General features: G+C 31.9%; 1 protein-coding gene across 1 annotated transcript; it reads left to right on the top strand.

Annotated features, from left to right (window-relative positions):
• The first annotated feature begins 8,440 nt into the window (after window positions 1-8,440).
• On the top strand, window positions 8,441-168,242 carry LOC143225204 (uncharacterized). The gene is made up of 8 exons (XM_076454206.1): window positions 8,441-8,538; window positions 100,863-101,068; window positions 120,286-120,421; window positions 135,269-135,402; window positions 152,661-152,868; window positions 158,008-158,135; window positions 159,864-160,095; window positions 166,976-168,242. The coding sequence occupies exons 1-8, from the start codon at window positions 8,502-8,504 to the stop codon at window positions 167,056-167,058; spliced, it is 1,164 nt and encodes a 387-aa protein (XP_076310321.1). The 5' UTR covers window positions 8,441-8,501; the 3' UTR covers window positions 167,059-168,242.
• Window positions 168,243-214,652: the final 46,410 nt, after the last annotated feature.

Below are 214,652 nucleotides of genomic sequence, written 5' to 3'. Positions count from 1 at the left end.
TGACTTAATAATGCGCTAGAATTATGTTTTGTTTACTAAAGATACTTTTTCTGTTGTTTTTTTAAATAATGGTTTAATAATTTATTTATTTAAGAACCACATTGACTATCTGTTGTGTACACTGTGGGAATCAAAGCAAATAATGTGTTAACATTAAGTGTGACTTCAATATCAGTTAAGCCTTGGTTTGGTTTTTGGAATTTCGCACAAAGCTACTCGAGGGCTATCTGTGCTAGCCGTCCCTAATTTAGCAGTGTAAGACTAGAGGGAAGGAAGCTAGTCATCACCACCCACCGCCAACTCTTGGGCTACTTTTGTACCAACGAAAAGTGGGATTGACCGTCAAATTATAACGCCCCCACGGCTGGGAGGGCGAGCATGTTTGGCGCGACGCGGGCGCGAAGCCGCGAATTACGAGTCGCGCGCCTTACGCGCTTGGCCATGCCGGGCCGGTTAAGCCTTGTCATAAACCGTTTTGCTCAGAAATCATACAGAAAAAAAAAGTGTTACGTCTTCTGGTAATTTTGAATATAGCTCATTATATTATCAAATATACTCTACTACTGGAAAATTATATAAAATTTTTTTTGGTTTGTTTTATGGTTTTTACCTCCCCCAGTTAAAAGAATAATTTTAATTTCTGTGCAACTTTGAAATTCGCTAAGTTCTTTTTCCCATTTGAAATATTATATTTGCAATACATATCTATATAAATATAATAGTACCACTCCAGGGTGTAGATGAATCTTCGTCAGAATTGGCATGGGGGTCGTTTGGTCCATTCCGGGATATATACAAACATTCTAGTTTTGCGGTTTTTACGGGCAGTTTTTTCTCATGACTACACCAAACGTTGGACATCAAAGTTTGTTGATTTTATGCGGAGATACAAGCGTGTGATTTCACGTTTGTTTTGTTTTTTTTGCAGTCGTTATGGATGTTGTTGCGTTGTTTTTTGTGCTTCTTTTCACAGCTACTTATAAAGGACGTAAGTTTACATGTCCTAAGATAACTTTTCAATAATCATGAATTTACATAACTTCAGTCCAGGAGACTGGCACTCCAGCTAGTATTTAACGGAACACGAAAATTATTTTATTCTTGGAAATCTACAGGGGGTGTACAGGAAAGGTGGCCTCCTTTTAAATGTTGTAATTTATTATATATTTTATTATATAACAGGAAAATATGTAAAACTATATGTTTTAGAACGCACTCGACAACATCTGTTCAAATATGATCTTAAGTCATAATTTTAACATTGACTTTTGTAAATACCTGAACTTTTAACGGTAAGATACTATTTGTGTTAAGAAATAAAAGTATGTATCAATCTTGTTTTCTAACATAATAAATTCAATGCATATAGACATCTAATTAAATTTTCAATCCAAATTACAATTTAATTCACTTTTAGGTTGTTTCAAATTGTAATACGTGACATAATATATTAAAGACTTATCCGTGATAAATTATATGTAACACAGCCCTACGACTGAACCCTTTGTTTCAAAATCGTTTTAATATAATGTACACGCCTTCTGCACTATGAATGTAAGTTCCATTATCATTTACCAAGTTACTTAGAAGATAAAACCACAATACGTTTTTAGTTATTAAAGACTTGCATTCATAAACAGCCAGTTCGAATATACTTAGTTATAACAAACCTCAATACAGACGATAGAGGTTAGGTGTATAATCATTATGGTTTAAGCTATTGCAGATGAAGGTAAGCTCACGCACTGCGTGCTACCTTGCCTTCAAAAATGTTTCATATTTATATTAAAAAATTATAATGACGCCTTAGACATAAGCACGATTAAAACATTTTAATTAATCTGTAATAATACGAATGTACTAAAAGAAAGAAATTATATACAATTACTATATTTTAATTTTAATTTAAATTAAGTAATATCTGTTACGTTATAAAAAACACAAAGCAGGCAACAAGAAGTAATAAAATTAACTTCGAAAACTTTCACAAAAATAGTAAGACTTGGTAAAGAAATTATCAACAAAGGTAAAGATGACAATTGAAATGATTAGCAAAAACTAACATAGTATATAACCAATAAAATAATCTAATAACAAGACTCGAGAAAGTTCTTAATAACAAAAAGACTTAGCAAATATAGCAGTATGAAAAATGGTAGTTATGACTTTTAAAATATAAATAAATACTTTAACCAAGCAACCACTCCATTTCGTATTAAACGTTCCTACACAAATTCTTGTTTTTAAAAGGAAATACGCAAAATTTTATGTTTGAATGGTTGAAATCGCAAATCAACAATCTTAATAATAGATAGTTTATAATGCTCTTTTCCAATCACATTTCAATTATCTTCATACATATTTATACGATTTAGAGGTTCCATTCCTCATTAATCACAATGCTGTTATATTATTTGTTACTAATATATGTAACTGGAAATTTAATCATGTATAAATTACTTGAGAAATATCGAATATTTAGATGCAGAGAATTACATAATAATAGGTATATTCCACGTCTCATCAAACTTAACTGGGGATTTTCATGGATCTAAACTCTGTTAAGAAAGTATATCCTGTTGTCACGTAAAAATTTAAAACGTGTTATGTCATTCGAAGAATTTGTTTGCTAGTTTATTGTCACTACTAAGTTAAATTGTTCATGATACTGATTAAAAAGCAATGGCAAGTGTAAAACTGAAGGATGGTAAGTGCACAGTTAGGTTTCATTTATACTAGCTTGTTGATGTCATTCTTATCTATTTGTAACACTTGTTCAGTTTATATGGAAAATAAAAATAGAGTTATTAAGAGCTTGTGATTAATAAGTGCATTAACTTAGTTTTTATGTAGTCACCTTTAAAAGAAAAAATATGTTTCTCAATATTCAGTACACTTAAGAAATTCTAGCATTTCTTTCTTTGAGTTTAATGCAGTTTCTGTACAATCAGTTTTTTATTTGGTAGTGCACATGTTCCTGAAGCTGAACGCACTATATCTGGGATATTTTTTAATTACCTAGGTAATGGTCAGGTCAACTGGAAGAAAATACACATTACAAATGATATTTACTTGAAATACCAGTATATGTAGTCGTAAGTGCACAGATGATTAGCACAAGAAATTTGCGTTGCAAGAGTCATGCATAGAGTTCGACTATGATAAAACACAATTTTACTCACTGCAACATGTAATAGTAATAAGACATATAATTAATGTCTCTAATGAAATAGGCTACGTTTAGAAATGTCTTCTGTGATTGTCAGTAATAATTCAATCACCTTTGTCAATTAGCGAATTAAGCTGATAGGTTTGGGTTTAACAAACATTTCGGTCTGCACCAGATTTTTAACTTGCCGTTAACATGTGAGAAAGTAACTTAACATACACGGAGATTGTATACTGTACATTTCTGTGATGACTTAACAGCTGAAAGGTTTCTTTAAAGATTTGAATTAACTCTAGTACAACTTGCTGGCAGAAGTTTTCTTTCATCATGTTTCTATACAGTTTTAAAAACAATATGCTTTTAAAAGATTGCAGAACAAAATTAATGCTCATAAGTTTTAACCAGAACAAAGAAGAACAATATCCACAGGTCCTGAGCTAATCTAGTATAATAGCTGTAGTTTTATTTCAATACTAACAAAATATAGACATACGTATAGCTTTTTTGATATATATAAGTATTGAGTATTATAAGTCACTTTAATTACTAATAGTAGTCCCCCAGTGGTACAGCAGTATGTTTATTGATTTGGACCGCTATAAATTTATCAGATAGTCCATTATGTAGTCTTAAGTTTAATTCAAATAAACACTAATAATAGATAGATAATTATATATTGTTCATATGTTAGAAACATATCTTTACCATATATTTATAAACACATTAGCATAATAATACTACGTAATGGTGCAATAATTACAGACTTAATATATAGAGATATATACTGCTTTTAGAAATAATGAATATCTGTCTCTGGCACCTCAGGATACTCTCTATTGTTCTTAGCTAATAATACAACCCACTTATCTTCCATATACAACAATGATAGTTTAGTCTTAAATGATACGTACGTACGCACGATTCATAGCATGCCCATTTGTTGATAAAATGGATATCTCCAGACTTCTGCGCTTATACACAGCATTCCTATCATGTTTCCCAAGAACATAGACAATTTGACGTCTTTGCTGTAAATCTTTGTTTTACTTTGGTTAAGTTCAACACAAATGGAGAATAAATCCTTCTTCCTACTGGAGGCTTTGGATAAAAAAGAATGCTCAATCTACTTATTTTTTATTCTCAAAGTTTAGATATCTTTCAGAATGCGGCAGCTTGAATAAACTAGTACTTGATAACTAATCTTTTCATCATTTCTTCTTCAGTGGTATGAAATATTCCAATCTCAGTTGTAATATTCATTTCTGTGAATACTTTGCAATTTCATTTAATTATACGTTCATACAAATATAACGTCAAGTAGTATGTTCAGTACACTACACTTGCATTACATACACGATTCTTTTATTGTTGTCGTCCACCAATAATTATCCAGTTCATTATTTCGTTATGTTCTAGCTTCAGTTCTTTCACTAAACTCTACATTATTCCTTGTATTACCTAATATATTTTGCTGTATCTCCTTAATTTGTGAAATAATTTTTGGCTGATTTTGAGTATTTAAGCTTGTAGTAACAATTCGCCATTAGTCGAATATGTGTTTCTAATGTCTGCTGGTCACTGATTTATCAGTCTTCTTGTGGTCATAAATAATTGTCTACGCTCTCTCTTTCTCAGTTTTTTTAACAGGCAATTTCACTATACCTTATCAAATTTAGACAGATAATTTTGAACTAATTAGCTTATTTTATAATCGGCTAACGTCTTCAAATTGGTATTTACACTATATAATTTTGTCGTTATTATACTCGACTTCACTGATTCTTAGTTTATATTTTGTCTTTTTAAATCATTTATTTCAACTATTTCAGGGTTCTGTTGACTGTATGTAAGTCTCCTATCGTTCTATTTAATACTATATATGTTCCAAGATCTTGCTAGGCCATCAAATTTCAACAACGTAAGAGCTGTTAGTTTTCACGTATTATGATCGATAGAATGGTATACTTAGTAAAATATTTATTAAGCTGATAGTGTTATCAGTAGCGATTTGTTGATTTCTATGTATCAACTTCCTTTTCTACAGGTATTTACCCTAATTAGTTTATTTCTCTGTCATTTCTAAGTAAGTGTGTCGATTGTTTCAAACGGCTCTACAGGGATTCACACATTTCATAGTTAATGCTAGTAAAAGGTTTATTTCTATTGGTTAGAGAAGTCTCCTATATCGTTTAAACAGACTATATGATTTTTAAAAGTTTCTCTATGAATATTATTATAATGTCCTTAAATGTGGCAATTTTGAAACCTGCCCAATTCTAAACATTTTGTGTAGGTATTACAAATGTAGGATATGTGGAAGTCATTATTCAGTTTCGTTTAATACTTATTCTAATTTACTAGGAGGTAAGAAATACGATATTAACTTTCCATACTCTGCTACATTAAGAGCGAGAACTAGTTTATTTAATTATGTTGTAGTATTTTCTACAGTGAATACTAATTGTTGTAGGTTGTTTTGAATTTTCGTTTTATGAATATCCCCCCCAACTCTGTCGTGTCAATTTCATTGGTTATATTTAGTAACATATTCAATGCTTGTTAAATTCCTTGATCATGAATTTTGAATGTTTTAATGAATTCGTTATAGTAGCATGCTCAATGACGTGATCTTCGTCATTATTTAATTATTGTAAATCCTTAAAAACTCCAGAATAACTGCACCTGCTTTGAATAGTAATTCATTTTATTTACTATAATCCGAAGTAGAAATGCTGTTTTCAGTAGCATTTAGTTTGGTTAACAAATTATCTATTTCACTATAGTATTTTCTGGTTAATTGTTTTTAATCTTCAATCAATCATATTTGCATTACTGTTCACACTTTAATTATAGCTACATCCTTCTTAGTAAACGAAGTGGTTTCTTCATTTCCTTTAACTTTAAAATTTAAATTGATAATAAATCTTGTAACTTAGTTGATAGCTAAACATACAGCTGAAATGGTGTATCTTAAGGCAATTGCTTATTTATCCCCAGAAAATAATCGGTTTTATTCATGAACAAATACTACTTTAAATAAACATTTTCTACTAAAGTATACCTAGTTTTCTCCTGCTAATATGACAGTTGTCAACATTAAAATAATGCCAGTATATCTGTAAATACTGCTACGTATTACGATTTATTTCGGACGAGTTTCCGATTTTTATGTTACATACGTTACCTCTTGCGATTTAAAATAGCCGGAAATTGTAATTGAGTAGTTACTTGAATGTCGATATACATGTATATCAAATTTATGATATTTGCGAAAAAAATTGATGCACAAAATAATCTTACTTCACACAACTATATTTCAATATACAAGTAATGATACAATTTATAACAACAGTTATTAGAAATTATTAGAAACACTGATTTATATACACGAATTATATAAAGTTACAGACTATACCGAGTCTTCTATGTGGTCTAGAACTGAATATTTTATCGACGGTCTAAGTCCCCGACGAGCAAATTAATTCTGAGTCGATATTGTTACACTTCGCTTGAGTTTTTCAGCTAGCCTCACATCGCTTAGAAGATGACTTTTTTTACCGATGTAGATATTTATTGTCCTGGTAGAAATACTAACGTCTGAAGTTAATTCACTGAAGTTTGTGATGTTCGAATTCTATAAACGTTCCTGGTCAAATATTTGTAGTTTTCCGATTAATAAGCGTTTGTCGCAATTAGAACTTCTGATATTTATAGTATTCTGACCTAACTAACTAAAAATATTCTATTCTGTCTCTTTGAGCGTCGGCTTACATGCTCATTAAGCGAGATTTTCGATAGCACAACAATTTTCAAAGACACGTAAACCATATATTGTTTGGTCTTGCTCTCGAGAATCTTCTACAAATTTACAGAAAGCAGCGGGACTTGTGCAATATATATCCAACAACATGTGTTACATGCATCAAACTGAAACAAACCTAGGTATTATAATAAACGTATAACGGTAAATCTGTTACATGGTGAAATTTCTAAGAATATTTATTTTCTAAGAAAGCGTAAAAAAGTTAATCTCAAATTTTTGCTATTAATTATAAACTTGTTACTTGCTTTACGTTTTTGTTTTGCGGCTGTCAAACTAAGCTACAATAGCTTAATACATACAAGATATACAAATACTATACAGGTAAACGAACTTTCGAAAATTTCTTTTTATATATCAAACGTGTTAGTTATATCTTTTATATGTTCAAATAATGGGCATATTTACTCAGCACGATCTGAAATTATCTTCACTGTCACTTTCTTATGAACAGCGTTACTTTAAAACAAATTATATATATGAACTTAATTTACTGAGGAATATTCCAGGACGAACTAATTAATGTGGAATTCTTTAAATTAAGTTTTGAATTTCATAATAATTATTAAATAAATACAGAGTTAGTATGTTTGTATCAAATTAAGAAATTAAATAATCTTTAATTATGAACAATAAAAATATAACATTAGACGATGTCTAGCATTTTGATTTGACACACAAAATTTTGATCTACGCCGTGTTAATAACAATAAATGATATGAGTTTCTTTTAAGAAACTTGTGAAATAACTGAAGAAGTGTTTTAGTATTGCCAACAATGTTCGTACTTTTGTTCAAATTTTTTTGAGAATCCATTTAGCCGTTTCCATTTTAAAAACAAAACAATTCGTCAAATAAATTCCACACCCTTACTTTATTTCTACACGTACACAATAAAATATTTGATGCCCATAAAGTGCTAATATAGTTGTTTGAAAATGTTTAAACATAAAAATAAGCCACTTGCTAAACTAATAATCTCAAATCAAACTATCATTGTATGAAAAAAAATGTATACTGAGAGATGTTCACTCTGTAACATTGTCACCATTACCATCTAATAAATGGAAGAGCAGTGTTCCTAAACACATGGAAATGTAACTTTACGGTGAAATTTGTTATTCCAGGAGCGACTTCATGAAAATAAATAATTCACTATTTATCACCAAGTCTAATCTATATCTATGTATTATTCTTTCACCCCTAACCATAAACTATGTATTGTTTTGTAGCAATTGACAGCCCAATATTTGGCAATGAATTATACAACAAGTAAAATAGAATATAATTGAAGTAGTTATGTTTATGGGTATTTTGTTTTAATCGGAAACAGATTAATCGTTTTCAAACTCTCATATATAATTTTGATAATGAAGATGGCGCTACTATCTCATATTTCGTCACACTCAAGACCTGTCACAAGTAACGGGGATGAGACGAAATTCAGTGGATAAACAGCTACTCTCGTGCGTGGACCTAACCTAGAGAGGAGGACTGGATTACATTTATCAAGATGATTTGGCTTTGGCTTACAGTATTTTTGATTAAAGGTAGGCCAGTGATGAGTTTTGAAAACAATTAGTTTTATTGAAATATATTTGTTCATATAGAGATACATTCTAAATTGTTCCTGATTCTGTTATTTGATTCAGCGATTTAATTATACAGTAGTGTAATATACAAAAAGAAGTTTCACAGGGGTACTTTTCAATAACAACATTCATATGAACATTTATATAATACCGAATTATGCAGTTTATGTATCTAAGATATATCAATTAAAGTTTATAGTTTTAATTCCTCGTTAGAATAACAATCTGAAACAAGGTTCGATTATAAATTATTCGAAAGAAATGTATATTTTTTCTGAGGAAAAATATTTATTATATATGAGGAATATATTGGAAATGGACAATATGTATCTGAGTTATCTGTCCAATGAATACATGTGGGTAGGATAAGATGTATCTTAATTATCTCTCTGTAGCGAATCTGCAATGGGTTTGATAAAATGTATTTTAATAATTTGTCCATGATGGACCTCATTTTGTTGAATATGAGGTATCTGAATTACCTGGTAACATTAGATAGCTCTTTGTTTAGCTTAGTGCAGTTGTAGTAATAATGCTTACGTATGCACATCTTTAAAGAATATTTCTAAGGTCTGTTTATATTTACATAAAAGTCGTTGTTTGCATAATTTCTAAATTGTTTTTTGTTTCCAGCATTAAGTTTTTTAATAATATTTTTATGTTTCCAAATATTTTACAGATAAACTTTTTTTGCCTGATTATTAAGTGTTTGTAAATTAAAACATCACAATGGCTGCTAAAGTCCGAAAAGATTAAGATACGTGCATTATTGAGTCGATGAATTAAACATAGCTTTTGTTAGACATTGACATTATCCTGATTTGTATTTGAATAGTAACCTTGTACAATATAATATTTTTTATCTTGTTACTTTTTTGTTTGTCCAACAAATAGCATTCATTGATAATTCAAGCGCACTAGAAGGAAATACAAAACAGTACTCAGTTTATGTATATGTATCACAATGAGGTACTACAATCACTTGAGGAATCGTCCAGGTTTCAACTTGCATGTTTGTTTTAAATCAAAAGACAATTGTAAAAGAGACGTTGGTGGCGCCACACATATTAAAATTCAGTTTCTAATTAATTTAAAGACACGAAACTCCACACTGGAAATGGCATGTTTTGCAGAGTAATAAAAATTAAATATTTGTAATTGGTACATTTACATTAGCGCCTAGCACTTAAAAGATTATGTTATTATCACATTTTTCTGATAAATATTGAGAGATATTTAAAACCTGTTCTATTTGTAAAGGGTGGAAAACATGCATGAAGATTTTGAAATTATTTCTATTGCTACTCGCTAGAGAATACTACATCCACTAAGATATTACAGGTAATATTGTATTGTAGTTAATGGCTTTGTTTTCATATTTATTCATAAAGCTAAAAAATAAAGTAGTCTCTACAAACAGAGAAGAATTGAACCCCTGAGTTTAACAATGTAAGTCTGACTACTTTTGTCGCTGCTCTACCGGAAGAGGAAGGTATTTAGTCAATAGTACCAATCACCAACCGTTTGACTGCTTTTGTCCTACTGAACTGCGAGATTTACCTCAGTTCTACAGTGCACCCACGATCTCAAACTGCATAGTGTATTTTTTCGTAATGGTAAACAAACCTCGTATATTGAGTTAACCACTTGAATTCTGGCTAAGTAGTCAAATAGACTTATTTATTTTAGTTGTTAACTTTATAATCATACTAGGTCAGTGTTGTTAATCGAGAAAAAAGCAAAAACTTATAGTAAAGATGTATAAAATTATTACAATATTTTTAATAATTTGTTTGTGATACAGAATAAAGTTTAACCAGAAAAAGTTCAGCTATTGAAATGTTACCATTAAATTTCATCCATTAAAGATGGGACGGGGACCTGGCATGGCCTAGCGCGTTAAGGCGTGTGCTTCGTCATCTGAGGGTCGCGGATTCGCGCCCGAGTCGCGCCAAACATGCTCGCCCTCCCAGCCGTGGGGGCGTTATAATGTGACGGTCAATCCCACTTTTCGTTGGTAAAAGAGTAGCCCAAGAGTTGGCGGTGGGTGGTGATGACTAGCTGCCTTCCCTCTAGTCTTACACTGCTAAATTAGGGACGGCTAGCACAGATAGCCCTCGAGTAGCTTTGCGCGAAATTCCAAAACAAAAGATGGGACGAATAATATCAAGCTTCTGTGAATAAGTTTATTATACTACATTAAGACTTGTATTTCCTGGAATTGTTAATAGGCTAACAGATCAACAACCAAAATATGGATATTTGAATGGCTGTAACAAGTAAAAACACGTGTGTTTTAACTTATATCATTCGTTGGAATATCTTTATTTTGCTACACACGCTTGTTTTAGCCTACGAGAATAGGCTAAATATGTCTCGTATAACACCGACGCGAGAGTTTACAATTAGTATATTGTCTAGTTAGCCTGATAAAAGTCCTAGGAACAGAATTGAAGTCTTTGAAACACAAAACAGGTTTCTTGCATGGCCATTTTTATTTATAGTCATTTAAATATACATTAGATATAAACTGAGTAATTCAGTTTCCAACTTTGCTTTCTCTAAATTAAAAAAAATTGTATTGCACAAGTCTTACTTTTACGTGCTGTTTTAACCAGTTTGGAAGAATTTTACAGCGTTTTACCTGTTATGTTAAACACTATGAGCGTATCTAACACGATTTCAGTAGTCTGCCATAACAGTTACTGCAGTCTACCAGAGTAAATTGCAAAAATAATAAAAGCGTGTCCTAATTTATTTAGAAATGGTTTTCACATGGCTCTTGGTCGGTCACAAGGAAATGATTCTAAAAATAATCTTAGTGAAATAAATAGTTTATACCATATATCTCTTGAATAAAATATATAATATGAATTTTATACATGCACACCTAACTAGATAAAAAGAAAAGGGCTTTGAAGAGTAGCTATTACCTTTTTTTATAATGTCGGAGTTAGAATTTCTTTTAATTTCACGCAAAGCTACACGAATACTATCAATGCTAGCCGTCCCTAATTTAGCAGCGTAAGACCAGAGGGAAGACAGCTAGAGATTACTACCCACCGCCAACCCTTGGGCTACTCTTTTACCAACGAACAGTAGGGTTGACCGTCACATTATGACGCCCCCACAGCTGAAAGGGCGAGCATGTTTGGTGCGACGAAGAATCGAACCCGCGACCCTCGGATTACGAGCACTTTAACCACCTGGCCATGCCGGGCAGTTAGAAATTAACAAAATGTTTTAAAAGCTGTCTTAGTTGTTCTATTTTACATACAGTAAGGAAAGAATCAACATATTAATATTTTCACAAGTTAGGACATTGCATGTGTTTATACATGAAACGGTTTTTATCACAATATTTTCTTAACGTAAAAAGCACTCGGCTTTTAATGCAGTTATATTGATTCTATGCTGCTCAAAATGGTGTGACTTTTTAGATGGCCTGGCACTAATCACAAACGAACATATCAGTTAAGTCAGTGTAGTGTGTTTCACTAGCTATTTACCACGCTGTCTTGTTCAATTTCCACGACTGTAATGAAGAGTCGATACTTATATCATGCCGAAACTTCACCCCAACAACGTTTCGCAGTCCGTAAAGAGTTTTATTTTCTGTTGAGAGAACTAATAAGAACACCAGACCATAGAAAATCGAATAAGGTTTGCACATGAGAAAGAAAACAGCATGAAATTAATAATCCAATGAAAAACTTTCGCTGTTTCCAAACAAAAGTAACTGAATCGTTGATGCTTCAAGCCAGACACACGCTTAATATTTCACTTATATTTTCATCTGTTACATTTTATCATCTTTTTTCATTATTATTGATTCTATATTTCATAAATCGAGTGAGCAAAATATCATACTTATCCTTACGTTTCGTACTTACTACAGAATCAGACATGTGTAGACGGTTCTAAAGCACCTTTAAAACCTTGAAAAATGAGCGAATCAAGTAAAAAATTTGTGATTTTGACTGTTTTCCATTCATAACATAAGAATGTTGATGATCTCTTAACAGACAAATCTTAATTATTTCTTATTTGTGTCCTATAAAATCAAAACTAGTAATGTTCCATTTTCTCTGCATATAGTTCATACCTATGGACAGCACTGATAGTTTGGTGCTTTGGATTCTGCTTACTGAACCGAATACCAGTTGTGATATATGACATTTTACGTTTTCGGTACCACTTTTGTAACATTTTGAATATAGCTAGTTAGGCAAGTTAAATAATAAAAAAATAATTTTATTGACATACGAGCGACATATCACAGTTTTGCTTTGATGTCAACTATAACTACTCCTCAGATATCATTTAGATATACTAAAGCGAGAAAGCAGTTTTACTTCTCTTAATTAGATAATTTTAAGCATTCGTATTAACAGACTTACAGAGTAAGACTTTTTATCACTAGAAGTACCAGTGAGAAACGATAAAAGTGATTCCCGCATTATGACTACCCATAAATACTAATGTGGTTATTTCCACTTGCTAAAACGCTATTGATTCAATGATATGCGTTGATTATCGCCTGCCTATCTTTAAATGAAGCAATTTTCGTTTTCCTCAGATTCTTACGTAAATGTTTCGTACTTAACTGCGGCATTTTTGTTTTTTTCAGGTTTAATGCACATGTGAAAAATACATACATATACAACATTTAATCACACGTAACTATACTAAAAACTTCTCAGATTTCTCATGAAGAGCTTAGATTTAAAAAGGTTATGTGCTGTACGTAAAATATAAACGTTTTTTTGATCAAAGGTTTGTAACTATTTTAAGTATTAAAACCATTAAAGAGAACCAATGGAGTGCTTATATAGGCTGAACCTTCACAGAAGTAAGTTAAAAGCAAAAATTCAAAGTAATGAGCTATTTCTTTAAAAATGAGATAGTAACAAACTGGAATTATATTTATTGTGAAGAGCTTAAGTTTATATTCCCAACTCTAATGTTTAAAAAATAATTTGAGTAGTTAAGCCTAAAGTTTGTGATGTAGTCTGAAGAAAACCTTTAGATCTTTATATCTTGAAGGTTAATTGATATTTTTCAAAACAAAAAAAATAAACTATTTGTGCATACAGTAGTTAGTGATGAAGTTCCTGTGTTGTTTTATGCAGTTTATGATAGGAAATTCTATGTATTTAAAAGATCAACACGTGTACGTGGGAAACATTTTAAACTTCAAGAAAAATAAAATTAGTAGTAGGGAAGTACGGACGATGCCACCATATGTTTAAGGGAAGGATGGTAGTAGAAAGTGCTATGCATTGCAAAGATAAAGGTATTTGAGAAATGAATCTGTCATCCTTTATAGCACAATTTCAGACAGCAGTGTTTATGTGTTAATGTATTTCTTCACTTGTTTAATAAACATGTAGAGTAACGCTACCGTCATCTTACTGTGTGCAGTATCACTGAGTTTTAATACTTGTCTACGATATCCTGATTTTGCTGTTTCTTACTAGATAAATCGATAAGTTTGATTAGATTACTCAGCTTAAAGTGCCTTTTGTACCAGACGTGTTTAGTAAGCATCACATATTATGAAAAAGGTTTAATCCACTTAGGCTTAACTCCGCAGTAATTGAGATATCCTGCACGACCATCAAATTCGTTCAAAACACTAGGTACCTAACCTCATACATGAGTAGTCAAAGTAGGTGACTTAACTATTCTAATTATTGTAAATAGATAATACTACTCTACATTTTATAAACTTGGTTATTTCAAGTACGAAATATCGCAACCGGAACGATGTTTCGTACGTGAAGCGCAAGCTTTCCCCTGCTATATATAGTGTGTGTGTTTCTTTTAGCACAAACTACATCGCGATATCTGCTGAGGTGAATCAAACCATTGATTTTAGTGTTGTAAAACCGTGAACTTGCTGCTATACCACCGGAGTACAGGTGTATATAGGAAAGAAAAATATATTTCGAATGCATTAACACTATAGAGAGTACCACTTAAGTATTGATTAAGGTTTCATATTTTTATATGCGTTATACTAGCACATTATCTCAACAGTGAATCCTTTGAGAGAGCCCTTTCCAAGCTAACTTCGCATCCTCAACGTTTTATGAACATTCCTGACACTTTGAGATGACACGAAACGGACAACTAACTAAATATAGTTGATTATAATGTTATTCTGATTTTTCACGCCATTACTTGTACATTTTGTAAAGAAAAAGTGTTCATTAGATGATAAAGAGCGTCTTTTTGGATACGGTTCCTACAGTATGCCCTATTAGTTCTACTGTCGTTCAGTCAGAGATTGATTATTAATATGGAATCTGTATAAATATCTATACATAGCACTGAATTCTTCTCACGGCTGTGTAATCTGGTAAAGTATAGACTTCCTGTTAATAATGTAAAAGGTTCAGTCGATCAATGTTGTTATCATGTTTCAAGTAAACGTTTTAATAATTATTGATAGTACGACAACTGAGGTCTTGTATAAGTTAAAATGTTGTGATGAAAAGTTAACGAATAATTGTGTGAATATTCTACATACATAGTTGTGTACGAGAGATGCCATCTTTATTCTATAGCGTTTAGATAATAGTTTACTCAGCTGTGCACAGTTGGTCCTGATACATTGTGATATGTATTACAATTTCAAATAGCTTGAAACTGAGTTACATTTTAATTTAAACTTAGAAGTTAAATAAATGCTGAAACGTATCCAACTTATGATATTTGCAAAAAGATTAATTCACAGTTTCCTTTTTTAATACAAATATATTGTAATACACAAGCGATAATACAATTTACAACACTGGTTGTTACAAATAATAGTAACAATAAATATATACAAAAATTTTGGAAAACGTACAAATAACACTAAGTCTTCCATCTGGTCTGAAACTGGATATTTTGTTGAGGGTTCACGATGAACGAATTAATTTTGAGTCGTTGTGGTTGTTGTTTTGAATTAAGCACAAAGCTACACAATGGGCTATTTCTGCTCTGCCCACCACGAGTATCGAAACCCGGTTTTTAGCGTTGTAAGTCCACAGACATACCGCTAAGCCACTGAGAGGCTGTTTTTGTTTTGAATTAAGCACAAAGCTACACAATGGGCTATCTGTGCTCTGCCAACCACGGGTATCGAAACCCGGTCTTTTTAGCGTTGTAAGTCCGCATACATACCGCTGAACGACTGGGGGGCTAATTTTGAGTCAATGTAGATACAATTCACTTAACGCGGAGCTAGCTAGCTCTGCATTCTTCGTGAAGTTTCCCACCGATGAAGCTATATAATATTTTCGTAACAATATTAACGTCTGATGTGAATCCACATAAGTTAAAAATGGTTTGTAATGTTCTAAATATATGAACGTTCCCGGTTAATATATCTGGAATTTCCGATGAATAAGCATTTATCACAATTATAACTTTTGAGGTTTATAGTATACCAACTGTAGCAAACCAATAATACATACAGTCTATTGGCACGTCTCTTTGGTTACGTTTACAGAGATGCCAACTATTTAAATGACTGAGCGTAATGATTGTAGACAGAGCCTGTACAGATATCGTACAACCACTGGATACAGTTTTGAGTCATCCATGTCTGTGGATCCATCTGTGGCTAAACTGTAAACACTGTTAGTAATTATGCCTGAAATCATTTTGCCATCTTCACAACCCAACATTTTTACAATGGCTGTAGTTTTGGTTTTAGCACAGCCATATTTTTTCGCTATATTAGAGTCTGGGAATATTTTTCTGAATAGATATCATGCATGATCGGCTACAGCTGGTGGTAAATTATGAACAATGACGAATTGCGTGAACATCACTTCTGAATTTATGGTTTCATATTCTGAATGCTTACTCATAAATGTCGTTATCTGCATCGTTTTTGTCTTTGCCTCAGCCTTTTGTTGGTGAGATGCCGATTTTGTATGTGTGGAACAATCGTTTATCCCGCCATGCGCCACAAAAAAATCGATGTGACAAACTGTACAAAACGCATGACTGTCACTGACTTTTGATGCAATGACCGGATATTTTGCACTATACTCTTTCCTAAATTTTTGATTTACAGATTTAGTCCTTTTAGATTTGCCAGAAACAAGACAATCTGGTGAACGAGGCCTTTTTTTTATCCATCTTGTGAACGATCGCATTGGTGTTTCTATGCCGCTTGGAAAACGAGAAATACCCATGTACGCGAGCGCTGATTGGCTGACAAACACTGATGACGTAAGTATGGATTCCCCCACGTACCCAATATGGAGAAGCACTGCATTCAAACTATTGGTGGACGTCGGAGATACAAATATTTTTATTATTTCAAGCACAAACATGATTATCGCAAGTAGCCATTTGGACTATGTCTTTTATTTATTATTAAAATTTATTTGTATCTCACTAGAAAGTTTCTTTTCACCCCTTTTAAGCCCTGGGGGAACAATTTATTACTTTATTGTATAATATATAATGATTTGGGAGTTGCAACAAGTCGTACTATTTGTCTGTATGAGCGTATAGTCGTAATTTATGCACCAAAATCGCAGTGGTTGGCATCTCTGTGTTTATAGGCTTGAGGAGAATTTTTAGAAAGTTCTGTATACACAACAATACTGACTATTCACTGGGGCTCACGTACATACATATATTGTTGATTCTTACACTGGAGAATCTTCTACAACTTCAGTAAATATGTGGAATTTGGCAATATAGATTTAACAGTATAAATTACGTACATTTCTAAATAAAAGTTTAACTTAAATAAAGATAAACATTATAATAGATATATAATAGTTAATACATCACAATTGTATTTTATATATTATAAAAAGTTGGCATAAACATAAGAGTTACTTTGTCTTTTTGATTTCTGATTATTACTGGTCTTATCAAGAACATTATAGGTATCTACAAGTTAATCTTGTGATCATGTGTAAAGTAATGATAAAGATTTGAAAATATCAAATAAACATTGTTTAAAGAAAGAAAAAAAGCAAATTGTAAACTTTCTGACTGTTTAAAGACAAGTACATATTATGGTGGAAAATAATATAAAAACCACATGAAAACGAAATTTGCGAAAATTTTAATTCTGATTAACGTGAAATTCAAGATAAAAGGTTATTTAACTAAGGTACTGGGGAAGATGGAAGGCTATAGCAATTTTAGGAAATCAAATTTCGAAGTGACACTATAATCGAGTTTTGAGTAATACATATAAAATAGAGTTATATATCAAAAAGGAACGATATTCATTGACTGTAAACAATGAGAGCCGAATAAATTTAAATTTGCCTACATGTTGTGAGATTTTGTTTATATTTTTATGTCAGTAAATACATATGATTTATTATTATGGTGCAACTTCTAACATAAATAATTTTATAGGGAGGGAATATTGAAGTTTATATTTAAGAAATATTCGCTGTTCGAAGTTGAGTACAAAGCAACATAGTGAACTCTGTGTGCTCTGCTCACCTTGGAGTTTGAAACATAAAGTCTGGAGTTTAAATCCGCAGACATACGGCTGTGCCAACGAGGGGAGTCTGTCTATTTCTGAGTTTAACACATCTAACTGATATTTACACTATTTATCCGCTCTTTTATTTATATGTAGAATTATATGGTATAAAACACTCAGAATGACGTATTTCATTATTGAACATTATTAAATTATACCGTCTTTAAAAAATGTTCATTAAGATTTTCCTGAACTGTTTATTTTCCAAAGGTATGTGGTATATAGTTTCAATAAATTATCAGAATGGCATAAGACACGACAAGAACAGTTTTCATCTAACGATTAAATTAAATATTTAGAAAACTAATGTTGAAAACATATTGTTTCTGTAAGTCATAAAGTGGTATAGTATCAGGATTGTCATAAGGAGCCCGAAGTATCGCTAAGTTTACTCAATGATGTTGTGTTTAAAGATAAACAAAAAATAACTATGAAATAGAGTTATAATGCAGAGTGTAAAGTGTATGATGATTAAGCAGCCGAGAGGAAGTAGTAATTTGTTGGGATACATTCTTTATTCGAGTTGCTTGATCAATTTTTAAAATCATTTTGGGGATATCAGGATATTTATTGATGTTTAGTTTAGCAAATACTATTATTGAAAATTATTCGGTATCTCTTACAAATGGTTGTTTTAAATATGTTAAGCTTAACGTTAATAAACGTCTTATTTTAGAAGGTTATGAAAGTGAGTACCGTTATGATCAACGATGAGTCTTTTTTATCATCAGTACATGGAGCATTGTTATATCCACATTTCTGATTCTCAGTCGTTTTTCAAATGTGATAAAAACAGAAAAAAAAATATTCTTGGTTTCAATAGCTTATGAACTGACAGAAGTGACACATGCTTCGACGTCGAAAGGTGCATAATGACCTCATTTTCTGTACACTGTATTTTATATCGTTATCATTTTAGAAGTAAGCTATCTCTATATATTTAATAGAACACAATTATTACGAACGCTAGGCCATTTTCTTTGTTTTCGTATACATCAGTAGTACTTTCGTATATATATCGTATGAGATTGGAGCAGTTTTATACGCGTTTTCGGAAAAAATTGAATAAACTTTTTTTAAAGTTTCCCTGCCAGTGTGGTGCAGAATGGTCAGGTGTTTAGGGCATTTCGAGTTACCGTTCCACCAGACATGCTTACTTTTTCAGCCATTATAATGTTACAGTCAGTCCCATTATTCGTTCGTAAAAGAGTAGTCCAAGAGTTGATGGTAGACGCTGATGACATTATATTGTTAAATAAGGGATGGCTAGTATAAATAACCCTGTGTAGCCTCGTGCAAAATTCTTAAAACAAACAAGCTCTGCTAATGAGGGTAAATATAGTGGTTATGCTAACCACCTCATTCAAATAATGGATAATAAAAACTGATATATGTCATGACAGTTATCTTATTGACTTGTGAAAAACAACATTATCCTTAGTAATGATAACATTTTCGATCCATAGAAACACTGTGAAATGTACATGAGTGAAATGATATATTTTGTCAAGAACGATAAAAATCATATTTATATGGATGAAGACAAACTAGTGAAATTACCGGATATTTAAATAAACATTCTTTTCGTGACAATAATTATAAGTATGATAATACTGAAAATAAGACTATAAACAGCATGTTAAAACAAAGTCGGCTACCTGGTTTAATATTTATAAAATCATTAGATATGATAGAACATCCTTAGTAGTAAGTTAAATGTGTTAGTAACACCATTATTTTGTAGAAACACAAGTAAATGAAAAATAAGATGAAACATGATGAAATCTGCAACAAATTTGCAAAACATATCTAATTAAATATTTGTTCAAATCTGTATGCCATCCTGTTAAATAATCTCCGTCTTTTAGGGACATCCAGCTATAGAGCCTAAGCCTTAGTAATACATTCCTGTTAAACAATATCTGCCTTTGTAAAACAAACATAAATGAAAAATATAAGCATAAGTTCAGACCTGTATACAGTTCTATGGAACACTATATGTTTTTGTAACACATTTATACAAACACTGTGCTAAATTATAATATCTGCTTATAGAAACGTGATAACTAAATCCACCTAGTAGCATTTTATGCCTTGAAAAACGTTCGCAATAAGTACATAAACATAAGGTAAAATCTGTATGTAATCACACACCTTACAGTTTTCAATATGTATATAAAGTAGTGCTTAATTATTTCAGTAAAGTTAGTTATTATTTTATAAGTCTTGTCACAAGTGGCATTAAATTTAATAAGCAATTTATCTTTAATTTTTATTAGTATTTGAGTTGATAGTATAATGTAGGCAGACTTAGTACATAAACATAAGGTAAAATCTGTATGTAATCACACACCTTTGTAAAACATATACAATCTACTTTGTAACTCTTACAGAAAACTTAGTAACAAAACCTGTCTCTAGTAACAAGCCTTTTGTGTGAAATTTTACCAACAGTGTCCATCTATAGAAACAACATTCTTATATAAACATTAGTAACACAGTTTGATTATAGTTACACATCAACTTGTCTCACACTGTGAGATCACTGTTCTTTAAGGTTTCCATATCCTCTGGTTCCACTTCGTGGAACTGACATTCAACCTGGCAACGTTCTCTCTGTCTTCAGTCTGTCCTATCAACGTGCAGTCATGACACTTCGTGGAATTATGACGTCATTGTCTCCGCATATTTCCCCCTCTCTGTTGCCTGAATATCCCCTTAAAAGTGGTAAACAAAGTGCAGCAACTTGTAACAGTTGGATTTCCATGAATTCAAAGGTCAATGGCAACAGCTATAGACAGTTTCCTGAGACAATAATTTACGTGCCTCAAGCTATAATATGTAGCGTAACTGAGAAGTGTCTGCATTTGGAAAAGTGAAACCAACCATATGTACATATTTGTTCAACCACCGCATATTACAAGCAGCTGGAGAAAGAAACGTGAATTCATTCTATTATACACATGAATATATATCGTGAAATTGCCAGACACGGTGATTATGGATCTTTGTGTAAACAGACTGTAGTAAAGGATGTTGGGAAGCCTTAATCTTCGTACACAATATGGACTGTAGAGGACCTAGATGTAGGAGTGACATAATTTGAACATCACTAGCTTAAAATGAAGCATTATGCAACGCTGTATGTCGAAGATTTGTTTCCAGGCTGTACATTGGTTAGATAGAAATAACCAGGCGTAGCAACATGAACTTAAAGAATGTAATGAGGCTCAAAAATCGTTTAAATATAATTTACCCGTTCCTTTTTTCATAATTAATGTGGTCTGCTCTGTTAGTACGAGAATATGATATATTGATAAATGGTCGTATCAAGTAATTTTAACGGGTTATATCATATGTTAAATGGCATGATATTGTTATTCTTTTATTATGTGTACAAAGACCGTTTTTATTCTTTAAGTAGTATATTCTGTGGGCTGTGAGTCGTCGTTTTTACCACCAATTTTTGCATTATGTTTTGTATATGTTCTATTGTATCCTATGCATTTTCATGAAATTTTAATGAACCCATGAGGAACTAGTTTTGGACTTAGTTACATCTTAATATAAAGAAGTTTAATGTTGTATTAAGCAATTTTCACATCTTGTACTAATCTGTAATTTATAGTAGGCTTGTAATATTTTCGTACGACCCAGAAAATCTGTAGGGATAGCATTATAAATTTGTCCATAGTCAATTTAGCTATTTTAGCAATTGATTTTTGAAGTGTTATGATAATTATGTGTGCTAACTATAGTTAATGATATGCATCACTTCAGTGTGAAACCAGCTTTTTAAATGTAACATGGAGCTGGTGAAACATACTAATTCCAGAAAATCTCCGAGTTATTAGTCAAGTCATGCGAGACTTAATGACACGTTATATCCATAGACTAGCTTTCGATGAGATGAAGACATGTTTAATTTGTTTTGTGGTATATTTTCCTATATTTTTCGTTTTTATTTGGCAACCTGAAATAATTTACCACATTTCAACTTTCACTTTCCTTCAGTTTGACTTAAAATCAAGTGTTTTTTTTTTAATTTTTTGTACTTAATTTATTCAGTTGCCAGTAAAGGCAACTCAAGTGTTTCTTTTCATTGACATTTTTTTAGTCATCTTTATTCAGTTTTATTTGCTATGCTCCCTCCCTCCAGTGGCACAGCGGTGTGTCAAAAGACTTATAACGCTATAATACAGGTTTAATACCAGTGGTAAGCAGAGCAGATAGCTAATTGTGCTATTTTGTGCTTAACTTCAAACGAACAAAGTACTTTGCTTTGTGTCTTTAGTTTTATCTTAGTAATTCCTTTGGAGAAAATTAAATTATATATTTTATCAACAATTAATTTCTTAATTATTGCTTATAGAATCAGCTTATGGTTGCACTGTGCTGTAACTAAAGCAAAATGGGCTAATATTCTTATAGCCACATCCTTCAAAATACTACGTATTTGAACAATATGCCAATAATCGTTCTTTTGTTCTTTTATCATTTCTTGATTCTTTCTTTTCTCATGTTTTAACACCTGGAATTTGGCAAACTTTTTGGATGATGTTGGCATTATCTAGTCATTTCAACTGTTTACTCACTGAAAATACCACTGAAAAACTTTCAACACACCAATGTTATATACGTGATTGGGAGCAGATGTTGAAGTTTGCTATCGAGCTTTCTCTTGAAAACGAAGGTTAGCAAATTTCATAATACATATTTTTTCTTGAATAAGACTGATTGCTCTTAGATCCTAGAAAAACAGTTGTTTGATATTTACAAGCAATGCACTTTTTTGCTAAAATATGAGGAAGACAGAAACCATGAAGACGAACTAAAAAGCTATTGAAATGTAAAATCAAATATTTCATACTACAAATAAAGAAATATCCTTTCGGATTTTAAAATTTTCGATAGTTTGTTTGATTTGAATTATGCACAATGTTACACGAGGGTTATCTGCGCTGGCCTAATGTACCAGTATAGGACTAGTGGGATGGCAGCTAGTCATCACTACCCTCCACCAGTTCTTGGACTACTTTTACCACCGAATAGTAGCATTGAATGTTGCATTATAACACCCCCACGGCTAAAAGGGCGAGCATATTTGGTATGACGAGGATTCAAACCCCCGATCCTCAGAGTGCGAGTAGAGCGCCCTAACCACCTGATCATGCTGGGCTTGCTTAGTAGTCATGAACAAGTATTAGTTTAAAGAGAGCTACTTTCTAGCAGGTAATTTTGCATAAAAATAACTAACTTTTCTCATTGAATAACATTTTTGTTTTTCAATGTAAAATTGCGATGGCTATCGAAGACTATTTCTTGTTGAATGTCCATTGCACGATAAAATATTTTGAAGAGTTAAAGCAGAAACTAATTTGAAAATAATATAATAAAACAAAATAAACATATGGTTTTGTTAGTGATACGCTTTAAAGTGTTTCATATTACCTCATAGGTGGAAAATCAATAGCAGAGTTTTATTTAAATTATTATTATTTACTTTTTATATTCCGAAGCTTACCTGTTAGCCACTTGATTTATGTTTAAAAACATATTTCATGCTACGCTTAAACGTCATATAGCCAAACGATAATCAAATATAAAATATTTTATGGCCTTGCTGAGCTGCAAAATAACCTTCCATATTGTTTTTGGGAACCACATTCTTCGATGACAAATGTAACTGCTGTCAAATATCTCAAAATAACGAAACTGTTATTTCTTGTTTGTTTGTTTTGAAACGGATTTTTTGTTTATAAGTAAAAAAAAATATATTATTTTACAAATGTTAAGTTGAAACAAATACATATATGAATCCGTGATAACGAGAAATCCCACTTGTAGAGAAAATGTTGTTTGTTTGTTTGGAAATTTCGCACAAAGCTACTCGAGGGCTATCTGTGCTAGCCGTCCCTAATTTAGCAGTGTAAGACTAGAGGGAAGGCAGCTAGTCATCACCACCCACCGCCAACTCTTGGGCTACTCTTTACCAACGAATAGTGGGATTGACCGTCACATTATACACCCCCATGGCTGGGAGGGCAAGCATGTTTGGCGCGACGCGGGCGCGGACCCGCGACCCTCGGATTACGAGTCGCACGCCTTACGCGCTAGGCCACGCCGGGCCTGTAAAGAAAAACGACTGGTATGGATAGAGAACATTCTATGTATAGGAGCAAACAACGTTTCGACTTTCATACATATTGAAAAACAATAGATGAAAACACGTTCAACTTAAACAACATTGGCTGCAAAAAACACCATTTTAATTAATATTGTAAGTGTACCTCATGTAATGTTCATATTAAAAATAACTTTCAATTGTTGTATTTTATTTCTATTATCCAATTTTATTGATAAATAAAAATTTAAAAATTGTGACAGATCAAATAATCTGTTATAGTTAATTTTCAAAAAGTCAAATACACAACTTGTCTTCAAACTATCTCGAAAACTTTAAAGAAATACGTGGATTTATTGTATAAAAATCGTGATTTTCTAAATTCAATGATTTGTATACAATGCATTAAGCCCAATACATCACATTTTGTACTCACACAAGGAGTGCAGTATACTCCAGATTCGTTCTGTTAGAAACTTGAAACGCAAGGGATGATAGAAGATGTACTGAAGTACAAATAAAGTTATTGGAAGAAAGAAATTGAGAACATGGATTTTTGGTGTAGTGATCTAACATCTCCGAAATTCTGCTCTAGCACTGAAAAGAGCAATGAAACATAAAATACTGTATAAATGCAAGTTGAAATCTTTGAATCTTGAAATCATTGAAATCTTTCTTATATGGTTATTTTTACTGAAGCATTGTTGTAGATTTTGTTGATTAAACAAATAAACTTAACTTAAGGAAACTATAATGAAAAAGGTATTAGTGAACGCTATTAAAGTTGATATACTGTTCCTATCAGATATTTGCAACGTGGTTATTGCTTCAGGTAGCAATATGTAAAATATAAGTATATTTACTCAGAAACTGGTCCAGTTATTGTAAACTGAAAATATTGTCAGTAGTTCTCCGAAGCAAATGAACATAACCAGAACCTATACATAAAACATGGAATGGAGTAAGATATGATAATAAGAAAAGTACAAATTAGAAATTTGTGAGTGTTATAAAGTAAAGATGTGAGTTTGTTATCTTATTATCGATACGTTTGTTTCGAAAGTTTTATATAAATGATATTCTTCACCAACAGTTTTTTGGAGATATCCAAGCCTATGCCGATGATATTGCTGTTGTTTATAGTAAGCCAAATCTAATTAATGAAGCCATTATTTCTAGTGATCTTAATAAAATTAAAAATTGGCTTTTCTGTAATGGCTTATCCTTAAATATATCTAAATCTTTTCTTCTTCAGTTTAACCTTTATGGTGTCATTCCAGCTTTTCCTTCTATTTTTTATCATTCTAGTGATTGTTATACTTACCCTAATTGTAAGTGTCCCAAATTGACTCAAGTTTCCTCTGTTAAATATTTAGGAATTATTTTAGATCGAAAATTAAATTGGCAATTTCATATTAATTCTTTAGTTAATAAATTAAAATATAGTTCTATGCTAATTTTTGAACTTAGTCATTGTGCTCCTTATCATATTTTGTTAAGTGTATATTATGCTCTCTTTCAATCTTTCTTACAATATTGTATTTCAATTTGGGGTGGCACATATAAGACTTTTTTAATTCCTATTCACAAGTTGCAAAAGTGTTTTCTCTCTTATTTTACTCATAGGCTTGATACCGATTTCAGTAAATTTAACTCCTCTTTCATATGATAAACTTTATTTATATTTTTTAGCTTTATCTACATTGCATGTTTCTTTTAATAGGCCTTTTAAAGTCGCTTCATATTTTACACGACTTCAATCTTTTTTTCCAATTAATGTACCCACACCACGTAAAACAGTTACACTTCATCAATATCTTTATTTGGCACCTCGTATTCATAATTTTATTCCTTATAGTATAAGATCTTCTATTAATCGTGTTAATCAAAAGAAATACTTAAAACAATGGATCTTAAATACTGATGATAATATTCTGGGAACTTTATATTGATTTTGTAAGTTTTGATTTTACTTTATTATGTGTTTAACCATCACAGGACGAGTTAACTCTTTGTTGATGGTTTTATATTGATATTTGATTTTTTGTGTCTAATTTATTGCTTAATAAATTTATTATTATTATTATTATATCTTCATTTTCGTATACCCTGTATACACACGTGTTTTGTAGAAAAATAAAAAATAAATAAAATAACGCCAAAAACTGATACCTGCGTGTAACTTCCCCAAGTTAAAACTTATAATAGACTATATGGAAAGCAGCTTCTCTTGTCTGACATAATAAAAACAATTATTTTGAACAAAATGTCCGAAAGAACAGTGACATTTTACTGTCACCCTTATAACGCATCACAAACCCCAGATGCGGAAGGTGTTTCTGCAGCAATAGTCATGAACCACGAATGTAGAAATTAATAAGATATTTCCAAGTGTAGTATTCTATCACTTGTGAAGTGTTTTAAAGAGAAATATAATATATTATCTTATGTTGATTCAAATAACGGATTTTAAGTTACCATATTTCCAAACAATCACTATATACTTTATAACTTATAACACTAACATTTGAAATTCATTTCTTGAGATGAGCAAAGCGCAGATGGCCCATTCTATGGGAAGTGTATTAAAGGATCCAAAATGTAGCAAATATTTAAATGAAAATTTGATAAAAAAATTTAAACAGGCTGAAAGATAAACCAAGCATTTTTAACATAGTATAACTAATAATTGTTAAAGCAGTTTTTCTCTTATATCTCTTCTGACGTTCTATCGAAATTCGGAAAAGAAATCAGAAGATTAAGAAGCTCTTATTGTAAATGTACTTAGACATTTGTTTGTTTTGAAACGGATTTTTTGTTTATAAGTAAAAAAAAAAAGATTCAAACTTTAATCTTGCTTAGTGCTTATTGTTGGGAATATTCTAGTTAAGAAAGATTTTTTTCATCCTTGTGTATGCTAGATAACTGTATTATCGTTTAAATTATGAAGTGAATTTTTAACATTTTTTTCTTTTGTGATTGGTTTGAGTTATCTCATATAATATGATACATGCAAAGTGTAGAGTCGTCAGTAGCGAATAAATAGTTCCAGTCATTAAAACTAATACAGATATGCACTGCGGCAGTCAAACCGATGTCCCTCATTTATATTTGTCTCGTTGAAGTTCTCAAAGTTAGCGTTGGAAAGTGAAAATTATTTGACGATAGGGCTGCATTACTAAATGCTGGCTAGGTTCTATAATAGTTGTAACGAATTTACTTTTCTACTTTTATTTCAATACCTACGCTTGTTTCTGTATACTTTTCTTTTTTTTACATGTGAGGTATATTCTTTATTGTGTATTGCGCAAGTCCGCTGTTCTAGAAATTTATAGAAGATTCTTGAGGGTAAGAATCAACATTACTGTTGAAATTCCGAGAAAATCGCGTGATTCGTATAAAAGCAGCTAAGAGAGAGACAGAAGAAGAATGTTATTGGTCTGCTGCAGTCAGTGTGGCTATAGGCCTCTGAAGTTATAATTGTGATTAACGCCTATTGATCGGAAAATTACAGAAGTTGATCAGGAACGTTTATAGATTTCCATCATTTAAAACCGTTCAACCTTGAATTGCTTCGGACGTTATTAGTTCTACGGGGACATTAGATATTGTCGCAAGTGAAAAGATACAGGTGCATCAAGCTCAGCCAGCCGTCAAAAGAAGTGTGTCGGTGAAAAAACGAAGAATTGACCTGTTCGTAGTGGATCTATATTGTCGATAAAATATTCACTTTTAGATCGGATATAAAACTCAGTATTGTTTGTAAGTTTGTAAAAGTCTTGTAAATAAACCATCATTTGTAATAACTATCGTTAATAAGCGTTATAATAAATTGTATTGTTTTGCTTTTTAATATATCAAAATATATTTATATTAAAAATATTGTGTTTATCAATCTTGTTGAAAAATACAATAAATTTAATACATATTAACATTTAATTAACTTTTAAATTCCAATTCAAATTTCCGGTAATTTGAAATAGTAATACGTGACATGATAAACCAGAGACTCGTCAGAGATAAATTATAATACGTAACAATGTATGTCACAGTAATGTTAATATAATACCATGATTATATATTTAAAGTACACGATTTTGACGATTTCTTACAAAATTAGGGATGGCTGGCGCAGATAACCCTCAAGTAGCTTTGCGCGAAATTCAAAACAATCCTTGAAAGCCGAAAAGTCACATTATACATTGCGTATATTACTTTTAGGGAAAGTAGAAAAACTTAAAGTTTAATAATACTGGAAACCATTTACTACTTTTCTTTAAAACTATAATTAAATTAGTTTAACTATCTATTATTTGTTATAAGTTGTATTGAAACTTTTAAAATAAATAAACAGTATTAATTTCAAATCTTACTTATACGTATAGGATAATACGTTTAATAGAAAACTAACACGTTAGCTGCTTTGACAATATTTAATTTGTCTTCTACAGAAATAATAGGATGAATATATTTGAACAACGTAGTTCTTTGCAAAAACATTTTAAATAATGTTTTATTGTTTAATGACCTGGCATGGCTTGGTGGTTAGAACACTTGGTCTGCAGGTAGCAATTTTGAATCTAATCGCGAAACATGCACTCCGTAGGAGCTTTATAATGCGATGATCAACCCACTTTTCTTTTGTAAAAGAGTAGTTCTAGTGTTGGTGGTAGATAATGTTGAGTAACTGTCTATTTTCTATTCTATCACTACTAACTTGGGGACAGCTAGCAGGAAATTCCAAAAACAAAGAAATATATTTTTTTAATTCCTTGAATTTTGTTAGAAGTCAACATTCCGAATTTAATTCATTCATGCCTGAAAATAGTTGAATTAGGAATCAGTGATGTGAATTGGACTTTTATCTTATTTAGTATTTCATGATAAACGTATTTCTGGTGTTAGTCCAGAAGCCATATTAACGAACTGTGAAAATGATGTACAGTGAATGATTTCGTATTTTAACCTATATCTCACCAACTAGTAAACACGGGTTAGTGAATATGATATCTAAACCTGTTGTTAATTGATATGTTGTTAATTTACATAGAAAACCCACGAACACCAAACTACATGTTTTCTAAACAGGAAAAATACAACCGGCTCCTTTTTTTGAAAGACTCAGTTAATTATAAATCTATTCTTGATCAACTAAACCATAAAGTCGTAAAGGCCAGTTTTGATGTAATCTTCCTCTTCACAGAAGTTCCAATTACCCGAAGCTTGTTTCGTGTATTTACTTTAAGTTGACATGCATTGGTGAATGAGACAAATGTGCTCGAATTTCAGAAACATTAATCATAATATTCAATACAGGTTTTCGGTTAACACATGAACATGTTGGCTTGAACACTTTTCAGGTGATAAAAGGAACTTCTTTTTACTCGGTTTTGTGTTTTCTAATATCTTTCTATACTTTACAGCAATTGCTTGATTAAATTGGTATGAATAATATTGATTATTTATTTCATATATATTCAAAGCACCAGTAATAACTATAGATAATTCACTAAATTTGATTTTTGTATTTAATTTTTTCCACATCTAATAATCTTTATAATTGCTTATTTAGTTAGTTTTCCATTAAAAACTGAAAGAATAAGTAAGTGTGATATGTTAATAATCAAGACAAATTAAACATTTTCAAATAAAATTTGGAAAGCTAAGCACCACACGCATATAAAACGATGTCACTGAAATGTTTTACCACGTTCACAATTTCTGTGTATAGTATAGTAAGCTTTCTATATGTAAATTATGATACTCAATGAGCATATATTTGATGTGTAAAGTATAAAATAATACCATGTAACAAAATTTTTACTTATTTTGTTTCTGGGCAGAAAGTATTATTTCCCAATTGCTTGTGCCTAAATAAATGAAAAAGACCTATTTTTCTCTTCAAACATTGCCTTTGTGATTTGGGTAATGAAATTTTCAAATTTACCCATTTTCCAGAACATTCCAGGTAGATTCAGTGCTGAGTAGCTGATAGAGAATTTTCTCGAACTTACAACAATTTTCAAGAACTTTCTAGAATGTTGTAGAACCCTCAAAGCTGTGCTGCTCCATAACGGGAATAAGTATCCGTCTCTTCCCCTGGCTCATTCGGTGCATCTTAAAGAGGAATACAACAGCGTCAAGACCTTGCTAGAAGCCTTGAAATATGATGAGTATGGCTGGGAGGTTATCGAAGACTTCAAAATGATGGCATTTCTTTTGGGTCTCCGAGGAAGCTCTGCTAAGTTTCACTATTACCTTTGCCTTTGGGACAGCAGGGACACCGCAGCGCATTACAACAGGAAGCACTGGTCACAGCGTACTGAGTTCTCTGTAGAGAGGCATAATGTCAAGTGTGAGTCACTAGTGGACCTCCAGAAGGTGTTGTACCCACTATTGCACATAAAACTGGGTCATATTAAAAAAATTGTCACAGCTCTTGATAAGGAGTCTGTAGGTTTCAAGTACCTTTGAGACTTTTTCCCTAAGCTGTCTGAGTCAAAGGTCAAAACTGGTGTCTTCATTGGACTACAAATAAATAAGATCCTGGAGAGCACATAATTCCCCAAGAAGCTCAGTAGGAAGGGAAAAAAAGCTTGAGGCAGCTTTATCGCAGTGGTTCGGGGCTTTTAGGCAATCACAAGACCGAAAATTATGTGGAACTGGTTGAGGCTCTGGTGAAGAACTCCGGCAAAATGGGCTGCAGGATGTCCCTGAAGGTTCCATATCCTTGACGCTCATCTTGATAAATATATGAACATGGGAGCATACTCAGAGGAGCAAGGCGAGCGGTTCCACAAAGATTTACTGGTCTTTGAACGCCGCTACCAAGGAGCGTATAACGAAAACAAGATGGGTGACTATATTTGGGGCTGATACGTGAAAGCGATTTACATTACAGTCGCAAATCTCAAAAACTACTCACTTCTAAACATGTTCATTTTTCTATAACTTTAGTATAAATACATGTTAATCTTGATTGATATGTTGTTTTATTCAGACCTTATGTAAGTGAAAATGTGCAAATTAGCCCGTTTTTGCATAGAAAATAGGTTAATTTCTAAATTTCATTATCCAGGTTACAAAAGCAAAGTTTGAAGAGAATAATGGGCATTTTCTGTACTTTTACAACATAAGCAATTAAGAAATAACACATACTATCCAGGAACAAAATTTATGTTACATAGTGTAACTTATGCTGATCTCTAAGTTTCTCAAGGTTTTAATCATAACCATTCTTAATAAATATATTCTCTTTGAGGCTAGTAAGAACTTCAAGAACATTTAGTTAACTAACCAAGATATTATGCTGAATAGTAATGAGCTGCCTTTCTTTCTTTAATTTCATCACAATGATTCCAACTTCAAACTCGATTATATAAAGTTACAAGTTTTGACTAATTTATTTTGAGTTCTGCATGAAACTTAAATGTTTGTTTGAAGGTCTTCAGTAAACCTTTAACTTTTATGATACCTCTTCTCACTAGATGATAAAACTGTTTGTTAGCCTATTCATAAAATGTAACAACAAATATTAATTATAGCTATTTGTTTTTAAAGCATAAGATTTCACTATAAAAATCATCACTTTATGCTAAATATGCTTCAACCAGTATTCATTTGTTTAGAGTTACATCAGAAAGGTTAAATAAAAGTAACTGAAGCTAAAGCAAAACTCGCGTAATTATTTTTGATAATTCGTAATTGAAGGCTGTTGTTGGTGATATTTTCATTGAAAAACAAAACTTTAGTATATTCTAATAAATTTTCTCATCACCAAAGACAGTTTGGGAAAAATGATAAAATAATGATTTAACTACCATCGGACTGTATGTTAGTATTCTATAATATAAAAGTGATAAGAGCTCTCGTATTCTGCTTTGAAAAATAAAATGAATGAACTAATATTTCAAACTGTCTTACTTATTTACACACGTTTCATTGTAATTTTGTATAATGCAGAAAATCAATTTGGGTATTGGAATTTTATTAAGGTTAATTACAATTAAATGCTATGCAAATTTATTTTCCAAGCATCCGGCTTGCGTGATTTTTATACATTCATATCTGTATAAACTGCGCATGCACTTATTGTAGTCATTTGTTTTATTGCTTTTTTCTGTTTTCAGTAATCTCTATATTTCTCCGCGTCTGCTCTTCGTTAACCAAATGAACCAAGAATGCAACATTAGCGTTGATAAACATGCCTTGTAAAATGTGGTTGGTAGTTACATATACAATATATGATAACTTTATAATGAATATGTTGACATTATTTACCGAAGAAAATGTTTTCTCTGTGCATTTATATCCTTAAAAACAAAATGCCATAACGATGTACATCAACGTAGTAACAGACGTTTTCGGTCCTACTGACATTACTAATTCTTTTAACAAAAAGTAAGTCGGTTATATATATATCAGAACAAAAAATACCATATAAATAGAAGACACTTATATAAAAATCCTATAACTAAATAATAATATAAATAATTGCATAAGTAAATTACACTTATGATTAGAATCTTTTAATGAACAGCTGTTTTCGTCTGTAATTCCAATAATATATCAAATTTTGGCCGTCTTACAATCGTCAGATTATTCCTAAACTCAATTACTGAGATAGCAATGTAAAACAATCTTCATTAGTGTAAGATGAATAATAATGAGATAAAATACTGTTAAAAAAGCGTTTTACGCACTATAACTAATGATAATAATTAAATTAATTTTATATAAATGTATGTTATAATTATTTATATATATATACATATTACTTTGTTATAACTCGAAAATAAAGCCGAAACAAAAACAAATTAAACGCTGCATCAGCTGAATTGTTTAATTTGTTTTGTTTCGGCTTTGTTTTTTAATTATAAAAACTAATATAATTAGTTAGAGGTTTAAATTTGCTGTTTTTAAGGCAGTCCTTCTTTGTGATTTTACTTATTTTACTATTTAACTTCATTAAAATTAATTTATTTTCACTTATATATATATGTGCATATTCTGCGTGTCATGAGTTCGAATCCTATCACTAAACAAGCTTGCCCTCTTAGCCATGAATAAAAAGTAGCCCAACAGCTGGCAGTGGATGATAATGACTAGCTGCTATCCTTCTAGTCTATCACTTTTAAATTAGGGACAACTATTCTTGTAGCCCTAAAGCAGTTTTATACAAAGTTAAATAGAGACATGTAGTTTTGGACATCGTTCTTGCTTGATATTATACTTGTTTTATAATTGATAAATTTGTTACTAACAGGGTATTAAATCACAGTAGCAAATAATATTCTAGATGTAGAAATAAAAATTTGAACTGTTACTTTTTACCGCATATTTAATTATTTATAATTTTATAATTCCTAACTGTTTGGACTCAACAAACTAACATTTCGTGAAATACGTGAAAAAGAAAACAACAACCAAAACCACAGATACAAAGAAATTGAAGTCATATTTTGATCACTTACAGTTATATAAACAATAGTTGTGTATAATTCTCTCTTATGAAATTTCATCATAACTCATGATATACAGGGGTGTCTGCTTTAGCAAACAATACCGTCTCAACTCACTTTTGCACGATTTCAAGATTATTTTTACTACATGTAGACCTTCTATAATTATCTCATTAACTAATGATGGAATCAAGCTACTTATGCAGGTAACAACCTAAAACATATACCATTAATGTATAGCTAATTTAATGAGCCATTCTTGTTTGTAATGACGAGAAAGTAATGATTTTATCACAACCTAAATTTAAACACTTTTATTAACACGGCCTCCAAGATCCAAAGGGTATCTTTACACCATAATTTGTTGAACATTGAAAGTAAGTTCAATCCCAAAACTCCCAGAGAGTCTGGTTTTGGACGTATCTTTCGAGATAACTTCGAGACAAGTTGTTGTTTGTTAAACGACAATTTTTTAAAACAAAATACATTATACTGAAGTCACCATACAAGCTACTACAAAGGTGAACCTGCCGGAAGTAAATTCAACGTATATCAATAAATCTACATTCTCAGCATCATTAATTATGCAATTGCCAACCTGTGATAACTAAACTAAACTAAACTAACGTGGCAGGGGTTCAGTTTAGAGAGAGAGAAATCAGAAGAGTTCTCTCTCCAACTGGGGTGTTCAGGAACTTTGTAGTTTCTCTTCGTCCCCTTTCGTGGATTGTTATTAAGATTAAGTGGTGGTTTTTTTATTATTATTGTTTTAATAAATTAATTATCGTTATTATTCTTGACTTTTTGGGTGGAGAATGTCTCTCTAAATGTTGTTTTGGGTGGAGGCAAAGGCAGCAGTGGAAAGAAAGGCCGAGACCTGTTCCGAAAGGAAAAAGTTGGGCAGATGTGAACATGAATGTAATTCATTCAAATCCAGATCAAATCAAATGGCCCGATTCAGGGTCTGGCAAAAAGGTTGCCTGGGCTGGGATCTAGAAATCCAATGCCTGAAAATTTTGATGTGGGGGGAAACGGGAGTGCCCCGAGAAAACCCACTTTCACACGACAGGCGCCGAAAGTTTTGCCTGTCGTGTGCCCTGTACCTGAAAAAAAGGAATTCATGTTAATAACATGGATTTTATTTATTTAGATTCTTTGATGAGTGGATTGTGATTCTTGAAATATGTTGTAAGGTGATATGTATTTTGTTGGTGCACTTGATAATTTGTGTAGTGATGCCGTTAGTTTGTTTCTATTTTCTGCTTTTATATAATATTTGAGAGAAAGTTCTGTTATTCTATCTCTTATAGTTGGTAAATTACTAATTTGGTGTAGATAATTTGTTGGCGTAAATGATGGTAAACTGAATGCGGATTTTAATATTCTGTTTTGTTGCACTTGAATTTTTTGGAGTGTGTTGTTTGACATATTGCATGTTACTTGACATCCGTACTCTATTAGTGGACGGATGTAAGCCTTGTATATTTGAATAATGGTGTTCGGTGCATTTCGATTGTTTACCAGTTATAGTCTTTAGATATGAAATCCTTTTCTGATTGATGAGTGTATATTGTTTATGTGTTTTTCCATGTTAGTTTTGTGTCGAAAGTGACGCCAAGGAATGTGATGTTTTGCTCATGTTAATGGTTGTGTTTCCAAGTGATAGTTTTATTTTTCTAGATTTTTCTTTGCTTCTTTAGTTTTCTATAGAAGGTGATTGCTTGTGTTTTTGTCGGATTTAACACGACCCTCCACTTGTTGCTCCATGTTGAGACGTTGTTTAGTGATTCTTGTACGCGAGACATGGCCATTACTGGGTTTCTGGAGGTGCTCCAGATTGCGATGTCGTCTGCGTATTGTGAATTGTGTGTGTATGTTAGATTTGGAAAAGGTATGTCACTGACGAAAATTATGTATAGAAGTGGAGAGAGGACTGATCCTTGGGGCACTCCTGCTGTTATATTAAATAATTTGGATATGGTTTTATTGACTTTTACTTGTGCTGTTCTATTGGTTAAGAAATTTGAAATCCATTTGACTATCGTGGGATTTATTTGTAGGTGATTTAGTTTGTATATGATGGCGTTGTGCCAAACGCTGTCGAATGCTTTTTTGACATCTAGGAATACCCCGATGGTTACTTGATTGTTGTTGTAAGCTTTGTAGATTGATTAGGTGAGTCGTGTGAGGTGATCTGTTGTTTGTCTATTTTTTCTGGAGGCATTTTGAGATTCTGGAAGGATGTTGTTTGATTCGCAAAAATGGAGGAGACGGTTGGAGATAATTCTCTCCATCAGTTTGCCAAGGCAGCTTAACAGACTGATGGGGCGGAAATTATCTGGATTTGTTCTGTTAGTTTGTTTCTTGGGGATCGTTGTTATGATGGCTTTTTTCCACGTGTCAGGGTAATACCCGGTCGCTAGTGAAATGTTCATGATGTTTGTGAACCTGTGATGCTTCTGCTGTAACCTTTTTATGTTTAGCTTTCAACTGAGTTACAAATTATTTCACATGCGATTAGGTAGGGAAAGTTGAAACATCACGATAGTCAATAGTAGGATGAGCATACAGGAACAATTTGAAAGCACCTACAGGCATAATATTGTGTTTGGTTTGCTGCATAATATCGACCAAGGTGATTCTAAACGCTTGTAACGGATTTCGTATTGTACATTTATTATAATTCCTGCATTTGTTTCAATAGTTGTTTTTGTGCATGTGACGTAATATTGTTGAATGTGTATTTTGCAAATGGCGCCTGTTCTCTAAATTGTAGAAGGTTCGTGAGAGTAAGAATCAACAATATTTACGAAAACGCTAGCGTCTTTTAAAACATTGTTGAAAGTTCGAGGATCTGATGTGATTGGTATACAAAACCAATGCGCTGAACTACAGTCAGTGTGTTATAAGCCTAGGAAGCTGCAATTGTGATTAACGTCTATTAATCGGAAAACTACAGAATTCAACCACGAATGTTTAGAGATTTTGAACATTATAAACATAAAGTGTTCAACTTTAGTGAACCAGTTTTGGAAGTTAGTGTTTCCAGGAGGAGATTAAATATCTCCTTTGGTACAAAGTCAGCGTATAAGGGACGTTAGGCCAACCGAACCAGCTAGCTTAAGCGAGGTGTGACAATATCAATTCGAAATTAATATGTTTGTCGTGGACCTGGATCGTTGATACCCGATATAAGACTCAGTATTGTCTGTAAGTTTGCAAAACTGTTGTATATAAAACATTATTTGTAATAACCGTTATTATAGATCGTATTATTGTTTGTATATTAAAATATATTTGTATTACGAAAGAAAACTGTGTGTATCAATTTTGTTGGCAAATATCTTAAATTTAATACATTTAATTAACTTCTAAATTAAATTGTTCGGTTATTTGAAATAGTAATATGCAATGTACGTAACATAATAAATTGGAAACTCGTCCTGAATAAATTTAATACGTAACATGCTACGTATCATTTCACATGTATTTTGTGTTATTGGCTGTTAAGTTCGTGATGCACTGATGGGTTTCAGTCATCATGCCACATTAAATCATTTTTTGCAGCCCCAACGCTAAAATAGTGCAGGAAGTACCTTCTTTTTAGCCATTAAAAATGTTCAAAACTTTTATTCAAATCAAGAATAACCGGATTGGGTAGGTTTTTTCCTTCAACCAAAATGTGCCCGACTGGGTCGTGAGTGGCCTGTTTAATTTCACTCTACTGTAAAATAATGGTTACGTAGTGATTTTTTATGAAGTGCACATGAAATATAAAAAAAAGAGGCCCATATACTTTAGTTTTCAAAGGTTTTAAACTGAAAAAATATGGGAATAAAAATAAGTATATTTTAATAACCATTTCATGCTATAAATTTCAGTTATTCTCGAAAATTTAAAAGGGCTTATTGTTGTCAGTTTAAAAGAACAAACATGTATTTGCTGCACATATTTTACATTTATAGGGCAGTCACTTACTGTTTTGTTTATTTCAACAAATGATATCTTAGTTGAATTAAATAGCACGCCTATTCATATCTGTTGTTTATATATATATACCAAATTGCTATAACGATAAATTATTTTCATTATTAGTTAATTATACATTCACAAAATACACTGAATTGAAATATTCCTCCAAACATTTATTAAATGGCACAATCAATACTAATATCTGTTGCAGAAAAAGTAAATTTATTTTTTGTGCTCAATAAATTTGCATAAGATAGAAGTTCAACTGTTGGTTTTGACTTTTGAAAACTTAGAAATGTCCCAAACTCTTTCTTTGATTTACGGTATATCAATTATAAGAGGCATTTTTATTGTTTAGTTGTGCAAAGTATGATGGTAGCAATGTACGAACATTTATAAATAAGATGTCATAGAGTTGGTATGCTTTATACGTAAGGAAGGCTAAGGTACTTAACAGGCATAATACAAGTATGCACGCTGAAAATTCAACTATGATGGAAAGTTTTACTTTAAAAGTTGATGGCTACTCGTTTTCATTTCTTATTCTACATAATAAGCCTCAAAACAAGGTAAGAAACTATCACTAAGATACCGAGTTGAAAAGTAACCAGCACGCTGCAATTAGGGTTTTGTTGCCTGGCACGCCTCCAGAGGGTGCCACAGGGATCTGTTCATAGTCCCACGAAGTAGAACCTGTGGGCGTGTTGCTAGCCTGTCCTGACAGGCTGACATGACAAAGAGAGCTGTTCAAAAATGTGATGCTAGTTTCATTACAGGGAATAAAAGGACTCATCTGTATGATGTCATTATAGAGTGTTTCAACGTTAATTATGTTACAAATGTCTACTTTTATGTAGATTCAAAGTAAAACCATTATTTTAAAGACAAACGTAATATTACACCAGCTTGGTTTTCTGCTATTCATATAATTATGCCTTTTAGTGTTCTTTACAAAACATTTCACTTTACATATGTTACTTTATAAATATAAATTTAATTTAAATACATTTTACAAAGGCAAACTGTGTTTCTATAGGCAGATTGTGTTAGTAAAGATAGTATTTGTATAGACATATGGTGTTGCTACGCAAACTGTGTTACTAAAGTTCTATTGGCAGGTAGCTTTACTATGCATGACGTTGATTTTCTACATTTCTCTTCACAATTAAAGCATGAAAGAAAATTTACAAACGCTGACAGTTACGTAAAGCTGTATACAGGTTTTAACTTATGCTTTGTTTTAATTCACACATTTATTTGTATTACATGTGTTTTACTAAAACAGGCAAAGTTGTTAAAATAGTTGATGATAAGATCAATGTCTCAACATGTGATAAACGTCTATATTTCATTATATGTAAGTATATTACTGGTTTAACATAAGAACACACCGGTTTGGGACACAATATTTCTTTTTAACATTTTATTATTTTCACGATAAAGATTTTGCAATCGGCTGAACATAAAAAGACATGCCTGTCAAGGACATACATATATGAATACTTCTTGCAACAAAAACATGAATAAACATATCATTAACATCTTTTTGGGATCAAAATTTAGAAAACTATTTTTGTTTAGACAATGATAACAAGAGTAATAAACAACATTCTTCACACATAGAATTGAGAATGTTAATTGAGTTCTCTTACTTTCTTCTTTGTCATTCAGTAAATTTCTATGCATGCCTTATGTGCATAAAGATTGTGAGACAAAGAAATAAACTTGCTATTCAGGTGTACATCCACTTGAGAAAATGGAGAATGAAGCAATAGGCTAACAAGCACAGAGTTATCTTCATACCTCTTTCATGTCTATACCATCAGACTTGACAATTTTTTTCCTTATATGAAGATATGATTCTGCCAGATCAAATTTTTAACTCCCAGTTCCAATACAGGGACATTTGATGAATTTAGAGGATAATATTTAGTCCACTGACCTTTTTTCAATCACGGTTTGCGTGGAAGAAAGAGAAAAAATAAATCTAGTTCAGACTTTGCAAACTGACAGACTTTTCATATGGCAGGAGAGACATGATTACTTGTTGAAAATATCTGGAGTCAATGTTCCCTCTCTCTTGGTTTTACCTTTTCTGGATACGGGATCTTTGTGTTGTTTTTCTTATATTAGGCAGAGCAATATGTTTAATATATTAGTCTAGGTTATGAGTGTTATTAAAATGATTTCACTTGTATGACATCTGATGCTAAGTTTATGTCTGACTGAACAGTTTGTTTTCCTAATGCTAATGCTGTTATTTTTCACAAATTGTATAGTCGAATGAAACTAGTTACTAAAAACGTCTCTGAACCCCTATTCCTGTTGATATTTACTACAAGTACAATAAGTTAAACTGTTTTCCTCTTGTGATTATTATCAAATCCAAGTAGTACTAATACAGGAACAAATGTTACAGAGGCTCCATCATTAATTTTCACGCTTACTTCTCAGACGAACGAATCATAAGCAAATAGAAGTTTATTATCTGGTTTAGGGAGTGATTATTCTACTTCGTTTTTGATTGAAATTAAATCTGTGAGTTCCTTATATGACTTGATTTAATATTATTTAATATGGTAGTGGAGTAAGAGAAAAGTAAAACAACAATTCTGTACCATCAACACGTTGAATCAGCTACGTGAATATTGTAATTCGACCAAAGTTACTTACCACAAACCTTCAAGTAATATGGTTTGTCAGAATATTATTAGCAAAATAATTTATAGAACTGTTTCTAGATAATGTTACGTACAACCGATCTATGTTGAATAACGAGAAATAGATACATACATAAAATATTGTGATGACAGTTGATCCAGCTATTAAATTTATCAGAATATTTTTTCATCTTATAAAATACTGTTTGTTTTTACCTCTCTCTTTTTATGTAATATTTCGTCTACAACATAGACGTCAGTGAGTTACTTTATAACTCCTTGTAGTTCAGATTCATAAAATGTTTCCATTTAATTTTTCTCAATGACAGTTTTTCAGTTTATACACTGGTGAATTTTCTCTATTCTCTTGCAACTCGTAAATATCATGTTTTTTCATCTAGGGATATGGATTTCCTCTATGTCTTGTAGCACAGTATCATGTTTCATATACACCCATCTGCCTACACTTCCTACATATTCTTATGGGATATTAATAGTTGATAATTCTTTTGCAAATGCTTTCCATCTAGTGAGTTAACATTCCTTTATTTTCATAGCATGAAAATGATGAGGTCGATTATGTTACCTTTTGAGACGGATCTTTCATTAATCACTAATTATCCATGAAAATTTCAAGTTAGATCCCCACTGTAATATATGATGTTTAACATAATTTCAGCTTTATTTTTTATATTTCTGAATAACACTGTCGACGATCACTAAAATTTTATGAGAGTAAAATTTCGCTTTAATGGGTACAATGGCTTTCAAATGAAAGATCTGATGATGTTGTTACAGATGGTTTATCGTTTTTGCTGTATAGTTTGTCGTTAACGTAACCTATATAACAGTCTTTTATAAACTTTTATAAACCACCAAATAATTAAAGTATTGGTTGTATGATTAATGGCATAAACACTACTTTCTTTATTAGCAGGTTTCTTTTTCTGCTTAACTGCTGTTTTCTTGACTGCCAACTTTCTCAATAAGAATTTGTACATCTAAGTTTCTGTTTTTGTATTTTCATCATTGGAATAACCATTTAAAACATTTAAAGAGTATTTCCAAATCTGTTTACTTGTTGCTTGACTTGATGCTGTTTAAGAGTCATGAAGAAAAATTGAAAAAATTTTGAATACAACATATAAAAAATGTTTAACTATGCATTCATTTAGATATAGCATCTATAATGATTGTTAATATGAGATTATTTTGGATGCTGATTATCTTTCGAGCATCCAAACACTTCCAGATTATGACAAAGATTATTTAGTAGACCTCTCTCTCCCTTTTATATAAACGGTGGTAAAGGTCTCTCTGGGACGTATATTCATGTTAATATTTCCAATTAAGAGCTATTCTGTAGTAAAAAAACATAGTAAACGGAACAAACTATCAGAGGTTGTATATCAAATAAACTAGTTTCAACACATTCTTGTGTCATCTTCAGTCTCATGTTATCTCGTGACTGAAGAGGATTCACGAATGTGTCGAAAATAGTTTCTCTGATATCGGACTTCTGTCAGGTTGTTCTAGTAATTATTGTTTTTCACTAATTGCTACACACGATACAATGTTCTTTTGTTAGATCTGTTAGTTTTTTAATTAATGTAACATCTTTTATTATCTTAGTATTATCATTCATTAATCAATATTACTTAGGTAAGATGTGGTTTTGTCTACAGATATACCCAGTGTCCCCATAAATAATCAAGACATAATTTTTCAATTCACATTTTCCTGGATTAAAAATGCTTTGTGGGAGTGATTATACTCCTTTCTTCTCACTGTATTGGCGAAATAATATTGTTTTGCTTTTGATGTTATACAGTGAGAACTTTAACGAGAACTTTCTTGGTTTAATTTAAGAAATGTATGAATATTGTTTTTACAAATATCACTAGACTTATCAGGAAAGTGATAAATATCATATATTTTATTATCTGGTATCCGCACTCGGCTGCTTTTTTACTTTGATGACTGAGACCGATGGAAGCTCTTTCGTCATTGCAATGGCTACACGATGCGGGATCTGTATTCCGCACATGATCTACATAAATTAAAAGTTAGTTTACCATTACCTCTAAATGATAAATTGATAGAGTATCATCGGGAATAAAATATTATATTTTGTTAACCCTAAATAGTTCGTTTTTGAAAATTAGAATAATTTATTGTCATGATGGTAGTATGTGAATTCAGATGTTCACATTATTTGTTTGTTCATAAATGCATGGCCTAGCGCGTTAAGGCGTGCGCTTCGTAATCCGAGGGTCGCGGGTTCGCGTCCGAGTCGCGCCAAAACATGCTCGCCCTCCCAGCCGTGGGGGCGTTATAATGTGACGGTCAATCCCACTATTCGTTGGTAAAAGAGTAGCCCAAGAGTTGGCGGTGGGTGGTGATGACTAGCTGCCTTCCCTCTAGTCTTACACTGCTAAAGTAGGGACGGCTAGCACAGATAGCCCTCGAGTTGCTTTGTGCGAAATTCCAAAACAAACAAACAAACAAATGTTCATAAATATAGGAATGTAAAGTCCGTGTAATTGATCTTTTCATTTCTTTCACACTATATAAAAATCTTTACATATTGATTATCGTGGTACCATAGGAAAATCATTTCGGGACGTAAAGTGCCTTTATATATTACGTCGTTGAAATTATCCGAAGAAACAATATGTATTTGAACGTTTAAATAACGTTCAAATTTAGACGTTTATTTTACGTAACGTGGTCTTTCTAAACATTAAATGAAGCATGTAAGTCTTTAGTGATAAATGTAAGTAGTGATAATGATTGATTTCTATTTAGGATTATTTCTGAGTGATGTTAACGATATTACTATAGCCTTAATACAGCAAAGTCATCGTTATTCCTTATAGTAATAGTTTATCTTTTTTTTTTAAATCGAGAAAGATTAATGTCCAATATCTTACTGCCACTGCCGCTTACAGGTAATTTGTAATGTCATAACTTCAGTTTTGAAAGACTTTTCTAGAAGTGAATATTTTGCTTTGATTGACGTCTTTGGTGGTGGTTGAAATTGCTTTTGGTGAAAATAGCTCGTTAATTTGAAAACAAGTACTTATCAGTTTATCCAAGTGATTTGAAATAAGGCAAATTTAGCTTTATCTCTTGTTTAGGTGATTTGTTGTCTCGTCCAGTATGTTTTGAATGTTCATTTTGAGTATGTCCGTAACGTTTGTATATATGCATTATTTAAGACTAAATTATATGTTGTGCGTTTAGCTCTTTAGCTACGAATTTCTAAGGATTAAATATCCATATTCTTCACGAGGATGTTTAACACATTTCTGCACGAAACATAAACTCGTATTAATAAATATCATTTTGAAAAGGAAATTAAATACAGTTGGGCGAATTCTGTATAAGGGTTGAAAACTTTTCTGTCCTACATCGCTAGACGAGCATTTGAAACATTGGGAAGTCTTCATGTCTTCACTACATAGTGAACATAAAATAAATAAGTAAATGAGATCATTTTTGTATATAAGTATAGAAAATCCTATTAATTTATATAAGCAAGATGAAAACATCTTTTAATATTCAGAGCCTCTAGGTTTTCAATCTCTTCAACAGTCAAGGCCGCAAGAGGAAATAAATTCCTCATTATTGAAGACACGAATATCTATTTTTTTTTTGTTTAGATCATCACAGCTGATGGATAGTGGGATCATATCCTACATAAATGTAAGTACAGGTTATCAACTTTGAATAACGATCTGTAACAGTATTTGTTTCATTTAGATGAAATATATATTCAAAATATGCTTACATCAGATAAGTGGTTCATGGTTATCACTTGTAGTATTATTCGATACATTACAATGCACAACAATTTTTTTGAAACGTTTTGCTTCCTGAAAAGTTTTGCTGATTGTGACAGGTACCTGGTGGGTATGCACAAATATAGTTTTGGTTTTGCTTTATCACGTAGGAACTCTGAGAAATAGACAGTTAACTGTTTACCGGCAATAACATATTTAATTGCATTTATGTTTCTAATACGCTATTAAGTTCAACATAATTAAAAGTGTTTTGCTCCTGATTTTCGTTTGTATTCATTGTCTGATGCATCATGTTGCAGTGTCCAACAGTAGTTAGCAAGTGTTGACGGATCCCAGTTGCCCTGATATCGTTTTTACTTTGTAGCAGAACTGAAGGTTTCGATGAAACGGTACGTGATGGGCAAATATGGATGTGATTTCGTGATCAGCAGCCAAAAATCTATAAAGAACACCCAACAGTGTTCAATAAGCAAACTGTTCGTTGTGCAGTGTTATTTACATATAGACTGATTTGATTGTCGTTTATACAGCTCGAACAACCCAAATTTGACTGTATATTGCAAAATAGACTTGGCCAACTCTGAACTTATCTTTATATATTAGTCACGCATTTCAACGACATATTCTATTATAATGCAGCTTTATGTCTGATGTGTAGTAACACTGAGTTTGATTGTTACTACAACATAACATTTTGCCCCCCAGTGGCTCAGCGGTATGTCTGTGGACTTACAACGCTAAATCCCGGATTTCGATACCCGTGGTAGGCAGAGCACAGATAGCCCATTGTGTAGTTTTGTGCTTAATTCAAAACAACAACATAACGATTTTTCGTATCCGTTAATTATACTTTTCAAGAGTGTAGGTAATTAAACTGAGCTTTTGACCCTATATAAAATCTTACATACTGAGTTGGAATAAACATAATATGCATGAAATCTAACCTAATAAAATTGTATAATATGATGTTTATAGTACATGAAATTTTGTTAAGTGTGTATTATAGCATATTGAGCGATGACAAAACGTGAGATTTTATAAGAATACTAATTTGTATAATATATGTCACCAAACGTTGTTTAAAAATATTTGTAATAATCACGTGGTGTCAAATGAAAATCCTTTTATTATTGTGTTCATTTGCGCATTTCGAAAACTTAAAACTTTAAATGAAGTTTTGAAAGATACAGAATAGATTTTCTGGTTTGTTGAAACTAAAGCGTTACTTGGTTTAGGGGAATCCAGAGTGAAATTTTATAAACTTTCCGTTAGCAATACATTACCAGGTGATGACCTAACAAACAATTGCCTTGATGTCAGTGCCCACATCATTTGTATGAGTGACCACATAACGACTTTTGTACTTTCTAACAAGCACTGGCCTTGACGATGATGGTTGTCCCCCGCTAGTACAATGGTAAGTCTAGGGATTTGCAACGCTAAAGTCAGGGGTTCGATTTCCGTCTGTGTGCTCAGCAGATAGCGCAATGTGGCTTTGGGATAAGAAAACACATGTTGATGACTTTATGTAAAATAGTGAATAAAACATATAGTTTTTAAAATATATCAAACACCCTTACACTCTTATTTAGGTTAGCACTTAGCGAATTAAAAACTTTTCTTATTTATCAAAACCGTTCCATATTTTTGGCGTTTGCCAGCAAAATAAGTTAGCAATTCAGATTAATTGAGTAAATAATAAAATGTTTATCTATTATCAGTATTTTATGTCTTTAACTGTTTTGACCATAACATATCAACAAACAATCAAAAATTTAATAAAAATTATATTCTTAGTTTCAATTATAGTTTAATAGCTTCATATAAAACTAAATATTTCGATTAGTTGGAAGTATTATGATAAGATTATTAACATTAGATTTATATAAAAGTAATTAAACATATATGCTGCAAACTATTTTTAAATGATTAAATTCAGCATTATCAATTGGTAATTAAATGTCTTTGATATCCGAAATTTTCTTTTTAAAGAGCCAACACGTTTATACCTTACTTATAATTCAATGTTTTGTGCATTAGCTTTGATTGAAAAAACGTTAAATTTCAATGAAGAAAATACGAGACTAGAATGCACTCATCAATGCCCAATAATGTCTTTCTCGTTGTATGTGATTAGGGCCAAAGGACTATTATAATTCACAAGTTTGTGTTTGATGTATTTTCGACGCACTGAGATATTTTCAAATGTAGAACTTACGGGTAAGTTGTTATTATTATTTGTTTTGCCTCTCGATTCTATGAAGGAACATAGTGCCGCAATCGCTTGCGGATTCATTAACAGACTGGTTTTTTAAGTGAGTAAATTGTTAGCCTACTGCACAACCCCCAACCAGGAGGAGAAACCTGAGCCGTCCCTAATTTTGCAGTGTAAGACTAGAGGGAAGGCAGCTAGTCATCACCACCCATCAACTCTTGGACTACTCTTTTACCAACGAATAGTGGGATTGACCATCACATTATAACGCCCCCACGGCTGAAAGGGCGAACATGTTTAGCGCGACTGGGATGCAAACCCGCGACCCTCAGATTACGAGTCGCAGTTATTGATGCTCACGGGGAGCATACTCGTTATTGACGTTGATTTCGCTTGGCAACAATATTGTCAATCATTAGTAATACATACACACCTCGTACATTCTTGATTCTTACGCTCAACAACATTCTACAAATTCCGAGAACAGGCGGGCCTTGCGCAATATACAGACGTTAAACATAGATTATACAAACTACACTTCTTGGTAAGAATATAAAATGCTTAAAATTATTTTTTGAAACACGATTTGTAAGAAAATAACAAACCTAGTGAGTTGGTACAACTTGTTTTTACTTAAAACGTGGACTTCGCAAAGGGATATTTTTGTTATTTTAAAGAGAAATATATGTAATAACGTTACAACTCAGAGTATGTAATGTTATTGACTTTGCAGACGGGTTCTCTTCCATAGCTCAGTATTAAGCCACCGACAAGCAATACAGCAAGACTTTGGATGTTCAGCAGTGAATGTGCAAAGTTTCACACATTTCATACAGAACTACCCGGAATAAACTTGTTAACAATTTGTCTCATATTTTGCCTATTGCGTTTCTTTTTTTGAAGAGTATATATATATATAGTTTAAAATTAGATTTTGACAAATTAAGCAGTTTGTGCCAACATTTTTTCAATAACATACTTTTATTAGTAAAACAAATATGCTTATACATTTTGATATTCCATGAAACTTCAATTGAATGTGTTATGTATTATAAGGTTATGGTCAATCCCACTATTCGTCGTTAAAAGAGTTGTTCAAGAGTTGGCCGTGGGTGGTGATGACTAGCTGTCTTTCTTCTATTCTTACGCTGCTAAATTAGGTACGGTTAGCGCAGGAATCCCCCGTGTAGCTTTGCGCGAAATTAAAAAAAAACAAACACACAATTTTTTCTTAACAAATATATTTTAATGTACAAACAACAATATAATTTATAATAAGATATTACAAATAGTTAATACAAATAATAATTTATATACAAAAGTTTTACAAACATACAAACAATTCGGAGTCTTCTATGTGGTCTGGAACTGAATACTTTATCGTCGGTTCACGGGGAGCGAAATAATTCTATGTTGATTCACGGGTATACTTCGCTTGACGGCTAGCTAGTTTGAAACAGACGAAAGTTTTCCAGCGACGATAATGTTTAATGTCCTAGTAGAAATATTAATGTCTGAAGTTACTTCACAGAAGTTAAATGTTTAATGTTCGAAATCTATAAACGTTAGTGGTCAAATACCTGTAGTTTCCTGATAAGCGTTTATCACAATTATAGCTTCCGAGGCTTATAGCATTCGGAAGATAGCGAACCAACAATATTATTAAATTGTCTTTCCGAATATTGCGATTCATAGACTTTAAGGTTAGGTTCTAAAAGTTCAGTTGGTCCAACGATACCGGTATTTACATATATATATGCATTGTTGATTCTTACACCCGAGAATCTTCTACAGATTTAGAGAACAGGTGGGACTTTTGCAATACACATATGAATTTTTAAAAGTATATTAAACTGAAACTAAAGAAATACGTAATAGTGAAACCATTGCACATCCCTTCTTAGAGAATTAAAACTTAGCATTAGACAGTTTTTAACCAAGATATTATCCATACATATACACCTTTATACCAATACATTAAACATAATACAAAAAAACTTACGAATATAAAATTACATAGGACGTAAAAGCGCTGAAGCCGAGATGTTATTTATTCGCTTAACACAATCAATAATCACACCACTGAATTTTTCTTTGAAAGCTGGGACAGGTTTTTTAAAGAAGCAATGGAGAATTTTTCATCTTCAGAGAATTCATTTCGAACATTAATATTTTTACGATAACATCGCATAACTTCAGCGGAAAAACACACTTGGAAGCAGCAAGAGATAGTTTACTCGTTAAGTGAACTGTACCAATACCAACATAGAATTATTCGTTCGTCGTGAACCGTCGATAAAATATTTAGTTATTTTTTGTATGTTCGTAAAAATTGGTATATTGTCAGAATTATGATAACCGAGATATTTTAATTGTGAAATATTGTTAACGGTTTAATGAGCTATTTCTAATAAATACTTAAAGAAAAAAATGCATGGACATCTAGGTTTAGCAGATTCACTAAACACGATGTCATTAAGCAATATTTAACTTCACAAGTTAATAGACGTACACCAATGACCACATCCTAAAACTTTCTATGTTTAGTTAAATCGTTGAACAATGTTGAAAGCTCCATGAGAGGGAAAAAAGAAGGATTATTCTAATTTTCAAACACATATTTTAAAACAAGATGTAGAATTATCCAATTTGAAGACTTCTATGAATGGTTTGAAAACGAAATCAGAACGGTTGAAGATTCAAATCGTTATAGCAATTTACTGTTAGATATAATAACTATTATATATGTTTCTAGGTAAATGTTCTTCAAATACTATATTAACATAGGTTCACTGTGGTGAGCAAAGACAACTGTAAACACCATACATATAATATACGCTCGACCGATAAATGAAGAATACCTAGACCTGTTCATTCGATTTGCCCGTGTACGTGATTACAAATAAATAATAGAATTTCTGGAAACCGGTATACCACATTGACAAGTATTTATTTTGCATATAGTAATTTAGCTTATGTGACGCTGTTACTAACAGAATACTTCTTATTGATTCTATGACTCTACTTAACATTGATAAACAATGTTTAGAATGCACTTATACCAGAACTTAATTTTAAAATTTTAACTGTTTACTTGTCAGACAGATTAGTAAATAGCTTAACTTGTTTCGCATGCCAGTAATATTGTGACTGATGTAATCGATTATGATGCTCATACGTGTTTTATTTTAACAAGTTTTCCAACTTCCTTCATGAGCCATGTGTAAGAATATATTTAATGCATTATATTTACTTGTATATACCAGTTTTCTGTTAAATACTTTTATTGAAACTAAGTAACCTTAGCAGTCTCTAAAATGTAAAAAAAAAACAAAGAGATAAGAATTCATTTACTTCAAATGAAGTCAAGGAAGTGGTAAAAGTGGCAGAATATATTTAATTACTTACTCCTAACTAAGATTTGATGCTTTCATATATTTTTATCAATATATTTTTTAAAAAATCACAAAAAACTAGGTTTTTAATCCATGAACCAAACATTAATTTCCTGCCAAAACTACCTGAAATTGAAAACTTGAGAATTCTAATTTCGAGCTCACGGACACAAGCCTTTAGAAAATTAACTTACAAATTTCATATAATGCCTAAGAATGACGTTTTGTTTCGTTTTTTCTAGACATGTAAACAAAGTTGTGAAAAGAAGATATTTCTGAATTTTGGTTTAGTGAATGTTTTTAATTTATTTCTTAAACAAAAATAACGAGACACAAAATCTTTATCTGAACAAACATATAATTCTCATTTTTATGTTTCATTGAAATTTAGAAATGTGTAGATTAAGTTATTGTATAAGTTTCTCAACTGTTCTTATCAACCTTTTTAATCATTTCATTGGTGACAAAAAAGTAAAAGTAAATATTTTCACTTTGTTTTAAAACATATTTAACACAGTTAAGTTATAGAAAGTAAACCTATAAAACTCTACAGCTTTTCTCAGGAAATAACTTCAATTTAAAAAATAGTACTGTGTTTAATGCAAGGTGAAGGTAAACAATTTATACTTACAAAATTATGGAAATGTTTTAACCACAGTTTGTAAACGGTGAACATTCTAATGATATTTATTAAGAATCGCCAGTTATATATAGCTAACTCAGGAAGGTATTGACGTAGCGTATGATTATGTTTAACACTCGTAATGTATTATGCAGATTAACTAACTACAGATATGAATTTCAAACTTTGCTTATATATATTAAAAGTTATGTTTAAAAAATATCTGCTTTACTTTCGTAACAACCTCTTCTGTAATCATTATTTGAAAACTGAATGTACCCAGGAAAGTGTGCGGTAATTGCTTACAATAAAAAGGCTCGAATACACTTTTTCTTAGCAAGATGTTAGTCAGTATATAATAATAATATTATATACATATACAATAAGGGTACCGTACCGATGTTTATTGAAATTAACGTGTCTTTAAAACCTTAATTTATGTGCATATACATATATGTATTTGAAGAATATACCGCGTCAATATTTTATGCAAATACGAATGACGAATGTCTGCATCGTACGAAAAGGTACGGCAGTCAGTCAGGGACTCACGTCGCTAGGAACAAAGTTTCGATACCCGTGGTGGGCAGAGCACAGATGGTTCACCGTGTAGCTTTGTGCTTAATTACAAACGAACAAAGGTACGAAAATACATCTTTATAGAAATCAACTTCTTATTTTAACTTCACACATTTTCTTTCATCTATGTAAGTTTTTTATTTATTTTGAACTATCTTTCTTTCTGTCATTTGTTTCCTCCTTTTTTACTCTAATTTTCCTTTCTTCCGATATTTTCTTCCGTTTAGTCTTATAATATACAGTGTTGAAAAAGGAGGTACCTCTAAATGGATTGGACAGAACTGACGAAGTGTGACGGAAGTCCTTGACTGTTCTAGTGCCAGCATTGTTGATATCAGAAGCTGGAAGGATATAACAGCTTATTTTCGCTCGATTTGTTGGCCTTTTGCTTGCTGTTATCATTATTTTTGGTATAAAACCATATTGCACGCAAATTTAAAATCTTACTTTTTACAGAGAAACACTGAACACGAATCATGTACACCTGAAAAAAATTTTCCATACAGGGAATTGGTCATGAAACTAATAACAAGAACTACTGTTTATTGAAGATTTCTTATAAGAACCTGTCATTTCATTCCATATAGAACAACAGTTTAATTTTTTTTTAAATTGTCTTAATATTTTGCTAGTACTGTGTTATTTTATATTCAACGGCTGAAATAGCACACAAAAGAACCCAAAGGCCACTTATCACGTGTACTTAAAACGTTTATTATTTTAAAGCAATGTCTGACACGAAAATAAGAAAAACTTCAAATCATCATTCATAAGTGTAGGCTATCTTCCGCTAGTCTTAGCATTGTACGGCTCCTTTCTTATAACTAAATTACCTAAATAAAATGATGTATACAGAGTAAGGCAAAAACAGCGAGTTAGACAGACTGTTCCAAAGGTAATCTCATTGGTTCGAGTACTGGTAGAAATATATCTAAATAACAATGTGTTCATAGTAGAAGTTTACAAGTATGAAATGTTTTAAATATATGAAGTTATTCCATTTAACGTTGTCTTTGTTCTGAGGATTTGTGCAGTACTTTCTTCTGTGTTACAACGAACTAAAATTCATACTTCACTACGCTGTGTCTGATAGGTTTGTTTTTGTTGTTGAACTTAAGCAGAAAGATGACAAGAAGCTATTTATGCTCTATTCACCACGCTATAGAAACCAGATTTCTGGCACTGCAAATTCGCAGACATACTGCTGTGCTACTGCGGGCATGTGAGAGGTTACAATTTGTTTTAATTTTGGTGCTATTTACGATTAGGTGAATAATTAGTTTTTCGGAAAGTAATAACACACACTATACATCTAGTGGTAATATACCCTCGCGTAGAAATAACATTCGTCTGTTATTAGAAATATTGAAATTCTTAAGCTATTTTATGTCATATTTGTAAAAAAATTGTGAACATTACAAACAGTCAAAATTCAATCTAAAGTTTCTGTTTTTTGTCAAATTAATTAGAACATATGATATATTGAACAAAATCTCAGTACATAACACGAACGTCTGTTCTTTCAGAGAAAATTAACTTCTGTTATTTATTGCTTAAACTGTGTACTAGATCAGTATATCGGGAGAAAGAATCGTGCGTGAAAAATGTGGTCATAAGCAACACTAAAACATAACTTTTCGAGAGAAAACTGAGTGAGATCTGGTCAGAAGTGACAATAAAGTTCAAATGTTGAAAAAAAACGTAGTTTTGTAAGGGTGTTGCTATAAGTAATAATAAAGTATGACTGTTCTATAAAAAAATATTTGTGTAAGATGTGGTTACAAGTATTCTTAAAGCATAATCGCACTGGACAGCATATTTGTATAAAACATTATCACAAGTACCACTAATGTTTATTATGAAATAAAATGCATATAAAAAACAACTGAACAAAAGGTTGTTATTGACGAAACTGAATCGTTATGCATCACCAGTCATTTTAGTAACGTTTCGTGCATCATTATCAAAGAAATGTTTATTTATTGTACACCATTTTCATATGATGCATGTAATAATGTTTAACGGATCGTTTTAGAAGCTTTTTATTACCAACTCTTTCTCAGAATAAAGTGTTTCGAGATGGAGAAACACAAGTAAAAGCCATTAGAACCAGTTTTTTGTTTTTATGGTCCTATTGAACTCACCATATAATAATATTATGGCATTATTGTGCTTAATTTATCATTTGATATTATACCTTGACCCAACAGTTTAATTACTACATTACAGATTTCGCCCCCCAGTTACTCAGCGGTATGTGTGCGGACTTACATCGCTAAAAACAGGGTTTCGATACCCGTGGTTGGCAGAGCACAGATAGCCCATTGTGTAGCTTTGTGCTTAATTTAAAACAATAATAACAACAACAATACAGATTTATTTTCTATTCCCCAAGGCAAAATTGAAAATATAGTCTCTGTTACAGTGATATAATGTATTCTCTGTTGTGGATTATACTTTTGACTGTTGGAAGATCGTCATCACATTTTTAAAAAGCAAAACAAATGAGTACAATTAGTCCTCTTATTAACGTGTAACTTCTCATTTCATAAATAGGGCATATGTAAGTTGTGTAATAACATATGTGTAATAAGGTTTAAGTACTAAACACTTATGAACAGAATAACATGTACAGAACATAATTACTGTTTTGTTCCTAAGGGTTTGTTGTTGCTTATTTGGAATTTCGCGCAAAACTACACGAGGGCTATCTGCACTAGCAGTCCTTAAATCAGCATTGTAAGACTACAGGGAAGGCAGCTAGTCATCACCACCCACCACCAACTCTTGGGCTACTCTTTTGCCAACGAATAGTGCGATTGACCGTAACATTATAACGACCTCACGGATGAACGAGCGAGTATATTTTGTGTGATGGGGAATCGAACCCGCGACCCTCGGATTACAAGTCGAATGCTTTAATCACTTGACCATGCCGGGCCACGTTCCTGAGCGAACAAAAAATAGTAAACAAACGCGGTGGAAACCATGTATAAATTGTGACAATGATAAGTAATGATAAAATATTGGTTGAATAGAAAAGAGTGTTTACAAAAACAAAACAAAATATATTGATAAGGTTGAGTGAATATGTAAAATACCTACAGCTGAAATAATGATTTCTCAAATGCACAAACACTGAAATCCGGGCATAATATATAAAATGGATTAAAAATGTGCTTCAGTAATCTTCATGGGTGTTGTATGTTATTGTATATTATGTTATCAAGGCACTCTAGTAAAGGAAGTGACGTCACCGCTCAAGGGCATGAAAGGACAAATTAAGTAATTAACCATCACAGCCAGTTATAGTGCAGTTGTACATTAAGGATATAACAGATAATTATTACAGGACATTACGCTAATTATTAACTATCAATGACGAAAATTATAGTTTTAAAAAGTCAATTATTGTTAATAAATAAAGCCAAGTTTTGCATGAATCAAATATATCTAAATATAGTAGGTTATGACATATTCTCATAATGTGATACCATTTATTAATAATAATTGGAAATTATTATAGATTGAAAAGAAATTGTCAAGTTTCATAAGGCATAATTATAATTTAAAGACAATAGCTGTGTTTGTTAAGGCTACAATGATATATCACTATAGAGTTACAGAAGGACACGACATTGTCAACTTTCTGTGGGAGAAGTATAAAAGATGTGAACAGGAGGTTACACATTGTCAACTTTCTGTGGGAGAAGTATAAAAGATGTGAACAAGAGGTTACACATTGTCAACTTTCTGTGGGAGAAGTATAAAAGATGTGAACAGGAGGTTACACTTATTCTGTCCATAAGGTTCTTTATAATAACGAATCGTACTTGTATTTGTGGTTGTAAAGAAACTATAACCATATTCAATTTCTTAAAACGAGCTCCACTGTAGAGGTTTATGCTAGACACATAATTATTTAACCTTTCATCTTTAGTCAGAATCTGGCTCTACTTGTTCAAAATCTTTGAGATTGAACCCTTATTGCAACTGAAAAAATGAATAATAAATGTTGGTGTTCTTTGTATTAGTGTAAAAGATAATACATTACATGTTACCATAACGTTGTTAGAAAATTTATGTTGAAAAAAAAAAGTCTTACGAAAAATACGAGAAATATAAACTCTAAGTAAAATAGTAATATGTATATAACCTGCAAAGGTTGTAAAGAGCATTTATTGGTACATGGGTTACTAACAAAGGTTAAAAAAGAACTGGAGCTATAAGATAATGCAAATTTATGAAATCTATCATTTTCCTCAAATATCTAACAAGGTTTTTAAAGATTACATTGATACATTTTTGAAAATGAAACAGGAACATTCAAGATGGCTTTTTCAATGTGCTACATCAAAAGCAAAAGAGGAATGTATTGAACAGTGTGATGAAAAAAGGTGTGTACTTGAATCCTGAGAACATAGAGCTTATTCTAGGCAGAAGATCATCCGTAAAACTTCTTCTTAACTGTTTCTAAGGCCGTTGGTTTATATCAAATGTTATATCACAATTGATCTACATTATTTCTAATGAATAGTATTATTATTTAATGAATGATAACATTAACATTCTAACAGATATTACACTAGTTAATAACGAAGTTGTTGCTTTTATTAGAGACACAAGTACGAGAATATGCTTCATAAAGATTAAGTAAAATATTTTTACTGTTATAATTACAGGTCACGCTCGTCTGAAATTGTATGATGCACTAGAGATATTAAGTCGATTTGTACTTGACATGTACAATATTTTTTATACACCAGATGGGATTAATGATCCACCTATAGTGATTATTCTGGTGGATTTACAGATGAGCTCGATGAAAGTTACATTACCTTGTAGATCAGTGGTGAACCTATGAACTATGGATACTTTCATGAAGATGAAAAGTCCTATTATAAGACTAGAGAGTTTACTCTCAATTTTATCAAGAGTAAAAAATTGAGCTTCTCTTCAATGAAAAGCAAACATTTTTTGATAATTTTATTCTTTTTCATCATGTTAGTACAATAATAAATCATAGAAAAATATATCAGAATATGAAGCTACCACCTATCATTAACAAATTAGAAAGTAAAATAAAATTACCCCATTTACGCCAAAAGACAACCTTTATCTAATTTTAATATCCTACCATACTGTTATTAAAGTATTTATTTTATTCATTTGTTTTATTTCGTGAGAAACTGGTTCTGTCTGTGTAAAGTAAATAATATTAAATATAATATTAAATAGTCAGGTCAGACAATAAATTGATGCTGATGCTTACTGTAATTATTCGAAATGAAAACTTTTTTATTAGTATAACTGGTATGTGCAGTCATAGCTCTCTCTTTCTCTGAAAAGAGCCTTTAAATTTTAATTATTTAAACAGAATAATTTTATTCAAAAGAAGAATATCCATTGTCTTCACTATCTTCAGGACAAATCCTCATTTGAGACACATTATACCTAATATGTATAACTCCAAGGGTCCAGTGTAAAAAAAAATTGAATATTGTGTAAGTGTTCAGTCAAGTGACTGCATATATAAAATACAGCTCTATATACAAAACAAACAGGACATTTGCCAAAATAATTTGCACAGAGATGATGATCACAAAATTGTTAAGTATTGAAAATATTCATAACAAACCATACATTTATAACCCATGACTATACGTCTGTACATTAATTTTACACACACACAACATATATAAAACTCGAAAATTTCATTGCACATTTAAATGCCTAAAGGTATACTTTATAAAACAATGGCGTTTTCTTTTAACTTGTACTTCCGTGTTTTTCTTTACACTATAATTAGAAATGGTGCGTTTATAAAACAATGGATATAATTATAAAACAAACATAACTGTTGTTTCATTAAGATATAATTATGCTTTACGAAATTCGACCATGGTATTCAACTACCTTTAATCATTGTCAGCCATTGGAATCACATCATGAGAATATGTCGTAACATAACATTTTGGTCCATCTTGACTGTCTCAAACTCTTAACTAATTTTAAAGAAACAAAACATTTAAAGCCAGCCCTTATTATTCAACACTTATCAGGTTTTTTCTCAAACTCATTTAAGTTTATTGCCTCTATAATATCCGAAAACAACTTCTTCCAAAGGTCAAACACACTGCCAGAAAAATAAAACTGTTTTTGCTGAATATATCTCTTAGACTGTCATATTTTATGCTTGTGTCCCCTGGTCCTACTATTCTCATTGTTAAATATGATAAAAGCTGATGTGTCGATTTCTTTACAATGTAAACACTATAATCAGGTTCCCTTAACTCTTTTTTTTTTCAAGAGTAAACGATTTGAGAGATTTCATCCTCTCCTTATATGAGTACTCTTTTATCCTATTAACTCTTCTTTCAACCCTTTTGAACAATTTGATGTTTTCTTAAGATAAGAAGCCCAAAAATGAACACAATATTCTAAATGTGGCCTAACCAGTGGCCTGAACAACGAAATTATAACTTGTTTAGACTTATATTCAATATTTCTGTAGATATAATCTAATATCCTGTTTACCTCACCTCTAGCAACAGATAGCTTTAGAGACTGTTTGAATATTACACCTAGATTATTTTCTCCCATGAAACTATTACGATTGCTCCAATTTAGATTATACTTATAATTAAAATTATAATGCCTTGCATTATTTTGAATTCATTATTATTAAAACCAAACTCCTATTTACTTTCCAACCAAATAAAGGATATAAATCTTTTTCTAAAGCATCAGCATCTTCTTCACTGCTAACAACACCCAATAACTTAATATTATCTGCAAATTTAAGTAATTCATTAACCATTCCTTCATTTGTATTTTCAACGTAAATGAAAAAAGAACAAAGTCCTAAGACTGAGCCCTGAGGAATCCCACCTATGACATTAATACAGTTTTACTTTACTCCATTTGTAACAATCCTCTATTTTCTTCTATCCAGTTACTGTTATATTCAATTTGTTGACTTATTCCCACACCTATGGATGTATTATTTTGATAAGCCTTTTATGCGGCACATTGACAAATACTTTCTAAAAATCCAGGTACACCAATCTAAATCCTTACTCTTATATACATAAACACAAATCTCTAAAAAAGATTTTAAGGCAAACTTTTTCTATAATGAAACCATGTTGACTATAAATAAAATTCTAACCTTTGTTAAACGACTTTGCAAAGCATCTTTTACCAGATTTTCCAAAACTTTTCCCACAACTGAAGTCAGAATAATAGGTTAATTCTTATCACTTCCTCTAAAGAGAGGAGTTACATTAACTAACATCCTATATTTTGGCACCTGACAACTATTCAAGAACTGATAAAAGTTGCTCATATATCTAATCTTTAACATTCTTCAAAACTATTGGGCGAATATTATCTGGCACAGGCCTTATCGTCTGTTACGTATAACATTTTATCCCGATGAGTCTCCAATATATTACATAACGTACTACAATGTGAATAGCCTGAACCTGAGTTCAATAATTATTTAGAGTTAGAAGTCAAACAAACGTCGATATATATCCAAGTTATGATACTTGCCAACAATATTTATGCAGACAGTTTTGTAATGCAAATATATTTTGATATCAAACAATAACACAGTTTATAATAACGTTTATTACAAATAACGATATATGTACGAAAGTTTTACAAACCTACAAACAGTATTAACTCCTCTTTTTGGTCTGAAACTCTCTTGATGTCGTATCGAGGTATCACAATAAGACAATTAATTTCGACTTGATCTGGATACAATTCCCTTAAGAAGGAGCTAAATAGCTTTGTGTTCTATGTTGGCCACTTGTCGAGTTATCTGTTGCTAAAGTTTTAGAATGTGTTCATAAAAATACTAATTTTTGACGTGAATCCATAGAAGTTGAATGGTTTGCAATGTTCGAAATCTATAAACAATCCTGGTCAAATGTATTACATTTTACGAATAGTAAGCATTATAGCAATCGCAGTTATAGCTTCCGAGGTTTATGATGCACAAACGAGTAACATACGCTGCATTTTGACGTACGCTTTGGCTATATTTATAGACGTGAGGAAAATATCTCCTTTCCTAGTAATATGACGATCCACCAGTTTCTACATACACTCATGTATTGTCGTTTCTTACACTCAATATTTTCTGCAATTTTAGTATGTAAGCAGATATTTCGAAATACAGATTTAACAGTATATGCTATGTAAATCTCTAAATATAAATTTATTTCAAACAAATACTGATATTAAAATGTCTATAGGATAGTAAATTTGTCAAGCATTCTTTAAACTTTTCAATGTTTTTCTTAACAAGATGTGGAATATTACTTAAATCTTTGTTAGTAAAAACCGAAAAAAAAGCACAATTTAATAATCCAGCTATCTCATAAGCATCAGATACTAGCCTTAAATCATCATCCCTTAAGGTTTCTACCCCCATTCAAACGTTTTGTTTACCTTAAATATAAGCTACAATTTAATGGAAGCTAAATCCTCTTGGAGCTTTATCTTACTTAGTTTTTACATTTTCAACTAACCTTTTTTCAGAGATCCTTTTTGATGTCCCAATTTCTTGTTTCACCAGATTTTTTGATATTCTATAATCTTATAAGTCTCCTGTAATACTAATCAATTTAAATTTCTTAAATTTAGGATGTTTTCTCTAATTTTATCTCTTAAAGTTTTTGTAAGTCAACTTGGTTTTTATACCTGTGTCTACCATTGTCATTCTGTGAGGAATATTTATTTATCTTGAATATTTAAAAAATAGTCTTTAAAAAGTTTCTAAATCTGGTCAGTATCTTCAAATAACTCAGTTGCCAAACGTACAACAGATAATTTTTGTCACATCCTTTCAACATCTGCTTTTGTGATATTTGTAACCAAAATATCATTATTCCTTATCTTCATATGCAGCAAAACACCCAACCTAATGGAGCAATAATCACTTAAATATCACTGATTCATGCAAACTTCGCATTTTATTATTTAATTACTGAAGTTTTCTGAGTTGTTAGAGTCGACTTTTCCAAGCCTCTGAATTATGAGAAATACTATCTAGTTATACTATCAGGGACAGCTTTTTGAAAACAAAATGTTCGTAAACCAAACTTTACAAAAAATACGCTCATGTTGTTGTTTGTTGAATTTTGCGGAAAGTTACTTAAAAGCTTAATAGGTAGCTAGATAACACTACCCTCTGGTAACTCTTGTGTTACTTTAATCGAATATTAATATTTAGTATTGAAATTATTATAGCGCACGTGCATTCCAAATGCACATAGCACAACCTGTTAGGGGAAGTAAGAGAAGCAAATTCCGATTTCATAATTGAACTAATCACTAATTTTAATTGCTATTTCATACTCTTAGGCACAAACAATGCAGTACATCGAAATACTAGCTAGAGAATTTAGATGTATTTATTTTCAAGATGTCAAAAATGATATCCTATCACTAATATACGAGAAAAAATAGTTTTATTTTGAATTATAGATGCCCCCGACAACTTGGGATGGGGCAAAGACGTGGGGAATAGAATACAGAGTCTCCATTTCTTCATTGGATACAACCATGTTAATTACACCACGTGTGGTTATTTATTATACTATATTAATAATATTAATATATTATTTACTTCATGTTATGATGGATATTCTTTTTTTAGTATTTTATTAGTCCGTATTAGGTTTCGATATTCCTGTTAGGCAGAGAACATATGGCCCAGTTTGCTTTATGCTTAACTACAAACAAACTATGACCCTAGGACAAGGCCTGAGGTGGTGGATGACCTCCTAATTAATAATCACTTCTGTAATTAACATATCATTACATTTTATATCCATCATAAGCAATATTTATAATTGTTAACTTAATATATTTTTGTTTGCTTTATTTACTACAAGAGTACTCAAGAATCTTCGGCCTTAGCAGTTCCTAATTTTAAAGTGATAGATTAAGAGAAGGTAGTCAGTCAACACCACCTACTGGCAGTTATTGATTTTAACAACATCACATCATGAAGCCCCAACAGGTGAAAAGATGAATATTTTTGGTAATAAGATTCCAATGTACGACCAGCATGTTGTAAATAAAGCACCCACTATGTCACTGAGTCATTCATGTCATTGCTGTATTGATAAATCATGTTGGATTATTTCATTCATTATTACTAATCGTATAATGTCCTTGCACAACCTAATCATTGTACAGTCATAATGCTCAATCAAATTATTCGTCCTGACACCAAATTTTGAGCGTGCAGGTGTGACTGACCAATTAGCACTATGAGTTAAATACTTATCTTGCATAATTTGCTTACATCTGAAATTCAGTACATGATAAACTTCAACAGCTCTCTCCATGACTCTTGGACAAGTTTAGTTTAACAATGAAAATATTCTGTAGATATTTTAATTCATCTTACACCTGGGATAACGGATCAAGTAATAAACTGATGCGATGCAGCAACGTATAGAAAAAGCAAAGAGAATACAATCATAAATCAGTTTATTATTTGACTTGTAACTGTATTTATTTCACCATTTGATTTGATAGTATATGCTGGATCCATTGAGTCCAGTCGTAAGTATCGGATTTAAAGGTAGCACTTCAAGATATTGTATTTTTCTATTGTCATCGACATTTCGTTTTGTTTCATTTTAGCTCAAAAGTGGAGATACACTGAGTTTACAGGAGTTGCATAAAAACAGAGGTAAAGAAATTGACAGCAAAGTAGGGTTTAAAATGCTTTGTTGACATCAAGCTTCTCTCTCAACACGGGCTCGGTCGATATGATCGACCACGTGACTTCATTGTACTTGATTACATTTATTTTAGATTTAATATTTCTAACTTACAATATAGTATGTATATCTTCACAATATTTTACAGTATTTCACCTAAAATATTATAAGTCTTTAACATACAAAAACATAGTTTTAGTGTAGAAGTTTAATGAAATAAAATAAAGATATGTCCATGAATACATTGGGTAGTTGTTTTTAAGAGTCCGTGTACTATGTAACTTTCATATTCAAATTCCTTATCTCAAAAATGTCAAACTTCCTTTGTGTAATCCCTAAAACCTCCGAAATACATTTCAAATGTTTTTGTTCTTTTCAATAGAACTTGATAGTTTATACATTAGTCTCTCTATCCTAACTCAAGATGGAATCAGTTGATTTGAAAGACCTCATAATCACAAAAAATCGAAATAGATCTAAATTACTGTATTTTTCTTTCTAGAATGATTTATTATTGTAATATGTATCACTATTCGTTTATCCAAAGTAACTCTAAATTCGTAACAGTATACATCTATTTATAACAAATTTTTATTGTTTTATTGCCCTTTGAATGTGACTAGTTTCTGTTTAAAATCACTTGGGACACATGCAGCTCACGATACACTATCGAATTACATTACCGACAAGCTACTACAACCAGTACAAGCATTTCGCGTGTGTGCCGTGTGAAGCATTTTTATTATATTATTATTTCACTTAATCTACTGTTACCTAACCTAAAAGTATCTTTATTTGGCATTTTAGTTGATTTATGGTGATACATAAACAACAAACAAAACCATAATATTTATAGAATATTCTGTTTTATTCCTCTCGGTTGTCAAAGAGAGTTAATCCTAATTTTTTATACTATTCATAGCATTGCAGTTAATAATTTGTATTTAAGGAAATAATGCTTCAAACACTATAGGCTAATAATATGCAAAAAAAACCAGACAAATTCACTTATCTCTTACACATTTTCTGGTTTTCTAGCTGTGCAACAACACTTGTTAGAAATTCATCCAGCTAGTCATTACAAAATTTGTGGAACGTTGTTCGTACTCTGAGTGAAATTGACATTTAATGATTTACAGCATAACGTTATACAACACTATCCAATAGAGTTCCTGTTGGTTGTAGATAATATATAATTCACCGTAAGAGTGGGCTACTAACAAATTATGAAAGAGACGATGTGACGAGAGTGTGTGACAGAAAGGTTTTCATTTTCTATTGCATAGCTTTGTAACCAAACAAAGTTGAAGAATATAATAAATGTGGTTTATCTCAACAATGACGATTCTATAGAGAGTAATTTACCTTCGTACTTTTTGAAGGGTGATGAATAAAAACGGGGTGATGACATATGAAGAGAAAATGTCACGTGTGTCACACTAGGGTAAATTCAGAATTTTTTTCAAATATTGCCTTTTAGAATTAAGAACTTAACTTATATACTATTAAATATTGATTATTATATTATATTTGCTATTTTAATTGGTATAACATAAATAAAAAGTACTTTCATAAAATTACGAATGTAAGACACTATAACTTTGTATCATGTGCAGTAAAAATTACCTGGGTGGATACAGTTAATATTATAAGGTTTTTTGTTATGACCACAAAATAGAGTTTACGAAGATTTTACTAATTCTAGAAGCATTTAGACCTACATAAATTTACAAATAGTATTTTCTATTCATTATTAATGGAATAAATTTATTTAATCTAGTATTTTCGGGTATCAGTATTTCCTTCATTGCTTTGTGAATACATCATCATTAATCGAAAGTTCTCTCTGTCAAATGGTTTAGCAAATGCTTCTCTTTATGAAAGAAGCTTGCAAGCTTCAAGTTCATCATATATATCTTTATGTGGTTATTTTCGTTTAAGTTGTATAGTAATGTTTGAATAAGGTCAGGTCAAAGTTGTTGATAGTATGTTAGTTGTTTTATGGTACTTTTATATATTTAAATATTTTACAAAGTCATTATACATCAATCATTTACCTCAACCCAGTATATAGTTTTTACAATAGCTTGTACACCTTTTATTGTTTCTTTTTCTCGTCGTCATCACCTAGGACTTGTAACTAATTGATAAACCAAGATATATATTTCGTAAGACCACATTTGTTTCTACCAATTATTTTTGCATCTCATTTATTATAGAAGCCAGTATGTTTATCACAGCTATGATTTTGTTCTTATTATCACTGAGAGCATCATCAATGGGGTTTACCTTCTCGGATTCATTTCGCTGGAAGTATCAAACTTGTTAAACATGTAGCGTTACCGGGACCATTATCACTCTGAGTGTCAATTTCAACCTATAAAGGATGATACAATAATTATAATTATTGTTTAATGTACTACTTCATTAATAATTTATAATTAATAAATCCTAAAAATAATTATACAGTGATTAAAACTTAATCAATCAAGTATTTTCAATGTAATAAACTATTGTTTATTGTAACATGATAAAAACATACATTTTCCATGCACTTAATACATACACTGCTGGCCAAAATCTTAAGGCCAATGAACATAAAGAAAAATATGAATTTTGCGTTGTTAGACTCAACCACTTATTTGAGTAGAGCTTCAAAAAATGAAAATAAGAAAAGGGAAAATAAAAATTAAAAACTTTTTTTAGCATTTAATAGGGAAAATGTGAACACTATGAAATTAGCCTAAATACTAGCTGGTTAAGAGTTTAAGACCATACCATAAAGAAGTCCTAAACAGGGTAGGAAATGCCTTATAAGAGGTCTCAGTAGTGAGTTGCACGGCCGTCATTGCGAATAACTACAAACATTCGCTTTGGCATGGTTGATATAAGCGTTTGCAGAAGGCTGGCTGGAATGTTATTCCAAGTAGTGAAGATGGCTTCACGAAGATCATGCACTGTTTGGAATTGACGTCCATTTCTATAGACTTCCCTTGCCATCCACCCCCCAAACATTTTCAATGGGGTTCAGTTTGGGTAAACACGCTGGATGGTCCAAAAGAATCACGTTATTCGCCATGAAGAAGTCCTTTGATCTGCGGGCATTGTGGATTGCAGCGTTGTCTTGCTAAAAGATCCAGTCATTTTCATACAAGCGAGGGCCTTCAGTCAATAAGAATGCTCTCACCAACATGTCAATGTATCCAGCTGCTGTTTGACGCCCCTGTATAACCTGAAACTCTATTGTTCCATGGAAGGAGAAAGCACCCCATATCATGATGGAACCTCCTCCACTGTGTCGTGTAGAAAATGTCTCTGGTGGGATATCCTTATCGTGCCAGTAACGTTGGAAGCCATCTGAACCATCCAGGTTAAATTTTTCTCATCAGACAATAAAACCTTCTTCCACTTTTCTACGTCCCATATTTGATGCTTCTCAGCAAACTCTAACCACCATGTTTCATGGTGTGGAAGGAGGCGTGGCCTTTGGAGACGTTTACGGTGTTTAAAGCCTTTCTCTCGGATGCCATCTTATTGTTCTTGAGCTACATTCTGCGTCCGTAAGGGCCTTAATCTGGTTCGACGATCGGCTGGTGTCTTGCCGGACAACATATCGAATCCTCATGCTCAAGCGCCGGCGAAATTTTCTTGGACCACCCACTTGAAATTCTCGTTCCGTATTTCTCAGGGTCTTTTAAGAAATGTGCAACAGCAGTTTTACTACGCCCCATCTCACCAGCGATGGCACGTTGAGAGATACCTTGTTTTTGAAGCTCGACAATTCTGCCATGTTCAAACGCTGTCAACTTTTTAGCCTTTGCCATGTTTTTACCCAATGTAACACAGGAGATGTCAGTGGGAGATGTTGACAACGCTAACGCTTGAACACAAATGACTAAATTTCGTCACGTGTTTGCCAATTAACGCTTCGTTTCAGTGTGGTTTTAAACTTTTGACCAGCTAGTATTTAGGCTAATTTCATGGTGTTCACATTTTTCCTATTAAATGCTAAAAAAAGTTTTTATTTTTATTTTTCCTTTTCTTATTTTCATTTTTTGAAGCTCTACTCAAATACGTGGTTGAGTCTAACAACGCAAAATGTATATTTTTCTTTATGTTCATTGGCCTGAAGATTTTGGCCAGCAGTGTATGTATCAATTAAATTAGTTTCCATACAAGTTAGTGCACAATTTTTGTTATAATTCTGTTATTATTTAGTAAAGTTATTTGTAACGCAAAGCCTCTATACATGTCTTCACCAAAATGGATAGTTCACTTTACAAAAGTGTAAATATGTATTGTCACATAACAGCTAATTACATTCCTGTATTTACGTAAACTTTACCTTTTAAAATTGTAATTAGCAATGATAAAATATTGTTATTCTATATTTTATGTTAGTTAATAACAGTGATACAAAACATTAACTGTATATTTTCTATATTTCATGGGTACAGTTATTGTATCCAGTGTCCACAGCTTCAGATGTTATCAGTCGGTTTAGAACATTATTTTTCGAAATGAAAGATTGATTCTACTTAAATATGTGAGATTTCATTATTATTTTAATCATTTCATGTTTTGAAATATTGTTACTATATATTGAACGAAGACTCCAAATCAATGACAATGGCCAGTTTGATTTATCTAACAGCACTGTTAAGTTTATTTTAAATCAAAAACTGGAGAAGGTTATTTTTGCATAAACATTTTCATCAGAATTTATTACACTGACAGTCAACATTATAGTAATTACTAACAGAACATACGAACTGTATAAAATATCTTTCGAAACACGTATCACCATGTTAATTGTACAAAACACACACCTTTTTACCTTTTTGTCATTTGTCCAATAATTCACTTTTACTGCAATCAAAAATAATAAATGAATAACTTACTGTTTACTTTAAAAAAATCATTTACGTTCAGAAAACATTGAAATTATTTCACAGACCTATACAAAGTTGAACTTGTGTTGAGGATGATATCGTGGTTACACCTAAACACTTTTGCTATGAGCGCAAAATAACGACCTCTTTGTCTCAATACATCATCAATTAGAAAGAAGATGTTGCACTATCTTAGGGGTCATCACATATTATTGTTTAACCAATTAGTTTACTAATACTTAAAATAGCAAAACTTACAATTTACTGTACATTATTCACTTCAAGTTTAAATCATACCACATAAACAACTCATAAAACTTTGCAGTCATCTTTCTAGTCATTAAAAGGAATTACATAACAATAACATTTAAAATTCTGCTTAATCAACAACATTTAACTCAAACTTTGATGCTGCTCTATTTTTAGGTGGTCCTCACGTGGTCACTAACACAACAGTTGAAGCTTATGTTGCTCTTACTTCTAATAAATACTGTTTGTAATTGTTTTGTTACATTATTAGGCACACAGAGAAAAAAATACCAAAAATTAGTTGACAATCATAATAATTAAAGAACATTCAGTTATAAATCAAATAATTATTTTCAGACTATTTCAGAGCAGTTATACGTTCTCGCCTTGATTTTGATACCCTTACAGTAATGTGAATTATCGTTTTTTTTTACACTTTATCAAATGTACGAAAATTACCAGAGTTCAGTGATTTTCCTATATGAAACTCATTTCTCGTCATAGACCAGTATACGATATTTAGTATATGTTAGTAAAATCTAGGATGTTATCACCTCACATATTGAAACATTTGTAACAAAACTTTAAAATGTATTATGCTATTTACGCAAATGTTTCAGTTTATAAATAAATGTCAAGCTTCGTCTCTTATGGTTAAATTACACTCCATGAACATTAATTTCTAACAAATCTCTATTTGATATAGAAAACTCGTGTTTCATCATAACCAAGTATAAAAGTGTTAATATATATATATATACTATATATATAAAAATCACATATTTAACAACCATGTTGAAACATTTGTGAGCAAAATCCAAGATATGCTAATACGATTTTTGAAAAAGACTCCTTAATTTATAAAATATTGACCTACACATCAATGTAATGGTACTTGACATATATATATTTGTTCACGTAGATTATTAGTTACTATAAAAGAATCAAAATGGACAAGAAGTCAATGTTTAGTTGTTATAGAAACTATACAAACATCTTATACATTTGAAAACTAAACTGCCTGTCCCTATCCATCATCATGACCTTTACATTCCACTCTCCCACAACTTTAGTAAAGACTTTAAAGTGTCACGCATACACAGGTTTAATATCTATACACAGAGTATAAACTTTAAAACTAAAACCAACTGTATGCTAACTATGCAGTAGCTTTGAGAATAGCTTTCTTTCAAACAAACTTGCCGTTTAACTATAACAAACAAAATTGATGTTTTGTACCACTAACTAAAAGATATCGACAATGTTTTATCATTGCTAATTACAATTTGGAAATGTACAATTTATTTATATAAAAAATGTATTTAACTATTATGTATCACTACATATTTACAATTTTGTAAGAAGAGCCATCTATTTTAAATATACTGTAAATACACAGATAGTGACGTTGTATTATAATTGACTTTGTTGAGTAATAACAGAATTATAACAAAGATCGTACACTAGCGTGAATGAAAACTATTTTAATCCATACATATTTCAGGACATTATGCTATCAGATACAAACTGTCTAAATGGTGAGATGGACGACACATATTTCTTTATGCTCTTATGTGATTACACAATAAAAAGTTAAGGCTATGTGTCTAACTTCATGAGTTATATTGAATGAATAAATGTGTGAGTTCTAGATGAAACTTACAATAATGGACGTTTCAGCTTAGTTGGATTGTAAACATATTGGATTTATAAAATTTGAAAGAAAAGGTGTATATTATCTTTTGTCATAAGAAACTTAAAATATAAATTATAGGTTGATAATCCATTTTGTATAAACGATAGAGATACTTGCTGTTCTTGGTGCGTTTTCTGTCTATATATGTCTGATAGATTTGTTTTATTTACGCTACTATATGATTAAACATTTAAATATTCCCTAATGCTTGAGGATGTATGACACTTTACAAGTCTTTTTTTGCTATTGAAGGTAAGTTTGTAAGCTGTAAGTAAAGTGTTTGGCGTATTTAGTTTTCAAATGTTTTGTATAGATTGTAAAATAATGAGCATTTTGATTACTTGTGTTAAATAAATATAAATTAAACTGCATTGCAACTCAACACAAATCACATGGTCAAGCTAGGTCATGCTTTTACTATTCTTAATCTTGATAGAGTCACATGTTTAGTGAAGTTGATTTGAAGCTTGGTGAAATCATATAATGTTGTCATAATCCTTTCTTTATACCTGAAAAACGGAATTATGTTTGAGAAATTGTATGTGCGTGAAGTGAAATTAAATGGTATCAAGGTTTAACATGATTGATATCAGTTCGTGTTCGTTAATCTTGTTTACTTATAATAAAAACAATGTGTAGAGACTTGTATGTATGCTTTGTGATAGACAGTCTGAAAGTTCTGGTATTTTAAGTAGTAATCTAGGGTTATGCATGATTTGTGAAACACTGTTCTATAGAGCACTGAAAGAAGTTATGTATTCTATACTTTCACAAGATTTGTGTGCGTTTGGAGGTGACCAATGGTTATATAGATACTGGTGGATAAGTAGTAAGTCAGTCATTTATTATTTTTAATACAGATAATGATTAAACCTATGCATTGATTAATTGTGCACAGTTCTACAAACAGTTGTTAAAATAATAGTTTTTGATACGTAAAAAATCTCTTGTAACGTCTGAAAAATATTTTGTCTTAAACTAACCAAAGTTTTAATTATTATATAACAAATGCTTTATTAGCGATTTTGTTGTATACGTTCCATTTATTATATCATATCGACTTAAACCTATATCGGTAAACATGTACGTTGTGCTAATCTCAAAATAAACACTATTTCATGTCATTGAAAATAATTTATTGATTATTTTTTAATTATTGTATCATTCTTTATAGGACTACTTAAGTGTAATTCCATTAGTATGGGCTCCCCGCTACTACAGCGGTATGTCTACGGATTTACAACCTTAAAATCAGGTATTCGAATCCCCTCGGTGGGCCCAGCAGATAGCCTAATGTGGCTTTGCTATAAGAAAACACACACACACCATTAGTCTCAGTTTTCGCTCCTGATAAAACATAAGGAAGTGAAATAGAACATTGTTAGATTACACAAACTTTCCTGGATTAAAAAGGGAGGCTTGATTTCTAGCGACATTAGTTCCAAACTTTTTTTGGGCATCATTATTGAAAAATGGTCGATTTACGTACTTATTGTTCGAAAACAACACCATACAAATCGATTGTTTACACTGAAGAGATGAGTTAGAGTAAAAAAAGAGAAAGAAGTATTATGTGTCTAGCAAAAGTACTTGTAAGACAATATCTATCAACACAAGCCCGATTTTGTTCAAAATATGGGTGGCCTTAAGGATGCACTGACAGAATAAGTAAAGATCTTTGTTAATGTATAAAGAATATTGATGGAAGTCCTGGAAAAAAGACCATAATTAATATCTGTTTGTATATATATACACACATGTATGGGAATATTTTAGTGTGTTATAACTACTCTCTACCTATTTAAACTAATCATCAACTTTTACCTTTTTATGAAACCACAATGCTCTAAATTTATAAGTGTAAACGTAGCATTAGTAAAATAATATATGCTATTAAAATTTGCATCAAGACTCCCATCTCTGGATTATGAAAATGCCTTTGTAGGAAGTACTTATAGAGTTAAATCAAGATAAAAAAAGTGTTTCATAATGAAAAAGGTGAGAAAATCTTATTTGAGTTACTAAGTATAATTTTCTTACATAAAAAGAGAAAATGACCTGAATGTGGTTATACTACTAATGTAAATTATAAAGACAACTAATATTTAATAATAATTCTCATATATAGTTTCATAAAAGAAAGAAAATCTTCGTTTAGCCATGCTATTACTATGAGCTACAGAGACAACTAGCTAGAGGAGAACACAGTGTAGCTCATACATCCGCCACGCAGCATTGATCACATTCGACCCTCAAAACATACGAAAAATGTGTCCTTATGTCCATCGTTATCGACGAACATAAACCATTTTTGACACAAGTTTCATCATAATCCGATTATTTTTGACCGAGTATAAAGCGAAAATAGCATGAGAAATTGATCCCCATGTTAGGAGATAAGACTATTTTAGATGTTTGAGACCTTGTTGTGACCTTGACTCTACAATAACCATTAACTTCCAAGTTGGGTCACATTCCAAATATATACAAAATTTTATCCGAATCCATTCAGTCGCTAACGTGAAATCACGACAGACTCACACATAAGGGTTAAAACATAACATCCCTCACATTGGGAGGCAAATATGACTAGAAATGTGGTTATATTATGAATCTAAGCAATAGGGACAAATAAAGGACGACAGTAATATAGTAGCTATTATAAGAAAACAGTAATGTAAGGACAAATAAATTACGGTATCTTTGGAAGCTGTAATCTTGTTTTTGGTTTAATTTCGTTCCTGTTAAACAGAAAGACATATCTTTGGCTAAGTTAATTGAAAGTGTAAGAAAGCAAATACGATTAAAGACTCTGATATAGCACAGTAATAAATCTAGTTGACCAAATACCTGAGGCCTGGCATGGCCAAGCGCGTAAGGCATGCGACTCGTAATCTGAGAGTCGCGGGTTTGCGCCCACGTCGCGCTAAACATGCTCGCCTTCCCAGCCGTGGGGGTGTATAATGTGACGGTCAATCCCACTATTCGTTGGTAAAAGAGTAGCCCAAGAGTTGGCGGTGGATGGTGATGACTAGCTGCCTTCCCTCTAGTCTTACACTGCTAAATTAGGGACGGCAAGCACAGATAGCCCTCGAGTAGTTTTGTGCGAAATTCCAAAACCAAACCAAATACCTATGGTGTAAAGATGTTTTGGTCCAGAAATTTAACACTTTTATGATATATTTTTATTGAAGCTAAAAACTAAATCGAATGTTTTACTAAATATTGTTATTGTTAAATGCTCTCTGAAAGTAAAATGGTAAATAACGAACTTTTAATAATGATATGAACAGGATAGTGATAAATGTTTAGAAAAATTAATTGTTGTGTTTCTCGGTAATGTTTGGTTCTTCAAATAATAATGAAAAGACTCTCCCTCAGGAATTTTATCCATAAAATATACTTAATTCAAAGCAGTACCGCGAGGTAATGAATTCCCTCGATATACATTCTCTGAGCGGTGACTTGACTTGAAATTACTAGAGACTAAACAGAATCACATTCATTATAATTATAAATATTTGCTTACTACCCTTAAACCATAAATAAAGGAGACCTTAAATTAGTCTCGTTTACTTCACGACAATTTGATTTACCCTGAAACAAATAACTATAATTTATTTTTATATTAATAACACCAGTTTTGTACGTTACGAAGCAAATAGTGCAATTTAAAATACAATTTAACGAGACCAACGTATGTTTTTGTTACGCTTATTTAAAGAGCAAAGTAATAATTAATATTTGACATAATTATTAAAAAAATATACATTCGAAACATATGATGCGTGATACTTATTAAAATAAAGAAGATTTTCTATGTTTACGCAATAAACTTTCAATGCAGTGTAACGTTTTTTAACTTTCCTTAAGTTTTACCAATTTTTAACGCTATTTCATTAACATCTAAGAGTTACAATAAAGATAATGATAGCCTATTTTATTATTACTTTGAAACTATTACCTGCGAAATATATGATAGCTTTCATAAATCTGTCAGCCCTTAAGTATAAGTAAAGCAGATATTACATATGTCATGTAAGATAATGCTTTGTCAGCATGTGATGCTTCTACAAGAACAGGAATATGATTATTTTCAGCTTTTAATGAATTTAAATCTTCTCTTACAGTACAAAGCAAACCTATTTACAAATTTCACAAGTTAAATTTGTATGTTTTTGTGTTTTTGCACCTTAATAATTATAATTAAATTGCAAGTCAGAAGTGGAAGCTATCATCCAAAAAAGAAGAACATTTACTTTAAATGACAACATTTTGTTTCACATCTGCGAAGATTAACATTTAATAACAGAGAAAGAAAGGTTTATAGAATGCATTTGAGATATGCTAATACTACAAAAACGAAAACTGCAATTTACCCCACCTAAGTATCACAGTGCCGTAGAGCGCATCATATTACACGGTATTTTAATATTACAGATATTTACCATATATTAGTATTTGACACTACTATGACCTAATATATCATATCATATTGCATCCTAATATAGTGTACGATTAGCGGAGTATAATATCACATAGCACAGTAAACAATAACATATCGTACTGTTGTTTAATATAACGTAGAATTAGCACCATTATGAAGTAACATAGCATATTGTAGCACATTATATCATACAGTAGTTTTAATATAATGTAGAATTAGCACGTGTGGTATTGAGTCATAACCATGACAAGTTCCAAAGTGCAAAGAATACAGCCTTGAGTTATTCAAAAATAAATAAATCAGGATAATTTAGCAAGATCAACTGGAATACGATCAAAGACAAAGTAAAATACATCTTATTAAGAAAATAGACGTTATGTAAGCTAAATCAATTAAAATGTACAAAAACTGTGATACATCTTAATATTCATTAATTATGTTTTAAATTTTATTTTTATTATTAGATTAAGTAAGTAGGTTGATTTTCATAATTCATATGAATTAAAACTTAAGGTTGCTACCTTACGAACGTCATAATGCAAGTACTTTGTTTTAAAGTTTGCAAAAGTTAAGTAAACGTGAAATTACTACATTTAGACGAGGGATATTCTGCACCTAATCTTTATTTCCAAGTTTAACACGTACGAAATGTATTAAGTTTTAGAACAATTAACATAATATAACATAACGTAATGTTTAGTGATAACGAGGGACCTATTGGACCATTTCAGCTGTTCCACTTTTTTTCTAGGCCAAACTAAAAGTATCAGCAAATTTAACCCAGCCCTTATCATGCATATATCTATCAAGCTTTATTTTAAACTCACTCAAATTTAGTCTCTACAATACCCGAAAGTAACCCATTCCAAAAGCCAAACAACCTATTTCAAAAATAAAATTGTTTTAATATAAAATGGTTTCTACCTTGTTTAAATCTCTATTTTTGTCCCCTAGATCTATAATTTTCACTATTAAGTATGAAAAATGTTGCTACATCAACAATATAAATTCATTTTACAATCTTAAACACTTCAATCAGATACTCTCTAGCTCTTCGTTTATGAATATAAAAACAATTCGAAATATTTTAATATCCCTTCATATCACAACCCCTTCATCCCAGGCACCATTTTAGTAACCCTCCTCTGAATCCATTCCAACAATTCAACGTTTTTTTCTAACGTAGGAATACCAAGAATGAACACAATACTCCAAACCAGTGACTTATAAAATGAATTTATAAACTTTTTACATTTTAATTCAATATTTCTGTAGATACAACCTAAAATCTAACATGCCCCCTACTAGCAACAGTACATGCCTTAGGAGACTGATCAACCATTACACCAAAATCCTTTCCTTTCGTGACAATTTTAAGGTTATTCCCATCTAAATTATACATATAATCTAAATTATGATATCACACATACATTATCTTGCATTTATCATAATTAAAACCCATCTGTTATTTATTTGCCCAACTGAATAAATGATATAAATCCTTTAGTAAAGCAGCAGCATCCTCTTCATAGCTAGCAACACCTAAGACTTTGATATCATCTGTAAATTTAAGCAGTTTATTGACAATTTTTTTATTTATGTCATAAATGCCAATCAGAAAGAGCAATTGTCCTCATGCTGAGGTACACCACTTTAGTCCAGTTTGACTGAACTGCATCTATAACAGTCCTCTACTTTCTTTCATCGAGGTCCCTCTTCAGTGATAATAGTTAATTTATCCCCATACTTATAGAAATATGTTTCTTCACAAGCCATTTGGCAATTTGTCAAATACTTTTTGAAAATCCAGACACACTAAATCCACATTTTCAAAGCATGTTAAAATATTTGTAAGGTAATATTTTCCCTTAGTGAAACCGTGTTGTCCATTTGATAAAATTCTAAACTTTGTTAAGTGACTTTGGAAAGTTTAATAAAATATAATGGGACGACTTCTTTTACCTTCCTTGAAGATAGGAGTGTCATTAGCTAATTTTCAATATGTTGACACTTGTCCATTATTGGCACGTGGCTCACATTTCGAATCCTTGATCTCCTTTAAAATCCTTGGGGAAATATTATATGGCCAAGAAGCCTTATAGTTCTTTGAACTTTTCAATTTTATTTTAACAAGCTCAGAATTTATGCAGTTGCCTTATTCAACTTTGTTTTCATCTATCAGTTGTTCAAGATGGGGAATACTGTTTAAATTGCCTTGGTGAAAACTGAAGAAAAAGCGTAGTTGAATAACCTCGCCATTTCATAATCATCAGACACAAGCCTTCCTTTGCCATTACTCAATAGTTCTATCGCAATCCTAACATTTTGTTTACTCTAATGTATTTAAAACAACCCTTACTGTTATTTTTTATGTTTATAGCCAAATTGTTTATACATCATTTTGGATGTCTTATTTCCCTGTTAAGCTAACTTTATTCATTTTCTAAATATTCAATAATACCAATCAATGTAAATTTCTTAAATTTGTAAAGCATTTGTTTGATGTTATCTCTAATACCCCTTGTGAGTCACTCTGGTTTATAACTTGCAGTTACCCTTTTATTTCTGAAAGGAATATATATGTTTTTAAAATATTAAAAATTTTCTCCTTTTGCTCAGTATCTCCATATAACCCAGCTTCTCAATTCACAACAGGTAATTCTTCTTGTACCCCTTCAGACTGGGTGTTTGATATATTTTTGACTCTGACTAAGTCTCAGTTTCGTAGACTGCTCTATTACTATGATGCATCTTTAGCACTCACCATGTATCTCTCTGTTGTTTATATGCCATGTATATGCCATATTTATAAGAATATGTGTGTGTGTCATATGTGCAAACAAATTTTTCAATTATAATGACATCACGAATGTTAATTTTAAGAGTTAAAAGAAGAACCTGATCTATTAAAACCAGAATCTTCTTATCTTTAAACAAAAGCATACGAAATTGCCGAATGTAAAGATCAGACAAGTAAAACTAGCTTCAAATCACTGTTGAGGTATAACACATTTATCTGCGAAATTAGATTCATTCAACTATAAAGGTATTTTCTCTATCTAAAATACTAATATCTAACTCAGAATTAGAACTGTCTCTACCGAGTGGAATCAAACACCCTGATTTTAGCGTTGTAAATCCGTAGACCTACCGCTGGTCTAGCTGGGTACACCGAAAGTAGATTTAAAAATTAGGAGTAGATAAGGATGTTTATCTTAAAGAAAAATAAGATAAAAAAGAAAAAGAAGAATTGTATAATAAAACACTATTTTAAACTTACTGAAGGATAAGGACAATCAACATTATCTTATCTCCTGAAATTAACATTTTAGTCCTATAATACTCATAAATAAAGACTTAGATGGTTAGGTAATTAAATAGTGCATATCAAAAAATGAAAATTTGAATTTTCCCCACATTTTAGTACACGTGTCAGGAATGTATCTATTTTTTAAAAAATAAAGATGTTTAGATGAGATAACTAGCTTATTACTTGGAGCTATAATACATCAAAGTATTTTGCAATGATTCAGTATTCTACATTTTAAAATTGAAAGATAAAAATATGCCAGGTTAAAAAAATAAGTTATTTCACAAAAATTCTTCTTCTCACATAATCCTACAGTGCAATTTAATATACATTTTTTATGGTGTTACTATGTATTACGATTTCGTATATTCTCTTCTGCCTCACAGTGGTACAGCGATATGTCTGCGGACTTCTAAAGCTCAAATCCGGGTTTCGATACACGTGGTAAGCAAAACGCATATATGCCATTGTGTTGCTTTGTGCTTAATTCAAAACATGTTCTATGCAAAAAACGATAAGTGTTATATTTATACTTTTATTTAATAAAAACTTTTGACGATATATGAATGATTTCAACTTCATTTTCAAACCTCAAAGAATAGCGTAGTATTCCATGTGAAAAAAAATGTTTGAAATTTCTGAATATGTGGTTTCTATACCAAATTCCATACGCTTCATTTTCTAGTAAGATCATCACATTTCCATTTCGTTGTGAACAGCAGCTCTCTTTATTTGTGTTATTGGAAAATAGCTATGCACTATTGCCCAGTGATATTAAGGCTGCAAGAGCACGTCCCTGTACGAATCTAGTGCAAAATATTGGGATGAATTTGACTTCCTGTTTCCGGTAGGAATTTACAAATGTGTGTGTTATCGACAAGGATAGTTATTGATTCACTGTAGAAATGTTGTAAAAAATGTAATGTTCATTTGGAAAGGCTTAAGATGTAAAAGAAAGATAAATCTCCTTTTTTTCCGATAACTGATTTCAAATGTATGCTTTAGCAAGAACATTTACTGCTTAAGTAGATTAAGCAATGATGGTCAAGTTTTTCTTAACTGCTGTTCCTACGTAATATATAGAACTATGTTGTTTCAACGTTTCCAAGAATTAAATACATTTGGCAAGACAGAGGCACAAAACAATAAAATGTTCTTATTCTAAATTATAAAAGCAAGTTGATTAGTTCGACTCACATTCAAACATTTACAGTTTTAAGATATTCAAGGAACCGAGAAACTAGTTTAATCCCTTTATTAATATTATTCAGACATCAAATATGCCTTCTTAAATTGGTAAATAGAATAAAATTTCAATAGAAATATTTAAAACACATTATATTTTAGCACTAATTGTATTTATTTTAATTTTCCATGACTTCCTACGTCAATTATGAAAAAACTTTCGAAACACCAAAGTTCGAAACTGCAACAGATATTTGTTAATTGTCAGACTGCGTTTTTTTGGTTAAATTATACTTAATGATAAACAAGGCTTCATACTAAAAATGAACTGAAAGAATTAAATAGGCCAATCATAAACATTACTGTAAACAAGTATCAAATATAAAATATTTTAACTGTTGTTAAAATATAGAACTAAAATATGTTTGAAGGCTTTTATGATGTGAGATTTATTCACTTGTACATAAACCAAAATACTCAGTGATACACTTGTATTGCAATAGTATTCCAAGGTTTCGTCATCATTGAAACCAACCCAACTCATTTCAACTGATTTCTGTTTTAGTTTTGTCCGCCGCGTGAGTCAAATCCAAAATTCCAGAATTATAAATCCTAAAACTTGCTCATATGCTTCCAATTTGGATTGAAAAGAAACAAAAAAAATAAATTTAAAAGTGCGAAAGTGACAACTTCTTCATTAACAACTGTTAATGAAAAATGTTCTCTAATTAACTCTTTTTAAACACCTTAAACCAACAACAGCAAAAAGTATAATAAACCTTATTTACGAAAAGCTATATATACAGTAAGTTCGTGGTACTTCAGAAACCCTGTGAATTACAAATGTTCAAAAGACACAGTTAGAAATTGGGATTGAGGGTTGAATAATTTGTTACGGAAGAGAAAAAATACTTTATACTTATATACGTTTCTACAAATATCACACTCAATTACATAGTAATTTAACCTAGAAATGTATTGGTATTATTAAATCTAGTCTCACAAACAATAATACTATAGCAATTAGGGCAGCTATTGCACATCACGTCGTCAGAGGGCGAAACAAGTGTGTTCTCAGGCAGAAAAGATGGTGTAGAGACTGTGACATCATAGACACCAGTGATGATGAATGTTATAGAAAGAAGAGACGTTAACTTATACTTTCACGAAGTGTAACAAGAGGGCTTGTTGCTAAGCCAGGCAGAAAATAGAGAGAGCGTTGTTAAACGTGAAGTCATAGTTCCGCGAAGTGTACCAAAGGGCGTTGGATTCATGAAAGATGGAAGATGTCCATAAGATGTGCTGCTAGGTCGCCATGATGATTTTATCAATAAAACGCCCTGCTAGACCGCTGCCATTATGATTTCATCATAGAGTTTTTCTACGTGTCTCAACATGCCATCAATACCTAGATTTCATTATATGCCCTGCAAGTTACAAGAAAACAAAACATTAATTTAACAAATTTCTTATTTATTGTAACACTCCTCTGTGGCACAATCGTATGTGTACCAACTTATACTGCTAGCAACCGAGCATCGATGCCCATGGTAAGCAGAGTACCAATAACCCTTTGTGTATTCCAGTGCTTAATAACAAACAATAACAAAAATTGTTGTAACATACCTTAGGTTATGGCTGGGTTAATTTTGTTTTTACTATAAGAAAAAGGTATGAGAAAAACATTGCTTAATAAACTTTAAGACTTAATAAAAAATCTGATGTTTTGGTAACGAAAGCCTTGTGATGATTACTGATAATATTCCAATGTTTGTGAACATACGTTAACTAATTAAAAGTTATAAAGTGAAAACTATAAAAAGCACAAAATTTTTACCGACCCGACATGACCAAGTGATCAAGGCACTCGACTCATAATCTGAGGGCCGTGGATTCGAATGCTCGCCCTTTCAGCTGTGGTGGCGTTATAATGTGACGGTCAATCCCACTATTCGTTGGTAAAAGAGTAGCCCAAGAATTGGCAGTGGGTGGTGATTACTAGCTGCCTTCTTTCTTATCTTACACTGCTAAATTAGGGACGGCTAACGTAAATAGCCATCGTGTAGTTTTGCGCAAAATTCAAAACAAATCAAAATGGTTACGAGGTCGGTCCCAAGAACCAAACCCATGCAGATAGAGTTAAAGCAAAACAAAAGATGTATTAAATTTTTAAGGAACTATTGAATCAACGTCTGCTTAAATACATAATATTCTTGGTAATACCTAATAATAGTGACTTCTTTGACTTCTAGAAGCACTTCAAACATTTTTAAAAGCTATGTAATTAAAGAACATTATAGAACGCATATGTAAAAGTACGTGTATTTAGAAGAACAATAAAAATAATTATTGCATCGGCTAATGAAACTGCAAAGCTGTTGTTAAAATAAAGGTTTTACTTGTAATATTTAAGACACATAATTAAATCAAGACATTGACAATATGTCTAGATACAAATAGACACCCTATAATGAGATAACCGTGAGGGCCTAGCAACATATTTTCTGCACAAATTCTTTTGTTATGACAACATCCGTTTCTTTAGACGGCCGAGCAATACATCTTCTGTCATGAAATCATTATGGCGGCCCAGTTACATGCTTTTTGGACAACTCCCACCTGTCGTAGCTATCCAAGCAAAGCCATTTCTAGTGAGACTTCATGGAACTATCTATTTAACAAGAAAATATTATAATTATTATAAATTGATTACTTGGTATATTTAATAGTAATGCTGCACAACATGCTATTATGTCGAACCAACCACAAGGATAAAACCTGAATTTTAGCTTTATAAGTCTTGAAAATTACTGCTGAGTCACCAGAATGAAAATTATTTCAAGAAAAAAAATGACAATTAATAAACAGCTTTAGAGTCAAGAATATTTTTAAAAAACGAATACTTAATTATCTCACGAATCTCTTAAATGAGGAACTCAAGAACATTATGGTTTAAACAGTCTTTTTTCACATTATACACATATCCTAGAAAGGTGAAAACCCTCATCTACTTCAATTAATATCAAGCTCTGTACTAAAAGTCACAGATCGGTTTAAGACATACCGGCTCTTTTTAAAAGTAAATCACAACAACATACTTTATGTTAACACAGCACCTCACGAATGTTGTATTGTTATGTCGTTCGTTTTCTCAGAGTTAATATATTTAATGTTACATCTGAATTTCAAGAAAACAATTAAATTAATTAAATTTCATACTACGTGTCATCAGTAACATCTAACAAATGAATAATTAGCTTTAATTTGTTTCTTTTATAAAGTGTGACATGCAAGTTGAAGTGCTTAGTTTTCCTTTTTTTATTCTAACACTTTACACGTACGTAAACTAAAACAACAACAACGGGTATACAAATGAGCTTCAGAAGGTACAGGAATATTGTTGACAATCCTGTACACCTCGTTGTGATACTGATACGAAAGTTCACCATGAGAACCATGCCAAATACAAATATATATATCGTTAAAAGATAAAAAACAAAATTAACTGATATAGCATTTAATTTTTTCTCTTTTTCTAAAATGTTATGGGAAAATCTTTGAGACTAAAAAGACATTTGTGAAACAACGAAGCTACTTCTTGACGTCGATCAAAATATTTTAGAGCGATAAGATTGGTTCCTTATTCTACGAATATATTAAAAAAATTGAAAAGTTGGATGAATTTCTGAACCATAAACGGAACTATTAAATAATTTTTCCTCAAAGTAGAGCAAATGTTAACATAGAGTAAGCCTTATTGTTAGGAGATGGCAAAATAAATAATCTTGTATGTAATGTCATTCCAAACACAGAAAAAACTAACCAAGCCATAATCCATGTTACGTTAAAATGAATGTTAATGTAAAAATGTAATCCGTGATGAACATAAAAATAATTAAGCTTATTATAAAAGTTTAGAGGTATCTTATTTCAGTGGCGCACACAAGTCACTCATCTGTTAAAGGAAGCCTTAGAAACAGCGAAATATTATACGTTTAACGTATAATCAATTGCTTTTGACAGAAAAATAAAAACGCTGGTTAGATTAAAAGACACACGTAAGTTTAATTTTAAGAGAATTATATATAACTCAGGATTAGATACACATGAGGTAATGAACTGTTTCTTTCGATGACCGTTTGTAAATTCTAAAAGTCTAAAAGTAGCCAAAGTCTACGGTAATCATCGTTAACTACCATACTGGAAGACTGGGATCTGACCGTAAATTATAAAACGCACCCAGTGCCTCGAATAATTAGGAGCAATTTTATGGCAACGAATGCGAACCATAGATTGTCGAATTCAGAGTTAAGCACAGTAGCCATTATTATATATCTGGCCCACAACTGATGTAGCATTAGTAAATAACGTATGCATGTGTATATGCTGGTGAGTTATTATCACAACTGATTATCAGTTTCACTTTAATCTTTATATTTAAAGATTTATAAAGCTATACCTCTTATGGTGTTTTATGTTGTTGTTTTTTGTCATATGTGAAGCTTTTACTGTTACTACTGTTGTTGTTTACACTTTTTGTTCTAACACAACAGTCATTCTCGGTTGGGTACGACCTAACGTGGAACTTCGAGCTAGCAAATATTCAGTCAAAGATCCTTACATCTAGCCGGACTCTATTAATTAAAATCAAGCTAGCGTTAACCATAACAAAAATTCATAGCTGTTAGTTGAATTAAATTTATTTTTGAATTAAAAATAATACCCGTAAGTGTGTTTTGTGTTCCTTCTATTAATTTGCATAAAGAATTAATTTTGTCAGATTCAGCTTCTGCTTATATCGATACATAATGTTGTGACATTAATAATTTATTTATCTAAAAGTCCATTCAAATTTTCATTTCTGGAAGATCATATTTTTTTTCGCAGGGAAAGAATTAATTGCTGAATAGTTTACTCGTTTACTTGTCTATTATTAATATTTGCTGAATAATTATAAAAACAGAATTATAATAATCATGACACATTTCCAGTGTTTGTATCAATATGTGATAAATATTTCAACCATTGCCTTTTTAAAAAACTACCTCTTTCAATTAATCTCATTCTAAACTTTTCTATCATACCAGCTGTTATTGATTGACATATTAATTGAATTCTTACAATGACACATAAATCCATATAGTGACACTTCTAATGAAGTGATGATATTCATAATTTGTGCTTAGTTTACTCTGTTCTTAGTTGCAAATGACAAGCAGATGACGATGCTCCGACTCCCAGTACGTCGACGCATTTTTCACTTACATCTTTTTTAACTTTCTATTTTAATTTTAAGGCATCAAGTGAACAATATCAGCAAAAAAAATAATATTATATAGGATGAACAGGCTCTTATATTCTATTAATATAACAGACATGAATGATACTACCAATTGTTTATTTCAACAGAAAGAAAGAAAAACAGTTTGTTAATGCGTTTCAATTTTTCAGTAAGTCATCAAACTTTGATGATACATTTTTGGCCATAAATTGAATATCTGACTTGAGACAAATTAAAATTTCTGGAAAACTCGAATTTTAATTTCCCTTGTGGATCAATCTTTCTTTTTTATCAAAAAAAATGATGAAAACTTGCTCTAAATTTACGTTAAGCAGTATAAACGAGAATTTTTTTCCTATATAAGATAGAATTGTTTTAAACTTATAAGTAAAACAGAGCAATCTTTTATGACAAATGTATTAACGATAAATAAAATTTAAATTTTACAACAGAAATTAGCAAAATTACAATTGCACTCCGATTTTTTAATAAAAACATGTAAAAAATAGAATTAATTAAGATTTGGTAGCGTGTAAGAATAAAAGACAATGATTAAGAAAATTCATAGAAACCGCAGTGTATCTTCGAAAAGTATTTGTTGTTCATTTTTAAGAAACAGTTTTAATTAGGAAACACCATCAATTTTGGCATAAGTTGGAACATCCAATATTGTTATTAGCAATTAACCACATGTAACAATGTAAATATATTATGTTACGTATTACGATTTCAACCCCCCGCTAAAATCAGCGGTTCGATTCCTCTTGGTAGGCTCAGCAGATGGCTCGATGGGGCTTTGCTGGAAAAAAACACACACACATACGATTTCAAAAAGCTAGAAACTGAGTTAAATGATAATTTAAATTTAGAAGTTAATTAAATGTTGATATGTATTAAGTTTATAATATTTGCCAGTAAGCTTGGTACACACAGTGTTCTTTATCAATACAAATACATTTTAATAGACAAACAATAATATAATTTATAATAAGAGTTCTTACAAATGGTTATTGCCAATAATGATTTATATATAAAAGTTTTAGAAATTTAAAAACAATATTGAGTCTTCTATCTAAATCTAAAATTTCTTTTCAATCCTATCGAGGGTTCACGATGAGTGAATTAATTTCGAGTTGACATCGGTACAATTATCTTAACTAGAAGCTAGCTAGCTTCTTGCTGATCGTACATGATGTTTTTACAGCTGAATTCTGCGACAAAATACTAACATCAGATGTAAATCCATTGAATTTAAAAAGTTTGTGATGTTTGAAATTTGTAAATGTTCTTGGTAAAATATATGGAGTTCAGAAGCGTTAATCAGCTATAGCTTCCGAAATATACAGTATACCATCCTTAGAAAACCAATAATATATACTGTCTATTGGCGTGTTGTGTTGGTTACCTTTTATAAGCGTTAGACAAGATTCTAGAAATTTTAGTTAAAATAACGATACAAACATTTACATACAAATACACATTTTTAATTCTTACACTCGAGAATCTTCTACAACTTTAGTGAATTGGCGAGAATTTCGTAATACAGATTTAACAAATTTAGTTGTGACGGATTTAATATTATATATTTATTTTAGTATCTATGTTTGTTTTAGTTCAACATATACTTAGAAATGCAAGTAACTTATAATGTTAAATGTTTATTACGTAATTCCTGTCTATTTCCTAAATTTTAGAACATTCTCGAGCATAAGAATCAACAATATATGTTTTACAAAAGTACTAGCGTATCGATGAACCAACTGAAATGTCTAGAACCTCGCCTTAACATTTATAACGGTTATTACAAATAATAATTTATATGCAAACATTTTCCAAACTTACAAACAATATTTAGTCTTCTACCTTGTAAGAATATTTTATCGACGGTTCACGATGAGTGAATTAAACATTTACATTAAACATACACACATATATATTAAATAGTTGTTTTCAGTTGTATCTGAGAATAATTACGAATTTTTATTCTGACTACATTTAATTATTAATTTCTACCACTTTACTAACATTTATCTCAAGCTGATCTCAAAAGCTAACGCATTTTGTGAATTGATTTCATACCCGAATCAACTTAATTTTAATAATTCTAATGAACACTATATATTTTCTATATAGTAATTCAAAGGGATAAAATCCTGTTGTATCTTGGGATGTTACTCTATATACAAATAATACAAAAAACAATATTATGTCCTTCTCAACATAATTATTCTGTAATTGTTTGCTTTAAATGTTCCTTTTTCCCTCTCACACATCTTATTTATTTGGGATCTATAAGAATTACAGTGTTGTATTTTTACACTTTTCGGCTTCCATAAGCTTTGCGTTATTTTCGATTTAAAACTGCTAACTAAATATCATCAGAATTCTTCAGGCAACCCGACCTAAAGAATATCGCTATCAGCTCTCGCGCTATTTTCTCTGTTTTCGAAGAATCTGATGCTAATAATGACAAAATCGGCCACTGTTAGAACATATTTATTCCCTTGCTGTGTCTATGGAAATGTTCGGATAATATTGGCAGTAAGAAAAATAAAGGGTTAACTAATAAAGATTCTTAGCCAGCAGTAATTTTAACGAATCCTATCTTTTGTTTTATTTACGCCTAAATTTCCAGCCTTAGATTACCTGATTGGATTAGATTCTAACAGTCTCTATAATCCTTTGGAGTACTGATTGATCCACACTGTGTACTGCATTATTCCCATTACATTTACGTCTCAACACGTTTTCCCGCCTTTAATAATAATTTCTCTCAAATTTAATGACTTCCAGTTCCTATACTATAGATGGTTAAGGCACTTGATTCATAATCTGAGGGTCGCGGGTTCAAAACCCCGTCACACCAAACATGTTCGCCCTTTCAGCCGTGGGGACTTTATAATGTTACGGTCAATCCCACTATTAATTGGTAAAAGAGTAGCCACAAAGTTGGCGGTGGGTAGTGATGACTAGATGACTTCCCTCTAGTCTTACATTGCTAAATTAGGGACGGCTAGCTTTGCACGAAATTCAAAACAAACTAAACCTTTAATGTGGCTTTTCTCCAGAATTTATCAAAATTCTCAATGCCATTTAGCTCCCCAGTGGCTCGGCGATATATTTGCGGACTTACAACGCTAAAACTGGGTTTCGATACCCGTTGTGAGCAGTGCACAGATAGCCCTTTGTGTAGCTTTGTGCTTAATTGAAAAACAACAGCAACTGCCATTTAATTATTTGTGCTCGAACCACATTCCTATATTGAAAGTAGTAATATAGTATTAATAATATAACAATTTGTATTATTGACTTGATGATTTATTTGTTCACTAATTCCTACTCTTGTTTCAGAGTTTTCTTTAATCTCAGTTGTTATCAGGCTACATTGGTTATGTGTCATACCACTGCTATTGGTGAATTTTGCTGCATGGAATCTTCTATCTAATTTTAAAACAAAGCCGGATATGTGATATCATCGGCCACACCTGCAATTACGCCATCTTCCATAGATCGACATTTCTATGCTACTTTAGATATTGAGTGGTATAAATACCAAGATCCTTCTGGTGTGGTGATAAACACAATTAAGTCCAATGTATCACCCGTGAGTTCATTACATTTTATTAAATATTTTATCACTATAATTTTCCTGTTACCAAAATACCTTAATAAATTTAATGCTTTACCAATTCTTTTAAATATTTATTTGAAAATTTCTTTTGGTCTTTAATACAAAACATTACATTTTTCTTTATTATCACACTTTTCTTATTCAACCTATAGAATTTAGCTATGTGGCCGAATGGTCACATATAAAACATTATGGAGAGGGTTTATAACATTTCTTCTTATTTTACAATATCACTCTGTATTGCCGATCCAGTTTTATTTGCTTGTGGTAAGAAGTTATACTAACTTGATTTTCACCTAATTTAAATCCACTAAATATCCTTGTTACTGCACATTCGCTGCCTCGCATGTATTTGTTTTAATAACTAACTTATTTACTATTAAACGATGAATCACACAATTTATAACTAATGATAATTAACTAAACCACTCCCAAAACCAAAACAGAAGAGATAAGACCAAACAGGAAATGTGCAATTTTCTCGACATTTCTGTTTCATCCAATCGATTTTCTTCCTCAGTGTTTCAAACTTCAAAACAATTTTTGATTTGTAACAAACTGACAAGTCTCATTCCTGAAAGCACAATGTTATAGTTGTGCCCTACTCGCATTTCATTTTCCTTCTTATGTCGACCAATTTCATTTAGGTTGTGCTTATTCTTAACAGAATTGTTTGTTTTGTTTTTGAATTTCGCACAAAGCTACTCGAGGGCTATCTGTGCTAGCCGTCTCTAATTTTGCAGTGTAAGACTAGAGGGAAGGCAGCTAATCATCGCCACCCACCGCCAACTCTTGGGCTACTCTTTTACCAACGAAAAGTGGGATTGACCGTTACATTATAACGCCCCCACGGCTGAAAGGCGGGCAAGCATGTTTGGTGCGACGGGGATGCGAACCCGCGACCCTCAGATTACGAGTCGCACGCCTTAACACGCTTGGCCATGCCGGGCCCTCTTAACAGAAATTGACTCGTATCAATGTAAACAGAACAAATTTCTGTTTATTATCAGCATTCAATAACGCATAGATTTAGAAACCGGTTTTGTTTCTTTTCGGTAGCATATTTTCTTTCTTCGCCTCTTTCGATTTAGTTATTCTGTGTCACACATCTTTGTCTTCTTCCTTTTTCTCGTTGAATTCCTATATTCTTATTCCGTTTTCAAACCCATGTAAAATCGGTCACTTTCTGACTTTGAACCTGAATCCCATGTATCGATTATACCGTTTCGTAAGTATATAGTGTCTTGTAACTTCCATATCGGCTAAGCTTAGAAAGGGAGCCGCTCACTCCAGTAATCTTCTAGTGACATAGCATGGTGATATCTCCTGAATTCTTAGAGACTGACCCAAAGCCGACCACTCTCTCATCTCTATCGTTTTTAATTGATATTTTTAAATTCTAGTTTCTTAAACATTTTTCTGTAAAATAAAAGCACATCTCAGTTTGATAAAGATGTGAGAATTATATACTAAATATCTCTTTTTAAAATCTTTATATTCACATTTTACTAACTTTGAATAGAACATGTTAACATAAACAGGCATTGGCTTCAATGCCTTTACAAGTCTACGAAAAAACTTCAATAAGTGTTATTCTTATCTTGTTTAGAATATACATTCTAAATAACCTATTAATGCTTTATCAAGTGCTTGTATGTTGGTTTATTGTGGGAAATAAAATAATAGTTTATATTCATGTCTTTCAAGAATCCTCTTTATAAATGTTCATTAAAATCGGATAATGGTGTTTTACTACTGTTATTCTACTTATTCATCCGACATTTTTATTCTCCTTTCGAAGATTTTCTCTGTATAATAATATTGTTATCTATAAACTTATAACTTCAACATCTACTTTAGCGTTCATAAAGTTATTCTTGAAACAAAACTTTAGTTCCCAAACACACGTTGATTTATGGAAGTATTTGTATAGGTCAGTGGATACGTTATTTTGAGCTATCTGAAGTCTAGTGATTAGATCAGACATAGTAGATAAACAGAAGTGTGGTAAGGTTGAGAAGTCAACGAAATAGTCCGTTAAATCTGTTGAGCAGGAACTACCCGTGCATGCGATTTTGGCAATTCATCCATTTCAAATATAGTAAATTTACCTTGTGGATTTCACAAAGAGCAGAAGCAAACTTGAAACACTAACATCTCTACTACGTTTACTAAAATAAATGTCCAAATCCTGTTTTTTACACCACTTTTTTACTGAAATACCTGTTATCATGTGTAAAAAAGATTTTCTTTGGAAAATGTGTTGCAATATTTCAAGAAATTCCACACTGTATTCACTACATCACGCTCTTGATTTTATAATTTTATTCAAGTCCACATAACTGTACATTTAAGGACATGTTGTACTTATATATCTAAGTATTTTTACAAGTTACACTTACGTATTATCTCATAATGTTAAATTCGGTTCATGCTTATCTATCGATTAGCAACTTTGGCAGCAAAAATATTATGAATTTGTTAATTAACAGAGAGTGTGTTTTTCGTATAGCAAAGCCACAAAGGGTTATCTGCTCAGCCCACCGAGGGGAATCGAATCCCTGATTGTAGCGTCGTAAATCCGGAGACATACCGCTGTACTAGCGGGGGGTTAACAGAAAGATGTATCAGTTTTGATGAAAAACATATACTTATAAGTAATTGAATAACAAGCAGTTTAATAATTAGAAATATCGAATGTAAATTTTGTTGATAAGCACCATATTCTTATGGATGTGGGTTACATTAACAATTTTAACATAATAAAACGTAAACACGTTAACTTTCACAGATAAATACGCACTTGTGGATATATCATGAGAAAACCGTATTTATAGGAGAATATGCAGGGCAATACATTTTTTGCAGGAAACAAAAAATTTATTATTCTATAAATAGAAAGTATTTTAACAGAAAACATATATATATAACAGCAATGCTATTTTCCTGACAAGCATGCAAGTAACATAATCAAATAAGAGCATTTAGGATTCAACTACAATCTCACAAAGACGCAAATCTAGTTAAAACAGTAATACTTACACTGGGGAACACTCATTTTGTTGCATTTAAAAAAAGACCTTTCTATAGTCAATTTGAGTGTGTTGATTTCAAATCTGAAGTCGGTTTTTGTCTGCAAGCTACAGATTTTATGCAATTTGACATTTTTATTTATTTTTTAATTTTTCGTTATTATAGGAAATTATAGGAATAGCTTATCAATTTGTTTGTGTATTTTATTCAGGTATGAATTTGCGTTTGTAACTTTTGCGTTTGTACACTTTATCTGGACAATCTCGTTTAATGCTCCAGCAGTAGTCAGCCATCATACTTTTGTCCCAGCGCCCTTGGTAGCGTTCTTCCATGACCTTTAGGTCTTGGTGGAATCGTTCTCCTTGTTCGTCACTCACAGCCCCCAGGTTGTCAGGGAACTTATCAAGGTGGCTGTTCGAAAAATGAAGCTTGATGCTCATGTTGCACCCGAGATCACGAAAAGCGAGGAGCATTCTGTTCACAAGTTCACTGTAGTTCTCCGCCTTATTGTTTCCAAGGAAGTTCTGAACGACTGCCACAAAGGATAACCATGCTGCCTTTTCTAAAGCGGTCATCTTAGCAACAAACTGATCATCACGAATTAGGGTTCGAATCTGTGGGCCATCAAACACGCCTGCTTTGATCTTCTCAAATGATAACCCTGGTAAAGCTGTGATGATGTGTTGGAAACATTCACCTTCGGTTTCCAGTGCCTTGACAAATTGCTTCATCAAACCTAATTTGATGTGAAGAGGAGGAAAGATGATCTTATCTCTGCTTACAATTGAATCTTGTATGATATTTGGCATGCCTGCTTCAAGGGTGTCACGAATAGGTCAGTCCTTCTGGACCCAATGTCTGTCTCGTGCTCGGCTGTCCCACATACAGAGGAAACATGGAAACTTGGTGAAACCTTTCTGTTGTCCAAGAAGAAAGTTGACCATCTTCAAGTCTACACAAATGATCCAATTGTGCTCATGATATATTAATAAGTCCATGACCATTCTCATATCATCATGGTCTTCCCGCAAATGCACTGAGTGATCGACAGGTACTGCTCCATAAACATTCCCATTATGTAAAAGAACACACTTTAGACTGCGTTTTGAACTGTCTAAAAATAGTCTCCATTCAGCAGGACTATAGTAAGGTACATCCAGTTCTTTGAGAAGCCCTTGGATGTCATGGCAGTAAACAAACTGTCTGTCTTCTGAAAAGAAGGTCACAAAAAGCTGGTCACGCTTTCTGAAATATGATACTTTAACAGAGTGATCAACAAGATTTCTGCCTTGTAATCTTGATGCCAAAAGCTCTGCTGCTTTCTTTGAAAGACCTAAATCCCGCACTAAATCATTCAGTTCAGCCTTGGGAAGAGGCTTGGGGACGGGGAAAGGTTCAGTGTCTGAAGAACAGTTCTCCGATTGTGTACACTTTTCTGACAATTCACTGTCACAACTGTCTTGTTCGCTTGTATCATGTCCAATGTCTTTATCGTCCAATGAAGGCAAGCCTTTGAAAACTGGAACAGGAACTTCTTCAGAGTGCGGAGCAGGCCGAATAGCTGAGGGAATGTTCGGATACGTAATCTTATGTCGGTTTTTTCTTCCCAACACCCGTTGTGTTTACCATGCAGAAATAACAGTCAGTTACATGGTTGGTGGGTTCGCGTCAAATCATTGGAACACCAAAAGGCAGACCATTGCGTTTTCCTTTGGTCCAGTCTCGAAGCATTTCCTCACAATTGTGGCACACAACATGAGGAGCCCATTGCTTGTCTTGATCACCAAGATGAACTTCAAAATATGCCTTGTAGGCACGCTTGACGAACGAGGACATGTTACGTCTCTGACGATTGAGTGTGTAGCATCCACATATGTAGCAGAAGGCATCAGGCTTGTTTCTGCAATGATATTTATTTTTGGAAGTCATGTTTGATCTGAAACAAAAGAAGAATGATCAAAATATTAGAAGCTATCTATATATATGGACGTGAAAATGCTTATACATGGTTTACGCAAGTTCACATTTTTACAATTTCATTAACCTCAAATTGCATACAAACTAGAGCTTGTAGAGAAAAACTAATTTCAGATTTGAAATCAGCGCCTAAAACTCCTTCAGAATCAGTTAAAATATCCAATGCAACTCAAGGTTACGGAAAAAGTGTTCTCCAGTGTTATTGAAATAAAGATACGACTTTACTAGGAGATATGGAACAATGAAAAGTAAAGATATAGTGCTGAAAATAATCACACAAGACTGTAACAATTTCAAGTATGCCCAAAGCCAATGTTGTGAATACCACGCAAAAATTTTAAGCATGCAAAAAAATCAGTGTTTTGAATTCCAACCGGAAAGAAAAGATCATAGTTTGTGATTTCATCAATCATTTCACACATATAATGAGCATCTACGAGCAATGTTATATTTATTGTTCGCCTTAAAACACTAAGAAATGGTAAATATGTATTTAAAAAAATTTAAAAAAGTACAAATGCAACTCCTCAACCTCAAGGTAATGTAAAACTGATAAGCTTAGTTAATCTGATAAACTACTTCATCTGTTTGTACATTAAAAAATTACCGGAGTAATTTAAGTAAAATGACTGTAAAGTCCTCATACTGCATATTTTTCGTTGTTCTAAAATTCTCTATAAATTTTTCTTTAGGTAATTAAGTAATTGAAATTATATGTGGTGGTTGAAACCTTAATCTAGCATTTATTGTAACAGAACATTTCTAAAATGAGGTCATCTGATTTTTTTTTTTAATTTCGCACAAAGCTACTCGAGGGCTATCTGTGCTAGCCGTCCCTAATTTAGCAGTGTAAGACTAGAGGGAAGGCAGCTAATCATCACCACCCACCGCCAACTCTTGGGCTACTCTTTTACCAACGAATAGTGGGATTGACCGTAACATTATAACGCCCCCACGGCTGGGAGGGCGAGCATGTTTGGCGCGACGGGGAAACGGACCCGCGACCCTCAGATTACGAGTCGCACGCCTTAACACGCTTGGCCATGCCGGGCCCTGATTTTCATTTAACAGAATAAATTCTGATAAGTTAATCCATTTCTTTAGGTTCGATTTTCAAAGACTTACTTTAGAAACTGACAATAACAGCTGTATTATTTCTTATGTAGTATTTCATTATAGGTAACACATTTTCCTTTTTCAATATTTTCCGTGTAACTTTTAAACACACACCGCGGTCTATTTTGTAAGTACAATCACTGACGTCGTCAGAATAATCCCTGATAACATTATTTACAATATGTCTTTTTTACATTTATATTTTTTTTCTAAAAATTGGCTCCAAGTGGATTGATTATACTTATATGAAAATGTTTGTTTTTCGTTATTTTTATTTGTATACTGACTTGTACTGTTTACAAAATCACAACTATTGCATGGCTTCTGTTTATGAATAAGAAATCATACTTTCTTTTGCTTGTTTCTGTCGACGTTAAGCATAAAACGACACAATGAACTATCTGGGCTCTGCCCAAGTAGGGTATTTAAATCCGGTTTCTATAGTCGTAAGTCCGCAAACATGCCGCTGTGCACGAGGGAGGGACAGAAAATGTAGTTTTATATATAATACTCAAATTATATATTCTAATCTATAATACTTTTAAAATATTTACACTTTCAACAATATTTTTATTTAGTTCATTCCGAAAAGGATTCACAATATAATTATTTCAACATTATGACATACATTTCGGTAAAAATTGGCGATGATTGAATTTAAAGTTAAAGTGAAGCAATATCTTGGATCTGGAGAAAATTACATTAGGTTATATGAAAATCTGAGGCAAAATAAAATGAAAACTTAAAATAATATTTATTCAAATTTACATGCTCTTGAAGAAAAAAGGGTTATCTATGCAGTTAAGAAGACAGCTTAAGAGTTACGTTTAGTGAAAAGCTTGAGGACATTATCTAAATATATACACATAGTTTTGAGGAGTGATTCAGACGAGGTGTTGGTATTACTAATAGTATAATTAGTCGAACTCGTGGGCCCGGCATGGCTAAGTGTGTTGAGGCGTTTAACTCGTAATCCGAGAGTCGTGGTTTCGAATTTCGGTCGAACCAAACATGCTCGCCTTTCAACCGTAGGGGCGTTATAATGTTACGGTCAATCCCACTATTCGTTGGTAAAAGAGTAGCCCACAAGCTGGTGGTGAGTGGTGATGATTAGCTGCCTTCCCTCTAGTCTTACACTGCTAAATTAGGGATGGCTTGCACGAAATTAAAAATAAACAAAACAATTGGACCAGTGTTCTCATCTTTATTACGTGTGTTACTTTACATTTTCTAGCAGTCGCCAAGTGTTATATAAGACGTTTTGTATGCGTCACAATCACAAACGTTTTTGTAGAATTACCACGATTCGGACTTCCGAACCTGTAATCGCTACATCAATTTTGAGTTACACCATCCCTATACTGTTAAGCAAGGCATTCTGCATTGCCTAAATTATCGTACAAATTATATCAGTGCTGATAACACAATAAAAAAAGGAGAAATGGACCAGTTTGTAGTGATATTCCAGAGAAAACGATACCCAAAAGGTATCACAGAACAGAAACACAGAGAACACCCCAAACAACAGACACAGTTCCAAGCAAAACCAATAGCAACCTATGAAACATTCAGACACCAGGGTCCTATCAAAGAAAATACGGAGAATCTATGGAAGTTGCAACATCATGACCTCTTGAGAAGCAATACAATACTCCGGAAAACATTCACCAAAGTCAGACCAGAGAAGCAAACAAAGAACTCTGTATTTGACATTCGGTGCAGTAGTGGTAGATCAGACAAAAGAGAAAAAGTTCGTCCTCTGTATATCGAATTGGAAAAACATAGAAAGGCAATCCATTTGGGGTAGTATCGACAAGTCTAACATAGCAGAACATAAAGCATAATGAGACGAAGTCAATAACATCGACACGGTGCCACACTGAAAGATAAGGAAGATTAGGGAAGCAGTACACGTGACATTGACTACTAATTCAGTAAGTAAGTCAAATGTAAACATAAACCCGATACGACTATCAGTATTACGAGAAATTGAGACAAAAATAAATGCGATTAAAGAAAATAGTTGTATTTCCAAAATGTCTTACAAGTGTTCGACTGATAGCAGAGTAGTTAGAGTATCCATGCTAAGGATTGGAAATTCGAATCGTAGTAATTAACCCTAAGGACGTTTCGTGGTTGTGACACATGTAAAATATCTCTCCTAACATCGAATAACAAAAGGTTGTAAAAAATAATCATACATATAATAAAGAGGAGAATAAAAGAATAATTATAACATTAGTAATACAGGTATTCAGTCACCAGTGAAGCATGTGAGGGCCTGTGTAGCGATCTTAATTATTAACAAATATGTGAAGCATAGTTAGAGAAAATAGATAATTCTATATTTGTTTCGTTTACTGTTTTAACACCAATAATAAACAAAATATTAAAAAAGAAATAAAATGCAATATGTAAAAAGAAACTCGAAATTGTTTGTTTGTTTGTTTAATGTTAGGCACAAACCTACACAATAGACTATATGTGTTCTGCTCGTCACGGGTATCGAAATCCCGTTTATAGCGTCGTAGGCTCGTAAACATACCGTTGTAAAACAGGGAGGTGGAGTGCATGTCACCTGAGGCTACCAAAGAAATCAGTTAAACATGAATGACAATATTGCACAATTATTTGATGGTATAGTTAACATGATAGAATTGGCATGCTGTACTCTTAAAACTAAATTTAAATTTTGGGCACAATTAACCTCAGCCTTTTTTTTTTGTACTTCTGGTTAGTTACAGAATACGTTTTATAAACGTAATAAAATGTTTGAAATATTATTGGACAAACCGTACATAATATACATGCTCTCTGAAAGAACACAGCATCACTTTAATTAAAATTATCATGAGGCTATAAGAGGAGGAAACTCGCATTGGGCAAAGCAGTTGACTTCAACAAATGTATGTTCGAAACCAGTAGCTAAGATACAATGACGGGGTTAAGGCTTCCAGTAGGAAAACATTCAAGTGGTAAGTAATTCTAACAAAGATAACTCATAACACAATATTATTAACAGTAGATGAAGAAAGTTACTAGAAAGTATACTATTTAATAACTTGTAATGTAGTACGTAAAACTCTGACACTACTGGAAGCAAAGCAAAGACTGAAATAAAAAAAACAAGTACTACACGCAGTACTTCATTGGAATTATGTGAAATCACAAATGGAAGCGAAAACTAAAGATATTAAAACACGTTAACTAAAATAACCTGTATTTCATCATCAAGATTCCGAGATATGTTACTTTTTTTTACTAAAAATGGTCTCACTCTTAGATAATGTAAAGCGTTATTGCGATAAAGAATAGAGAAACACCACTGAATTATGAATGCAATTGCAGTCGTACAAAGTAAACAAAAACAGAGAAAACTATGATTTCTGGGAATAATGCCTTTCGCTGGGACAGCGGTAAGTTTTTGAATTTACAACGCTAAAATCAGGGGGTTAATTCCACTCGGTGGACTCAGCAGAGACCCCAATGTGGCTTTGTTACAAGAAACACACACAAACACAATCCTGGGAATATTCAAGTCGCTAATTATAGGATTGAAGATTGTGTATCATGTCAAACTTCCAGCCTCTAAATTTATAGAATATGATTAAAAATAAATAAACATCATTATGTGGGTCATTCAGAAGTCCTGTCAAATTTCGGGTAGTTTTAAATTAATATGCATCCACTTCATCAATATTGTTGTCTACAATATTCACAGAAACTATCTAACTTTGAAATTAAAAACTGACAATGAATCTCTATTGAACAGTTAAAACTTTCGACAGTTTAGCATGTACCTTCTGGTGATTCTAAAAATAAAATCATTTACACCGGCTAGGTGCTACAGTGCATTGTAGAATGATAAGTGAGAGTCCTGGAAACGTCTATTCGTGCTGCTGAAGTTCAGACGTAAGAATTATATATCTTTACAGTGAACTCACATGAAGATACATATAATGTCACAAATGTTTCTCTTGCTTATTTTCCGTGCAATGCATCCAACTACATAATATCGGGATGTTTGTATGCCAAATTTTCAGAAGTTCTAAATCCCATGTGAATATTTATGCAGACAAGTGTCAATGTGCAATGCTTGGGTCTCTAATAAGTAATTAATTCACCTGTACTAGACCAAGGAAGAAAAATGATTGCTGTCAAGAAGGACATATCTTATTCAGATATGTAGAAAAAAGTCCATTGATTTCCGCACAAAAAAGAAGAAAACACTATTATCAGAAACTTTCTCGCTTCAAATTTTTTGGAGGAAGAAACAACATAAATGGATCGAACATTACAAGAATGATTGAGACATTGACATTATTAACTACATAGAAAAAGGCACAGTTCGTGAAATCACAGGAATACCACTAACGTAACATATAGTGATATTACTTCCAGCACAAAAAGTAACAACACTACCTTCTAGGAGGAGCCACGAGATAATCTTGAAGGATATAGAGTGTATACTGTATATTGTAATTTACATATTACAGATATCTTGTGATGTAAGTGTTTAGATTTTGTCATTAACTTACTATAGATCTCCTACAACCAAATCATTAGAACAAAAGAGGGATGTAATGCGTCACTATTAAATTATTAGTGGAGTAATATTTTAGGTTTCACGATGTCGTATGATAATTATTTTTGGAGGGCAGTCAAGTCACTTAATTTTAAAACATTGTAATTTATAACTTCCTTTACCGAAGCAATAAAACATTATTGGTTTGAAAAGTTTAAAAACCAACTTAAATCATAATTATTATCAAAATTCTAATAATTAACTTTCTAAACAGAACATCTTCATATTTAATATCTCAATTGATATATATATATGTATTAACCTTTAAATAAACATTTTTATTGGAGCAACCATTTTTCTTCATTAACTTACACAAATAACACAGGCTTGCGTTGGTTTTATTGTCTTGAACGTTTAACATGTCTTACAGTAATTCCTGTATGCTGAATCCAAAAATATCCATTTTCTCCAGTATGTACAGATTTTCGATATTACTTCAGCATAAGTTAATCATTTTCATTGTAATAGGGTCACATTTTGTTATGCTTAAAATGTTGACAAGTACTAGCTCTAGATTTTTATACACCAATCGCGAAGTGAGAATCTTATCGATCGTTTTAGAACCTACGAGAAACACACTGTTAGTATATAAACGGTTAACAGGCTGCATTCTGGATAGCATTTCTTTAAGCTGCACTCTAACATTATTTTTTGTTTCAATATTTTTTTATTTAACGCTATATCATTAAGTGGTTGTGCAAACAATTCAAGGATATTCCGTTATATTTTTGGTAAATTTGTTCTAAGAAACAAGTTTATATAAAAAAAGTATTACGCGTATTTTGGAATAAAATATGAGGACCAAAACAAAGTTTCCTCTGCATAAAGTTTGCCCTTTTTGCGTCGACATTGAGATAATGGACTAAAAGTAATAAAAAGACTTTGCCTTTCAAAATTCCAGTGGTCTGGCGTAAGCTAAGAAATCAGGGAGATGACTTTTATTTTTGTTCAAGTAACGCGCAAGGCTACAACACTGGAAATAAAAAGGAAAATTAGTATTCGAAAATTCAATTTGTTATAATGTTTGTTGCTTATGGTTCTGATGTACTTGTACCTACTCTATATTACATATGTATATGCGTGCGTAATATGTTAGGTAAAAATTGTGTAACGCTAATTAGAGGTATAACAAATTTACCATTATACATTTATTTTAGTACATACGCTTGTTTCGTAATAATTTTATCTGATTCTGAATAGAAACGATAATCTGCATTGTTTTCAACCTGAAACGTTTAGTGAACCACAACATTAATAATTTGGTCGGAGATTTGAAACTTTCGAAGAGTTCTTTAGTGATTTTGGAGTCCATATTTCGGTCTCAGAGCTTACTTTATCCAAGGAAATAATTTTACTGGTACAAAATTGTGAGAAAGAGTTTATACCATACTTTTCGGAAGGTTTCCTATATTATTACAACAATACTGCTGAGTTAATACCAGTGCTTAGAGCTGCAGTCTATGAACCAAGTGAGTGATTGTTTATTTATTCCTCCAAAAAAAGTCTAAAAAGTGTTCTTCTTCACAATGGTAACGTATATACATCTGTTCCAATTACTCAACCTGTTGACATGAAGGAAACATACAAAAATCTCACACTTCTTAATAAGGTCAAATATAAAGAACTTGGTTTGCTACCTTGTGTGGAGACTTAGAAGTCATTTATATGTTGTTGGGTGAACAATCTAGCTGAACAAAGTTTCCATGTTTGTTTGTTTTTGTGTATGTGAATGGGGCAGCATGGCACGAAATCAGCACTGGGAAAAGAAGCAATGGCTAAGCAGAGTCAACCTGATACAAGCATCGAAAGTTTGGTTGACACAAATAAAGTCCTGTTACCTCCACTTCACATGAAACAGGACTTGATAAAGCGGTTTTAGAGGTTTTAAACAAATATAACGACTGTTTCAAGTATCTATGTGAGTAAATCTTAGCTCTTTCAGAAAGTTAAAAAAGGGAATTTATGTTAGGCCTCAGGTTATAAAATTAACTCTGGATGAATAATTGAAAACGACAATGAGGAAACTTTAAAAAAATAGTGGAATGTCTGTTAAAATATTATTGAATTTGTACGAAACAACAAGGACCCAAATTAAGAAAATATCGTCGATAATATGCTCGATAATTCAAAGGGTTGGGTTGTAATGTGAGCTTGAAAATTCATTTCTTACACTTACATATTGGCTATTTCCTTGAAAATCCCGTTGCCATCAGCGAAAAACAAAGGAAAATGTTTCATCAAGCCATCAGAGGTATGAAGAGGAGGTATTAGGGAAGATGGACATCAGGATGATGAATGATTATTGCTGGTCATTGAAACGAGATGCTTCAGACGTTATACATAAAGTAAAGACCCCAACACATAGTTTTGAAACTCAGAAACATAGATATTACACATAAGAAAAAATCAGGATGAATGCAGATGCATATTTGTTTAACATATATTTTCTTCAGTTTGTTTGTATTTTTAAACAAACATGATAAAATAAAATGTTCTTTATGGTAAACAAAATAATAATTTGATCTAAGTTTTTTTTTCTTCCAGATTTTTAATATAGCTTTACGTAACAGATGAATAAAAGACATTATTTTCGTAACCTGCGTAGGTTAAATATGGAATATCTCTTATTAAAACCAAAACAGCTTTAATACATTCACAACTTGAAACGTTTTAAGTTATTTACCAATTTTTATTTCAGAGTGTGGAACGTATTTCTTTCACTAAATGTATAATCAATTCATTTTTAACTAAGGAAAGTGTTCGCACGTAAACTTATGCTAAGCGACATTTTCATTTTAATTATAGACTATTTGATAGAAAAAACAACAACAACAAACAACCAAACAAGCAAATAAACAAACATTAATTAAGTATATATATATATTCGACAGTCATAAGAATCTGATGTACACGAAAGAGGAAAATCTACTATTATTCTGAATAAAAGAGGCTGTTTGTTCAATGTACTTCAAAAAAACTGTGATGACGAGAAACCCACTTAAAGTAAAAGCTGTCTTGAGAATACATCCCTCTGTTTTCATATAGTCTTTCTTCACAAACTGTACATAAACTTAGTTAAAACCCTTCTGTGTAGTTTTGCTTTGTCAAATACAAAATAGTGTTAACTAATACAACAATAAGCTATGATTACAATGTAATAAACTTTGATATTGTATTTACTCATCTCTCAGAAGATGATAATTCGAAGCCTTCATCAGCAGTATAATCTTTGTTTTATAAAAGTGTTTGATAACTTATGAATAAAACTCATTTCTTCATCTTTGACAGTGTAGGTTTATGCAAGCTTAAAACACATGTATTGTATATTTCAAATGAACGAATTTTTTTAGTTTTGACCAAGTAGTATTTAAGATTAGAAGTTCAGAAGTCATCTTGCTACTTCTGTGAGTATTGTCTCATGAAGAGCAGATAAGTTATTAGCTTTGTTCTTAGCATGATCATTTAAAAAGATAACCACAATATCTGCAGTTATATATCCAATAGTGTTAATAACTTATTTGTAGTAAACTACATTTTGTTGAAATTCAACACTATAAAAAATTTCAGTATGACTTGATGTCAGCTTATACTTTTTCCATATTTGTCAGTAAAGGTAGTTATATGTTGCTTGCTTAAGATATAAAAGTTCAAAGACAACAGAAACAACCCAAGATCGTTAACTAGCTTGATTTTTACTAAAGTATACTAAATTAACATCCCTTTCATATATTTATAAAAACAGACGGCTAAATGATATACGATCTCTATTTTTCAGACTTACATGGTTTGCGTTTGCTAGATTTGGAAGTCCCAAGTGTTGTTGAGAGTGGTGATCCTGTGTGGCTGAACTGTTCATTTGATTTGGAAAGCGATGATCTGTATTCTGTTAAGTGGTACAAAAACAGTCTAGAGTTTTATCGTTACCTTCCAAAGGAGGAACCTAGAGCTCACAAGTACGAACTGCCTGGTGTTTATGTTGATGTAAGTGTTTTTGTTTTGTAACTGAATTGTAATGAATAATTATATTTTTATTTTATGAATCAGACATTCATATTTAAGAATATCTTCGCTTGCAACTTCACTCTTGAAGATGACGTGTGTCAAGTCGAAACATGTAGAGTTGTTATTTTGAAATAATTTTAACTGCATATTAATTTCTACATTGTATAGTCGTTATTTTAACATTGTACACAAGTGCCGATATAAATATGTATATTTATGGCTTTTAACAACTCCACTAGTGCTTAACCAGTGAGACTCCGTCGGTACTTTCAAAATAATAGAAAAATACCCATGTTCAAAACATTTTGACAGCAATTAATAAAAACCTTACAATCTCAACACTTTCGTAAGGCTGACCCTTCTTCTTTATGGGCAAGCTGAGAAAGTTAGCCCAGTTTTACATAGTGTCAAAAACTTCTGCTATGAAACCTTGAGCTTGTTTACGATAAATATATGTAAAATTTTCAACCATACATAAAATAATTTAATAGTCTAGTATCTAAAAAAAATTATTAAGTTCCCACTCGAGGGTTTGTTTAAATTCTATTAATTAATTAAATTATATATAAATATATAGAATTGGGAATAACTATAGAAAAAGCAAATGCGGCATATACAGAAGTCTCAAATAACACGTAATGACATCAAATTGGTGAATTTATTAATATTGCAAAACATTATCACACTAAAGACAAAATAGAAGTGAATGAGCTACACAATACATTTGTATTCCTATGTGCGCTGTTCGATTTTCACAGAGAATTAAAACTGGTTTTTATGCTATCACATAGATTATTAATTTCTGATTGTGAAATATTCTTCTCAATAACGTGTACTATTTCCCACAATTCAGCCAAGTTGTGTGATCTTCCTCTCCATCCATAGTTTGCACACAAACATATATAGCTTCAAGAATATTTATATCAGGACGTAATGTAGGACAAACCATGGTTATAAGTGTTCCAATGTCTCTTTTACCGTCAGTACATTATTTAACCAAAATTGTTGTGACATGAAATCACAATCTATAAACCGTGTTCATAAGATAACGGATAAGTAGTATCTGTATATATTTGTCAGTTGTCTAGATGCCATCAGTTTTCTGTAAATTACCGATACCTGTAACTGAGATGTAACTCAAGGCTGTATTGGTCCCTCAGTGTGTTTCACGGTAGATGTTGTTTATTAACTATGATATAGTTCTCATTTTCACCGTCGAATAATGTTGTCGAAACATGCGAACTTGAATTAACCTGTTTAGAATACTATTCAGTTTTGCTTACTTTAGTGAACGTTCTTATCTCACTGTTTTAGTTTTACAAGGAACGTTCTTAACAAGTACAACATTTTTTTCTGCATGCTTGTCGTGCAGAATTTCATTTCTAGAAGTGTAATGGATTTACCGTTATACGCTTATTTTAATGCCTACGCTTGTTTCATTAGAATTTTTATTTTTGCATGTGAGGTATATTATTGACGGTGTGTTGCGCAACCCCCGCCTGTTTTAGAAATTTGTAGAACATTCTTGAGTGTAAGAATCAACAACGTAATAAATGTGTATGTAATACTAGTAACTGACAGTATAGTTGCTAAGCGAACTTTGGTGAACGTTCTAGTGTTTTGCGTGATTCGTATAAAAAGCAGCTAGCGAAAGACAGAAGAACATTATTGAACAGCTACAGTTAGTGCGATATAGGCCTCGGAAGCTATAATTGAGATTAACGTCTATTAATTTAATAACTACAAAACTGGTCCAGGAACGTTTGTAGATTACGAACATTAAAACTATTCAACTTCAGTGAATTAACTTCGAACATTAGTGTTTCTACAAGGGCATTAAATATTTTCGCCGAAAATTGTCAGCTTGTAAGGGCGTGGGGCCAATCAAGCTAGCTAGCTTAAGCGAAGTGTGTGACAATGTCAACTCAGAATTAATTTTCTCGTCGTGGACCTGGATCGTCGATAAAATATTTAGTTCTAACGGGGTATAAGACACGGTATTGTTAATAGGTTTGTAAAACTATTGTATATAAACCACAATTTGTAATAACTATTAGAAATAACCGTTATTATAAAGTGTATTATTTTTTATTTGTGTATTAAAATATTATTTCGCATATATATATTTTCTGATTTAAAGTGTCAAGTAAAGGTTATAATTCCTTTTCGCTTGAAATATATTACATTAATTTTACACAGGCTTTGGTTATTAAATCAGTTCAACGTAAAATTATCATTATCCTATATGGGATTTAAATTCCTCAATTTTAACGAAAGAAATATTAAATTTCTGATATCGGCATATCTCATATCTTTAGTTATTGTAACTAAGATGTGATATGCGACTTTCCTTATCTGACTTTCTAGAGTGATAAAATGCATATTTCCTTAAAATCTTGAATTAAAATTTAAATTATAAAAGTTTTCTCATTAGACAATTCTCTATTTTGGAGTCTGTAGTGAAAATGTCATAAATGAATAAACAACTGGAAGAACATCTTTCGTTTACACTTTCTGGAAATAAATGTCGTATGTTTACAACTTTCAACTAAACATTTTTTTCTGATTTTTTAATATACAAAAAATGAAGGAAGAAAAGGTTTCTCATCACAAACCTCGATAATGTTATTTGAAAAATAAAACGCTTCTTATGGATTTTCTCCATATTATGTAACGAAGAAAATCCACTAAGAGATGAAGTGAGTACAGTTTTTAAATAGTGGCAAAGACTTCTGCTGTGAAATACAAACAACATCAGTAAATATATTAGTTAATAAAGTATCAAGAATGCATTACCATTTTCTATATGGTTTCTGAAAGTTTCTATACAAAAAAGTGCAAACATTTTTCTCTCTAAATTCAAAAAACATTATATGCTGAAAAAAATTGTTATTCTTTGGTGGCGATTCCTCCACATGGGGCACAAAACAGTTGAAACACTGACGTGTATAAATGTATTGCGTTGATGTGAAGTTACAAAAACCTAACAGTGTATGTGTTATATTCTAATACTAACTTGAATTGAGTTAGGAGATTCAGATTCAACCCAAATGAAAACGTGATTACATTCATGCTATTAATGTCAGATGAAGTTCTATCAAGAGATAGAAACGAAATCATTACGGTATTTGAAATCTATATAATTATAAAGAAAACGAGGAAGTTGTAATAGTCGAAAACATTTATCAGTAGAAGAAAAAACATACAGATAAATAACTAAAACTGAAGATGGTTCTTTACATGAAAAGGTTTAACTCTGCCTTCAGAAAGCGCTGTAATATTAAAATCAATACACTTGTTTTATAAGGTGTAAATGTGCATTTTCCAAAAATATAGCGCAGATAGCCCTCGAGTAGCTTTGCGCGAAATTCAAAAACAAAAATAAACCAAAAATATAACTGTTTCACAGTGGAAAAGTCATTATTATGTAATATTAAAATGACCACTGAATATATCTGCACATGACCTTCTCTCTGTTTACTGTTATAATCCTACCTATTATATGCAATGTTTCTTATATTTCAAAAGGATATTTTAGTTTTTTCAATAAAAGTAATATGTATGTCACCACCAGAATGTAAACTACGTTCATTTATCCTTTTTGTTAAATATTCGATTTGTTTTAATTTGCTATTTGTTTCCTTTATTTGATTGTTTTTTTAGAGAAAAGTTACCTAAGTTATCTGCCGCTGACCCAAAGAGAAAAAACTGTCCAACAGTACCCACCACCAGCTCTTGAACTTCTATTTAACAACAAATAACGAGCTCAGCCATTATATTATATATAATGCAACCACATTTGATAGGATGAACATGTGTCGCACCCGTTATTGATCTCTTAACAACCATACCATGTCAGGCTCAAACTGATTTGTACTGCAGAATATAAGTTCTGCGAGAAACAACAGTATATGAAACTTACTTTTGTCTGTCGTAAAAAGAGGCTTTCTCGGCTACCATTTCACAATCATATTGTTTGCTAAACTGTCATGTTGTATTTTCCAAACAACATGTAATTATTTCTATCTAGTTGAGAATGTTTTTAACCACGACCTTTAAGAAATGAAATATAAATAGAAACTATAAAATTTCACCACTTTCATTAATCATTTTTTTATTAATGAATATGTTTGATTTATAATAATTTGTCTATATGTAAGATTCTGATAGCTTGCTGATAATCTTCATGTTTCGATACAGTTTTTTTCAATATACACAATTCTGGTATATAGTAACTTTAGAGAAACAGTGACAGAATAGTCGGATTATGAACACAAAGATTCACGATTCGTAACTCATTACCACAGAAACGCACTCCTCAGTTTGGAGTTGTGGGTGTGTTATAAAAGCGACGGTTAAATTCAATTAATCTATAAGAGAGAAGCAGCCCAATAGATGGCAGCGGGAGGTGTTAACTAGATAGTTACCTTTGGTGTAGTCTATCAGCTTAAAATTAGTGACGGTTACATGTAAACAGACAGTTTATAATTTCGCAGGAAAAATTGTAAGAAACAAACACTCATACAAAACTTTCAGATTTACAGTTTTCCGTTTTAACTCAATTAATATTATGTTACGAAATGAGGGTGGAAAAATCACAGATGTCGTATAAATTAAAAAATTGTTTAATTTTGTATGATGAACATTTTGAATATATCTACTACATGATTAACCAACTGCGTGTGCAGTCGTTTCCTTTCATTATTTCTCATGAATATTACAACAGTTAGAAAAACAAAACTGTGAAAGGTGGTCACATTAGAACATGAAATTGGGAGAGAATAATTTAATATACTAATAGCCAAAACACGACTGGTTGCAACACTGTACGAAACTTCTAATACGACAACGTTATAAAAAATTACGAAATGCTTATTTTTACTATACTTTTTACTGTTATATTCGTTCGTACACGCTTCTGTAATCATTTGTTTGATTGATGAACATATATTTAATTTATATCATGTAATGATCAATAATTTCGTGAAACCAAATGAGAAAATTACACACCAGCGTTATTTAAGCATAGATGTAAGGTATGTACATTCTAATAAAGTTTCAGTGTGTTTCTGTTAAGTCTGTTGGGAATTCATACCTGACAGCAGACTAGTACTTATTCCATTACGTTTACAATTACTAAGTACAATTTTCATGAAACTGAAATGGCAAATCGTGCATGCACAGTATCTTCTTAGCGATAAGATACTGACTCTGGCAGTTGGATGCTAAACACTCATATAGAATGGCCAAACTTATTTAAGCAAACAGTCTTTGAAATATTTGTAATCTGTAACTTCTATCTTCCAAATTACTATTAAGTTCTATGAATTGCATAACTTTAGTATATTGAAATTTTTCTTGTAATGTGTTTGGCTTCCAGATTAAATGAGTTCTGAAAGTAAATGTACGTCTTCTGTTAAAAAGTTATCCAAAAATCAGTTTCTCTTAACAAATTTTATTAGAGTGATTACAATACATTAAGATCTATCTAAGGAAGGAATAGAAAGATTTATTTTTGTTAACATAAATTATTTTTAGAATAATTTTGAAATTTGAATCTGATGCTCCTTAAAATGAACAACTTACTTCAGAAGGTAAACGTGATTGAGATGTAAGATAACTTCGTTCTGAGTGAAACGATCGGACAGTGAATTTGCTGTTGTATATAATCATATATGTTTGCTATATTCTAAAGTTTATAGGTTAGCACTGAGGGTTTGGAATCGGCAGTATGTTTGCTACGAAATATTCTCTGAACTTTATAACGTGTGTATTATGAGTAATACCTAATCCCTTAGTGTAAGTGATGGGTGTTAGGGCTCTGTTGTTTTTCTCTGCCGCTCCTCTGATCATTAGGTCAAAATAAAAGACTGCAGCAGATAGTTTTAGCTGCTTTGCTATAAATTCAGTATAACAACTTTCAAAGTGTAATCAATTTGAATCAGGCCATTAGATACTTTGTGTCAAATCTCTTAGATGTTGTTCCAACACGTGATCGGACTTGACCTTCTCCCTCAACCATAAACCTGTCGTACATTTCAGTGAAGCTAGGTGGCAATATTATACTCTCTTGCGTCTTTTGTCTATGTGCATAAACTCTGTATTCTCAGTTATATATCATACTTGAAGAAGACAGATCAACGTTGTGTCGAAAAGTATGTTATTTAAATCAGAGTTTCATTATCCTTGAAATTTATTAACGCATTAGCATAATTTGCTTTAGTACCTAAGTATAAATTACACATATTTACGTATTTGTATTAATTGTTTCATGACTTGTTTCTTAAGTTATGAAATAAAAAGGACACGCTAAAGTATACGACGTATGTAATAAAAGCCTTAATAATAATAAAACTGAAAATCAACTGCTCCTTGTTTTACTTACGAATACCGTCATCACGTGTTATTTACAGTTGTTTTTTTCTAGCCATTAAATCTATTCATTACCGTTTTTGACCCTGGCAACAGAGGAAAGATAAACAACATAAAAAGTCACTATAGACCAGAAGAAAAACATCCTTAAACTCTGCTGCTATGTATCACAATGCGCGTACCGTTCGTGCAGTTTTACTAATATTATTTGCCTTTCCTGGACCAAGATATGTTACGGAAATAACTTCCGTAGACATGACCTGTGTTATTTTTTACAGGTGAAAATCCAACATTACTATACAGTATAATGTTACCTAAGGCTCTTGGACAGCTTTTGCGTCTGTCTTTGTGTTCGCAAGTTTTCACATCTTGTAAAACGTCGCATTTCGCTTACCACATCCGAGGTATAAATAATAGTTACAGGTTTTCTAATGCCATTTTGTACATGATATAATCCGTTTAAGAAATATTAAAACTTCAATTTGAATATTTTAATAATAACTATACGATATTTATTGAACATATGAGTGTTAGTGTTTTATATATCTCAATAATTCTTTATTATCTGAGTGTATATGAATATCTTTTCATCGGGAATGCCTGTTACATACCAATTCGAAGTAAGATGATGTTCCATTGACACTAAACTAACCAAACTTACCTAACGCTAAACAATGCCACAAGTGTCGTTCCAACAGTACTTGTTGATTTGCATATTCAAACTTGTTTTAACATAAAATTCTTAACCATCTGTATATTATATATATGGAACTAAAGTACTCTTGAATTACAAATACGTGTTCCTAAAACATTCAGTGCTTGTTCTAATTGTATGAAATAAAATCTCAATTAAAAAAAAAACATTGTTTTTGTTGAGAATTTTAAACAACATTATTGTTACCAGAAAATAATCTTCTTAAATGTTCTGAGCAATTCTATTCATGTTTCTATTTGATGGAGCTTTTTTCTTTTTATTCGAATATTGTATGTAACTGAAACAAATAATGAGCCTCATCATGAACATCCTCGTTAATTTGTGTCTGAAAAGAAACTTAATTAAGATGCTGTGACTACAAGTAAAATACTTTATCGTGTTATTATAATTTTTATTTATAAAATTTTAATTTTAATTTAGAAGTTCGTTAAATGTCAATATGTATAAAATTTATGATATTTGCCGACTAGACTGATGAACTTTTTTTTTTCTGAACAACTACATTTTAATATACAAACGACAATATTTATAATAACGGTTATTACAAATAATGATTGATATATACAAAAGTCTTACAAACTTATAAACATTACTTATATGAAACTGAATATTTTATCCACAGTTCACGATGAGTGAATTAATTCTGAGTTGATATTGTTTCACTGCGTTTAAGATAAATAACTATCTCTCATGTCAACAGTTGATAAGCAGCCTATTAATCGTCGGTGCAACTGATCAATCTCATAAATATAATTTACAAATAAAAATTTGTATAATTCAATGAAAGTATTTGATTGTGAAGCAGTTGAAAGTCTGTAACTCATTTAATGTAATTTACTTTCAATACAGATCATTTTAGCTGAAGCTAAATTTCGCAGTGAAAATTGGCACACACACACACATATATATATATATATATGTTTTAGTGAAATTAAATAACTGCATTTAATGAAGTTAAATAAGTAAACAAAATCATTAGGAAGGATTGCGTTAAAAACGACAAATCCCAACCTCTGATTGATTATATTATAACCATAAATGTTTAAGCCAAAACAAAACACATTAAAATTAAACAAATTACGCTTTCTTTTTTTAAAAAAATGATCCTATGGTACAAGCTACGACGTGGGGTTATAAAATGTATCCTAGGTTTTGGAGGTGACTGCGGAAGTGGGACCCAGACTGCGGTGGGAATACACCATCTATCAGTCTTAATCTCCAATTCGCTAGGCTTTATGCGGATGTACAACTTGAGTCGCATATAAAAGCACGACAGTCATAGTAAATTTAGTATCCTGATATGGTTCAATGTAGTCGTAATTAGTGTTTCTATCAAACTGGGGACAGGAATGCTAACTTCAAGAGGTGAGTTTCATCTTACCCGTTAGTGCCTTATTTTCCTTTTTTTTTGAGCACCCACATCTTGCTCTCCGAATTTCTAATCTTCTTATGTGAGACAAGCGAATTGAAGGTTAAGACTGATAGACGGTATACCCCCACCTCAATGTGTGTCCTACTTATTCAGTCACCTCGAAAACCTAGGAAATATTTTATAATCCCATATTGTAGTTTGTTCCCTTGGATATTTTTTTTTTAATGCAGCGTATTTTCTTTATTTTAATGTTTTTTTGTTTTGGCTTAAATATTTATGGTTATAATACATATATATATATATATAGTGCCTCCAAGTCGCACAGCAGTATGCCTGTAAAATCACACCGCTAGAAACTGGGTTTCGAAGCCCGTGGAGGCAGAGCACAGATAGCCTTTGTGCGGCCTTTTGTTTAATTCTAAACAAACATACATATAATTCAAAACAAATCTAACTTTCAATGGCTTCAAATACTGCTTCAAGTAAAGGTCATCACTTTTAAAGCTAAACTTTTTTAACTCGAATTATTTCGCATTCTAATAAAATATATATGTTTATTTCGGTTGAAAAACTTCGAGGGAAACGTTTCATTATTTACTTTAGAATGTGAGATTGTAGAAAAATTAATAAGTCTCTTCTTTAAAAAACATGCACTGTGATTTTCTACTGATCTTAAATATCATATAGAGTTTACATATGTAATTTATCTCAACTTTTGTAAAAGAACTCGTTATCTCTAAAAAGAACTAACTTGTTTCAATCAATTCTACTTTACATTGAAGATTTGCGAAATAATAATTCTACACACTGAAATGTATTACGGTGACAATTCTACGTTTTTATGGCAAAGTACATCATATGTTTTTAGATGGGTTTTTTTTACCTCAAATTACACTTAATTTACAGGTTTCTTTTTCCAGTAAAATTCTCTAAGGTCCCAATGTTTTGATTTCTAATGATATATCTCACAATACTTTCATAATTTGCAAGAAATTTTATTACTGTACTTATCGACTGAAATGTAAGCAGTTTACCTATAAAAGCCATTATGCTCTCTTTTGATAAACTAATTATTATAAAATTCGTCTACATAACCTCCAAGTTTTTTAATAATTTTAAGAACGGTGCTGGCTCGGCACAGTCAGGCTGTTAAGGCACTCGATTCGTAATCTGAGGGTCTCGGGTTCGAATCCCTGTTACACCAAACCTGCCTGCCCTTTCAGCCGTGGAGGCGTTATAATGTGATGGTCATTCCCACTATTCGTCGGTAAAAGAGAAACCCAAGAGCTGGCATCGGATGGTGATGACCAGCTGCCTTCCTTCTAGTCTTACACTATTAAACTAGGGACGGCTAGCGCAGATAGCCCTCATGTAGTTTTGTGCGAAATTTAAAACAAACCAAACCGAAAACAGTGCTTCCATTTGTTACATGATGAAAAACATTCCCATTACTTACGTGTGTATTAACATTTGATAAAAAGTTCACATTACAAAAAATAAACTCTAAGTTATTTTCCGAAAGTATTTTCTATAATAACGTTTTAAGTTCATTGAGTCTTCTTTATTAAAGAAATTTAAAAAGCACGGCGCTGTAATGTTATTTTATTCAAAAAACGCCAATTTTCATATAGAATTTTTTTTATGTATTTCTTATATAATTGGTTGATTTTTTTTTTCCAGTGCTAAAATACAGCTTTATAGTGAGACCGTAACCTTCTCAAGTATATTGGGAACGGATCACCTTAACATCGAACTCAAAGTTATAACTCATTGTGACAGTCGGCTCTTTGCAGTAATTATTTCCATAATGAAACCATTGCATGTTACATTAGTTTTATTAAAAGTTTGTAGATGGCTCGACGGGGTAACGACATAATATCTTCGAAACGCCGTATATTTACAATAAAGTTTTTTTTTCTTCACCCAGTCAAGCCGTCTCCAAACTTTTATTTCTAAAAGGTTGGTTCCTTGTCATCAAAAACAGTAGTATTGTTACTCTCAAAGGCGCTTTGTCTTTAAAAATATTCTTGAAAACAATAGTTTAGGTAAGCATGACTATCAGTGCCTTTGTAATGCACAGTGATGCTACGAGTACAAAATGAAATGTGCATGTTGATACCCAGTCATGAGGCACTGATACTGGAAATTGGGTTAGTGTATTCAAGGGCTGAGTTAAAAATATAATCAAAATTAGCAATATAAGACGTTCCTCGAGGTAGCCAAAAAACTGATTAGCAAGGAAAAGACATTTTTGTGTACATGAAAATCCTGGTAATTTATTTATAGAGTTGGTCATTGAATTCGAAGGTACTCATTATGAGAACCAATTTTGTGAGTAGAAGGAGGTTTACAGTGATTGGAAATTTAGTATTTCGTTTGTTCAAAACGTTTTTCAGGGCTAGCATAGCGTCATTGTGCACATGACTGTATATCCATGGTAAAGACATATGTTTTATGTGATGGAAATATTTAAGATATTTTAGAACATTGGTGACGTCTTAAACGTTGGAGAAGAGACAGATAACTACGGACTGTTTTGTTTGTTTGTTTGTTTTGGAATTTCGCACAAAGCTACTCGAGGGCTATCTGTGCTAGCCATCCCTAATTTAGTAGTGTAAGACTAGAGGGAAGGCAGCTAGTCATCACCACCCACCGCCAACTCTTGGGCTACTCTTTTACCAACGAATAGTGGGATTGACCGTCACATTATAACGCCCCCACGGCTGGGAGGGCGAGCATGTTTGGCGCGACCGGGATGCGAACTCGCGACCCTCAGATTACGAGTCGCATGCCTTAACACGCTTGGCCATGCTGGGCCCCACTACGGACTGTATGACAAAATCTAAGTAATTAGACATTTGTTCAGTGGAATAATTACGAACTGAAACTATTGGGCAGTCAGCATAGCCAAAATTATTAATCTTGCGCAATAAGTAGACAATTCCTGTTCTCGATTTTTTAAATTAGACTTTTTTGCATTGTGTGGGAGTTTACTGTGTTTATGAAGCTCTTTGATGGTTTTCTTAATGATATTCTGATATTGAGAGATTTTAAGTTTGCCGAGTGTCTTGTAGAAGTTGGAGTTATTGAGTTATGTGAAAGCTTCTTATACGTAATTATCTTGTACAAACACGACCACAAATGCGCCTTTGGTTTAATTACTATGCCCGTTCAATACTGAGTAAAGATAAGGCGTTTCTTTCCTCCAATGACCTCTCAGTTCCTAGACATTTCAATTCTCCTATCCACAAGGGTACCTCCATAATGGTTATTTCTATCACTCAGAAAGTTAATACAAGAAAGCCTTGAACACCATCTTGGCTTCCAATTGAATACCAAAATTCCTTCTGATATAAACGAAAGATTTAGTTTCAAGTAATTATAAAATTCCGTCAACCTTTTCATTTCCTTAAATGTTTTCTTTAGACATATTTACCTTACTTAGTGAAAGGCTAAACCTTACCTCTGCGGAAGTCTTTTTCCCTTTCATAATTATTTCGCTGGATTATTAATTTATTTTACTAGGACATTATTTCACTTTTCTTCTAACTCATGTTCATTATTTTTGTGCTTGTATTTCCAGATCCAATTTCATTTGTTCTTGTTACGTCTTTACCCTATTTGTGTTACATTTTATAGTAGTTAGGCAGTAACTTCAACAATTCTTTTTATCAGTATTTTGGTTACCATGGTCCACGCTGAACGTACGCAATTAGAACCTCTGTATTATTCTACCTTTAAGCGCGTATTTTTTTTTAACCTAGTAACATTAAAACACGTTCTTTATTGCCTAACAAAGGGTCTCTGCTCGAAACGTCGCACAAAATATTCTAGAAAAAGTCTTTTCATTTAGATAGGACAATTCATTTTTTAGTATCATTTACCCATTAAAAATAATCGATGTCTCTTAATAAATGTTACCACAAAGTTCTTTATCAATGAATATTATAGAAGTTATTTTAGTTACAAGTCATAAATACTTTGTGTTTTTTCATGACTGTTCGCGTGTCTGCAACTGTTGAGACAATTTCATTTTTGATCGTATCTCATTTTCACAACTGTTCAATGAGTTTGATGAAAGACTTTTGAAAGCAAAATATCCTTTGTTATCTCTATAAATTAATCAGATGAAACGTTATATTTAGTTCAGCATTTAAAAAGTAGTCGAATGTAGGAATACTAAACGTATTTATTACTTATCTTATAGTAGAGACTCTTCATCTGGGTTATTACAAAATATTTCAAAGGAGATTTGACAGCAACACCTAAAATAGTTACTTTTGTTTTCGTTTGAACTTTAAATAAATTTTAACCCATTTTACTTGAATGACAAGAATTGCACAAACCAATGTCTTTTTTTTTTTAACTTCACGAGTGACTTCATCTTTTCTGTGAATAATTACCTATAGCTAAAACTTCTTCACCCCTCCATCTTTAAAAGTTCGCGGAGAAGATAGGTTTATAATTATATGCAAAAAACGGCTCGTTTGGGTTGAGAAAATATTTTACATAGAAGAGCGAACAACGTTTCGACCTTCTTCGGTCATCGTCAGGTTCACAAAGAAAGAGGTAACTGACCGGAATCTGACCACATGTTTGAAAGGGGTTGTGTAACTGAGTGTCGGAATGTAGAGGGCGGTGTTAGATGTTTGAATATATAATTCAAGGTAAAATTACAAATTTATATTTTCCAGAAACACCTAAAAACAACATCTTAAACGATTTTTTCAAAGAATTTTCTCACAAAACCATCAACATAATTTCACAAAACAGAAAACTAAAAAACAACCTTACAAAAAGAGACATTAATTCCATTAAAAACCTAAAACAAGACAAAAACATAAAAATTCTAAAAGCAGATAAAGGTAACGCTATAGTCATAATGAACACGAATGAATACATCCAAAAAAATGAATAACATTCTATCAGACACGAACAAATTTAAACCAATACACACAAATCCAACAAAGACACACGAGACGCAACTGAACAAATTACTACAACAAATGAAAAAAGCCAACACAATTTCACAAACACTTTATTCCTACCTACGTAAAACCGACTCGCGCACACCACAAATATACGGCATCCCCAAACCTCATAAACCAGATTGTCCATTACGACCAATAATGTCCACATATGAATCGTTTAATTACAATCTTGGTAAATACATAGCATGGGCATTCTCCAAATACGTAACATCAGCCAGCTCATTTATCAAAGACTCTTTTAATTTCAAGTCTAATCTAAATCAACTTAATCATAAAGCCTTAATGACCAGTTTTGATGTTATATCCCTCTTTACAGAAGTTCCAACCACTGAAGCCTGCAAGATAGCCTTAGAACTCTATATCCGAGACCCTAACCCAACCATAGAAATTCCCAGTAACCAGTTAGCAACCCTAATAGAATTCACCACGATAAAGACAAACTTCATGTTCAACAACAAAAACTATATACAAACAAATGGCCTAAGCATGGGCAACCAAGTATCACCAGTTCTAGCCAATATTTTTATGACACAAGTTGAAACACAAGCAATTACCACAGCATTACATCCACCACTATACTGGTACAGATATGTAGATGACACGGTTGCGGGATTCAAATCTACAGAACACATACTTAATTTTTTCAATCACATTAACTCTATACATCCCAACATTAACTTCACATGTGAACAGGAAGAAAGCAATCAAATATCATTTCTTAACCTCAAAACTACAAGAACCGACACACAATTCAAAATAGAAATCCACCGAAAAATCACCCATACTGGACTATACATTCCTTGGGACTCAGCACATGAAACAAAACAAAAACTCAACATACTAAGAAACCAAATAAACACAGCCATAAAACTATGCTCACTAGATAAAATTAACGATGAATTAGACAAAATAAAACAATACTTCATCAACATCAATAAGTTTCCCCACAAACCGTAGAAAACATTATACGCACACACCTAGACAGAAAGCAAAATCAACCAACTAAAGTAAATATATCTCACGAATCAAAAAATCACGAAACCATATACTGCTGTATACCATATATTCCTGACATCAGCAAACAAATAACTAACATTTGGTAAAAATTAGTAACAAAATATGACATTCCAGTTAATACCAAATTTATTCAAAAACCAGGCACAAAACTGAGGTCTATACTATGTAAAAACTACACTGACAAACACCACACCAACATTATTTATAAAATACAATGTGACAACTGCCACAACTTCTATATTGGAGAAACAAGTAGAAAAATGGAAACCAGATTCAAAGAACATAAAAAGTCACCTTCACACGTTTTCGAACACTGCAAGTCAAATAAACACAACATAACCATAGAAAACACTCAAATTCTAAATAAAGAAACAAACATAAACAAACGCAAAATTAAAGAAGCCTTATTTATACAACAGCTTAAACCCAAAATAAACCAATATAAACGAACGCCTTTATACCTATATTAATATAATAAAATAAATAAAATTATATATTCAAACATCTAACACCGCCCTCTACATTCCGACACTTAGTTACACAACCCCTTTCAAACATGTGGTCAGCTTCCGGTCAGTTATCTCTTTCTTTGTGAACCTGACGATGACCGAAGAAGGTCGAAACGTTGTTCGCTCTTCTATGTAAAATAGTTTCTCAACCCAAACGAGCCGTTTTTGCATATAAATTTCTTAACAAGTGGGTTTCTCGACATCACTGAGGTTTATAATTAATAAGTAATTACTGGTTTCTGTGTTACAAAAAGTGTGAACATTTATTACTGTTTATTTTATTTCTGTGAAAATTGTCAATTTCTAATATCAAGTTTCATTTTGAATCTAATAATTATTTTTATACGATGATAACGATTTTTTTATCCAATGTCATCAACAAACGTCAAAAATAGTTATTTTTTTCATGGACGTCCAAAAATTTTTCTATCTTGAATTTAAAACAGTTTTAAATTTTAGTAATCTACTTACTATAATAATATCCTACAGCGTACATAAACCACTTTTTAGGCTACAGAAAAGTTATTTAAAGACTAAACTGTGCTCTACTTCTTATTTCAGCGTGAACTACTAAGTGTTTGGACGTTTTTCTGTAGTGCTACTAAGTAAACATTTATTTCTAGTATTTTCTTCCTAACATTGTTAGTTTTATTGTTTTTGGTTCACAGCCTGAACATTTTTTCTGAGTTTGTTTGAAGTTCTTGTAACATAACTTGCAAATTTTTTTTTTACTTGGTTTACTTGGACTGTTTGAGGTATTTGCTGGTATTCTAACTGCCACGTACATTAGGCATGTAGCATTTAACTGTGGTAACAGTAGTAGTGTTTTCGGTTTGTTTTCTTAATGGAGTATCAAAATGTCAGAATTGTCTTTTTTGACCATTATATTGGTTATCAATTTGGTGAATACATGTTATAGAGGTCCTATGTACACTGTAAGTCCTGATATGTAAGTAAATACATGATGCAGGGAAAATGTTCAAAGAATCCTGACAGTTTAATTGTAGAGTTTCTAAACATCAGTACTGCATCGGTAAGAAGAAACATGAATAAACGGCAATATATTCGTGAAACCATGCAGTAAGATAGTTACATTACCAGTAAGAATAACAATAAACATTACCAATAGCAGTGATCAAGATGCTGAACGAAAAAGTAAAAGACATACGAGCTTGATGGAAATGTGATGAAATGTTCTTTTGACGAGTTAGTCACATCTGTTCTCAAATTATAATTGTCACTGTTATTAAAAAATGTGTAATTATGGATTTGCAAGTAATTTTAATAAATTGAATTAAATACCACTACAGTATTAAGATAAAACAACATTTCTTTCCACTAATAAAACAACAGTTGAAAGGAAAACAGTTAGAAGAACTGCTATAATACTATTTTTTTTATCAAAATAATGTAAATAGTTCATAGCTTCGGCAATATAATGCTAGGTGTGTCATTCCATTTCAGTCTTTTGTTTGTGTCCTACAAATATCGCCCTTTCATTCAGATATGAAATTAATGTTCCAGAAACGTCTACTGTGAGCAGTTAGGAGATTATAGAAATTACTAAATTTAATTTAAGAGTCAATAACAGACTGACACATACACATATATGTATACACATCATATGACTTATTGAGGTGAAAGATAAGAATATTCAGAACACTAAAGCATTTGAAACTATGTTAAGGAATATTTTACACTTGAAAACCGTTAATATGTTTGATCGTTTTCAAAATGTGTGAATGTACGTGGGAAAAGGTAAAAATAAATAAGGAAATAAAACAAATATAACAACGTATTCGAATTATAACGAATATTTTTAAGACAAACTTGATAACTAAAGATCCTTTTACTTTTTGCAGTATGAAGAAATTATTTTTAATGTAGAAAAAAGAATATATATGATTGTTAAGGAATGTTTATTTCTTTATTTCTAACTCTATATAAACACATACGAAAGACATTGTGATTCTTATTATAATATTGTAGAGACCTAGTGATTCTTATTATAATATTGTAGAGCCATAGTGATTCTTATTATAATATTCTTTATACAAGAAGCAGTGGTACCAAGTATTTGTATTACGCACCTTGAGTTGTGCGATTTGTTCTTAGTTAAACCAAATTTGATGGAAGTGTTATGTATTACGTAACCTAAAATGAACTTGATTCTACTGAGCTAAAACAAGGTATGAGGGTTTCAGCACGTGAACGAAAGTAACAGAAGTTACAATTACATTGTATATATGAAGTTCGAGATATTTGTATGGTCTATATCGTGATAAATTTAATTCTGTAACATCTTTGCTCGTTGTTTTAGCAGTTATATTACAATGTGTCTGGATATTTATATCTATAAATAATTCCATGCAAAATGGTCAGACAAAACGTAAGAAATGGCTGAATAAGGAAATGTCTTCATTAATTTGTTTTCTTTGTTGCAGGGTTGTTCGTGAAAATTATCTTAAAGTGATCAAGATAATGATCCCGCATACTTTAATATATATAAAAAATATTCTAATGCCAGGAAGGATATCAAAATAAAAGTTTTGTTTGTTTAGAATTAAGCACATAGCTACACAATTGGCTACTTGTGCTCTGTCCACCGCAGGTATTAGAAACCTAATTTTTGGCGATGTGAGTCCACAGGCATACCGTTGTGCCATTGGGGTGGAAAATTTTAGTCTACTTCCAACTATTGTTTAAATTCAAGTCACTATAAGATAATTTGTATCAACAAGTATTATTTAATAAATCTTTCACATGCATTTAATTACAGGTATATATATCTTAAGTCTAAACACATGCTTGTATCTTACGCAGGACGGAAGGGAGCAGAATAATTATTGTTTATTTTTTAATTTCACGCAAAGCTACACGAGGTCTATCTGCGCTAACTGTCCTTAATTTAGCAGTGTAAGACTAGAGGGAAGGCATCTAGTCATCACTATCCACTGCCAATTCTTTTACCAACGAATAGTGGGATTGAACTACCATTATAACGTCCCCACATCTGAAACGGCGAGTATCTTTGGTGTTACGGGGATTCGAACCCGCGACCCTCGGATTACTAGTTGAGCGCCTAAATCACCTGATCCTGCTAGGCCTGAGGGGGGGGGGGCAGAATTGAGAAAAAATCAAGGAACAAAATGCTAGAGAAATATAGTTGTCATTGAAAAAAATCTACTTGCTCTCTACTCACCTGAAAAAACGCACATAGAGAAGTACAATACAGCTGTTGTTTTGTTTTAATCTAAGACCAACAATTGTCTATATACAATGTCACTGGCAGTTGAACCATATGGTGTATTACGCATTTTTACTCATTTGTTTGATGGTGTTTACAATTAATTATCAGAATTGTACAGCGCAGGATAAACACACACTGATAACGAAATAATGGTTTACATGATAAAATAAAATGGTGTTTAATGTAAGAATTTAGTGTTTTTTTTGTAATTCTTATGCTGTTTCTCGAAGAACTGTCAGTCAAACTTTACTGTATTCTTACTGTAAATATAATGTAGTAATATCATAGCGTTTATTTCAATGCACATTGTCTGTGACTGAGGGTATGGGATTCAAACATATTTTTTTCTATATATTTTTATTTTAAGTTTAGAAGTGCGAATTATTAAATATTTATGTCTATATGCTAGATCTCGGCAGTTCGGAATTGTATTTTCAATAACTTGCACAGCCCTCTAAAAATATACACTGTTGTTTTTTTAGTAACAGAACGAACAATCTACGACACAAAAAGAAAGAGACAGAAAGAATCAAATTGCCCAACGGGAAAAATATACTTGTTCTACAGACACACCACGTTGTTGACTCACACACATGTGATAATAATTCAACTTTCATGTTATATTAACACGTTGTAATAAAATAACTCTTGATAGGTATTGATATAGTGTACACCTTCATCCAAAACTTGCTTTATTTGCAATAAAATTATTTCCTATGGGGTTTTGAGGTCATTTTGCTTCATCATATAGTAGCCTAAATTAATCAATAACGTATATAAAAACATTTCCGTTTAAAAGGCACACAGGAACAGGATGACGTATTAACTCACAATAAGCAAGCTTTCGTGCATGACCAGAGAATGACAATCGAAAGTGCTTTTTATTTTGATTTGCTTTGCCAGATAAACTTGAATATCAATTAGATTAACACTTGTTTTACATTTATTGGTTGTGATATTTCCTTTTCAGTTAGAGAAATCTGGAGAAAATTACGTGTCATTATCCAAAACAGACCTGGATTCAGAAGGAACCTACCGATGTGAAGTCTCAGCTGAAGCGCCCTCTTTCCAAACGGAAAGAGCAGAACGTGAACTAAGAACATATGGTGAGATATAATTGACAAAAAATAATTATAAAATTGAAGTTAAAATACCAACGTCAATATTTCAAACTAATAGATGTTTGGAAGTCTCACAATGGTTGATTTGTAGTAATGTACGTACTCGTGCACACTTCGTAAGATCTTGAACAATCATGACAGAAAGCGTGACAAATGATCATTATTCATTGTTTGCACTAAGTTTGTATTATTGGCCGCGTATCCATCGGTGGTGTGAATAGTATTTTTTACGATTTATAAGTAAGTGCAAAATTTCCTAATTATTTTCGTTTTGTCAAAGATCAAGCTGTAAAGTGAATTAATTATACAGTACTATGCAAAAGTATTAGAACAAGAGAATATTTTATAATTATTTTCAAAATATGAGTCTAATTCTTCCATACCATTACACAATGCAAATGCTAGCACTTTGGTAAAGCTTCACTGATGCCTGTTGAAATCTGAATCAGCCAGAGTGAGAATACTTATGATTCTTTAGAATTCCCACACACGTTTACCAAGAACATGTCATAAGGGTTCTCCTTAAATGAACATACTGATCAAATTAGGAGTATGAAATAACAGTCATGGTATTCCATTCAGTGTCTTAACTATACAGTAAGAGGCGAAGAACGAGCTAGCAAATGGTACGATATATGCTAAAATAAATAAATTTAATAGCATTCCACAAATAAGCCATAATAAGAAAACAGTGTTTTGTACTATATAATACATTTTGAGGTGTTGCCACCGCACAAAAGGTGTAAAGAATTATCAATAGAGCAGAAGGTGCGCATAAAAGCTTTACGTGATGCTGATTGGACTCTCTGACAAACTGCTTCAGACTTGAAATGCTTCTCAAATATTGTCAAGTGCACTTTAGATCGTGAGACAGAGAGAGGTAAATATGAAAATAGGACAGGAAGAGGGAGAACACCTAAACTCAATTATACTGATATTAAGTATCTTCGTTTATCCAGACTTCGGGACAGAAGAAAGACTGCCACTGATCTCATGCATGAGGTATATCACCATATACCAAATAACAGAATAGTGTTAAGATCTTCAGTATCAAGAAGGCTTAACAAGAATGAAATATTTGGTCGTCTACCGGTTTAAAAATCTTAATTTTGACCTCCAGTTATCGTCAAGAGAATGAAATTTGGTAAAAAAGTACAGAAACTGAGCTGTTGACGATTGGAAAATGGTGTTATAGACGGATGAGACCAAGTTTTAAATATTTGATTCAAATAGTAGATTGTACGCCCGGCAGAAGAAAAGTGAAAGATACTTTAAAGTGTGTCATGTATCATGAAACATGTAAAAGGCAGTGTGATGGTTTAAGTGTTTTTCTACTGCGACGACAGAAGATATTGCAAAATGGACCAACGCAAGCGACATTAGTGATTTTCGTATTCTATTAAAAAAAAGATAATGATCCCAAACACTCATACAACCTTTGCGGAAATTATTTAGCTAAGAAAGAAGCTGCTGAAGTAATTCAAATTATGCAGTTGTCCCCACAGAGTCCCGATCTCAACCAAATTGAGCAGATCTGGAATTTGATCGATCAAAAGCTTGACAAATCAAAAATTACTTCTATAGAAAGTTTATGGAAGTGTACCAGAGAGATTTGAAATTAAATGACAAAGAACACTTTGATTTAATATATTGCACCAACGCCTAATAAACTAGTTGCATTTATCAAAGCAAAAGCGGGACACACAAACTATTAACTGTTTGATAAACTAAAGCACTTCCAATGAGTTTCTGTTTACCAAATATGTCCTTTGAAAGTAACCTGAACTCACATTTTTACACAGTACTCTTTGTATTGTGTCCAGTGCATGGAAAGAACCCTGGACTTCAGCGTTTTATCCTGTAGTTTATTATTGAGCCACCAAATGGTTTAAAAGTTTTAAGAGATATTATGTATAAGAAGTTTATATAATATACTTACAAATGTATTTATTTCAACGATTAATTTTTCCCACTTTCTGGGTGATATTATTGAGAATATCTCGGATAATGATAAAGTATTATTAAGTACGGTATTACTTAACAGTAGGGATCGCCAAGGATTCCAAATAATTAACGAGAAACTACCCTATTGAATTTGTGAGCGAAAATCTGACCATTCAAAATACTGGATACAATATATTATGCGCATATATGCTAACAATGCGCTAAAAAAGTCACTAACATTTTTTTATCAACTGTCTATACGATCATGTCAGCGAGATTAATTCCCAGGCGGTTCGGACTATCGCTACAAGATCTCTCTAGCTTACATGAATGATCTGTAGATATCTGATTTTGATATTCCGATAAATATATACAGTTGTTTACCATGCACGTATTTTAATATATTTTCAACCCAATTTAACTAAATGTGATCCGTATGGCTAAATGAAACAGTCTATTTTAATACAGCATTTATTTTGTTTTGGATATTTTTATAGCAATTTTACAATTAACCAAAAACTCCTACGTCCGTTAAAATTTTAATTTCGTTTCCTATTTATTATATAATATTTTTCGCAAGATTATTTTTACTCAGTATTTTAAGAAAATATTTTAATTTAGTGATTAGAATGCTTCTTTATCTGGCCTTAAAGGAATATTGTAGGAATAATACCAAGGCATATTACATAATTTATAATTTATTGTCAGAAAGAGCTTTCCAACAATAAAGGGTGCGCCAGCAAGTCTTGACAGCGTGCTTACTATCCATTCGATCAAATGCATTCCAACGCTTAATTATCGTGTGGTAAAAGAGGCTAAAATCTCCGTGAATAGTACAATAAAAGCAGATTGAACGGTAGAAATCTTTACATTCATGTACCATTTGTTTCGACACTAACATTTCATGGAAACTTTCTTCTTAAGATAGTTTATGCAGCTGTAGGGATACAAAAGATAATGGACAGCCTTAAGAAGTTATTAACTCTAAAATATAATACCTTAGAATTAGCTCCATAGAAGAGACTTGTGTGCGTGACTTTGAGCGCAAAACTGCATCGAATCGTAGAAGAGATAAGAGAAACATATCACATTAAATTTGTAATATACATTTCAGTAATGATTTTACTATTACACCTGAATTCAACTGAGTCAAAATGTATATATGTATCGTAATTCGAGTCATTTCTTATTACATCTACTTCAAAATTCTGCTTTATAATTATTGTAGAAACATAACTTTATGAAATAATTTATCTAATTTATCAGTTTCACATTATTTATCAATATTTACTATTTAAATCAAATCAATAAACGTAACCTGGAATATATTAATGCAGTCTTTTGTAATCAAGTCTAGTATATACATAATGTTTTGCTAGATATAGTGTCAATATCTATGTTCGCATATTAGTTTTGTTTTATATGGTTAACGATAATTAAAAAAGCGACAAAATTATAAATAGGCGAAAAGAAAAACAATATACTTTTAATAATACAGCTCTGTTACGTATATCATAAGATGCGTCATGTGAGTGAAAACTTTGCGGGATTGTACATTCCTCGAGGAAATGGAAGATTGAGCGCTTTCAGCGTTATTTTCAGCAATTAGCTTTCATCGCCAAAATACTTAATATGTTGAAAATAAATAGCACTTTTGTGTTGGCCCACGAATACATAGTGCCTAAAACATAATACTACATAGAAAGCTAGTAAATATACCGCAAGAGTCAGCAAGAATATTCTTGTAGCTGAAATTTGAATATGCAAACATTATTTACCTATTGAATATATTCCGCTGAATTAATGTGAAAGGTTTCATGTTGATGTATCATATGAACTTATCAAGTCTAAACTGTCTATTAAATATAATGCGTATATGCATGTTTTATTTTGGAATCTAGAAAATGTTGGAAACAAATACATTTTGCAACACTAAAAATAAGAAATTGTAAACATTTGTGTCGAAAAATGATAAAAATATTCAGTTTGAAAATAAATGCTTTCTAAACCTCAATTTCGTTTGTTAGTTGATTATTTCTGTCTTTATGGGAGGATCGCAGGTTCGAGTCCCCATCACACCAAACATGCTTGTCCTTTCAGCCGTGAAGACGTTATAATGTAACGGTCAATCCCACTATTCGTTGGTAAAAGAAAAGCTAGCACAGATAGCCCTCGTGTAGCTTAGCTCGAAATTCAAAAAACAAACAAACTGTCTTGTAGGATGATATCAGCAACCAGTTAACTGTTGTTTCAGACACAATCATTTTTATTCTTCTCTCTCAAATTTTAGCAGACAAATTGAAAATGTATTAGTAATACAAACTAACATAAAACTACAGGTAAAAATACGTGACATGTTGATAACTCTCTCTATATAGTTATGTACACTAAGGGTTGATAATATTAAAAAATAACATTTACTTAAATTCGAAGTTTTGTTAATATAAATTTTTATCATTATTTTAACTACAGTGTCAGGTGAATAAATATTACTAATTCTCTATTTTTTTTTTTACAACTTTCTCATAGAAGTGAAAATATATTACCCAAATTTAAGGCACGAAATATTTAGCTAATGTACACACACAAGTTACGGGTTCGAATCCTCGTCACACCAAATATGTTCGCCCTTTCAGCCATGGAGGCGATATAATGGCACAATCAATTCCACTACTCGTTGGTAAAAGAGTGGCCCAAGAGTTAGCAGTGGGTGGGGATGAATAGTAGCCTGCCCTCTAGTTTTTACGCTGCTAAATTAGGGAGGGCTAGCGTAAATAGTTCTCGTCTAGCTTTGCAAGAAAATTCGATAAACTAGCAAACACACATATAAGTTATTCATATTACAGCTCTGTGAAATTACAGTGCTTCAGAAACTGTTTTAGATTTTAGTAATTTTACGTCAGTTTTAATATCGTATATACTGAGGTGGCGATAAGAAGATATACGTCTTTGCCGTTGTGCCTAACTATACCAATATGACGTTTTCATTAATAACATTAAATATATTTATGAGATAGTCCTTAGCAAAAATAACATCTTAAATACTAATTGAGTTAAGAATATGCTCACCTAGCGAAGTAATGAATTTCATAATTAATTTACTTTTTTTTAAATCACTTAATACAAACATTATGTGTGAAAAATGAAGAGTGTATACTTATTATAAAGATGATTTTATCGTATAAAAGAATGGAAAGTAGTTTCAGATATTTATAGTATTTCTTCTCCTTAAAATAATTCTTATTGAAGACTTGTTTTTAACGCGTATTGCTCATTTTGATAACATACTGTGTGAGAAATCTATGATTAATTCTTGATGGCAAAAGCAAATTCACCGTGTGTAAGTTACACAATGCTAGTTATAACATTACAGCAAACTTAGATCAGATCTAGTTCATTGTAGCAAAATTAATTTAAAATCTACGTAAAGCCGGTAAATGTTAAACATGTTGTTTTTAGACATCTATCAAGTAATCTAATAACCAGCCATCACCTACATGACTCAGCAAAATAAAAGTTCGTTAAGGAAATTCAATGAGAACCCGGGACAAGGAAAAGTTAGAATGGTATATGATGTAGCCTCATAAAATACTGTGTTGTTTACACACTTTTTCATCAACAGTAAACTGACTGGAAAACATGATCTTGTTTTCTAAATTGTTGTTTTATTTGCATGACATATCTTTTGCGATCCTGACATTTTAAGATGGCGAAACACTTATTGTTAATACATTTGTTTTCATTCTTTTAATTAATATATTGTATAACATATATTCACCATGTAAAAACAAAACAAAACACATTTAAATCGGTAAATGATGTACGATAATTTTAGGTTTAGCTTTATAAGTACATTTGCTTCACCAAAGTTTAGTTTCAACGTTATATTTAAGCCTGTCTGCTGTAGAAAATTATATTACCTTTCTCTAGATATTTTTACAAATATTTATCTCGAGTTTGTTTCTTGCTGACTGAAACTATTTGTATATAGATTAATAGCTCGATAAACTTTGATTGTGAAAAATTATAATAAACCACTCTACATAAGTAAATACTATTCTTACCGTTTTTTATGCTACACAGTTATTATAGAAAAATTGCTAGATGACTAATAGCAGTGTCAGTAACACAAGTGACGTGTTCGCCGGAGATAGAAACAATTAATGCTTTAGTTTCTATAAACCAGACAGACATATTGTGTCAAACTTAACAATCGTCACAATACTGAAACTCTTGTTAACAAAACTTAAAAGTATATTACTTATAAAACATTTTAATGTATAAAATACTGAATTGTCTCATTTATATTAGCTTTCATACAAGTTCTCAATGTTATGCACGTTACTATTTATCCATTTCAGTAAGAATATATATTTTTTCATTTAAATACTATATTGTGTAACCATATGAGAAAACAAATACCGATTTGATCAAGAGATATTTTAATCCATCCTACGTAAATAAAGTATTCACATACATACATTATAGTGAAGTATAATTATTTATGACACCTGTAGTACTGTTTGTTTACACTGCGCAATACACGCAAAATAAACTGTAAGTTTCAGTTTGTAGAATTATATTTGACGACAGGATTTTGACCTTAAAGTATTTATTCAGATTTTGAAACAATGTCACGGTAATCTTTCAATTCACTTATAAGTTATACAAAGATAATAAAATATGTCAATCATCATCTATAAATCAATATTTTATGATTTTCTTACACAAAATTTAGTTTTTATCATAGTCCAATGTAACATTATAAATCGTAGAATCGCCGGAGATAATCTATAACATGTAACATTTAGAAAAATATTTCTGTTTTTTAGTTACTACCTTCTATTTTCGATCTAGAAATTATATATTTGTAGTCTAAAATTACTATCGTTTATAATTTAACTTACCAAGATTTATAGATAGTCTACCTTGTAGGATGTAATTATGCAGACATGTTAATAAATAACGTTATAGCCCATCTTAGAATTTAATTCGTTTCTTCAAATTTATTCAAAGAGCAAGTTCAGCTGGGCAAGTGACGACTGGATAACCTTTAATATTTAGGAATAACACAAACTGAAACATGCATTTATTATAGAATACTAGATTACTAACTTTTAATTAAACTAACTTTTGTACAAATCTAGTACATTTGTGTTAGTGTATAATTCTTGCAAATTTTCTACCCAGTTAAACTCTTCTGCTCACAATTGTTTATAAGTCATTTAGCTGTAAATGACATTACCATGAGATTCAATCTGTTTTATTTTCCTGCAGTAAATGAACATAATAAATATAAAAACAGATACATTTCAGATTCATACGATATATTGCAACACAAAACGCCACCTGTAACTTAAAAAAATAAGATTAACCTCACATAAATATTGATAATTTTTTTCAAACGTTATAGTATTTATAGAAATTAGGTATTGACGTAGTAACGGCAGTATTATTAACATGATGAATTTTTATTCATTTATGTTTTATAAAATTACATAATCTATAGTTATTTTAGGGCCAAATGAAAATGTTGACATTTTTGACAGTTTCTATAGAAGCAGATTTAACACTATCCAGTTCTTGTGTATTATAAAAAAACAGAGCATGAGTTAAATAAATCCTCATTGGAATAATAACTACCATGAGTACTACAGGAGTCTATAAAGCATAGACAAATCCTCTGATAGCTGATAATATAGTTTCCTTTAAAAAATTATATACCCATATTTAAAATAACCTCAATATATCATGCCAAAACTCTCTGACTAAGCACAAAAAATCCATAAAATATAGACAAACATTTTGATACTCAGTAACATTAGTTTCCTCCAATAATAAAGTAATTAACCACAACATTCTCCTTTAAGCTACAGCGTCACAAAAAAGTTACGTTAAAAACAGGCTAAACGAAAATTTATGATGACTTTCTTGAGTTACAGGAATTTCTGAATGCATTACAATAAGACTCATATAATTTATTTACAAATATTTTCTTACTACAGATTTTCAATAAGAAGAAACGTTACAGTATCTGAACTGTACAGACTTCGTGACACACACCACTGACAACGAGGTCTTTTGCTGAATGTAAAAGCTTGATGAGTTAGCTGTTAAATACCTTAATAAGTGATACCTTCAGAGGCCACCAGTCAAAAGTGTATATGTCTCGATCATGTTTATTATAGTCAACGTAGTGTTATTCTTACCATACAACATAATACTAGTATTTACATGTTAAACTTTAATGTAATGAGTTACGAATATGTGAAAGTTATATAACATGGTTATCCCTTAAGTCGCAATCATGAAAACTTAGTCCAGTCTATGTTAAGCGAAAATATACGGCAATCTTCTTTAGTTGTGGGAACGCTGGTCATAAGGAATAACAGTAGATAGTCAAATTTTACATAAGTAAAATAATGTCTCATAATAGTTGTATCATTAAAATAATGGTTTTGAAACTCCTGTGACACATGTAAAGTATTCATTAACTAAAAAACAACAACAATAAACTATACTAGCTGTCTCATTCAAGTAATAGTTTTACATTTTAGGACATGTAATTACATGTAGAAATAAATTACTTATTGGGTATTGAGACACACTGATATCTATTGATCTACGTTAATCTTTAGTGGTTTGCTCACAAACTGCCTGTGTGCTTACCACATTTTATCTCATCGTCTTCTTCCTCTTTTACCAGCGCACTGGTGTCCAACTATAACAATACCTTTATTCCTATTAAAACACCCTCTGACACCACTTTGAGGAAGTCTCTATTTTTCCACTTCCTATATCGCCTGAAGCAGCTAGCTACTCAATGCGTGTGTCCGCTATATCAGAATATTTACTTACCATAAATGTAAAACAAAAGCTTCAACTTCTGTAGTGCTTTCTTTAATTAATTTATCACTCTGTGGTGTTTTCCTTTTTACCTTATAGCTGTTCATTTATTTTCCAAAATTATATATAAATGTAAACATCTTTGTAAAGAAGAAATAATAAATATACAAAGAACTATCTATGGCTACTTTCACTTATTTTGAACAAATTAATTATAGGAAAGACAGCTAGTGAACAGCACTCTAGCACTCTTGGTCAAAGTTTAGACTATTTACATTAGCGGAATTCAACCGTTACTCTTATGGCACACTCACAGTTTCAGGTGTGGAGCGCATTTTTTGAGCTGTGGGTTGCAAACCATGAACCTTAAGATTCACAATTTAATTACGCTAGACCACTTTAGATCTAGATGCAGATAGGACACATTTCTGCTAATATTTAAATTAAAACCCAAAGCAATAAATACACTGAAGTTTATAAAATAAGGGTGCATAGAAAAATGCATTATACAAAATTTAAATAATGAAGTGTAGAATGTAAGGCGTTTGGTATTATCAAATTGAACTTCACTTTAAAGGTTTAACGACACAGTCAAATAACATGAGGCTCATATATAGCTATTCTTTGTTTTAAAATGCCAGTAAAATGCAGTCAGCAACACCCGTCATCTACAAGACCACCCTTCTCTAAAATAATTAAATTGAGAGTTATTTTTTTATATTCTGAAAGTGTAGGACGTGGACGTGTTCAGTGGCCTATTCTACTACTGAACCGTGGACACTCTTAATGAAAGTCTGTTAAGTTAACCACTAGGCACGTTCGGTCGCGGACTATAGGAATGTTTAGGAGAATTGAAGCTAGAAAAACTACACTATCGAGAAGAGAAGAGACGGTGGTATGTTTCCATTTGCTTTATGAATTTCGTGAAAAGCCACACAAAAGCTATCTGCGCTAGCCGTCTCTAATGTAGTTGTGTAAGACTAGAGGGAAGACAACTCGTCATCATCACCCACCGCCAACTCTTGGGCTACTCTTTTACCAACGAATAGTTGGGTTCACTATCACATTATAGCATCCCGACGGCTGAAAGAGCGAGCATGTTTGGTGCGACGGAGATTCAAACTTCCGACCCTCAGATTACGAGTCAAATGCCCTTGCTACCTGGCTATGTCCGGCCTAGAGACAGTAATAAGGGGATACTCACAGACTAATGCTTGCAGCATGACTTTTTTGTTATTGTTATTGTTCTAAAATACTCCAAAATTCATTGCTCGTTTATGCATTAAATGCTTCTAAAAATTTACTAAAACACATTACTCATTGTCTAAATAGAATCCTAGTGACACAATAAGAATGAATGGTTGAATCTCGTAAAATGCGGAGTTTTAAATAAACAAGACAGTTTACAAAACTACATGCATACAAAACTATGCATGAGGAGTTTATAATTCTGGCGTAATATTTACAAAATATCGGTGAACAAATAGCAGACGTAAGAAAATGGCATATTCATGTATTCTATTTCAAAACAAAAATATAATGTTAAATATATGGAATACATTGCAGTAAATGTAATATATAATTTATTCAATACACTAATAACTTGGGTCAGAAAACACATTTTATGTTTGCTAAACAGCAAATGTTGTATATTTTTCTTAAAGGTGATTGCAATAATAATATCGTAAAATAATGAGAGAATATAAAGTAATAGTTGCAACGTTTATATTCGGTTAATGCCAAGAAACAATTGCAGTATCACATGAACGTAATAATATAAGTTTTCATGTTTAAAATATTACTGTTACTGCTACATTAAATAAAAGTCTGAATTCGGCAAAGAAACAAAAAAATGCAGTTCAAGTTTACTGAATTAACGTAAAAAACTCGCACTCCTCTCTGTAGTTCAAAGGCTTCCTCATAATTCAAAGAGATTCAATTGTATCACTAAATCTGATCCATTATCCCCGATTACTTTTATAGGTACTCCAAGAGATCTGTAGCCGCAACTAGGATAGGACGTCTGACAGGGGTTCCTGAGAAAGTGTATTAGGTTTGATTTCATTAAATTCTTAATATAGGCAAGAACACAGTTTCAAAAATGGCACCTTAGAATCTAAACAAGAGGCAAAAATAAACCTCCGATACCATACACTAGTGTAACAACCCTTAAAACCTACTTCTGGTACCTCCATAATACCTAGATGGCCTTTCAAGGGTATTTTTAGGAGGGTTGAATCGTATAAAAAAAAAAACACATTACCGGGCCACTGTAGAGTTATTTCGTGGACAAAGAAGTACACAAATAATTAACATCAAATAGATATGTGACACTGTTAGCACATTGGTATTCCAAAGAGAGCACAGGGGATTCAAAATCAAATTCTTAATTTGTTTATTTCTTACGCCTTGAAACTTTTCTTTTTGAGTTCACTTTTGATTCGGTCGTCGAGTACACCTTATCTGAAAAAGAACTCAAATTATTTTCTACACCCAGAATAAATATATCCCTATTCTAAAACAAACCAATTAGGACACATTTCCATGGTACCTGAACAACATTCATCATGTTTGGTCTCACTAATTCAGGTGATGTAAGACAGCACAAACATAATGTTGATATGCGTATACAAGATTAAACAATGAGAGTGGTTTTTTTTTCTGGTTAGTCCTTTCTATAAAGCATATTTTTAAACTCATTTCGTAAACGTCTTTCTTGGAAACTCTTCGTTTATATGTACAAAATTTGGTGTTGATTTATACAGATAATTAATGACTAGTTCTAGAACAACATTATGATTAAATGTTTTTTATGTTTGCCCTAGGGTGTTAATAATTACAACATAATTACATACATTGTTTCTGATGTAATTTTGTATCATGTGAAATGGGAATTCCAGCGGTGCTTTATGTAGATCACACTAAAGAGTTTAAAAGCTCAAAATATAAACAATGAAACACAACGACACTCGGAAAAAATATCATTTGCCCTTGAATGTGTATCCAAACTTTTTGCACATCCAAAATATGGATTTAAAACATGACATGGTGTGATAATCATGAAACATAAAAAATAGTTTGAAGTAAACCCTTGAACAACAAGTTTGAAGGAATTCAACAATGTGACTAGAGGTACTTTTCAATATTTAACTCTTATTTACCTAAATATGGACTTTTCTTACCAATTAAATATAGTTAAGAGTTTAGTGTTTTGATTTCAAAGCTTTTGCTTAAACATGATGAGCTATCACACATGCTGTCGTAAAAGTGGTGACCTTTCCCTAATACATCAAGACTGTTGGTCATATATAGTCCATTCAGCCCTACGAGCTTCATACTTAAATCAAATGTTTGTCACCATCGATGAGAAGGAAAAGTTTAAACACCATACATTGCTATTGGTCAGTAAAATCCATCAACTATTTTTTTCTCATATTGCACTATGTCACAGCTTTCATTAGTCTGCAAAAATTTATGCTTTATTAGTTTAGGAATTATATCTTGTACAGCCTTGTTGTCTCATTATATGATATTATAAACCCCACAATATCGTAAAATTTAGACTACTTTTCGATCGAGATTATATGAAATAAATATCATTACTATTAGTAGTGTGCTTTTTATTATTTTGAAATTACGACTGATAATCTTTTTTTCTGGCTCTAAGTTACAGGTTTACCAGTAAGAATAACACAATAACTCAATTGCAAACAGTTGCTGATGCGGATTTTTCCTCAATACCAGAGCCCACCAAGTCGTTTGGGGTCGCAATACACAACATCTGAGTTGAAATTCTATTTTATGTTCTTTCGACCGAGAATTTGTATGCTGAATTTTCAGTTAACCTGAAAATATTTAGTATTGTTGGAAAGTCTCGTCGGTCGAAATCCCAGAAAATGTTAACAGTCTTACGGTGATGTAATAGTGTACAAACGTCCGATCAATAGATAATGTTTCCTCATTATAAGTTGTTTTTTTTTTCTGAGAATATAAACACGAAATAGGCGACTTATGCTATGTTCACCGTTATCAAAACTAGAATTTTAAAGTTGTAAACCTTCTTAGTTTAAACTTAGTAATCCAGAAAGGGGAGGAGGAGCTTTTTCTAACATAAAGCATAATATACCACAATAATTTGTATTTGTAACAAATCACTTTTCAAGGATTTAACTACTTGTTTCTGATGATCTGTTTTTATATTTTACAATAATTTAAAAACACAATACATAATTATATCAATAGAAAAGTGGTAAATATCTGTTGAATTGTATCCTATTTCTTCATTTTAAATAAAAAAATGAGTTTTAAATCATCCACCAATTTAACAACAAACTTTGTGCAAATGTTAAAGTTATTTAACCTATGTAAAAGCCAGGGTATATCGCGTTACATCACCCTTAATTTATCTTAATATTTCAAGACAGGAGGAGACATAAAATGCATTTACCCAGGTACAATAGTTCTATTACTGTTTTCCCATTACAGTTTCAGTGAAGGAGGTGCAAAGGTTCCGTGAACCTTATAAGTATAGTGGGTGTTGGTATAATAAGCCTAAGATAAAGGCAGTTTGGGATCACCTAGCTGAGAGCCAAATGAATAAAATTTGTCATGAAAATAAAAATATCGATTCAGTTTCAAAATTAAATCAGTTCTGAGTTATTTCATGTTATATCACTAACGATTTAATTAAAAACTTCTATAATCAACGGAAACTCTAAACTAAGAAATCTATATAAATATAATAGCACTGTCTATTTTATATGTATGAAACTACTTTGCATAATGTAGATAGATTTTCACCAAAATTGGTATGGAGGCTTATTTGGTCCATGTTTGGGTACGTATAATTTTTTAATTTTGCAATTTTTATTAAAGTTTTTTTCCCACTACCTACCTTTTCCTTAAATACGTCTTTACCAAATTTGGTATGGAGGTTCACTGAGTCCATGGAGAGATGAATACAAAGTTGCGTTTTCACATTTTGTGTTTTGCAACTTTTATGGGCGTTTTTCACGCCCTGAGATAACTTTTGTTAATAATAAACATAATTACTTTCCGTCCGTGAGACTGGTACTCCAGCTTGTAAACAAATATTTTTTTTAGAGTTTCGTTGTCTATAGACTTCATCTTAGACTTTCAGTACGTAAACTAACAACATTACTTTCTTTGCTAAACGACATGATATGAAAGCCATTGTTGGAACGTAGTGTTACCAAAATACACTGCCTTTTCTATGTATTAGAAGTTGTAATTTAACTGATTTGTGCTAAGAATTATTCTATAGAAAAGTCACCAATGCATTTTATGAATGATCTTAATTTTGATTGATTCATAAAGAAACTTACCGACATTTGAATACCTCTACTACATTTTTCTGCCTTCGTTGGTTAAGTTTCACTTCTCAAAATGTATTTATTTCAGTTAGCAATGAAATTTGAGATTAGAGTATACTATGGGGTGAGAGTGGTCGTACTTGTCTCGCCATTTTTGACAAGCTAAATACTAGTTATTGTCATAAATATCAGTTTGTAACAACGACTTAACAGCACGAAACATAGAAGCGGGTGCAAAAATTAGCAAAACAAATTATTCAGGTCTAGGGTAACCACATAGTACTATATACATACAATTAAAAATCATTAATAAAGCTAGATTTTTCCAACAATGGACAGTATTGCACCATACAGTTAGACGCTGAATTTGAAAGCTTTACTTGTTTACTGGCCCCCCGCTAGTACAGCGGTATGTCTCCGGATTTACAACGCTAAAATCAGGAGTTCGATTCCCCTCGGTGGGCTGAGCAGAAAGCCCTATGTGGCTTTGCTATAAGAAAACACACACACACACTTGTTTACTGACACAGGAATATTTTGTCATGTTGCTTAGCTCTTTACGTATTGCAAAAATAAATGTACTTTTGTGTGTTAACAAAGAGATATTCCATGAATATCATTAAAAAAAAAATTGAAGTATTATAATATTTTTAAAAGCTGGTGAAAAATAGACTTCCACGTTTTTTGTTTTTAATCCTTTTCAATGCAGAGCTTCCGAAGGAGGACCCAGTAATGGACGGAATTGAAGATGGTTACAGTCCAGGAGACGTTGTTAACGTAACTTGCGTCGCAGCACCCTCTAAACCAGCCGCCGTTCTAAAATGGTTTATCAACGATAAAGAGGTAGTTAAGAACATTTTGTAAAACAGCAAATGAAAATATAGTTTCTAAACTTAATTGAAATTGTACACGTGAACTGTTTATTTATCTGTTTTGTAAGTTCAGTGTTTACCCTCAAATGAAACAATATATTTATCTGTTCTTTTTTAACCTGGATAGGTGTATCTAAACTATCTTTTTTCTTCTTTGCTTATTTTGTGGTTATCATAACGTTTCTTCGATGTTTGATAGTTTGACTGGTATATTTTCATAGATCATCAATTTACGAAAAATGTTCATTCACAAGTTTTAAATCTTACTTTTAGTGACATAAAAAACGAACGTTTCATCAGTAAAGTCAGGAGAAAATAATTTAAATTGCGAAAAACGTAGTTCATTGTGACAAAAAAAAACGCTGTTTATAAAATATGAATAATTAGCATTATAAAATATTTTGTACTAAAATGTGTGTGTGTTTATATTACCATTTTGTTGTTATATATTAATTTTATTTTACAAAATCTAATAAAAATTTGATTAATTATTATTACGGTTAGTTTAGGATATTTAACTATAACTATAAACAAATGATAATTACATTGTAGCACAGAAAAATATTACTACAAAGTCACTATCTATTTTGAAGCAAACCAAGAATCTAAAATGATAGTAGTTTTTTGTCTAGTTTAAAAATGCATGAATAAATAAATTATTTCATCTTTCACTAAATACGAAATATATAAATTAAAGCTCCAATGTATCTATTACATGTATAAAATTATAGTGCAGTGCTATTAGGCCTAACAAATACACAGATGACAAAAGCCTTCAAACACCAGTACTAGAAAGAGTGATTAAGAATATAGCTGGTTATTATATTAATGATGGATTTTTTATAAAGGTTGAGGATGATTAATTGATGTGAGGACGGCTCTCTTGCATTCCATTATTTCAATCTTTATGTTTTCTTCGAAACAGTCGAAAATACTGTGACTAACCACATGGTGCTATTAGCGGAGAAATACTTAATATTTCAGTGTGAAATTAGGATAAAGTTCTATAATTAAAAGGCTTAAAATCAAATACTTGTGTACAACCCTAAATGATTTACAAATGACTGTATCTCTTTTATCTTCTTAGAAATAGGCGACCTGAAACTTATCGCGTGCTTATGGTTAGTTATTCGTAATTTCGAGAGATTTATAAAGCCTTTGTGTTATAGTATGACAAAAGATCATCATTATTCATTCCAACGGCCGTTTCATTAGTGACTCAACGACTTCAAAAGGTGACAAGAAAATTTATAAGTGGCTTTTGCAGAGAAATGCATATAACAAATGGACATATCAAAAAATATTGCGAATAAACATATGCATTGCTACAAATTCATCTTATTATCGTCCGAAAACATATTGTTTGAGAATCACATAGTTATTAGGTAGTTGATAACGTAACCACAAACAGTATGCTCTTTGACATGAACAAAGCTAAGTACGAAATGAAGAACTGGATATTGTGGCTAATACATGCATATATATATATATGAAATCATGTGCATTCTTCATATTAGAGGGTACGCCAAGCTCTTAACTCTTAGCGTAAAATTTTAAAGCAACAATGATTCTAAAGTAGTGTTGAAACTAAAAGAGTTCGTGATGTATTTATGTATTCTTTATCTAGAACATTAAATATTCTGTCAAGTGAGATTATTCTCAAAACATTAATCGAAGTTTATGCTTGATTACAAACGCTCCGAACACCTGTTAATTTTACACATTTATCACAACATATTTTAAACACTACATCAACAGTTATAACAGTTGTATACGCAAACATATTGTTTATTAGTTAAATCACTTTTTCCAAAAACAACTTTTCAGTTGTTTATTGGTTTAGTTTTCTAGAAACAACTGAAAAGTTGATAACTATTGCTATTTCATTCTATTTTATAAGTATCATAAACATTATCCGTTATATATGTTCTTAGTAAAATGGAATCTAAAATCTATGGTTCCATTCACGGACATATAGCAAGAAATATAGGTTTTTATTTCTCTACATCACCTTCCATCTTTACCAAAAGTGAACCTATATCTTGCACAGCTTATTTACTGCATTTAGAAGGGTGTAGTCTAATAAATTATGCATACCTAAAAGAAAAATATCATTGAAAATAATCTTTAACATATAAAAATACATTAAATGCATCCTTTGACAAATAAATTTCTATACCCCCCGTGGCACAGCGGTATGTCTGCGGACTTACAAGGTAAGAAACTGGTTTTCAACTTCCCGTGATGGGCAGAACACAGATAGCCCATTGTTTAGTTTTGTGCTTAATTATAAACAAACAAAACTATACTAACCACGTCATTCATAAGGACCATGAAAACTGAAAACACTTAAACAAAGTAAAACATGAAATACCCTTCGCCATTGTCATTTAAAACAAGAATACCCTTCACCAACACAACAGTTATAATAACTTTCAATGAAGATAGAAATACAGTTACACTGATTATTCATGTGTGTTGCACTTTAAAATAACATTCAAAATAAAGCAAAATCAAACTCTATATGACTCTTTAAGAAAGTAGGTAAATAAACACTTTGAAAAATACAATTAAACCTAAACACATAAATACTGTACAACAACAAATAAAAAAATTCCTTTAATAAATACCCATACTAAATGTATAAAATTCACTACATTTACATATATACGGTTAAGGTGAGATGTTAGTTATTCATCTAAAGAGTCCAATGCAGCTAAAAGTTTATAGTACACTGTAGTGGTCTGGTTAATAATTTTTCTTGGTCTCAAAATAGCATTTCAGTATGCACCAGGTTCTAATAAAAACAACACATTTGGTTCTAAATCAATATATTTCAAGGATTTAATTAAAAAACTGACTTCCTCGAAACTATCGAGCGCTTAAGCTTCCATCAAGCTGTGTGGTCCAATTAGTTTCATAATTGATGTGTAATTAATCATCAGTGGCTATGATTCATGTGTTCATGATCATATGAACACATATGATTAGATTAGAAATTTATTAGATTTATTAGAAATTTAATAAATTTCTATTTATTACATAGAAATAAGTTTCTATGTAATTCCTTTACATTTCATATAAAGATGAAAGCTTTATAACTTAAGCTTCCATCAAGTTGTGTGCCAATTAGTGGCACTTTAAAAAGCACCGTTTTAACACGAGTATCCTTTTTATCTATGTCAAAAGTTTTATGGACATCTCGACTTTCTTAGCCCTTTCTTCCAGAGCCATCATAGAGAAGGCCACCATCAAACGCATGAGTGTAGTGATTTTTATAATCATCATCATTGTTCTGGCTGCTACCAAAACTGGAACTAAAAAAAACGTCATAGAAGCAGCTGCCACTTGATGAACTTCCTCTGATGTTGATGTATTCTTCAAGCCAAATCTGTCAATATTCTCACTGTTTAGCCATATTTCGGCATTTTGAGGTTGGTCAGGTTAATAGGTGATCTGTCCAGAGAATGTTAACGCATACCACACTTGTTAGTTTTACAAGCAAACATCTCTCCAATGGGGCACATGATTTTACATTTACTTTACTCTTGAAAGTCTGTATTCTCTGCCAGCTTCAGGGTCCAGCATTAGGGTTTCTATGGTAACAGCTGACTCACTTTGTCATGGATTCAGTTGAACCCATACTACCTGTTCTTTGATTGCTACTCTGAGAAGTGAGGTGGCTAATGGTGTTGTGAGATATTTTAGAGACTAGAAGGCTGTCTCCAGAGTCTGCATGTAAAACACATCATTCATTAATGCGTGTCCCCCGCTGGGACAGCGGTAAGTCTTCGAACTTACAATTCTAAAATCAGGGTTTAATTTCCCTCGGTAGACAGATCAGATAGCCCGATGTGGCTTTGCTAATATGAAGACACACACAACACACACATTAGCGTGTTCTCATCAACTGGCTATAAGTATATAAACATAATATCATTCCCAGGTATGTAAGACAGTGTTGTATCACAATAATCAAAAAATATCATCGATGGTTTATCAGAACTCACGAGTTAAAGTTTAGTAACAAGAGTAAGTTACATCAATTGGCAAGCTGAAAGATCAAGATAGCCAGAAATTATTTAAATTTTATAGGAAATGTCAGGATTCAAAGTAATTGATCAAAAATAGTTCCAATTAATAAAACAAACCTTGTTAAGTGCAGAGGTTAAAGCTGCGATAGCCCGGGTCTAGAAACAACATTTCACCTGAAAGTTTCCTTGAAGCTAAAATAAAAAAAAAAAAACAATCTAGATTTATTTATACAGGTTTACATTAGCTCATGCTCAACTTACCATACAACGCGATCCTTACTACCTGACTGATTAATGCGAGCATCTTCGGATCGCGAACTTGACCTAATCTAGTTGCCTCCAGTTTATCTTGGATATCAAAAATGAGCTATCTTTTAACTCTACCAGATTTCCTCCAATACCATCTGATTGTTGGAGCAAAATAATTCAGATACAGTAAGAAAAAAGTCAACATCAGACTGAATGGTTCTCAGAAAATGACCTCAATCTGTTGGAACTTAATGACAACAACATTTCTCCCATCTCTGTTTCCTTCAGATAAAAGTTCAACATAGAGGCATAAATCTTGCATAATGGTGTTATATTTTGACGTTAACATTATATACAGCACACTCTGCATTTTCATGCATTATGAATGACTTTGCAGTACTAACGAAGACACAAAAATTGGTCAGAAAACAAGGTACTTGGTGAATATTTCAATTTGACTATCAAGAATATTACATCACCATCAAGCAATAAAGGGCACTCCAAGCTTATAGTTGTTTTGGTAGTTGCACTTTTATGAATCTCACTTTCTGCAGGTGATTACACCTTGTTTATTTACAAATAAGTTTAATCCAATGGAAATGTTGCCAGGTAATGCTCGCTAAATATAGGTAAAACTATTTCTCCTCTAAATACAGAATGATTTTTCTGATACTTGTACCTGTTTTTAGAAAATCCAATACCTGTAGAATATTTCAAACCAAAACATTGAATGAAAACGATATCTCAATTTCCTACAAATAATGCCTTAAAATTAACTTTATAACTCTATCCAACGTTCAGATAAAGCTCTAGTATTCTTACTTAGGTATTTATATCTGTCATATTTGAATGACAGATTTATTTAGTTTTATGAATGGTTTTGTGTTGAAACTCATACACATCTAATATGCATATAATTACAAACGCAAATATAAGTTACATAAACCTGCAACATCTAAATGCCATTTCACATTGTAGTACTTTATGCCACTGCTTCAGAGATGTTCACCCTTACTACAGTAATCCACACTGCCTAGTTCCATAATCGAAGCCGCGTTAATTACGTTTGATCACATATAGCCATCTGTGAGTGATTCAACTCAACAGGTTTTAAGGCCTTACTAAATATACACTTCCTCGTAAATACATTAGTATTTGTGCTTTTTACTTCCTTGTATAACAATATAAGTCATGAAGAGTTGCAGATAATTAAGGTATTGACATACTTGAGTTATGTGTATTACGTATTACAATGTATCCCAGATAAGCATCCAGATTTTTACGTAATGTTTTACAATTTCGAATAACCTGAAACTGAGTTAAATTGTAATATAGACTTAGAAGTTAAATAAATGTTGATGTGTTTCCAATTTATGATATTAATCAACAAGATTGATTCAACAATTTTTCTAGTACATATATATTTTTAATATACAAACAATAACACAATTTACAATAATAAAGATTTCAACTAATAATTTATGTACAAGAGGTTTACAAACTTACTTGAAATATTGAGTCCTCTATCTTTTTTAGTTGATTTGGATACAATTAACTTTACAGAAAGCGAGCTAGCTCTATGTTCTTCATTCTTTGTCGGTCACACGACGAATTTTTACCGCTGGAGTTATGCAATGTTTTCGTAAAAATACTAACATCCAATGTGAATCCACTGAAGTTAAAAGGTGTATAATGCTTGATATCTTTAAATGTTCCTGGCCACATATATGAAGTTCACGATTAATAAGCGTTATATTAAGCAAGTTAATACCTTTCGAGGCTATAGCGTATGCTTTCTTGTCGCAAAGCCACATCTGACTGTATGCTGTGTCCACTGAGTGTAATCGAACCCATGATTTTAGCGTTGTAAATCCGTTGACTCATCGCTGTAACAGCCGGGCACAGGTTTATAGCACTTCAATTATAACAGACCAATAATATATACTGTCTCTTGTCGCGTCTCTTTGATTATGTTTATCGGCATGAGGAGTTTCCCGAAACTTCAGTTTACGCAACAATATAAACGATGCATCAAATTCACGTACATATATAATTGACTTTTACAATCGAGAATCTTCTATAACTTTGTTTTGTAGGCAGGAGTTTTGCAGTACATATTCGCCAGTATAAGTTATGTACTTTTCTAAATATAAATGTAATTTGAACAAATATTGATATTAAAAAAGACATATGATAGTAAATCGGTCATGCCTTGTAATTCGGTGATTTAATTCTAAATAACTTTGTTTTGATATAACTATTTAGAATTAGCTAAGATTTATTACCCTCTTGCTTATCTATTACATCTCAAACTTTCAGCGCACATGGCCCTCGTGTAGCTTTGCACGAAATTCAAAAACAAAACTAACACTTTGTGAATTTTAGTTATTTAAAATAAACAGCATTTTCTATATATTTGGCAAATGTTTACCATATATAAAGGTCCTCATTGTGAGTAAGATTCTAACATTGTAGTGTACTGACTGATGATATCATGTGGTTGATTTTGATTACATTTACAACTCCAACAGATGAGTTGTATTGTTTTGTTGTATGTGGTTGTGGTTTCATAACGAGAAAGCTGAAAATTAAACAAATTAAGTTAAGTTATATAGTAGATTATGTTTTTAAAAACTGCGAGTCTAGAATAAGGCTTTGTTATACGTATTTTAATATAATTTATACAATCATGAACAAAAATGATCAAGCAGGTACAAATGGGGAGTGGAAATATCATGCTGAATCTTAGTTTCTGTTCTTCTGTTGCCATTAATTATGTCCGACGGGAAATATGATGGTAAAGAAAACAAGAAATAGATTAAATGTGATGGAATACTGTTGTTTTGCGAATCGACCTTCCTGTATGTGTGTTATTTTATCTGCACATACATACTGCACAAAAGGGCTAGCAAACACATTTTAGTGGCTAGTGTATTATCAGGGTGAAAAGGAACAAATAATACATATAATTTCCATAAGGCTGGAATCGTATTCTTCACAAATATGCCACACTTAAGGCTAGAACGTATATAATATGAACTGGAAAAGTTTAATCAAATATTGTACGTTGGACTTTTAAGCGTACTAAAGTGCTTATACACTATCTAGCAGGACCATTAAAAATATTCCCACTAATGCAATGTTTTGGAAAAGCTTCTGAACATGCATTTACATATCTATTTTTATTAAAAATATACAGTTGGACATTTAAAAAGACCAGAGGTATACACATGTATATATAAACCCAGAAGATTTGTGCATTGATATATACATATATATATATATATACACACAAAATTATCGGGCCCAGCATAGCCAGGTGGTTAGGAAGTTCGACTCGTATTCTGAGGTTTGCGGGTTCGAATCCCCATCACACCAAACATGCTCGCCCTTTCAGCCGTGGGAGAGTTATAATATGACGGTCACTCCCACAATTAGTTGGTAAAAGAGTAGCCCAAGAGTTGGCGATGGGTGGTGATGACTAGCTGCCTTCCCTCTAGCCTTACACTGTTAAATTAAGGACGGCTAGCACAGATAGCCCTCGTGTAGCTTTGTGTGAAATTCACAAACAAACGAATACAAAAGCATCAACTATGATCCCTCAGCAATATTTAATATTTTAACTACTTGTCGCACGTTTCAATAGAACTATCACAATAAACATACATGTTCAGTACCCGTATAATCTTTAATAACAAATATTGTGATCTGACTCTTTTTGCACACTAGAGCCAACAACAAAATTACGTCAGATTATTTCCAAACTAAAACTCAATAATTGTTTCTTTAATTTGGCTTGCACTGAGAACGGAAATAGTTTAATAGTTTTGATATTTCTCATGTTTCTGGAGTAACTGATACCTACATAATTGTATTCGACTGACATGCATATCTAAACACAGTGATGTCGAGAAAACCCACTTGTAAAGAAAAATATATATGTAAACACAGTTGAATGATTCAATTAGCCTAATTACACAGTTTGATAATAGGTAGACAAAAAACGATTTGTAAGCATAAAGAAAAGTTTTATTGATGGTGGAACATATTACATATTCCGACAAAACATTTGTCTGTTTTCCTCAGGTATGATTAGTACCGAACAATACAAGGTTTATTTATCGTTAGAAGTGAGATCCCACCTTACCCCTCTACTTAGTGACCTCTACATGTCCATTTTGGAAAAATAATTGTTTGGAAACATAAAATTTTAAGTCTAGTTAAGATACGTACATGATAGTTTCAGTATATAGCAACATGAGAAAGAGATGTTACTCAATTTCATTGAATTCTTAACCACATTATTAACCAATGTCATATTTTTTACACATGAAATAATTCTCTTCCCTTTTTATATATAAGTGTAAAATAATAACATAACAAAGGTACCACCAGCATATATATATATATATATATATATACACAAAACTCCATTCTGTTATACATAAAATCTAATTACTACCTGTCACAGAATATGTCCTCCTACTTCATCTGCAAAAATCGTGCTATATAATTTTGGGACAACAAAAAACACTTATTTAGTTAATTAAAGTACTTTAGGAACATAACAATAGCTAGAAGGTTTAACCGTAGTAACATTAGTTTAACGTTTTACCTATCAACGACACAAACACAACAAATGTATTTTATTTATTAGGTTGAAGAATAATTCGTGAGCGTTTTTAAATAATTTCATTCAAGCATTACATGCAAGACTATACAATACTTCAATGCATGAACACATTACACCCAAAACATTTATTATGATACTTTATTTCATGTAATACCTAGGTATATAGTATGCATTGTTTTAAACGAAATTGCAAGAAATTAAATGCGAAAAGCAGATGGTGTCGAAAATACTCGATTTTGTCCACTTGACATTCCATTTAATGAACTGAAAATGAAAGCAAAAGTTAAAGACATATGAAAATCAAACACACCATCTATTAGAGCAAAAAATTATCTACCAAATGACATGAAATATTTTGCGAAAGCGTTTCATTTATGAATATATTTGTTTAACTTGAAAAAACGCTCAGGAATTATTCCTCAACCCAATACTTTTGTACCAGAAATTGCTAATGAATATAATACCTCTTTTAAATCAATGTTCAAATTATGTAAAAAGGCTATTATATTCATTAACAATTTCTGGTACAAAAGTAAATAAAATACATTTGTTCTGTTTGTGTCGTTGATAGGTAAAACGTTAAACTAATGTTACTACAGTTAAAACTTCTAGTTATTGTTATGTTCCTAAAGTACTTTAATTCACTAAATAAGAGTTTTTTGTCGGCATAAATTAAATGGTACGATTTTTGCATATGAAGTAGGAGGACATATTCTGTGACAGGTAGTAATTAGATTTTATGTATAACAGAATGGAGTTTTGTGTATATATATATATGCTGGTGGTAATAACCTTTTTTAATAATTTGAACACTGATTTAAAAGAGGTATTCAAAATTTCACACTGAATCAGCATCTTACAATCTAACCTCGAAAGAATACATAATGAGAGAATAAAAACAAGACATGTACAGTATTCAATATTAATATGGAGAGAAATACACAGGACAAATGTCACGTTCTTTTGAAATAATACGCAAAGAAAATCAAGGTAACATACGTAGAGGTGAATACCATATATCTGCTTTAACATAACATCTAAATGAACAGATCACAAAATACTTTTGTATGAAACTATTCTCCTTCACCAACCAAAAACTAAAAATATAAAACGAGGCTGTTTAAGACTATAGAAATCATAAAAACAATCATCTTTCATTAAACCGTGATAATGACCTTTAATCCTAGTGTCTTTTGCTTTTGTAATGATATGTAAACACTGTAATCTCTAGTACTGATCATACATGTAAAAGTTGAAACATATAGTGTGTTCCACTATTTTCGGTATGCTTATATTTCGTTGTTTGCTTACCTGTTGTTATATTAGGATAATATGCTTCCTTACTGAATAGTTAGATATTGAATAAAAGTAAGAAGTTTAAACTAATTACTGTATATTCTTGAATATTTAATGTGTTTTCTCTGCAGCATCTCTTGACAAAGCTGAAAAGTTTTATTGAGTATGATCACCCTGCATTAATTATTTAAATTTCGTTTCAAAGTTACTAATGAAATCTTCGTCATTCACAACTAATCAAATATATTGAAGAAATTAGGTGCACCATGTCTTATAAGATGGATAAAAGTACTTGGGTTTTAGTGAGTTTATTTTGCAGAAGGTAATTTAGATTTAATTTAATTGAGCGAAATAACTCTTCTTAAGGCAAGATAGAGTATTACTAATCGTAGAAAGATAAGTTGTAAATAATGTATATCAGTGGAAAAGAATACACATAAAAAAGATTTATAAGAGCCTTTATATAAACACACTACGTCTTAACAGGACTTAACGAGTGTTGGTGTAATTATTTTAAAAGTAGTTTCAACATAACAACTACAATTTTATTAATATCTGTGGGATAATAAACTCATCATTATCACTAAGAGCTCGTGAAATCGCAATATCTAATACTTAGAATACGTCTTCAATGAATCAATTGCGATGAATTCAAAAGATTTTCACTATTATAGATGCTTAATAACTAGTTTATAATATCTCTTTGAACAAATCTTTTATCCTTTGCCATTTTTTATGTCTGTACGTACATGAACATTTTCAATAGGATTATTATCTTATTTAAGTTAATATACTTTTCACGACTAATGAAGATATGTCATTATGTAACTTCCTTGTGTGTAGAAAACAAAAAATTAAAGCTTTTAACATAACTTTTATCACAAAAGTCTAAATTGAACTTCTAATATCCATAAATCTACGGTTGCAAAAAAGTTTCTGATATAAAAAAAAATCCTGCATTAATTAAAACAGATATAATATTACAGATTGGGTTTTAGTAGATATTTCAAAGTTTAAAGTCTCATGCTGTGGTAGAACTACATTGTATTCATTTAGTGTGTTTGATTTATTGATTGCTGGTGAGCGCAAATTACACAATGGGCTAACTGTGCTTTACTACCACATGTATTAAAATCTTATTTTCAACGTTATAAGTCCATAGATTTACAGATGAACCATTGGAGAAGACTGTTTTTCTTTATTTGGCATTTAACTTCAAAACACAAACCAATGAAAACAAAGTAGAATTGTCTGTTGACGCTTAATCCGCTTTCAACAACTCGAGAATTGAGGTTGTAATTTCATTTTTATAGAAGAGCACGTTTCAATACGTAAATAGAAAAAAATGTGCTTTTGCCAAGAATTGATTTATACCATAAATATCATTCCTTTAAATTTCTTCTTTCCACAGCTTATTATTTAAATTTTGCCAAATTCGTTCTTTATGAACTACTTTGATTGAAAATGACAATTTTCCAAATTATTATTCTTTAAAAAATGTTTATAGCTAAGCTTCTGTATTTAATAAGTAAGAAATATTATTTAATTATTACACATATTAATTAGTAGTTTGTTTTTAACTATTAGTTCGTCTGACAAACAGGAATAAAGGGGTAGAGGCACACACATCAGGAGAAGGTCACAGAAAAATTTCAGTTACTGATTATCTGTTCGTGTATGGTGAAGTTCATCGTTAAGAAGTGGAATGTATTTTATTACATTCATTCACTACCCAACTCAGACCGCCCTTCCAAACTCAGCAGCCCAACAGATAGGGAAATGATTAAAGATGATACTCTGAGGCCAACAGTGACTTTAAATTACTTGCAAAGTTTCATGTTTGTGCTGGGTGTCAATGTACATACATCAACAATGTCCTTGTCCCTGCACAAACTGAGAGGTAAGAAAGAAACATCTTCTATAAAACGAATAATCTTAATTTTTTATGGAGTTTGCGAAAAAGCATGTAAATTATACTGCAGACACGTGGCAGAAGATTTTATGGTCAGACGAGATGAAATTAAGATTTCTGGTCTAAATTCAAAACGTTACGTCTAGCGCAGGCCTAACACAGTACATCACCCAATAAGTATTATCCCAACTGTCAAGCAATATGGTGAGAGCATCATGTTATGAAAATGTTTCTCATCAGCAGGACTGGGAAACTTGTCAGGATTAAGGGAAGATGGATGGTGTAAAGAACAAGTGAATCTTGAGGAAAGTAATCTAGAATTAGTTCTAAAATTCCAATTAAATGGATCAATGACTCGAAGCACAAGGTCAAAGCCACACTGGAGTGATTTAAAAAGAAGTAAGAGAATGTCCTGGAGTGACGCAGTCAAAGTCCTGATTTTAATACAAAAAAAAAATTACGGCAAGACTTAAGAATTACAGTCCATTAACGATCTTCAACAAACATGTCAAAACTGAAGCACTACTTTCAGGAAGAATCAATAAAAATTACCCATCCATAGGTCAAAGCTGGTAAAGACTTATTCAAAAAGAATCACAGCAGTAATTGCTGCCAAAGATGCTTCCAACAGGTACGAGCTTAGGGGAACTGAATACCTATGCAGTAAGCAAATTTAATTTCATATATTTTCTTTGCAGATTTTAATCTCCTTAACTCATAACAGTTTTAAGTTTAACAGATTCATTAATTTTTTTACATTATTTCTATTTCTTCATTAACATTATTGGTAGGGGTGAATACTTTTGCAAAGCATTATATCTGAATATAATACCAGTACCATAAGTACAACATTATTAGTTTCGTTACTAATAACTTAATCCAATGTGTGGCAAGAGAGCTCAAAACATGGATTATGAAGTAATACTTCATAATCGGCCTAACATGATCTGGTTGTTAGGACTGTTGACTCTCACGTTGCGGTTCGCGAGTTCAGATCCAATCACCTAAGATGCCTGCATTTTCAGCCTTGGGGGCATTATAAGGTGACGATCAATTCCATTATTCAACAGTAAAACAATATTAAAAAAATTAGAGGTAAGTGCTATTGACTATCTTCCTTCCATCTAGTCCATCACTGTTAAGTTAGAGACAACTAACACATATAGCCCTCGAGCAGTTTTTCGCGAACTAGAAAATAAATCAAGCCAATACTTCATAACGGTGAAATTCCATATTCCTATTCAAAACATGAGATGAAACTATATTATTATTTTAATCACACGAAATATATGTCACAGTTAAGTTCCCTTAACATATTAGCTATGACACTAATGGTGAATTCATATATAAATATTTTACTTTGGCAGTCTTTCATAGAAATTCATTTCTGTGGAGAAAAAAAAACTAAATTTTAAGGTTATTATGGTATGAACTATAAAAATTCATTATAAGTTGCATTCAAGCTATTTTAAATTTGAGAAGTATTTCAAACCTTAAATGTAATAGATTATAGAAATTCTGAAATATTGTAAAGAACTGAATTTTTTGTGCGACAGCTCAGTGGTAAACAACATGTTAAATTCCAACAAATATTTTTCAGTGAACTAATTTATTAGTTAAATTTTAATAATAAAGATCAATTGTATTTGTTGTATGAATAATTTTAAGTATGCTATTTTAGCCAAATAATTACGATAAAATTTGAGTATTTTTTTGCCCTTAGTTCCGGTTCATCGATTCTCACTCTTACGCAATCTGGATAAAACTGTCTGTTTGTTTGTTTTGGAATTTCGCACAAAGCTACTCGAGGGCTATCTGTGCTAGCCGTCCCTAATTTAGTAGTGTAAGACTAGAGGGAAGGCAGCTAGTCATCACCACCCACCGCCAACTCTTGGGCTACTCTTTTACCAACGAATAGTGGGATTGACCGTCACATTATCCACCCCATGGCTGGGAGGGCGAGCATGTTTAGCGCGACGCGGGCGCGAACCCGCGACCCTCAGATTACGAGTCGCACGCCTTACGCGCTTGGCCATGCCAGGCCAATAAAACTATCAAGTTACTTTTCCTGAAATATTCCATGCGTAATCAAACTTAAACGTATTAGATACCTCTCAATTGATGTTTTTAAATATTGTTCAAACATATTGCTGTTTATTTAAGATTTAAGCAAAAATTTATAAAATTATTCTATTTTTAATTTTTCATGCCCGGTGTTTCAGAAGTAGAACGTTATAAAGTGACATTTAATACCATTATTAGTTGGTAGCCCAAGAGTCAGTGGTTGTTAGTGATGATTAGCTACCTTCCCTCAACTAACTTAGGGTCGACTAACACAGATAGCTCTGGTGTAGTTTTGCCTGAAATTCAAAACAAACAAGTCTACTGTTTATTTTATTTCTTAATCTTTTGTGCACTATTTAAGAAATATTAATATTATTAAAACGATTATCTTTAAACAATTATGTTTATAAAATCAAATTATTGTTCATACATATCTAAATGTTTTATGATTCAGTGAATTTAATGATGTTTGAATCAAGTTCATTAGTATCAGTGTCTAACATTTCATAAGTTAGTTGGTTTTCTTATTATTATAGACACTGAATGAATATTTTTATGCAAAACTCAACCTTATGTTCAACTGTAAGAATCAATATATTATCACTGTGAGTGGTAAAAATCACTTTTGGGTTTTTTTTCCAGCCCGAGCGCTTTTCTAACGTGAATGTATTATCTGATATCTAATTCCGAGAATAACAATATTTTAACCACATTTAAACTTTTCGTGTTTAAAATTTTACACGTTAACGTGAAAGTTGATAATATATCTTAATTCAAACATTATGGTTTTAGTGTAAGTTAGTACAATAGTTTCATGTGGATTTATACATTAGGTAAAAGAAGTGCTGACCTTTTATGGTTAGCATAACATTACTGATAAGAAAAGATACAGAACCTTAATGAGAAGAAGAAATGGATGCTAAAAAGTAGACAGATAGAATGTTATTAAATCAAATATGCGGTAACATTTTTTTACATTATAGAATATTTTCTTCTAGATATATTTGTAATGAGCAATTTTTATGATATTAAGTATACCAAGGGTGAAGACATAGGATCTAGTGATTCTATCAAATAATAGATTATTGAAGATATTTACTGTGTTTAATTAAAACGTTATTCATTTCTTCTAACTCTACAATACTGACAGAGTAATTTTTTTCTGTAAGGAATGATTGACTAACGTAGAATTTCTTATATCAGGGTGAAGTGGTAACTATCATAGTTAATATATTGCTTCCAAAAATAAAAGAAAATGTGTGTCAAAAGTCAGACAAGTGATACATTTTAAGCGGTTTTTCAGATTTTTTTCAACACAAACGTTCATAGATTAGTTTTATATTTCTATGCATCTCTTACTACAGGACTGTGAATTACCCGTTCTTATTCTAAACATGTTTTATTGAAATTACAGTTTTATTTTATAAAGTTTTGTTAAATACTTAACCTCAAGTTTTTAACTTTGACTTCTTGTGATAGATTATTAACTATCAGTGGACTGATTTTTATAAATAGTATAGACTAGTATATCTTTAACTAAATACGGTACACGCAATACTTTGAAACTGTAATTTTCACCAGTTTAGTTTTCAAATTCTACAGTCCCCATAACATGCACACACAGTTAAAAAAAAAGGATAATCTTATTATGATTAAACATTTGAAATAATTTTACTTGGATCATCAAGTAATATTTTTTAATGAAAAAGTTTCCTTCTATTATAAATGAGCTTTCAATTCAAAACATAACTTCAATTATAAATACCTTATATAATTCTACTAAAGTTGTAATATTTATGCTTGTGCTTTATCCTAAAATCGCTCAGTTATTTCATTACTTTACCTTGTTGGAGCATGATAAATTTAGAGTTAGTTATATTTTATATGTTATCTCGTTTAATCTAGCTTACTGAAGATAGAACACGTATATACCTAAACGTTCATGTAGTAAAAGTTTGTTGCTGTTTCACAAGTTTCAAGTGTTTTCGCTGTTGTACTTTTATTCATTGTTAAACTTTGATTCCTGTCTAATGAATCTGTTGTATATGTTACGAGAGTTTGGAAATTTGTATAATTATGAAGAAAGGGTATACCCATTTAAATTTCCCAACGTTTTCAGTTCTTTAGTTACAGATGAGTAGTGTGATGTTAAGAAATTTGTCTTTCTGCTTTTTACCATTTATCTACAAATAATCCCAGCATCGGGAATACTTTTTATTCATGAATGTGGTAATGAATGAATTAATCAACAATTTAAATTTCATGATATTTTTTCAACCTAAGAGCTTATAATACTAAATATCACTGTTCGATTTCCGTGGTAGATAAAAAGCACGTAACCCATTGTGCAGTTTTGCGCTTCAACATCAAACATAAAAGGGAAGAGCGCAACTTTCGGACATAACCCGCTATTTGTTGATTCATTTAATAGAACCACATTTGACGTGCTCTCGCTGTATCAATGGTTAGCTTGTGAGATTATAATACTGACAATACGAATTCAATACTCGCGCTGGGCACAGTTAAGATGGCCTAAGATGTAGCTTAAAAACAAACTGAACAATTAATATTTTGTTCCTTTTAATATATAACCATAATTCATAATCTGAAGTTTTGATTACCTTTAATCACATTTAAATGACCAAAATCAAGGCATAGGGTCAATGCACAATATGATACTCTGAAATTTATATTTATATAAGCCTAACTTTTAATCTAATCGTTATATTACCTTTGCACATTGATATGTCTTAAAGTTTGAAAATAAGACAACTTCTATTGAATAACTTCGATATTTAAAGTAAATAAAACGATGTCAAGGAAGAGTGGACAGTTGCTTGCATTGTTCCAGGCCTGCGGTCTCAGCATTAAGTTTTTGACTTTATTAAATTGAGTTTCATTACAAATAAATAACAAATACTATTTTGTGCAGATTTTGTTACGAAATATTAAAAATATTATCCATGTTCCGACGACTGTAGTAGTTAAATATAAGTATATGGTATTAATCAAAGTTTTCTTAATCAAAATCGCTATTTCAGGCACCTAAGAATTATCAAAAACCACTTTCACCAATTACAAAAGAAAAATTGCTTGGTTCCACGTTGGCTCTATCCTTCGTCCTTAAGCAAACGCACCAATGGAACAACCCCACCCACATACGTTGCACATCTGTGGTAGTACAGGAGTATTCACAGAGCGTAGAAGAGCTATTTGTTAGAGATACAAAATCCACTGAACTTCGTGCAGGTAAGTTATTTAAGAAGATGTATTCTTCTAGAACGACAAGTAACGCTTTTCTCATAATCAAAATAAGTGAGGAAATTTTGAACCATGAAATTAGCATATAGTATATCCTTTCAAACTGGAATAAGTATTGTTATTAACTTTCGCAACAATTACATTGAAAGCTATTTCAAAATCCTAATACTTAATTTTCTTATTATCCAAATTGCGTGCATTAATTACAATTTACTTTAAACAAAATATGAACTGCACACTAAAGGCTATTTCTTATTTGAAAAGTAAATTAAAATTTTTATATTGTTGATAACTTACGTACAAGCCATGTGCATATGTTTAGTTCTACCTGCATACTACTAAAGTTTTGACAAAAATGTTTGCATATTTTCTAACAAATAAGATAATTATCGTTAAGATGGAATACAAATACAATTAACACTGTCAAACTGCAAAATCCTAGTTATCTTAAACATCTGAACATGTGATTTCTATAATGAGACGTCATAAACGACACTATCTATCGCCACAAAATCTTGCCTAAACAAATATAATCACAAAATGTACAACGTCAAATTACACTATACAACATAAATTTTGTTCCTGGAGAGTATATGTGATTTCTTAATAGCTTTTATTGTAAATGTACAGAAAATGGCCATTATTCCCTTCAAACTTTGCTTTTGTGATCTGGATAATGAAATTTAGAAATTAACTTATTTTATATGTAAAAACGAGCAAACTTGCACATTTTTATTTACATAAGATCTGAATAAAACAACATATGAATCAAGATTTACATGTATTTATACTAAAGTTATACAAAAATGTTTAGAAGTGAGTAGCTGTTCGAGATTTACAACTGTAATGTAAATCACTTTCACGTATCAGCCCCCAGATATAGCATCGGCATTCGACTTTGTTAAACCGAGATCTCTGATCAAGTCATTATGGTTTTTTGGTTGGGGTAGTATGGGCTCCTCTCACCAGCTGCACCTCTGAAATGTTAATCTGGATCTTCAACGTTTCCCCCTCTTCTGATTTGCTGCTCTCTTCTGAGGATAGCTGCTTTCTCTCTGAGTGGGTACAGGGAGCTCAGGGCAGTGTAACCCTGAGATGATGGATGATGGAAGGTCCGGAAACATAATAGCAGATGTATTCTTACCAGCCCGACGTTTGGAAGAGTCCACCATGCAGAAGTAGCAATTGCTTGAGTGGTCAGTGGGTTCACGCCAAATTTTTGGAAAGCGAACTTCATGGCTCTCTTTTCCCTCTGTACCATCCTGTAAAAGAAAAAATAAAATTGTTATTATGAAGAATAAATTTATTTCATCCAAAACTAATGTGTAAGAGGTTTATGTAAAATATTTTATATGTGATACTTTTCAATACTATTGAAAAAAATAAATTAAAAGATATTTAAATTTTAAAAGGTCTAAAATGTGTATAATATAAAATCTTACTATTCAAGCAAGCAAAAAAATGTCCATCTTACCTTATAGAGTGTTTCTGTAGTGCTTGCAGGTAAAATGAGGCGTCCATGGTTTGTCTTGATCCCCAACAGGCATGCTGAAATATGCCTTGAAGGCTTCACACATTTTAGCAGATGCTGTCACAGAGTACTTTTTTGCTCTTGTCTTGATAAATTGGCCGCATAAATAGCAGAATGCTTACAGCTTCTCGATGCCATCTCTGATAAAGTCAGATAGGTCTATGTGTTCACTTAGGCGGCTAGAACTAAACTGAAGTGGTGAGTAAAGATCCCCTGTATATATATTATTATGGAAAGTTCTAGAAAATTCTAAAAGGTTCTTGAAAATTCTCGTAAGTTTTACAACATTCTAGAAAATTCTTGTAAGTTCGAAAAAATTCTCTATCAGCTACTCAGCACTGAATCTACCTGGAATGTTCTGGAAAATGGGTAAATTTGAAAATTTCATTATTCAGGTCACAAAAGCAAAGTTTTAAGACAAAATGGGCCTATACCATTTACTTTAGGCATAAGCAATTGGGAAATAATACTCTTTGCCCAGGAACAAAAAAAAAGCAAAAATATTGTTACATAGTGTTATTATAAGTATGTATAACATGCGCACTGTGAGCAGTGGCTTTGTCATCATGGATCACAAAGATATTGCCAAATGTTACCTTACCTGATAGCAGAAACTTCATCTTCTTGTGATGTCTTTGGGAGGCTCCATTGACGTTTCCTCAGACAGTACATAGGAAAGACAGCTGTCCTTCATCTTTTTTCCAAGCCAACAACGAACACGAGTCCTACAATCAGCCTTAACAAGCCTTATGCAGGAGACATTAAAAAAAGACATATCACTAGTGTCCTGATTTTTGCTGGCATGCTGTCTTGCTCAAGTAATACAGTGACAGCATTGAATCCTTGTATGGATTTGTAGATAGCTCTTCTTGAAAATAATTTTATTTGGCCAGTCTCCTATTTGCAGTTTCTGAATACCCTAGATCGAATGCGTTCATGCCATTCTTGTAGTAATGACATGTTAACTTTTAAAAACCCGATTATCTTGGGGATTAATTTTCCAACGACTACCAACTGCCTTTCCTAGAACAAGTCTTTTTACATTCCAATGAAGTTTCGGGTTTCTGGGTGCAATAAATACACTTGTAGGAGTATATTACTCTTCTGACAATGACCATTTGCTTCATACCACATCTGGACAGTCGAACAATTTGACGTCCTTTAACTTTGGCAGGTAACGAGATATGACTGGACATCAAATGAAAAGCGTTGATCAGTTTCGTAAAAGATTATACCAAATGCGCACCATTTTACACAAAACAAGTATAAATGTGTACTTTGACGAATAAACCCTCAAAACAACTCATACATGTTTGTCCAATCATACGCTACATTCTCTGCTACTACTCAATAACTACTATATGCATGCAGACAATAACATAAATATAGAACAGTACACAAACATTTTTCTAAAGACTATATTTGCATGCAATATAAACATAAAACTTAATTTTTAAGAATTGTAAGAAATGTGGCTGAGTCATGAACATCACTTGAAATATTTTATACTTAGTCAGATTGAGATATATAAATTTCAAAACTTGAGCAAAATTTCTTTGTTTTCGTTTTTACAATTCGACTTCAAAAGAAAGTCTAAGTTTCAGGTGTATTTTTCATAAATATCGAAAAATCTCACATTACTTCCATCAATTGTTGAAGTTTCTAATGGTACTTACGGTATTTAACTCTGTACAGATGTTTTATTTTTCTTCATTATTTCAGCTTCAACTTTTCCATAAAAAAGGTGATTTTTGTATTCCTTAATTATAGATAATTTTATTTTCCCTAATTTCATTTATGGAAAACCATGCAATTTTTATTTTTATTTTAATATATGTTATCCTCGTACAAACATCCTAAATCTTTGAATTTTTTTTATATTTGAAGATTAAAGAAACTATATTCTGACATTACTAGTAATATAATAGAGCTGTCATTTCACACATACTGTTTACTTGTTTTATACAAAAAAGGAAGTTCCTATCTTGTCATCCATTTTGTTAATAAAATATTAGATAAAAATTCCTTATCATTATTTTAAGAACCTAATCTATATCAAAGCATATGTGTGCAAGTTACGTTCTATTTCGCAAAATATCAAGATTCATAAAAGCCAAAATGCATTTATCCTCATAGAATAGCTCTATTACTGTTTCATAACAATTTTAGTAACGGGAGTGCAACGAGGCAGTGAGAAGTGGTGCCGTGAAACCTTATACGTGTAGTGAGTGTTAGTATAATAAGTTTAAAGAAAAGATCTGTTGCTAACTTAGCCTAAAGACAAGTGCATAAACGTTACCATGAATGTAAAATCATTAATTCCATTTTAAACTTAAATCCTTTCTGAATTTTTAATTTTCCTACTTTTAATAAACTCAACTGAGACTCAAAATTAAGAAATCAAAATATATTTTTCCAGTTTTGTTGTCTATACATTTCATTTTATACTTTGAGTACGTAGACTAACAATAATATTTGGTTATATTTTTGCTCCTGAGAACATGAAATAAAAGTCATTGTTGGAACGTAATTTTACCAAAATGCACTGGTTTATCTATACATTAGAAGTTGTTAATTTAACTGATGTTATTAACAATTATTTTACGAATACGATACAAATTCATTTAATGAATGATCTTAATTTTGATTGGCTCATTAAAGGATTAACCGACGTTTAACTGACTCTACCACATTTTTCTACATCTTTGTTGGTCAAGCTTGATTTCGCAAAATTTGTTTATTTCAGTTAGATATAAAAAATGAGGTTAGGAGATACTATGTGGTGGGAGTGGTAGTACTAGTTATGAAATTGATTTCATAGCATTTGAAAACGTTTTATCCTGTGTACAGTGAGAGTAACTTATTAAAAAACTTGCTTGCGAAGCAATAAGTAAAAGGTATAAATACGTATTTTATCAAATATTCTCTCTTTTTAATTAAGCATTTCAAAATAAAAAGTAATATATAGATGTTTTCATTATAAGCTATATACCTAAGTCAATGTTAACTTATTTGTATAAATCTTAATGTTTTGTTCTTTTTACACGATCGAGCTTAAATAAAGCTTTAACTGAGAATCATTGATCTTATTTTCATTAAGTTTGGAGTGAGTAGTCATCAAGGATAAGATATGATCTGATAGATGCAAACTGGAAGCTCACTCACTTAAGTATCCACCTGGGAACCTCTATTTCTTTTCCGTGCGTTGAATGGGCATTTTAGATATCAATATCTAAAGATTTATAAATGTTTACATAAGCCAATATTTTAATCTAACTCTTCTATATTATTCCAAATTAATATTTTAATAAAATCAAGGACATTTATTATGAGTATTTCGTAGAACCAAAAAGAGGATACTTCATTCTAAATCATATTTTTAGCCCAACTTTTGTAAAATAGCAAAAAGTTCAAAGTATTTACTTTTCTTAATACAACAACGTACTTCTTATTTTTCCCCTTCAAAAGATCGTACTTGGTGGATGCATTGATAAGGTTCAGTGTTAGCATAGTCGTAAATAAAAACCTAATTATATCCTAACCTACAATTCCATTCTAGTTATTTAAAATGTCAAACATTTTTCCAATTTTTTTAGCAAAGAATGGACCACAGATATTTGGATTAAAGTCAAGCTATGAACTTGGAGACAGAGTTAATGCCAATTGTTCTTCTCCAAAGGTTGTTAGTCCTCCTATCCTGAGATGGTATGTCAACAAAGAAGAGGTAGGAAGTTTATATTGTGATAGCATTAATACATCCATAATTTGGCAATGATGCTTCATTTCATGTGTTAAAATTATGTTACAAGTTTCACATAAACGTTTTACTTGAATTAGACTTAAAACAGTTTACAGTTTACGATACGTGTTTTTCAGGCTAAGTAAGTTTTATTGAAAGACTCAAAACCTACCACTTGATTTGCATAGCATATTTTTATTACCGCAAAAGAGCGCTATGCACATTGAGCGGTGGGTGTGTTATAACAGGGAGGTCAAATCCCACTATTCAATTAAAGTAGTCCAAGAGTTGACAATGGGCGTTGTCGACTAATGGCCTCTTTATGCTCTTTTTCTACTACACACCATTCCAATATTTTTAACCTTGCAGTTAATGAAGATTGCATATTTACGGTTCCGAATGATACCATCTCTTTTTACTTTCAATTGCATTTTGATAGTCACATTTATGAAACTTGATACGAACCATACGTTCTACTGCTACTGAGTGTATTATTGACTTTATAGAATGTCAACACCCGATGAAAATTTTGCGGAGGCCCATGACGCTTTACCTTAAGTTAGCTACTCTAAATTTTGTCTAAAATTGTATTCATCAAAGATCCACTAAACAATTTCAAAATTAGCAACTGAAAACGATTTAAAAATTAATATAGTCAAAAGATTAACATATAATAAGACAGTAAATGAAAACGGAATGCGAGAACTGAACCTTTGAAAGTAGAGAAAAATTCAGGAAAATCTGAAAAGTTTACGAGAACAAAGAAATGATTAAACTATTAGCATGAACGCAAAACAAATTTACTTTTCATTTTATTAACATTGCATATTTCTAATAATATATCAAGTATGATGAGATACAGAAGTGTTTAAATAATATGTTATATTATATTTATAAAATATAAATTATTACATATTTCTAATAATATATCAAGTATGATGAGATACAGAAGTGTTTAAATAATATGTTATACTATATTTATAAAATATAAATTATTACATATTTCTAATAATATATCAAGTATGATGAGATACAGAAGTGTTTAAATAATATGTTATATTATATTTATAAAATATAAATTATTACATATTTCTAATAATATATCAAGTATGATGAGATACAGAAGTGTTTAAATAATATGTTATATTATATTTATAAAATAAGTTTTGTAGATGAAAAATAAACAAAAAATATATATTTAAAAATGGCTGGTGTGGGTTGAGAAAATTTTTTGTAGAGAAGCGAACAACGTTTCGACCTTCTTCTGTCATCGTCAGGTAATTTCAGCCTTTAATTATTGTTTTATTATATTCATTATAAGCCAGCAAAGCACTTGTATAGATAATACGAATGGAACGTGTATAGTGTTTACATGTATATTTACCTCAAAATTGCTTTTTTCCACATCAAGAGTTACGTTTCTTAACAAGATAACCTGTAAAAGTTATCTGTAAAGATAGAGTATTCCTTATATGTTTCTAGTAACACTTCCACTGCTTTATTTCATTTTCACAGACCAAAAAAATATATTTCCCATGATAAACATAACTTCGTATACAGTTTTCTTTCTGTGCTTTATATTCATTTATATGATTCCCATGTTCTTACTAAAACAGATTAAAATCCTAAATTGCTGTATTTTGTGGTAATGTACATTATGAATTTGAATGTATGATGTGTTTTTTTTTTAGCGTTAGTGTTTTCTGTTTTCAGGTCATGCTTGAACAGTTAGATCAATATAATACTATTGATTATAAGGATGGTTACAAAACTGCTGTTCTGGGACTTCATTATACGATCACAGAAAAACATTTCCAAAACGGAGAAATGAGACTAAATTGTACGGCCATATTTTCTAAAGTTATTGATAGAAGAGACGTGGATGCGGTTATAGGAGCAAACCAGCAGAGTTCGGGACTGCAGCTGTCTGAGAAAAAAAGGAAAGGTAAGAATAGGTATTTGGGAGTGGCAAATCATTGAAAATACATTAGAAACAATGACATTTTCAAAACATTTTCTGATGTGAAATTATAAGGACATTCGGTTGTGCATTCATTTTTGGTCAAACTCCTAAAGTAATCGAGATAAGCATTCTGTTACGGATATTGTTTCAGGAGAAACAGCTCAGTAAAAATGAAATGCAAACTACAAATATCGAAACTAACTAAATTCTAACCATTTTAATATTCTGATTACAATGTATTTATATATGTTGCTAATAATCCTAGATGCATTTAGTTAGGAAGCAGTAAAGTGATTTCTTGGCTAACTGGAAATGTCAACGTTCTCCTGTTTTGGAAAATTAATTTGAAATTTCATAATGAAATATACTTTCAGAATTGAAAACAGTATGATTTTCAAGCGTAGATATTCTTGCTTTTTGATTAGTTCTTTTTTCATGAAATCATATTATATTACAGCGTCGCATATAGCAATATATGTTAGAAATCATTCAGAACTGATAATTCATGAAGCAGTATGATAGCCCCCCGTAATAGTACGGTTGTATTTACTTAAACTACTTCGGTGTTGTTGTTTTTTTTGGAAATAAATATAGCAAAACATTAATGGAAATACTTTTAAGCTAAATAATAGTGACAATAAAGTTTTAAATAAATTTTATTCTATAATAAATTTTCGTCGTGAATTACGAAATTACATCAATTTATTATAAGATATTATTTTCAGTTCCTTTAAATTGATGTCCAGATTGCTTGTCTCCCGATGGGATAGCGATAAGTCTTCGGATTTAGAATGATAAAATCACTCCTTCGATTCCCCTCGGTGGACACAGCAGATTGCCCAATTTGGAATTGTTATAACTGTTAAATATTAAAATTTATCTTGGACGAATCTCCGTTTTATTATATTATGTGCGTTGCGTATTACAGTTTCAAATAACCGGAAATTTAAATCTGAATTTAGAAGTTAATTAAATGTTAATATATATTAAATTTATGATATATGCTAACAAGACTGATACACACTATTTTCTCTCTTAACACAAATATACAAACAACAATACATTTTATAATAACAGTTATTACAAATAATATATAATCATTTGTATACCACAGTTTGAGCCATATATCTCGTTTAGAACTGATTGTTTTATGGACTATCCAGGTACACGACGAGCAAATTAATTCTGTGTTGGCATTGTTACATCTTGCTGGCGCTATCTTTTCTTGGCGCACTTCACAACCTTACAAGCTGACTTTGTACTGAGTAAGATATCTATCTAACGTCCTCTTAGAAATACTAAGGTCCAAAGTTAAGTCACTGATGTTGTACGGTTTGTAATGTTCGAATCTTTAAACGTTTCTGTTCAAATTCTGTAGTTTTCCGATCAATAGGTGTTATTCACAATTATAGCTTCACTGACTTACAGTACTAGTGACTGTAGCTGTCCAATATAATAATAACTGGTACTCTGTGCATCGATTTTGTATACCAATCATAGCATATTTTCGAATTTTCAACAATTTTCGAAAACACGCCAGCGTTTTCGTGAAACATATTATTGATTCTTATTCTCAAGAATCTTTTACAAATTTAGAGAATAGGTGGGACTTGCACAATATACATCCAACAATATACATCATATGCATCAAACTGAAATACAGGTAAGTATTAAAATAAACGTATAACGATAAATCGTTCCACCCCTCCTTAGAGAACTAAAAATTTGTATTAGACAATTTTAATTCTCTAAAGTATTATGTGTGTGTGTATATATATATAGTGATAATAATACATTAAATACAATACACTGTCAAAGAATTATACAATTTCAAAAATCATGACATAACAAAATCAAAACAAATAACCTAATGATCATAAAATTACATTGCACTTAAAAGTGCATAAACACAAACGTCATCTTTTTAGTTTAGCATACTCAGCAGTCACATGACTGAGGATAAGTTTCAAAGGAGTTAGAGGAATTTTTCTTATCAGGTTTTCTAGCCAATTGACATTTGTGACACGTTTTACAAACCGAGAAACGTCTTTCCTAATTTTTGGCCAAAGGAAGTGTCTCATAACTTTACTCCTAATATTTACTTCTAAATGACCTCCTATTGGGAGTTCCTAGGCAATTTTCAATATTTCAGAGCCATATGCTTTTGGAAGAACCATTTGACAAACTACAGCCCAGTCTTGTGAAGCTAGTGTGTCTAGTGGTCTACATTTTTTCATGAACAAACTATTTTTGAAAAATTAACCATTTGGAGCTTTCTTCAGTTTATTGTTTGGGAGTGCATATTTATATAATGAAGAGATCAGCGGAACTTTTTCTACTTCTAACAAATGGAACTTCACTAGGTGAACTGGCTCCCTTATGTCAATCATTGTCACTCACCAATTAATTATCATTGTAGGATCCAGAAAATGTCTGAGACAGATCCATAATATCGTCCTCTGAATACTTTTCATGTGATAAGCCAGAGCTCGAGCCACAGCACAGGAGGAAAACAAGTCTGGATTATCCTCAACAACAACATCATTTTTAGATGAAACAGTGATTGGCTTCTTAATCTTTTTGGGCTCAGCCACAACTTCCCCCATCCAAACTGTTTTCCAGCAATTAAAATACACTATTTATTGGTAGAAAATTGGTCTCACTCCAATCACAACTGGTTCCGAAACAATGTTTTATGTCAAATAAATGTTATGAAGTGGAATATTAACAAAGCCATACTCAATACCCTGATTAATAACAGACTCACAGAAATGGAATTTAATAGCAATACACCTTCTAACAACAATGATTGAGTTACAATAGTATCATGTAAAAATAGCAGTGTCATTTATCTAAAACACATGACCAAGACACAAAAGGTCTAAATTCCTCTCTAACTACATCAGGTTTTTATCAGTGGTCAGATCAACAACATCACATTATCTGATGATACTACGTCCATATGTGGACGCTAACGTACTCCGCATTGCTTCCTTTTTTTGATTTCATAGACCAACAATCGGACATAACATGAGTTTTGACGATAAGCCTCTGGTACCAATTCATATGCTTTGAGAATAGCTGTTTAACCTCATTATAATTGGTGCATTATTTTAGAGAGAGAGAGCAGCTTAACTTTTATGCTTTACCAGTTTAAGCAACTTTCTCAAAATGTTGGAAATATTCATTAACTTCATTTTCATTAAATGGTGGTACTTTAGTATATCGATTGAGTTCAAAGTTGTCATTTTGTCTTGGTCAATTGTAATTAAGTCTAACTTCATTTCTTTTACGTCTTCGATACGAGCTTGTTTGGCATCGAAACCTTTAGTCTCTCTTTCAGCTTCCACACGGACTTGTACTTTCTCTGCTTCGATAACTTGTTTGTTCGACCTCAAGACGTTAACTTTTTCTTTTTACTTCGATACAGGCTTGTTCAAATTCTATTTTTTTAGATATAACCGGATTTTTACGTTATTTGTATCACTATACACTGGTTGGTTATTGGAGATACTAGAGTATTCCCCCAATAGTTCTTAAGGTAGCAAATCATATCGACTAGTATTTCAACAACACGCTATTTAGTTCATTTTTTCTCATTAAGTTTTTACCCTCTAATTCTAAAATTTTGACAATTTTAGCGATTCACTTTTGTTGTACTTTATTTGTTGTTTAAGGGAGGGTGAGTCAAGAAAACCTTAATAATCAGATAAAATAAAATCTTGCTGACACTGTTGAATATATATTGAATTAAGATTTGACTTATAATTTAGAACGAATTTTGCTCTTGATCCAGATCTCTGTCATGTGCCCCTACTTTAATATGCTACGTATTATAATTTATTTCAGACGAGTCTTTGATTTATTATGTAACGTACGTAATGTGTTACGATTACAAATTGCCAGAAAAGTTTAATTTAATTTAGAAGTTACTTAAATGGTTAATATAAAATAATTTATTTTTAATATTTGCCATCAATATTGTTACACACAATTTACTTTCTTAACATAAATATATTTTGATATAGAAAAAATACAATGTATACTAACAGTTTTTACAAATACTTAATACAAATAACTCTTTATATACAAAAATTATACAAACTCACAAACTTGAAGTGGAACTTAATATTTTATAGATGGTCCAGGTCCATGGGGGACAATTTACTTTAATGTTGATACAAAGATATACTTCACGACCGGAATGTTAGCTACCTCTATTCTTGTTTGGCCGAACACGATTTACAAGTTTACTTTTACAAAAGGAAGATAGATATCTAATGACCTCGTAGAAACAGTAACGTTTGAAGTTAATTTTCTGAAGTTGATCACTTACTAATATTCGAAATTTATATTTGTCCTGATCAAATTATGTTGTTTTCAGATTAATATGTGTTAATCACAATTATAGCTTCCAATGCTTGTTATATAATGACTGCAGCTGACAAACAGTAATCAGTCACAGTCTTTCGGAGAGCTTTTATATCAATTAGGCAAGATTATTGAAAGTTCAACAATATTAGAAGATACGCTAGTATTTTCGTAAACTATTTGTTGTTGATTTTTGCTTTTCAGAATTTTCTACAAATTTAGAGAACAGGCGGGACTAGCGCAATACACATCTAACAATATGCGTCACACTCATTAAACTGAAATAAAAGTATGTATTAAAATGAATCTATAACAGTAAATCCGTTATATATGGAATTTCCTAATTACAGACAGTTTAGAGTCATGTAATATTAGTTTAAGCAATAAGAGTAAATACTGATGTTTGATATGGCAATACCGAATGCATGCGGGTGATGAGAAGAAACTGTTAATCTAGTTTTTATGGCGTTACTATAAAGGAAGCTATTAGTATTAGTTTAGAGAGGAAAGCTATCACAATATACAATCTATTTGATTCTGTAAAGTATATCTGTTCCGAATAATAGGGTTGCGAACCTAATGGTAATGTTTGTTACTACCAAGAGAATTTTCTTAATTGCTGTGGTTTGTTGGTATGTGTTGAGAAAAAGTCCCAATATCAAATAATAATGGCTCGTATGGCAAGGTGGTTAATGCACTTGACTCGTAATCTGACGGTCAAGGGCTCAAATCCCGTCACACAAAACATGTTTGCCCTTTCAGCCGTAGAGGCGTTATAATATTATGGTCAATCCCACTATTCGTTGAAAAAGGAGTAGTACAAGAGTTGGCAGTGGGTGGTAATGAGTAACTGCCTTTCCACTAGACTTACACTACTAAATTAGCGACGGATAGTGCAGATAATCATCGTGTAGCTTTGTGCGAAATTAAGAAACAAAAAACAATTCTTTCAGAATTCAATATTGTAGAAGGTGGAATAAATATTATTATATTTCGTGAAATTGATAGAATCTGAATTTATAATACAAAATTACATTTATTTGTAGCCTGAATATCAAAAATGGACGTAATAACAATCTGGAGCTGCGTATTTCTAAAAGTGAATAAAATATAAAAGGAAACTGTGTTATTTATTTATTAGGTTACTAATTGATTGAAAGTAAAATTTATATTTGATTTTGAATTTCATGCATAGTTCCCTGAGAGTTATAGGCGCTGGTCGTCCTTAATGTAGAAGTTAGAAATTAGAAAAAAGCAGTTAGACTGCACTGCCTATTAGTTAGCTACTCTTTTATCAAGAAAAACTGATCCGTCACATCATAAGATTCCAGGGATTGAACGGCGAGCTTATTTTGTGACAGGATTTAATTTCGCGAGCCGCAATTTGCTAGTTGAGAGTCTTAAGGCTATGTCAAGCCGCATTTTATGTATATGATATAAAGAATTAAGTTAAATATTTTGTTTTTGTACTATGGTGTGTTTCTAATTTTAACTGGTACATTAAACATTTATTGGTCCAAAACGTGCAGAAAATACATTTGCATGTTTACTAGACTAGTTGAAATTGCTACATAATCGTAAGATAATTATGCTCATATTCATCACAAAAACATTTAACAAAAGGTTTTCTTTGTTACGAAAATAATATTTTATAGTTTAAAAATGATATTCTTTAGATTTTTTAATTTAATAATTTAATTCAATTGTAGAATAATTTATTCCTTGGAGTATATTGAAATCATATTTACTTTTTTATATTAAATGTTTAAAATTTTAGTAATGCTGAACTTGCAGTGTTTTCCAACTGTATGATCAACTGTAACAAAAACCTTCGTGAATACTCATGATATAGTAAATGGACAAAGAAAACATGTTCACTTCAAGACGCTATGGAGTACTGTATAGTAAAAATTATAAATAGTTGAAAAAGTATTTATTGCTTTGTCTTAAACCTGTAGTGTTTTAGGTAGTGGAAAAAACCGTAAAACTATTTATTATACAGGTTTGCTATCAGACTTAATTTTACTTATATTAAATATCATATAATGATCCTTTGTATTATCGCGTAACTAACGAACAAGAAAATATCATAATAGCTAAAAGTAAAAATATTTCTTGAAATTTATACAAAACAATTACAGTATTTTAATAGCACTTAGCTATTTTGAATAAGTACTAGATATTTTGTCGTTATGAAAAGTTTTTCATCTTCAGCACAGCACTCAATATTATCGAAATTATCCCTTGAAAGTATGTATTACTTCACTATGTACAAGTGTATACTATTAGCTAGCACTCTCGAAGTTTGAGTTTCGTCTTTAAAATAACCTATAAATATTTAAGATGTAAATAAATTATGGACGTAGCAACCTCAAAAAACGTAGCATGAATATTTTCGGAACGTTTGATTTTTTAAACTTCAGATAATTGTTTGTATCATTTTGTTGATTGTATTAATAGATACTAATCTATTATTGTTGTTTTTTTTCAGGTACAAATGGCAGTATCGTATTACACAAATCACCGTGGATATTTCTTGGCCAAGTTTTTATAATATTTTTGATCTTACAGTAACATTTTGGAAGCGGTTCATTTCCAAGATATTTGAGAAGTTGGAAGGATCTTCTTCAATCTGATGAAGGTTGTCCATGCAGTTCGTAAAGCTGACTTTCGAACTGTGATACATACCAGACGCAAACATATAATAACTTAAAGAAACATTCTATTATGTGAAATCTGGTGTTACAAAGAAGCATCGTATATTATTTATTACAAAAAACAAAAACAACTAGCACATAATCTGACAACACTGTCTTTGGCCTTTTCAAAGTGTCAGACCACCACTTATAAATGATATATAACTGTTTCGTGCATATATTTGCTTTTAACAATATGTTTTAATGAAAAGGATTTAAAGTTTCTTTCTTTAGCATGAACGAAAAATATAAGAATGTTTTAATATTAATTCATGAAGAGTTTTAATCTCTGTTATTTTTTGATATTTTAAATTTCTTCATATGAAATTGCTTAAAATGTTTAAGTGCACAAATTAAATACCATTAAGATTTGACGATGTTCGCATCATTGAACCACACCTTATGATTTGGCTCAGACAGTGCTCGGCGCAGAAACGACCAACTTCAAGATCTCGTGACTGACTGTGATATATCTACATTTGATGCTACTTGTTTGGTTCAAGCTGAAAATCATTTTGACGTTTAAATTGCGGAAGCTTCATCAAAGAAATAAAAAACTAAATCCAACAAACAGCATTTCCGCTACTAATTATTCAATACAGTTATTTTCAATTAGATTTTTCCCACTTTTATCAGGAAACAACGTTTGTCATTTTAACCCCTCAATGTATTTAAATTTTATTTAAACTAACTAAATATGTTATATCAACAAGTATTTATTTCAGTAATCCAGTCTCTGTCTCTGCAGGGTAATATATGCTTTGATTTGCAATTTTAAAATATGTTGGCCTCATTTTACTGTTATATTATTAACTCCTCAAGGTGTTTATAAACTAGATTGCTTCTATATAAGTAAAACAAACAAATGCACAATAAACGACTCCAGCTTCAGTGATGCAATAGGATTACTGATTCACGAAAAGCGCAATCTATGGTTAATATTATCTTGTTTGTCTTTCCTTGCAATCTGTGTCTCCTTAGTTCTAACATCTAAAACTGTGTTTGATGTTTAACCTATACTCTAGTGTACCATATCGGATTAAATTGCTATATGAGAAAATACTCTGATTTTGGGGTCTTTTTTAAAAAGAAAATTGACATAAATTGATCGTCGGAAGATACATAGTTCACAACAAACTACTCAAATTATATTAAAAATATTTACTTGCGAAAGACTGAAACCATTATATTTAGATAATACAGCAGTTTAACTTAGGCTTCATTGATGATATTATTTATAATGTAAGATGCACATTTAATTTAACATTTATTATGCATTTCGAATAGAACGTTTCTATATCTTAAGTCAGTCCGTAGGAAAACAGAAGTTTAACGTAATACACAACCAGAATTCACGACTATCAGAGAAAAAGATGTCTCGGTACAAAATGTAATCAACTTTTGGAAATGTAGTAAATTTATATTTGATTACAACTGCATATAACAGTTATATTTGATATAACAACTGCATTTTCTTTATCAAACCATTGTTTCACAAATCACAATTAATATAATTCGTGCTAATATGCAAGCAGAGTCATGCGGTGCTCAGTAGTTGGGAATCCTCGAACCCAGTCTTTGTTTACAATTAGCATACACACATTTACAAAAAAATAGCACTTCAAACCTTGAAGTCGTGTGTGCAATATGAGAGTAGAGGAAGAATTACAATATTCGATCAAATAAGAGTAGCTCCTTATATGGTGGTTGGTGCTAGCCTATTAATTCGAAATATAATATCGATATCACAGTCTGCGCGAATGTCTGAAAAATAAAGAAACAAATAATAAACAAAGACACAAGTAACTTATTTAAATTGTGGAAAGAGAACATTGAAGGACTTTATGAGAACAAGAAAGGGATTTTAGCGTTGTAAATCTGTAGACTTATCGCTGTACCAGCGAGGAACTTATTACAACTAAATAAGAAATAAGTTTGCTATAAAAAAACACACACACACACAAACTGTAATAAATGCCAACAGTGTCTTTAGATACAGTGACAGACTAAAGTGTTAGCAACCTACAGTGAAAATAAGATAATTAAAGAAAACGTGAAATAAGACAACTTGTGAATATTAGTCTGAAAACAGTGTATCAAAATTAGCCTACAGTTGATGTAGTAATAACCAAATAAACAATTTTTGTAAAAAACGGCCGAAAGAAAATTTCAAACTTTTGTGTGTATCTTCTTATAGCAAAGCCACATCGGCTATCTTGCTGAGTCCACCGAGGGGAATCGAACCCCTGATTTTAGCGTTTTAAATAGACTTACCACTACACCAGACATTAGACTTTTGTTCATTACAAAAGTATTGCCCCCTTCCATAAAAACTCGAAAATATTAATAGAACTAATTAGAAAAAAAATGATTGAAAACATATACTTGTGCAATTATTAAGCTAGATTATGAATTTAGTTTCAAAGGAAAAAAAATTATGATTGTAAAATCCATTGAATTTTGTGGCAACAAAGGCATTGAAGTTTCCAACTGAGAAGTTGAGTTTACGCTTTAGAAGAGCACTTGTAGCAAGAAGACAATAAAGTACTTAAGTATTGAGCAGTGTCAGAGAGATATAGAATATCCAAGTCTTCAATCAGATTAAAAATCAAGAACTGTCACAGAACAAATCCAGCTGAAACCTTTTAAGAAAATATACTTAAAAAGAAAATGATGAGTAGAATAGATTCAAGAATCATCAGAACAGACAAAATTCAAGATTAATAGCCAAGAGGTAATGAGAGGTTTAGAAGCATAATAAGCCACGCAACAACTGTGTACAAATACCTGAACACAGAAAAATTGTATGCATGTAGGCTTCGCTGTGAATCATTTTTAACAGCGGATAATTCCCAAAATCGTAGGTGAAGTACTGTTTTTGTATGAGAGGACAAGAAACAAGAATTTTCTGTATTTTTACGTTGGAGGTTGTACATACACCGTTAGAAAGTCCCGAATCTGCTGTATCGAAATGTAATCCGTATGATGTTAACGTATTTCAGTCGAAAGATATGATCAGTGAAGAAATAAAAACACCGGGTTAGGTGCGGCCGCATTACTTACCACCAAGAATTATAGACATACGAACAGATTATCTAATTTGTCTGATTCTCACATGAAATGATGTGATATTTCTTCATTATTAGTTTGAGGTTGGAGAACTTATTTATAATATTTTGAATTGATAGAAGGCGACTTTAGTTGTCACCACTGCCGTTTTGTTCTGCTACAACACGTTTCGACTTGATAGATAGATTTATTTCAACGAAGGGTGTCATTAAAGTTTTACGCGTCCATAGCGGCTGCACAGACTGGAAATCGAACATGTCGTAACCTGGTACTTGCAGGTAATCAAAAAAACAACTGATGATTTGCAGAGAGTGACATGGCAAAAAATAGCAATGTTCATGTCAAGATTTGTTTAAATACAGAAAAAAAAAGTCAAATCTTTGCACTCTAGGAATATCATTTCATTAAATATTCATAAGATAGATTCTAATCCTGTATACATTTATTTATATATATCAAATATTTTCTTTCAAATACACCTAACGACTTTTATAATCATTAAATAGTTCGTCTGATAATGGGAAAAACATAATATTTGAAAAATTACAATTATAAATTAACTACAATATTAAAGAACTGTGTAAACGAGATCCTGAAGTATTGTAGATAAGAACTTACACTGGTATTATCTACTTTATCATGATTATCAGTCCTGTACTTATTTAAATGCTTTGCCAACTTTCTTTATTCAACATCGAGACAGAAACATTGCAGAAAGTTTAATATTATACATTACACAAGTATAGTTATTGGAAATTCGTAAGATAATTTAACGATATTCTTATAATCAAAAATTTTATATTGAATAAACCAGTTCAATAATTAATGTAAATGGCTCCAAAAGTTGAGAAACTACAAAACAAGAAAATTAAAAATATAACATATTAATTCACTACGAATGTCAACCACACGGTAGTTGAAAGGTTCATAAAAAGTTCTTGTACCGAAACGTCAGTCAGATAATCTTTATTTTAAAAATGGTAGGATCACGCCTTATATTTTACTTTAGTAAGTATGTATCACGTTGTTGTATTCTATCTATGCATTTCTAATTTATCAAAATATCTGTTAATTTCGATGTGTTGAGTACTTTTCGTCTTCAATATCATCACTAACTCATATAATCTGTTACCATTTTTTTTCTTTTTGTACCATTATAGGAAGCAGAACTAGCTTACCACATTTGCAGAACTAATGTACCAAACACGTTTTATTTCTTACATTTAATGTGTATCTTTTTCCCTCTTTATATTTGGTTATACATTCAAACATTAGGCTTTACATCAGACGTTTTTACATCCTAGAAGTAATAAGATTTTCTCTATACAATCTGAGTGCTGGATTCTTCTTGTATGCTTGAGTAATCAGTCAGTAGCTTCAACTTTTGATAAGAACGTTCATGAACGAAAGTTGTTTATCAAATTTTCCTAATGTATTTTTGCCGCTGTAATATATTTATAACTTACAGCTTCCCATTCAACAATTTTTTGTCTTAGCTAAGAAAGTCGGCTTTTATCATGAAGCTGTGTTTTATATAATGGAAAAAGTGTTAAAAATAGTAAACACACGCATATAACAAAAAAAACGACTATATTATTTACATGTTTCTGGCAGAAGCCCTTTGTCAGACAGTCTAAATCAGGCTGCATAGCAAAAACACCGAATCCTGATGGGTTAGAAAAGAAACACATTCTAAGTTACATAAATGCTTCGTGGAACATGTTAACAAAATATTGTTAGGAGAAACGTTGTGGAAACGGTTCTATAAAAAAGTTTTAAAACATAGAATAAATATTAAAGTGGGAGAAACTGGAATTTAGAACGCAGAAAGGATATAACCATTTATTCTAAAAATTATAAAATAATAACTTAATAATCATGATTTGGTTTATTTTGAATTTCGCGCAAAGATACACGAGGGCTATCTGCGCTAGACGTCCCTAATTTAGCAGTGTAAGACAAGAGGGAGGGCAGCTAGTCATCACTACCCACTGCCAACTCTTCGGCTACTTTTTACCAACGAATGGTGAAATTGACCGTCACATTATAACGCCCCAACGGCTGAAAGGGCGAGCATGTTTGGTGTGACGGGATTATGAGCTGAGTGCCTTAACCGTCTGGCCATGCCGGGCCTATGATCAAGGAAATATGTGTATACGATGTCTAGTTAACTGGGAGGAGAGTGTGAAGATATGAAGCTGTAATCACTTGAAAGAAAAATGTTCATTAGGTTTGGGTGGTACTAGAGAATTTACTTTAAATATACGCTTATATTCTAGGCTTTGCGTTCATACTTGTTGCGGGTGGCATGTAATAAAAGGAATACTCTCATGTCGTCAATTCCGTTGTGATGAGGGGGATTAACATGTTTTGAGAATAGGTGGTGGGTGGTCGAGGGTGACATTGCGTATAAGTCATAGATGTTCACAGCATCTGTTACCTAATCTGCTTATATTTTCTCCATTGTAGAGAGAGTTGCTTCCATCTAGTACAGCGAATACAGTAAATAATGCACTCTGATATACGGGTGAATAAGTCTGTTACGTGAAAGGTAAAGGTAGAACTGGAGAGAGTCGATAAGAAGGGATATAATCGCATGTAAGATAAATAGTTCGTCCGCACGAACGAGTTCTGTTATTTTAGGAATTAAGACATTCCAGTCTGTAATTTAGGTTGTACCAGACAGTCTTTCAAATTCCTCTCAATTAAGGGTGGGGTTGTGAAAATGTCGTTAGACATGTTGTCTTTATGTTGCAGAAACTTTAAGAAGATTAGGTGACACCTGACATCTGAAAGATTGTTGAGACATTATTTTATCATTTGCTGAAAAATTGTCTTAGAATTTCTCCTCCCAAACGCCATTACATTGTACTGGTATAATCAGTCAGATACTTATTTTGCTCTGTCAGTTAAAGAAACAGCCCAGCATCCATTCAACAGGTCACATTTAGGAATATATCTGACTTATCCAAGTTTATAAATACAATCATTCATTCTTGGAATGGGATAAGAATCTGTCTTTGTCAAAGCATTTACTTTACAAAAGTCTGTACAGAATCTAACCGAACCATCGGATTTATGAAACAGTTAATAGGGTGAAGATCAGACACTTTTACTGGGCTTTATAATGCCATTCTTAAGCATAAATAATTCTTTAAACATTTTATCGGTCTTGATTTGATTCACATGATAGGTAGACAGTTTCACAGGACAAACATTGTCTATATCTCCATCATCAAGAGCACTGTTGGTTTGATTAGGAATGTATGAAAATATACACTCATATTCAATCAATAAACTAGCAAGTTCGTTTTTCTCTTCAGAAGGCAAGTGATTACATTTTGCTAGAATGTCAGATTTACTCAGTTTGATGTTGCATTCATCTCTACTATTTTCAAATTTACTGGTTTCTGATTCAAAGAGACTGTCATTAATATCAGGAGAACACTTAATAGCTAAAAGGTTTTCAGATGCATCTCGAACGTGATAAAGCTTCAACATATTGATATGATACAGCCTGATAGCTTTCTGATGAACGGTGTTTTTACAACATAGTCTGTCTCATTGAATTTCTGAACAGCCTCATTGGTACTATATTACCTAGCTTTGAGTGGATGTTCCATATTGGGTACCAATACTAAGACCATGTTATCAAGATTGAACTTACACTCTTCAACATTGTGATCATTTGGGATGACTTCAACTTTTCTCGAGCCAATTCACAAGCACCTGACCGTCTCTACCGAAACTTGGCAATGTAATCCAGTAAGTCCATTTCTTTCGGGTCATCTTTCAACCATTGTTCCTTCAGCAACTTTAAAGACCAATGCATTGAATTGCCAAACACCAACTCGAACGGGCTAAATTCTAATGATTTCTGAACTGACTGACGAAACAGCAAATAATAATAAATTAATTCCTTTGTCCCAATCCTTCTCATTATTCAGAGAGTAAGTCCAAATCATATTTTTTCAAGATAGAATGGAATCTCTAAAGTGCACCTGGCGAGTTAGGGCAATATGCACTAGATTAATTTGTTTAGCACCAAACTGGTAAACACCTATTGAAACAACCCAGATATAAAATTTGACCAATGATCAGACTGAATGTATTTGGGGAAGCCAACAAAACTAAAAAATTAATCAAATCTTTAGAAAAGATTTTGGTTGAAATGTTTCTTAAGAGAATACATTCAGGAAGTAGAGTGGATGCGCATATATTAGTTAACAAATATTGGTTCCCTATTTGAGTTTTTGGTAAAGGCCCAACACAGTCAATACTCACATGACAGAGCGGTTCTTCAAAAGCTAAGAAGGCCCAGCATGGCCAGGTGGTTAAAGAACTCGACTCGTAATCCAACGGTTACGGATTCGAATCCCCATCACACTAAACATGCTAGCCCTTTCAGCCCTGGAGGCGATATAATGTGACGATCAATTTCCCTATTCGTTGGTAAAAGAGTAGCCCATGAATTTGCGGTGGGTGGTGATAAATAGTTGCCTTACATTGTTAAATTAGGAATGGCTAACGCAGATAGTCCTCGTAAAGCTTTGTGCAAAATTCACAAACCAAACCAAAAACTATGATAAGTTTTAAAGGAGCAACCGGAATTTTCTGGTTAGCTTCTCCGACTAATTCACAAGTTTTAGAAAACTGGGAAACATCTTGCCTAATTTTGGGCTACAAAATTGTTGAAATGTTCATGGGAAACAGGATGATATGTTTTTTTGGACAAGAGCTTAATAAATAATAATCCAGTCCTCTGTTACATTTAATATATTGTTGACACCTATGTAACCTCCCATGTTGGTTATTGATCATTTTTCTTTTAGCGAATAGAACGTCCACAGATGAACCAAATCCTTCTCGTACATGAGTGTCACTCACCAATTATTCACAAGATCTCTGTTATATCCAAAAATGTCTTAGGCAAACCTATAATGTCGTTCTTTGAGCACGTATTTATCATTTCTTCATTTTTCTCAGCTCGAGCCACAGCACACGACGGTAACACGTCTGGATTCTCCTCAACAATAACATCATCCTTAGATGAAACAGTGATAGGTTTACTAACCATCTGGGGTTGGGCAACAACTTTTACTCCAACAATAATGATACACTCTTAACTGGTCCCGAGACTAGGTCTGGTGTTAAATAAATGCAAGGAAGTGCTCAGTACCCTGAGCAATAATAGATTTACCAGTGGCAGAAGACGAATTTAAGGGCAAGGGCAATATATCCTCTAACATAGTATTTTGTAGAATACGTATGGGTATGGGATTAGCAGTGTCACTTGTCAAAGACACAGAACCAACAGACACAAAACGTCTAATTTCCCCTCTAACTACATCAGCGTTTTTATCAGTAGCCAAATCAATAACATCGGGTGATCTAGTGAAACTGCATTCATAAGGGGGCACAAATACGCTGGGAGTTGCCTCCTATTCTTTTTCAAAAGCCAACATTCGGACATAACATGAATAGGTTTATTACAAAAATGGTAGACAGGTCTTGATGATATTGATAAAGTTTTATCCTGACTGCCAGAAGATTTATAAATAGGGAGATGTATTTTTAGAAGAATCCTCAGCTTTGGTAGATTGAACGGTATAGTCTTTTTGAGCTTTGAGCTTCAGATTTTTCATAATGTGCGAAACATTTATCACCATTATTTTCATTAAATAATGGCACTTTAAAATATTGAATGAGTTAAAATTTCTCATCTTGTATTGGTCGATTGGCTTGTCCGCCCTCGAGATGATTACTTTATCTTTCTGCTTTGGTATGGGCTTGCTCTTTCTCAGTTTCAATGTGGGCTTTTTCAAGCTCGATTTTTGAGTTTCAATTGGATTTCCAGCTTATCTTTATCATTCAACGCTGGTTGTCTAGTAGAGACACTAGAGTATTCCCATAATGCTCCTCAAACAACAAATAATCGTCGACTAATATTTCTATGATGCGGTTTTAGTTCGCTTTTGTTATATTTTTCTAGTTGTTCGAGGGAGAGTGATTCACGAAAAACCTTGGTATTCAAACATGGTTAAATCTTGTTGTCACTGATAAATACAAACTGAATTAAGATTTAAATTTTAACTTAGAAGGAATTTTGTCTCTGATTCAGATCTCTGACACAAGCCCTCAAATTATTGTGTTACATTTTATAATTTAACTCCGAAGAGTCTTCGAGTTATTATATTATGTACGTTACGCGTTACGATTTTAAATAACTTTATGCTAAAATCAGTTGTTAGATTCCTCTTGGTAGACACAAAAGATAGAATGATGTGTCTTTGCTATCGGAAAATACACAGTAACTAAATTCGTATCATATATGTTTTGTTTTTTTTATGTACCATTACAATATCATTTTATATAGTTTTAGGAGATGGAAGTTAAGTATATAATCTCAACTATTATTAAAAATTCTTTTCGTATTTTAAATTTCCTTAAGTTGCAGTGACATTTTGTCCTAAATTATCACTTCACTTCTAAGGTAATTCCATTATATTTTCTTTAAATATCTTAGTATAAGTTCTCTGTCGCTAACGTCCAAGAAACCAAAAACATTTATAGCCGTACATATAGACTATAAATTAGGCACGACGATTAGCACTACATTAAGGTTGTATGTTTGTTTGTTTATCGTTAAGCACAAAACTACACAATGGGTTATCTGCGCTTTGTCCACCACAAGTATCGGAACCCGGTTTCAAGCAGAGTAAATCATTAGACATACCGCTGTGCTAATAGAGGGCACATTGCATTAAGCAAATAATGTACTTTTTCCTATTTAAACCTGAAATCTTAAAATATAATTTTATAATGACAAGTTTATCCCTATTATGTTTCTTCGCACCAATTAATACTTGAAACTTTATCAATCTAAATTATAGAATAATAGAGCACATTAGTCTTTGTTTGCGCTGCATTAATATTTAAATTTTATGAAACTTCAGACACTTTTTTCGTTACTTATGTTATTTTATTGATGAAATTACTGTATTGATTATTTATGAAATACAATAAAAATGTTCTTCCATTGATCTTATTTATCCACAGCCTCTTATATATTATTTGCTTCATTAAAATAAAAAAAGGAATTTGCACGTCATATATGAACTTTGCTTTAAACTTCAATACGTTACTTAACTTAATTTCCTATAACATATTGCATCAAAGAACAATATATTATTACATTATCTAACCACAGAAAACACTATTATCATATACTTTCCTTGTTAAGATGTATTTTTGTTAAGAAGTAAGTTTGGTTTGAATTTCGCGCAAAGCTACTTAAGGGCTAACTGCGCTAGCCGTCCCTAATTTAGCAATATAGGACTAGACAGAAGGGACTTAGTCATCACCACTCACCGCAAACTTTTGGGCTACTCTTTTACCAACGAATAGTGGGATTGGCCGTCACATTATAACTCCCTCACGGCTGAAAGGGCTAGCGTGTTTGGTGCGACGGGGATTCGAAACCGCAACCCTCAGATTACGAGTCGAACGTCATTAACCCACTTGGCTATGCCGGGCCGTAAGTTAAAAAGTTTAAAACATTTAAAAGTTTCTTTTTTCTTCAGAAAACAAATTATTAGAGATTTTAACATAAAATAAAAAATTAGCTTTTCTTCCACTCTGAATGTCACTAGAATTCTGACTCAGAATATTTGTTTCAACATTTTTTTTGCAATTATTTGTATGAAAAATAGACTTTCTCGTTCCCAAGTGCGGTTACTTATAACATATTAACTCGAACTAAAAATACAATACAATTCGCTTTATCATTTATCAAAACAGAACAAATTAGAATGTGTAACGGATTTACCGTTATACATTTATTTTAATACCTACGCTTGTTTCAATATTTTTTTTTTGCGTGTGACATATATTGTTGGCGGTGTTTAGCACAAATGCCGCCTGTTCTCTAAATTTATAGAAGATTCTAAAGAGTAAGAATCAATAATATTTTTTCACAAAAACGCTAAGCGTATTCGAACATTGTTGAAGATACGAGAAACTCCCATGATTAAAAAAACAATCGAGAGACAGTGACAGAAGAAGATTGTTATTGGTCAGCTAAAGTCAGTGTGCAATAGGCCTAGGAAGTTATAATTGTTATTACCGACTATTAATCGGTAAAGAACAGAGTTGAACCAGGAATGTTTGTAAATTTCGAACATTACAAACCGTTCAACATAATGAGTTAATTTTGAGCATTAGTATTTTTAAGAGGACGTTATATATTTTCTTTGGGAAAAAGCGGTGTGAGGCCAATCAAGCTAGCTAGCTTAAACGAAGTGTGTGAATATCAACTCATAATTAATTTACTCGTTGTGGACCTGGATCGTCGATAAATTATACAGTTCTAGACCGAATATAAGATTCAGTATTATTTATCAGTTTGTAAAACTCTTGTATATAAACCATTATTTGTAATAACTATTAATAATAACCGTCATTATAAAGTATATTGTGTTTTGTTTGTATATTAGAATATATTTGTGTTAAAAAAGAAAATTGTTGATCAATCTTGTCGGAAAATATCATAAATTCAATACATATTAACATTTAATTACTTCTGAATCTAAATTCAAATTTCCTATTATTGGAATTAGTAATACATTAACATATGCCACATTTTGCCTCTTCTAGTACAGCGGTAAGTCTACAGATTTATAACCCTAAAATCAGGGATTCGATTCCCTAAGTGAGTTCAGCAAATAATCCGATGGGGCTTTGCCATAAGAGTTTGTTTTTAGTTGTTTGTTTTTTAATTTCGCACAAAGCTACTCGAGGGCTATCTGTGCTAGCCGTCCCTAATTTAGCAGTGTAAGACTAGAGAGAAGGCAGCTAGTCATCACCATCCACCGCAAACTCGTGGGCTACTCTTTTACCAACGAATAGTGGGATTGACCGTCACATTATAACGCCCCCACGGCTGAAAGGGCGAGCTTGTTTAGCGCGACAGGGATGCGAACCCGCGACCCTCAGATTACGAGTCGCACGCCTTAACACGCTTGGCCATGCAGGGCCCTTGCCATAAGAGAAACACACACATACACGTAACATATTAATTCGGAAGCTTGCCCGAAATAAACTATTATACGAAGCATAATAAGTGTAAGTGCTGAAGCAATTTTGTTTTTAGTTTCGCGCAAAGCTATACGAGGGTCATCTGAGCTAGCCGTACCTAATTTAGCAATGTAAAACTAGAGGGAAGACAACTAGTCATCACCACCCATTGCCAACTCTTGGGCTATTCTTTTACAAACGAATAGTGGGATTGGTCGTCATATCATAATGTCCCCATGGCTGAAAGGGCGACCAGGTTTGGTGAGACAGGTATTCGAACCCTTCGCCCTCAGATCACAAAAGTAGTTTTGTATTTTAATAGTACTTGTTTTCTTTAATATTCAATGTAATTAAAGAAGGTTTTAATCATTTTACTAGCACTATAACTATCAAGTATGATGTATAGTTTCTTAGTGAAACTTCGATAGAATTACATATAGTCTAAATCATCTAGATTTCATTTTCTTTAGCCTTCAAAAGCAGCTATCAGCTAGCTCATCCACTATAACTGTAATGCGTAATTACAGAGATTTTGAGAAAAACAAATGCGTATTCACATTCAAAATTGTACAATCAACACCTATTTCATAGTTTCTGATAATTAAAAATAAATCCTCATAAACTTAATATTTATGTTTTCTTGTTCATTATTTTTACCCGCAAAATTTGTCTCCTTTATACACTTTTTATGTCAGTGCTGTTGCTGGTCTATTGCAGCTATTGTTATATTTACATTTGCAAAATGAAAATGTTCAGTTTCTCGAATTTTTGTTTCGCTATTAGTATTGTTCGTTTCTGTATTTATATATATATTATTCTCCATCTGTGGATCACTGAAAAGCTTCCACTATATTGGCAAAATATATATAAATGTTTAATGATCATATATATGTGTGTGTGTGTGTGCGTATGTTATAAATTTTATTTGATTTTTTTTTTTTTACAAACGGTACCATTGAAAATATTTTTTCAATGCAACCACGGCTCTAAAGTGCGAAGTACGTTTTTACAGCAGTTGATATAAACCAGTTTTCATACACTTATATACACCCGCACACACGTATTAAATTGGCAGGGAATGCAAAATATAAAGCATTTAATCAACATTAGTAAGTCCAAATGCGGCTCTATGAACATATCTGTACATATTTCAAAGAGTGTAAATGCAATATGAGGATTCCATTTGTCTTGATGAATGCAAATGGACAAAACATAATACACGAAAGTATTTTTTTTTTAGGTTCACTGACCAAAAGAATGCTACTTGTATTGGACTAAATGGATCGCATGTACATACTCTTAAATGTAGAGATGTGAAACACCAAACAGATATAGACTTAACCAACATTATTCTCGTGCTAAAGTTACTTGTTTCACATGTGTGATAAATGTCTGACTTTATCAAATTTTACTATTATTTTAACATTCTTTTTATGGATTCCTTTTTTGAAATTCTTTATTGTTGTTATATTTTTAGAATTAAATTTGTTATCCGAATTAATTCAATTATATGAAAAATAACATTATTTAAAATTAATTGAAAGAAGGCAAGTATAAATAAATAACACTCACGTTAAAAATATGCATATATAATGAATATGTAAATCTGGAATGACTCCAGTTCTTCGAATTACGTTTATAACTTCAGAAAAATGTCGCCATTCATAATGATCTGTTCAATTTTAACGATAATACACAACGACAATTTCAACTAATTATTACACTCAACCCTGTTTTTTCCAATTAAACTTACTGTGTTTCGTGAATGTTAATATTTATGAGTAAGGTTGAATTTATGTGTATTATATATAATTAGTTCACATAACTTGTGCCATTTACCCATTTATAAACAAAATATTTTGTTTTTGACGGCAAATAGAAATAGGAAAAATGTGCGTGTAGGACTTAAGTTTTGCTTTACATTTTAGTACTTTACATGATGATTTTAAATATGTATTTTTGCTTATCTCACCAAATTATGTACACACATATGACATTTTAAAAATATGGTGTAGTTTGGCAATAACTTCACGTTATACAAAGGCTACTTTATTATTACAAATAACCCTATTTATATAAAAATATACAAACATTTTTGTATTCGAGATCACTTTAATACATTAAGTATTACCGTTCCAAAATATAGGTAGTTAGAACACATAACTAATGACTATACATGTGACATATTGTACATAGTGACATTTAATTCTTCATAATGTCACCCAAATGGCGGAAATATAATATCATAGAATAATAATATATTCTAATAATATCAATCTAATAATAATAATTGAGTAATAATCTATTCTAATAATATCAATCTAATAATAATAATTAAGTAATAATGTATTCTAATAATATCAATCTAATAATAATAATTGAGTAATAATGTATTCTAATAATATCAATCAAATAATTGAATAATAATATATTCTAATAATATCAATCTAATAATTGAATAATAATATATTCTAATAATATATTCTAATAATATCAATCTAATAATTGAATAATAATATGAAACGTAATAATAATGATGTAATAATTCTTCATAATAGAAGTACGACATGAATGTATCCAATCCCATATACTCATGTTTCAATTTCAGTTATTCATTGAGATCAAATTATTGAAGTAACACAGCAGTTACTGAACAGTGCTACTTCCTGAAAAACTTAAATTATAAACAATACTCTCAATACACGAAAGACTAAGCAAAGTAAGGCTATTTTCGGGAAAAAATTCCTTCCCTAAATGTTACACTTAATAATGATATAGATGAAGCATTTTGTTTAGTGGATTAGAAAATAAAGATTATGTACAAGTTAGCTTTCTTACGCATTATTCCTAACCTTATACGGTATAATCGTGTCTATAAGACCGAATACGTGATTTCGCAAAAATAAATAAAAAACTAAAGTTTAAAATGTTTTCAATTTGAATAAATTCTGTTCGTATGTCGCGAAAAGTCTTTTCTCGATATGACTGCTTTCACAATATACTTGTAGCCTATAGATACAAATATGAATAAATAGAAATTAAAGTTGTACCTAATATTTATTTGGTTAATTTTAATTTTTGTTTGTTGTCATGCACAAAGCTACACATTGGGCTATTTGTACTGGGACCACAACGGGTATCAAAGCTTTTATTTTAGGTTACCACTGAGCCATTGTGAAAGTGAGTTTAATAATTTTGATACTCTGGTACACGAAAACAATAGAGATGATATACGGAGGGTTATAAAATTATTTTTTCTCTTTCTTTTTTTTATTGGTAAAATGTAATTCAACTAAGTAATTTTGCAATCTAAGTATTTTGCATACTGACGCATTTAAGGTTATGATTTTGTTAGTAATACTAAGGTCGATACGTTTGGAAACCGTGACTCCATAACGACGTGCGTTTGGATAATTGAATACACGTGGTTACCAATAATCAGTTTTCAAATAAGATATCGGTTGTATAAAAACCAGTATTTTGAATGAAGTGGCTATAAATAAAGTTCTAATAGATTTATAATTTGCCAAGGAACGAAAATGTTGGTCTTAATAGGAATTACCGGACCATTATAGTTATTTTTAAACAATTTTTATCTTGCTATAATATACATGTTGAAGAAAAAAGATGTTTCTTGCATAAAAATATGTCTGCTTATTTTAAAAGACGAGAGTAACATACCTCTTTATACAAGATAGATGACATGTTTCTACTGTGCTTGTGGCATGCATTATATTTGTTTGTTTATTAATTTTTTAATTTTATCACCACCTACTGCTAACTTTTGTGATTCTCTTTTACCAACGAATGGTGGGATTGATCGTACATTGTAATATCCTCACGGCTGAAAGGGCGAATATATTTGATGTGACGGGGATTCAAACTCGCTACCCTCAGATTACGAGTCGAGCGCTTTAACCACTTGGCCTATGCATTATGTTTTAGATGTACATGAGATATAAAGACATGGATTCTTAATGTCAGTATTTATATTCTCAGCCTGAAACAAATTTTAGCACTTTTTCTCAAACAGCATCTGTTTATTTTAAAGGAACTGTCCATATCTTAAGAATTGGATAAACTCTCTTTCATAGAATATTTAAATCACTATATGATGAGTAGTACTGAAAGCTCTTATGATCGTTCGTATTTTTAGGAAATCCAAAGAAATATAATTAATTGGTGGTAAAACATGCGGATTTAAATATCACAGAATTCATACAAAGTAAAATTACTTATATTCATAAAGTATTTTTTAACAATACGTGGAATATATTTGTTATTTTGTTCTATTACATAGTATCGTTATTCTTTTACAGGGTGTTAAACAAATGGGTGGACTTGCTTTTATCAGCTCTGTATATAACTTTAGAACTTAACAAAATATGTTAATAGTTTCCTACCCAATCATTAAACAGTCCGTCTCTATTATATTTCTGAATTGAATGGGGTTTTATAAAGCTCTACTATAATTAGTCAAATAATTGATTAAATGAAAAATAAAATCATAATTGGCTACAAAACTCTAAAAACTATTATTGTTGAAACTTTTTAGAATGGATGCAGTCCATTCTAAAAGGTTTCATCATGAATACTCTGCCTACACAATCTGTCATTGAACTATTATTGTTTTTTTCTTTATCATTCCCATGAAATCTTCAAACTGAATATGGAACAATCGATTTTACTGAAGTTGGTACTTCTTTAGACTACATTTGATCTCTATTTTGAGTCACCTGAAGTGGGTATTATCACTGATATCAAATTATCGTAAATATTCATACTTCAAATAAAGACCATTCAAAGAATTCTTAACACTATAAAAATACATAATATTTGACTTTTTTACAATTAAATTAAATAAATTAAATCAGAGCGATCAATTATTCAATTACATAAGTAATTTAAAGTAGGAGACATTAATCTGAAGTAGAATTGAATAATACACCATGAATTTCAACACATGGGGAAACAATTTCGTGCTGTAGGTTTAATGATCAAAATTCATATACTGTTATTTTCTTCACATGTTCACAGTTGAAGGTGTAGTATCATGCTCATATTCTAGCTACTATTAGATGTATATATTCTGTTCGGTTTTGGTTGTTTTTTTTCCAATTATGGGGAAACGTTTCTAACACTCTAAATTTATATTCTTCCTAGAAATGGAGAATGACGTGGAACAAAACTGTTTAAACCGCAGGTTTTAATGTTACAGAGTTGTTGTTGTTTTTAGTTTTTACTGCAAAGCTTTCTACTGGATGGTCCAATATATGTCTCTATGTTTGAGTGTTTTCTTACAGCAAAACCACATCAGGCTATCTGGTGTGTTTACCGACGGAAATTGAACCTCTGATTTTAGCGTTGTAAATCCGAAGACTTACCGCTGTTCCAACGGGGAACTGATCTAGTGTATTTGTAGCTGCTCATCGGGCACGTGAATTCAAAAACAATGGCAAGGTATTCATTAAATATTGTTCTTTTCCCAAAGTTTAAAAGCCCTTACCAGATTCTAATTTAAAGACACATTCTGTACAAGATTGTTTTACACATAATATGATCTGAAAGTAAATCGAGCAAGGGTTCATTTTTTCTGAATTTACTTCATATTTAACAATTATAAATAAACATGTATATTATCTTATAAATGTATATAACCGTGATATATTACTTCCTTTCTTGGTATCACTGGTTAACCACTTCATTGTTTGTGCTGATGATTATCAACCACGTATAACAGAAATGAGTGTAGTATAAATATTATGTTACGTATGTGTGTAATAACATGTACGATTGTAACCTAATAATCAAACCGAAAATAACACCAATCAGTTTTACAAGTTAATATTTAGACTCCGTTCCCTTTGATTTCAGTACCGCTTCACATCAATGTGTCATGCTTTCAATGAGTTTGTGCAGATATTCTTTAGTGATTGACTGCCATCTTTCTTTAATTGCTTCAAAAATTTCGTCTTTTTTGTGATCTTTCACTAATCGGTTTAACTCAGCCCATACATTTTCAATCGCTTTGATACCAGGTGATTGACCTGACCATCCCATAACATCAATTCTCTTATTTCTAAGACATATTTTAAAACTCCACAATTGCAGAAAAAATGCTCAATATCCACAAGAAACACTATTAACTTAATTTTAGAAATGGGTTTTATAAAACCACTTATAAAGCCTACGTAGCGCAAGTAGGCAAACACTATAATAGAGAGTAGCTTGTTAGCCTTAGGTGCATCTTATTCAGTATTTGAAACGTAGTGTGAAGATGACCTGAGTATTCGTGAAGTAATCGATACAAAACATAGCTTCTATCTGAACGAAGTCTGCGAGAGTTTTGTACATAAATCACAGTATTATTTTGTATTCACTCGCTTCCACTGTGAACAGCAAACTAACTCACACCCGAATAGAAACCAAATCTAATTTTACACATTCAAGTTCTTCTGACTGGTGTGTTAATAATCTTTCTTTCGTGTTAACAGAGAAGTGAACTAACAAGAAGGATACCGTGAGATTAAAACTGTAATTTAAGATTTTATTTAAGTTTGTTTTTATTTGTTGTATAAATTAAAACGGAATTAGAATTACAGAAGTTTATAAAACCAAAATCAAATTATGTACTTTCGTTATACCTATTCTTTTTTCCTGTTGATTAATATTATTTAATATTTTATAAATTTGATTTCACTTTAACTCACTTAGGTAACTTATATCTCTGCTCTACTTAATTTAATTGGAATAAGCACAAATAATTTTAGAAGTAAAATACTCAGAAATGGAACAGCATACATAAGATCTTGAAAATTTTGGTCAAGAATCTTTCCGAAGACTATTAAAAAATTACAAAACAAGTACATTGTGACAGAAAATCTTACAAAAATGTGCTTATATGTATGCCTCCTGTGCATACATGCTATACATTAGCACCAGCAATCAAAGGATTAAGAACCTTTAAAAAGAGGTAGAGACGTTAAATAAGATATTAGTTGGATTAAAACATCAAGGACACTCATAAAGTTTGAACGCTAAGTTCTTCACTTATAACTTAACAACTAAATTTAAATGAATTAACGGGTAATCCTAAGCCAGCTAAAAATACGTATAGAAAGGTAATAAAAATAAAAAATGGAAAGGTGTTTTAGTATTAAAGTATTCCAGCAGTAGTATGTGGAATATGTTTCATCGCTGATGAAGTCGTTCTAATTTATTTTACAATTGATTCGATATATTACACAGAGAATTGCCAAGCGTTATGACAGATTACTCAGTAAATATAGATCTTTTTTTCATAAATGACTGTTAAAAAAGTTTAAGTAAATTATTATTTTTTCTTCTTCTTGAATTCTGCAACTTTAAGTAATTCGTCGAAAGCTAAATACAGCAGACATATCAGATGTAACTGCCATATTGTCTTGAATATTATGTAGTATCAGGAAACGGTATTCAAAATTTCGAACGTGTGTTTCTGATTGTACTTGAATAAGTAAGATCAATAAGTGGTCTTCATTAAAAGACTATTCATGGCTGATTCTTTTGGTAACTCAGAAGTTAAATCGAAGTTGTTTACAGAACTATGCTATTTTAGTAACTCAGAAGTTAATTCGAAGTTGTTTAAAAAACTGTTCTTTTGGTAATTCAGAAATTAATTCGAAATTGTTTACAACACTGTTTTGGGGTTCGATTCCTTCACGGGTACATTACAACTTGGATCAAATGTTTTGTGCAACTTTAAACTAAACTAAAATAAATAAAAATGGTTGAAATCTGTAGAAGTTACTTTATTTAGAAGATTTAATGCTAGATGTTACAATCGAACTGCACTCAGACATCGCTTTCCCTTCGTATGTCCATCAACGTTATTTAGCTTGTTCTTTTCTATAAGGAATTGACACATACTAGTGTAAACATAACAAATTATTGTATGTTACAGATAACAATGGGCAAAAATTCTCTGACGAAGAAAGTTCAATAAACTAGATGGTGCTGATTTCAAAAACGCAGTCATAATTAGCGCATATTATTTATCTCAATACTTTATCCACTAGGTGAAATACCATCCAATAAACTCAGTAAAATAGATTTCTGCTGTAAAAATAAGTTCAGTTGGAGAGTTTAATGGGTAAGAGGCATATACTTTTCATAATTTCAAAGAGTTACTCTATTCTACTGGTGTAAAATTTCAAACATATTATTCATATATGCTATTTGTTCTTGATATAAATGTAGCGAATTACACAACGTTTGTTTCATCCTCACGTTCATTTGTTCTACCTGGAAATCACAAAACCCTCACGTGTTCGGTTTGATGGAATATTCAAGAAGTCCCTCGAGTGAGCATAGAAGAACGGAGTCAGACGCCTCTCACTCACTCAGTTGGTCACCTTACCTCGCTCTACTCACAGTCAAGACAATTTCGACCTTATTCCTCGCATCATACCCGTGATATAATCAAATTCTAGGGGTTTATTACCACTATTTTGGATGTAAAATTAGTTAACAAGTAAAGCATGGCTTCAGATGTCTGTTCTACAATTTATACATCTGGCTTCACATAGTTCCTGAATAAAAAGAGAACAAGTACGTATGTCACTTGCAATTCCCATGAAATGAACTGAGCCCAAAGATAATCTAACTTACTGTTACCTTTACATACTAATGTTTATGGATATTCAGTCAAAACCAATACCTTATGGGAATTGTCTTCCAGTGCCACATTCCTCATTCAGCAAATTGGGAAGTAAAAAGTCATCGTGTGAAAAACCCACAACAATGAATCATCTTCGTCTAGTTATTCTATTTCTGTGACACTTGAACATAAAATACATCATCTCATCACATAAAAACGGCTAAATGATTTAGTTCGCGACTTGTCTCTAGAAAAGCAACATGAAGTACTTCTTTATTGTGGTTAACAGAAAAGGAATTTCTTAGCTCCAGGAACAAGAATTTCAATTTACCTAAGTGGCTATCAATGTCTTCCTTCTCACTACAGCATGCAAGATACCTTGTGCTTCAGTACAAATGTTGATACACTAATATAAGAATTAGGTATTTAACATAATCATAAAGAATAGCGACTTTTTATTGGCTCAATTAAAGCAAGTCTGAAAGCTGTACTTTTACACAGTGGGAAAACTAAATCACCAATCTCTGTTGCTCACGCTGAGAGCGTGAAAGAAACTTATCAAATTATGCTGATTATACATTATTAAATCAAATTTTCAATGAATAAATACAACTATTAAAGAAAAAGTTAATATCTCTCTATATGAGAGTATTTTGAATATGTCTAGCGTAACTCTAAAACTAGAATTGATCAGTAATTTTCAACAAAAGTTGAAATTGTTTAGGGTAAGAATATTATATTATTTAAGTCGTAATATCTACGTAACATATTAAGAGTTATTTATAAAGAGCACGACATAATTCAGAAGGTATGTAAAATGCCCAAGTCTAAATTATATTATTTCTTTCTTATTTGTTTTTTCTTTTTTTAGTCTTATTCTATATGTGTCGTAATTTGATTTCAATATAATGTGTGCTCCTGAGTCAGAAGAAATTAATTTCAAACCAAATGAGATAAAATAATCATTTCCTAGATTTAAAACGTCTTAAATCTTTAGTCTGAATATAAGTTGCTGAGTATTCGTTTTCACGCGGTTCAGTATGATTCTTTCGTTATTTACTTATTTACATTAGCTCTTACAAAAATATCATTTAGAAACGTATAAATACTTTATACGGTTTTAGAGCTGATAATGTTCATTTTATTATTTTATTAAAAGTAAGTATTCTATAAAACTTCTACAGCATGTTTGTAATGTATCTGCACTGGTCTTGTGCAGCGTTGTGGTCGATAGAACTTTGTAAAACCAAAATGTGAATACACAGCTCTCATAGAGTTCCTTTTATGGAATTCAATGACGTTTATATCAACCTTTTGAATAATATTAGTTAACTTTAAAACAGTATATTTTTTCCGAAAAACAGGTACTTATAGAACTTTGTCATATTTGTAAAAATTACAAATTTTTCATTCTGGATCTTTAGTTCATGAAAATGATATAGTTTGGTATAAGTTGTCTGAATAACTTATGAAACTAAGTTTTGCATTTTTTTTACTTTTGTAATATTATGCTATATATTATTATAGCTATTTGGTAATGATTTACTTATTTATACTTACCTCCTTCGCTAGGATAGCCTTGGAATACCAAGGAACTAAACCACAAGTAAAAGTGTTATCACAGAACTAGGGATTAATTTGTTTTGTTTTAAATTTCGTGCAAAACTACACTTTCCTCTGAAACGTTAATCAATAGCAAAATACCTCCTTTTGTACGTAAATTTGTTGCAAAGAATGACTCACAAATAAGCTTGGTAAAATATATTTGACTTGAACTCACAAATCGTTCCTTAATTTTACAAGCAATAAAAACTAAAATAATACAATGCATATGGATGCTAGTATTAGTACAAAGTTACACCATGTGCTATCTTTGCTCGAATACATTTATAAGTTAACCAACACGAGAAGCACTGCTACAAAGCTACTTGTGAGCTATCTGCATTTAACCGTCTTAAATTTACAAGTGATGGACAAGAAGGAAGTTAAGTTATCCAACTCCTTCTAGCGCCAACTCTCAGGTCACTCTTTCATTAATAAAACGTGGGATTGACTCAGTCATGTTATGTGAGAAGTAACACTATTTTATTTTCCTAGGGAACGAATTATAACATTTTTTATTAATCAAAACATTGCTTCCGTTAAGCAATATTATAATTTTCTTTTGCTTAGAAGCTACAACATAAACCGTAGATTCAGATATCTGGAATTTTTAGTTCTCCTGAATGTTACTGAATGGCATATTCAGAAAAATGAAAAAAAAAGAAATGTTCCAGATAATGTTTTGTATTTGCTGAGCACCTATAACAGAAACGCAAAGTTTGTATAATCTAGCATCATCGTATATAATAATATTTCCATATACGATTCATTTTATAGATCCTATGCACTTCAACCTAAATTAGCTATTTTAAAATGTGTTGTAAAAATTTGATTTCATATAGGTTCACAGTTCAAATTAGTATTATACTCTAATAACATTTGGTGAGGGAGTGTCTTTCCATGTAGACCGATTTATGATTGGCTGACACAGTGAGTATGTAATTGGTTATTCAGATTTTATTTACATGTTGACCATAAAAACAAATGTTTCCTACGGACAAAGCTTTTTGCTTATACCTTTTAATATATCATTATAAAAATATTTATATGTTGTCATTATATTTTATACTATTATTATTGTTGTTTCTGCACTCTGTACAACGTACAGAATGGTAAATACCAGTTCAGATAGAAATTTTACCGTGTGTTTAATTTATTTCTGTGACGTTCTAATAACAAAAGAATTACTTAGAAGAAAACAAATAAAGTTAAACACTTGCTGCGTTACAACAAGTTCATTAATGAACATGAATACGTCGTTTCGAGCAACGGCTTTTAAAACATAATGAATGGCCATTATCAGAAACGTTGTTTACAATTAAATGATTGAAAGGTTCAACTAGTGAATTCGAAAGACACCTGAAATGATGAAAAATGATCAGATAAGAAATCAACCAAAAGAAAAATAACATATAAATTGTGACATTTAAATAAAATCATCTTGGTTGTAATATTTAAATAAAATCATCTTGTTCGGTGATGTTTCAAATCTATATATGACAGGTTGTTAGAGCGCTCAAGTTACAGTCTAAAGGTTACGGGTTCGAATCTTCGTCTTACCAAATATGCTTGCTCTTTCAGCCGTGGTGGTGTTATAATGTGACCGACAATCCCAGTTGGCGATAACTAGCTGCCTTCTCTCTAACTTTACACTATTAAATTACAGGCGAATAGCGAGATAGACCTCGTGTAACTCTGCGCGAAATTAAAACAAACAAAGATATATATAAATACTTGTTGACGAACATAAAATGAGTTGATTACTAGCCGTGGAAAGCTTCTCTGTTGTATTTTATTTCTTAGAAATAAAATGTGTTTAAAACTCAAGTTCCATACAAATTTGTTATTCTCTGACAAAAACTTATAGGTGTCGTTATTCACGTTCAGCTAGTTTACTCTGTATGAGGCAGTTAACCAAGCTCAAAGTGTTTTAACGTGTATAAACAAAAAAAAATGCCAGTGAACTGCATGTTCGTTGGTAGGTAACTCTACACATGTCTCATAATACGTCTATTATCATACTATAATGAAACTCTTGCTTATATGATACTGGAAAAACTTTTTTATTTCGTGAGGTTCAACTCAACTTTGCGAAAGTTTTATCCTGTATATATTTTGATTTTAACAAAGGTCACAATTTTTCCGTTTCCCGTTGCGGAGAACTTTATTTCTCTATTCTCAGGGAATAGATACGACGTCAGGAATACGTCACACATCTAATGCATTGGCGTCATCTATAGAAATATAATAGTACTGTTTTCTGTATGTCCATGTAAATACTTTGCAGGGTGTGGATGGATCTTCACCAAAATTGGTATGAAGGGTTATTATGTCCATAGAGAAATACATACAGATTTTTAATTTTGCATTTCGCGGTTTGTTTGAATGTTTTTGCGTGGTGTTTCTACCACTGCTTCACCCCGTTGATGAATCTTTACCAAATTTGGCATGAAGGTTTGATGGGTTCATGAAAAGATACTTGCAAATTTATGGTTTCACATTTGTGTTTTGCTGTTCTTATGGGTGTTTTGGCTTTTTTAAATTATATATAAAGGAAAGAATTTTTCATATCCTAAGATTACCTTTCATTAATCATGAACTTACATAATTTTCGTCCAGAGTGCGGGTGCTCCAGTTCGTTCTTCTTAATAGCTGTTAACCTAAGTAGGTTTTCTAAATAATTATACATAGCGTTTCTACAAAAACCTTTTATTAATTTGTATAGATATTTTATATAATTCTATTGAATACTTTCTACAGAAATGTAGAGAAAAGTAATCCACTTTTCAATAGAATTTCGAAAAGACTTCTTATAGACTATCTAAGGAAACCTCATTTGTTGTTTTTAAAGTAAGTCTATAGAATGCAAATACAATTAGCACAGTCAAACTGCAAAATGCATCTTATATTAAACATCTATATATTTAATCTGTATAATAAGACAAATGCTATGGCAATCATGAAGAATTTATTAGAACAACAAACAAATTTATTACACTTCTGCAGAAAGATGTACTATTGACCATTTCACCTACAACTACAAAATCTTACCAACACATATAATGGCAAAATATAACATAAAATTATTAGAAGTAGCGTCTGTGACCATAAGTTGATACTAAACATGAAGCACTTGATTGGCCCTATTAGTACTCTAATAATCTTTGTAAGGCCACGTCGTATGCTGTCGATGAGGTTATTCGTGTAATCTATCGTAATTTCATTTCAAATCGTCACTAAAAGGAGCTGAAACTCAGTTACAGTAGATGGTGTAGGCTCGTCGTTAGCAACATTTCGGCTCAGTTTGGCTCAATAGCTAATTCTCCATGGGATTATAATCTGGAGACTTTGCTCGCCTTGGTAATCTTGTAACGCCTTTCTGATCGAGATAACCCTATACAATATATGCACTCTGGGTAGTCACACTGTAATCCTGGAACACAAAGTTGTTGCCAGACCTTGCATATGGCAGAAATAGCGTTTCCATGTGATGTCTCTAGGGGTCCACTAAGTGCCTTGAAAGAAAGACAGTCCTCTCACATCTGTCCTCTAGCGAAACGACAAACAGAAATCCTAACATCAGCTTTAAGAAGTTGAAAATAGATCTCATCGGAAAAGATGGATCGCCCCCAGTGTCTTAAATGTAACTTGGCATGCTGTCTTGCAATAGTAACATGATTACGGAAGTAAATTCTGGTTGTTATAGGTTTATATACAGCCCTTCCTGCAAAATACTTTTGTTTGGTCAGCCTCTTATACACTGTTCTTCTGGACATTCTGGACTGACTGTGTTCATCCCATTACTGTTGTAAGGTGTACAATTCTTCTTTCCATCTTACTGTGTTTACCTGATCGTTACATGGTCATCTTAAGAAGTAGTATTACCACGACTACCATTAAACTTTCCTGGAGCACTATTTCCCGTAGTCCGATGGATTTTAAAGATTTTGGATATAGGATATTGGAAGTGTCTACTGTTCTGGCACTGTCCATTTGCTGCATCCAATTATAGACAGGTTAAATAATTTGATCCTCCATAACTTCTAGTAAATAAAGAGATATGACTGGGCACCAAGTACAAAGCGTTGATCTGTTTCGATAAGAATTGTACCTTAAGCACACACTTTTATACAAAACAGGTACGTGTGTGTTTTGACGAACAAATAGACAAAATAACTTATACAAACTAGAATAACGAATGTTACATGTTTGTACGGTCATACGCTACTTTCTCTGTTGCTGCTAGGGCGTTTACTAAATAACTACGTTATACATCTAGATAATTACATCAGTACAGAGCAGTATGCAAATATTTTGGCCAAGACTATCCAATCATACTGATGAGTCAGTGATATGTTTATGGACTTACAACGCTAAAATCTATGGATAGAGCATAGATAAACCATTGTGTAGCTTTGTGTTAGTAAAAATAACACAAAATATGATGGCAGTGACGAATGATAGCTCATCTGTAAATACATAAATTGCCAAAACATTTAATAAGTTCTTTCGTGATGTAATACCTGGTTAAACGACATCGTACCTCTGTCCCGTATATTGATATATATATATATATAAACGCGAATTCTGTGGGGCTATTTCTTATATAAACCTACATCTTTATAGCTACAAACTCCAAACTCAAGGTACAGCTACAACTTTGCGCAGAGGTAGCATGGCCTTTGTGGTCGTGGCGCCAGAGGCCGTTTTGAAACCGCAAATTGAAGCCAAAGTGATCAATATAACAATATTATACAAACACCACATTTTAAAGCTATGAACTCCAAAATCGGGGTGGAGATATAACTTCGAGCTGAAAGTAATATATAGTACATGCGTGACCTCGGCCTCAGAGGCCATTTTAGGTCCACAAAATGAGGCAAAAGTAACAAATATAGAAATGTTTGGAAAACACATTACTTGATCTAAAATTGAAAATGTCTGATTTTTTTGTTAACGTGTGATCAAGAAGCTGTCGATTACGTTTTTTCTCTGTGTAAGGAGCTCTCCTAATCATTCTCTTTCCGATCAGTTATGTGTTAAAACAATTTAAACGCATCGTGGAGTCTTCATATGCCTGTCTGCTCATGATCTCTTCTTCTCTCCTGAGAGCAAGATAAAAATATTGTGCACAAAGAAGTTTTACAGTAGATTAGCATGTAAATAAAAAAACTAAATCAGTTAAAACCATTTGAATTCGAGCAACGCCGAGTACTTTGCTGATGTTATAATAAATCTTTCATCAAAACAGTTACGGTAATGGCCCTGATTACTGTGTAAATAAAGGATATTATATTCTAAACATGCATCCAGAAGAATGTCCTTCTATTAGTCTCGCTATATTATTTAATATATCTTATAATTAAATAATTTATTATGTTTAAAATAAATTAAATTTTCTTGAATCGAGATTCAAATATTACGCCTTAATATGATATGATCATGCAGAGCATTGATATCGTGATATGAACAATATAATAACCTTAATTGGCACGCGAATGCAAGTGTTCCTGGATCAAATAGAGATTAATTTGAGCGAGGAAATTAGATTAAATAACGCTTTGTATCATTAAAGCATTTTGAATTCATACAAAAATAAGCGATCAGTAGGATTGAAATATTTAAAAAAATGTAGATGGTAAATAATCAATATGAAAAAATGTTTTATCAAAGATATTTGTTTTGCATTTATAAAAAGTGCTGTTTTTTATTTATTATAATATTTGTCAATAACGATAATATGTAACTGGCCTAAAACAGAGCATATTTTTTAAATGTATACACTACTATATAAATATTATTACTATTACCTTAATGTAATAGGATTTTAGGCCCATGAATTACTCATATGAATAGCAACAAAACTATTGCTGTTCTTAAAAGATAGGATTGAAAAATAGCAGTGTATTAGCATATAAGACATTTTAGAATTTTTCAGTTATAATTCTCTACTTGCACAAATGTTCTTCTTATGCACAGAAATGAGCAATATGTGGATTTTGAAGTTCATTGTGAATAAGTTTCCATAGTTTTCCAACTTAGAACGTGTGACTTGCGGATCTTAACTGCAAATATCCGGATGGTAATGACCAGTATTCGTTTATTTTTTTAATAGAATGATAAAGAATAAAACATTATAATTTAAAATAAATTTACTCAACCAGATCGAATATTATATCTTCAAAATATCTTGACTTCATTATTTTTGTTGTTACAGTTGTAAAAGGAGGTTGGTAATAAAATTATATTTTTGATATATTTTTGTAGCTTTCCACTACAGTACCAATTGTACATTAATTCAAAATATGCTTGGTCAGAAATTCGTCTTGAACAGATACTTCTATGTCAGTGATAATCAACTAAAGCCAATGACTGACGTTAAAACGATAGTCGTTGCCATAAATTAGTATAAGCTGTTTCTATTACAGTTAATCTGTGCTTAATATCTCGTATCTTGTTTACTTTGATTGCCTGTTATGTGACAGTTTTACATGATCAACCTACTGAACTGTGATGCATATATGATCATACACACAAACGCTCATATATATATTGGGAGAGGTATGTGTGTGTTTTTATATATGTATATATAACTTACTTGTTTCAGGTGTTTCTAAGCATTGTTAGGAACGTTTAGTTGTTACATTACTACGCAGAATTCGATTTAGCATGTTTTCGTCTACAGATTCACAGTTTAGTTAGTGATACCTAAGTAGAGCATTGCCCTAAACTACAGACATATATGTACTTAACTGCTTGGTGGTTTACCTTCCACGTTTTTCTTCAATCAACCTACCAGTGAACCAGTGAAAAAAAGTCAAAGCTATGTTTTCCTAGTTATTGATTATTTAAATGCTATTAATTATCTGTCCTCTCACAATGTTTCCTTTTCTGTTCAGGACAGAAAAGCATTCATTTTTTTTCTACAAATGTTTATATTTTAATGTTTTGTCGATACATTTATGGTGCAAGCACCTTTATTATGAATATTTTGTTTACTATTTTGAGAAATTAATTATAATCAATTATTTTATTATATAAAATTAATAATATCTGTATTCGTGACATCATGTCCCTGTATTGTGACTGCTGTTTATGCGTGATACATATTTGTGTTTTACTGTAAAAAAGTGCAGATAAAACTAAGATCTGGAAGTCGTGTGAGATAACCAACATACATTTTCATAAGAAAGAAAGAAATGCAAAATACCTCTGGAGTAGTAAGTCGTGTACCATGACAGTTTGGTTATTTGTTTATTCGCGAGTTCAAATATCTCGTGTTTGCGGTAATGAGACGAAATCCATGGATCCTCGCACTTACAGTTCATCACAATACAATAATTAACAATAGTAAATGTCTCAGTATCTTCAGTAACCTAGCAAAATGCCCTAAGGTCTGGAAAAATGGAGTGGTACTGATATTTTCGACGTGAACGCGTTTAGGCTAGATGACTATTTCATAGACCTCTAGGTCAGGCATAGCTCTCTCTACTCTTGAAATACTATTAGAGAGAAGGCAGACAGTGAGCATCGCCCACCATCGCATATTTGTTTTGCGTGGAACCGAATAAGTTTTATAGAGCATTCAGAACTGAAACTGTGAGCCGTGTTCAGCAACATCATGACTTGAACATTCTGATTCATAGCTGTGTACATAAACCACTAAGCAACGCTAGGCTCACTTGATTAATGAATGAATACTATTATATACTTGAATAACCAAGTTATTCATTTGGTTATACACATCTAGCTCAAATAAGTATAACTGGCTGAGAAATCGAGACTATATGAATAGAAAATGGGAAAGGCTTCTGTCAAGAGTTAAGGAATTTATTTATTCTTTCTCCAAACATTCCCTAAGGAGCTTGAAAGAAGTTATGTCTGAACAGAACAATTCACCTAATTTCTATTTATATATGGAAGTCGGATGTACATGGAGAAATATTCAAGTTACATAGATGAAAGGATTAAACTTCCTGAACTTTATGTGGGAGTGGGAAAGACGATAGTACCATAATCACCTTAAGTGCATGAAGCTGAAGGGAATTTAGCACCATGTGGCTGATGAAGGGAGTACATGCGAATATGGTAAATTGATACATTGTCATAGGAAGACTGACATCCAGTATCAAAAACAAAACTGGCCAGAACCACCTCAAGTACATTAAAATTGTCGAAATAAAAAATGTTGAGGGACAGAGCAAGGGATTAAACTGTAATAATCCACAGTTATCTCCAATGTGACTCTGATGGAGTAGAACTGAAGAAGGAATATAAACATCTGTAATACATTTGTGAGGACTTATGTTGATTGGTTCTACTATAATTCTAAACCCCAGCCACTGGGAACTGACATCCACATGAGGGATTTCAAATAAAAGGGAAAACAGCAATTTTGATGTCTTACTCCAATTTATTTTAATGTTTTATACTGAAGGATATCCCCCATCATCTACACCAGCAAAAGACCACTTCCATACTCTCAATTGAATGGATGTATAATTATTTCTATATACTGTTTGCATTTCATTAACCCTTCCACCCTGGATATCCATTACTATGTATGACAGAAAGTTTTAGTGTCTTATATTCAACATTTTGTTAAACTAGTTTTTGTTTATGTTAAATCAATTAGTAGAGCATAAAATCATAGCTAATAATCCATATTTAGTTTTAAGTTTTTAGTTCTATAAGGTAATACTTTAAAAGTTCCTGCGTTTCCCCTAGCATGAAACATGTCACCTATGTTCTCGGCACATCTTGTCTTTTATACTTTAGCCACCACACCTTGAAATAGTACAAAATTAACTATCAATTACTCACTCCATCACTTGACTGTAATATGTAACCTGCTTTGGACTATATGTATCTTCCATTAGGTTATGATATGTTCATCCACTGAGCCATCACAAGCATCCACCACTAACCTATGATATATATTGTCTACAAGACTATAGCATATATTATTCAATATATTATTGAATAATATTTCTTATCATAACATACGTGTTTACTCAGAAGTAAGTTAAAAACTTTTAATTTTAATGACATTTTGAAATATTGTCAATTTATTAATAGATTTAAAAGCCAATATACATATTACGCGGTCTATTTTGATAAATATTGCTTTGTTTGAAAGGTGCTTATAGCTATGTAATATAATTACAATTGAATATTCATATTATTTAATTTAACATAACAATTCGTAAGTTATTCACTTTATGTTTATCATACGCGTTCTATCGGTAATTGGTAGATTTATAATAGTTTTTGTTGTTGTTATTATTTTCGTATAATAGTATTTTCTGTTCAGATCAAGTTGGAAAAACATATTTGTCAATTTCTTCAGCAAATAAGATTTATTTCGATGTAATCCGCGAGGTCTTGGCTCACCAACAATTGTCATAAACCAAAAATATTTTGTTTTCATACTGTGAAAGAACGAAATAAATAAGTCTATTCCTTTCAAATAGTAACGGTTGTGTAAAACCAACGCTTTCTTTAAGCTAGTATACATGAAATCCATGTACATATGCCTCTATTGGTATATATTTAAAACCTACCAACTCTTGGGCTACTCTTTCATTAACGAATAATGGGAGTGTTCGTTACATTATAACGCCTCCACGGATGAAATGGCGAGCATGTGTAGTGCGACGGGGATTTGAACCCGCGACCCTCGGATTACGAGTTGAGTGTCTTATCTACCTGGCCATACTAGGCCAAGTAATAAAGATAGGTAGGTAGGTATTTCATGTTTATTGGCACAAAGCTACTGGGCTATTTGTGCCAAACAAGATGTAGATGTACTATAATAGTATATGGAAATTAAGGTAAAAATATGAAAACTATGTAATATTAAGACCTGCCAGGAAGACTGTCAGTCACCCGAAGTTGGCCTATCCAGTCCTGGGTTCAGGTCAAAATAAAAATTAAAATGTGTAAAAGAAATCATGCTAAAACAGTATATAATCCAATAAAAACCTTAAGTTATAAAGACCAGTGGCTCTCAAAAATCCAAAAACATGAGTCAGGCGGCCAGTATCACCTATGACATTAGCTAATGTCAAGGGCAAACCTACCTTAAAAATATGTTTAAAATGTCATTGTCGTTCTTGGCTGTAACGACAGCATGATAATAAAATATGTACAATTGTGACCTGAGAGCCACACAGATCACACATTGGTGCATTAACACCAGATAAAAGGAAGTGACAAGTTAAAAAACTGACCAATGCATAGCCTAGCCAAATAACTTCCTCCCTTCAATCTTTACACAAACAAGATGGACAAAGAGCTAAAGAAGGCTTAATTTGAAAAAGCTTATTATTTTGTTGCTCACTCCAGCTTGACTGCCAACTGGTGTATAGTCAGGTTTTGATAACTGGACCATAGTTCATATATAGAACAAGTACGGTGGTGATAGAGCCAGTGCAGAAGGACTTTGCTACTCTGTCAGCTAGCTCATTCCCACGAATATCAGCATGGCCTGGTATCCAAAAAAAATGGACAGAGATAGATGATAGGAAGAGACGGGTCAGTTTCTTTTGGATATTAATAAGAATAGGATGGTAACTAAAATGGTATGATGTCAGGGCTAATGGACAATTGAGTGAATCTGTATGGATCGTTCAATTCGTATATTGCATAGTTTCAATATGATTCAGAGCAAGAGAAATGGCATTAACAGAGTCACCTGATTTTGAACCATCTATATATATGGGAATGGATGGATCGTTTGAAATATGTTCAGCAAATAAAGAGCGATATTTAGTTGGGGATAGTAATTAGCCATTGTGAAAAAGGCCGATCTGTTGATACTGCTATGCTATTCAAAGAGAGATCCAATTTTTCTGATTGTGCTCGGATACGAAGGCAAAAATGAACAATGGCAGATTTTCTATTATTAAAAAGTGTGGCCCACTGACGATGTAAAACACAACCCCAAGTAGGATGCTGTGGTAAAGAGCGAAGTTTGAAAGCATACATAAGAGACAGTTGCAAACAGCAAATATACAGAGGGGGTTTATGGGATTCCACATACAAACTTTGGACTGGAGAAGTACGAAAGGTCCCAGTGCAAAGCCGAAGCCCATGATGGTGGATAGGATCCAACATTTTCAGTGCTGAGAAGAAGAACCATAAGCCATAGACCCATAATCAAGTTCGGATCGGATAAGGGGACGATACATTTTAAACATAAAGTATCGATCCGCTCCCCAAGAGGTGGAAGAGACGACACGGAGGATGTTCAAATATACATTTGACACAAAATTACCTAATATGAGAATAAAGTTTAATTTACAGTAAAATGTAAGGCCTAAGAACTTCGCCTCAGAGACGACAGGAAGTACAACATCATCAATACGAAGCTCTGAATCTGGTGGCAAAAATGCACACACACAGTTTCAGGGAGAGAAAGCTGAAAACCATTTGTGTGGTCTACTAAAGTATATGATTGATTACAGTTTGTAGCTGCCACTCAATAAATCTCTTGTATGATGACTGACATGAGATGTGAAAGTCATCAACAAAAAGACTATTTGCAACAGTAGGGGTTAGCTGTTCACGGATGGCATTAATCTTTATAATGAAAAGTGTGACGCTCAGAACACATCTCTGAGGGACTCCAAGTTCTTGTGGGAAAAATGGGAAAGTTTTGAGCCCACACGGATCTGGAATCGGCAGTTTATTAAAAAATGCTTAATATGAAGTGACAAATTGCCATGCCATCCGTATGAGTGAAGGTCTCGCAAGATGCCATATCTCCATGTTGTATCATAAGTTTTCTCTAAATAAAAAAAATAGAAACAAAATGTTGTCGCTTCAAAAAGGTTTCTCTGACTAATGTTTTAAGGCGAATTAAGTGGTCTATCTTAATTAGGGAGTACAATAGTTTGGCGCCAAGCATCAGGAATGACATTATCCTGCCATATCCGGTTAAAGACAGCCAATAAAATAGTAAAAGAGGCAGCAGAAAGGTGGCGTAGCATCTCATAATGTATATCATCAGATCCAACTGATGTGCTGCCAGACTAATGAATCACAAGTTTGAGTTCCACTGGTGTAAGAAGGCGATTGTAGTCATAGGGATGATCAGTCGAAAAGGAAAAAGGCAAATGTTCAACCCGTGTTTTAATAGCTAAGAAGGAAGGGATTGAGTTTGGAGAGCTAGATACATGAGAGAAACATTCACCAAGAGTATTCTCAATGCTCTGATCATCAGCAACTTCATGGCCATTGAATATTAAGACAGAGAGAGGGCAGAAGTATACCGTCCACTCACCTTCCGGATCTTGCCCCATATGACATTTTGAACTGGTGGTTGAAGAAATGCTGGAGGTCAATTTAATCGAAGATTCCTTCTGGCTTTGACGTCTAACTCGCCGAGCATATGCACGTGCTCACTGAAATGCAATGCGATTTGAAAGGGTGGGATATCTACAAAATTTATCCCAAGCTCGTTTCTGAGCTTTTCATGTTATAGAACAAGCAGAATTCCACAAAAGGCAGAGATGCCGTGGGAAAGATGTCGAGGTTTTGGGGATGCAATGAGCAACTGCTTGGGCAATACAATTAGTTACTGCTGCTACACAAATCATCTATCGATGATTTACATAAGATGGCAGAATCAAGTACCGAGAGAGCAGTGAAAGAGAACCAGTTGGCCAGATTCAACTTCCATTGAGGCACACGTGTCAGGTGGCACTGATCACGGCTAATCTCTGTTAATATGATAAGAAAATTATCATGATCCCGTGGATTGATGTCAACCTTCTAAGAAAAGCAAGTGAAAAGCGAAAGGGAGCAGATAGAAAGAGGGAATTATGCCTAGTAAGATCCTTCAAAATTAAACAAGGGGTTGTCAGTTGCTCAATGAGGGGATCAAAGTCTGATAGATGAAAATTTTTTCCAGGAGTAAGGTACAGAGAGCAAATAATGATGGTACGACCCAAGAAGATACGGATGGCTACAGCCTCCAAGGGCGTATTCAATTACAAGTACCGGGTGGGCACATGTTGATCAACCAGCAGTCCTTGTCCTACACATGACCTGTCATTTCGGTATAAGGAGTATTGTTGAATTGTGACTGTATTAGTAGGTTTTTAAAATGTTTCCTGTGAAGAACGATATTTGGGATGATAAAAGTCAATGACAACCTTGATGTCATTCTCATTTGATTGAAAACCTCGACAATTCCATTGGATTAGCGTGGCCATTTTTATTTATTTTGGAGGAGAATATGGCTTGCAACCTCATATTTTTTTTCTTTGCTGAATGTGGGTCTGTCACTCTCTATTGATCCTTCTCTGGATCAAGTAGGCAGGTTTATGTTTGTAGGCATACGTTCAGTGACTGAGGGCGTTAATAAATGGTTTGTTTAATTTTTCGGGTGTCAAGAGAGGAGGACCCCATGGAAACACCTGGGCTTGAACAAGGTGAAGTTGGGCAATGCCTGGAAGATGTGGTAGGGACAGAGATAGAAGTAGATAGTGATTCGTTAACTTTGTTGATTTTGCAGGGTACTAGATTAAGATGTACTGTTAAGGATTATGTAGGAGTAATGAAAAGGTCTGTCTGGACTCCTACTGTAGTTGTGAAACGGATTACAGCAGCATAAGTCCGAGACGGAATTGGAAATAGTAATTTCCAAGCCTCTGGGTAAATAATATTGAGAACTGTCTTTAGACGTTGTACTTCTTTCTCTTCTACCCATTTAGGGCGAGAAGTAAAACAGGAAGGATATGGAGCATTACAGTTATTACAATGCGGTTCTAGTTGGCATTCAAAAGCATCATGATTTTTACCAGCACAACGGGCACATGTCAAAGAACCACAGCAAAATGTTTTCAAATGATCAAATCATTGACAATGAAAATATCTAACAGGGTTAGAATGTAAGGCCGTACCTTACAGTTCAGATATATTGCCTTGATTGTGGAAGGAGAACATGATGTTGTAAATGTTAATTATAAGAACAATTGTCGGCTCCAAAATCTTGTTTCTACGAGTAAAAATTCAGCGCACGGCTATAACACCTTGGCTGGTTAAACCTGCAAGCATCTCTTACTCTGGAATGGTATTTAAATCCCTCTCATCTATAACTCCTCTAGAAGAATTCAAAGTAGAATGAGGAGTAACCTCAATGGGAATATCACCAATGGTTTTGATTGCAAGAGGAGTTTGAAATGTTGTGATAAAGATGTTTTCACTAAAATGTCCCAAGACCGTAATTTTTTATCGATTTAGGAGAGCCAGCAAGCCCTTCTAAACTCTTTTTAATAAAAAATTGAGACATTTGCCGTAAGGGTTTTTCAGTTAAAATGTATGATTAAAAATCGCGGGACAGATTCAAGCTGCGAGTTTAACCGTACAATTTGCGGTTGTTTGCCAGTAGTCGGATTTCTCTCTATGCTGCCATGCTTGTTTATTTTTATTTGAGGGGTATCCATAAAAAAGGTATTTCAGTGCCCACTGACCACACCCACCATGGAGCCCTACGAGAGGACGCACTACAGTGTCATATAAGGCCACTGCAACGATGCCAGAGTTTTGTGAGCACGAAACCCGAAAACTAGCATCAGACATAATGTCCACTACACCCGTTGAGGACGTCTTATGCTGGCATTCAGTTGACCCTGGCCCAAATGGACTAGCCGATTGATCTTGAGGGTGCTACCCAAAAATCGCCCGTCTACAGGAATTCAAGGCCAAAGTGGTTCATTGGAATTGAGCCACTCAACCACCAGGAAAGTAATAAAGGAGAAGGATTTTTATTTTTGCAAAAAAATCTATAGAATTAGTGAATTTAAGTTTGGAAGATTCATAAGAATTATTATTTACTGTTGAGTTGAATAATTATAAAGTTTTAATAGTTTCAATTTATAGACTTCTAAATTACAATTCTAATCTTTATATTTTAAACTAAAAAAATTACTTAATGTAAGAATCTGTAAACATATTGTACATCTAGCTGACACAAATATTAGTATTAAAGAGATAATGATAAAAATAGTAATCTGGTCAATGACTATAAAAATTATTACATTTTAATGGATTTCAACAAAATATAAAAGTTAACACACGATTAGAACGGAGAAGTGAAAATAGGTTAAAAACTTGTTTAGATCATGTGTATATAAAACTTACAGGTGTTTAAAGTTATGTGATCAACCACGATTAAGAAACCTTGTATGCATCCACTCGGTAGTTTACATCATCCACTTTGCCTGATCATCAAGTGAAAATGAGTTCTTCTCCATAACAAGCTCAGATAATTTCAGAATTGAATTAGATTCTACTCTGTATGAATTTATTTAACTGCACAAGTTTGGAATATCCATTGTTATACAGAAACATAAGTTATGTACTTTGCGGAAATATCACTCAATGGATAAACCCCAGTTCACTTGGTAAAGATTCTGATAATGCTCAGTACATAACAATTATTCCATCCTGTTTCTATTAAAGGACGAGAAAGATAAAGGACTATTTCTTTTATAGAAGAACCACAAATTATTTTCCTGGATTTGACCCAATATAGGACAGTTTTTGTTCTAGACATTGCATACAATACAATGCAAACACAAATACCGCAGAGTGCATGCAGGTTTAATGCACTCTTTCATGCATGTTGGAGATGTTTCACTTTATTTCATGGCGGGAAGTTTTATAAAAAGACAAATATAATTAAATCCACAAAGGAGTCGTAAGTATTAACATAAAATAATAGACTGAACAATTGCTATGTTTTTTACATTTTTATTTAAATAATGATGACGTTTTGGACTAGTGTTCTTTATCAAATCGTACAGCTTACACTCAAGTACGATATTGACTAGCTCGAAATGTCATCTTCTTTAAACAAAAATAGAAAAAGAATAAATTCAAAAGTGTTCAACCTATGATTTAATTTTCATGGTAGGAAATTGACATGCTAAATTTAGATCTTCAAGTTGTTCTTATCACCATTCGTGAAGCATTGGTTTTGCTATCGAATTGCTAGTGAAATCATCTGTGGCATAGTGCAGTGTCATATCAGCTGACATGACTTTCACTCTAATATTGTCTATAGGATAAGGACATTAAATAAAGAGATCAGATATCATTTTTTATGAGTAAGTCTATTAACATTTCCATGCTTCGTACCTAGATGATGCCATATGACATACTATAATATGTTGTATCCATCATGCTATAATCTTTTCCGAGCTATTAAAGTTCACGATCAAAATTTGAACGTTTTGCCATGATTAATATCAGTAGTGATTTTGAAACTTTACTTCTATGAGTTGATTTGTTTTGTTATGCAGTATTGGTACTTAGTAGCCATTAGCTCTAAACCCACGTATAGTCACATATAATTGTGACAACACTGTTCAAGTTCTACTACCATTATGATTCGTCTCTAAAACAATATTCCATCACACGTGCTTCAGCTAACTCACACTTAAATGATTTAAATACTTGTTTTTCTCTTTGGTCAGTTTTGTAACGGATTTACTGTTATTTATTTGTATTACTATCTATGTTTATTTTAGTTTAATTTTTGTCTAGAAATATATGTAACATATATTGTTAAATGTGTACTATGTAATTCACGTCTGTTCTCTATATTTGTAGATTTTCTAGCGTTAGAATCATCAACGTATGATATGTGTATGTAAACAACTGGTGAATGCGACTATTGTTGCCATTTGAATTTTCGAGAACCTCGCCAAATGATAATAAAAGGAAGTCATCATAACACGCGGAGAGACAGTTTAATATTGTTGAATCGCTACCCTCAGTATGGTATAAACTTCGAAAACATAATTGTGAAAAAATACTTATTAATTGGAAAACTACAGATATTTTGCTAGGAACGTTTATAGATTTCGAACATTACGAATTATTCACCTTTAGAGAATTAACTCCGGAAGTTAGTATTTCTACGAAAAAATTGTAAGACATTTATGTGAGACCAGACAAGAATAGAGCTAGCTAGCATTTCCGCTAAGTGAAATGTATATATGTTTGAATGTAAAATTACTTCGCTTGTTGTGAACCGCCGATAAAAGATTCAGTTTCAGACCGAATAAAATACTAAGTACTGTTTGTAAGCTTGTAATTCTGTTGTATATAAATCATTATTTATAATAACTATTTGTAATAATCATTATTATAAATTGTATTGTTGTTTATATATTAAAATATATTTGTATTAAGAAAGAAAATTGTGTGTATCAATATTTTCGGCAAATATCATAAATTTAATGCATATTAACATTCAGTTAACTTCTAAATTAAGATTTCCAGTTATTTGAAATCGGAACATGTAACGTACATAACATAATAAATCGAAGAATCGTCTGAGCTAAATTGTAAAACGTAATTAAATAAATTGGGGGCTCGTGTTCGAGATCTGAATCACACATATCTTTACAAGCATATACCAAAGTTCAGCAAGATGTTATAATAAAAGAAAAACCATTGTGTACCACTTCTGTAACTGAAAGGCCGCCAGAAAAAAAGTTCTGATTTCATTAGTGTTCCAGAACAAGGGCATAATAGAAACCATACTGTAACCTTACTGCATCTGTTATGAAGTAAATCAAGACTAGTTATTCTGGTTACCTTGCTGCCTGGTATTTCGCTCTGAATTAACCACAGCCAAAGCAAGCACTTTATTCATCCGAAGAAGGATGGCACTTCCCTGTTTTTGGAACATCAGCTGAATCACTAAAAATTAAAGAAACCAAAGGCATACAGTAAAGAAAAACAAACTCGTATTATGATAGGATCTTCAAACATAGCACCAAAATTTCTCCTTCCTACTTACTTTTTGGTGTCTTCAGAATTAATTCAAAGTAAAGAAGTAGAAACTGCGTTAAAACAACATATATTACGGATACTACACCATGGAGTAGAGATCTGACTTTCTAGGACTTTAAACATAGTCTGATCACAAAATTGTATAAATAAAGAATGTATATTGACAAACATAAATAAATATTAAGAATCATCATACATGTTTTTTCTGCTTTCCTGTGGTGAAACATAAAGTGAGAGGCTTTTAATTCTTCTTTCTCTGAACAAGTCAGGATTCAAGTTGAATATGTAGGCAAATATGAAAAATAAGAAAAACAAACGTCTACGTGAATTACTACAGCTAAAAGTTAAACATTAAGCACAAAATATCTTCGACCTGTAAAAGATAACCAAAAATAAAAGAATACTGAAAATTATCTACACTTTAGCTGAATGTCTATCTGCAGCTCAGTAAATATCAATCTCAAAATAAAAATTAAATCTGAAAGACTAGCGTGTGAGTAAAACATAATTACATATTATTACAACTAAATACATGTAGTCATAAGTATTATTACAACTAAATACATGTAGTCATAAGTATAAATATAAAAGAATTACAAACTTTCTCGAGATGTTAACTTCGAAAATATTACTATTTCTAATTGTTGTAACCGAAATTTACATTTACTTTTTGGTAAGTAAAATAAAATTTATTCAACACTGAAGCCAATAGTTTAAGCCATGTGTGTGTTTCTTTTGTAGAATAATATATCATCATTATATTTTGTAATATCAAAAATAACATCTTAAAAGTATAAAATAAAGATAAGTTTCAACTGACTAAAGGTCCTTAACGCATGTTCATTGTTCATATACTTTTTGATTAAGGAAATTAAAATAAGAATTCATGTATTGATATATTACTTCTAGCTGGATTTCTAAATTTTGCGACTTTACTCGCTTTTATTATTCATTTAGGGCGTAAAAGTTCATAAGAAATGTCTTAAAAGAGTAAAGTAAGTAAATAACAGTTCTTTAAATAAATGTTCCTGCATGGCCAGGTGGGTTAAGGCGTTCGACTCCTCTTTGCACCAAACATGCTCGCCCTTTCAGCCGTAGGGGAGTTATTATTCGTCGATAAAAGAGTAGCCCGCGAGTTGGCGGTGGGTGATAATGACTAGCTGTCTCCCCTCTAGTCTTACACTAAATTAGGGACGGCTAACGCAGATAGCTCTCGAGTAGCTTTGCGCGAGATTCAAACAAACAAAAGTTCCCTAGAGAAGTATTAAACTGAACTGTAAAAATTAAATTTCAGTTTTACACTTCCAAATCTCTTTAGAAGCAAATAGACAATTTTACTGTTTTACTCACGTATAAAATATTGCTGATGTTTGTAACATTTGATTGATTGTTGATTAATTTTTGAAGAGAAGACATTGCATATCGCCTGGTATCATTCCAACATTTATTGTGTTGATAAAGCTTTATTGGTTAATTCATTGTTAAGCACAAAGCAGCATAGTGTGCTGTGCCAACTGTAAGTGTCGAAATCTGTTTTTAACGTTATCAGCTTTCAGACTTGCCGATGGGCCAATGGTGAAGGAAGGAGCAGGAACTTAATATAATACAATAATTCCCTATTATTCACGTAGATATGAACTGTTCTTGCTTTTTACCTTAGTAAAAGATTTACTAAGCGAGAGCTTAGAGACATTTTTCAAACTCAAATAGCTGTAATGTAAAAACTAGATAAAACACAAAATGATATCTACATATGTATGTGAGTGTGAGTGTACATGTAAATGAATACCATTTTGTGTTTCATATATAACATGTTACACTTATTAAGCTTCGAAACATCCCTAAAAGTCTGTTATATACTTAGATTACTGTAATATTTTAATTTTTGGTGTCGTGCAACAAAACTACAGAAGTTTAACTATTTTTAGTTCAATCATATCAGCAGACATATAGTTATTTTTCATTAAAAACTAATTAATTTCTAAGGCATTTACCAATGAATCTTTAAATACATGCATTGCTTATCAGTTTGTACTATTGAAGTATCGCGGGTGGTAATGTTTAATTGTTTAATATACCTTAATGAAAAATACTGCCTCTCAAAACTTGATATCTTCGATCTTTTAATTTTCCTGCTCAAAATACAAAGAAGAATTGTAGTTAAAGAAGTGAACCTTTCGGGTAACAGAACTAAAAATCTAATTGAAAACTTACCTCCACTAGCAAAAATGCTGAGTATTCGTGTTAACTTTCCTGATGGCATGAAATATTAATTTTGGCGAACTGTAAGATATCCCGAGATATGGCAACGTTAAAACGTAAGCTGTCAAACTCACTGCATAGATATTTCAAACAGTTCCTGGGGTCTCAAAACCTAACAAGTATTACTTCCTAACCAGATAACACGTGGTTACGTAATTGAAATTTGAAAGTTTGAAGATATACAAGGAAAGTAGAACATATCATAATAACGCCTTTCAGGGTAAACATGCCTTTTAGTCCTGTTTAGTGATTTACGATAAAGTTGATGAAACTCTCAGCAAAGTTTAATTTCAGAACTCGTTTAAAATAATCGCTATCCATTCAAAGATAAAATACATCATCGGTAATCATATTGTTAATAAGTTCAGTTGCATTTTGTTAATAACCGACTTGAAAACAACTTTAAGAAACTCTTGTCTGCATTTTAATTTATTTATTTTTGTTTAAAATTTTCGTGAATCATTATATAGTTTTCAAATCGCGTGTGATCTTAATAAACTTTATGATGAACCTCTTTTCCAAAGCCTACATAAATACAGCAGTTTAATAAACGTGTTTTTTAATGATAGCGTAAAGATTATATTATGTATGAGACCTACCACTGCAATAGACCCATTAAAATTCTGCAAATAGAACTAAGTGAGTATTTAGTTATTCAGTATGTAACCCAATCATTCTGTCTTTTTTTTGTTTTCCCTTCATTTCTTTCTTATCTGATTTCACTAAATGCCTCAAGCTTGTTTATTACCAGTGCTAAAATATAACTTTGTTTTTTTTCTGTATAAACATTGATACACTGATGAAATTAACTTCCAACGTGCGCTCCAGTAACATCTTAATTTCTAGTCATATTATATAAAATGAGTTTAAACAAGACTTACAATTTGGCAATATTATTTCCATGCTCAGTTTTAAAAACTAGCCTCTAATCGAAAAATGGTGCTTGCAATTAAGCATAAAACTACACACTGGGCTATCTTATACTCAGCTCACTAAAGATATCGAAACCCGATTCTTATGTTTTCAGCACTAATGTAAACAGCATATAGAAAACACGTTGTGAATCAAAAGGAAAACTATGTATATCCTGTGAATTTACTACGACGAATTGTGGCCAAGCACAGTGTTTGTTATACAGAATACAACACACTGTGTGTTTAGCTCTGCATGTAAATCATGGTTAATTTTTTTTTCTCATACTGTGAGCTGTATTACACTGTTTCCAAGACTGTCATCATACTTAGAGTATATAGTGTATTCACATTTTGACCACAATTTCTATTTGCTCATTTTTACTACAGGGTCGTATTTTTCAAACTAAACTGTATCGCTTCAAGTCAAATTTGTTTTTGAATTTCGCGCAAAGCCGTCCCTAATTTAGTAGTGCAAGAATAGAGGGTGATTTTCCTCTAGTTATCACCAGCCACCATTAACTCTTGAGCTACTATTTTACCAATGAATAGTAACATTATAAAGCCCCCACGGCTGTTTGGTGAGACGGGAATTCGAACCCACGACTTTTAGATTACGAGTCGAGCGCTCGTCATGGCCAGATGAGTTAGGGCGCTTAACAAAATTAATATAGCAATTCTGAACTTTAAGAATCGCTTTAGGTGAATTAATGGAGTAAGAGATGCTTTTGATCTATATTATGTTGCCAAAATTATTTGAAAAACCTTATTTCAATGTGCCAGTCTCTACGCAGCTTACATAATATTTCCATATCCTCTCACTTCTTAGTGTTTATAAGTCGTAGCTGTAAACAGTCAATTGGTGTAAAACTCCACAAAATAAAAAGTTCCCAAGTCTTTAAAGAAGCGTGGTTATTGGACATAGAACTGGTGTTAGGCGGCAGAGCTATTTCATCCACTTACTCACAATGAAATCCACACATTTTGAAATATTAAACGATAAAAGAAACGTCATAATAGATTCGCTAAAATTTCGCTAAAAGCTATTACTCTAGATGTGTAAATACCTTATTTTCATTTGTTTTCATCAATGACATCAGTGAAAGAATATGTTGCACTTTAACCTGTGAAGGATCTTATCCAGTTTCTATTTGACCTTTTTCTATATTAATGAGCTGAATTCAATTATTTGCTCTTGTTTGTTTCCTTTTTCTCATACTAACTGCCTTACATATTTATAGTAAGATTTAATAGTTGAGAAAATTATTTCTTAACTTCTAAATAAAAATAGCTTTTATGTATTTAAATATATATAACCATCACTTTGATAAGGCACTTTCTGAACTAAATGGCCACGATTGCGAATCGAGAGATTGGACACTGAAGAAATTTCATACTTTCACTTATAACAGCCAGGCCCGTTATTCGGTTTTAAGAGTAGCTTTTCAAGCATCAGATGGTTCTGAATGGTTGTTCTCCTTCTGGCAAGCAATTCTAAATTAGGAATAGCTATTCTTGAACCTTGAGATCTATGACCTGGTTATATAGACTCATATGTCGCATAAAGTGCTGTTCATATTAAAATATCAAATACGAAATATAACGGTGGAACTACTCATTGAATCATCCAATTGATTCATAGTTTTCTTCAGATTAATCGTTTGGTTTGAAGCTCTAATGCATTAGATGCAAATATTTTTCATGGATGATGTTTAGTTATTACGTTGTCATTTTATAGGTTGTGTGGATATTGCATCAGCCGTGATTGGCTATAAATATTGTTTCTTACAGAGAGTAAGATTAGAGGACTAGTTGTCACAATATGCATATAATGTTTCCGTGGCCAAGGACTGTGAGTTAACTCCACGAAGAATAAAACCAGTCATTCTGGTTTTTAGCATAGAAGGACTTTCAACAAGGCAGATTGTTGTAATTAAATTTAACCAGTCTACTGTGAACTGCTGGGTGTAGAGACTTAGAGAACGACTGTGTAAAGTGGTTAAAGGCAAAAATAAGAAGAAAGCTTCCATAGCAGCTGATGATCGTCTTATAAAATGCGTGAGTTTGCAGAATCATCGACTGTCGTCTAAATATCTAAGAAAAGCAGGTGTCATTGTCACCACGTGCACCATCTGACAGTCTATCAGTAAGACGACAAGAAAGAAACACTTTCTTCTCAACAAGATAAGGAAGGTGATGTTTAACTGGGTCAAAGAGCATGCTGACTGGACTGGAGCTAAGTGGTCTTCACAGACAAATCATATTTCAATCAGCATGCGTCTGATGAGAATCACTTTATACGATGTCGATGTGGAGTAGAGTTTCATCTTTTAATGTGAAACATCTACACGGTCAGGTCATATGAGTTTGCATTTTTGGACAGGGTGTGAGAGTCTGCATTTTGTGAAAGGCACTGTCAGTGCTGACAAGTACATTGACGTCCCTTTGTCCTCGTTGAAGCCAACAATTCAGGATATCTTGGGTAGAGTTAACCATTGCACATACTAAAATAACTCTGCTTCATATCACAAGACTGTAAAGATTGGTCATATTCAAGCATACTCTAGAGAAGACGTAAAGTGAAGAATAGCTTTCACTCTACGTGTATTGAAAATATATCTTATATTTCATTTCATTGATTTAACTTAAGAACTATTTGAAAGGAAAATATCAAATTACTACATTGGCTAAGCAAGACCTCGACCTCAGATCTCAACTCTATCAAAAACTATTGGAAGCTAAGGGTACTAAATTGCAAGAGAAGTAACCGAAAAGCACCTTGAAGCTGCAGAAATCCTTAATCCACTTGCAGCATTACGAACCCACTGTGAAACAATTATCGAAGCCAGAGGAGACACAAGCAAATATTAAAACAGGAACCAGAATCTAAGACCAGTTTTTTATCAACTTCATCAGTAGAGTAAGCTATTAATCTAGGTTTCTAACTCAGATAACATTTTCGTATTTGTTAAGTATTTATTAACAATCTGCTATACTACTTTTGTCACGGTTGATATATTAATAGAGATGGATATATGTATTTAGATTACTGGAATATAAGTTAGCCTCCACCATAAAATGTTCATAATCTTTTAACACTGGCTCTGTCACTTCCACACTGCAAAATCTCGTAAAGTTTACATGAACCAAGAAAAGTGGAAAAAAAAACAACATTGGGTGATGCAATCATTTTTTCCCGAAACTATCATTGTTGCGCCAGTGGTTCAGTGGTAAACCTGGATATTTAAAACGCTCAAAACCGGATTTAAATATACGTTGTTGTATCAGATAACGCTTTATTAAATTTTGCGCTTAACAACAACCAACCCAAACCAACATGTAAATTGTTATAGTTATTATTTTTTTTTAGTTTTATTTGCCACGTTCAAACGAGTTAACACAATAAAATAATATATATATGCGTGAATAACATAAAAAACGTTAATATATCTGACTATTTAAACTAATTGCTTTTCATTAGGACCCACACATTGGCGGTAGCTATACTTGAGGCCCGGCATGGCGAAGGTGGTTAGGGCGCTCGACTCATAATCTGACGATCGCGGGTTAGAATCCCCCTCACACCAAACATGGTCGCCCTATCAGCCGTGGGGTCGTTATAATGTGACAATCAATCCCAGTTTTTATTTGGCAAAAGGGCACCCCCAAAATAGGCAGTGAGTAGTGATGGCTAGCTGTTTTCCCTCTAAGTCTTACACTGCAAAATTATGGACGGCTAGCGTAGATATCCCTCGTGTAGCTTTGCAAAAAATTCAAAACAAACAAACAAGCTATACTTGTTTTGCGCCTCGGCTGTTGAGAAAAGACGGACAGTTGAGGTGGTATATATAATCTATATCTGTTTGGTGCTTCGAGGAAACTTTTCTGATTAACGCAGTTATCAACACTGTCTATGTTCAAAAGCGTGATATATACATCTCAAACATAGCTCGTTGAGTTCACTGTTGTAAGAAAATGTTTCCTGCTTTGAAGTTGATATTCTCTTTTTGACATAATGAAAAACTGAAGAAGCAATGCAGTCATTGTCGTATTCCTGAAAGTCAAACCACTAGGTATGTCAGGCCAACGAATACATGTCTC

Source organism: Tachypleus tridentatus, chromosome 9 (assembly GCF_004210375.1).
Source record: "Tachypleus tridentatus isolate NWPU-2018 chromosome 9, ASM421037v1, whole genome shotgun sequence".
Taxonomy (NCBI): Eukaryota; Metazoa; Arthropoda; class Merostomata; order Xiphosura; family Limulidae; genus Tachypleus; species Tachypleus tridentatus.
The sequence above is the reverse complement of the archived record's forward strand: the minus strand, read 5'-3'. Positions and strand labels throughout refer to the sequence as shown.

Bases quoted from the DNA above. Each gene is read 5' to 3' on its own strand.
- LOC143225204 (XM_076454206.1), top strand. From the start codon at position 8,502: ATGATTTGGCTTTGGCTTACAGTATTTTTGATTAAAG. The intron at 120,422-135,268 runs GTGAGATATAAT...TTTTCAATGCAG, and splicing joins ACGTGAACTAAGAACATATG to AGCTTCCGAAGGAGGACCCA. The intron at 160,096-166,975 runs GTAAGAATAGGT...GTTTTTTTTCAG, and splicing joins GTCTGAGAAAAAAAGGAAAG to GTACAAATGGCAGTATCGTA.